Genomic DNA, 288,089 nt, shown 5'->3' on the forward strand with positions numbered 1-288,089 from the left:
AAAGATTCTTGGGCCTTTATGGGTAGGGGATATGGCATAATGCATGCAACCCATTATTTTAAGACAGTCCTGACATCCAGTGGACTTTCGGTACGTGTGTAGGAAGTTGGCTCTGTATATACTATTTCAAAGTAAGAAATAGTGTGCACAGAGTTCAAGGGTTCCCTTTAGAGGTAAGATAGTGGCAAAAGTAGATCATTCTAATGCTCTATTTTGTGGTAGTGTGGTCGAGCAATAGGCTTATCAGAGGGTAGTGTTAAGCATTTGTTGTACACACACATGCAATAAATGAGGAACACACACTCAAAGACTTACTCCAGGCCAATAGGTTTTTATATTGAAAAATATATTTCCTTAGTTTATTTTAAGAACCACAGGTTCAAGATTTACATTAAATACTTTAAATGTAAGGTACTTCACTTAGATACTTTAGGAACTTTGAATAAAAGCAATATCATATACAGTCTTTGTAAAAATGGCAATAAGCTATTTTCAAAGTGGACACTGCAAAAATCAACAGTTCCTGGGGGAGGTAAGTAAAGGTTAGATTAGGAGGTAAGTAAAACACTTAGAAGTCTCAGTTCTGGGGCATAGGCAGCCCACCGTTGGGGGTTCAAGGTAACCCCAAATTTCCCATACCAGCAGCTCACGGCAGGTCAGGTGCAGAGGTCAAAGAGGTGCCCAAAACACATAGGTGCCTATGGGGAACAGGGGTGCTCTGGTTCCAGTCTGCCAGCAGGTATGTACCTGCGTCCTCGGGGGCAGACCAGGGGGTTTTGTAGAGCACTGGGGGGGACACAAGTAGGCACACAAAACATACCCTCAGCGGCACAGGGGAGGCCGAGTGCAGTGTGCAAGGCAGGCGTCGGGTTTCAGGTAAGAAACAATGGAGGGACCCGGGGGTCACTCTAGCGGTGCAGACAGGCACAAGGGGGTCTTCTCGGGACAGTCACCACCTGGGCTAGGCAGACGGTCGCCTGGGGTTCACTCCTGCGTCGACGTTCGGTTCCTTCAGGTCCTGGGGGCTGCGGGTGCAGTGTTGGTTCCAGGCGTCGGGTCCCTTGGTCCCAGGCAGTCGCGGTCAGGGGGAGCCTCTGGATTCTCTCTGCAGGCGTCGCTGTGGGGACTCAGGGGGGTCGTCTCTGGTTACTCACGGGCTCGCAGTCAACGGGGAGTCCTCCCTGAGGTGTTTGTTCTCAGGATCTTGAGCCGGCGGGAAACGTGCAGTCTTTGAAAGTTGCTTCTTTGTTGCAAACAAGTAGCTGGTTTTGAACAGGGCCGCTGTTCACTGGAGTTTCTTGGTCCTTTAGTCCAGGGCAGTCCTCTGGGGCTTCAGAGGTCCTTGGTCCCTGTCGGATGTGCCGCTGGAGCAGGTTTTCGAAGTTGGGGCCTGAATGGTAGGGCTGGGGCCAAAGCAGTTGTCGTCTTCCTCCTTCTCTGCAGGCTTGTAGGTCAGCAGTCCTTGTTGTCTCTTCAGGTTGCAGGAATCTGATTTCCTGGGATCTGGGTGTGTTTAGGTCTGGGAGGGCAGTAGCCAATGGCTACTGTCCTTGAGGGTGGCTACACCCTCTTTGTGCCTCCTCCCTGTGGGGATGGGGGCACACCCCTAATCCTATTGGGGAAATCCTCCAAACTCAAGATGGAGGATTTATCAAGGCAGGGGTCACCTCAGCTCAGGACACCTTAGGGGCTGTCATGACTGGTGGGTGACTCCTCCTTGTTTTTCTCATTATCTCCTCCAGCCTTGCCGCCAAAGTGGGGGCAGTGCCCGGAAGGGCGGGCATCTCCACTAGCTGGGATGTCCTGGGGGGATGTAACAAAAGGGGTGAGCCTTTGAGGCTCACCGCCAGGTGTTACAGTTCCTGCAGGGGGAGTGAGAAGCACCTCCACCCAGTACAGGCTTTGATCCTGGCCACAGAGTGACAAAGGCACTCTCCCCATGTGGCCAGCAACATGTCTGGTGGGTGGCAGGCTGGCAGAAACTGGTCAGCCTACACTAGAGGTTGGGTAGGTATTCAGGGGGCATCTCTAAGATGCCCTCTTTGTGTATGTTACAATAAATTGCACACTGGCATCAGTGTGCATTTATTGTGCTGAGAAGTTTGATACCAAACTTCCCAGTTTTCAGTGTAGCCATTATGGAACTGTGGAGTTCGTGTTTGACAAACTCCCAGACCATATACTCTTATGGCTACCCTGCACTTACAATGTCTAAGGTTTTGCCTAGACACTGTAGGGGCATAGTGCTCATGCACATATGCCCTCACCTGTGGTTTAGTGCACCCTGCCTTAGGGCTGTAAGGCCTGCTAGAAGGGTGACTTACCTATGCCACAGGCAGTGTGAGGTTGGCATGGAACTCTGAGGGGAGTGCCATGTCGACTTAGTCATTTTCTCCCCACAAGCACACACAAGCTGAGAGGCAGTGTGCATGTGCTGAGTGAGGGGTCCCCAGGGTGGCATAAGACCTGCTGCAGCCCTTAGAGACCTTCCCGGGCATCAGGGCCCTTGGTACCAGGGGTACCCGTTACAAGGGACTTACCTGAGTGCCAGGGTTGTGCCAATTGTGGCGACAAAGGTATACTTTAGGGAAAGAACACTGGTGCTGGGGCCTGGTTAGCAGGGTCCCAGCACACTTTCAAATCATAACTTAGCATCAGCAAAGGCAAAAATTTAGTGGGTAACAATGCCAAAGAGGCATTTCCTTACACCCTATTACTAGTTCTCCCCCCACCACCAACCACCACCAACACACACCCTGGGGAGATAATTGGGATAAATTCCCTTCTCTACCCTCCCTCGGGGAGGCAGACAGTTGGGTCTTTAGGGGTGCCCCACCCCGTTTAAAAAAAGCTATCCTTTGCATCCAGTGGGCTTTCTGCCCCCCCAACCTCCTCCTTCAGGTGGCAGAAAGGTTTTTGCCATTGAGCCTTACCCCCCAACCTTAAAAGCCAGAGGTCTGTACGTATTTATATAAACTGAACTGATGTCTAGTGGATTTTCTGTGCCCCCAAAATGCCCTTCCCAGGGAGCGCAGTTTTGAGATAAATCCGCCAATGTGGCCTGGTACAGGAAGTCTGTCTGGTCCCACCTGATTAGTTTTATACATTTTAACTGCCTCCTAACCACCCACCTCACCAGGAAAGGCAGTTTGGGGAGGAGGTTTAAGGCCTGATGCCTGGATTAGGCAGCCCTACCCCATTTTTATATAATTGTAAACCGAAGCTTATAGTAAGCATTCTGTCCCAATGGTGGACAAGACTGGGAATAAGCTCTTGCCTCTCCCTGTCATCCACTGTAGACCCTTGTCTTTCCCTGTCAACTACTGTACCTAATGTGTGGAAAAGAGGGCGCATTCTTCCTTTTTCAGCAGTATCACTCCAGTTGTGATCAGGGGGCTGAGATTTCCTTCGGAGCACCTATCACAATAAAAGCAGCCAGAGCCTTCACTTTCAGGCTGGGAGCGAGCTCTTCCCTCACAGCTTGAGATTTTAGGGGGAAACAGAAAATCCTTCTTTCTAGGAACCGTGCCAGGACGAGATATTCATGTATTCCGCTCTGATTAGATAGTGCAGAAGACATGAAGGCTTTGTACTCCACTCTGAAGCTGTTAATAAATGTTCCAATTGAAAATCAAAGAAGTGTTTTTAATTCTGATTATTGAGGCTGCTCCACAGTATTCCAAGAATGACTGGGACCTTGGACACACAACTCCTTTGGAAGTTGCAGGACAGAACAATGAAGTGATTTAATGTGCAGTTGGCTAAGAGAGGGAACACTTTCCTCAGTAGCAGTGTCAACCTTTTAAGTCCTACAAGATCCTCTGTAAGTACTGGTGTCTTAGCTTGCCCTATACTCAGAAAGTGAGTTGTCACTGCTGACAAAGACTGCAGTTGTCCATCAGTGGCTGGAAATAATATCAGCCAACATGTTGGCACATACCTAACAAGGGCTGATGGAGTGTGCATAGGAAAAATAACTCCCAAGTCAGATGTTCGATCTCGAGAATAGAAATGATTTTGCATTTCCAAAATAAATGCTTCTAAATAACCAAAAAGGCCATCTATAGTTTGCTTAGCAGAGAATTGCAGGCTATGGGCTGGACAGTTTGTTGGAAGAATATCTTCAGTAGCTTTAAAAACTTAAATAGAATGTCCATAATTTACATGTGCATTGTTGCCATAGAATGGGGATAACTTCTTTAATTACAAGCAGTGTTCTATTAAATGTGTTGCCATCTGCTTTGCAATTGCAGGCACACTATTTGTAGCATCGTTATAGAAGTATATCAAGGTATAGGTTGGTTAGAAGTGAAACAGAGGTATTTCAACAAATGTGGATATAATGCAGTGCTTTACTTGTTGGATACATTACTACCAACTCAGAAAAATCCATGTTATAGACCTCCATCTGCCTGCTATAAAGCACAGCGGAGCCAGCACATTTTTAGTGATACACAATATATTCATATGGCCGCAGGGTCCCTTCCCTGCAGTTGACAAGTCGGGATATTGACTTCGGATCAGTGAAATGTCAATATTGAAGAAGGAGATGTGATACATAACAGCATTTCTCTTCTGCGCTTTGACCTAAGTTTAAAAAGAAAATATACAAGTTAAAGTATTATGGGCTGAAAGTCTCCAAGTATCAAGAAAATAACCCAGTAGAACTGCAATACAAAACACAGCCGACTATGTGCCGTGGAGTAGTAGTTCAGTCCAAATAAAATATGAGAGGCTGCCAACCCAGTAGTAGTCAGAATCTCAATCTCTTAAAAGCATTTTACTCAAGGCAGTTAACCCTAGTTAGAGAGGAGATCAGACACTCTGTTCTTGAAATGGTTAAATATATGTGGCGAGCTTCGATGTCCAGTGTGTACGGCTGGGGGGACAAGAACGGAAAGCTCTTACACTGGCTAGCAACCCGACCTATGGCGAATAGAGTCATCCCCGAGGTCGCTGATGAATCAGGGGCCCTCTCCAGGACACCTTGCAAAATCGTGCAGAGCTTCGCCACTTATTATGCAAGACTCTATGAGAAGCGGCCCAGGCCACAGGTGGAGGCCCCCTTGCTGGGGGAGGTGTCTCGCCCTAGGCTTTTGATAGTGGAGAGGCAAAACCTCAAACAACCCATGAGACTTGAGGAGGTCAGGGATGCTATCTCAGAGCTAGCTGTGGGCAAAACCCCAAGCCCAGACGGCTTCCCGGCAGAACTCTACAGCAAGAGCAGCGACATCCTAGCCCCTCACCTGCTTGCCATGTTTGAGGAGGCGGAGAGGACGGGTGGCTTTCCTCTGGGTTTTGACCAAGCCACCATAGTGGTAATCCCTAAGACCAACCCCCCATTGCGGCAATATTCTGCCTATCGCCCCATTTCGTTTCTCAACACTGAAGGTAAGATACTGTCCACGATCCTAGCCTCCAGAATGAAGAGGGCCCTGTCTTCGCTAATACACACGGACCAATGTGGCTTTATGCCCGCAAGAAGTACCAGGCACTGCATTAGGCGACTGCATGTGGCGTTGGCTAACCAGAGCCTCTTAACCCCTCCTCTGGCATTCCTCCTTCTAGACTTCGAAAAGGCATTTGACACAGTGGACAGGACTTATCTTAACCAGGTCCCAAATTTTGTGGCCTAGTGAAGCTCCTTTATTTTAATCCGACGGCGCGGGTCCAGGTGAACGGGTTGTGTCGGATCAATTCCCTATTCGTCGGGGAACCCGTCAGGGGTGCCCCCTGCTTCTCTTCGCATTAGTGATGGAGCTACTGGTGAAGCCTATAAGGGAGAACCCCCTGATTGACGGTTGGTCTTTGCCCACTGGGCGAGAGGACCGGGTGGCGCTTTATGCGAACTATGTACTCTTGTTTCTCGCCAACCCAGCCAGCAGCGGTCCCCGGGTGCTGCAAATCTTGGGACTGTTTTCGGAGGCCTCCGGCCTGATACTCAATCCCAGAAAATCTCTGCTAGTTCCATTGCACCCACGCAAGGGACTGCTACGACTGGCAAAATTCCTTCCCTATCAGACGCAACAGCTTCCGGTATCTGGGAGTAAATGTGGCTCTGCTGCCTGAACTGGCTTGGTCATTTAACGTTTTACTGCTTACTCGAAAGGTCAAAAATGACCTCCAGAGATGATGGACCCTGCCCCTCAACATCCTGGGTAGGATAGCACTATATAAAATGATGGTATTGCCCCTGTTCCTCTCCAGAACTACCCCCAGAACTACCCCTACCCCATACCCAGGCGGTGGGTTAAAGAGATAGACGCTATAGTGCGGCAATTTCTATGGTATGTTACCCGGTCCTGGCTGGCGCGCCGCACCTGTCAAAGAGACGTGTATGAAGGGGGTTTGGGGATTTCCAACCTTTATCTTTATTACCTAGCAATGTACTTGCTGGTGATTAATGACTGGACGAAGGGGTGGCTGGTCCGACCCTGCATATCAGCTAGAACTCCTGACGATGGGCTTCCCTGGCTTACTCGAGATGCTATACGGTAACCCCCTACCCTGCAGAATCCCGGAGGTGACCAGAGTGGTTCGGATGGGTTGGAGGGAGGTGCAGAGGGCGACGGGTTGGTGGCCCCGTCTTACCCAACAAACCCCACTGTGGCATGGGAGGTGGCTGGAAAAGGTCTCTGCCCTATAGGGATTTAAAAAATGGGACATTATAGGCATCTCACTGTTGGGGGACGTCTGGGAGAGGTCCACATGCGGTCCTTCCAGGAGCTTCAGCAGCAATATTCACTCAACAAGACCCAATTCCACAAATACCTACAGCTCAGGCACGCATTAAAAGTGTACGTCCGGGCCGGCATGGTCCTCCCTGAATTTAGCCCCATGGAGGCCAAGTCACTGATGGGCGGCTTGGGTAAAGGGGGAGTGTCACAGATTTACCACTCCCTGGTCACTAACACAACTCAGGCGCTGGACAGGCTCCTACAGCAGTGGGAGGAATGGTTGGGTCACATAGAGGAGGAGGACTGGAGAGACGCGCTGATGGCCCCTAGAACATTGACCATGACCACCTGTCTTCGCGTGGTGCAAGTATACTATTTACACGTGGCCTATCTCACACCTGACAGGTTGTTTGGGGCAGGTCTCCAGCCCAGTGCAGATTGTCCCCATTGCGCAAGCCCTGATGCAGACTTTTACCATATGGTGTGGACCTGTTCACACATAGTTACCAACTGGCAGGCGGTGGCGGCTGAAATCTCCAGAATCTTGCAGGTGGAGGTGAAGGCTGCCCTGTTGCCACTTTTATTGGGGGTCATGGAGGGAGTGGGGTCCAGTAGAGCGGAGCGGATCTTTTTTCGGGTGTGGCCTGTCTGGTAGCCAAGAGAGACATTGCATCTGGCTGGAAAGCAGAGACAGCACTGGCACTCGCGAAGTGGTGCAGTGGAGTGGACTGGTGTGCCCAACAAGAAAAACTAGTATATGAGGCAAGAGGGTGCCCAGTTAAATACGAGAGAGTGGGGGAAGTGGACGGCCACCTGGGGAGAGTATTCAGGGGCTATGTCTTAAGTGCCATAGCTGTGGTGTGCCCTGTTTGCTGACCACTGTGGCCAATGCCAATCATGTACCTATGTTACTGGTGCAGAACTGTATGGTGTCATGTCGGGCGTGGGTGTGACCTGTTGGTTGTATGTTACTCTATAAAACTAATCAAGTTGTTTATTAAAAAAAAAAAACATTTTACTTAAATATATATAGCTGTAGCATTTGGATTTTGCAAGAAAGTACTCACCACATAGAAACAGTCAAAGAGGCCAAGCACCACATAACTACTTTGGCAGCAGCAGTTTGGGAAAGGCAGAAAAAAGTGAAACAAAACTACATTTGACTAGTTAGTAGCAAGGTTTAGATACTTGAGTCCTCCGAATGTATTTAAACTGATCTCACAGGAGGCACGTATAAACAGAGGTCTAATGTGGTGAGCATTCCTGAACTGAAGTGTGAAAACTTAATAGACAAATAGCGGTCAGTACTGAGAGAAGAGGGTGCTTCATAGTTAGGGCTGGCAGATTATTGCACATACAACTAAGATGGCTGGCAGTGTACCGTAAGTGAAAAAGACTGATAATTACAGTACCACTAATGCAAGTCGAGCATACATGAATTACAAGTAAATGCCAATTAAAAACATGCAACTGATGTAATACTCGAAAGGTGGGAAATCTCTCCAATCAGAATCTGATACTGTATTTTTGCCTGAATGTAACCTATAAATTATACTACATAACCATGTGATTTAGTTCAATATCGTACTTAATTAGTGTGTATAAAAAGATTCAAACCTTGTATCAAAACATATTGGCTGATCTGTCACAGCAGAGACTTCAGCGAACAGCTAAGGCTCTAACAGAAGGTCGCTCTTAGTTGTCCACCCATCTACTGAAACCACAGGCCAAGCATGTCTCTTTTGCAGTAACTTCAAGAATAAAAATAAACCACCTTGTTGGTCTTCAATCTAGAGGTTTTGCTGGCCAAGTGTCTTCTTCATTTCTGTTAGGACATATGTATGTGTGTCCTTGTGGAGAATATATATTATGAGCTACTGATGGAATTAGATTTCAAACTCACTTATGTTTTCTACAAATGCTGATACTGAATATAAGGGTTACATTTTCCAGATGACCAAACACATTGAACAACAAGCAGAGCATTATTAGAGTTTTAAGTTGTGCACCTCACTTGTTTGTCTACATAAAGAATGTTTAGGAAAGGGAAGTAATCATGCCCCGTACCTGAGACATGTGACAGTGAGGGCGACGGGTGCAAGTGTATGCAATGGCCTTCCAGGAGGTCTACTGAGATGATTAGCTTATCAGGGTACCATTTTCACAGAATTGCAGAACATGCTAGGCAGCAACGGTGTAAGTGTGTAGTGGATTTTCTGATGGTTTGTCAAGTGTCTATACTCGTCACCATAAGGTTTCCACAGCAGGGCCCAAGCTTATTAGGCAGCCACTTTTCTGAAGTAAGAATCCAAGCACAGAGGACTTAGGGAGGCTCATCTCAAGAACTCAAGAAGATGTTCCGACATATTGCTCTGTAATGCAGATTTGGTTCTTTGGCCTGCCAGGCAGGCATTTGTTGATATAGTGTCTCCATTGTTAGCCTAAGTACAACATATTTGGCTACTTGACCAGTCATTCAGTGCATCCAACTGCCAAAGCTGTTCATGTCTAAGCTAGCATACGCTGTACCTACTGGAAGCAGATGCTGCTGTCATGGATGGAATATGGGCACTGTCGTGTGGTGATGAGGTATAGTAAATCGTTAGTAGATGAATGTGCTGCAGGTTCAGACTCCACCTAAAAACAAAATAGAGAACATGGTACTCTAGCTTTCATCACTTGTACTGTTTTCATGAAACCTGCTACTCAAAAGTAATTTTACAACTGGAAAATTTGAAAACCAAAACTGAGACCAATAAAGAATAGCCACGTAGAAGCCCTCATTTCCCACTACGTTCTGACTCACAAGGGGAACATGAGCGTCAATTAAACATATGGGACCAGAATCTGTGAGATCTGTGTTGCTCAGCAAATGCATGTTAATAAAGTGCACGGCAAGGGAAATCCTGAAGATGTATCATACCTGAGCTTCAGAACGGACTGCCCATTTGAAACACATGTTTTATATTTCGTACTGCATATACATAAGGTGATCACATTCTGAAATTTCAGGTTTGTAATTTCTCACAGGGAAAGTCAACTTTCAAAGTATTCTAATTAATCCCTATCAGGCGTCGAAAAATTACAAAAATGTTAGTAGACCTGCAGGTGGAGTAACTTTAATAATCTACACAACTTAACAGTAATGCACTTGATCAGTAAACTGGTCTCAAATTGTGTGATCATTGGCAAATATTTTATTTTATAGTCACCTTTTTCTTCATTCTCACATATGAGTGCACCTTCAAATATGTGAGATCAGAATTTCTGCTGCATAAAAAAACTATCTTGTTTGATTAAATAGACTAAACATTTTCTCCATGTGTAATAAGAACCTAGCCCACATATAGGGTACACATGATCCCTGACTTGCCTCCCAGTTTACTAATAGCATTGCCAATAGGGCATGGGCAGGAGTGTTTCTCGGTTCATGTTTAAACACTCCCTTTTATTATTATTAAAGCATGATGTGGTAGCACACTGTCCTTTACAGACAGCACCATTTCCAAGAAATGGCAAAAAACCTTCCCACTACCTTGCAACTTTACTTGTAAAACTATATAGTGTGTTAACAATAATCTGTGAAAATTGGGTTTCAGAAAACATATTTAGCATTTGCACGTCACTACGTAAAGTGTTCTGATTTGTTTTTCATCCTATTAAAATATTTTTTCATCACACAGTAGTACGAAAAATGGGTTTTCACAGCTACTGAAATATACTTTGAAATATTTGTACAGTTTACTTTTAGCTATTTAAATGTGTGTTAGGAAAAACGTGATACCCTACAGCCTTTCATTTCACACTTCGTACAGCAGATCTGACAGTTCAGTTTACAAAATCCAGGAAATCTGCATTTAGAAAAGGAAAAGTAATTCCAAACAAATTTCTGACCTCTGTCTCTGAACAGAGAGAAAATGTGACAAGGTAAAAAAAAATATTTGAAAGCATCTTTAGTGTTCTTTCACTTTCTGACTGAACAGGACCTGTTTTTGTCAACTCACCAGAATGAGCGACAAGGTCGACCTGCTAAAATCTAACTCGCCATAGCGAGTGGGTGATTCGATTTCTTGAGGCCTACCTATAAGGGTTGATACATTCTACACCCTGCACAGAAGGAGTGTGCACTTTCTGTGCTCCCATTAATCCTCTTGTTTGGTTCAGGCTTCTGTGTTACTCAGATTAACACTGCATACCTCTCATTGACCCATCTGGTGACTGGTGGATAAAACTTAGGTCAGAGCGGACAGCAAAGATCACCGGTGACTGACAGGAATGGATTAGGGGCAGAAAGCACAAACGGCAGGTGGGGAAAGGCAGCAAAGAAGCATAGTACATAAAAGATAAAGGTGCCAAATGCTTGGGCCAGAAAAAGAGGATGGGTAGAGATGTGGTAGTGAAATATTTCAGTTACCTCCTCTGCTGGAGTCGAGGCACCCATTGTTGCTGCCAATTTTGCACTGTGCTCCCTCAATATTGCACATAGTGCTGCTGTACCTATCCCAGATTGAAACTATTGTGCTCAAAGCAGGGAGGCTGCTCCTCCGTTTGAGTGGAGGAGCATCGCCCCATCCCCGCCAGCAGCAGCAGCTGCCAAACATCTACACTACAATGATAATAAACTATGTTTAGCTAGTGTAGAAGGGGGCGGGGCCACTGGCCATGACTAGCACAAAGGGGGAGTGCTCCGCACTCCCCCTCAGTACGCATGTATGTTTGGCCGGTGGTCTCAGGCCTGCCAAACATACATGCGCACTAAGCTCTGTCCAAACCAGCCATGCAGTGCTGGGTTGGAGAGACCAGGCAGACTCTCCCAGTCTGCCTAGGAGCGCCCTGACTGGGAGCTCCGACCAATCCGAACGCTGCTGTCATGCTGCTAGCAGCATGACAGCAACGTTCAGATGGGCCGCAGGGCAGGCTGGGAGCTTGTGTCTGGGGCAAAGAAAAGAGGATCTGCGCAGCAGTGGTGGCGGCGGGGGGGGGGTGGAATTCAGGTAAGTTTTTTTATTGTTATTATTATTTTTTCTTCACCCCCTGCGCACTGCTCTCTCCCGCCACACGCCTCGATCCGCTACTGGCTCTAACCTCTCTGCCAAGCAATGCTGGTCGCATTGTGGTGTAAGGTGACCTGCTGCTCCTACATGTTTTCCTAGATGTGCAGTACTCCCGGCATGGAACTCTTGTCTCTTTACTGTGGGTATGAATCACTGATTGCCTTTCTACCCAGCTTGTGGCACAGTGCTGTTGATGTGAGGTGGGAGCACCAAGCTGACACTAGAAAGTCTGTGCTCAACTTAACTCTTCTAATCTAGAGAGAAAGAACACATTCTCAACTCAAGAACTATGGCCCTCTGAACAATGCAGGACATGAAGGGACTGACACTACTGGAGCTAATTATCTACTATATTCTCAGAGCGGTAAGTACCCAGATGTGGTGTGACTGAAGCCCTGTATATTCACAGGGGAATGTGGGACCGTGTGAATAGCTAAATCTGTGTTCATTAGGAACTCAGCAGTGCAGGTTTGCTTGAGACTCAAACTGGTAGGGACACTTTTGAGGTGCAGAAAGACAGGCCGGCACAGGCCAGGGTTGATCCTGCCGTTCTCTTCTCAATTGGAGTCATTTACAGTTTGTCTCTGTAGCAATAGAGCAGACCACTGAAAGTTAACTAAAGAGAAAACCATGTGTAGGGAGCCCTAAAGACAGGCATAACTGTTTAGAAACCTCCTCCCACCCCTATCAGGAGGTATACTGAGGCCTATGTGGCAAGATAGGACTGGCTATAAACCTAGATCCCTCCTCTGTATGTCAGCAGATGTACAGGTGCAGCACGTTACATAGGTATTACATTTCTGGGACTGAGACATTAATAGTATATGTGGTAAAAGGATAGGGAGCAGGTCTACAGACCATTTCTCTAACTAATAACTCAGCTGACAGGAAGGTGGAAGCTAGATATGTAAACAATCTTTCAGTCACCTCCGATGTAACAGGTCTCCACTGTCAACGTGCATTCCGACTCACTCACTACCGGACAGGGCAGACACTGACCCTCAAGGCCTCACCTGCCTGGCAGGGACTGCAGGACAGGACCTGCCCATGACTATGGGTCAGCAAGTCGGCCCGCTACTCTTAATTTTATCTAGAAATGTGGGCAGCAGGAGGTGGGTCTGCCAGTATTTTATTTTTTTGTTGCATTTGTAGAGACATCCATGCCACTGGGTAGGCACCAAAGAGCATGTGCAGACATGTACCACACTACATCATGGATGGAGAGCTTGGTTGTAACAGTGTTCAAATTTCAGGAACCCCTTTGTGGGATAATATTGGAGTTGAGCGCAAATTACCAAATTGGTGCTTTTAACTAGCCTTAGGTCGGCTTGGGCATGTAACGGAAAAAGAGAACTGAGAGAGAATACATAAATTGACATTAATTTATTGTTGACTCTTGGATCTACATGGATCTACCCATGGACGAGGATGGAGCTGTCCACACTATGTTCTGTATAGAGGGAGTCATGGTGCATGACATATTTAGTCCCCTTGGGATAAAGACACCAAACAGGCGAGGTATACAGTTCCTCGTGGTGGATGATTTTAGGCAATCTATGGCATGCACTGGGTACAGGCAATTGTGATGATGATCTATGTAGTTTCCTTGAAACTACAAGATACTGATCCAGAGGCATTGACAGTATAAATGACAGAGTCCACCAAGACACAACAAGGTGTGACACTTGTGGAAGGCATACTAGAGATGCAGCAAGAGCAAGCAATGTTGAAAGATTACTGACAAAAGGTAGTGGATTAATGCACCAACATGTACATAGAGGCAGCCCAAGCACATTTCTGTAAGGTCTACCCTGGCATGAGAAGAAGCAGTGTCGTGGTCACAAACTTGTAGCAGGAGGTCAGAATAGAAGAACTATGGAGAGTCTATAAAAGTAGCAAAGGGGTTCAAAAGAAGATGGCCTTGGGTTGGCATGCATATGATTGTAAAAAAACTAAATAATAATAATAATGAGTAAAAAATAACCCATGTAAAAAATGAAATGTAAAAACGTAATAAATGCACAAATTGGCCTACGTTCCCCGACATATGCTGCACTGGTTGAAGCAAAATGTGAATGATACTATGATACTTGCACAGACCAGTAGACGAAGAGAGCCGACCAAAAGTGTGTATGTGTGTATATATATATATATATATATATATATATATATTTCTTTTTATATATATGCTAGCTCTGGTTAAGAGACCTTAGAACTTCCTGAAAAAAACAGTTAAAGTGCAAATTAAAGACACATATGGAAGACAAAATCAGAAGAGGGATTATGGGCCTGATTTAGATCTCGACGAAGGGGTTGCTCCGTCAAAACAGTGGCAGATATCCAGTCTGGCAAAATATAAATCCCATTATAGTCTATGGGATTTTTATTTCTGTGGAAGGGATATCCGTCACCGTTGCGAAGTAGTAACCCGTCAACCAAGATCTAAATCAGGCCCTATGTCTGATATTTCTTTTAACCCGCAGCCAAGGACGTAACGGTTTACGTCCTTGGCTGCAGCGCTAACGCGCCAAGGACGTAACTGTTACGTTCTGGGACTGGCTCATGGGCATGAGCCTCGCCTCAGCGCCCCCACTGCAGGGATGGAAGGGGAATTGCTTCCCCTTTCACCCCCGTCCCCCAGTGGCGTCTGATGACATCAGCACGCAATCGCGCACTGACCTTATCAGAGGCCTGCCCCTCCGAGCTGGAAGTCGGAGGAGAAATGCCTTTGCATTTCTCTTCCAATCACGTGGAGGGGCCGAGAAAGGCATCACAGGAAAGGAGAGGCCTTTCCTTTCCTTTGATGTCTTTCTCAGCATTTCTGCTGCCCAGCAGAAATGCCCACTAGATACCAGGGAGTTTTTTCTTACAGGTAATTGACATGAGGGGAGTGGCCCCTTGGGCAAAGGCAGCTCCCCAGGGGGCCAAATTATTTTTAGGCCATTTCTGCCCCTCCCCCACAGACACCAGGGATTTTTTTTTTTCATGTTTACTTTTGTTCTTTATATATGGGGAGTGACCCCTTAGGCAAGGGTCGCTCCCCTGGGGGCAAATTGTATTTAGGACATTTCTGCCCCCTTTGGGGGCAGATTGACCTATTTTTGTTAGGCCAATCTGCCGCCGAGGGGGACAGAAACCACTAGACACCAGGGATTTTTATTTTTTTGCGTCAATTTCACGCAAAGGGAGCAACTCCTTAGGCAAGGGTCGTTCCCCTGGGGGGCAAATTTATTTTAGGCCATTTTTGCCCCTCCCCCCCAGACACCAGGGATTTTTTTTTTTCATGTTTACTTTTGTTCTTTATATATGGGGAGTGACCCCTTAGGCAAGGGTCGCTCCCCTGGGGGCAAATTGTATTTAGGACATTTCTGCCCCCCTTGGGGGCAGATTGACCTATTTTTGTTAGGCCAATCTGCCCCTGAGGGGGACAGAAACCACTAGACACCAGGGATTTTTATTTTTTTGCGTCAATTTCACGCAAAGGGAGCGACTCCTTAGGCAAGGGTCGTTCCCCTGGGGGGCAAATTGTATTTAGGCCATTTTTGCCCCACTTGGGGACAGATGGGCCAATTTTTATTAGGCCGATCTGCCCCCAACGGGGGCAGAAACCACTAGGCACCAGGGATTTTTTTGCACCACTTTCACGCAAGGGGAGGGACCCCTTAGGCAAGGGTTGCAAATTTATTTTAGGCCATTTCTGCTCCCCTTAGGGGGAAGATCGGCCTATTTTTATTAGGCCGATCTGCCGGGGGGTGAGGGCAGAAACCACTTAGGCACCAGTGATTGGTGTGTGTGCGTATGTGTGCGTTCTGTTTGGGGGGCAGCCCCTTGGGCAAGCTTCGCTCCCCATGGGGGTACTTTACTGTTGCCCATATCTGCCCCAGTCGGCCTATTTTTGGAAGGCCCATCTGCCCTCAAGGGGTGGCAGAAAGCCCACCAGAGACCAGGGAAGATTTTTTTTTTTTAATAAGAAGGTGGGGGTATGGCCATACCCCAACCCCAAATAAATGGGGCCAAAGTGTTCTGCCCACTGGTGGGCAGATGGGACAATTCCCCCCCGATTCACACCCCGGGCGAGGGGGCAGAAAGTCTATTTAATGCCAGGGAATTTTTAAAAAAATAAAAAATAGTGGGAGGCTTGTTATGCCGCCACCCCAACTGAAGGGGGTAACAGTCTTTCAGCTCTCCCCCGCACACTAAAACATCTTATCCCACAGCAAGCAAGAGGACATTTGATTATTTTGGGTTTTGGTTTTACATTTGGGCCATGAGAGCTTGGCTAATTCTCAAAATCGTCCCACTGGGAATGGTGAGGAATGCACTTTTTGGACTTTGGGACGCTGCCATGTAGAAAAATCCACAAGACCAAGACACATCTGAAAACTAAACATCTGGGTGAGTCCAGGGTGGTGTGCTTCAAATGCACCCTGCACCATTTTCTTACCCACAATGCCCTGCAAACCTCCAACTTTGCTGGAAATCACACGTTTCCCACATTTTTGTGATGGAACCTTCTGGAATCTGCAGGAATCCACAAAATTCCTACCACCCAACATTGTCTCATCTATACCGATAAAAATTCTGCTGCCTAAAAATGTTTTTTTTTTCCAAACTGCCCTTTTGGACCCGCTTTTGTTCCCCCTCAATTTCTACATGTTTTTGGTTCTTCCCTGTCACTTGGCCCACCTATACAAGTGAGGTATAATTTTTATCAGGATACTAAGGGGTGGTAGGAAATTTGTCCCAGTGCAGTGATCCCACACAGAAATGTAGGAAAATGTGATTTTTTTGTAGCTAAATTTGAGGTTTGCTGAGGATTCTGGGTAAGAAAACATTGGGGGATCCACGCAAGTCACACCTCCCTGGACTCCCTTGGGTGTCTAGTTTTCAGAAATGTCTGGGTTTAGTAGGTTTCCCTGGATGGCTGTTGACCCCAGGACCAAAAACGCAGGTGCCCCCGCAAAAACAGGTAGTTATGTATTTGATAATTGTGATGTGTCCATGATGTGTTTTGGGGCATTTCCTGCCACGGGCACTAGGCCTACCCACACAAGTGAGGTACCATTTTTATCAGGAGACTTGGTGGAACGCTGGGTGGAAGTCAATTTGTAGCTCCTCTCAGATTCCAGAACTTTCTGTCACCAAAATGTGAGGTAAAAGTGTTTTTTCGGCCAAATGTTGAGGTTTGCAAAGGATTTTGGGTAACAGAACCTGGTGAGAGGCCCACAAGTCACCTCATCTTAGATTCCCCTAGGTGTCTAGTTTTAAAAAATGTTCAGTTTTGGTAGGTTTTCCTAGGTGCTGGTTGAGCTAGAGGCCAAAATCTACAGCTAGGCACTTTGCAAAAAACACGTAAGATTTCAATGTAAAAATGTGATGTGTCCATGTTGCGTTTCTTGTCGCTAGCATTAGGCCTACCCGCGCAAGTGAGGTACCATTTTTATCGGGAGACTTGGGGGAACACAGAATAGCAAAACAAGTGTTATTGCCTCTTGTCTTTCTCTACATTTTTTCCTTCCAAATGTAAGACAGTGTGTAAAAAAGACATCTATTTGAGAAATGCCCTGTAATGCAGATGCTAGTATGGGCACCCCAGAATTCAGAGATGTGCAAATAACCACTGCTTCTCAACACATTATCTTGTGCCCCTTTTGGAAATACAAAGGTTTTCTTGATACCTATTTTTCACTCTTTATTTTTCAGCAAATGAATTGCTGTATACCCGGTATAGAATGAAAACCCATTGCAAGGTGCAGCTCATTTATTGGCTCTGGGTACCTAAGGTTCTTGATGTACCTACAAGCCCTATATATCCCCACAACCAGAGGAGTCCAGCAGATGTAACAGTATATTGCTTTTAAAAATCTGACATCGAAGGAAAAAGTTACAGAGTAAAACGTGGAGAAAAATGGGTGTTTTTTTCACCTCAATTTCAATATATTTTTATTTCAGCTGTTATTTTCTGTAGGAAACCCTTGTAGGATCTACTCAAATAACCCCTTGCTGAATTCAGAATTTTGTCTACGATTCAGAAATGTTTAGCTTTCTGGGATCCAGCATTGGTTTCACACCCATTTCTGTCACTTACTGGAAGGAGGCTGAAAGCACAAAAAAATAGTAAAAATGGGCTATGCCCCAATAAAATGCCAAAATTGTGTTGGAAATGTGGTTTTCTGATTCAAGTCTGCCTGTTCCTGAAAGCAGGGAGGATGGTGATTTTAGCACCGCAAACCCTTTGTTGATGCCATTTTCAGGGAAAAAACCACAAGCCTTCTTCTGTAGCCCTTTTTTCCCATTTTTTTTTTAAAAAATACATTTTCGCTGTATTTTGGCTAATTTCTTGATCTCCGTCAGGGGAACCCACGAAGTCTGGATACCCCTAGAATCCCTATGATGTTGGGGAAAAGGAAGCAAGTTTGGCATGGGTAGCTTATGTGGACAAAAAGTTATGAGGGCTGAAGCGCAAACTGCCCCAAACAGCCAAAAAAAGGCTTGGCTCCTGAGGGGAAAAGGTCTGGCAGGGAAGGAGTTAAAATGCAGAGCAAAAAGATTTAGGTATTGTGTTCTGGATAACACATGAGTGGATGCACAGTGCATGTGCTATAGTACTACAAGCCTGCTACAAAAGAAACTGCATTTAAGTGTTGTCTACCTATTGGTCAATACTCCAATGTATCAATTTTCTTTCATCACTTACAGGTTCTTCACTTGGTGGATAGTAGGGCATGTTATCAGGGCCTGGCCCGGCTTTACCATCACCTCCATCTTTCCAACTTAGGTTTCACGCAGTGTGCTTCCATTGAAACATGGTTCTCCAAAGTATGATGTAAGCTTATTTGTGAGTTTCTCTTAGTTGCTCCCAAGCCACAGTATAACTACAGTCTCATCCGCATAATAGGTGAAATCAAAAAAAGGCCTGGAGCATTGTCAAAAGGCATCCATGTACACTGAGGAAGTGATATCGTAGAAAAATCTCAAGGAACTCCAAATGAATGGAATTGCCTCTTGTGGCAGGATAGAACTACACTGCCGAATTATGCTCTAACATTAAAAAGCCATTAAAGAGTTACATGCCACATTCCACACTGATAGTGAAATGAAAGCAGTATTTGATGGTCTATGGTGTTAAACTACTGGCCATCATCAGACATAAAGTTCCTTTGGATAATGAAGCAAGTCATTGGTGTAATCTGCACCTTTTGGGCATTTATTCTACATATTAAAAAAAGACATTGCAAGAGCAGTGAAGCCCTCCATTGAACAAAATGTGATGTTAACAGTTTGGGGTCCGCAGCACTAAGTAGTTGTTTACAATACATGACCGAACAGTCGAATTTCTAGGTGAAATCAACAATAGTTGTATTAAATCTACCCTATGAAAGATGAATCATAAAGTTTGCAGCTTTTGTACTACCGAATACACAAATACGGAAGAGCTAAATAGCAGGTCTAGACTAGTCAGCGAGTTGTGGGCCCGGGTCCAGTTACAAAATGCATCTTTGTGGCGAAGCACTGAGAAACAGATCTCCCCACAGACCTGGAATTCTGTGAGCTGAGTTGCTTTAACAAATTTAGTCAGTGTAATAATTTTGCCTTCCCTATTTTCTCACTCACCCACTGCTTCTAGGGGACGTCCGCGCACACACCTGTCCATTGCGTGTTCTGCATACAATTCTTCAGACTACTTTAGGATATGCGCTCTTTACAAGATTCATGTTTACTAAAAGTCAGAATTCACAAGCAGTGAAATTTTAAAAATAGCAAACTGTGTTTTTCAGTTGTCATATAATTGAATTACTATCATCAATTGCAGGAGTTTCTATTTTAAGTCTGAAAACTGATTGAAATAGGAATCACTCGGGTTACATTATTTTTTTAGACAAACGTATGCTTAAAATGTCATTTAAGTATCTGACTATTAAATATGATAAAATAAAATGTACTGGCAAAGAACAGAAAAGGCGACTAATCAGTGCTATGTACCTGTAGAGACAAACCTCTGAACGTCAACAACGTTGATGCCAGCCAGCCAAGTGCAAGAATGCCATGCAGAAAGAAGTGAATTCTATGTCAGGACCGGAGGCTCAGATTATGCTTCTCTTTCCATGCTTTATTTTTAACAGCAGCCAATGAAAACAATGGAAAACAAAAAAATACATATCCCAAGTACAGATATGTCACGTGATAACCATAGAGGAGGAAACCTATAAAGTGTTGCTTCACACCCAACCACCCCTCTTTCTTTGCTGCTTCGCAGCCAGTTAAGGGACTCTTTATCTTATTTGTTCTGTTGGTGTCTGGGAGTGGTGTTTCCCTCCCTAAAAGCGTCCGCTCGGCTCGCTTTTTGCTTGGTGGAGTTGGCAGCAGGGGAGCGAGGACTCGCCCGTCTCCGCGCAGTCCTCTCTTTATTTTCGGTTATTTTGTGTATTTTATTATCACGCTGATCAGCATGAGACCCGTCCGGCCAGAGACCACGAAGCAGCCTTTTGTTGCGCGTCTCTGTGCCGGCTCAAGAGAAGTGTTGCGTTTGCCCTGAAGGCATAACTTTCCTCCGTTTCATAGCGGAGTTGCAGAAGTGTTTACTTTGCCCCAGGGGGCCGCTCCTATTTGCGCTCGTGTCCCGAGTGTTCTTGGAGCCGGGCCAAGTTTATAATTACACTGCCCCAAGGGCCTAATTATCGAGCGCTCGCGGAGCGCCTTTTGGTAAATCTTCAAGCTTCGTTTGTCTTCAACAATTTAAATATTACACGCTCGTTTCTCAGGAGCGTTTTTTCTTGGAGCTAGGAGTTCCTAGTTTACACGCTCATTGTTGGAGCGTTTGTTTTTCAAAACAAATAATTTTCATACCGGCTAAGCTCCCCATCTACACCCCAGGGCCTGTACTCTGGGGTTGCAATAAATTACTTATCCAGGGTGGGCCTGCACTAAGGGTGTTTTCACTTCACAAGGCAGCTCCCTCCACGTCCTAATCAAAATTTTTTGTTTTTTGCCCTGTTTTACTAGTATTATTGATACTGCTCCTTTGGGGCTCATCTGCTGTATTACAGTATGGCTGGCTATGAAGACCAAGCCGAAGATTTATACTATCTGGATGAACCAGCTAGTTCCTTTGAACAAGACTTGGTATATGCTCTTGACGCAGGAGTGCGTCATACAGTTAATCAAGCTTTAGCTCAAGCTAGTCAGCCCATTAAGCACCAGCTTTTGGGTTTTGTGGAACAACAAGGCTGGGTTGCCCCGTCGGGCATCCAACCCATTGGGGAACCTCCCCTTCCGGTGAACACCCAAGCCTCTAAGCAGAGTACTAATCCGCATTCTGCGGACTTTGAATCCCTTATCAGGAATATGGCAAGGGAGCATGATTATAATTCGGGCTCTCATAAGAAAGCTGTAAGTGACCCAGCTTCTTCTTCTTCTGAACAATCCTCCGAGCAGGGAGATGATCCCCCTCGCAAATGCAAGAAGAAGGTTCATCATCAGGAGACACCTACTCCCAAGGCCCTGTCATTCGAGCCGGAAGACATTGTCCATCCCAGGTCTTCGCTTTGGTTACCACCTCCTGAAGTGGCGGATTATGTGGAATCCCACATTAGGCATAGTTTCGACAAGGAGGTTCGCTCTAGGCTGGTCTGAATGCCCCAGACCGGATTTTCCCTCAAAGGTGACTGAGACCCCTGAATTAGACCTTACTCTAGTCACTTTTCTCAAAAAATCTGCAAAAGACCCTAAGAAGGGTTTAGATCGTGCCTGGCGCGGATGTCAGGATAAGCTGTTGGATGTCTCCGGTCCATTAACAAAGATCTTGGAGTTGGCCTTTCAGGCCAAGGAGTCAGGTGAGCCCATCAACCCTGTCATTCTAGTGGGTTGGGCTCAAAGAGCACTTTGTTTCTTGGGCAATGCCAATTGCGCAATATATTCTGAACGTCGCAGATCAATGTTGATGATGTTAGACCCCAAATTGGCAGACCTTGCTTCCTCTGAATCGGGCCCCGTGGCCCAGGGTTTGCTGTTTGGTTCCCCCTTCCTAAAGGAGCTCTCTAAGTTTGTTTCTACTTACGCCAGTCTGGACAAAGCACAAGGATCAATCAGAAGAGTGCTACGTCCACTTTTTAGAGGGGCCAGACGTTCAGAGGGCGTACCTTCGGCCGCTTCAACCAACAAGGCCCTCAACGTGGTTACTACCATCAAGGAAGAGGCAGATTTCAGGAGTATGACTCCTCCTCTTCTACCTTCTATCCATCAAGACCAAGATCTGGTCGGGGCAGATTCCGCAGGGGGAGATCCAAAGGCCATCAATCTTTCTCCCAGGAGTCGGGAGCCACAGGTGAGCTTGGTTGTAAGTTCAGATGTAATGTTGGTGGGCAGAACTCAGAGATTTCTGCAAGCATGGCGTCTTAGTTCTTCAGATGCTTGGGTCTAAGAGACCGTGCAGGGGTTCAAACTAGAATTTTACGAGTCCCCGTCCCAGCTGTGCCCTCCCAGGCCAAAAAAAATTTCCCATCAAGATCACAGTCTCATTTCCGCAGAAATATCGGCTTTGGTAAAGAAGGGTGCCGTCGTCGATGTACCGCTTCACCCATCAGGGTTTGTCAGTCCACTGATTCTAGTGGACAAGAAGGGAGGCGGGTCTCGCCTGGTGCTAAACTTAAAAGACTTCAACGGTTTTTTACTGTATCGTCATTTTAAAATGGAGGGCATTCATTTGTTGAGAGACGTTCTCCAAGAGGGAGACTGGATGGTCCGTTTAGATTTAAAGGACGCTTACCTGTCCATTCCTATTTTTCCTCCTCATCTGAGATTTCTTCAGTTCCAGTGGGAGACCGAGTATTACGAGTACAGGGTTCTCCCCTTTGGCCTGTCTTCTGCCCCCTGGTGTTTCACAAAGGTGATACATCCAGTGGTGGAATTCCTTCGTTCTCAGGGGGTTTGTCTAATAATTTATCTAGACGATATCCTGATCATGGCCCAGAATCAAGACCTGCTGCTTTCTCATCTGGAATGCACAGTGTCTCTGCTTCAGAGTCTGGGTTTTGTAATCAATTCCAAGAAGTCCATCCTGAATCCATCTCAACAGATGGATTTCCTGGGTTTCCAGATAGACTTGGGACAGTCTCAGTTGCTACTTCCCCCAAGCAAGATTAATTTGATCAAGAGAGAGTTGAGGTCTCTATTATCCAGACAGACTGTATCATTGAGGGCGACTGCCCGCATGGTAGGCCTGCTTTCTTCTTCGATTCAAGCGATTTTTCTGGACCCTCTACATTACCGAGCCCTTCAATGTTTAAAGATCTCTGATCTGCAAAGAGGTCTCAGCTTTGCGGATCAGGTACTCCTCTCCGAGGAATCTCGTGCAGAGATGAATTGGTGGTTGGAACATATGGAAGCCTGGAACGGCAGAGCTATTTTCAGTTCTCTCCCGGATGTAGTGATAGAGTCCGATGCCAGTCGTTGGGGCTGTGGAGCCCGTTGTGAATCTGTATCCACGGAGGGCAGATGGTCCAACACAGAGCTGAACCTTCACATCAATTGTTTGGAGCTCCTGGCAGGTTCTTTTGCGATCAGGAGTCTCTCCCCTCTCAGGGCGAACAGTTGTGTTCTCCTTTGCATGGACAATATCTTGGCGGTGAGATATGTCAACAAGTTGGGGGGACCTCGCTCCTGCATTTTGGTAAGGATAGCCAAGGAATTTTGGCACTTTAGGCTACAACACAGGATTTCAGTTGTCGCGGAGTACCTCCCAGGGGCCAGCAATTTGGTGGCGGACTGGAACTCGCGACACCTGAGAGATTACAGTGATTGGAGGCTTCACCCCAGAGTTTTCCGGGCACTTTCTGCTCGTTGGGGTCCATTCCCGATAGACCTGTTTGCGTCTCGCCTGAATCAGCAGACCAAACGTTCTTTCAGTTGGAGGCCAGATCTGGAAGCAACGAACCCGGATGCCTTCCTTCAGGACTGGTCTCAAGAACAGAGTTACGCCTTTCCCCCGTTTTTGATAATACCCAGGGTATTGGCACAGATCAGACGTCAGCAAGCAGAGCTGGTTGTGGTGACACCTCTTTGGAGGTCTCAGGCATGGTTTCCGTTGGCAATGGAGTTGAGTTGCGATCATCCGATTTTACTTCCCATCCGGGAGAATCTTCTCCAGGACCCTCTGGGTCTATTACATCCATTGATCCTGTCGGGTCAGCTATCTCTGGTGGCTTGGCGTCTTTCAGGGAAAGATGGAGTATCCCAGGTCTTTCGCAAGAATCTTCCGATTTCATTGCAGGTTCCTGGTCCTCCAGTGCTCACAAGAGATACGCTTCGGCTTGGAAGCACTGGAGTTCTTGGTGTAGTACTAGGGGTGTGGATCCTTCTTCAGCAGATTGCTGTCTGGTCTTAAACTTTCTATCTTCTTTAGCTGCGTCAGGTCTAGCTTATAGATCTATTTAATAATTATCGGTCTGCTATTTCAGCAGGGCATTTACCCGTGGAGGGCAAACCTATTGGAGAGTCTCCCATTGTTTGTAAATTAATGAGAGGTATCAGATTGGCTAATCCGCCTCTCCCTCGCTATTCTTCCCTTTGGTATGTGAACATTGTTCTTCGTTTTTTGGAATCTTGGCCTTCCAATAAATTTTTTTCTAGGAAACAACTTTCAGCTAAACTCACGATGTTGTTGTGTTTGATTCCATGTAAGAGAGTTTCAGATGTTAAGATCTCTGGATTTGGCTGGGAGAGAATTTTCTCCCGATGGAGTTACATTTTCTATTTCACGTAGAACTAAATGCAATCTGAAGTCCGTTTCTTATCCCTGTTTTGTGGACAACCCCAAACTCTGTGTTGTGCAATGCCTTAGAGCTTACGAGGTGAGTACAGAGGAGTTTCGTTCTGATATGGGGGGTCAATTGCTTATTTGCTTGGTTAAGCCGTATCATCCTGTTTCATCGGCCACCCTTGCTAGATGGTTGCGATGGTTACTGAATGAAACAGGCATTGATGTTTTTAAATTTGGGGCTGATTCTTCCAGAGGCGCTATGGCTTCAAAGTCTTTTGCTTTGGGTTCTCGTTTAGAGGACATTCTAAGGGCAGCAGACTGGTCTTCTCCTTCGACTTTTAAAACTTTTTATTGTAAACCTATTGTGGATATTGCATCGGTGGTTGTGAATCAGCTTTGAACAAGCATAATCTGAGCCTCCGGTCCTGACATAGAATAAAAAAAATTCTAGCATTCGCGTTAAAAACTTTTCAATTCTATTAAGGACACGGAGGCGAGGATTATCCCACCGCACTGTTGTATAATGTTATCTTGTGGTACTTAATGTTATTATGAAGTTCAGGTATAACTTTACTGTAATTCAGTGCTAACCCACCCTATTTTGTAAAGGATATAAGTATCATTTTATGATGTTCAATTTTTATCGTATGAATTTTCTTTCTTCCTAGGAAACGACGAGAAGTAAATTCCCGTCCCTTCTGTCACCGTTCAAGTTTCCTGACGTGTTGGACCCATCTTTTTCATTCCAGTTCGTCTGTTTCCAGGATTGTGTTTGCAGGTTTCATCTTTAAGACTATTATTTTTTCTGTTGCGAATATTGGACAAAGAAAGAGGAGTGGTTGGGTGTGAAGCAACACTTTATAGGCTTCCTCCTCTATGGTTATCACGTGACATATCTGTACTTGGGATATGTAGTTTTTTGTTTACCATTGTTTTCATTGGCTGTTGTTAAAAATAAAGCATGGAAAGAGAAGCATAATCCTCGCCTCTGTGTCCTTAATAGAATTGTAAAATTCTTAACGCGAATGCTAGAAATGTTTTTACTGTCCCATGAGTTTCCTCTCAGGTTACCAGTTTGAACATCAGGCCGGGTGGCATTCAAGAGGCCGAAAAGTGCGACTCAATCCAGTGGCCTTTAATACATATCCAGCATATTAACTGCTGCTAAACATGCAAAAATACTTTTGATAACTCTTGTATCCTGCATTGGCGCTCCGTACTTCAGTTAAAGCCTCATCTCAACTCCGGTCCCCGCCGAGAAGCTTGTCAGGATTCAGGCAGGAACCAGCTGCTGCTTCGGAGAAGCTGTCAATTATTAGCGGACATGACTGCCCCCAGCTTCAACCCATTGATTGGGGGTCTGACTATCACTCACTTAAACCACGCTGATTCAGCCCTGTTATTCAGTGGTCGAAGTGGGCAGGATCAAGGGGGCACGAATTGCGTGCCTATACTTATTTTATTTAGGAAAAACGTCCCCCTACTATTTATGAAAAGATAACCATCTCGAGACTTTCAATACCAATAGTGCAAATTCTTCCACTGAAGTTTCATTCATGGAGTCTCCTGTGCTGTGAGAATGATGGTGGGGCAGGCAGTTTAACAATAAACTGTCCTTCTTGCCAGGGTGCCTCACTGTCTTAAAGAAATGCAAACACGCACAGCTGGTTAATCTGCAAACCGAAATGGTTCTTGGGAGCCAATACTGGTTTAATTGATAGAATCACATGAAGATTTGTGATCAAGATTTATTGTTTTCGACGCAGTGCAAGAGAGTTCGTTACCAGTTGAGCTGTGAAGTGCATGCTTTTCAGGGCAGTTATATAAAAATAAATCATTATGTACAATCTGAGTACTACTAAAATCTATATTTTATCACCATTTTATCTGAAATCTTTTTGCGCATTTGGTAGCAGTCCTTTGGACTGTTTAACACAATGACTTACATCTTATCAGTGCTTTCTGTCACAGGTTGGGCCCTCCTACCACTAACAATAAACACGCCACTATTCTCCACTGCACCAAGATTTTATTCTGTCTTTCTGGTTACACACAGCTGTCCTTTAACTAATAGAGGTTTCATAATGTGTGGTAGCCAGCGAGTAACTTAACTTTTTTCGATGTATTTTTCATTTAAGTTGCGAGTTATTTTAGTAGCTACCTTAAGGTGAAAGACCCAAAAAACCTCACAGAGTGTTTTGTATTTTTAGCCATACCATTGTCCCCACCCCCGCTGGCCCCGTTCCACTGCACGCAGCATCACAGTTCTCGTACTGTTTATTTAATACACTTTGATCGCTGTCTGCATTAAACTATCACGCTGCCGCCGCGCCCCCATCCTCTCGCCATCCAGACTCTTCGGTGGCACAAGGAGGGCCTGCATTGGCCGAGATGGACTGACCCTGCCCGGCACAAGTTTCACTGTTAAATTTTGCAACTGACTCGACTTGGATAAACCGCTGTAGGACGACTCCGGAGGCACGTGCAGGCACCACAGCCAATCAGCTCTCTGGATTGTGTGCAGCTCGCGTGGATTGGCTGAAATGTCGCTAGTGCGCCAGCTTTACATACAACTAGTCCCACAGCTCCAGATTGCTTTCAGAATATGTTCAGTCGTGGGATTGGCTCTCTTGCGAACCGGAAGTACTAAATTTACTGACATATGTCACAACGGGTCTTAAACTGAATTTTAGGTCACGGACACTGATTGTCACCTTATCAGAGACCTGCATCCAAGCGGACTCACATACAAGGTTGTTACAATTCTGAAAACTATGTTGCTGAATTTAATGGCTGCACGCTGTCTGTACTGGGATGTGACCGAAAATGCAGAACCTGGCAGATCGCGCTGGTGATAGGGACATGATAACTGTCGGCTGCCTTTACTCTCAGAATGACTGGGAGTGTCTTTGGCACTGATTGTGGTGGGCTGATTTGCTCGTGATTATTGGCACTGGTGTGTTTGAATTGGAAGAGATGAGAATTTTAGGAGTTGGTGTCTTTCTTTCTTGATTCCACTATGCTAAATGCATGCAGGCAGTGATACGTTTTCCGTTTTCTCCTGGAACATACGTGCCAACACGTTAGAAAAGGAAAGTGGGAGTTTTTGAAAAAAAACGTGGGGAACATTATTTCCTCCAATTGACTCATTGAAACAGAAACAGTTTCAGGCAGAGACAGCTTAAATACAGCTTTTTTTGCTTTAAAAATCACGAATCTCTCGTGAATGAGGTCTTTTGGCACTTATACAGGAACTAACGATCACTCAGGACAGTGCTAGTGAAGGAAATGCTGGCAATGAGAGTTTTTTAATGTGCACATCTTGGGTGCCATAAATTGTGCGAAGTAGTGACTTTAATGACACATGGTTGTAACCGATGAGCTGAGGATGTGCGTGAAACACTGATTATATTTATTAGAAGTGTGATTAGTAATATAGTATAGTTATGCCACAATTGTGTGCGATACTCCATTATTTTAGAATGGATTAAGTTTCTGATGTTCTGCTCATGTTGCTCCTGCTCATTCCCCTTCCCAATCCAAGACCCGTTGCAAGTCCTCTCTCTTGTTTCTTCGGAGCACAGAGTGCTATGAAATAAATAGTGATTGTCTTTTTAAAGGGTGTGCGTGTGCATGAATCCATCATGTACCCTATGTATCATTATGAAGAATTTCCTCTGGAAGTTCCAATATAGGCCTGTAAAAGAACATCATTTTATGAGCTTTTGTTTGTGGAATGTTTCATATCGTATTGAACGTCTCTGGAGTGCAGTTGCCAAGGAGATTTCTTTTTACCTTAAAAAAACGGTTTAGTTCCAAGAGTTTTAATTATTATAGGCACTTTTGATTTGCCAATGTGACTTACCCATGATTATGCCATGCTGAATTTGCAGTTTTGCTAGTTGTTTATGCATAAAATGTGTGTAAAAACCCAGTGTTTTGAAGGTGCTGGGGCGACTTCTTGTCTGTATGCCAAAACTCTGTCCAATTTAGCTGAAACTTTATCTTTCTCTTTTAGAATGCTGTCAGTACTCCTTATGAGATTTAAACTTAAAATCTAGAGACATTTAACTGCTTAGGTTAAAGATCTTTGGTCCAATTTCTGATGTTGCGTTATGTATCTGAGCCATAGTGGCGATCTGTGCATTGTTCTATATTCTTTATTCTAAGAATTCTGTAATAAATCTTTTAAAATTATTTTTGATCTAGAACTTGGTTATTGCGTGGTCCCAATTCCTTTTTCTTTTTTACTCTGTTAATCAGTAGGCTTAATGTCGGAGAGGGTTGTGTCTTTTGCTGCTAGAGCAACAGCGACAGATTGCCTGAAGTAAAATTCGGCTGCATAAATTATTGGTTTCAGAAAGTTATTGGGGTTCAATCCCCCCACAAGAATAACTAATACCAGAAACATCTGTTTATTAAATATAAATTTAAAGTGGGGCACACTTACTGGTTTTTGACAGAGATTGATAAGCATTGCGGTATCGAGCTGCAGGGAAATCACTGTGTTTTCAGAGGCAGGCAAACTGAGGGGAACTGCAATCTGTGCTTGGGGTGGATAAGGAATTCGTGCTTTAGGGGAGGAAGCATTGTAATTGGCAGGTTGAGGCGCTCAAATCGTGGATTTATTTTAGGGAGCGTTTGTCCCATGCCACACTTTTCTCAGATGAGCATTCTCCACTTAATACATGCAAGCTGACTTTTCATTCTTGCCAGGCTTTCTGACCATTGTAAGCATTTCTAAAGCATCTTTAGAAGTCTCAATGATTCCTTTCCCATTAGTATAATTTATCAGAGTTCTTTCATTCCTGCCCAGGTACTAGTGCAGTGTGTGTGGGACCTGTGAAGTCATACTGCTTTGGTCCATTTGCTGCCTGAGTCCCAAACCAAGGAAGGGTGCTCTGGGAGGATCATGTATCCCTAGTAGCTGTTCATTGGTACTCATTTTTATCAACTTCGGTGGAATAGAAATTAATTGGGCATTTAAGTTCTCAAATCTGTATTTTGCGAATTGCACACTGATCTGTGTTGTGGCGCCCAACCCACTGAGATAAAGTATTGCAGATGAGTTACTTATAGACAGTTATTGAGGTTTCCAACGTTTCTCTGCATATTGCCATCTTCATGATGGCGGTCTATCCTTCTATCACAATGAAGGAAGGGCAATGGTTATTTTAATTGTAGTACGCATAGGAATCTATGTTTATGATAAGGCTGGAATCCAAGGAAGATGAAAGAGCTTGCTTGGATTGACTGCACATATCTGGCATCAAGTAATGTATCCACGGCCTCCCTAACAGGCCCCACTTGTGACATACAAAGGGGAGGGGGAGTAGGAGGGAAAACCACACATCTGGCGACTAAAGGTGAATAGGTGGGGTGAGACAGATTTCTCTTGAGGCATACATAAATAGGGTCTCTGTCTGAGGATGCCTTCTTTGGAGATTCCTGTCCTTGGAGTTTACAGACAGATGCTGCTTCCTGTATCCTTTCTTTTTCGTTTGTGTAAAATGTTGCAGTGTTATTGGCTATGCAAATCATTTAGTGATACTATTACTCATTAGGAAGTAGTGCAACAGGTGGCTTCGGAGGAGACCAGAAAGAGAAACGGACCAGGAATACAAAGGGTGTATGAAAATGGGTTAGAGGAGAACACGCGGTGAGAAAAAAGAGAGCGCAGAGTTAGAGAGAGGCTTGGGGACATCTAGTGAATATCGTTCACTTTGTGTCTGTGGTATGTGGACCAAATCGCCTTTGCATAGTGTTATTGAAAGCATTGACCAAAATCAAGTAGATTTATTGCTAACTAAAAAAAAATGGCAATATTCTACTAATGAATTTCTCAAAAGTGATGTATTTCTTGAATTCACTGTGGACCCCAACATAGTTTTACAGACGACACATAACCTGGGCAGCTTTACAATGATCTTATAGTAGCAGGTTTGTGTTGAAATGTGAGAATGTGTGATAACAAACATGAATGCATTCTATATTCTTTTTACTACTAAATGCCTTTATCGATTGATGTACCACCTGGGTCAGCTCTGCAGCCATTTCAACTGAGTACTTTTGTTAGAAACTCTATAATGCGTCTTCGAGATAAGGCGAGGTGGGCCTCGGCTCTTTCCATGCTGGAGTTGAACAATTTAATACTTAGTGTGGTTCAAGTTGCCTCACTGCAGTTTCAAAATTAATAAAACCAAATAACACTGTAAATATCATAGTCTTCTCAAGTAACATGAAGTGATTACCGCCACTCAGTTATACCTTTGTTCAGGAAAGTTTATAAAATTGCTTCTTATTAAATTTAATTTTCTTTCTGCTGCTGTAGGTTGGCTTTTGGTTCACAACCTCCCCTTCAAGATACCGGGCTTCGAGAAGGGATGCTACCGCCAGCTCTGGATATGTAATATTTTGCTTAGCATCCAATGAACTTGTTTTCAGAAGAATGACTATTTTTGTGAACATGAAAACTCATGACCGATGGAAAGCACTTCTCGAAAAACTGAATTTGCTGTCTTTAAAGTAGGAGCCTCCGGAGCAGTCCTGCTCATCTAACTATGGGTGGGCCTGGCTCCTTTGTGAAGTTTGAGAATCTCCATGAGCTGAAGCGGCTGTTTCACTGGGGCCCTATCATAGCCCTGAGCGTGATAACCATATGCTCAATCATGGCGGTGATAGACTCTGTCCTCTGGTACTGGCCCTTAGACACAGCTGGAGGTAGTCTGAACTTTATCATGCTCATCAACTGGACGGTCATGATACTCTATAACTACTTCAACGCCATGTTCGTGGGACCAGGCTATGTTCCCCCAGGATGGAAACCGGTAAGAGTGAAAAGGAAGTTATAAACTGAGAGGGACAGATTCCTGGAACTGGAAGGGTCAGTGTATGTGTGGAACTCTTTAATAGAGGGATTGAGAGGAACTCAATGAGTGCAATGCAAAAGTACAATGTTGAGCATGAAAACCTATGACAGTTCTAGAAATGAGGCATGCTTTCATTAAATGTAATCATATTTTTATCATGTAACTAGGCATACATAAAACCTATTTAATCACTACAGTATTATTGTCCCATGTTATTTTTACAGTTGATCACTTTCATGCGCCAGATTCTTTTTCACGAAGTACTTTTTAGTTCTTACTATAGTCTTCTACTCTAGCGCCTACGTTTTCGATTCTTTCTTTTTACTCCTTTTATTATCAAACAGCCACACAATTTGTAAAACAATCAGTGCTGTGGCCCAAAGTTGTTCCCATAAGCGGCTGGCGATACAAATATCAGAGGTGCAAAAACAAGGCTGAGTAGTCTTGATTCTACCTGATTTCTCTTTAACCTACCACCAGATGCTTGATACCTGCGCCCTCTCCTCGCACTTGCAAGTCTTTTCATCCCTGCTTTCTGCATTTGTCTCTTTTCTTTTTTCTTTTTTTCTTTTTTTGTTGTATTATTTCTTGCCATAGAAATACAACAGAGACTGTCCAGCCCGTTTGAGAGAAAGTCCTAATTTCTTTGTCTGGGATTACCCATGAGATATTATCTCGTTACTCAGTTTGCCCTGAGATGTCAAAGAAGCACGCTGAAGGCAATAGCCGTGAAGCTTGTTAATCCATCAAAGAAGGAATTCTTCTTCTGCAGTAAAATTAATTGATTTCCCAAAAAGTAACCTCTTGACAGTAGACAAACCTCGTTGATAATTCTGAATAAGGAGATTCGTGCAGGTTCAGGTTGCTGCTTTGCCAGTTTTCAAATGAGAATCTCCTTTAAATGTCTCCAGCTTCAGCCTACTAGAGTTGCAGTGAATGCCAGGGGGAAGAGTAACGAAAAAGGTCATACATTTCTTCTTCTAGCCTTAATCCAGCCTTATTTCAGGGTCAAATGCAGAAGCATATGGTTTCTTACCATTCCCTACTTAACCAAGCTTAACACCTTTAAGACCTTAACCGTCCAGTATCTCGAAAAAAAGCTGGATTGCTTTTCATACATCCATTTTGTGTGGAATCCTTTCCTTCTAGAAACGACTTTCCTTTGGGCTGAAAGGATGGTCTTTACCGCAAGCTATATCTGTCCTATGAAATCTTCAGACGGAGATCGGTGATCACAAGATCCGTCAGTTCACTACGTTTTCTTACCGAAGTGATGGTCACCAAGAACACTGCTTTCCGGAGGAGCTAATCTCCTACGTCTACAAGGGAGCAGTAGGGGGAACACTCTAAGCAAATTTTAATGATGCAAAGGCATATAGAAATAGAATACTTCCTTAAAGTCAGATCAGCAATCCCAACACTAAATGTAGAATAACACTACTGCCAACATATAAAAAGTACCCAGGAGTCTAGCTTGCTTGCTTCACATTTCTCAGGATTTTCAGCACAGCCATGCTCAAGGAGAAACACTGCTATTATTGCCTTCTGATTTGTAGAGGGATTTTAACACGTTGTTGGTGCTCACTTTGCTTCGTATCATGTGAGCGAGAGAGTTTTATTTGTACAGTTACAGGTCAAGTTATATATGTCCCACCGGATCGTACATGCATACGTGGACATAGTTTGTTTAAGGTATGCTAGCCAGCTCAATGAGCTGTAAAAGTAACCAGTGTTTCAGTGAAATGAAGAAGTAGACATACTAACTTGCAGTATCTGGTACAAAGAGGAGAAGGCGGCCCTGGACTCGCAGAAGCCATTGCAGGCTAGCAAGAGTAACGTGAGAATTTTTTTTTGGTTTTATACTTTTCGTTTACATGTGTGTTAGATTGAATTGGTTTGCTTTTTTGCTACTGTTAACTACCTTGCTAAACGAGTTAATTATGCGTGTTTATAACATTATGCAAAAAACAAAATGTAAAAAAAAAAAGTATGGGAAAGGCATATGGTTTAAAATTAAATTCTATTTACAATTGCCTTCAAATACTCCTTTCAAGAACGGGAATTGCTTGGTTACTATTTAAAATCTGCTTTGACTTCTAACTTTAAAAAATAGTAAGTAAAATACTACAACATCAAACTATTTTGCGAATCTCTGTCCAGAGGGAAGAACCTTTAGCTGTGCTAATCTTGTTTTACCTTGAGACTTACTATTGCCACGAACAATAAAATTATGCTGTTTGCCTTTCTGGCAGCCAGACGTTTCAGGAGTTCTGTTCTTAACTTATGATTGTTTTCTTTGCCAGGTGAATTCTGAGGACGCCACGTATCTTCAGTATTGCAAAATATGCCAGTCATACAAAGCTCCACGCTCACACCATTGTCGCAAGTGTAACAGGTAAAATGGTGTATACATTTCCTTTACATGGCTGTCATTTGCAGTGCAGCTTTCCCATATGATCCGTTTCAGGAAAACGAGATTAAACTTTATGAGAAGCTTTTGCTAGCATCCAGGTCGTGAAGGAATGTTTAGTGTTTTGTATGCACATATTTCCCTGCTCTCTACACTATTAACAGATTGGTACTAAATTAAGGAGTGCGTCAAAATGTCTACCTTTATTCACTGGCAGAGTGCACGCTCACATTGATCCAGGGTTTCTTGCCAAGTTGTTTGCCAATACCCTGACCCTGTTATTTCCCTGAAGTATTTCTCATGTATCTCCCAGCCACTGTGCTGTCTTTTCTGGCCTAGGACTGCATGGCTGTGTGCAGTTTCGCTCCGTGCTGGTGTTGCCGCAGACAGAGTTGCTGATTCATATGTGTTATTTGTGTATGGGTTAATAGAATGGGGCCTGCTTCACATATGTTTGCTCCGGTGTACTTGTTAGTTCGGTATCATATTTTTGTTCCAAGCTGACCTGGGGCAGTCCAGGTCAGTTCTTTTTGACGCCCCTTGGGATCTTTTTCGATTGCTGGGTCTCAGCCGTGGTGGAGAAATTGTATGGTGAGAACATCGTAAAATAAGGCAATATCTGGGTTTTCTTGCTGATTTCACCCTTTTTCTATGTTTCATAACGGACCTTTCCAATCCAATATGGATGATTATTACTTCCTGTGTTAATATTTCCAGGTTAATTGCGCTTCTTATTTAAATGGACTCAGGATAAGGGTCATTGAATTGCAATGTTGCTCTGATCTGAGGCTTCTTCTGGCCCCTAGTCTAGCACCTCTGCATGCCAGTATTCTGGTCAGCAATCATATGGGCTTAACAACTAATATGTAATTATTTGTGATATCAGCCAAAAGGGCTTGCAGGAAAAATTGCTGTTCTAGTCCATAGATTTCAATATGTCTGGAAAGCTAGGATTCTCTAATCCTTTGGCCCTCGCCCATTGTCCTGTATTTCTACCTTTCTCTCTAAAGTTTGTAATTGGCTTTCCATATTTCTCAAATCTGAAGGATAGTCCCCTGGCCAACCACTATTATTCTGCCAAGTCCATCTGCTGTTGCAGGAATCTCAATCTCACTCCTACTCCCTACTTGACCTTTGACCTCCTCTGATGTTCCCTCAAGTGAGGCCAGTCAGGCTCTGTGCTCTTAATCGTACCTTGCAGGCCTTTCAGTGCAACCGTTATCAAATTCTATCCTTAAGTAAGGGAAATCCCTGAGTATCCAGAATAATCTGTCTGCAGGGGCCACTGGACTGGCCCCTCCTCTAGAAAAAGTCCTTTTTGGGTCTGATGTCACTTTACCTGCTCTCTTTAGAGGACATTACTCCTAACCAAGTTCTGGTTTCAGCACTATCAGGGTGAGGACGTTCTTGATCCTTGTTATCTGGCAATGGAGAGTCCATGATCCTGTTAGGAACTTTCACACACCAGTGCCTATTTGGTCACTCAGTCACCTCAGTGCTACACCGGGCCAGATCCTCTAGGCATTCCTGGGTTTCTGGTCTTTGTGGGGGTAGCACCATGCACCCCCTACTACTACTTCTTTCTGCAGCGTACCTTTGGTGGACCAGTGATATGGGCCGCTCACATACGAGGTCTCCATCTTGGAATGCCTTAGGATCATGCACTCAGTTGATTCATAGGTCCTTGGAGGCATTAGAGACCGCACCAACAGCCACTCCCAGCTGAGAGGTCTCTGCTGCTGCCCAAATGTGAGTCCAGTGCTGAACCTGGGCAGCTATACACTGCACGGAAGCTAGATCCACGGCGAAGCACCCCAAAAGGTGGTTATTTTCAAGGCTACCAGACTGTGCTCTATAGGACTTCATTTTAATTAATGGAAAATTGTGCAGATATTGTTATTAAATCGTCCCTCACTCAGAGAGCATTCTTATTTCTATGCGTGTTAGTATCAGATTTAGGAAATCAATGTTTCTTTAAAGTACACTTTAGCTTTCCAATTTTGGAAATTATAGATGCAGGCAAAAACAAAATTACAAAAGCATTTCTGCTTTCTCTTGCACATGAGTCTGAATGTATCGTAACTCTAAACAAAAACAATCAACAGATAACAAATACAAGTCCACCGCTCTTGGCTGCTGTCATCAGCAACAAACTTGGATGTGACTGATGTAATAATGTTTGACTTAATCTCAGCCACTCGTGATCATCACCCAGGCTTGTAGTTCAACCCAATTTTTCCTTTCAATGTGCAGCTATAGATCGAGACCTGCCATATGCAAAACATCCGTGGTCCTGCTCACGTGAGAACAGTCCAGCCAAATCTGTCAGGCCAGTTTCCCTTCAGATTAAAACACAAGCATTCCCAAACAAGTTTGAGCCTACTCAGCACTCCTGGGCAAGGTATAGCTTGAGTCCTGTGGCACAGTAAACCACCTTATCTGGACAAACCCATCAAATCAGGATGCCCTATGGAGTCTAGTGTGATAATAGACTTTTTAAAACGTGTAAAATTTGCTGGACGAGTTAAAGAAAACGTTAAATACTCGTAATCAGATGTAATGTAGTTCATTTTCCTTCAAGCCGCATCTCATTGAAATAAATAACTAAACACAGAAAAAAACAGAAAAAATGAGATTCTAGGCCTCGTCTCTACTGTTTAGAAGCGCCGTGATGATAGAGAGCTGCCAGAAATGTTTCTGCTCAGTTTTGTCTGTTATTTTCCTGTTTCTCCATTGGACCTGGCTACGTATTTTCAGAATAATTGAGAGGGCAAGAAGCTGTTAACGAGTCAAGAAAACGACGTAGAGCTTATGTCTTTTTTTCCTACTCACTTGCATGTCTGTGAAATGTATCTGCAATGATTCTCATTGTACGCACATAACATTAAAAGTGAAATGTGCAATGTATTTAGCAACATTAATGCTATTTATTGAACAACATCTTACAATATCATTCATGTAAGATTAGTATACAAGGCATCATAGTACATAAAATCCATTAATGTTAAATAGTATGAAACTTGTTCTTACTCTTTTTAAATCAAAATACTTACATATTGACATTTAGATAAGTTAACCATTTTATAAACGCGTCCTTGCCTATTTGCACCCCAGTCTGTCATCCTGAGAGAATTAAAGTGACACATGTATGATATGTGCAAAATTCTCATAATCACTACTGCAAAATCTACATTCTCTCTCAAGTCAGCTAAATCTTGCATGGATCCATCACATGTCAATCAACACAATGCCTTGTTCATAACAAATAGATTAGTGTTAAACTGGATTCAGTTAGTGTTAAACTGGATATTTAAATAAGTCCGAGACTCCATGTCGTTAAACTTTATGGTGTAAGTTCCAAATTTTTCTTTTGTCCAGAAGGGATTATACTCCCAATCCTTGATCATTTAGAGATGTAGATCCTGTTGTAGGTAGTAATCTTGTTGACTGGTGCTATGTCCCTATTAAACTGCTATAGGGTTAAAATTTGCAGCCTCCTGGGCAGGCTTAATCCACCTTTAGTCTAGAATGTTGTAATATATAAAATAATTTTGTGTATGTAGGCAATTTATAAAGAGTATATAGATGGACATTACCTTTTAGAAATGACTCTCAATCTTGTCAAACTCAGAAGCTAAGAGTGGCAACCGAGGGTCAGACTCTTCATTGACAGTTGCATGATTTTGGTGTATTTATTTTGAGGCGCTCTTGATATATAGCTAATGAATCTCATCTAAGAACTGATTAATCTGTGCATGGTGGTATGAGTGAACCGTTTTTTATGGCCACAAAAAACAGTTGTTTTCTAAGAACCAAAGATAACAAGAAGACCAGGAACTTTAATCATGACCCAGCTGCTGCACTTTTTGCACGGCCAAAGGCCACAACATCAGTTTCTTCCTCCCGCTTTCTAGATTATCTAATGCATCTTTATTGCGCTTGTTGATGCATTTCTGTAATACTTCCAGGGTGACTTTAGAACCATTTAGTCAGAAAAATAAAGCAGATATGTGGTTGCTCTAGTGTGGGGGAGAAAACTCTATTCTGTGTTCCATTTAGCTAATATAAATTGTGAATAAAGAGACGTGGTGGGGGAGAGGAGCTCGGTCAGCTACCATTGTTAATTAACATTGGTTCCGTCAGCCCATTTGCCATTGGACTCTTAGCTGAGCTCGCTAGTCAAATCTAGTTACAAGTTATGGGATTAGCTAAACAGCTTGGTGTTCCACAGCTCTTCACTTTAGCCCATAATTTCACCTACATGATCTAGTCAAAAGTGGAAAATTTGCTGTATACACATATGTGATTAATATAGTGGTACAACATTCGAATGATTAGAACATTTGTGCTATTTAGGAAGTGCACATCATACTTTATGGAGGAGCCGAAAAATATAAGTAGAACTGAATGTGTAAATGCAGTTGTAAATAGTTGACTAGAAGAGAGATCTTCATAGATGGTGTAGTTTTGGGAACACACAGATCACATGAATAAATGTTTTTAAGCAGGAAAAAGGATATCTTGCAGATACGTAGTGTAATACTAAATTGTTCAATAGAATGGTACACAAACATTGTTCCTGGTTCCTGGTTCCCCCTCCGCCCCATTGATTACACATCCATTGCTGTCAGTTGCAGTTATTTGAGATCCCAGTGCTTAAACTCAACATTCACCCACTTTTTGTGAAGTAAAGACACAGGTGAATTTGCAGTCTTGTTGGCGTCTTGGTACAGTACTGTTCCTTCTGGCATAGTCTTGTTGGGAACAGAACTGAGTAAGCGGCAAGTGGATTGCATGTGGTTAGGGTCCCAGCATAATACAAAACGAGGAATTGGTTGGAAGTGTATGTGGACGATGAACTGTACATGTGACTCTGGGCCAGCAGACACCTCTTCTATACTGTACAGCTTTGAGTTCTGTTTCTGCTGTTCACTTCACTAAAAAACACATTTTCTAGCGTATGGTGCTCAAAGCTTTCCTAAAATAAGTGTTATACATTTTAGTATCATTGAGTAAAGACATAAAAAAGAGTGAATTATTTTATGTTAAAAGTATTTGTGTATTTTGGTCCTTTGTATATAGATGTAGAACTGTCTGAATCTGTACACCCTTTCTTTATTCCTTGTAATGGAGTTCTCATTAACTCCTGCCAAGTTAGTCAGTTGTTGTGTTTGGTACATCAAGATTATCGATAAGTAGTATTTGATTGTCTTTTGTATGGGTTGAGTGTGATTAAATTGTTGTTTCTGAATGTGCCAGGGCTCTGTGTTAAGTTTGTGTATGAGTGCTATGAATTGTGGTCTACAAAAAATATGATTTGGTTGTCTGTTAGGTGGTGCATTGTTTCTATCAAATGCAACCTAAGGAACCTTTTCAGTACCTGGGAAGCCAGAAACAAAGAGATGCCAATGTATAGGTTAATCATTAAAAAAGTACCGAGCAGAGACAAACTTTTAATTGAACATGTTTAAGCGACATAGATGTTAAGACTGTACCACTGAAATACAGTTCTTTGGGGGACATGCTTGTGCTTTTCTAACTGAACTGTACGTTTTAATCTGCCTAACATCAATGGTTGGGGATTGTTGATGAATTTTAAAGACTGTGTTTTTCTTTGTTTTTGTAATAGGTGTGTGCTGAAGATGGACCATCACTGCCCATGGATTAATAACTGTTGTGGACACCATAACCACGCCTCTTTCACGCTGTTCTTGTTCTTAGCCCCGCTTGGTTGTATGCACGCAGCTTTCATTTTTATCATGACTATGTACACCCAACTTTACAACAGGGTAAGCAATGTACATGTTCTTTTTCTCTGTTATAGAAAAAACTGGTTACTCCCTACATGTTCGTTGTCTTCAAGGTTCGCCATTAAATCAGAATTTTTTGTTCACTCAGATCTGATTCCGTATGTCCCCCAGTGTGCATGATATTGTCATTCTTTTGTTAAATCTGTTTTTTTCCCCCCAATCCTGATCTTGTCCGTTTGTTGTTAATTCATTGTGGTTGTATTGTAGCTTGTTTTACAAAATTAATTCAAATTTAAGTGAAATATGGCATTCAAGTACTGGGGAAAATAACGTTTGGAAGAAATCTTTCTGTAATGTTCATGAAAAATATACGATTTTGTTTTTAGTCCATCCAAGGTACTATGAAAGCATTTCATAATATTTTAAATGTACTATACACTAAATATAACCTTATACATTCGTACAATATATTTATTCTAGATTCATTTGCATCAAAGAGGTTAATTTATTGGATACCTGTAGCTTTATAAATAAATAAAATATATAAATACATAGTGCATGATTATGCAAAAATTGTGCACACTACAAGCACTGGACTCCTATCAGCAGACCAAACTGCAGAACTAAAAATTTCTTTAGCTTTTTCTTCAAAGCTAAATGATTGGGCAAGGGTAACTATCCTTTTACACTTTGGTATGACTCACTTATTGAACGTATTTCAGAATTCTTCAAGGTAAAGTAGAACCTCTGCTGTACTGATGATACTCAGAGTTGTAGGGGGATCAATTGAAGAAGGTAATGCCTTATTTATATCGTGATCTTATTATCTTTGTTTTGCTCTGACAAGAAATAGTAAAAAGGAAAAAAGGCTTTTCTGTTTGCCCCTAAACCCGCTTTTCTATTTCTGGCTGTATGTGGGGGTCTTCTGTCATTACATTTCTTTTGATTTTGAAAAGGCTTACCACCATTTCAGGCCATGTGTGTAAACCTTATGTTTAAATTATTTTTATTAAGTTTGCATACTCCTATTTTAAACTGCATGTGTCTGTCTCTCCAACATGAGCACCATAGATCAAACAGTAATCAACACTACAAACCCCACTAAAGAAAAAGGAATTATAATCAATAATCCACCCTCCGCGAACGTTCCCCTATTGACACAACCGGTCCATGCAGAACCATTAAGGAGGAAGGAGTAGAGCAGAGAGACTAGGTCAGAAAAACAAGAAAGTGTAATCACCCAAATATTTAAATTACCCATGCTCGTTCGCCCACTGTGGGAGGTTCACAGTTGCACAGATAATACCCCTGTCCAATCAAGTCCCCCAACATACATTCAGAAATACCATCTCACCAGCCATCGATTGGTATCACCCAGTGGCTGCTGAGGGAAAGCTGTCCACAAAGGATGCAGCCAAGTCCAACTGTACAGACTCATGTTTTTCCCCTTTTTAGTCCACTTTGTTTCACAAGGTACCTCCAGTCCCAGTCAGCAGGAACACTATTGCAATACCACTCATCTCCACATTACTACCCCTTGGTCTCTGGGGCATCCAAAGTGTACCACACACAATTTGTCTCACTTCTTCAGCCGTGAGGGCTAACAAGACACCCCAAACTCCTCTTATTTCCTCGAGCCAGGTTCAGGTGTTATTCATGCTGGAACTCCTAGTACCCTTGGGCACATTTCTTGATGTAAATGCAAAAGCGTTCTAGTCACCACAAGTGTAAAGATCTCTACGACATTGTGTTTGAAAGACAATCACGTCCTCAACCTCCTTATCAGACTCTTTAACTTGGTGCTCCACCATCTGAATTCTGATTGCAGATTTCATTTGTTTCCTTTCTGTATTCTGCACTCTGTGAAACCTTCCAGCTTGCCCTCAACAGGTCTTGCAGCCTTATCAATATTTTTTGGCTTTCACAGCCAAGTATGCTTTAACTCTGAAATAGAGTGCAGGAATGCCCTTTTTTTCACTTGTAGTTCCTTGACTTGTACATTGTCTGTGACCAGCTTCACTTTGTTGTTCCCTGTTGCCTTTTACATCAAAATTAAATCATCTTAATATCATGTCTTGTCAGCTATGGTAGCATGGGGCCTAGAAGATCAACTGCAGATGCGAGCAGTGAAGACATGACTGCTTAACTTAGAAGCAACGTGTAAATTATTTATGCAGTACTCAAACAGTAATACATTGAAAAACACAACACTAAGGAAAAAACCCACAACAGTCTAAAAAAGAGTTAATTTTAATAAATAAAAAGATACCTGAATAACGAAAATCCAGTTAGTAGAGCTGGTGTTAATATCAGTCTTCGGTACAAGTAGCTCCAGGAAGTGCAAAGTGACAACTGGGATTATCTGGTCATGCTGGACCACGACAAAGTCACAAGTTCATGCTGACCACAATAAAGCACGGGTCGGATAAAGAACATAGTTTGGCCTGCTGGTCAGTGTACCAGGTTATAGTTGGACTGAGATGCAAGGTCCTGTGATATTCTTGGGGCTGCCAATCAGGAGCTGCAAGATACTGAGTTGAGATGCGTAGTGCTGCGTCAATTCCAATGAAGTCGATGATCAGGAGCTGCAAGGTGCTGCGGTACTAGGTCCTGCTGCAAGATCCGTTGGTTCTGAGGAAGCTGCCAGTCGGGAGTTGCAAGGTGCTGCAATGCAAGGTCTGTGTCGAGATGCAGCATGGCACAGGCAGGCCCAGTTACGTCAGGACAACTTGGCAGATGCAGTATAGGTCTCTGGGTCTTATGTCCCTGTAGCTCGGTACAGGAGGCCAGTCAGTTAGCCCCAAGAGTTACTCTGGCGGTTCTGGGTTCAAGGCGCAGGTCCAGGCTTCTTTCCTCAGGCAGCAGAGCAGTCCTTCTTCTGAGTCTTCCACATGTCCAGAAGAATTGAGACGAGTTGGTCAGAGGATGTAATATTTGTACCTGATGCCAGCTTTCAGGTGGGAGAAACTTGTAGACTTTCCTCCCACGTCTGGTTCTGGAACTTCCTTCCTCCCTGCCCTGGTCATAAGATGTCTGGAGTCACAAAATGCAAGTGTGAAGTTCATTGTGTGTGTACTGAGAGAGCTCCTTTGATGTGCAAGTGTGGTAGGCAACAGCTTCTCCCACCAGGTCAGAATGGTCCATCCTGCCAGTATCCATGCCCCCTTTGTGATACTATCTGGGAGGAATACACAAAGGTGAACACCTAGTCATGTGACCCAGAATATAGGCTGTAGGCACCAAATGGTTAGGACAAGAAAATGCCAGCTTTCAAAAAGTGACATTTTCAGAATTAAGACTTAAAATCCAAACTTACCAGTAAAGAAGGTTTTAAATAAAATAAAATCCCAAACTTGAGTTATCAATTATGAAGTGTAATAAGGTAATCCAATGTTATCCTATGGGTGAGAGAAGCCGTGCAATAGTGTTTAGGAGTTGTTTACTACCAGGATATGTAAAACTTACTCACATGCCCTGCTTTTTCAGTACAATACACCCTGCCACAGGAGCCTTTTATTAAAAAGGAAAGTTTGGTCCTGGAAAAGGGTTTATTTTACCAGGTCAAATGTCAGTTTAAAAGTGTCCTACAGTCTGCAGTGGTAGGCCTGAGATATGATTTAAAAGGCTACTGTGGTGGCACAACAAGTGAAGCACGCCCAATAGTAACATTTCACTTACAGGCCATGGGTACACAAAGTACCACTTTACTAGGGACTTACAAATAAATTAAAGAAGGCAATCAGGTGTCAGACAGTTGTACCATGTTTTAGGGAAGCGAACAAGCACTTTAGCACTGGTTAGCAGTGCTAAATTAAAACAGAGTCCTAAGGCCAACACAAATGATTCAGCAAGCAAAAAAGAAAAAGTGATCACAAAATATTTGGGGGACTACCACCCAAGGGTATCTGGACTAACAGTTCTACACTTAATAAACATGCCACCTCCCCTTGCTGTTGTCAGCGGAACCAAGGGAGTCCACAGCAAGCGAGAAATCCTCTCCTCCGAGATTAGCACCATGAGGCGCTGCCATCTTGGACTCCATCTGGCTCTGCCCTGTATACCAACTAATTAACATCATAAACATCATCCCCAGCCATTATGATTTTTAGCAATTAATAATAAATGTAATTGTAGGCTTCAATTGATCGTGTAACCACAATGTGAGAAGATTGAGGGAACTTGTCTTTTGTTTACTGGAAGGCATTTGGGTGACTAAAGCGAAACTGAGAAAGAGTGAGCTTTTAGTGTTTTGTTATAACGGAAAACAGCAATATGGTTATACGAATTCTCAGATAAAAAGTTAAGCTATTTAATACTTCCGTACTATCCCAAAGAGTAAAGGTTGAAGTGGGCTGTATCTAGGCATGTGATGTATTGAATTCATGCTCTTTGAATGTATGGTATTTTAGCACTAAGAACTAAAATTAGTTTTTGTGGAGAGGCAACAGCATTGATGGCAAAAAACGGAGTAGTTAAAAAAGAAACATACCCATAATCTAAGCAAAAATAATAAGAAAACACAGACTTGTTCAGGGTTAAAGGAAATATAGCAGGAATTTTAATTTAGCATGACACTAGTTAAGTGCGGGATAAGAGTAAACATAAGTTATTTGCTTCTATATTTTGTTTCGACTATTCCGTCACATGCCACATATATATTGTAGGAACTGCTAAAGGCCACACGATTTGATTTTTCTAAAGTACTCGGGTTCTCAGCAGAAGTACAGAAATCATTTGCAGCAAAACTGACATTTTTAAACCGGAAGAGGGCCTTTTTGGGGAGAACAACCAGCATTCACAAAAATATTACAAAACAATGATGTTTTCACAAATAAATAAAATTAAAGTCCAAGGGATGTGGTTGATATATCAATTTATGAAACAAAATGTAATGCTAGAACTAACAAAAATAAAAGTTACATAAGAAGGCCATTGTTTTGCTTTATTCATTAGGCAGACATTCTTAATTCTAAAATTTCAGGATGAAAAATATTGTGGTCAAGCTTTGTTTCCTCTATTTTAAGATAACTGCAATGTTAGTACTTAACTTGTGAAGTTCAGTGGTCCTGCTGTTTCTGCGTTGTTTTTTTTGTTTGTTTTTTTGTGGCAGGAGACTTGGGGGGGTGGGGGGGCATCACTTCAATCTTGCAAATAGCCTTCTTCCTACTGAGGACCACAACTGCACCCAAAGCCATCTATCCCCATTTAGCAGTGCAACTCATGCTGCAGTCAGCAAATGCACAGAATAAATCTCTGTACCTAAAATGGTATTGGCAAACTCCGTGGAAAAAATGTTTAATTATTTTAGAAAACTAACTATTAAATTCTGTTACAAATATGGATGGAGCAAAGAGTCTGCTATTCATGGTGTGTGCAGTTAACCTGGGTGGTGGACAAAGTATTAAACATTTTCAAATAAGAGAAATTGGTTAATAATTGGATCCAGGTAGGTATGTTGAAGCTTCATCACAGGCGTGGTGAAACTAGAGACATCCAATTGATTTGTGACTGACACTGAATTTGTCAGTTGTGGGCCACTTGAACTTGAAGAAGGTTGGTAAGACACTGTTGCTTCACTCACAAGTAAGGTAAGTATTCTGGACTCCAGATTGGTGAAATTATTAACTATTTAAGTGGTCGGAAAATAAGTAGTTGATGGAGATAGGTGAAGTTTTGCGAACATAGTTGTACGGCCCATCTGACTACGCCATTTGCATTGAAGTAGAGCATAAGTGAAAAGTGAGCCTCTTTAAATTGTATTAAGCTGTTCAGCAAAGTTGATTCAACCCCCTGAAAGAGTGAAAACGTCATGAGTGGTGGAGGATCCAAGATTCAGAGCAGGCAAATGCAAATTCATGCCTTTGGAATAGGTACATGCTGCATAGTTACACATCAGCGCTACAGAGCTTGAGCATGCAATTCACCTGTAAGATTTGCATCCACTAACCAAATTCTGCCCTAGTGTAAGGTTAGGCAGTGAGTTCTGATTACATGTTACTGCTTTTTAAAAAACAGTTTATATTTTTTTTAAACTAATTTGGAACTTTTAAAAGCTGATTTGGTTTATTAGGTTATTATAATTTTCAAGAATTGGTAACAAGTTACACATACTTTGTAAGTTTTAAGTTAATTAGGAGTTTAAAAACATCAGTGCTGCATGTTAAAAGTTAATGAGTAAGCTATTTACCTTTAAAATGTTTTGGAATTTCATAGTGTTTTGTAATGTTGATAAAAGTATCTCAAATTTATTTAAAAAAAATGTAAACTGTTTTCTGGAAACGCAGTGCTTTGAAAACGTTGTCATGGTTTTGAAACAAGCCAAGAATATCACAGGTTCCATTAACTATTTGGGCATCTATCAACATTGAGATTGCTGGCCAAACAAAGTAAAGTGTAAGAGGCAATATAGTGTGAGCTTTTTGATACGCCCACTTTTTTCTGATTTATGCCTTTAACCCATAATTGTGAAAGCAGCACGCATTTTGAATTATTTATTTTCTTAAGGACAGACATTTGAATTTCTTCCCACTCTTGGCATTGAAAAACCTTTCAGAAGTGAAGGGTCACTACATAGAACTGTCTTGTCCCAAATACAAGGAAATGGAATGAAAAAACCTCTTTAGAATAGGGCAATGCAACATTCTTGCATTTTAGGCCTTGCAAAACTAGTGATACTTTCTCCATTAAATATATCTTTCTTCTTGGCATTATAATACTCATGATAACTTTATAGTAGCATAGACTTAGGGCATCATATGTAGAACACAGGAGGGCTTTGCAACCACATGTCTTAAACCCATGAATTTCAAATTCCCTGTCAACACATAAGATCTCTTTCTGGATTGAGAGTGAATGAACATAGATGCTGCATAGTGCTATCTTGAAGAATATTCTTACCCCAGTTTACAGGTGAGTAAAAACTAAGACACAGGAGTATGTAGTAATTTTCTGAATGTCTTATCTCATAAATGATTTTGGACTAGGACTGAAGCTCATACAAAATGCACCCTTTTACAGTAAAACTGTTGTCACTTATGATTATAAATGCCGCCTTGTAGGGGTTCACTCAAGAGTGCCTTATATGATGCCCTGAAAGAGAAGGTTAAACAGTTATAGCGAAAATGTAACTCTCCCGGGTTGCTTGATGAGTGATATGTACAAGCAAGCTATTATTACCGGATGCTAACCTTGAATAGGATTCTAGAGACGATCTGCCCTTTGTCAGTTAGCCATCTAGTTGATCAAGATAAACATAGCCAAACGTTGGCTCTCTTCTTTGATCCCAACCTCAGCCTTTTAGTATTGTTCTTCTTTTTAAATTCAGTTCCAATTTCACTTATCAGAGAGACTGTCCACAGGCACTTCTTGGGGAGTGCTCTGCTTATGGTAGGTGTATGACTGCACAGATCTTGCTTCAGTGATCATAACAGCTTCACTGTACTGATCCTGCTACAAAAGGATCATAGCAAAATGTTAAGTTTATAGTCTTTCTTCACAACAAACTGAAATGTTAAGTAATTATTCTCTTTTCAGTTTATTTTTTGTTTTCACCTCTTAGAGTTGGTGTAAGATCTTTAAAATTATAGAATCTGATTGTCTTTTCAAATGAGAAAATCCCTCGTTAATACTTCTTAGGAAGTTGTGTTTTTTTCCTTTTCTCTTGCATACAGTTTGGCTGAATACACTGCGCTTGGGTCCAAGGTACTTCAATATCCTTTCTTTAAAGGGAGTGTTAAATACTATTAATTTACTTAAATGGAATTCTGTTCCTTTTAACAAAATGGTTTCAGACCTTTTTATTTGTTTCAAAACAGAAGAATGCTTCCAAAATAAGAATCAATGACTAATCTTTTCTCTGAATGACGCGTGTGTGCCCTTACCCCGAGATCGGACTGGTCTCAAAGCCTCGTTGGTTATTCTTTCTCTTCTTTCCAGGTGCCAGTGAGTCCCCGATCCCTCCATCAGTAGACTTTCAGAATAGCAAGTGACTCATCCTGGGCGGCGCTGCTTTTGTAGAAAGGACCCACCCATGATGGCCATCATCCAGGAATTCATTGTGCAGTCCTGTTTTTAATGGAGTAGGAAACAGCTATTTTTAGGATAGGTTTCAGACCATACTGCTTTCTAAATTCAAAGAAGAATGACACCCTGACCTGGCCCATGTTCTTGCAGGCTGCACTTTCTTGCCAATAGGTTTGAGTCGTTTTGAGAGTTGCACACCGTGAGTGTGCTTCTTATCTGCCAGCACCATTATTGTATAAACCTACTTGTCGCCAGCTAGAGCACGCGTCTCTTCTGTGGGCTGATTAGTGATCAGACGGTCCTAGGGGCGTGACCCAGGGTTCTGGCACGTAGCATGTTTGTGAATAACCTGCAAGTCCTTTGCAGACTTTTGAAGGGACTGAGTGTATGGCAGTAAGTAACAAGCTTCTGTTAACTTGACAGCCTCTGCACTGTGGCCAGAAAGGCATGAATAAAATTCAATATGAAAAATCGATAATACACTTGACTACAAATGGTCTGGGTATAGTGTGTAGTTGGGCCGCTTGTGAGAAGACTTTAAAATAATGCTTTTAGATAAGTGTATTTGTCCTCGTGCACAGGAAGCACGTTCACCATTAAACAACCAGCAGAGTGCAAACGTGTGCATGTGTAACCTTTGCATGGTAATACATTGTAACGATTGTTGGTTTTCAGGTATCATTTGGATGGAGTTCAGTTAAGATTGATATGAGTTTTGCCAAGAGAGACCCTCGTCCCATAATTCCCTTTGGCTTGTCGGCTTTTGCTACCTCTTTGTTTGCCTTGGGACTTGCATTAGGAACAACCATTGCAGTTGGAATGTTATTTATTATTCAGGTGAGTTCAACAGGAATTTCTTTTAATGAACATTTTTGTTGGATCCAATAATAACCATGCTTTGTTTCATTCTATGATCTAGTGTGTATTGCAGTCTGTCAATTTGGAAAATTACTTACCTAATTTCTATCATTATTTTGTCAAAAGGGCAATGTTGAATGTTTTATTCAGCTTCTAACCGGTATTGAATAGTGTATGCTTTTGTGATTCTTTTTTATATAGAGACATTGAATGATGATAATTCAAAGTGTGATGGTAGGGAGTAAATGTCGCCAATGAATGGTGGTGAGAAATGAGAAGAGGGAGGGTGATAAAAAATGAGTGTTACGGAGGGGGTGGAACAGCGACCAGCGAAGGGGGAAGAAGCCAATAGAGGCAGAGAGCAAATAAATATAAATGCACCCATGGTGTGCTAAAAGCAGTTTCCTGAATGAGAGCAGTGGAAGGTACAAGTCATCCAGGCAGAAGGATGGTAAAGAAGTTACGCTCAACCCAGGGGACAAACACAAGAAGAAGAAGTAAAGCTGTTGAATAAGCAGCAAGCATACGAGCGTTACAAGAAAGCCATCTAATGAGAAGCAGTGGCCTGAACCAAAGCTCACTATAAGTATTGTTTTTGCCTACAATAGATATTTCGATAACAGGCAGCTGAAGCTCTAGGCAAGACCTGGTAGTACAACCCTCTAGGACCACACTTATCAGCTTTCCAAGAATGCTTGCAAATCAATGTCAAATGTACACACCAGTTATTCACGAACTGAGTTTTGTTTGAGATTGGTCTGGATAGGTGATGTGTGTTTTATTTTTTATACTGGGGCGCACACCCAAGCTCTTGCTTTAGAGGGAAATAATACGTTTTTCCACACACATCTTGTCTCCTTAGCAAAGTCCTAAGTTAAAAGTGCAAATTGGTAGATGTGTCCTTTGTGAAGTAATTACAGCCCACCCCATTTTGCCATGCTGAGCAGGGCAAGAAAAGGTGTGTTGTGGAAAAAAGTTTTCGGACGAGAGAAAAATGTTTACTTTTTATCTTTTTCAAGTTCATGAATGCTAATTGCACCACATGCATATTTTGGCCAAGTTTTAATTATCCCACATTTCTTCTCCAGTCATTGACTTACGTAGCTATTTTTTGGTGAATACCATGTACCTACATTTCAGACTTAAGACATACTTAAGTTACATTTCCTTGCCATGTTTCGTGAATTTCAAGATGAGTTGTAACTTAAAAACGCATATAAGTGTAACTTACCATATAGGGTTATTGAAGAAGTGCACTTCAGAAGTGTAACCATCCCTACTTGGTGAGCTCAAATGACCATGGTCAGTGTTCAAGTTGGAGCACTTGTGTTGAAGCCACAGATTCACATTCACCCAAGATGGACACTTCCTTTCATATTTCTGAGTTCTGTAAAGAGGCAACGGTGAGATTTATTATGGTACCCAGTTGTGTTAAAGTTTTTCAGGTAGAACACTGGTTAAAAATGATATGGCGTTGGCAAATTTTTTCTGAGGTGCAATAGTTTGATTACATTCCCATTCTGCAAAAGTAGATGGCCAAGTGTTCAAGGTTACAATAAGAGATACGTTTGATTGAAGATGCTTTCCTTTTGAAAGAAGCGTCATTATTGGGAGTGGGAGGTTTAATAAACATCGGAGTATGAAGTGTACCCGAGTCTGCAACATTATACAGTGCTTGCTCACGGTGCGAGACAAGCTATGGTCTGTATTTACGCTGTTTTTTTATTTTTATTTTTAAATCTATAATTTTAATGATACTGTATTCATGTTAATAATACCCATTTGTTTTAATTAAATCATTAAATTTTATATCATTAATAAAATTGTAAAACATTTTTATCAGGTCTGCCTTTTGCTTCTCCCATTCAACGTTTACCCAGACATAATTCTGAATTGGAGATACATATATCTCAGTCCCTATCTGGAGATAAAATTCTATCCCCTCCTGTTTAGTCTAACTGAGCAGTAAAAGCACGTGTGCTGATGGTGTTCGCTTGGATATTTCTAGTTCCTTAGGGCAAACTAACAATACACATTGTACATATTATGTCGAATTATTGTTTTGAAGCCATGTTACCTGATCAAATTGCTACTTGATGCTCCTGAAGGCTAAGGTTGTTTGTTGACTTTGAAAGTCTAGAGTTTGTTTTGTGGAGTGAATTGGCCACAAATGACGTACACAAAGGTCAACTTCAGGGCACATAGAAAAACTTAACACAGAATGTCAGTGAGTTGGTTCCGGAAAAGGAAACAATCGAAATAAGATGGCCCCTTCAAGGGAATAGAATTCCAGAAGTGAAAAGCTCCCTAAGTGCATGTGACTGAATTGCAGCTCACCCGAGGTTCCTAGGTTTTAAGTTGTAACTGCAGACATCGAGAGTTTTCTTTAAGTACAGGTATTGACGCAGTGACATAAGTCACCGTAAGAGCTTAGTGTATGGAGGCATGAACTACCCTTGTCACAGGGACAAGTCTTGATCGATTTCACATCTGACTTCTTTAAGATACTTAGATTTGCATAGTAATTTATTGAAAACATGGAAATGGATGCCTTCTAGCATGCCTGCACATCCTGCTCATCAAGTACGATATTCTTCACTGTTTTAGGTGTCTGGCTCCGTCTCTCCCCTCGAAATACCGCTATAAGACTGTGAAAGCGTTCACTGACTAGGTCAGAATTAAATCACATGGGCATGACAGAGGCCTGGATTTTAGATTTACCTATTTGATCTCCTCCTGAAACATTTGATTGAGTAGCAAAGTCACTGATCTTGTGACCCAGATCCCTGGGTTCTAATCTTAACTATGGCAGTTCTCGAAAGTGTGTATTCAGGGCAAATTATGTAATGTTTCTGTGCGTCAGTTGTTATTATGAGCGATATAAAAATTGTGCTGTGTAAATATGCAGATGCTTCACTTCAGATATATATGATTTATCTCCCTGGCTGCCATTCATGTACTGTGCTCCATTACTTCTAATCTAGGGTGAGCCACGGAAGAATCAATGCATATCTAGCCGAGTACTTTCGACTGACAGAAGCAAATTTGAAAACTAAGGGTGTCCAAATATTTTGTAACACTGGTATCCTAATAGTATCAGTTGCGATTCACTTGCAGAGGGCATTCCGAAAACAATTTGTAAGTCTTCCTCAGAACAAAGCTGAATATAGCAGTAGGATCACAATGTGATTATTTGAAAGCACCTAAGTTTCAGGATACCTGTGGCATCTTTCAAGATCCCTCAATTGATGAGCTATTCCTACCCAAGTCAATTAAAATCTTTTTACCATAATATCTTATTACATCGATTGAGATTCTGATTGTCTGACTTTATTCTTCAAGTTTAACTTTATTGGATAGAGTGGAGTAGAATACTTTAAGTTAATTCGAAACATGCTTAGGCCTTTGCATCATTGATAGTCAGAGATCAAATTCTGAATGACAGTGTATAGCTCAGCTGTATATGGTGAGAGTTTATAACTCGTTTTTAGGTGTAGTGTGGGTAGTATTGATTCCTGGTTATTTTAGTTGTCATAGGAGAATAGATAAAATTGTAATGCAATCTTGTAATTATAAATGGTGTTTTCTTTTGTTTTTTTTTCATCGCCTATCCACAAGTCAGAAAATTCTTTCCATGGCTGTAGCGCTACAATTTTCAATAAGTAAAACCATGTGAATTTTTTTTTTTTTAAATAGAAAATTGGTTACAGGGTGAATCAGCTAGAAATGTACAACCTTTTCATCAAAACAGCCTGTGCTGCAATCTTTTCTATTACGCATATAAAACTCGGAAGCATTACAAGCTGCCTGGCTACAAAACCTAATTTTTACTTTTGTAAGTCTTTTACTTAATTTTCAAAACGACCAGCAAAAACCACATAGACCATCAAAATTGAACTATGCAAGATCGAAGCAAAAGTGCTCTGAAAAGTGTGACATTTCCTATGTAGTGATGTTAGCCACTTCCTTCCAGTCGAAACAGTACAATGAAGAGAATATCCCTGCCTTGTAAACATTTTGGCAAACACTCAGTCTCATATTATATCCTTGTAAGGGCCTGGGCTGCCGGATGAGTTTAGAGAAAAAAAAAAAGGATACTTCATGCCTTTTTGTACCCGTACCGTAAGTTCCCAAAATCCGTCACGCTGCTTGGGGTTAATGCTGAATCCAACAGCGGATCGTCAAGTTTTGCACTACTTACCTTTATCATCTGCATTTCACAATCAGGTAACATCATCAACATAATTTATTACTTGTGTTAGCTACTAATGTAAAACCTCAGACCTCAGTTCTCCAACCAGGAGTCGGGATCAAGTGAGCTTAATTGTAGGCAACTGGCCCATCCACCAGTTACAAATGATTGCAATCGTGGTAATCTTGTAAAGGAAGGCAGATAGTGGAACGCTGCATTTGAGCCTTGATTAATATTTGACGTGGTCTTTGCTTTCATTCTTACTCGATTTGCCTGTTAAGTGTCTTGTGTTTTGGCATAGTTCATGCTCTGGTGCCACTGTTTTGAAATGTGTTCGCAATGTATGAAAGAACTCCCCAGGAGGTATTACTTTCTCTTTGTAGAGGCAAAAATAGTGCCTTTTGTGGTATATTTTTGCAGCAAGCCTGGTGAACCGATGGCACTATGATTCCTTTAATGTAAATGCACGTTGGAATAGGTGGCATTGCCCCCAGGGGGCCTCACGTTTCACCCCGGGCATTGTCAGGAGCAAACCTTCTCTATCTTGTTATTGATCAGTGTTTTGCTATTTTAGAGTGGAGAGCAACTTGTTTTTGTCCACAGAAACTGAGGCAATAAAAACATATGTTTTTCTGAACGGGTCTCCCCTTCACACTGCTGATTGGTTGCTTGGTCCTCCAGCTCAGTATTTATCCAGTCAATGGCACATAGCATGTGGGGTAAGGATGAGTCTGATCTTGCAGTGTGACTGGTGCTTCCTAGGAAGCACCAGTCACACTGCAAGATCAGACTACAACCTTCTCACTGAGTGGACTTCCCATAGATCAGCATGCCTACATCATCCCTGCAGCAACCTTTCTTCCATCATGGATACCAAGTAGTCCAGCTTTCTGCAGTACAGAACTAACAGAACCACAACTACAAATGTTCATATGTTCAATAACAAACCTGATAACAGTAGTGATTTAACTTACATTCATGGGCTTTGTTGTATAAGTAAAATGTTTATAGTGAACATAGGTATTGTTGCTAGTGTGGTGTTTAAATTATAATTACGTGCCAGTTTGATTTATTTTAAAAAAATGTTTTTTTAATATTATAGTTGAAAGTGATTTTAAGAAATAAGACGTCCATAGAATCGTGGATAGAGGAAAAGGTAAGCTTGTTTGGCAAGTAATTTTCTGTTCATTTCTGACGAAAGGAGTTGCTAATATTGAATCAAAAATTGCATTTGTTTGCTTTTCCTCTCCCTGCACACAAATGTAATGAGCATTAATTTTTGAAAGCTCTTTTCAGTTCCAGTTTTATACAAAACATACACATCATTGCTTGGCAGTCTTCTCTGTTTATATTGATCACAACCCTAGACTCTTCTATCAAAGTGAATGTGCAGTTATGGGCATAAGAGCGATGGGCCCAGAGAAAGAGAAATGTGAAATTTGGGATTCACAAGTGTGAATAATCTAGAGATTATAATAATTTATGGAAAAAGCTGGAAAATTGTGGTTGAAACTCCCTTTTCTTATGGGTGCTTCTACCCACTGATTCTTCATCTTGAGAATCCTCCTAGATAGCGGTCTCTGGATTTTATAATCTCGTAGTACATAAACCACACTCATGACCATTTGTAGCACAACTCCACGTCAAATGGCAAGGATTACTTAATGCAGCTTATTCTGATGAGGAATGGGCGGATGTTATTACGAACATGGGTAAAGGAACCAAAGGCCAGAATTACATTTATTCTTTTCAAAATTCTTCATAACTGGTACTGGTCATCATAAAAACTCAAGACAGCAGGTTTACTACACCATTCTACCTGTGCAATATACTACACATACACATATTATGCGATATACCACACATTTTATTCCAGTGTCCAGTTTTGAAAGAACACTGATCTTCTGTAACTGCCTCTCTACACAGTGCTATAAGTGTGTTTATTCTTTTAATGGGAAAATTAGTTCTATTACATGATGTTACTGATTTCCCAAATATAATAAACCATACAAGATGATTGATAGCTATCTCACTCACCATAACAAAAAAGTGTATATAGTGACATTGTCCTACGTATGATGAGTGGCTTATTGAAATGTATAAAATGGTGTCCTATGAAAAACTTAATTTTGGTATTTTCATCCCGATTTGGAAACCTTTTCTAGCTAATACATATTCCATTTCTGGAAATACTTAACGTTTTTCCTCCTTACAAAATACAACAAGTGAGTCCCTTCCTTTTCCGTCATCTCATCTCCTTATTAACTGCTCATTATTATCTATATTCCTACTGGTATCATTAAGACTGTTGACACTTCAGTCATAAATATTGTTATTTTTTTTAGGACTTACTGTTTATCTGTTTGACAGTATTGAGTTATCAGGGATATCTCCAAATGAAATGTTATAATTGTGGATTTGTTTGATATTAACTTCTAACTACCTGTAATATATGGTTCAATACATAAAACCTACATCTTCTCCTCTCTTGTCCACCTCCCCATTGTTTTCGTTCTTTTCAGGTTAATTGTCTTTTCAGGTCTTCTTTCTAAGATGTAATTCACAGTTGGTTGTATTATGAAACATATCTCTTATGTTGTATTTATTGATATCTGTATTATGGTTTTGTTTTTAGAAATCTGAGAAGTTACCATTTCAAGGTGTTTTACTGGATGACCATAATTTGCTTTATTGTTTAATTTTTTTTCTCATATTGTTCATTTATTGACATGTACTTTTCAATAAAACCATACAACCAAAAGAAGAGAATTCTTCTAGGTGCCAGACAGGATCTAGTAAAATTATTGCAATAGCTCCTCAGCACCAGCAGGTTGTGATGCATTGCTCTAGGTGCATCTCTGGACTCTCCGACCAGAAAGGACTCAAACAGTCCTTCTAACACCCTCCCTGCAACGTAACATGACCATTCTAAAGGGGAATGCACCCACAAAACTGCAAGAAGAATCACAAATGGAGCCCTCCCCCTTGCATCAGTCCTGTTTCATTGCCCTTACTCGACTCCAACTTTGACATCCTTTTATGAGCCTGTACTGGTCCTTGAGAAGTTGCAGGTTTCTGACACTTTCAGCTGAGTGATGGTCTTTACTGAGGCAGTGCTCCAGAAATCCACATCACTCTCCATAGTGCCTTCGCCCTATGGAGTTTTCGAGCCTCCCAGCCAAACCTCTGTTAGCTACCACTTACTTGATGTTGGCTTCCCCGTACCCTTTATGAGTTGCTCCAGAAAAGAGGGCTCCTAACCCACCAAACACCCCTCTGTTTGCTATGGCACCAACACCTGTGTCAGAGCTGTGCTTGAGGCTGCAGGCACCAGCTCTTATCTTGAATAGGGTAACCTGTTCTGGTGAAAGCGAGAGTAAAAGTAAAATCTTTTCAGGATGACCCCCGCTGTACAGGCCTTCACGACATGTCCAGTGGTTCCCCAGAATGGATGCCCTATGCAAACCAATTATAATGCCAGAATTTATCCTCACAGTGATAATGATGATAATAAGGCAAATCTTATTCCTTAATGTTATAACGATGACTGCTCCATTGCCAAATGATAGCTCACTAGTCACCTCTCCTGAGGTTTAGTTGGACTATACCTCTGGACCTCTTTGTGAGGAGGTTGCCTGTTCCACAGCTGTTATCCATGAAGCAGCCAGATTCTGAAAATTCCTCTTCCCATTGAAGAGTTTAAAAACAGTTTGTTGACTTTGATTCTGCAGCCTGCCTCTTCTGCCTTAGAGACTGCTGCCATTTCAGGCCCTCTTGGACCCAGTTCTTGGGACTAGCCCCTTTCTGCTGCTGCTGCTATTTGGCAGATCTCTAAGTTGTATATATTAGTTGAAGGCAAGGAGGGGTGAACTTAAGGTTCCTAGTCTCTAAGAGTTTTGTGTTGTAGGCATTTGCATCTAACCAGGAACCCAGTGCTTTCCCGTGCAGATCCCTGAGTCAGTAGTCTAAGCACATTGAAGCTTTGTGAAAGAACAAGTCTGTATATACTATTCTCCAACATCACATGCTTGCTGGTGTGCTACTCCTGCATGCTTTGGGAGCGGACTTAGTTGTCAATGAGTAGCCTTCTGAATCCTGTTTGAGGCCCTTTTGTGTAGTTGGTAAAAGATGGCCAGGACGCCACCAAACAGACTGTGTTCTAGACCGGACACAGCTGACTTTATCTTTTGATCCATGAGCACTTCCTCCACCATACACACACACAACCGGGATGCGTTCCACTGATACTTCTAGTGATATCTATGGAAACTTGATGGACTTGCCATTCTATGGCTTCAGACTATTTAAGAATAAGGCTGACTCAGCCCTGAAGTGCTTTAAGCAAAGAAGTGGCATTGTGTACTAATTGGGCTTGGCTTCTCTGGCACTCCAATTCCACCAACAATATTGTAAGTTCTGGGGGTTCTTTATTGGTGATCCCTTTAGTTTGAAACAGCTCTATTATTGTCAGCAGTGTTTTTCTTCAGCCTGCCGGCCAGATGGTACCTTGATTAAGCACCACCAGCTGCAACAGTCCTCTTCCTCCTCTACCACACCTACTGAAAACCTTTATCGTTTGCCCTAGGACTAACACAATACTGCAGGGAGGATGCATGTTGCATGATCAACCATGAGGCACTCCCATATGCTCTGTCACTTCCATCTTCTAAATTAACCACTTACATCCAATTCCCCATATTCCTTGTATGTTTAAGGAAGCTGTGACAGGACTGTGTGCAGGTGACTCCTGAGCACGTTGGACTAGGTGAGGAGAGTTTGGTGTTGGGAGCTGCTTCATCTCAGTCTTTGCCCTCCTCTTCCCTTTCACCCATGTAGAACCTTGTCTCACATTGGGAAGGCACGATGCTTCACCTTGACCTTCTCTGCTTGCACCTTCGTGTTTGGAAATTGAGCGGGAATCATTTGAGTACTTTCAACCTGCCTTTAGTAGTTATAGGTCTTACAGTCAATGCATGCCCCCCCTTCACTAAATCTGTTAATTCAGGCTTCTTCTCATACTTTGTGATATGTTGTTTGAGGAGAAAGGTGAATCATCGTGGGCACAGTTATCTGATATTTTGCAGTTTGTGTTTGTGTTTTTCTCTGGGCACTGTAGAAGATAACTCATCAGCAGTTTTTTAAATGGAAATATAGAAGTGCAGATACTCACTGTTTACTTGTTTGATCCAGTGAACTTCTGGTAATCTTCCATTAACTGTGTTGTAGGAGTGCGGAGAATTGCACATACTCTCCATTTCAAATTGAAGAAGTGCAGGTACTCCGTTCCGGATTGTACCTTCCCAGTTAAAGCCCCGCTTGTCCGTGTTTTTTGCCAGAATAGCCATAATTGTCACCTGCTGGGACCTTTGTTGCCTCCTACGCTGTTCATGATTCCCCAAAGTGACCTTAATTTACCTTTCACATTGTTGCTTGGTTCCCCGTTTGAGTCCAGGCACAGCTACTGTCTGAGCCACCTTACTCTGAAAATGGTTCTCCTTATTGCTGTCACTTCAGCTCACTGATTGAGCGAACGGTTGGCCTGGCCTTTGTGCTCCTCCTCAGTTTACTGTTGTCTTTATGACAATTTGTTACTTCACATGAGGGGTTTCTTCCTGCGTAAGGGGGCTTCCTTGTTTCATGTTGAACAGGTGATTATCTTGCTGCCTGCTTCCCCCCTCAGTGCATCTCTACCAGAGAGGAAGAGAAACTGCAAGACTTTGACACTCATACTTTGAGCTTCTGCATTGATGGCATTGTGGCTGTCGTGCTGCCAGGCAGTTGTTTCTGGAAGCAGTTCTTTATACCGCACCAGCTGTATCAGCCTAGAGGGTGATCCGGAGCGAAAAAACACATCAGTCCTCTCTTACTTGTAATATTGTGTTCGATGGCATATGTTGCTGCAGATACACATGTTTGGCACAGTCCGCTGCCTGGTGTTGGGCTCGGAGTATTACAAGTTGTTTTTCTTCGAAGAAGTCTTTTTGGTCACGGGACCGAAGGACTCCTCCCTCCTCGGCTCCATTGCGCATGGGCGTCGACTCCATCTTAGATTGTTTTTTTCCGCTGTCGGGTTCGGACGTATTCCTTTTCGCTCCGTGTTTCGGTTCGGAAAGTTAGTCAGAATCTCGGAAGAAAGCGTCGGTATTGTTCCGTTCGGTATCGGGATAGTTAGGTACATCGACACCGATCATCGGAAGACTTTGGGATAGTTTCGATCCCCCATCGGGGCCTGGTCGGCCCGACCGCGTGCGACATCGAAGCCGATGGAACGGACCCCGTTTCGTTTCTGCCCAAAATGTCACAGTAAGTATCCTTATACAGATCAGCACTTGGTCTGTAACTTGTGCTTGTCCCCCGAGCACAAGGAGGATACCTGTGAAGCCTGTCGAGCCTTCCGGTCCAGAAAAACACTCCGGGACCGAAGAGCCAGGCGTCAACAAATGGCGTCCACGTCGACAAAACAACGTTTCGACGAGGAAGAGGAAACATTCTCGGTTCCGGAATCAGAATCCGGAGACTCCGACGTCGAACAACAGCAACAAACTGTGAGTAAGACGTCGAAAAGTAAATCCATCGACAAACCGAAAGCCCAGGGGACGCCACTGCCAACAGGCCATGGCTCGACCCATAAAACAGGCGACCCGTCGAAGGCGCCGAAAAAGGGCACGCCCATAGCGAAGACACCCGACTCCGGTCGAGGGACCGCCATGGAGCAACCTCGGAGCCGAGAAAGCGGCTCCGAGAGACAAAAACAAGATACCGGCACCGAAAAACATCGGCACCGAGAATCCATGCCGAAAGGAACAAAAATTCTGTCGGTGCCGAAACCGAAAAAAGATTCTCTCTCGGCGCCGAAAAATACCACACCTTCATCCTACTCAGAGGAACAAGGAATAAGTGGCCAAATGCACAGATTTGGACAAGAGCTCCAAAGTGTAGAATCGGACTACACACAAAAGAGACTGTACATCCAGCACGACACAGGGAAGATATCAACCCTTCCCCCAATCATGAGGAAAAGAAGGATCGGACTTCCAAAGGATGACGCACAACCACAAGCCAAAGTGGTTAAAAAAGTCACGCCTCCGCCCTCTCCACCACAGGCATCGCCGGCACAAACACCGCCACAAATGCACTCACCAGCGCAAACTACCATAAGTCATGACGATCAGGATCAAGACGCTTGGGACCTGTATGACACCCCAGTGCCGGACAATGATCCCGAGTCATACCCCACAAAGCCGTCACCGCCAGAGGACAGTACCTCATACTCGCAACTGGTGGCTAGGGCAGCAGAATTCCACAATGTCCAACTGCATTCCGATCCTATAGAGGATGATTTTTTATTTAACACCCTCTCGGCTACACACAGCCAATATCAATGTCTCCCAATGCTACCAGGGATGTTACGGCACGCAAAACAAATTTTTGAAGAGCCCGTAAAATCAAGAGCCATCACCCCAAGGGTGGATAAGAAATACAAACCACCACCCACAGACCCAGTGTTTATTACTTCGCAGTTACCACCTGACTCCGTGGTAGTAGGGGCAGCTCGCAAGAGAGCAAATTCACATACATCTGGCGACGCCCCACCTCCGGACAAAGAAAGCCGAAAATTTGATGCGGCAGGGAAAAGAGTAGCATCACAGGCAGCCAACCAGTGGCGCATCGCAAATTCACAAGCGCTGCTGGCCAGATATGACCGAGCACACTGGGACGAGATGCAACTTCTCGTAGACCATCTTCCCCAGGAATACCAAAAAAGGGCGCAGCAAATAGTGGAAGAGGGACAAACGATCTCAAACAATCAAATCCGCTCTTCACTAGACGCAGCCGATACTGCAGCAAGAACAGTCAACACTGCTGTCACCATAAGGAGACACGCTTGGCTACGCACTTCAGGCTTCAAACCTGAAATCCAGCAGGCTGTCCTTAATATGCCCTTCAACGAGAAACAACTTTTTGGCTCTGAAGTGGATACAGCCATTGAAAAACTTAAAAAGGACACAGACACGGCCAAGGCCATGGGCGCACTCTACTCCCCGCAGAGCAGAGGCTCTTTCAGAAAAACTCCATTTAGAGGGGGGTTTTGTGGCCAACCCACAGACACCACCAGCCAACAAACAAGAACCACACCATATCAGGGTTCCTTCCAAAGGGGAGGTTTCAGGGGATATCGGGGGGGTCAATTCCCAAGGAGTAGGGGAAGATTCCAGACTCCAAAAACACCTCCACCTAAACAGTGACTTTCAAGTCACGCAACCCCTTCACACAACAACAGTGGGGGGAAGACTAAGCCAATTCTACCAATCTTGGCAACAGATTACAACAGACAATTGGGTATTAGCAATAATCCAACATGGCTATTGCATAGAATTCCACAACTTCCCACCAAACATCCCCCCCAAAACACGCAAAATGTCACCACAACATTTAGAACTTTTAGGACTAGAAGTTCAAGCACTACTGCAAAAGGATGCAATAGAGTTAGTACCAGTACAACAAAAAAACACAGGAGTTTACTCCCTGTACTTTCTAATTCCAAAAAAAGACAAAACATTAAGACCAATATTAGATCTCAGGACACTAAATACCTACATCATATCGGACCATTTTCACATGGTCACACTACAAGACATCATTCCACTGCTCAAACAGCAAGATTACATGACCACATTAGACCTAAAGGATGCGTACTTTCATATACCAATACACCCTTCTCACAGAAAGTACCTACGGTTCGTATTCAAAGGAATACATTACCAATTCAAGGTGTTGCCATTCGGAATAACAACTGCACCAAGAGTGTTCACAAAATGTCTAGCAGTAGTAGCAGCACACATCAGGAGACAACAGATACATGTGTTCCCTTACCTAGACGATTGGCTAATCAAGACCAACACAGTAAAAAAATGCGCAAACGACACCACATTTGTCATACAAACCCTTCACAAACTGGGGTTTTCCATCAACTATACAAAATCACACCTAGAACCGTGTCAAACACAACAATATCTAGGAGCAACCATCAACACATCAAAAGGAATTGCCACTCCAAGTCCACAAAGAGTGCAGGCATTCCACAAGGTAATAAGTGCTATGTTTCCAAACCAAAAGATACAAGCAAAACATGTGCTAAAACTTCTAGGCATGATGTCATCATGCATAGCCATTGTCCCAAACGCAAGACTACACATGCGACCCTTACAACAGTGTCTAGCATCACAATGGTCACAGGCACAGGGTCAACTTCAAAATCTGGTGTTGGTAGACCGCCAAACATACCTCTCGCTTCTATGGTGGAACAGCAAAAATTTAAACAAAGTGCGGACATTTCAGGACCCAGTGCCTCAATACGTTATAACAACAGATGCTTCCATGACAGGGTGGGGAGCACACCTCAATCACCACAGCATTCAAGGACAATGGGATATACACGAAACAAAATTTCATATCAATTACCTAGAACTGTTAGCAGTATTTCTAGCGTTAAAAGCCTTCCAACCCATAATAACACACAAATACATTCTTGTCAAAACAGACAACATGACAACAATGTATTATTTAAACAAACAAGGAGGAACACATTCAACACAATTGTGCCTCCTAACACAAAGAATTTGGCAGTGGGCGATTCACAACAACATTCGCCTAATAGCACAATTTATTCCAGGAATATAAAACCAACTAGCAGACAACCTTTCGCGAGACCACCAACAAGTCCACGAATGGGAAATTCACCCCCAAGTTCTGAACAAGTACTTTCAAATTTGGGGAACACCCCAGATAGATTTGTTTGCAACAAAAGAAAACTCAAAATGCCAAAACTTCGCATCCAGGTACCCACACCGCGAATCACAAGGCAATGCTCTATGGATGAGTTGGTCAGGGATATTTGCGTACGCTTTTCCCCCTCTCCCTCTCCTTCCATATCTAGTAAACAAGTTGAGTCAAAACCAACTCAAACTCATACTGATAGCACCCACATGGGCAAGACAACCTTGGTATACAACTCTACTAGACCTTTCACTAGTACCGCATGTCAAACTACCCAACAGGCCAGATCTGTTAACACAACACAAACAACAGATCAGGCATCCAAACCCAGCATCATTGAATCTGGCAATTTGGCTCCTGAAATCCTAGAATTCGGACACTTAGACCTCACACAAGAATGCATGGAGGTCATAAAACAAGCTAGAAAACCTTCCACTAGACACTGCTATGCATCTAAGTGGAAAAGATTTGTTTACTACTGCCATGCCAATCAAATACAACCATTACATGCCTCTACTAAAGACATAGTAGGATACTTACTACATTTGCAAAAAGCGAATCTCGCTTTTTCATCTATAAAAATACACCTCGCAGCAATATCTGCTTACCTACAAACTACTCATTCATCGTCTCTATTTAGAATACCAGTTATTAAAGCATTCATGGAAGGGCTAAAAAGAATTATACCACCAAGAACACCACCAGTTCCTTCATGGAATCTTAACATCGTCTTAACAACACTCATGGGTCCACCTTTCGAACCCATGCATTCCTGTGAAATGCAATATCTAACCTGGAAGGTCGCATTTCTCATTGCAATCACATCCCTCAGAAGAGTAAGTGAAATACAGGCATTTACCATACAAGAACCATTTATTCAAATACACAACAATAAAATAGTTCTAAGAACAAATCCAAAATTTCTGCCAAAAGTAATCTCACCATTCCATTTAAATCAAACAGTAGAATTGCCAGTGTTCTTCCCACAACCAAATTCTGTGGCTGAAAGGGCACTACATACATTAGACATCAAAAGAGCACTAATGTATTACATTGACAGAACAAAGCTAATCAGGAAAACAAAACAACTGTTCATAGCTTTTCAAAAACCACACATAGGAAATCCAATCTCTAAACAAGGCATTGCTAGATGGATAGTCAGATGCATTCAAACATGCTATCTTAAAGCCAAAAGAGAATTGCCTATTACACCAAAGGCACACTCAACCAGAAAGAAAGGTGCTACAATGGCCTTTCTAGGAAACATTCCTATGAGCGAAATATGTAAGGCTGCAACCTGGTCTACGCCTCATACGTTTACTAAACACTACTGTGTAGACGTACTAAATGCACAACAAGCTACAGTGGGCCAAGCTGTACTAAGAACATTATTCCAAACTACTTCAACTCCTACAGGCTAAACCACCGCTTTTAGGGGAGGTAACTGCTTTATAGTCTATGCCAAACATGTGTATCTGCAGCAACATATGCCATCGAACTGAAAATGTCACTTACCCAGTGTACATCTGTTCGTGGCATTAGTCGCTGCAGATTCACATGTACCCTCCCACCTCCCCGGGAAGCCTGTAGCCGTTTAGAAGTAGATCATAAATCTTAAACATCTGAACATTTGTAAATAATTATTAGAAACTCTTAACGTACATACATATTCACTCCATTGCATGGGCACTATTTATACCAAACAACTCCATCCTCACCCTCTGCGGGGAAAACAATCTAAGATGGAGTCGACGCCCATGCGCAATGGAGCCGAGGAGGGAGGAGTCCTTCGGTCCCGTGACCAAAAAGACTTCTTCGAAGAAAAACAACTTGTAATACTCCGAGCCCAACACCAGGCAGCGGACTGTGCCAAACATGTGAATCTGCAGCGACTAATGCCACGAACAGATGTACACTGGGTAAGTGACATTTTCATTCTTCTCTTCCTGCCCTTATTGTTACTTACTGGAGGTCTAACAGGGACAGACTGGGAAATGAAGGCAGCCATGGCAAAAAATGTTAAACCCAGAACCTACTCTCTTCCTCTCCTTCTATTTCCTGCCACTTTCTTTCCATTCTCTCTCTCTTTTTGGTGCCATAAACAACCGGGTGCCAGAGACGTAGGCAGTAGCCATACACCTTCCTAAATGTGATTTGTGAGGTTACTTTGGCAGTGTCCGAGAGTTCATTTACAAATACGAAGTTTCCTTTTTGGTTGTGGCCGCAGCTAAAATATGGTTTGTATAGTAAGCTTTACGAGCGAAAGAATGGTGTGAATAATTTGTTTTGACAGGTACGTTTAGAATCCTGGTAGTAGGAAGTTCCTCACTTATATGCCACTTGTTTGATTTCTAGTTTCAAAGTGTGAAGAAAGGTCGATCTCTTATTTTTACCATTAACTGATAACATGGTCTCGGGAGTTGTAGTCTGCTACTGAAGATTCCCAGTTGCTGAAGACTGCATAGGCTCATTCTGGCCCATATAATTCTAAGAGCTTGGAAGAAGCCCCTGAGAAAACCAGGGAGCTGATCTGACTCGAAGCATTGCAAGTTCTCAGTAGTTTCTTCGAGGGGTTTGGCTTTTCGTGCTGTCGGATATAAGAGTAGTGATGGAGTGGTCTGTCCATACAAGACGTGATCTGTAGGAACTGGAGAAGGCACAGAGTTTCCACAGCACATAAAGAATGGTCCAGAGATTTGAGTCTAGGCTTCAGTCACTTGGGTCAGACCACAGTCTATGCAGTGGTTAATGAGTTCAGTGGAACCGTTGGCTGTCTTGTTGTCAAAGTGCATATTCAGGTCCCGAGAACGACTGTTCAATTTATTTCCCTCCGTGAAGGCAAATATCATTTGAATGAGTTTGGTTAAGAAAAGAAAGGCGTTAGATTAGCATTAGTGCATAGTGTGACATTGGTTGCAACAAGAATCTCTGAGCGTGCCAATGTTAAGTTTTGTGAGTTAAGCAGAGTGCGAGTTCCTGTAGATAGTGAGTGCTCCCTGACTATCTGTCGCTAGATTTGATGTGCTGAAGGATTTCTTATTCAGGAGGGATGTTAGAAACTAGATCCGAGGAGTACCATTTTTTTTTTTAGCCATGTCTCGTGCAACACAGTACATTAAATGTATGTGAATATATGAGCTCTGATGATTCAATGGCATGTTTGGGTCATGAGCACATGTTAAGCGCGTGACGTGTGATTGAGTTCCAGGACTAGTAATTATGATGTGGAAATCTATAAAAGTCATAGCACCAACTTTGGTACCTCTGCTCTTTTTCCTTTGTCACTCATGGGAAGTCTTGAGTCATAGAATGTCACAGCTTAATCACATCCACTGAGTGAGAAAGATACTGATAAATGATTCAAATAAATCAAACGTTGTTCTCTTTAATTTGGAACCCTGAGTGCTGACGTCCTTTTATTTAGACTTGAGTTTCTTGAAATGTGGTAATGTAGACCTAATGGTGTATTTGTATGCTACCTTGCCAGTAGCATTGTGTTCATCAGTATAACTTACTTACATAAAGAGTTGCTTATCTTTCCATAACACACCACTGAACACCTCATTTCAGGGCTCAGTGGATTTCACCACAAGTTTTTATTTGGTAGACCTCCATTGGAAACTCTTGCAAGTTGTAGGGTGTATGAGAAACACAGGCAGGAGTAAAGAGTTCTCTACCTCATTAGGATTGCCTTGCAGTGTTTTCAAACATGGCCCGTGCTGTGAAGGATACCAAACGCATTATTTGACCCTTGTTGCAGATGCTGGGCCAGTGGCCTGCCGACGTCTGTAGTGGATATGGCACACTAGTCCTGGTCATACCAAATGGCCTTGTCGTACTTGCTACGATGATGAATAGTGGAGCTTTTCTTTGTTCAGATAAGTGTGATTTTGAGAGATCTTAGTGTGAAAATATGCCTCCTCATAGTGCATCAGACGTATTATTGCCTTAATATGTGCGGCTCTAATGTTGAACGCACAGTGGAATGATAAGGACTGTTTTGACAACCTCAATTACCCAGTCGGTGTATTGGAGAGAGAGTGTCAGATGAATAGGGCTTTTGTGAATTGTACTGTGATTCACTGAGTGCACTGCTGCCGTAAACTGGTGCGTCAAAAAATGCTTTAGTAAATGTCTGAAAGTAAATCGAGCCAAGCATAAAATGTAGGTTGCTTATTTCATGGCTCTTGAGACTTCTTTGTAAAATTACATGCGCTGTTGGAGATCTGTTCAGCAGACGCATGTATTCCTTAATTATAATAAATAAATAAAAACTAGCATTGCCTGGGGGTCCCTGCTTACTGATGGATGGCGGGATTGATAATTATTGAGCCATTACCCCTCTGCTAGCGTCTGAGTGGCTGCCGGCATACCCAGTGATTAAGGCATGGTGTAATAACTGTTATTATAGTCCTACATTTATAATAGTAAGTGAAGTCTCATTTGTTTACATTGTAGGTAGTAAACACTTGCAGAAAATTGAACGGAAGCTAAATATATCATACCAGGCTGGATGTCCAAGTCTCACTATGATTCTGATGTTTTTGAACACTGAACGAATCACTCCAGTACTCACATCCTCCTCTCTCATTACCAGAGCTCAAAGTAATAGGGTTCAGACTCAGTTATGCATATGGAGATAGATACCTTATTGTACCATGCAGAGCAGTTTCACAATTGCTCTTGTATGCCTGCCAGTGTAGCTAGTCCTGGACGTTAGCTTTAAGGGCTAAAACATTATCAACATGCCTCTTGCTGTTCTTGCTGTTTTTATAGCCAGGAGTGTGCTACACGTGAAAACGGATGTACTGTTGTTGTCCCTTTATGGTATGAAAGGAGTTAACCAGTGCCTCCCAGGTCACCTCCAGTACCTACACTGTCAAAGGAATAAGACTAGGTCTAGAGGACTGGGGGCGTGTTGTGACCTTGTGCAAGCAACATCACACTCTAGTGACTTAATATAAGGATTTTGACCACCAGTTGCCTTAGACAAGTGGATGTTCAGTCCCCCCCGGAGCGTCCAGGAATGAAGCAACCCTCATGTGGATGAGGATGAGGGTTCGACATCCTTGTATGCAATGATGCACCATTAGGCTCTGGGCTTCATAATGGCGTCCGGAGAAGGCTGCGTTATTTTGTGTTTGGCATGAGTTCGAGTGGGTGTCTTGCTTGCTCTTTAAATGTTACCTGTCGTTTCCTCTGTAGTATGAGAAAAGGGTCTGATGATCATTATCTTTACCAGTAATTATTATGTTTGTGTCTTCTCTACAGGCTAAAGATCGAATTCAGTATTATCAGACAGGAGAAACTTTTATTTTTCCTTATGACCTGGGTGGTAAATGGAATAACTTCAAGCAAGTGTTCACATGGTCTGGCAATCCTGAGGGTGATGGCATTGCTTGGCCAGTACGGGAGGGCTGCCACCGATACAGCTTAACAGTACGTATGTAGAAAACACTGTCCCAGCTGTCTGCTTCGGAAACGGATTGATATTATTTAATTAATGTAGTGTTCACATATGATTATTCTGTCCTCATCTTTCCTGCCTTCCCAACTGGTTGGGAATGTCCACACCAGGAAAAGGTTTCTCCAGAATATACTATCACATTAAAAGTTTTGTAAAGGGGGATCTTCTCGCTTAGCCCACCACTATCCATCTGTCACTGACTTACCCACTCTCCCAGTTTCTTTATCTCCACCAATCAAAGGATGCAGCGAAGAGCATCTCCCGATGCCCCAGTTCTACAAAACGTCAATATTCCATCAACTGGATCATTTCATATAAATCAGTTATTATCTATCGATCTTTCAGCATGAACATCACATTTCTTCAACTGAGAACACACATTACAATCTGGATGTTTCCAGAGCCCTCATAAAACAACTATTTTAGAATGCCTGTCATACTTTTGTTAGTTATGGTGTTTTTTCCCAACACAACAATCCTCCAGTAGTCCTTATTTCCAGGCAGAATGAAGGCCTACAGTGGGTGAGGGATTCATCTTCTCATGATACTTAAGGCTCACTTCATGAGAACCAAGATGGCTTTGGTGGACTCCCGGAGGCAACTTGGAGGCATGTTTCTATTGTAGAACTTTGTCGGGCAGCTACCAGAGTTAGTTTCTGTTCTTTCTGTAGGCATTGCTAATTGCTTACTTTCTTTAATGATGCAGGCTTTTGGCTAGGAAATTCTCCTCAGCCTGTTTACTGGAAGCCTGGTCTAGCATATCTTTTCACCTACCATGCCCAGCAATCGTAAGGCTTTGGAATCCTTTTCTTAGCCAGCTGAGAAGCCATATTAACAGAAGTAGGTAAGGAAAAATAACTTGTATTGGCATTGTAGCTCACTTAAACCTTGCACTTAGACCTTGCACTCCCTCGTTCACACTTTCACAGTGTGCATGCAGAACTTGAGAGCTGTGGCCTTTCTGCAAGAGACTACTCATTGAGTTGTACCTGTAGTTTTTGATGTAAGACTGGCAAGACTAGATACCCAGAAACAACGGTCTCATTAGGAAATGCCTTGCAAGGAATACAAAATCAATGCCGGAGCCTCCCTAGAGAAGTGGTGTGGGGCCTTGAAGCATAGGTTCAGGCAGGTAATGCCTCTGCTCCACAAGTGTTATGCTTCTTTTGTTGATTTTTGAATTATTTTATTTTCCAAGGCTAAAGATTATTCAGTTTCAGCCATTTAACTATGTGTAAAAATTTATATTTCACACAAATGTAAACCAGTACTGGTGAATAGCATTTCCCATTATAATAGCACCTTAAAAGAAGCATTGTTAATGGGCAGGTTTTGTCTCTTGTATGATCTGGTGCAGTAAACACATTTAGCAAAGCTTTACCAAAAATAATTAGTCAACTGCTATGTCCTTATGCTTCCTTACTGATGATCAAGCCTCAAAATGTAAGATCCTGCAAGTCGCAACAGACCCCTATTGTGGTGTTTAGACCAAAGCACTTTGATAATGTTCAGTATACTTTAGGATCATGGATCTTCCACTGAAGGAACATTCTATGTGTGGAAACGCTGTGTTCAGTAAGCAGGATGTCTCATCCTGCTAATCTAGAGCACCTAAATAAAAGCCCTTGGCTTTAGCGGGAACACATGGGCTTTGTTATTTCTAGGAAAAGCCAGTTAAGTGTTGGAAAAAGTATCCTATATCAGTAAACGCAACAGTAAATTACAAGTAGTAATTTGACATTGCAATTTAAGTATCAACACCATATGGCTTTTTAAGACAGGCCGCTTACCATGAGAACACCCGTAAATGAATAATACTGCTGATAAATTGCAATTAAAATTTCAGCACGAAATAGCTCTGTCCAGCATGCCTGTGAAATCACTAATCTTCCATTATCACATTAAGCACCAATCAGTTTATAATGCACCACTGAATACAAAATTTGATAAAGTATTGAATACATAGTGTCTATTTCCAAATTTGAGAACTGAGAAAGTGGAGGCTTTGGGAGAATCGCAGTGTAATCAAGCAGGTAAGCAGGGATTAATCTTTGAACCACATTTCCACTATAGTTTAGTTTAGTGGTAGCCCACATATATTTCCTACTATGTTCAGCTTGCAAAGTGGTAGGCTGGTTTGTCTAACATGCAGTTTTTGTTTTTGTTTTTGTTTTTTAACAGATGGAACAACTGAAACAGAAAGCAGATAAACGTGTGAGAAGTGTAAGTACTGCTTTGTAGGTGACTGACAACTTTAAATTGGTATTGCCTTTGTCGTTAGTGTTTGGCAAGCGTCTCTCACAAATCAGATTGTCATTAGCCCTAGATATACTTTGCTATTTGATTTGCTGTTAACATCAAGGATTTTTAACTTGGTTCCCCCTAGCTATAGACTCCACTGGTCCCTCTTGAATGTCACATCGCACATGTGCTAGACACTTAACACAGCGGACCTCTTCATTAGGCCTCTGTGATGTCTGGAGAATATGGCATCCCAGGCAGCAGCAGCAATTTACTCACACGTCAGCTGCACACCATACTCATTCACACACATTATTTTCATGCCAGCCGCGGACTGTCTTTGGGTATCCCACATCCAAATTCTCTCTAGGGGGATCTCCAATCATGCCCCTCTTCTCCTCTGGCTTGGGTCGACCACAGACGCGCTGCGCCTAATGTGGCGACTCGATACATGGTATCTTCAAGATGAAAACTACACACAGCCACTGGAACACAAATTGAAGTCTTACTTCCTAATAAATGACAGCTCACTGCGCTCTGCTGATACTCTTTGAGTGGCCAGTAAAGACACAATTAAAGGGTATGCCAAAGGCAAGATTAGGGAGAAGGAGCAATCCCAAACCCATCGAATGAGCCGATTGGGAGGACCCGATTGAAGGCTTGCACTGTTAGTTTTGGAGGCGCATCTTCCCACTGATCTACAAGGTGATACTTGTTGTCAACTTGAATTGCTACACAAAGAGATCTGCCTTTTGTTGATCGAGGTGCAAAACAATTGTGGCGTACCTCGACCACTCAAGTTTATGGATGGGGGGACAAAATTTGCATGCTGCCATACAGGTTTGCCACCCAGACTTAAGCAACCAGAGTGATACCTGAGATTACGGATGAACATGGGTGCATTATCGCACCCTTAACTGCATAACCCAGACATTTGTGACCCACTACTGGTGCCTTTATGCCGCACCCCCTAAAACCAAGATCGATCACGACCCTTCCACGTCTGTCACACTCTGAAATTCAGAAAACAGACCACCCCTATGAGCTGAAGAGATTGACGGAGGAATATCCGCAATGACATTGGGGAAAATTCCCGGCCTGACGGGTTCCCCATGGAACATTGTGCTTCATTTAGAGAAATTCTCATCCCGGATTGCTATAAATCCTTTCCACCCAAAATAGATACCGTCACAATCTTCATCTGCCTTTTGTGCGGACTATCATCCAGTTTCACTTAGAAATGGGGAAGTCAAGATCCTTGCCACCATTTTGACCACTCGCCTCAAAACCATCCTTCAGACCCTCATCCACCCAGAATAATGTGGCTTCATACCGGCTCGGAGTGTGAGGCACTGCCCCCGCTGACTACATGCTGCCCTCAACCCTGCCCTCAGCCCTCAGCACCTACTTACACCTCAGTTAGCTCTTCTCATTGATTTTGAGAAGGCGTTTGACTATGTGGATTAGGGGTATCTGGACATAGTCCTTCAGAGAGCCGGAGTTGAACTTCACTTCCGCCGACTCGTCAACACTCTTTAACCGCACGGCGTGCGTCCAGATTAATGACATAGTATCTGATGCCTTTCCCATTTGACGGGGGACTTGGCAAGGATGTCTACTGTCCCCCTTTCTTTTCGCGCTTGCGATAGAACCCCTTGCTAGTCTCCGTCATTGTGACGCACAAGTGCAGGAATGGATGTGGGATACCCGACACGAGGACCACATACCTTTTATATGCAGATGATGCTCTCTTGTTCCTTGCCAACCCCAAAAAGAGTGGCCCCTGCTGTCTCTGGATTCTTCAGCTGTTCGGTGAGGCATCTGGCTTGCGACTTACCTTGGCAAAGTGAATGTTAGTGCCCCTGCCCCCATCGCAAAGTTGTGTTGATTGGCAGATGGATATACCTGTGCCTAGGAATATGGGTTGTACTACATCCCGAGTTCTCCTGGTCTTTGAACCTTGCTCCAATGACCATACGTGCTAAAGAAGACCTTAGGAAATGGCAATAGCTTCCCCTCAATGTAATGGGAAGAATAGCCCTCTATGAAATGATGGTGCCACCGAGATATCTTCACGTCCTCCAGAATCTTCTTTTGTCAATACCCCGGCGTTGGTTCCAGGATATGGACACAATGGCCAAGTCATTCCTATTGAATAATTCTAGACCACGGCTGGCAGTGGTGGTCTGGGCATGGCCAATCTCTGCCTCTTCTATCTAGCCTCACAGCTAGGATGGTTGGACCTCTCCTATCAGGTGGAGCTGGCCTCACTGGACTTTAACCAGATCATGGCAATGCTATACGGAGCCCAGGTCCCCCTCTGCTTCCTCAAGTGACCTGAGTGGTGTTCTTGGGGTGGAGCGAGGGGCTCCATCATACTAAGTGGGACCTTAAACCCACGCTTAAGACCCCTCTTTGGCATGTCTTTGGCTGCAGGAGTTGGCAGCACTAGAAGGCTTTACGAAATGGGATAATAAATTTGATATCATCCACGTGGGAGATGGGTGGACGAGGGTCACATATGTATTCCCCCTTTGGGAGCTTCAAGACACAAAAACACAGATTTTGTCACATTTTTGTAAATATCCGCAATTAAGACATGCACTTTATACACTTGTGATACTATACCATGTGATACTGTCATCCCAGAATTCAGTCTCCTAGAGGCTAAACTTCTCATGGGTGCGATGGGGAAAGGAGGCACCTCCAAAATCTATTGTACTCTAATTAATAATTGCCCCTGACACACTGAACCACCTCAGGGCTCGATTGGAGGGCCGGCTGGGAACCCTGGAAGACGCCGACTGGTGAGACGTGTTAACGGTAACTTGTGTCTTAAAGATCCAGGCCCCCCCTGGTAGAAACCTATTATCTTTACTGTGCCTCCCTTACTTCTGATTGTTTGCATAGGGCAGGCCTTCTCCCGAGTCCCGCCTTTTCCAGATGTTCTCAAACTCCTTCCGACTTATACAATGTGGTCTGGTTCTGTCCGACGATATAGACTTACTGGACTGCCACTGTGGGGGACCTGCCTGCTTTACTTGCCCTTTCACCACTGTAGTTAGTGCTGGGGGTCCTGGAGGGTGTGGGAGGAACACGGGCAGATCAGGCGTTCCTGGGAATGGCCATCATGGTGACTAGGCACTATATTGCAGCCCGCTGGAAGAGTACCGTCCCCCCTACCTTGTTGCAGGGGCAGCGCGAAGTAAACTAATGTGCACAACAAGATAAAACAGTTTGAGGCCTGAGGTTGCCCCTCTAAACACAAGCGAATTTAGGGAAATGGTGGGAACACGTGAAATAGAATCTACCTACGTGTGGGATTTTTCTCTGTTTTATTGTTCTGAGAGATGCTTTTCATGCTTATGGTGCTTGTCTCACCGTCATGTATTTTGTAACTTGGTGTCATCTCCAATCTACCAATTCTCTGTGATCGTAAATGAGTCTGTTTTCTCATATCAAAGGTCAATAACATTGTTTAGCAAAAAAAAAAATCAAGTATTTATTGTGTACAGCCGCTACCCACTAGAGTGTTATCTGAAATTAATTGAGCTTTTTACAAGAGGTACTTCAGTGAAAATAAGTAACCAAGAATACCTGTGTTCTCTCCAATGGGCAAAACGACCATAAGCCATACAGCAATACGTGTCCTGTCATCAGTGCGAACTAGAACTCACTTGGTGCCTCGCTAAGCCCGACACCACCATCTTGATAGAACGTGTCCAACTTAAAGGCCACCTCTTTTCGTTTCAAATCTTGTTCCTAAGGCCGTGAAAGCAACAATCCTAGAAGCCATTTTATACAGAAACCCCCTGCTTAGCAGTACCTGACAGTTGACAAATACCCTCTGGGACTAATCTCTGCACTAAGAGACCATTCCAAATGAGGAGGAAGGCAAGACGCCAGTTTTGGTAAAGAAACTACACACCTGCAGTTCCAAAAGCACAGGTGGCATTAAAGTGTATTTCTGATTTGATATTGAAATTACAGCTTTACCTGAGAAAATCTCCATTTTATGTAACTCAACAGAGACTTAAATAATTTGCCAGAAAAGTGTTATTTACCTCACATGAGCTTGGAGAAGAATGTCTGGACACAGTTGTGATGGCATCGGCAAACGGTGTGGTCCCACTTGGCATTCTTGCACCTCAACCCTTATTCCCCAGTCAATAACTGTAATGCTAGCAGCGCGTCTTGAACACTGAAATTGTAGTTGTTCATCTCCGCTGAACTCAGCAGGTCGGTAATCCATCATTCCACAAGGTTTGCTTAAACTGGGTGACCATGACCTTGCAACGAATAAATAATGAATAGAAGACCTCCTGCCTAAATACAGTGTCATTGGTTGTACCACCTACAACATAGCGTATTCTTTTGACAATATAAAAAAAGACCGGGAACAAAGAAGTTGGTTCTTTTGACAAACTGCTGGAAAAAACATTCTGAACAGGATTACCTAACCTATCCAAGATGCTAACCTGTGGTGGGCTTATACTGCCATCAGAAAAGCTAGCTTCCCCAATAAGAGATAAAGAGGACTTTTCTCTCCCATAATGGAGTGAATTATTGAGTTCTGCGGTTTGGCTCCTAGAATCTGTGTGTAGTTGTAAAACCGCATGCCATTGGCCCACAATCATACCAGCACCTGAATAGTGTCCAACCACTGTAGCTACACGAAAAGAGATAATAGCCTGAAGGGCAATGTCTGGTTGAAAGAAAAATGAAAACAAGCAACCCATCAGGCCACACTGGATTGTAAGCCTTTGTCCTTCCAGTTGTGCAGAATTCCCTAATGAAATCCTAAACTTCTGTCAGTAGAGAGCTGCCTAGATTGCTTCGAAATGTACCAGACCACTAGATGAAGTGATCCATGAAGATGTATGTGCCTGATCTTCCATTCAGACCACCATGTCCCACATTTTAGTGAGCAGCCAAAAAAAGCTGATCTTTGAAGAGCACTGGCAGCGCTAAATACTGTGGTTTACTTAGCTAGTCCAGAGCCGTTATAGTTATGCTGCTATTGGTATCTGGATTATCGGGCCATTCTAGGATTTGTAGTTTGTACTAGCGAGTTAAAAAGTTTTGTTTCAAGGCTGATTATCGTTTAGGCCATAATAGACGCAGCAAGTTAATCTAGTATTCTTGGAGTGACCTAAATTTAATGACAAAAGATATACATAGGAAAAAATGTAAGCATATTTTTCTGCTTATTTAACTCCCTGCTTGGCACATCACCATCTCCCAAATTTGATCACGTCTGACACTCCATCTAGAAAAGTTTATAGTGAGAGGAAAGGACAAACGTGGATTTTCTTAACACCCATTTAAATGACTTTATCGAAGGAGGGGGTGAGATAAAGTACAGAACACAGCAAAACTAAACTGCTGCTGCCCAGCACGTCACAAACATTACAATTCATGCAGGTTACAGCAAAATAGATTAATTATAATCGAAAAGGTGAACACTTGTAGTACTGAGAAAATGAAGTGGAAGGCGAAATGGGCGTAATTAAATGCATGTCAATTCCAATACCGCATTCACCGGGGAGTGGAACGACTCGAGCTGTGGAAAACATACATCTTTTAGTTTCAAATTTCCCGTTGTAAGGGCTTTTCCTGTCCTAATTTGTTGATGTGAATTCTCTTCAGAAACGTCCATTCTTCAGTTTCAGATTTCTCAATATAAGGGCTTTTTTGCCCTCGTTTGTTGAAAGGGTTCTCTTGAGGCTCTTAAAGTCACTCATTATGTTACTTCAGGCCTGTTTTTTGTCTGACATCGAATCCAAAGTTTTATTATGGGGTGCTTCCCAGAGTTCATGTCCATTGGACTTTGGCATGTTGGTATTGATTAATAAATCTGCATATTGCTTATCAGCACATTTAATTTCCTATCTTTTTATTGGTGCTTTTTGAGGCTTCAGAATTAAAATGTTGTCATCAACTCTGCAAGAATAGAAGTTGGCCGGAAGGAGATTGTGAAGCATCATCTTAGTTGGGTGTTAAAGGCAGTTTTGCCTATGTCTTTCATTGCTTCCTGATCCCTTATTCCTTCTGAGCCCTGAAACGTGACTAGTCTGTGTCCTCTAGCTTATTTTTTATTTTTGGTCTATTGATGAGCCCCTTGATTCTTTCATGTTCTGTAGTTCCTTGTGCAGTTTCTTTCTCCTTTCTCTCAGCTTCCACTTGATCTCTGTGGAGAGACTTCTCCCTCCAGCCTATCTACCCAAGTTTTTCTGCAGGAGGCTAGAGGTCTAGTCCTCTCTGTCTGTTAAGCATAACATTTCCAGTGCCAGAACCCCATTTGCAGGGCCACTGGGCAAGCAGGAATTACTGTGACCAACCGTGGTGGTTGAGGCGTTTTACTGCTGATGTCCCGGGACTCGTCCTAGTATGGACTCTGAGCAACTAAGCCAAGTACGCCTTCAGCACTTGGATCTTAGCACTGATTTAACAGTCCAAGACTTCTGTGGGAGAAGGTTTGTGGAAGGCGAGCGCAGACTCTCCACTCAAAATACATTAACCAACCCAATCAAATGATTGTCCAGTCAAATACTTGCTTTTATTTTAAAAGAGTATCTGCTATCACAAAGTACAATAGAACACACTGCAAACAATATACACAGCCTTCTTGAGGCAAGCCTACTGGCATTACCTGTGTCAGCTTTACAGTCCCACTTCCTCTATGATGGTAGATGGTTATTTCCCATTGACATGTGGGGACATCCAAGCTAGGCCCTGCTCAGTCATTTAAGTCTCAGAAGGTCTGTAGAGGTTCTTTAGTAAGATCCCAGATTCCCCACGCTGGAGCGTGTCAATTCAGATCCAGTTCCCCATGTACTGGCGGCCAATGAGTTAGTCTTACACGCTCTGGCGGAGTGGGGGTTCAAAGTCCCCAGATGCCCCTCGGCAGCATGGGTGTGCCCTAATGGCAGGATGCTGCTGTAGTGGCAGCAGTCATCGTGTGCCCTCCTCCTATGCTGTACGTTTCTTTTGGGACTCTTGGCCAGCTCTCTGGTGCTCCTGGACTTGTACTTCAGCCATCTGTCTGATGGATTATTACGCCAGCTTCACAGCATCTGTGGCAGGGTTTATACCCGAAATTCTAATGATAATCAAATGGAAAAATCTTCCTGCTTGTTGTCTTTGAATAAGCTTCAGAACATGCATGAAAGCCCCCCTTTCATTACTTGTTAACATGCTCCTTCGCAAAGAGCTGAGAACTGTGCTGCGAGCAAAAATACATATTTTTCTGTGTATTTGGTAGCGTTAGGAATTTGGAATATGCAGACAAATATGCTCAAAATTAGCTGCCACTGCCAAGGTCCCCCTCTCCAAAGCGGATATGTCCACCCCCCCCCTTCCTCTTGTGGTCACGTGTAGTCTTTATAGTTAGTTTTTTGCCTATAGGCAAGGCTTAAAACTTCTTAGTATTGTCACATTCCTCCTTTTAAAAAAACTCTTGTTTTGATGCTTCAAATATTCATGTCTCCTTTGCCATCTGCTTCACTCATGCTGCCTCAGATCGGTGGCTTATACACACTGACTGTTCATCACTTGCATCCTACCTGACGTGTAGTTCATTTATACTAAGATGTCCTACAAAGTGCCTTACCTGTATGCACAGTCGAAAGCAGATCAGACAGCCTATGGGCCTCATTACGACCCTGGCGATTATGAGACCGCCAGGGCCATGGTGGAGGTCGGACCGCCACCAAAGCAGCAGTCCAGCCTTTGGATTACGACCATGGTGGAGCCGCCACAGTCGGACTGCCAACACCACTAGGTTGCGGCTAGTCTGGCGGTCTAGGCGGTTTCTAACCCGCCAGGGTGCCTGGGGATTACGACTCCCCAATCTGACAGCCTTTTCATGGCAGGTGGACTGCCATGGAAAGTCTAGCGGAATGGCGGAGTTGGGGGGACCCCATCGACAGCCCGTTGTGCTTTTCACTGCCCGAATTACGGGCAGTGGAAAGAGCGACGGGTGCTGCTGCACTGGCCACACCGCCACATTGCCTCCGGCTCTATGTCCGGTTTCATGACCCCCCAAAAAAAAAAAGCTGACCTGTGTGAGAGGGACTCCCTATTGGGCATGGTACTGCAGTTGATTAACCATTTTGATGCCTGTTTGAAGGTTTCTTTTCCAGTTCCAGGAGCCTATAACACATAACCAGTAGGTTCTCTATGGTGCTGCTATGGTTGCAAGTTCATCCTTCTGGTTAAGCATTAAGTAACCTCCTCCTGCCATTTTTATTGTTGGCTTACTTCACACTCCTCTAAGAGTTTGTGCCTCATTTTCCCTTAAGCATAGGGTACTTTTAGGTCTTCCTAGGAGTCCCCTTCTGGTGGTGCTAGTACCTTCAGCTGTGTATGCGTAGTTGTCATGTTCTTTTTCTTAGAGCTACTTTTTGCCTTGTCAGGGAATCTTTGTTATTTTAGGTGTGGGTTACACAGCAGCATCTAAAACGTTGCATACATCAGTACGCATCATTGGCATTCATGGATAATGCATTTTAATATGCATAAAAAGCTTGCATCAGAGTATTCACGCTCCCTCACAGCAATCAAGAAAAAGTTAATTTCTTTTTTTTAGTTTTGATGGGAAAACATTGTTTTCCTTCTGACAGTTACTTCAGAATTACAACCTAAGGGATCATTTGAAGCACTAGAATTATGTGCCCTTTTTTCAGCCAGGCTGCTTTTTAAGGCATCACCTATGTGTTTTTTATATTTTGCTCTACTTTTTGTATGTAGCACACTAGTTATCTTATGTTCTTCAGCGGCGGCTCCTCTGTCTCGGACTGGCCAAACACACATGCACATTGCGCTCTCTCCAGGCCAGTAATGTGTTGCTGGGCTGGAGAGAGCTGGCACAGGCTCCCAGTCTGCCTGGGAGCTTCGTGTCTGGGAGTGCTCCCAGCCAATCCTAACGCTGCTCTGAGCATCATCGGGATAGGCTGCAGGGCAGGCTGGGAGCCTGAGCCTGCAGTGACAAGGGAAAGAGGAGCGGCGGCAGAGCAGGTAAGATATATATATATATATTTTTTTTTATTAAATGTTTTTTTTTTAAGTTACTAGTGATTACCATTTGGTCATTTGTTTGAGAGTCTGTGCAAGAGGAATTGCCAGATTTGGTCTAATTTGGAGTCTGTTTACCTCTCACGACATCATTGCGAGTGGCATGAATATTCATGTGTGCTGGCAATTCTAGAAGCGGGAGCAAGGATAGAATGAGCAAAGTGCCTGTTGTTTGAAAGCGTCTTCGGGCAGTGTGAAGTCTGTCTGCAGTGCTCCACTGCTTTCTGAAAGGGGCGTTTCATGGGCACAGCATCCTCAACAAAACTCTCACAAGTGCCTAGAGGTGATTTTGTTGTCCTCAGCAGCCTCATTTAAGAGTATGCCAAAACAAATGTGCTGCTTTCGTTGCTCAGTGCGGTGAGGCACAGCAAAAGCTGTGCTGTTTTTATTACTAGTAATTTTGAATCACATTCCCAGCCATCCTCTTTTTCTCCCTCTTTTAGTATTCCACTCCCCCTTTCAATCGCCCACGTTCCGTCTCCTACTTTACCTCCACATCCCATTAGATGCACCACTCCCATACCAGTTACAAGAACACTTCTGTAGGACCGAATGCCGCTTGTAACAAATGCTCTTCTTTGTTATCGAACCTCCACCTCCTCATCTCTGCAATCTCACATCTGCCTTTTTACCCGAGCACTTTGGGAAACTGCATTATTAGGACTTTTTACTGCAGTGCCGCGCCTATCTAGAAATATGCATGGATCATGATCCTTAATCTAGTGCTCATCCTGGATGTTTGATTGTAGGTGCGGTACCGAGCCACAGAAGACTACAGTGGAGCCTGCTGCCCTGTGACCAAAGGCATCAAGACCTTTTTCACCACACCATGCACAGAGGAGCCCAGAATAGATCTGCAGAAGGGCGAGCTCATTCTCGCTACCAGAGGGTTGAAGTGCGTGAAGATTTAGACATTAGAAATATATTATGGATTGAAATTTGAAGCATGCGATCTAACAACCCTCTGTGTATTTCAGGCACTGGATGTACGGTGACCGGATTTTTGAAGATGGCACCCCGAAAGGTAAACGAAACATTAAAGGGATCAGTTTTTCAATAATGTACTTATCAAGACAGCCTTCATGAATATCTGTCCTCTGTAAGAAGCAATTTCCTTCACTGCTGACTCTGCCAGCACAAGAAGCTTCTCGTTTTGTTTGTTTCTGGTGCTAGTTTTGTTTCATTATAGCGCTTGCATCATGTCTACTTCTCTTCTTTCGTTCCATCAATTTCACAACTCCGCCACCAGCTACATGGATCTTTTTATCACCTTCTCCCCTTCACCGCAGATTGAGCCATAGCCATGTAAGACATGCAGACCTTGAATCCCCTCTAAATTAATTAACAAATTACTTTATACTACTTACGTCCAAAGCTTAGGAGCAGTGATATTCACAGTAGAGCCTTTTCCAGTAGTTAACGTCTAAATTTAATTGCCTCTTTCATCTGTAAATAAAGTCTCTGAAATAACGACTTTTAGAAACAAAATTATAATTAAAGTGAATGTAGCTAACAAAAGTAATACAATTAAAAAAACTGTTAAACATAAGTACTCCAGCACTTTGGATGAATTAGGTGGTTTTTTTTTCAAACATTTGTAGTTTCACTTGTAGTTTCAAGGGTATTTGCCTTTGCATTTTCTTCTATGAGCTGGGTTACTATGGTGTCGACTTCTTATAGTCTACAGTCCAGATTGGTCTGTGGAAATGTAGGTTTGTGGGTTTCCTGCACATTTTATTTACAAATTAACGTCAAATGTTTTCGGTTTTGAAATCTATCCACCGATTTTCTAGTCTGCTTGACTTTTCAGGCAGAGAGGAAGTGTTTAGAAACATCAGAAAGAAAGGAAGATTACCTGGTCTCATGGACGAGGAGTGTCATTGGTAGCTACTAATGTAGGGCCAGATGTTCATACCTTTATTTAAGGTTGTAAACACTGTGAATCGGAAATTGTGACGGCAAAAAAGGTTATTTTTTGTATGTACCAAAGTTTTACAGATTACTAAAATGTGATGGCAACTGGCTACTGATAAGATGTTTGCATGGGACGGATATACTGAGTTTGCATACAGTGTATCAGTGGTTTGTGACCATAATTCTGATTGCAAACAAATGAAAAGTTACCAACTTGGAAGTTGGGGTGGTAACTGATTAGCAAAGGGTAGGTGATTTGTGAATTTTTGTCAATGTTTCTGGGAAGTTGCCAGTGGTTTCAGAGCACCACAGCCACCTGTCAAATAATAGTAATTTAAAATGGGTCACAGACAAGGTTATCACTGACGTTTGCATGTCACCATCCCTGTTATTTTTTTTTCCTACAGGAATGAGTCGCTATTTGCCACCATCCTCGTGAATATTGAGAAAAGCCAACCTGCTACTCAGTCCTGTTCAAGGCTTTCCAAAAGTACCAATAAGTACATAAGTCAGTTTGCAAAATGCAGCATTGATTGTAAAAGGCTATTTTTTTTGCAACCAATATAATCGTACACCTGGCCCAAGGTGTAGCAACAACTCAGTCACTGACAAATAGTTTCATTACTTTTAATGCTGGTCAGCTGAATTGCAGGCTTATCTGAGCAGCAGTCACCTACATGGTTTTATTTGTTGGGAAGTGGTCTAAGCTGTCACCCAGTGATCGTTAACTTCCATTCTCCCTTGCTGGTATTCCAAACTTGCTCATATGCAAATTGTGGTAAGGGAAGGATGGATAGGAACTCCCATCTAAGGTCCCCAGGCATGGGGGAAGATGGGCAGTAGCAGGGAATGAGCTCCCCCTGTCCTCTTGGTGCACGTTTGCTCTGTGTTAAACGAAAAACATATCTTGACTTTAGTTAACATGACACTATTTCTGAAGATCTTTATTTTCCCTGTAAGATACATACAATAAGTGCAGCTTTTTAAAATTATTTTTCCTTAAATATGTGCACACGCCATAAAATGGTACTGGAGAAGAAATGTTTTCAAAATGTTTTACAAAAGCCAAGGCAATAATAATTCATCTGCGCAGAAAGCTAGATAACCTGTTGCAAACAGTGGAAGCCTGGGTTTGGAAATCCTGATTAAAATGTTAGTGTGGCAATATCTATTTGACTCATTTAATTGCTTCTGATAGTGTGACCACCAGAAGAGAGCATCCTTTTCTGAATTGCTTTGTTTTTGAAAGCAAGCTGTTTTCGGTGTAATTCCACACACAAATCTGCTGCAAGCCCCCAACGGGACTATCGGAAGAGGATAATAGGTAGACTTGTTTTTACTTTCAGTATTTGATAAAGCACCGACCTTGCTTCAGAGAGCAGCAAGCGTTTACAGTGTGTTTTTGTCACAGAATCCTCTTGAGTGGGCATGCTCCCCACTCCACCTAAACACAGATTCCTAGTCCGGGGCTGATGAGGAGGTGAGGGTAGAATATGTAACTAGAACAACACTAGATACCCTATGAAGCAGTTGGTTTTTCTGCATATGCTGTACATTGAGCATGTTGCTATTGCATAGCCATACCGACTAGAGATGGGATGATTTGTCAAGAATCTTGCATTTATTTGTTCAAGTGCCAAAGCTGAGATTAGAATCCAGGTCCCCGGATTCAGAAAATTGACCATTAGATCAGATGTTATCACCTACAGTGCTATCATTCTTGCTTGTACAGCAGCCAGATGTGCACGTTACTGAAATGGTGAGTGGAATACAGGCTTTAGAGAAAGGATCAAACTCTTATGCAGGACAAGCAGACTCATTTTGATCCTCTCAATAAAACTGGCTGTTTGCCAAGTTTATTCTCCTCCATTTCACTTGAAACCTCATATACACTGTATTTCAGCTATCTAGTAGCTATTTTGTTTTTCTGTTTTGGAATGGTACTTGTAGGTCTTTGGGTGTGCATTCGTCCAAGTTAAAATCTCCCCTCATCCATCTTTTCCCCCCGTTTCATTTTGTGTTGTAAGATCACTTTTTGTCCGGTGTTTATATTGCCTTACTTTCTGTATTTACAATTTAAAACAGTTGCGGTTTTATTCAGACTACTTAGCAATCGTAGTCTCCGCTTCTAAATATGTTCTGATAATAAAAGGGCCACAGTAGAATACTTTAAAATCTATTAATTTCAAGTAGGTGTTCCGAAGTACTTCTACGTACTTCATTTTTTGCTTCTTACTGATTACTTTGTCTCACCACCAGGAAGATTCTTTTGGAGGCTCCGCTTCTTTTAGAAACCCGTGGCCTCTTTACGGTTGTTTTCTTTTCATTTGTCTGACCACATTGAAAACAGGTTTATCTCTAAGCTCCGCTGATCGCACCTTTTGTGTTGTCTTTTTGCAACACAGTCCCAAGTGTGTTCCTGCAGTGTTTGGTGGATCTTGGCATGGATGCGTAAATTCACGCCTCGTGGAGCACACTGCGGCTTAAAGCTAATTAGAGGGTTGCACTCAAAGTCTTGGTTAGGTGCTTGGGCATGTTTTAGAGTGTACTCGAGAGCCTCCTCAGAATGAGATCCTGGCTGGGAGCCTTCCTGTTGTGGGACTTCTGCCATATGAAGAATCGTACGTATCCTGTGGCAGAACACAAGTACTGCAGGCAAGCTCCAGCAAAAACACACGCCGTGGTTAGGAACACGGACACATGTCTGAAACGTATGGATTTGTTTGTTGATTTATATTTTTACCATAACAGCCTCTGGATCTCTTTGTGGGAAGGATTGTTTTTGTGATCTGAGACCGAAAGGTGTAAAATTTAACATCTTCAATAACTACCAAAAGGTAGTATACGTTATGCAGTATTAGGAGCACGCCGGTAGGTGGCAGGCAAGTCACGGAAATGAATAACTAGCCACTTGTAACATTACATATTGAAAGAAAAAATATCTGAATAAAAGTATTTAAAAACCTTTTAATATGTAGAGGCAGTTAAACATTTTTCATATGAAAGTGAAAAGATAAAAGGTATCTCAACTGAAGCAATTGTGACACCCACGAATCTTCTCTTAGTGTTCGTCTTTGGGTCTGCCCCTCTCTCTTGTATAAATAAATGGTTGACTGTTTTCATCTCTGAAAGTTTGACACCATTCCTGATCCTACTTTCACAGTTTCCAAATGGGATGTCTGGGGGGGCTGTTCATTTTGACATAGAAACGCAGCACTACGTTCGTACACAATGCATACTTGTTTGGGTTTTGTTACTAACCTCTAGGATAGACTTTAGTCCTGTTAACTTACAAAGCAGACCCTTGAGGTTTTCGAGTCTTTTTTTGTCCTAATATGGTCAAGAGCAACTCCCTGTAATCCTATATTCTATATATTTGTACAAGAGATTGAGCAATGTGAACGTATCTAGAATAAGACAAACAACGGGGCTGGATTTTTCAGGGTAGCCTATATAATCTCTGTTGAACGGAGGGCTTTTTCAGATGCCTGTTGTCGTCTTTAATACGTGGGAGAGTTGATGTTTGGATTAAGGCTTGAACCATTACTTGACTCTTGCAGTAAAGCAACTGGAAGATTAACTTTGTGGTAGCTGTATTCATGACTCCCTGGGAGGACAGTGGCTTGTATGTGAATATATGAACGATAAGATAAATGCCGTTACAGGTAAATATCTGGCTTCTTTTACACTGCAGGAGTTTAACTGCTTCCCATGAAACACAGCTCTATTCATTTTTTTCTCCCAAGTCGAATGTCAGTGCTGCCTAGGTCCTATATCATATCCACAGCTTTTGAGCGATTTCAGACTTGGGCGCAAGGGGGTAAAATTTGTAGCTTTCACGATTTTTGTTAATTGGAAGTGATTTCTGTTTCATGTTCCGTGGGGATCCAATTGGCTCCTTATTAGCTTCTTATTAGCTGCAGTTGCACATGGTCTCATCAGCATCTTGTTTCAGTGGGCGTGATGTCTACACCTGGACGGCTTTCTTTCGGGACATACTACAAAATGTACTCGATCACGGCCAATATTGGCAGGCCAGTGTGAGTCGAGTTTAAAAAGACAAAATTCGCTTGGCCAGTTGTTATTTTTCTGTCTGTTTACATAAGTCTGACTGCTTTTGCAGCACCCTCACTTGTGTTGGTTCACAACTAGCTATGCTTGTCACTTTACTTCGAGTGACTGCGAACAAGACCGTTCCCTTGTTTCTTATTGAGAAGAGTGGGGTATCACTCTTTCAGCTATATGGCTAAGTCGACCAAAATCATCTAGAAACTCCATTGTTAATATATATATATATATATATATTTAAAACAAGAAGAAGGGATGGAGCACTCACGGGTACTTTAGATCCAATTTATTGCGCCACAGACGCGTTTCAGCATTCTTTGCCTTTCTCAATGTGATTTGCGCAAAAATGAAAGAAAAAACAGTCACCTGAGCAGCCTTTAAATAAATTACTCCATACTTTAAGTGAAAAGACAGATGACGGACTCGCATTTGCTTCTTCAACCATTGTCATCACGGTGCCGCCATCACTCTGTGTGTGTTGTACTCATTATTTCAAATGTGATGCCCGTGCTTTCATATTCTGCAGTAGAGGTCACCCCTTTAAATGGGTACAGGTCATTACACAGTGCCAAGTTTACAAAAAGCCCAGAGAAATAATGCTTTCCACTTTGCCCAGCAGTTCGAGTTTTTCTTACTTGTCAAGTTGATATATAACAGAATCAAACATCCCTCGTTTGCCGCAATTTGCCTCTTTAGAAACATCACATGCCTCAAAGCGCCAATTTAGTAATCAGAGCCTTCACATTATAGTAATGTGTGACATTATGTCAGTCGATATGGCATTCCTTTGGCAAGCGGTGGTTCTGGCATTATTGATTTAAATTCCTCACCAAAGTCCACTAAAAAATGCTGAACTCTTGACGGGTGTATCCATTGTGTGCAAGTGGCAGCACATAATTCATTTAAAACAAGAAGAAGAGATGGAGCACGCACGGGTACTTTAGATCCAATTTATTGCGCCACAGACGCGTTTCAGCATTCTTTGCCTTTCTCAATGTGATTTGCGCAAAAATGAAAGAAAAAACAGTCACCTGAGCAGCCTTTAAATAAATTTGACTGTTTTTTCTTTCATTTTTGCGCAAATCACATTGAGAAAGGCAAAGAATGCTGAAACGCGTCTGTGGCGCAATAAATTGGATCTAAAGTACCCGTGAGTGCTCCATCTCTTCTTCTTGTTTTAAATGAATTATGTGCTGCCACTTGCACACAATGGATGCACCCGTCAAGAGTTCGGCATTTTTTAGTGGACTTTGGTGAGGAATATAAATATATATATATATATATATATATATATATATATATATATATATATATATGTGTGTTCGATGGCATGTGTAGCTGCAGATACACATGCTTTGCACATCCCGCCATCTAGTGTTGGGCTCGGAGTGTTACAAGTTGTTTTTCTTCGAAGAAGTCTTTTCGAGTCACAAGATCGAGGGACTCCTCCCCTTTCGGCTCCATTGCGCATGGGCGTCGACTCCATCTTAGATTGTTTTTTTTCCGCCATCGGGTTCGGACGTGTTCCTTTTCGCTCCGTGTTTCGGTTCGGAAAATTAGTTAGAATCTCGGAAAAATAGACGGTATTGTTTGCGTTTGGTATCAGGTTAGTTACAGCTGATCGACACCGACTTTTGAAGAGCTCCGGTGGCCCTTAGGGTTTTTTTCGATTCCCCGTCGGGGCCTGGTCGGCCCGGCCACGTGTCTCTTCAGGGCTGATGGAACGGACCCCATACCGCTTCTGCCCAAAATGTCACAACAATTATCCGTATACAGATCAGCACCTGGTCTGTAACCTGTGTTTGTCTCCAGAACACAGAGAAGATACTTGTGAAGCCTGTCGAGCGTTTCGGTCGAGGAAGACATTAAGAGACCGAAGAGCGAGAAGACTGCAAATGGCGTCGGCGCCGACAGGACAAAGGCATTTGGAGGAGGAAGAAGAAACCTTCTCCACCCAGGAGTCTGACTCGGACGAGCTCGATCCCGAAGAAACGCCTAAAACCGTGAGTAAGACGTCGAAACATAAAACCCACGAGAAGACCACAAAAGCCCAGGGGACGCCACCGCCAACAGGCCATGGCTTAACCCGAAAAATAGGTGACCGATCATCGGCACCGAAAAAGGGCACGCTTGTGTCGAAGTCATCCGACTCCGGTCGAGATACCGGCACACAGCAATCTCGGGCCTGAGACAGCGGCTCTGAGCAAGTTCGGCACCGAGACAGTGGCATCGAAATGGGTCGGCACCGAGAGACCACGACGCCGAAAATAAAGAAAGTGTCGTCGGTGCCGAAAAAGGCTGCCGAAAAGGTTTCCATTCCGAAACATCCAGCCTCTGAACTGAAATCAGGTTCCTACACAGAGGAACAGGGATTGTCCTCCCAAATGCAAGGACATAAGTTCGGACAAGAACTAGAATCAATGGAGCCAGACTACACTAAAAGGAGGCTCCACATTCAAAAGGACACATGGAAGATAAACACTCTTCCTCCAATTAAAATGAAAAGAAGACTTTCCTTTCAAGAAAAGGACAAGCAGCCACAGGCAAAGGTGGCAAGACAAACAACTTCACCACCATCTCCACCACCATCAATGCACACATCACTGGTAGTCACTCCACCACTGATGCAATCCCCAACTCATACTGCAATGAGTCAAGATGATCCCGACGCATGGGACCTTTATGATGCGCCAGTATCGGATAACAGCCCAGACTGTTACCCAGCGAGACAGTCGCCACCTGAGGACAGTACATCCTACACGCAGGTGGTCTCAAGAGCAGCGGCTTTTCATAATGTCACCTTGCATGCAGGACCGATTGAGGATGACTTTCTGTTTAATACACTATCCTTCACTCATAGCCAATACCAGAGCTTACCTATGCTACCTGGAATGCTAAAACACTCCAAACAGGTGTTTCAGGAGCCTGTGAAGGGCAGGGCCATAACCCCAAGAGTGGAGAAAAAGTACAAGCCACCGCCTACAGACCCTGTGTATATCACGCAGCAATTAACACCAGACTCTGTGGTAGTAGTGGCAGCTCGCAAGAGAGCAAACTCTCACACCTCGGGAGACGCACCACCTCCAGACAAGGAGAGTCGCAAATTCGACACTGCAGGGAAAAGGGTTGCAGCACAGGCAGCAAACCAATGGCGCATTGCCAACTCACAAGCACTTCTGGCAAGATGTGATAGGGCTCATTGGGACGAAATGCAGCACTTCATAGAACACTTACCCAAAGAGTTCCAAAAAAGGCCAAAACAAGTGGTGGAGGAAGGACAAAGTATCTCAAATAATCAGATACGGTCAGCAATGGATGCAGCAGATACAGCTGCAAGGACAGTAAATACTGCAGTAACAATAAGGAGACACGCATGGTTGCGTAAGTCAGGATTCAAGCCGGAAATACAACAAGCTGTACTGAATATGCCTTTTAATGGATAGCAGTTGTTTGGGCCGGAGGTGGACACTGCTATCGAAAAACTTAAAAAAGACACTGATACGGCCAAAGCCAGGGGCGCACTCTACTCCCCACAGAGCAGAGGCACATTTCGCAAAACACAGTTTAGAGGGGGGTTTCGAGGACAAGCTACAGAACCCACAACCTCACAAACAAGGCCCACTTATCAAAGCCAATATCAGCGGGGAAGTTTTCGGGGGCAATATAGAGGGGGACAATTCCAAAAGAATAAAGGAAAGTTCCAAGGCCCCAAAACTCCTCAAAACAAGCAGTGACTTCCAAGTCACAAATCCCCAACACATAACACCTGTGGGGGGGAGACTAAGCAATTTTTACAAACATTGGGAGGAAATAACAACAGACACTTGGGTACTTGCAATTATCCAGCATGGTTATTGCATAGAATTTCTCAGATTCCCTCCAAATGTCCCACCGAAAACACACAATATGTCAAAACAACACATGGATCTTCTAGGACTAGAGGTCCAAGCATTGCTACAAAAAGGAGCAATAGAATTAGTACCAATTCAACAGAAAGGAACAGGAGTTTACTCTCTGTACTTTCTCATACCCAAAAAGGACAAAACACTGAGACCTATATTAGATCTCAGAACATTAAATACCTACATCAAATCAGACCACTTTCACATGGTGACATTACAAGACGTAATCCCACTGCTCAAACAACAAGACTACATGACAACCCTAGACCTAAAGGATGCATATTTCCATATACCAGTACATCCTTCACACAGAAAGTACCTAAGATTTGTATTCCAAAGGGTACATTACCAATTCAAGGTGTTGCCATTCGGAATAACAACTGCGCCAAGAGTTTTTACAAAATGCCTGGCAGTAGTAGCTGCGCATATCAGAAGGCAGCAAATACATGTGTTCCCGTACCTAGATGATTGGTTAATCAAAACCAACACACTAGAAAGGTGTTCACAACACACAAAGTACGTCATAGAAACCCTACACAAACTAGGTTTCTCAATCAATTACACAAAGTCACACCTTCAGCCGTGTCTGACACAGCAATACTTAGGGGCAACAATCGACACAGCAAAAGCGATTTCAACTCCAAGTCCACAAAGAGTGCAAGCATTTCACAGTGTAATACAGGTCATGTATCCAACCCAAAGAATACAAGTCAAAATAGTAATGAAACTCCTAGGCATGATGTCCTCATGCATAGCCATTGTCCCAAACGCAAGATTGCACATGTGGCCCTTACAACAGTGCCTAGCATCACAATGGTCACAGGTACAGGGTCAACTTCTAGATCTAGTGTTGATAGACCGCCAAACATACACCTCGATTCAGTGGTGGAACAATATAAATTTAAACCAAGGGCATCCTTTTTAAGACCCAGTGCCTCAATACGTAATAACTACAGATGCCTCCATGATAGGCTGGGGAGCACACCTCAATCAACACAGCATTCAGGGACAATGGGACTCTCGGCAAAAACAGTTTCACATAAATCACTTACAACTATTGGCAGTATTTCTAGCGTCAAAAGCATTTCAACCAATAATAAGCCACAAACACATTCTTGTCAAAACAGACAACATGACAACGATGTATTACCTAAACAAACAAGGAGGGACACACTCAACACAGTTGTGTCTCCTGACACAGAAAATATGGCATTGGGCGATACACAACCACATTCGCCTAATAGCACAGTTCATTCCAGGGATTCAGAATCAGTTAGCAGACAATCTCTCTCGGGATCACTAACAGATCCACGAATGGGAGATTCACCCCCAAGTACTACACACTTACTTCCAAAATTTGGGAACACCACAAATAGACTTCTTTGCAACAAAAGAAAACGCAAAATGCAGAAACTTCGCATCCAGGTACCCACAAGATCAGTCTCTGGGCAATGCGTTATGGATGAGTTGGTCAGGGATATTTGCATACGCTTTTCCCCCTCTCCCACGCCTTCCATATCTAGTAAACAAGTTGAGTCAAAACAAACTCAAACTCATACTCATAGCACCAACTTGGGCAAGACAACCTTGGTACACAATACTACTAGACCTCTCAGTAGTGCCTCATATCAAACTACCAAACAGACCAGATCTGTTAACTCAACACAATCAACAGATCAGACACCCCAATCCAGCATCGCTGAATCTAGCAATTTGGCTCCTGAAGTCTTAGAGTTCGGACACTTAGACCTTACACAGGAATGTATGGAAGTCATAAAACAAGCTAGAAAACCAACCACAAGACATTGCTATGCAAATAAGTGGAAAAGGTTTGTTTATTATTGCCACAATAATCAAATTCAACCCTTACACGCATCTGCTAAAGACATCGTAAGCTACTTGCTACATTTGCAAAAGTCAAAACTAGCTTTTTCATCCATTAAGATACATCTTACCGCAATTTCAGCTTACCTGCAAATTACCCACACAACTTCACTATTTAGGATACCAGTCATAAAAGCCTTTATGGAAGGCCTAAAAAGAATTATACCACCAAGAACACCACCAGTTCCTTCATGGAACCTCAACATTGTCTTAACACGCCTCATGGGGCCACCCTTTGAGCCTATGCACTCATGTGAAATGCAATATTTAACATGGAAAGTTGCAATTCTAATTGCCATCACATCTCTAAGAAGAGTAAGTGAAATCCAAGCATTTACCATACAAGAACCATTTATTCAAATACACAAGCATAAAGTAGTTCTACGGACAAATCCAAATTGTTTTCCAAAAGTCATATCACCGTTCTACTTGAATCAAACAGTAGAACTACCAGTGTTCTTCCCACAACCAGATTCTGTAGTTGAGAGCACTACATACATTAGACATCAATAGCGTTAATGTACTACATTGACAGAACCAAACAAATTCGGAAAAAAAACAATTATTTGTTGCTTTCCAAAAACCTCATTCAGGAAATCCAATTTCAAAACAAGGCATTGCCAGATGGATAGTTAAATGCATTCAAACCTGTTATCTCAAAGCAAAGAGACAACTGCCTATTACACCAAAGGCACACTCAACTAGAAAGAAGGGTGCTACTATGGCCTTTCTAGGAAACATTCCAATGACTGAGATATGTAAGGCAGCAACATGGTCTACGCCTCATACGTTTACCAAGCACTACTGCGTGGATGTGTTAACAGCACAACAAGCCACAGTAGGCCAGGCAGTACTACGAACTTTGTTTCAAACAACTTCAACTCCTACAGGCTGAACCACCGCTTTTGGGGAGATAACTGCTTACTAGTCTATGCACAACATGTGTATCTGCAGCTACACATGCCACCGAACGGAAAATGTCACTTACCCAGTGTACATCTGTTCGTGGCATGAGACGCTGCAGATTCACATGCACCCACCCGCCTCCCCGGGAGCCTGTAGCCGTTTCGAAGTTGATCTTGAACATCTGTAAATTTGTAAATATATCACCTTAAACTACATTATGTACATACATGTTTACTCCATTGCATGGGCACTATTACTGTAATACATAACTCCTACCTCACCCTCTGTGGGGTAAACAATCTAAGATGGAGTCGACGCCCATGCGCAATGGAGCCGAAAGGGGAGGAGTCCCTCGATCTTGTGACTCGAAAAGACTTCTTCGAAGAAAAACAACTTGTAACACTCCGAGCCCAACACTAGATGACGGTATGTGCAAAGCATGTGAATCTGCAGCGTCTCATGCCACGAACAGATGTACACTGGGTAAGTGACATTTTCCATATATATATATTAAACAGGCAACATTTAAAATCACTAGTTATTTTATCTCTGACCCATTTAAACATTTTCCAGCAAGATGGGCAAATACGTTGCAATTCATAACGTGGTCAGTGCACTCCTTAAACATTTGTCCACAGCTTAATGTTTGAGTGTGAAATTGTGTTTTGTTTATGAAAATTTAAACGGGTAACTGCGAATAAGTTCACAGACCCTGCTGGATCTACGCTTATTTACACCTCTTTACTTTTTCCTCCAAAATGCTTCTTGTTCAAGTTGCTATGTAACGTTACCACATAAAACACAAGCATATAAAAACAGTTTTCAAGATTGAACCTCATGCAGGACTTTATTACAAAATAAACTTTATTAGTCAGATTATGGTAATCGCAACTGATTAACTTTAATTGTCAAATGTATTTTTCTCTGGCGGTGGACCTATATATCCCAGAACAGACAGATTAATTTCGAGCACAACTGGAGGAAAAACCTCTCTCATTCTACACTATTCAGTCACACCTGGTCATTTTCTAGTGCTGCTACAGGCACACAAGGTTGCGTCATGCTTCTCTCACACGGCGCACCAGGTTCACTAGGGAAGACAGGGAGGGTACCACTCCACCACTCGCCCTGGCTCCTGCCACCTCCTACCTTCCCACTGTGTCTAAAGGTAGTCGTCACGCTTGGAGTCTTCAGTGCAGACCAGCAGGCTGAAACAGGAATCAAACTGTTCAGCTCCTCGGCGTAACCAAACATTAGGGGTCCTTCTATAAGGTGAGGGAAAGGGCTCCCCTTGAACACCCACAAGCAGGCCTCAGCCCATGCCTTCCACCTTCACGAGGAATCGCAGAGCCACACAGTTTATGCAAACTCACTGCCCAGGATTCACACTACTGAATTAACCTACAGTTTCAAACCTTACAGCGGAGCTATTCCGAGGTTAGAAATACCCCCACGTTCTGGATTTACACTACTGAACTCTCTCTCAGGTGAAACACAATGTATTGACTCGGACCTCACAGCCAAAAACTAAAAATTCCATAGCCAGAATGTGCCATATTCTCCCCTGTTTCTGTGGATAAGGCAAAAGCACGAATCCAAAAAACTTGTCATGCTGGGTCCCTGTTGGATTGCCTCTCAGTATCATGCCTTCGGATCTGCCTCAGTAGTATTAGAGGGAGTGGGCTTACCTTGGCTTAAAAGGATCATTGTGACTCACCTCGGAGAGCAGTCATGACCTTGTACCAATAAGAAGAGTCGTGAAATCGTGTAATGGTTTTCATTTTAAAAAGGCTGGCACTGCACTTATGTTGAAAATATATACATATAAAATACACGCACATTGAGCATCCACTGACAGAAAAGATAAAGGATAGAATTATTGCAGGACTCTTTTTTTTTTTTTTTTTCTATTTCAGAGAGCCATTAGTTAATAGCATCCTTCAGTGAGATCAATAGGTCCATCTTCAGATGCCAAATGCATAGAAACAATTGTCTTGGCAGTAGAATGTCTAAATGGCCAACTTTCCAACATTCAGAATTTGAGACTAAGTGCCTGATTTAGATTTCGGCAGACGGGTTATTCCGTCACAGCGGTGACAGATATCCCGTCTGCCGAAACATAATTCCCATAGGAGATATTGGGATTTATTTTTCGGTGATCAGGATATCCGTCACCTTTGTGACTGAGGCACGCGTCTGCTGAAATCTAAATCATGCGCTAGGTCTCTATTTCTACAGTTGGATTTTCTTTTTAGGTGAAGGTAGCATAGATCGTAGCCTTAAAGTTGAGCTGTATAATGGTGACTGCAAATACTTCTTATCACAATTTCACAGCTCATAACCATTCTGTGGTTTCCGTAGTTGTTTCTGTTGAGGGTTATTGCAAGAGTACGTCTCTTTGACCCTGTGAATCGAGGGAGGAGTATTTTGTCCTTAAGGAGGTTATGGGTGAACCCTGTGGCATGACTGACAGAACTGTACTCGGCTCATGTGCAAATTCTATAACGTATGGTTACACCCAATTGGAGCCAGCTGCAAAATGAGTAGGATATTAATTAGTGCTATTCATCGAATAATCAATGGCCCTCCGATATTGAAATTCGTTTGAATAAGTTCCCAGTGATTTCATCAATAGCTGAACACAGCATTTCACATGATCCATTTATGTAGAGAAATTGTAGGAAAATGGCTCCCAGTTGCAGTTACCCCCCACTTTTTGCCTGATATTGATGCTGACTTGACTGAGAAGTGTGCTGGGACCCTGCTAACCAGGCCACAGCACCAGTGTTCTTTCACTTAAAAATGTACCATTTTCTCCACAATTGGCACAACCCTGGCACACAGAAAAGTCCCTCGTAAAAGTTACCAGTGGTACCAAGGGCCCTGTGGCCACGGAAGGTCCCTAAGGGCTGCAGTATGTGTTGTGACACCCTAAGGGACCCCTCATCTAACACATGCACACTGCCATTGCAGATTGTGTATGTTGGTGGGGAGAAAAAGGCAAAGTCAACATAGCACCCCCTCAGGATGCCATGCACACAAAATACTGCCTGTGGCATAGGTAAGTCACCCCTCTAGCAGGCCTTAAAGCCCTAAAGCAGGGTGCACTTTACCATAGGTGAGGGCATAGCTGCATGAGCAATCAATCAGTCAATTGATTTGTAAAGCGCGCTACATACCCGGTAGGGTTTCAAGGCGCTGGGGGTGTGAGGGGGGGGGGAGGGTGCTGCTACTGCTCGAAGAGCCAAGTCTTGAGGAGTTTTCTGAAGGAAAGAAGGTCTTGGGTCTGTCGTAGATCCGGCTGGAGGGTGTTCCAGGTCTTGGCAGCGAGGTACGAGAATGATCTGCCGCCGGAAGATTTGCGTTGGATGCGGGGGATGGAGGCGAGGGCGAGGTTAGCGGAGCGGAGATACCGAGTGGGGGTGTAGAAGCTGAGTCTGCTGTTCAGGTATGATGGTCCGGTGTTGTCGAGTGCCTTGTGTGCGTGGGTGAGGAGCTTGAAGGTGATCCTCTTGTTGACGGGAAGCCAGTGAAGGTCTCTTAGGTGGGGGGTGAGGTGGCAGTGACGAGGGATGTTGAGGATGAGTCGGACAGAGGCGTTTTGGATGCGTTGGAGGAGTTTGGATGAGATGCCAGTGTAGAGGGCGTTGCCGTAGTCAAGTCTGCTGCTGACGATGGCCTGGGTTACTGTTTTTCTTGTTTCTGTTGGGATCCATTTATAGACCCTGCGAAGCATGCGGAGGGTGTTGTAGCAGGAGGAGGAGATGACGCTGACCTGCTTTGACATGGAGAGTGAGGAGTCGAGGGTGAAGCCGAGGTTTCGTGCGCTGTCGATGGGTGTCGGTGGGGACCCCAGCGTGGACGGCCACCATGAGTTGTCCCAGGCGGAGGGGGTGCGTCCAAGGATGAGGACCTCTGTTTTGTCCGAGTTTAGTTTTAGCCGTCTCTCTCTCATCCAGTCGGCGATGGCTTTTATTCCCTCGTGTCTAAGTCCATTCTTAGACATTGTAAGTACAGTGTGGCCATATTAAGTATATGGTCTGTGAGTTTGTCAAAACAAACTCCACAGCTCCATAATGGCTACACTGAATCCTGGGAAGTTTGGTATCAAACGTCTCAGACTAATAAACCCACACTGATGCCAGTGCTGGATTTATTAAAACATGCACACAGAGGGAATCCTAGAGATGCCCCCTGTATTTTACCCAGTCCTTCAGTGCAGGACTGACTGGTCTGTGCCAGCCTGCCACTGAGACGAGTTTCTGACCCCATATGGTGAGAGCCTTTGTGCTCTCTGAGGCCAGAAACAAAGCCTGCACTGAGTGGAGGTGCTTAACACCTCCCCCTTGCAGGAACTGTAACACCTAGCAGTGAGCCTCAAAGGTTCAGGCTTCATGTTACAATGCCCCATGGCGCCCCAGCTAGTGGAGTTGCCCGCCACCTGGACACAGCCCCCACTTTTGGCGTTAAGTCCAGCGGCGATAATGAGAAAAACAAGGAGTCACCCTCCAGTCAGGACAGCCTCTAAGGTGTCCTGAGCTGAGGTGACCCCTGCCTTAGGAAATCCTCCATCTTGTTTTGGAGGATTCCCCCCAATAGGATTAGGGATGTGCCCCCCTCCCCACAGGGAGGAGGCACAAAGAGGGTGTAGCCACCCTCAAGGACAGTAGCCATTGGCTACTGCCCCCAGACCTAAACACACCCCTAAATTGAGTATTTAGGGGTGACCCTGAACCCAGGATTTCAGATTCCTGCAGCCTACAACAAGAAGGACTGCTGACCTGAAAGCCCCGCAGAGACGACTGAGACGACAACTGACTTGGCCCCAGCCCTACCGGCCTGTCTCCGGACTCGAAGAACCTGCACAGCGACACATCCAGTGGGACCAGCGACCTCTGAAGACTCAGAGGACTGACCTACACCTAAAGGACCAAGAACCTCCAGAGGAAGCAGCTCTGTCCAGAAATTGTAACAAAGAAGCAACTTTAAAGAGACTCTCACTTCCCGCCAGAAGTGTGAGTCTTTACACTCTGCACCCGACGCCCCCGGCTCGAGTTCAGGACAACTAACACTGCAGAGAGTACTCCCAGGCGACTCCAACGACATGGACACCCTGACTAGACTCCCTATGCCCGCCTACCACGACGCCTGCAGAGAGGATCCAGAGGCTCCCCCTGACCGCAACTGCCTGGTGGTAAAGGAACCCGATGCCTGGACCAAGCACTCCACCTGCATCCCCAGGACCGAGAGGAACCACCTACCAGTACAGGAGTGCCCAGCAGGCGGCCCTCATCCTAGCCACGTTGGTGGCTGGCCCGAGAAACACCCCTGTGCCCTGCCTGCATCGCTAGAGTGCCCTGCGGGTCCCTACATTGAGTTCCACATCCAACCCAAAACCTACTTTGCACACTGCACCCGGCTGCTGAGGGTGTGTTTTGTGTGCTTGTGTGTGTGTCCCCCCCGTGCTCTACAAAACCTCCATGGTCTGCTCCCTGAGGACGCAGGTACTTATCTGCTAGCAGACTGGAACCTGAGCACCCCTGTTCTCCATAGGCGCCTATGTGTTTTGGGCCCTCCTTTGACCTGTGCACCTGACCGGCCCTGTGTTGCTGGTGCTGTGGCTTTGGGGTTGCCTTGAACCCCCAACGGTGGGCTCCCTATGCCCAGGAGATTTACTGTGTAAATGCTTTACTTACCTGAGAAACTAACCAAAACTTACCTCCCCAGGAACTGTTGATTTTTACAGTGTCCACTTTTTAAACAGCTATTTGCCATTTAACCAAAACTGTGTGTACTACTGCTTTGAATCAGAGTCCTATACTTACCTGTGTGAAGTACCTTGCATTTTATGTACTTACCTCAAATTTGAATCTTGTGGTTCTAAAAATAAATTAAGAAAATATATTTTTCTATATAAAAACCCATTCACCTGGAGTTAAGTCTTTGAGTGTGTGTTCCTCATGTATTGCCTGTGTGTGCGACAAATGCTTAACACTACCCTCTGATAAGCCTACTGCTCGACCACACCACCACAAAATAGAGCATTAGAATTATCTAATTTTGCCACTATCAACCTCTAAGGGGAACCCTTGGACTCTGTGCACACTATCTCTCACTTTGAGATAGTATATACAGAGCCAACTTTCTACAGAAATGTTTTAGTAGATTCAATAGAACATTGGTATGGAAACCTTGGTGATTGAGAAAACAAACCTCGGGGTTGAGGATGGCGCACTGGTGGGTGATTGTACTCGTTTGCACTTGTGACCAAAGACCACCTTTGCGGTTGCTGTTTTCAAAGACACTGCAGCTGTAAAAACAGTATTATTGTCCTACATCATGTTTCGAGTATTTATCTTAGTTATTTGATAATGAACTGATCTAGCTTCATTAAGCAGTGGATAGGTTATACATGCACCAGTGGCGCAGCAGCCAAATAACGACAATGAACATATGTCAACAAAAAAAAGAAAGGAAAAAAACGATAAAATAAAACCCTAGCAAATAGACATTTGAAATGTTATGTTTGAGCTCACGTGGGCTTTTTTTTATTTCTGGAAGATGCGTCCATTACTTGCCCCTTTTTCTCTGGTCACAGCACCTGTTTGTTATTTAATTTATGTGTCAATGATGATGTTTTTCCCCTTTGCAGTTGGAGACAGAATCAGAGGATGGTTTCCCAGAAGGTGTGTTGGAAAATGTTCGCAAGACTGTGAATCTGAGCAAACACACAAAGAGGTGAAGAAGACAAGATAGCCCTTGCTTGGTTTCTTTTATCAGAACGAAGACAGCCTCCCTAACAAAAACTTTTATCGGAGAGATTGTTTAATAGAAATGTTGGGACTCTGATGTCAGTATGTGTGGATGCTGTTTTCTGCTCTCTACTGGTGTGGACGGATCCAGTGCCATTTTCACCAATACTTTTAAATTAAAGTTCATTTTGGAAACAATCAAAAAGCCGTTACACAAATACTTTCAAGATACAAATACCTTTCTCAGCAGATATCATTTTTTAAAATTGTTTATTCCACTTTTGGATGTCAGATTATAAATGTTTAGTAGTTTTTTTGTTATCTCCTTATTCAGGAAATTACTGTTATATAGGAAAATTTAATTGTTTTAAGTTTTTGACATCAGCACGTGGTGCTTGCTCCTTAATTCAAATCAACCTTTGTTTTCATGTTTTGTTTGTTGGGTTTACTTGAAGGAGAAAACTGACCAGTTCCTTTATTTCTCCCAATCAGGAAATACAGCAGATCTATTTGTAAATCTAAATACAAGCATAAATTAAATGTTACTTATGACTTTTACACATGTACATTTTGTCTATATATGATAATAAAAACATCCTTCTTTACACATTTCTTTTGGAGTTTTAATTGCATGTGCAGAAGCTTTTTCACACACTCGCGCGCACACAGTAACACAATAAAAACACCACAAAAAGACTTCATACAGATTCAGAAAAATAGAGAATATTTATCTGAATAAAACAAAACCAAAACAACAAAAATCCGGTTAGTTGAAGTCGAGATATGTTTTTAAAGATTAATTTCAAACCAGTGCTTAGAAGTCAATAGAGCTAAAAGGTTACTTCAGGACACGCTAGACCAGGGTAAATCCAATGTTCAAGCCGAACATGATGGAGGGCGGACCAGCTACAGGACTCACGCAGAGCCCACTGAAAGAGTACCTTGGATGGAGAAAGCATCGGCATTGAAGACTCGATGTGTCGGTTCTGATCCATACATTCGGGTAGATGCTTTGACGTGGAGCCTCACAGCGATATCCTCGAAATGACGCTGCGTCGTTGTCGAACCTTGCAGTCGGGTCCTGCGTTGTTGTTGAATCAGCAATACATCGGTTGGCACTGTCAATTCGGAGCAGTGCAGGGGCCCTGATGTGTCGATTTTTGCAGGAAAACAGCTGAAAAACCCACTTCGAAGGCTCAGGACTGGGTTCGCACCTCTTGGTAGGGTAGGACTTGCAGATGGCAGAATCCAGCAGCTTGAGCAGAGATACAGGCAGTCTTTGACTCCCCTGAGAATGCAGAAAAAGGAGGCAAGCCAGTAAACCCTTGGAGTCACTCTGGGTCAAGTGAAATGGGTCCAGTCCTTGTCCTTAGCAGGGCAGCTATCAGCAGGGGCAGCTCAGCAAAGCAGTGATGCAGTTATTCAGAACAGTCAGTCAAGCGGAATGGCAATCCTTGTAGCACAGCAGCCCTTACTCATTGCAGAGTTCTTCACACATCCTGCCTTGGTAGAGTAAGAGCCCCAGTACATACGCTTTTGAAGTGGGGATGACTTCAAAGAAGCTCCTTGAGGGGCACAGGCCCCCTTTATCTCAGTTCTGGTTTCAAACTATCAGTAGTTGGTAATCAGCCCTTTGTGTGGGACAGAGGTCCCTGTCTATTGAAATGTAAGGGTCAGCTCTCCTCCCTCTTCCTGCCCAGGAAGAGCTATCAGAATACAGATGTATGCAAATGAGTTTACTGTCACACCCACCCTTCCTGTGTTTGTGGATGTCTAGAGGGAATGCAAAAAGTGTAGCTGTCGCCTACTTTAGACATGTATTGGAGACAGACTGCAAGGCACACACAGCAGTAAAAGCAGAGAAATGCCCACTTTTTAGAAGTGGCATTTCTAAAATAATAATGTTAAATCGAACTTTACCAGTAAAGAGGATTTACCACTATCAATCCAAAGATATGAAACGTGAAAAAAGCTACTCCTTTCTTATCAGGAATTACAACATAAGTGTATTAAGGAATTCCCATTGCCGGCCTACAAGAAGAGTAGGCCTCAAAGTAGTAAAAAACTACTTTGGGAGTTTTTCACTACCAAGATATGTAAAAATCAAAATTACATGTTCTACCTCCTTCATACTCCGCACACTGCCCCCTGGGCTAGCTAGGACCTACCTTTGGGGTGACTTATGTGTAATAAAAGGTGGGTTTAAGGCTAGGAAAGGATTTTTTAAATGCCAAGTTGAAGTAGCAGTGAAACTGCACACACAGTCTCTGCAGTAGCAGGCTTGAGACTGTTTAAGGGATACTGGAGTGGGTGGCACATCAGTACTGCAGGTCCACTAGTAATATTACATTTTCAGGTCCTGGGTATATGGTATACCACTTTGCAAGGGACTTATAAGTGAATTAAATACACCGATTGTACATCCACCACTGTTACCATGTTTAGGGGAGAAGCACATGCATTTTAACTGATCATCAATAGTAAAGTGCTCAGAGTCATAAAGCCAACAAAAAGTTACAGTAAAAATGTGAGTCAAGGGGGTGTGGCCAGCCATCATGGCCATGTGGACGTGATCCACAGTGGCTCCTGCAGATGGCGACAAATCTGACATCAGCCGATTTTCACATCAGATGAAAGACTAGATCAAAACGATATGCTATAACCTGTGAACAAACTTCCACATCAGTAAAATCAATCTGGAAATTGCGGCAGTGATCGAGTAGCCTACCCTGAAATGGTGGCGGAACACGCCAGAAATCCCTGCGCAAGGTGAATCGGCCAGGGTATTCAACACGCCGGCAGGCAAAACTGCGCAGGGGTAGCAAGAAACAAGGCCGAAGTAGTAAAGCCACTAACCAGCGAGGAGGGGTCCCGTTCTGCCGGTGACTAAAACGGGATGTATGAGGTGAGATGGTGGCCCTAAGCGGCGAGGGGAGGCCGGGAAAGCAAAATACAGAGAGCTCGCTTGCTGGAAGCCGAGAAGCACCAGATATGCAGAAGCAGAACTATCGAAGTTCCTAACCTGGGTGGGGAAAAAAGGTCCTGTCGTGCTAGTGACCCAAATGAGGAGTATTAGGTGAAAAAGTGGCTGCGGGCTACTCGAAGACGCTAAAAAGGCACAGTGCTGAGAGGCAGATTGTCAGAACTTGCGAAGTGACAGATATAGAGAACAGAGGGCAGGGACAATGGGGCTCACAAACAAGCTAAAACGGAATTCCAAATAGTTAACCATGAGATGCCTGACTTAGACCTGGCGGCCATCATGATTTGCTCCGAAGCATCTTAGAACCAGGGACTCTAAGATTCATATTACTGTCAAATAGGCAGTAAATCGTAACTATTTGAGAAAGGCCCTCAAGTAAGGAGAGAAATCAGTGGAAAAGGGGTACCTTTAAATATTTTGGGAGGAATAAGGCGTTGTGATAATTGTTACTCCTTTACATAATATCCCCTAAACTGGAGGAATAACGGTCTATATGCCACCAAAGAAGAATCGCGGTAATAGACTATCTTATTACTTCCCTACAATGAGAGCAAAGTCGCCTAATGGAGACTCTCCACTAAACGCAGCCATGGCTCTCACCAAAGAAGACTTACTTTCCTCAATACGTGACTTTAAATCTGAACTGAGGGAGGAGCTTAAATCAGATAAAACTGCCTTATTCGATTCATTCAAAATCGAGATTAACATTCACTTGTCCTCTAGCCAAACTGACATAAACTCTGTAGGCCAGCATGCAATAGATTACAAAATGAAATGCCAGGGTATTGAACACAGACTACAACCTTTAGAACAGGCTTCGAGCAACCTGCATTCTCAGCTACAGCTGGCACTACTTAAGTGTGAGGATTTGGAAACTAGATCCCGGAGAAAACATATTCGATTGAAGGGCCTAGATGAAGGAGTGGAGGGAGTGATCTAGAGACATTCATAGTTGGACTGCTCTTGGAGGTGCTGGGAGGAGATCAACAGAAAGTGCGTCTCGAGAGAGTACATCGGGTGGGATCTCAGTACCCCGGGAATAATAAGAAACCAAGAGACATACCTGCGAAGCTTCACTCCTTTAAACTGAAAGAACGAATCCTACGAGCTGCGCGATCATAAGAAATAATTAGCTTCCAAGAGGCAACGTGCTTCCTGTACAATGACATTGCGCCAGCCATGTTAGCGAAACGAATGCAATTCAAACTGATAACAATGGTGCTTCATAAGGATAGAATTAAATATCGATGGACATATCCCTTTGGCATAGTCTTTGAACTTCACAATACGCAACACCACTATATCTTTTGAGAAAGCCGCTTTAGTGCTGGGAATATCCCAAACAATACCACAGGAGACGGGAGACGGTATCGACGGATTACCATCGACTCAAACAGCCAAAACACCAGTGGGAGAATGGCATAGTAAGCAGAGAAAAAGGCGAGACAATAAAAGATAAACTGCTTTTGTAAATCTACCCCAATTGATCACATTATATATAACTAAAACAACGTATACATGTATGAGTTATACAACGTAGCAAGCTTACATTTTCTCTCAATATGGCACGAATGGCCAAAATATTACACATGAAGAACTATTCCTACAATAAACTCTGATGTAAATTAACCATCTGAACTTGCAGGTTACAGCAGTGGCTACGTGCCAAAACGCTCACTCAGTTTATCACATCAATGGACGTGATAGTTCGGGATGGGTCTACACCCCTAAGTTATGGTTGTTTTTTTCTGTTGTGTTTTATACAGTTCATTGGATGGCTGGGGAGTGATGGTTGAGAGAGGTGGAGGTGGAGATGGAGATGGAGATGGAGGAGGAGATGGAGGAGGAGATAGAGGAGAGGGACAGAGGGGGAACAATTTGTAAAAAGAGTGGGGACCACTTGAGGATCCATATCCTTCCTCTACGCCTTACTACAATCCACAACGCACACCCCCATACCTCACTATGTTTCATTGGGGGAACACATCCTAGGGAAACAGAGTACTGAGGGGCAATGGCAGAGACTATGGACAGATATAAGGGAATGCAATTGATCGATAGGCCTGTGAGAGACACACTACAAGGTGCTGTATGATTGGTATTTATACCCCACAAAACTAAGGAAAATATTTCCGAACACATCGGATCATTGCTGGAGAGGATGCGGCCTTTTAGGAGATTTCCAACACATATGGTGGGACTGGCCGGCAATCCGGCTATATTGGACGGAAATACCAGCCCACGTCAAAGAAATCTTAGGATACACAATACTGTGTACTCCAGAATTAGTGCTTCTAGGCCTCCGTTCCCCAAACCTTAAAAACCAAACAATTGGCGACTGCTCTGTTCTATGGTTATGCCTGGGGCAACCAAAGTGGCGTTGGCAGCAGCCTGGCAGAAACCAGAGGCCCCTTCAATATCACAATGGCAGGCTCACCTTTGGCAAACACTTACAATAGAGCACATGACCGACATAATGGAGGAAACTAGGAAAGGCTTTGATTTTTTTTGGGGTCCACTACCTTTCACAAGACTTTCCACTCTTCTTGTGCCCCACCTGCATACGAGTACTACATCTTTTCCAAACATAAACGCACTTTACTGTTAAACAATGTGATATGTCTAGGACACTCATCTGCTACTCCCTACGATGAGCCGCTTCTCGGCTCATCCACTGCTGCCCCGCTCGACAACCATCCTTTATATCTTGAAGTTATATATGTTTTTAATTTTTGTATATTTGCACTTAGGTTTACCTGAGGCCCTGTTGAGGGCTAAGAGAATATAAGAAATTGCATGTATGTTACGATGATATTAATCACAAGGATATATTATCTATGGCTGATACCGAATGAAGGAAATAACATATTGACACATGTCTGATTCAGTCATTGTGAAAGTGTAAAGACTAATGGCTAGCCCAATTGATATCAGACTTATATGATTAATACTGTAATAATTAAGGTGTGTCTCAAAATTCTTAATAAAAACAAGGTGAGTGAAAAAAGAAATGTGAGTCAAACAGGCAAAAGACTGAGGAAAGACTACCCCAAGGCTGACAGGTCTAACAGAAGCTGAGAACATCCTTAAATATCTGCCACATGAAATTGCTAGGAAGACGGTTTAATCCTGAGTACAGGAGTAGGGATGTAAAGAATATTTCATTTTTTGGGAACCCATAACAATAAAAATCACCCCCAGATGGCCACGTCTGTCCAGTTGCTATATAACTGATGATATGGCATACATGCCAATATTTATAAACATTGAAGAGGGAGATTTTAAAGAAATAAATGGGGGCATTTATTTTTTCTATTGACTTGCATTGAAGGGGAGGCAGGCAATTTTAGGATAGGAGAAAGCTAAAATAAATCCTCATTTGGCTTTAACAATTTGCTGTTGCCAGCTGAATCGGGACTTTTGGTGTGTATGCAATAGGTAGGGGTGTTTTCTTTACAGCATGTAGAAAGTAGACAGTGTTGCATTTTTTTCAACAGGCGTCGGGGAATCCATTGCTAAAAAACATATCACTTAGACCAGTGGGCCATGACATGGAGTCAGTGGCCCCTGGTGGGCGTCAGTGCCCCTTTGAGGGGTCTGCGGATCCACATGACTTCTAATTAATATTTTCTGTCAGTAACCATAAGCATTTTGATTTAAAATACTGTGTAAAGATGGTTCCCCCGAACTAGGATAAAAGTTCAATTAAGTAAAATTAATACTTCAAGTCTACTGTATTGTTGTTTATCTAATGTATTTGAAATATGTATTAATAAAATCAATAAAGATACTTTTAATAAATAATCATAAGCATTTTAAAAACGTTCACAATCAGAAGCTGATTGCTAATACAAGGCGGAGCTACTTCTGTCCTACCACATCTGCTGAGACCTATGTTTTCACATGGTTACTTACTGATTTTGAACACAACCTGGGTCTTCTAAAAATGTGTAGCAACTCTCAGATTTGAGCATTCAGTTGCAGAGCAAAGTAGATTTGCTGAGTTTATAAAGAGTGTATTTTGTTATGAAACACTATTAGATTTATTAGATTTTGTAGAGTAAGTAGAGTTTGTAGTCAGCAAAGAAAACATGGGGAATACAGCTCACGTCAACATCAATGCATAATTCATAACAATCGGAACAAAATTTAAATTTACTAACACCTGTCTCAATATCGACTCAGTTAAGGTCTTCAAGCTACCCTTTGCAGTAGATCAGACCCAAATACAGTTCCATTCTGTACTTTTACCAACCTCCCCAAATATAAAAATGATTCTGAGGACATCCCATTGCTCAGTACACTGGAATCTCAAAACTCATACAATGGTCCAAACCATGCACCTTACTTCCAGAGAAGAGTCTGGACTTTTTGACTGCCTCGTATTTCACTTAACGACAAGCAATCCTCCCAATAGAAGTATTTATTCATGAGGTAGTTAGTGCCAGTTTTGAATTGTGTATTCCAGTAACCTTGCAGTGTGTGGTAACCCCCTCTCAGAAGGCCCTTTCCTTTCATCATAGCCAGATTGTGTGAAGAAAATTACCGGTCTTGGTCCTTCAACTAAGACATGCAGAAGAGCCCATCTGCCCATATTGCCAAATCTTAGAGTGCGTAAGGTGTAAATATTCTAATTGAATTAGTCTAAAATGAAAGTATATCGCAGATGTATGGTAGGACATTCTGGCCTCCCACCAATCACCATCATCAGTCAGTACACCTCCATCTGGTTGTTACTGTTGAAGCACAAATCGTAGAAACGACTTCGGGCCCTTGGCTTTCCATTGTGAGGTCAAACCTCACTCTTGCAAACCCGACATCCGGTCAATCTAGCACCAGATAGGACCCCACTCCACTGTCCAATGGAGGGCCCTGTCCCTAAATTGAAGTCAGGTCAGATAATCACTTTTTGCAGCCATATCCTCTAGACATGTCAATTTCTGGCGGAGCTTAGAAGAGATGGATCTCTCAACAGCTCACTGCTAAGATTCTATTACCCCAGAGCTGGTGGAGGACACTTCTGGGTGATTACCACAAGCGAGAGAGGAGGTGTTTCTGCCCACAGTGATGGAGCTTAAGTACTGTAATGGGACCTTTTGTGAGACGTGTGCCTGTATGAATGAGATTGATGATATATTCACCCCCCGCCCCCTCCAAAAAAAAAATAGTCTGTAATATCAGACTGGTCCACATTTGGTAGATAACTATGTTTTTAAACAATAGTTGCGTTGCTTAAGCCTTCTGGTGTCAGTGGCAAATTATGTAAATGAAAGTTTGTGTATGGCACCCTTTTCGTGGAATCCGGGTTATTAGACCTGTGAGGGAGATCTATATATCAGTTTACGGGGGCCTGAAAATGAGGTAATGGCAATATGTATTTATCGGAATGTGTTCAAAAGATTTTCCCATGACGTTTTTGCATACTGGACAAAGGATTTGTGCCCATTCTTATACAGATCAACCACAATCCTAGACAAACAACAAGAAGGAAGGTGGGTTTCACAGAGTAATGGCTACAAATATATATTGTATTGCAGCTGCTCTGACATCAAACCTGTATGTTTTTATCAGCTGTAGAGATTCTAAAAGATATCAGTTGGTCAGGTATTTGATTTTGTGCTAAGCAATAACTGCAAAATACAGATTTTGTCCTACCACAAAGATTGCCAAAGACTTGTATCAATACTATCTTCCACTCCCTGACAGTCCACATTAGACATTCCACGCAGCTCAATAATTTCTCTACTTCTGTTCAACTGTTTGACCTCTACATTATCTCCTTACCGTTCATGATCAATTATTCACATTGATATGTTATAACTGTGCAGAACTGGAAAAGCCTAAGGACACACAATCATCACAAACACATATCTTCTAAACTGAGACCTGTGGACATTGGAGATAATAATGATCTGTTATTTACATTGCAAAGACGTAGTCAAATTATGGGAGCATGCGCCACAGAATAACAATAACATCCGTTAAGAATCCATTGTTTGGACGACCTAAATGCTCAGGCATTTGTATTGTTTTCCATCACAGGAATATAGTCATAAGTGACCCACAGGAAAAATAAATCCACCTTTGCTCCATCCACTTACATTTCTATATTCTGATTTAACATTTTTAGACTATGGATAATAAAGAACTCAAAATGCACTGTTCAAAAGATGTGGATGAGAGAAACAACAAACGTTTAGCATACTGAAAATAGTAACTATGAAGGAGATGTACCCATCAAGAATGTAACGCTAGTCCAACACCTGCTTCCTGAGGAAGACTCATGCTCAACCATTTTGAGGTATTTTGGCTTCCTTGGTGCTCGTGATATCCTTTTTGGTAAATATGAACCTATTTCCCTGTTCTGTGGGTTCAAGATTGACACTCCTGCCACTAACACAGGGCACCTTAGGTGACTTTTTTTGTGGCTCGCTTAGGCATTTAAATGGGCCCAAGCCCATTCTGCCATTGCCATAAATAGGGAGAAGAGAACGATCAAAGATTTTGGAAGTACAGACAATCTTGCCTTACTCTTGTAAATTCCTCCAGGAATGTTCTTGCAGTATTTTTTTCATAAAAAGAAAAAAGAAAGGGCTTTTTCCAGCACCACGCTCATAGCTATGGTGTGTCGTTCATCCTGGAAATTCATTTTGAGGAGTTTTATCCTCTCTTTCAAGCGAGGCTTTTTCTCATCGATGTTCTCATGGCTTATGTGAGTAATTGGATTGGTGGTTGACTTTGGTGTGGTCCATGGTCCAGCAGCAACCACAGCCCTTGTCTGGGTGAGGCAAAATCCAACCTCAAACTAAACTATGCTCAACCCTTTGGTAGCTTGGCACAGAGCAGTCAGTTTTAACTTAGAGGCAATGTGTGAAGTGTTTTTGCAACATTTCAAATACTAACACAGTGAAAACTCACCATAAAGGATCTCACACCAGATTAGAAAAATAGAACTAATTAAAAACAATAAAACAAGACCAAAACGAAACAAAATGGAGGTATGACCTTTAAAAGATTTAAGTGTAAAATAGCATCAAAAAGCACAAAGCGCCAACCGCGGCTATCTGGTCTTGGTGGACTGGGTCAAAGTCACAGGCTGACCATGATGGAGCACAGGTCAGCTACAATCACCAGTCTAGGCCTGCTGAAGTTTACCTTCTCAAATCCATGCCAAGACTCTCGTTCATGATGAGGGGGCCACAAGAAGCAGGAAGAAGGCTGTCTGCATAACGTGAAGAGCAGGCCAGGTGTTGCGGGTGGTTAATGCTGGAGCTTCATGTTGGTGGTCCCCCCTAGCAGTTGATGCTGTAGTGCAAAAAGGTGGCTACTGGAGCTTTGCGTTGAATTACGGTGCAAGCAGCCAGGTCTGTGCAAACAGGCACATTGTGGTGGCGAAGAGCCCAAAAGTTTGAATTCAGGTCCCTGAGCCACACCAGAGGTCCAGGACCTGAGTGGCACTACTGGAGGGGTCAGGAACTCACTCCAGCTGGGTCCAGGGGCTGGGGCAGGATGTTAGGGAGCCTTTTATGTCCCTGAGGCTCAAATGAGAAGGCCAGCAGACTAGCCCTTGGAGTAACATTGGTGTCCTGAGATCAAGCGTGAAGTTGCAGGTACAGTTCTCTCCTCACTCAGGCTAGAGAGCAGCAGGTAAGCACAACAGGACAGCAGTTCCATCAGAGCAGCAGGCCAGCAGAGTGGCAGTCCTTTCAGCAGCACAGCAGTCCTTCCTGGCAAAGAATCCACAGGTCCAGAAGTGTATTGAAGAGTTAGTGTTTGAGGTCTAGCATTTATTCCCAGTTCTTTTGAAGTGGCGAGAAGCGTCTAGAGGCATGGCTTTGAAGTGCACAGGTGCTCTGTCTTCCTGGACCTGGCTCCAGACTAACTGCAGGGAATATGCAGCCCTTTGTGTGGAGACAGGACACAGCCGATTCAAGTATAAGAGGGGCTGGGCCCAGCTTCTCCTTACCATCCTGCCAGTGATGAACAATCCAGTCACACTTAAGCTCCCCTTTGTGTGCGGCTGTCTAGGAGGAATACAAAGAATCTAGCTGTCAACTACACCCACTCATGTGACCCAGAGACAGGCTGCAGGCACCAAATGGCTGAGGTATGAAAATGCCAACTTTCAAACAGTGGCACCTTCAAAATTCAAGAGACACCAAACATGAACAAAGTACCTGTTCCCATTTAAAAATTACACTTATAAAATGTAATAAGGTAACTCCAATGTTAGTCTCTGGGAGGGATAGGCCCCGCAGAAAAAATTAATGTAAGCCTTTTTCACTACCAGGACATGCAAAACTTAAAAGTACATGTCCTACTTTTATACATTGCATCCTGCCCTCTAGGCTGTCCAGGCCCTACCCTAGTGGGTGACATATGTATTAAAAAGGAAGGTTTGGACTGGCAAAAGGTTTTCTCTGTGAGTCCAAAATAGCAGTTTAAAAACTGCATACACAGGTGGCAATGACAGGCCAGAGACATGTTTAACGTGCTACTTAAGTGGGTGGGACAATCACTGCTGCAGGTCCACTAGTAGCATTTAATTTACAAGCCCTGGGCACAGGTAGTGCCACTTTACTAGGGACTTACAAGTAAATTAAATATGGCAATTGGGTATGCGCCAATCTAACATGTCCTAAGGAGAGAGCACAAGCACCTTAGCACTGGTTAGCAGCAGTACAGTGTGCAGAGTCCTAAAAGCCAATAAAAAAAGAGTTCTGAAAACAGGAGAGTGAAGGTAAAAAGTTTGAAGATGACCCTGCAGAAAGGGACTAACAGTTGAGGTCTTCACAAAGTATCACCGGTCATCCTTCATATTCATCTGTGGCCCTCTGCAAACTGACTTCAAGATGTAGGTGGTCCTGCTGAAGGTTTTTACCTTAGTAGTTAAAAACATTTCTGGAGAATGAAAATCTTCAGAGAGACAGACCTTAAGGCTGCAGCATGTTGGGGCTCTAGGGAGTCGAATTATATTATACAAGTGGTACTACTGTGAGCTCAACTTCACACCAAGAAGCTTTGCACATGAAAAATAGCAAAGTTTAAACTACTGTGGGTGCATCTTTCATTGGAGTGGAGTTGGAATGTGGTTCGCAGGCCTAAAGCAGAGGTTATTCAAAATGTCCAACATTTTTCCACAACTTCTAGTAGCAGTGCTGCCTTTAACAAAAGTTCTCAGATATTTGGGACCGACTGCTCAGGTTCCAGCACATTTTTTTACAGTTGTAGGGAGTCTCCATCAGCTCAGCTTTGAGGTCCACAAGAAATGTTACCTTACATGGTTACAACAGGTTCTAGGTTCTAGTGGTGTCTCTAGAAATGATTTTTAGGGGACAAGCTTGTACTACTAAATATCTACCCCTAGAATATTGTGCTACAAGAATATCCAGGATAAAAGATCAAGGGACAAACTATCAAAAGGTAAATGCATATACAGAAGTATTGATTTACTATTTCTAACTGCACATCTACATATCTTTATTTCTGATGGATACAACTACCTGTGGATTCCTCACCTTATCAATTCTCCCAATGCACCAGCATTCAAAGGAAATGTTTTCCTAGCTCTCCACGTCGACGAGGACATCACAATTGCTGGGCTCCTCATGCAACTCCATTTGATGTCATCTGAGCCATAAGAAGTCCTCGCCGGCGTGCTGATGTCAGTTCCCTGCCTTCAACGCAAACGGTTTTCTACCTTTCTGTTATATCTCAACTGTACAGAGGGAATTATTTTATAGCGCTACTATGTCTCCAACAAAGAAATCTGGGTTTAAGCCTTGTAGCGAGTGCTGGGGCCTTGTGTTGGTGACGGATCCGCACGAGAACTGCCTCTGGTGTTTCAGCTCCGATCAAGACGTGGCAGGTTGCTTGTCCTGCCAACGCATGAACCAGAAGGCTCTAAAAAAGAGAGAGGCAAAGTTCTTATTATCAAAAGCTAAGAAATAGAAAAGAGGTCGACGAAGATCGAGGACTTAGGACACTTTGTCGCACAGGTCATCAAGAAGTGAGTCACGGCACTGCTCATCTAGAGATCGGTCTGCATTTCTGATTGCGAGGTCACAGCGCCGTCTGACTTGGGAAGTCAGCCCCACGGTGACTCCCCAACCGCAGTCACCTGAGGTATCTCCTGCGCCGACTTTGATTGAGATCTCCGAGTTACTTGCGAGTCCAACAACTCACTTTTCCGCAGCAACCTCCCAAGGTCAGGAGGTTGGGGCTAGGGCGCCAGATCCTGCACTGCCACTACAAGGGGGACAGGAGTATCCTGCCTTTCCGGCTTTGGGAGCGGATCTGTCCTTGTTCCTCAATGCTATGTTGAGCATTTTTAATAGGGTGATGGTCCCCTCTGGTGCACCTGCTGGTCCCACGGGTCCGTTGGCTTTTATGCTGGGGTTGCCGGCACTGTATAATCAGACTCCATTTATGCCCCTTTTACCAGCAACACCTTTTGATGGTACTGGCACGGCGCCGAGGATGTCACCACCTCTACTTAAGATGACGGTGCCAGCGGCATCGGCGGCTCCGATGGTGGCGTCTAATAGATCTGGATGCTCTACTCTGGTGCGGAGTGTGGATTTGGCTCCCCCTCCTCCACCAGTCTTGCCCTCTCCTTAAGGGCATCGTCCACATCGATTAATTCTCTATTGACGCCACATTTGGAGTCTAGGCTAAGGTTTAGAAGCAAGCCCTTAAGACTTCTGGAAGAGCAGCAGTATCTAGAGGAACAACAACGGTTGGAAGAAAGAGAAATTCCTGGGCCTCTGGATGATTTCCAGGGATTAGATACTGCTAGTGGGTTGGATACGTCCCCTGAGTGGGAGCTTTTATCTCCTGGAGGTGAACTCTCGGCAGAAGCGACTACCTACTATGGGGTGATTAGCAAGGCAGCAGAATTTTTGGATTTGCCACTGCCTGCGTCAGAGTTAAAAAGCAATATTCTGACAGGTTCTACATCCATCAGCTTCCTCTTCAGAGCCGCTTCTCTCATTCAATGATACTTTAACAGAGCCATATTAGAAATATAGAAGAAACTGGTTACTACATCTGCATTTTCAAAGACTGTGGCCAAAAGGTACAAAGTTGCTCCAGGTGATCCACAATTTTTGTCCCAACACCCAAGCCAGAAAGCTCGGTCGTACAAGCTTCTTGTTCTTCAAGATCGGGTCCGGGATCATTCCCACAACACCATCTGATAGGGAGTCAAAGCGCACCGAGCAATTGGCAAAGAAATGCTTCTCCTTTGGAAACATAGCCTTAAAATCGCTGAATGCAACTTGTGTGCTGGGGAGATGCATTTATGCCTTCATGGATACGGCGAAGGAGGTCATCCCTAAATTGCCGCAGGAAGTACAGGAACATTTTAGTGAACTGTTGCAGGACAGTCAGGTGGCAGCGAAGCAGGTGATTCAGTCTGGACACTGCGGACTCAGTTGCTAGAGTCATGGGGACTTCCATTGTGACTAAGAGGCATGCTTGGCTCAGAGGTTCTGGTTTTTCCTCTGATGTACAGGCTACATTGATGGACCTTTCATTTGATGATGCAAGACTGTTTGGGCAAAGGCGGACTCAGCCCTGGAAAGGTTCAAGGATAGCAGAGCCTCTGCAAAATCTTTGGGCCTTTAGGCTTCTTCTACACCCTTCAGACCTTTCCCCAGATTCAGAGGGTTTGGCCGGGCAGCAGTCCCACATCCAACAGCCTGCCAACCCTCTTTACAGGTCCTATAGGGGTAATGGGAGAGTTCGAATGCAGGAAGCCATCCAGCAGCCTTCTTCCTTCTCTTTGTCCTCTGGGGGAATCCAGCCAGGGAAGCAGCCCTAATTCTCGCTCCACTCACCAGCATGTCCTATCCGTGGGTGGTAGGCTGTTACATTTTCTCCACAAGTGGGAGTTAATAACATCAGACTCTTGGGTGTCGAGTGTAGTGAGGAAAGGTTATGCCCTTCCCTTTCGGGAGTTTCCTCCCCCCTTCCCTCCCCGTCATTCATTTTGCTCAGAAGAGCATCTCCTGTTGCTTCTGCAGAAGGTGCTCACCCTTTTGTTAAAAGATGCAGAGGAGTTGGTTCCGGAGCAGGAAAGGGGTCAGGGATGTTTTTCAAGGTATTTTCTGATTCCCAAGAAGGATGGTCGATTGAGGCCTATCTTTGACCTGAGGATTTTGAATTGGTTCCTCAAGCAGGAAAGGCTAAAAATGCTGACCCTAGCACAGGTGCTTCTTGTGTTGAACAAGGAGGATTGGATGGTGTATATCGACTTGCAGGATGCTTATTTTCATATCCCTATTCTGAAGTCGCACAGGAAGTATCTCTGGTTCATGGTAGGGTCACAGCACTATCAGTTTGCAGGTCTTCCTTTTGGTCTTACTTCCGCACCTCAAGTCTTCACGAAGGTGATGGCAGTGTTTGCTGTGGACCTCAGAAAGAAGGGAATATCTGTATTCCCTTACCTGAACGATTGGCTGATTAAAGCTGAGTACCCAGAGTTTGTGCTGCATCATTTGCAGGTGATAACCCATTTGTTGTTCAACTTGGGCTTTATGGTAAACATGCCCAAGTCTCACCTGGAGCCCTCTCAGCACCTCCTGTTCAAAGGAGCAGTACTGGACACTACAGTGAATCTGGCCTACCCTCCTCCACAGACGATTCAGGACATTCAGGCGATGATTCCAATGTTTCAAAAGAGAGTGGCTGTTCCAGTCCTCAAGGTCCTATGTCTGCTCGGTCTGTTCGCTTCCTGCATTTTGTTGGTCACTCACACACGTTGGCACATGAGGGCTCTCCAGTGGTGCCTCCGCAAGCAGTGGTTTCAACACAAAAGGGATCTAGGGAAGTCGATGACGATCTCCAGAGATGCTGCGGTGGATCTGCGATGGTGGACTGTGGATGGCAACCTCTCTCAAGGTACGCCGTTTTGTCTTCCACCTCCTGTGACCACAGTCAGAACGGATGCTTCCACTATAGGGTGGGGAGCTCGTCTGGGGGACCTGGAGATCAAAGGCCTTTGGTCTCCAGTGGAACGGATGTTCCACATTAATCTGTTAGAATTGCTAGCTATACGTATGGCTCTCAAGGCCTTCCTCCCATCCATTTGGTTAGTCGGAACAAATTTTAACAGACAACACTACTGCGATGTGGTGCATAAACAAGCAGGGAAGAGTAGGGTCATACCTTCTCCACAGAGAGGCTCTGGTCCTGGGCACAGGACTATCGGATTTACATAGTAACAAACCATCTGGCCGGAGTTCTCAATGTACATGCCGACTATCTCAGTCGGCACTTTTCGGCCGATCGCGAGTGGCGTTTCCATCCGGATGTGGCTCTTCACGTCTTCCGGATGTGGGGAGTACCTCAGATAGACCTGTTTGCCACTCATGAGAACGCACACTGCCCGTCATTCTGCAGCCTCCAGTATCCGATGCAGGGGGTGTTGGGGACACGTTTCAGCTGACCTGGAGCGACCAACTGCTTTATGTGTTTCCTCCCATGCCCTTGATTCCTCGAGTTCTGAGGAAGATTTGACAAGACCGGCCCAAGTCCTATTAACAGCCCCGGATTGGCCAAGAAGGGTGTGGTACACAGACCTCCTTCAACTCTCACTGTGCCCTCTGCTCTGTCTCCCTCACAGGGCATACCTCCTCTCGCAGTTGCAGGGGCAGGTTCTCCACCCCCCACTTCCAGAGCCTGTACCTACATGCCTGGAGATTGAACAAGGCAATCTGAGTTCTTTTTCACTCCCTTCAGAAGTGGTGGACGTTATCTTATGGGCCAGGTGACACTCCACCAAGACTGTCTATGCCGGTATTTGGCTGAAATGTGTTACTTGGTGTGGAGAGAGACAAATTGGCCCTTTAAAGACCCTCTTATCTAATATTTTGCAGTTTGCACATTCTTTAGCGGCACTGTCAAGTTTTCTTTGCCTACCTGATCAGCCTTCCTTATTTAAGTCCCCTATAGTTGTTAGGTTACTTAAAGGGTTATCACACAAGTTTCCTCCCACTCCGTTTGTAATGCCTTAGTGGGATTTGAATTTAGTTCTGACTTTTTTGATGGGTTCACCGTTTGAGCCTATGCCTACTTGCCTGTTGAGGCTTTTAATTTTTAAGACAGTTTTTCTAACAGCCATCTTGTCGGCTAGACGTGAGTGAGCTTCAGGCTCTTAGTGTGAAACCACCTTTCACAACCTTTCATGCTAACAAGGTGGTGCTGAGAACCAGGGCGGCTTTCCTTCCTAAGGTAGTCAATCCATTATATCTGGTACAATCTATAACTCTTCTGTCCTTTTACTCTCCTCCCCATCCATCAAAGGAGGAGGAAATGCTGCCTCGCTTGATTCCAAGAAGGGCTCTGAGCATCTATATAGAAAGGACGAGAGACTTCAGAATTGATGATCAGCTCTTCATTGGATATGTGGGCAAAATAGAGGGCAAAGCTGTCCACAAAAGGACTCTTTCAAGGTGGGTCATTCTTTGCATAAAGTTTTGTTATTCACTAGCAAAGAAGGTTCCGCCTGAGGGCATTAAGGCCCATTCCACCAGGGCTAAGTCTGCCACTTTGGCTTTAGCTAGAGGTGTGCTGGTTTCTGATATTTGTAAGGCAGCAACTTGGGCTTCCCTCCACACTTTTGCAAAGCATTATTGTTTAGACTCGGAAGTGAGGAGGGATGGCCATTTTGCCCGTTCTGTTTTGCAGGACTTCTTGGTTTGACCAGTCGGGCACCCACCTCCGAATGTGGGACTGCTTTGGGATTCTATTCATAAGGTGAGGAATCCACAGGTAGTTTTATTCATCAGAAGAACAAGTTACTTACCATCGGTAACGCTTTTTCTGGTGAATACAGTAGCTACCTGTGGATTCCTTGCAGTCCCACCCACCTCCCCAATGCCTGTCTGGTCATACCAAGAGTACTATTGGTGTTATAGATAATATGTGTATATGTATATATATATATAGATATATATCTATATCTATATATATATATATATATAAAAAATACTGCACTTTCGCCTCCACTCCGGCCACTTACTTAGACGGTGAATCACAGCAGGGTGGCGCTCCCTCATAAATAAACATCCAAAAGTTGTAAATCTTCACGGAAACAAAGTCCCACAATGAAGAACAACTCGCCGTGATTCCAAGTAGAAAAACTTACTTTATTTGACAATCCTAACGCGTTTCGGAGCTATTGCTCCTTGCTCACAAGTCATGTCCCCTGTTGGATTATGCATACATTTAAAGACTAAGTAAACAACATCAAAAAAGGACTCAAGGACACTTGTTGAAAAATATGACGGCCATTTTGAAGTATGTTCTGTACACTACCTTATCCAATTAAACTGAATATCTCCTGTTCACAAAACTGATTTAACTACACTCTTTCAACTAATTCTTACTAAAGAACATGGAGTTTTGCAGTATTTGCCAGGTGCGCTCGAGGCGGACTACCCAGAAAAGGCATGATGTATGCATGCCTTTCACTAATTAAATAAAACTAAATTTAAAAGGTTAGCCCACGAACCAACCAAACTGATGGGCTTGACATGGGCGTGCTTAAAAGCCTACAGAGAGAATATTCCAGCAACGGAGCGCTATGCGCTCGACCCTAAAAATATATACGTCTTTCACTGTCTCTAATGTGCAGAGGTCTACCCTTCCTTCGACCTCTATCCCTCTAAGTTCCGCCACTTGAGCTTCAAGGAAGCACCTTCACTGGGCCAGCACTTGGTCCAGGTCGCTGGCATGGTTGGCTCCACAGATTCATTAGGGCATCTCTTGTCAATTGTGAAAGGAGCTTGAAATTATAATAATCACAGATATCCTGACTGTGGGAGTAAAGGATTTTTTCTCGCCAAGCGGGGCAGTGTGCGATTACTTTTTTGAAGTCGCGGAAGGATAGCAAGGCCAATAAAATGTGTGATTCCATATAGGCATATGTATAGCTCTAAAATACACATCAGCGGAGCTCAAACAGAATAAATGTCAAATGTAATAACTGCTACAAGGGTAACAGGTAAAATTAATTTAACTGCTAGCCTTTTCTGCTCCTGGTTACACATATGCTGCACATTTACTTTAAAAAACAACTCCCAAACAAAAGTAAAAACATGATGTTGCATTGGTTTTTATATAAGGTGAAATATGTTCTGCAGCAGAGGTTTCTATCGAAACACAGTCTAAAATCACAAATTATGTTTTAGAGGTAAGTCGAAGCATCCCTAACTTTTCCTTCCCACACATCTACTCTGTGCAATTGTGCAGGAACCCTGCACGGGAACAGTCAGAATGATGTCCCAATTTGAAAATAAAAATGTCTATTTTTCTTAACGCAGCACATATAGCTGGGCCTGCACAACCAGCTTCTAAAGCAAATAAATGGGGGTCTTAAGAGGGAAATCCAAGTGAAATTATGTGTTTTTTCTTACAGCAGAGTACTCAGGCCTTATGTAGATGCCTGGAGCGCCAGGCTAGGAAATAACGCTGAAATATTGCCGGGAGCTCAAACATAAATGGATTTTCGTTGTCCACTGACTATTCTCGCTTTCTCTTTTTTATAATACTTTTTTTGTTTTGCCACACGTTTGTAAGTGCAAGTTGCATGGATGGAGGTAAGTCAAAAACTATACATTTGGGGCCACATGTACGAAGATCCAGTTTTGTGACTCGTAAACTGCGAGTCGCAAAACCAGATGTACAACAGTGTCAATGAAACTGTCTGCAATTCGCAATGGGGTCACAAATGACCTACCTCATGAATATCCATGAGGTAGGTCGCAATTTGGGACCCCATTGTAAATGGCGGCACTCACCGGGTTCTGAAGTGCCACCTGTTTTCCTTCACGGAAAACAGAATGCATTTCGAAAAAAAGAATGAAAAAATGTTTTTGCATGCATTCACAAAGGGGAAGGGGTCCCATGGGAACTCCTTCCCTTTTGCGAATGGGTTAGCACCAATTTGAAATTGGTGCTAACTGCGATTATTTTGCGACCGCATTCGCGGCCACAAAACAGTCATACATACCAGTTAGATTTGGTATTAGGAAGGGACGCCCTTGACACGCACCTTCAAAATACCAAATCGCAAAACCCACACTGCGATTCGGTAACAAGTTACAGAATCACAGTTTGGGCGTTGTACATCCCAAAAAGCATTTTTCTAGTCACAAACAGGTCCATTCTGCGAATCAGCCCCTTTGCGACTAGAAAAATGCTTCGTACATCTGGCCCTTAGTCATGAAATAGTAATGTTTCCTGGAATTATACTCTTTTTGAATTTTGCGCCAAACAGTACATTGATGCCTACTAGGCCATCGTTTATTTTTACTCTGTGAAAATATAGCAATGTATTTGAGATCTGAGTCCATCGATGGAAATGGGCCATTTTAGGATTTGAATATATTTGTGGCACTTCTTTAATATTTGTTATTTTGGAACTAATGAACATGTACTTGATGCATGGTAATCTGGTATAAATATATATAAAACAATAAAACATATGATATTGCTGTCAGTGTTACTGCTTTCTGGTAAATTTGTATAAACACATAGAGCAATGAAACCAATAGATGCAATGCCGTTGTCACTGTTTTGCAAAAGGTAAAATGCTAAAGTGACAAAGTTGACAGATAAGGCCACATTTCCACAGTTTATGGGCGCCAGATCGCCTACTGGAAGTTAAATTCAGCACAGTTAAAGGGAGTTTGACTTGATAAGCCAAGAACGGCCAGTGATATACTATCCTCAAAAGCAATTGCGCCATCTAGCTTATATTACAATAATGCATGTTTGACAAACAGACATTGGAGTACATACTTTTCACCAGGAATACAACCATTTTAATGCATGTTTTGAAGAATGCTTTTATATCTGTAACGCAACACACAGTGATGCAGAGGGACAGAGAACATGGAGGAATAGGATTGTCTTTGCATTCACGTCAACGCAATGATTCAAAACATTGGCCAAGCAAGGGCTCACTGCTCACTAGACCATAACACACAAACTAAGCAGGTTTCCCAACGTTTGCAGTGCCCTGGCACACTGCATGCTCCCACATTGTTTAATCATATCTACTTGGACGTCTTCCACGTGGGCATTTGGCATACTCAAGACCAGATTTTGGTCTGATAGTTGTGTGGCACCATGCACTATTTTCGATTGGTTCTTTCAAGAAATTCCTTTAATTTGTTGCTTGGTCTTTTTGCAGCACATCTGCTCACAGCAATCCTTATTATAGAGTTTGATAAATCTTTAAATTCTAACTAGGAAACATACTGCCTGACTCTGCTTAGACTTCTTACTTTTGTGGGAAACATAGCCTTTGCATGGATTGTGCTCCACTACTCTATGCCCACAGTTCCTCCTGGGCAGGTACAGTTACTAGGATATTTAGTAATTCCTGCTCGGGTTGATGGCATCTGCTGTTTTTTTGTATGCCACAAAATAGACACAACTTTAATACCAAATATACTTAATTCAGGTGTAGCACCACATGAACCTTTTAGATCACCTAAATAATCGCCCACTCAATCTGACTAGTTTACCGTCCCACAACTTTAAACTGCAAAACTGTCCCGAATGCGTTTGAGACGCAGACACCCTGCCGACACTCGGAAGGTTCTACTCATTCTGAAAGAGGATCACAGGCCAAGAAATACATCGTCAATTTTGTAATTGCCATCCATATTGAACAGGGTTCCTGTAGTGCAATTAATATGAAACTACTCAGAAGTCAAGAGCCCTGTGGTTGGAAATACATAGTCTACTCTCCACGTGGCTCCCGCTGGGCAAATGTTGGAACCAACCAACATAAGTAGGTCAGATGGTTAGAAAAGTAGGCTTCTGTGGCTTTTGTTTGTGGGGGCGTCATAGAACAGTCTAATATCCTTATTGTGTGGAGGATATCTACTCCTGGAGACCTGCGTAGAGGCTCTCAATCTGACTTTTGAAGTACTTGGAAACCTCAGCTCGCTTTGACTTCAAGGTTGGTGTCAGCAGTCCATTCTCGACGGATAACAGCTCCGGGTGAATGTGAACGTCTTTGACCTGACAGAAGTGAAAAAAGAGGAACATTTGTGAAATGTCTTATTTTGCAATTGTGGCTGCCATGAAATAAGTGCACAGAAAACAACAGTACGTAGGTTTGGGCTCACATACAATTAGACTATCCTAATTCTTGTTTCTAATATTGAAAGTCAAAAGTAGGATTTCTTAGTATGCGTTTTCTTAGTAATTGTTCATGTGGAAAGGTTTGAATCCTTTTTCACATTTTAGGGTATCACTCATTCCAAAAGTTAGGCCACACCTTACACAAACTAGGGCTCCACTGTGGAGGAGTGACAATGTAATGGACTGTACTCTACTCCCGTATTCTAGAATAACAAGGTGTGCACCCAGAACATGCCTGTTCATTACCACCAAAGGCACTGCAGTGCTACTGCCCACTTAACTCTCAATGACATGGTAGTGGCCAGAAGCCTCGAGGGGGCAGAAGTCTCCACAGCAAAATTGGCCCTATGACCTTCATAGGCCCAGCTTGTGACAAAGTGGCCTTTCACCAATGTATTACTACAAGTGGTGCTGACTGTTATATCCAGCACATGTGTGAGGTTTCAACGGTTGTGTATGATAATTGTGTGTGGACGTGCAGAATAACTTACAATGACCACTAAAGTCTGCCTGCGCTCTTTGTCTCACTCTTCCTCCATCCACTACACTAACAAAGGCGGCCACCCAAGATCGAATACGAGCACCACTCTGGCATAACATCAATACACTTCCTACAAAGGCCAGGGTATTTAGACAGAATATATGACGGAACAACGCATGCTAGAACCACGACCGCGTTGTTACCACAAATGCCTTAACCACGAATGCCTCCTCAACACCAATTTTATGTTGTAAAGGCATGCCTGGTAAAGGCTTGCGTGGAACGGCATACATGGATCCAGCATGTGACCCCCGATTCCATACCCCCACCCCTAAAACAATCCTACCCCGACCCCATACCCCCACCCCTAAAAACAATCCTACCCCGACCCCCATCCCTGCTCCTAACATCAATCCTACCCCGACCCCACACCCCCACCCCTGAAAACTAAAACTACCCTGACCCACCACCTTGCCCCAAAAACTACCTCGACCACCCACCCTGCTCCTAAAAACTAAAATTACCCGACCCCCCACCCTGCCCCTAAAATTACAGCAACCCTCCATCCCGCCCCTAAAAACTAAAACTACCGTGACCTACCACCCCGCCCCTAAAACTTAAACTACCTTGACCCCCCCACCCTGCCCCTAAAACATAAACTACCCCGACCCCACAACCCTTGAACCTAAAACTATGACGACCACTAAACCCCACCCCTAAAACTTTAACTACACTGACCCCCAACCGTGCCCCAAAAAACTGAAATTACCCCAACCCCCCACCCCTGCCCCTAAAAACTAAAACTACCCTGACCCCAGCCCCCATCCTTAAAAACTAAATCTACCCCACCCCGCCCCTAAAACTACCCTCCAACCCAACCCCAGCCCCTCTTACCTGACCACGTCCTCTCCCTATCCAGAGTCTGTTTTCCTCTGCCTTAACCACACATGCTCGTTGTTCAGGACATGTGTGGTTAAGGCAGAGAAAAACAGAGTCGTTGTTCACGAAATCGTTGTTCCGCTTTCGTGGACAACGCACCTCGTTGTTCAGGAGTCGTTGTTTAGGCTGTTTCTCATTTAGACAGAACATCGGAAACAAAAATATTGTGGACCAAAATATTGTGTCAAGAATACTGAGGACAAAAATATTGTGAAAGTAAGTTTCTATAGGTAAGTCAAGTTTTAGTATATATAACTCCACATTTATGTACATTGATGGTATATATATATATGTATATCTTCAAGGTATGTAGATGTAGAGTTAGGAACAGTAATTCTATACTTACCTATTTGCACTTACCTTCTAGATATTTTGGTTGTTGATATTTTTGACACAATATTATGTCCACACAATATTTCTGTTTCCGATATTCACTCAGTCATCTGTGGTTCAACACCTCTTTAGGGCTATGAGGCGGTATACAAATGCAATTATATTTCCGATTTCAAGTGTATCTTGGGCTCTAATGTGAGTACTATATTGTGCAAAATTATTACACACATTCATTCACTCCAGAAGTTAGTTACAAGAAAATTCCTGGAAAATGTACTTTTTCAGTGTATGGGGAGTGCTCCAGAGGATTCAAAATCCCTGCACCTTTTGAATAGTTAGCTGGTATTCGCAGTGACACAATGCCTTCACGCCCTTAATAATTACCTCTTCAGCACTAAAGGTCATTCTGTAGCAAAGAAAGATTACCATGTGGTGTCTTTGCACGATAGACAATGCAGCCAGGCACCTGTCTACAATGTTTGTAAGCAACAGCTGACACAGGCAGCTGACGTACTCTTTTGTAAATATTAGTGAAAGAGACATGCTGCTGCGGTAATTTCCATGTAAATCGAAAGGGAAAAAGATAGGTTAGACCAACATTCCTTTAAAAGGGGCTACATTAAGCTTGCATTCTGTGGTGCAAATGTTAGGTGGCAGGTGAATTGCAAGGACAATATACAAAGCCAGGAATCTACAGCCATGCTTGCATTGGTTGTGGACAATATAGCATGCCTCAATTTCGAAGATGAGTGAACTTGGCATACCTAACATGTTGCAGAGCCTGCAGAGTTTCCCAGTTGTAGAGGGGTTTAGCCCTTAAAATGTTTTTCTTAGGGAAATTTCTCACAACAAAATTGAGAGAAACTTGTACTCCAGTGTCAGATGTATGCTGGCTTTAGGGAAAAATCTCTGGATCTTTAATTGATTTGTAGTGTTCGTGTGAGCGACCTCTTTTATGTTTGAGAGGATGAAGATGAGCAATGGCCGTGAGCATCAATCATCTTCTGCTTTTGTCCAATCGTTTGCAAAATCTTCAATCCAAAGATTTACTAATGACTAAGAAATGCATACTCTGACTGTGGAAGTGAAAGTCTATCCCAAATGTGGGTATGTTGTTGGATGAGCGTTCAAGGTGCTGTACCCTTGAAAAAGGGCTGTATGTCATCCGGAACTTTATATGAATATAATTTAGTTCCTTAAATTACCTTTCTGCTTAAGGATGGTCTCCTGCTCTAGTAGCTAATCCATGTTAGTCTCTTTAATTATTTACGTTTTTTTCTTTTTTTTGTTTTTTCTCGTCTTCAAAGGCAGGGCAGGTGTGAGAGGCTTTATTTTCCAAAAGAACACCAGTATATTTTACTGCTCCATGTAGTAAGTTGAAACATAGATTTCCCCAAAGAATTCCAAAACTACGCCTGGTAAACTGAGTATCTGAGATCCCCATCAGTAGTTGTGAAATCAAGTCAGAAAATCCTACATGAGTAAATTTCCAGCTATTGTTTTTTAAACTGGATCAATAGATTACAGTTCATTGAAGAGACTTCACCCTCAATTTCAACTTAATGCTCATTTCCCATTCTAATTACTTATTAAAGCAAATTACCAAAAACTCTGAAAGACTGCAAAAACTGAAATACTGTAATGGAAGTTGTGCCATAGTCAGCGTCATTGTATGCCAAAGACATCAAGGAAGCTGTGAACTATCTGCACAAGGACAGATGCATATTTGGGCTCACATTTCTATGAGTGAGATCGAGACGAGTGGGGAGAAGAAGGGAAAGAGATCCCTCTAGGTTCTGTAAGCTGCTTGAACAATGTAATATAATAGACTCAATATAGATCAGCATATCCGCGTCAGTAGATCGCTGTTGAAATGTTGTCAGCACCTAAAAGATCTATTGTTTGATTCATTTTGTCCTACAGTTTGAAATGAGATACACCTACTTGTTCGAACGATTTCAGGCCAGCTTTTTTCCCCAGTGTGACCATGTCTTCGATGATAGCTTTCTTCACTGCCTAAAGAAATATCAAACACAGAATAAGAGTCGGTGTTTGTGGATTAATAACCTGTTAGCACAAAAACCTGAATTGGCAAACAAAAACACAAAGTCCGGCATTTACTTAGGTTTAACTGTCACCCACAATGTGTCCGGCAGACTGGACAGCGACAAAGTCACATACTGACTAGTAGCTAAGAAAAATACACACAAGCCCACATTCACAGGCAGACATGCCTCACTCATGCACAGGCACACAGGCGCATGCCCCTCTAAAACCACTTCTTCCTGCATGCACATATTTTGAGGTACTTTTGCTAGAAACTGTTCCAAACTGAGATTAAACAATGCAAATTCTTCATAACTTTCTCTTCGGACCTACACCCAGTAATCTGCGTGAAAGGTGCGTAAATTCTGAGTATCCAGGGCATGATATTCTGTCCTAAACTTCCAGCCTATGAATCAAGGGCCCCTAGGTTCTCCTGCTTCATGCAAATCATGCAGAAAGTAGCCCCACGGAGTGGTAAAATAATGCTCCACCTCTTGTTTTTCTTTATTCTCAGATTTGATTCCTATCTTAACCTCTCCCTTCCATTCCACATATATTTTGTTTCTCTTTTTATGGAGATTAAAATAAAAACTCCATATATTATAAGTGAAAAACTTTATCTTATGTATGTTTATGTGGTTTACCACGGATGGTGCTCTGACAAGCACAACTGCATGTTAAAAATTGGCTGTATCTATTTTGATTTCCACATTTATTCAGTCACACTGCTCACATCAGAATGATTACATTTGTTTTTGTCTACCTATGAACATTTGCTGCTGCACAATCGTTGCACAATTGTATTGTCTGCTGCCTGTGGAAGGTAGGTTGAGGCCCCTCCACAAATTGTCTTAGATGCTAACTAAAGGTAGGTGATTTTACGCATATGAGATGGATATGCACAGTCACCCAACAATACTGGTGTGAGATTTCCAGAGATCTCTCTGTCGCACTTGGCTGACAAATAAATCGCTGCCCGTCTTGGGTGTCACAGGAGAGGAGGATATGTGCAGGGCGAGTAGACTTTTCATAGATTTGGAGCTTCTGCTGTCTAAAAGGGATATCACAAAAAACTGATGGTCTCCAGTTTCCCCCATTAAGTTATGAATTAGGTCTATGAACCACTGCTCACCAACTGAGTATAATATAAAGAGCCAGACGCCGCCCTGAAATGCAAAACTATGGGACTCCTGGTTGGATCATTTTCATTTATCAATGGAGTACAACTTAATTCCTATACTAGCTGGAAATTGCCTCTTCGTGTTCTAGATTATTTGTATTCTTGACCATTGATCATCACTTTTATGTATATATTGTGCAAGCAGCATGAGCTTTGTACCCATTATTCTCATTATTAAATTCCAATAAAATTTGTTATAAAAAAGATATACCTATGCAGCCATCGTACCAGAGGCAGGACATGCGCTATTCCAATGTCAACAAGGTAAGGTGCAAAATTCAAAGTAGCGTTTTCAGAAGCCATACAAAATATTTTGATTATGATATGTTGGAGGCATAAGGGCATGCATTGAGTAAATATTGCTTACTGGATTTTTGCAAAGTTCTTCAAATGAGCCTTTAATTCCCAGCTTGACAGCAAAATCCGGCAATGCTTCGGGGTCAGGGACCACAATACCCACCAGAGAAGCCTGGGAAAAAGAATATGATATGCAATAATATAAACATTGGCACTCTAATATCGTCCTGTCTGTGGACTGACAACCCAGTATATAATGTAGCTTTAAAGTATATAATAGTTGTTTATGAGTATGTCACATGTTTGATTTTACTTCACACTGGTACAGTTTCTGAAAATCTTCTGATGAGCATTGCAGTGTCAGTCAAAGAACGCATTATTCCTTAAAAAAAGATTATTCAGTCGTTCTATGATAAAATTTGAGACCAACTACATGGCATGCACAAGAAAACAGACAAAGAAAAGGGCGAGGGTGGCAAGTTGACACGGTGACATGTCAAGATCATCCAGTCCAATGTGACCATGCAGCACAACGCCATCATCCAGCCAGCTGCTACCACTCAAGGCTTCAGGAATCATTTAAATCAAAACCATGGCATCACATAGACAAGGAGACCTTTAGTACCTTCAGGCTGTCCCCATGTATGAAGACCTGGGCCACGGGTGCGCTGCTGATGTACACGTTCTCAATCTTCTCAGGTGCAATGTACTCGCCCTGGGCCAGTTTGAAGATGTTCTTCTTGCGGTCGATGATCTTTAGGGTTCCGTTCTGCAAAGATGTACTGCTGTTAGCCCAGCATGTTCTCTGCTAAACCTCCAGGGACTCAGAGGTTTCCTAACAGTGACATTTTTGCACAGCCTGTGTTCTGTGAGAACAGACCCACTCCCACTTGTTGGACTGGAGGGATAGTTGAGGCTGGGATTCAGCAATTACTTTTAACTCACCACAGTACAAATCTGAAGCATACATTTTCTATTGTTGTATATAAGAGAGCAATAAAATAATACGCAGGGCATTAACCATGTTCTATAGCTGATCTCACAAAGATGACAACCTCTTGGTGCTTCCATAATAATACAAATTCAATACTTACATGGTTTATCAGACCCTAAATGGATATCGATAGCCTGTGAGTGGACATAATGTGCATGCAAATAACAGATGATAATGCATCATTGGAATTAACATTACCACGGCCTGCCTTGCTGAGCTCATCCTGCTCAACATTAACCCCACCCCGCACTGCTGGGCAGCTTTGCCCTATCAGGTACTTCCATCTGGACCCTCTTTTCTTTCCATTTGTCTTTCTCTCATCATCACTCTCAGTCAACCACATTCTGTCTCTGTAGGAGGCTGGACTGGCTTGTAGTGAGTACCAAGGGGTACTTGCACCTTGCACCAGGCCCAGTTATCCCTTATTAGTGTATAGGGTGTCTAGCAGCTTAGGCTGATAGATAATGGTAGCTTAGCAGAGCAGCTTAGGCTGAACTAGGAGACGTGTGAAGCTACCACAGTACCACTTAGTGTCATATGCACAATATCATAAGAAAACACAATACACAGTTATACTAAAAATAAAGGTACTTTATTTTTATGACAATATGCCAAAGTATCTCAGAGTGTACCCTCAGTGAGAGGATAGGAAATATACACAAGATATATATACACAATACCAGAAATATGCAGTATAGTCTTAGAAAACAGTGCAAACAATGTATAGTTACAATAGGATGCAATGGGGACACATAGGGATAGGGGCAACACAAACCATATACTCCAAAAGTGGAATGTGAACCACGAATGGACCCCAAACCTATGTGACCTTGTAGAGGGTCGCTGGGACTATTAGAAAATAGTGAGGGTTAGAAAAATAGCCCACCCCAAGACCCTGAAAAGTGAGTGCAAAGTGCACTAAAGTTCCCCAAAGGACAAAGAAGTCGTGATAGGGGAATAAGGCAGGAAAGACACAAACCAACAATGCAACAACGCTGGATTTCCAATCTGGGGTACCTGTGGAACAAGGGGACCAAGTCCAAAAGTCACAAGCAAGTCGGAGATGGGCAGATGCCCAGGAAATGCCAGCTGAGGGTGCAAAGAAGCTTCTACTGGACAGAAGAAGCTGCGGTTTCTGCAGGAACGCAAAGGGCTAGAGACTTCCCCTTTGGAGGACGGATCCCTCTTGCCTTGTAGAGTCGTGCAGAAGTGTTTTCCCGCCGAAAGAACACCAACAAGCCTTGCTAGCTGCAATTCGTGCGGTTAGCGTTTTTGGACGCTGCTGTGGCCCAGGAGGGACCAGGAGGTCGCAAATTGGACCAGGAGGTAGAGGGGACGTCGAGCAAGAAAAAGAGCCCTCTTAGCAGCAGGTAGCACCCGGAGAAGTGCCAGAAACAGGCACTACGAGGATGCGTGAAATGGTGCTCACCCGAAGTTACACAAAGGAGTCCCACGTCGCCGGAGACCAACTTAGAAAGTCGTGCAATGCAGGTTAGAGTGCCGTGGACCCAGGCTTGGCTGTGCACGAAGGATTTCCGCCGGAAGTGCACAGGGGCCGGAGTAGCTGCAAAAGTCGCGGTTCCCAGCAATGCAGTCTAGCGAGGTGAGGCAAGGTCTTACCTCCACCAAACTTGGACTGAAGAGTCACTGGACTGTGGGAGTCACTTGGACAGAGTTGCTGGATTCGAGGGACCTCGCTCGTCGTGCTGAGAGGAGACCCAAGGGACCGGTAATGCAGCTTTTTGGTGCCTGTGGTTGCAGGGGGACGATTCCGTCGACCCACGGGAGATTTCTTCGGAGCTTCTAGTGCAGAGAGGAGGCAGACTACCCCCACAGCATGCACCACCAGGAAAACAGTCGAGAAGGCGGCAGGATCAGCGTTACAGAGTTGCAGTAGTCGTCTTTGCTACTATGTTGCAGGTTTGCAGGCTTCCAGCGCGGTCAGCAGTCGATTCCTTGGCAGAAGGTGAAGAGAGAGATGCAGAGGAACTCGGATGAGCTCTTGCATTCGTTATCTAAAGTTTCTCCAGAGACAGAGACCCTAAATAGCCAGAAAAGAGGGTTTGGCTACCTAGGAGAGAGGATAGGCTAGCAACACCTGAAGGAGCCTATCACAAGGAGTCTCTGACGTCACCTGGTGGCACTGGCCACTCAGAGCAGTCCAGTGTGCCAGCAGCACCTCTGTTTCCAAGATGGCAGAGGTCTGGAGCACACTGGAGGAGCTCTGGGCACCTCCCAGGGGAGGTACAGGTCAGGGGAGTGGTCACTCCCCTTTCCTTTGTCCAGTTTCGCGCCAGAGCAGGGCTAAGGGGTCCCCTGAACCGGTGTAGACTGGCTTATGCAGAATTGGGCACATCTGTGCCCAAGAAAGCATTTCCAGAGGCTGGGGGAGGCTACTCCTCCCCTGCCTTCACACCATTTTCCAAAGGGAGAGGGTGTAACACCCTCTCTCAGAGGAAGTCCTTTGTTTTGCCATCCTGGGCCAGGCCTGGCTGGACCCCAGGAGGGCAGATGCCTGTCTGAGGGGTTGGCAGCAGCAGCAGCTGCAGTGAAACCCCAGGAAGGGCAGTTTGGCAGTACCAGGGTCTGTGCTACAGACCACTGGGATCATGGGATTGTGCCAACTATGCCAGGATGGCATAGAGGGGGCAATTCCATGATCATAGACATGTTACATGGCCATATTCGGAGTTACCATTGTGAAGCTACATATAGGTAGTGACCTATATGTAGTGCATGCGTGTAATGGTGTCCCCGCACTCACAAAGTCCGGGGAATTGGCCCTGAACAATGTGGGGGCACCTTGGCTAGTGCCAGGGTGCCCTCACACTAAGTAACTTTGCACCTAACCTTTACCAGGTAAAGGTTAGACATATAGGTGACTTATAAGTTACTTAAGTGCAGTGTAAAATGGCTGTGAAATAACGTGGACGTTATTTCACTCGGGCTGCAGTGGCAGGCCTGTGTAAGAATTGTCAGAGCTCCCTATGGGTGGCAAAAGAAATGCTGCAGCCCATAGGGATCTCCTGGAACCCCAATACCCTGGGTACCTCAGTACCATATACTAGGGAATTATAAGGGTGTTCCAGTAAGCCAATGTAAATTGGTAAAATTGGTCACTAGCCTGTTAGTGACAATTTGAAAGAAATGAGAGAGCATAACCACTGAGGTTCTGGTTAGCAGAGCTACAGTGAGACAGTTAGGCACCACACAGGGAACACATACATATAGGCCACAAACTTATGAGCACTGGGATCCTGACTAGCAGGGTCCCAGTGACACATAACAAACATACTGAAAACATAGGGTTTTCACTATGAGCACTGGGCCCTGGCTAGCAGGATCCCAGTGAGACAGTGAAAACACCCTGACATACACTCACAAACAGGCCAAAAGTGGGGGTAACAAGGCTAGAAAGAGGCTACTTTCTCACAGTCTCCTAATCTCTCAGCCTCTCTTGGGCCCTCCCTCTCTCGCTTGTGTGCGCTCTTGCTCTCTTTCCTTACTCCACTCCGCCCCCTTTTCCACCCTTCTCTCCCTCTTCCCTTTCCTATTAGCTCTGCAGTTGGAGAAGCTCTGGTAAGTCAGTGGACAGCCATGCCCAGTATATGAAGAGTGGCGTTGTGTGGGATTTTGATTTTCCTGCATGTTTCAAGTGAAGGGGGTGGTTGAGACTTCCACAGCTGGGAGAATGTGATGTGTTTTTAGGGTTTTATCTGCAGGAGGCAATACAACATGGGCGTGCTAACTTGACGAAACCCATGTCTGTGCTTTTATTCCATCCGCTTGGGTCATGGTAGGCGCCATGCTTCACGGGGTAAACTGTACTTTTTGGCAGTAATAGAATGTTTTCCTATTGTGTGTAGAATATGTATGGTGAGGTGTTAAGGGCTGACTCCACAGGAAGAAAGGGATACACTTATGGGGAAATAAATCATTTAAAGGGCAGAACTCTGATACCAGTACGAAAAGTGGCCAATCTTAGCCATCTCCTATGCAGGTAGGACTATATGAGAGATAAAATGCTAGCTCAGAACCTCAAGAGCTGATATTCCTTCGTTTCAGGCCAGCCAAATCCCACACCGGCATTGACTTTTGGTGTCTATGAGTGATGTCAATCCCAGACCCCCATGCCGTCTTGCCACCTCGCTAAGCAGTAAGTGCGAGAGAAGGCACACCGGAGTCATAGGCTGTGTGTGTGGCCACTGCCCAAGCCCCTCCCCCATCCCTGAGGCCAGCCTATAGCAGTTTCCTCCTCACTCTGCCAGTGGTAGGGAAGATTCAGAGCCTGTGGACGCAGGACACCTCTCTGTGGGCACGTGATCACCACATGGCCCAGTGATACGCAGAGATGTATAATCTCTTGTGAATCTATCATTTTGACCTGTTTTCTTCGCATTCACATATTTTGAATGTCACGTTTCCCAATTTAGATAAAAACTGCCTATGCTAGAATGCAAGCAAAGGAAACCAAAACAGGATGAGCTATGGCCTGGTGGCAACGCCCCTCCCCCCACCAGTCCACGGGCCCAGCGACGAGTTGCCACTGAGCAACTCACCCGCAGCAGAGCCCTCGACTGCACGGCACCTTAACACGCTCAGAAAGGAGCACTGGATCCTTGAGAAAGCCAGTGAACGAATACAAACAATTGTTTTTCTGCTGCCTTAATTAAGTGGCAGGCCGGGGTCAGTCACGTCTTGAAGTGAACATGTCTGCCTCATTTGCTCTGATTGTTGTAGGAGAGCAGGGGTCACGCGCCTGGGGACAATTATCGGGTTGAAAGGTGTTATTCCGAAAACAGCTTAGTGAAGCAAATTGGCCCACAGGAGGTTATCAATTCCCCAGGGATTGGACGGATCGGCTGTACCCAAGGAGTCGCTTAATTAATACAGCTGCTTCATTAAAGACCACTCAAGCTTTTTCATATTCCTTGATTTAAGTTTCCTCATTGAGTCAGCATGAAATAAACCCCATTCGGATCCCAATGCACGCGATATGTGACAACATGTTGCGTTGATGTTTGTATTGCAATTTTAGAAAATAGCAACCAACAACTAAAGTTGACCTTTTATGTCAGTTTTTTTTAATATGGCCCTCAATTGTCCTATTCGATAGGCTTTTAGTTTTTGTACAACATAGTTCAACGAGTTTATTTATTGAGCATCAGTAATGTGCTGAACCGGTTGAGAGCTTGGCATGGAGTTAATGGGGTTCGCCCAGGAGCAAACAGTGTAGTTCAGTGGTCTCCAAACTTCTTAATGCTGCGCCCCCCCAGTTGAAAAAAATAAGAATCTATGGGTCCCCCTCAGAAATTTTCAAAAATATTTTATAAAGATGGCAATGTTTAAATATGTCTGGACCTATTTAAACATTGCAGTTAGTACCTGTTACCTTTTGAAAAATGCAATAACATGCTTTTGCTTAAAACAAAGGCCTGTAATCTGTATAATGCTTCTTTTGGCCAGAGTTTGGCGCCCCCCCTGGGACCACTTGAGGCCCCCCCAGGGGTACCCGCCCCCCAGTTGAAGACCTCTGGTGTGGTTTGAAAATGGAGCCAGATTTGTAAAAGAAGTCTTTTGTTTCCGCTGTTCACATAGTAGCCTTTAGGTCATTGAAGATCGTGTAAACTTTGGCCAAAGCCATTGTGTACATCCCTCTTCTAGCCTTAATTGGCTCGTGTAGGTTCATCAAGAGTCCTATGCACTTCAAAATACTTGTGTCAGAAATAGTAAGTTGTTCTTGTCATGTGCCAAGAGTCACAATGAACTACTCACGGTCTGGATTTGCTTTCCTTTTATATATTTAAAACAAAATATATCAGGATTCGATGAGTTACTCAAACCTTACAGTGGACAAGTTGAAATGTCTACTGTATGTTGTAACAGGAGTCTAAAATAATAACAATGAAGTAGTGTAGGAGTGTAGGGTCGCCCTCTTCTTTAAAGGGCATAGGTATTGATAACCCTTATAAATGTTACAGACATACAGATCTCTTCCACAAGTTCCTCAGGATGTTAAATACTACTTTGCATGCTTGTCTGAGCAAGTATGCAATCTGCTCCAAAAGAGGAAAGTATATTGTTCTTTTCACAGGCACAGTATTGCAAATATTACTGTGATGACCAACCTAGACAGTAAACGTCAACGCTCTCTTTTTCTCACACATGGCATGTTTCTTTCTCTCTCTCCCTGCCTCCATTCTTTCTCTTTCCCCCTTTATCTCACTTGCATTATCTTTCACTCTCTCATCTGCTTTTGATTCATCGCTTACCCCTCCTTCCTCTTTTTCTCTCTTTGCCTCCACTCTCTCCACTTCTTATCCCTCTTTCACACTTGTTTTATATAGATCAGTCTCTTCTCTCCCTACGATTCTCTCTCTCTTTCTTGACTGCTCCCTCTTGCTCTCTGTTCCCTCCCTTTTTAGGGTTGAGCCTGCGTAGCATGCGCTTCCGCATGCGTACCGCTTGCGAGACGCTGAAGTACTTAGAAAAGGGCTCGGAGCCCCGTCCATGTCACGTCGGTGTCTTTCATTGGATCGTGGGCTTGCCTTTTAAAATATGCTTGCTTTCATTACTGGAAGGCATGCATACGTCATTCCTTTTCTGGTGGTTAGCTCTCCTTAAGCGCATGGACCAAGTACTGAAAACATATGGGGCTCGCTGTTTTCAGTCCGGTTTGTGGACTACTTTTTCTCTTTTTTTGCAGCGCGATCTCGCTCGTTTAGCAGAGCGATCACGCTAATTTTTTTCCATTTAATGAGGCAAGAAATTCTGGTTGGGAGTTTACATCTGCTAATAGCTCTAACTCTGAGAAATGCGAGACCCGTTGCATTGCAAATGCTTGTTTTCTGTCTCTTTCCTAAAGTCACCAATGCACAATCCTTAAGTAGCAGGCTGAGCAACACAGTCATTTACATAATAAAGAAAGCAGATCATGATATCAATAAAACGTCAAAGGTGAGTGAGGAGTGGGCAAAATAATGAAATCTTTTCACTGTGAAGTATTCATAATTTCCATTAAAAAATACACATATTACACAAAATGCGCTTCTCCACTCATCTGCCATACGTATACACCAGGAATCAAGGTTAACTTGATGCTACCAGCGCCTGGAGACCTGCAAGGACTTAGGAACCTTAAAAATCGATGATGAGGGTAAGGGAGATTAAACCTGTGTAATAAACAAAAGTACCTTGGCCTATGACGCAAGAGAAATTGAATAATTTCAGCAAAATAGCTAAATGGCGCATGACCACATTTGAAGATTGTACAATGTTGTCTGAAGCCCAACGTTATGAGTCGATTAGGAGTGGACTTTGTGACTGATGAGGTTGTAAAAAAATTAAGTAGGGCAAACTATAGCTGCAGCTCATCTCTCAGTGAAATAAAATCGAACATGTTGGATGGTTTCACCAAGTGACACAGTCACCAATTTATATTGCGCCTCATTCTCATCAGTAATACTGGGTTTAAGCACTAATGCTGTTAGCGTCTGATTGTGGATTCCAAGTGAGGTACAAACTGGACATTTTCTCTGGGGTTTTGTCCTACTTGCAAATTCATCCAGGCACTACCAGGAGAAAATTGTGTGGGGAGACAGGTTGGAACGGAGCGAAGGAAACCATGGGGCGAAACCAAAAATGCAACTTATTTCCCACCCTGACCTAGGAAACTCAGAATGAGTAAGTAATGCCACCTGTGCCCATTTATTGACTGAAAAAGTTACTAAGAATCTTCAAAACAATTGTAATTGGCACTGATATACAGATAAAAAATGGAGCCTCTGGAAAAAACTGTAGTGACACACAGAATCGCACCCTGAGTATGTATCATGGAGTTATTACCTTTTAAAGTTTTTTCAGCGGGAAACAGTGCTTAATTTGTACAGAAATAAGTGCCATGCCCTTATTTTTCTAAGAACCCGACCGCGCTGGTGCTGAATGTTGTGGTTGCCAAATACCAAGGCTGTCTAGTATTTAATAATCTTATGCCTTTTTCATCCACTAGTATGCTATCACGTATGTTGTATGTTCGTTTTCATCCCTGCTTTCTCCCTTTGTAATTGTTTCAGGCTTTCACACCCTCCTCCTTTCCCCATTTGCTGTTTATCTCTCTCTTGCTCTGGATGAAAGTCTGATGATTAAAAATAAGTTCCGGTTCCCAATAAGGAGTGCCACAGTTAACAACCGTTGGCAAAGCCAATAGGTCTTGTCTTTACAAGAGTGTTGGCTTTGGCAATGTGTTTTGCCATTTTGTACACCAGTGTCACTGCTGTTCAGTATGGCTAAAAGTTAGTGAGATGGAGTGTGAGAGTTGAGTGGGGAAGTAGAGTATCGTAGAATGGATTTGTTGGAATGTCATAAAGTGGAGTAGGAGTAGGAGTAGAGTGTTGTAGAGTTGAGTAGAGGGAAGTAGAGTTCAGTGGTTGAGTGGCAGAGAGTATTGTGTAGTGTAGTAGAGTAGAGTTGGGGTGGAAAAGGGTGGAGTGGGTTGGAATGGATAGAGGTAGTGGGGTGAATTTGTTTGGAGTAGAGTGGATTGGTTTGAGGTTGAGTGGGGTGGACTGAGTGGAGTGGAGTGGATTGTGTCTTTGGTGTGGTGGGTTAGATTGTATTTAGGTGGGTGGTCTGGATTGAAGTGATAGAGCTGGGGTGGATTGGAGTGGGATGAGTAGGGTGGATTAGATTGGACTGGAGTGGGGTGGATTGGACTGGAGTGGATTGGATTCACTAGACTGGAGTGGGGTGGATAGGATTGGAGTTGATAGATTGGGTTAGGGTGGGGTAGATTGTATTGGGGTGGATTGGAGTGGATTGATCAGAGTGGTGTGTGGTAGATTGAACTGGGGTGGGCTCGATGGACTGAAGTGGGGCAGGCTGGATGGATTGGAGTGGGGTGGGCTGGATTGGAATTGAATGGGTGGATTGGAGTGGATTGTGGTGGTTTAGAGTGGTGGTGTGGGGTGGATTGGAGTGAGGTGGATTGGATTGAAGTTGGTAGACTGAAATGTGTTGGTTAGATTGGAATGGGGTGGGTGGATTAGATTGGGGTGTGGTGGGCCACAGTGGGGCAGACTGGAATGGGGTGGAGTGGAGTGGAGCAGATTGTCTTGGACTGGAGCAGGGCGGATTCGAGTGGGACAGATTGTTTTGGATTGGAGTGGGGCAGATGGGAGTGGGGCGGATTGGAGTGAGGCAGGTTGTTTTGGATTAAAGTGGGGCAGATTGGAGTGAGGTGGACTGGGGTGGGGCAGATTGTTTTGGATTGGACTGGGGCGGATTGGAGTAGGACAGACAGGAGTGTGGCTGATTGGAGTGAAGCAAATTGTTTTAGATTAAAGTGGGGCAGATTGGAGTGAGGTGGACTGGAGTAGGGCAAATTGATTTGGATTGGAGTTGGGCAGATTGTTTTAGATTGCAGTGGGCAGATTGGAGTGTGATCGATTGTTTTGGATTGCAGTGGGGCAGATTGGAGTGTGGCAGATTGTTTTGGATTGCAGTGGGGCAGATTGGAGTGGGGCAGATTGTTTTGGATTGTAGTGGGGCAGATTACAGTTGGGCAGATTGTTTTAGATTTCAGTGTGGCAGATTGGAGTGTGGCAGATTGTTTTGGATTGGAATTGGGCAGATTGTTTTGGATTGCAGTGAGGCAGATTGGAGTGTGGCAAATTGTTTTGGATTGCAGTGGGGCAGATTGGAGTGGGGCAGATTGTATTGGATTGTAGTGCAGCAGATTGCATTTGTGCAGATTGTTTTAGATTGCAGTGGGACAGATTGTTTTGGATTGAAGTGCAGCAGATTGCAGTTGGGCAGATTGCTTTGGATTGGAGCAGAGTGGAGTGGGGCAGATTAGATTGGAGTGGGTTGGATTGAATTGGTGTGAGTGGTTTGGATTGGAGTGGGTGAGGATTGGTGTGGGGTAAGGTGCAGTGGATCGTAGTGGGTCAGTCTCGAGTGAGGTGAATTGTGGTGTACTACAAGATTATGTGTTAAAGCATCATTTCATAAATTAGACATGAAAAAGAAACAATGTTCCATTGCAATATTTCGAACAAGATAATCGTCATCTTTTGAGAAGAGCACCCAGGAGCAAAAACACAAGAAAACATTAGTGGAAAGTGAGAAAATACAGCTTGGCAAAATAAAAGAAAATTAGCTATAAAAAATAAAACTTTGCAATGTTGTTTGTTTTGCTGGGCAAGTTTTTGAGAGTGTCAAGCTTTCTGTTTGCAGAGCACTACCAGTTAAAAAGAACAAAATAGTACCTAGATCACGCCAGGTGCAGAGGACGGGCACTGATTACTTTGAATCAATCAGTGCTTGGTCCCTGCGCCACAGAGTGAAACAGAAATGATGCCAGGCCTGAAGTGCCGAATTATGTGGCTGTAAAGTGGAAGGTCACAAAAGCCAAAAAATGGTGAGCGATAGGCACGATCCAAGCCCTTTACTGTACACAACAGAGTCTCGCTAGCGCAAGCACTTGCGGGCTCAACTATAAAAACAAAGGTAATTCCTAGTAGGGTACAATGTGTTGCAAGGGTGAGTGAGGAAGACCAGAAATAACAGCGTTATGTCAGTTCTCCTCCAGGGCCAGCACAACCCTGAGAAGAGTGGTCCTTGTAGCAAATACTGCAATGGTGCCTGGAAATGCAGAAACCTGATATTACCTGAAATTCTGTGTAATGCAAAGGGCTTCATTTTTAGATGTTGCCAGTCTCGCCGACCTAGATTGTGAAAGATCTATGTGGGCTCACCAAGAAATTTACAGCCTGCCAGTTGCTTTATTGTCACTCTCATTTGCTTGCTTTTGTATTTGTTGTCTTGTCTTTCCTTTTCCTTTCCTATTTTGTCAATCTTGTTTATCTCGCCCCTAGAACAAAGTCTATTAACCAACCTTTGGTTTGGCTGACTAGTATCCTTCCACTGCTCTGTTTTAGGGAACTTTCTTTCTTTTTGGTTAATTACTCCTTGAGAGTCCATATGTTTTCCAGTTGTTTGTGCGCTCCCCAAAAAACGCCTGCCCTCCGGTGTCTGTATTGCTCTCTCATATATATATATATATATATATATATATATATATATATATATATATATATATACATATATGTATATATATTTTAAACAAAAGCGTCCTCTCTGTGAAAGCGCACTCCCACCAGGTTAATTTAGGAAAATCAAAATTCAGCAACTCACAGCGAATTCCTTTCAGTCTTTTCAAAATTCAGGCCTATATCGAAAAAACATCTCTGGACACGTGTTTCGGGGTTGATCCCCTCATCAGCAGAGAAACTAAAAAATATATCACCCTCGTAGGTGCAGCCATTGCTGGATGTGTTCCAGACTCTCATTCCTTTTAAAGACCACATACCTGGCTCGTTCAGCAAATTCAATTGCAAGCACCTGATTAATATATTCAAGTACCAGCCCAAGTGCATGCTGGTTACGGTAGTCCTGCGCATTTGTAGTTGCACCCAAAGTGGGTTGCTGGAGCCAGACAAAATCATGAAAAGAATACAATTCCTTAGTAGGCGAATTCGACGTGAATTTTCAAATTAGCTGCATATATTCCAACCTGCTGCTCGAAGTGTGACAATCCATTTTAGTCACACCGACCTGCTCAGAACACAGTGGTGCTGCTTTCCCGGCTGGACCAGCCGGTGATTTATTTTAAACAAAAGCGTCCTCTCTGTGAAAGCGCACTCCCACCAGGTTAATTTAGGAAAATCAAAATTCAGCAACTCACAGCGAATTCCTTTCAGTCTTTTCAAAATTCAGGCCTATATCGAAAAAACATCTCTGGACATGTGTTTCGGGGTTGATCCCCTCATCAGCAGAGAAACTAAAAAATATATCACCCTCGTAGGTGCAGCCATTGCTGGATGTGTTCCAGACTCTCATTCCTTTTAAAGACCACATACCTGGCTCGTTCAGCAAATTCAATTGCAAGCACCTGATTAATATATTCAAGTACCAGCCCAAGTGCATGCTGGTTACGGTAGTCCTGCGCATTTGTAGTTGCACCCAAAGTGGGAGCAGCAGGTTGGAATATATGCAGCTAATTTGAAAATTCACGTCGAATTCGCCTACTAAGGAATTGTATTCTTTTCACGATTTTGTCTGGCTCCAGCAACCCACTTTGGGTGCAACTACAAATGCGCAGGACTACCGTAACCAGCATGCACTTGGGCTGGTACTTGAATATATTAATCAGGTGCTTGCAATTGAATTTGCTGAACGAGCCAGGTATGTGGTCTTTAAAAGGAATGAGAGTCTGGAACACATCCAGCAATGGCTGCACCTACGAGGGTGATATATTTTTTAGTTTCTCTGCTGATGAGGGGATCAACCCCGAAACACGTGTCCAGAGATGTTTTTTCGATATAGGCCTGAATTTTGAAAAGACTGAAATCAATTCGCTGTGAGTTGCTGAATTTTGATTTTCCTAAATTAACCTGGTGGGAGTGCGCTTTCACAGAGAGGACGCTTTTGTTTAAAATATGTATATATATATATCTATATATATATCTATATATATATATAGATATATATATATATATTATGCACACACACACACTTTTCGCACTCCATCTTCTGTACTTCTCTTCTGTACTTCTGTTCCTGCCTTTGTGTTGCTTTCTCACTTGTTTGCTTCTTTCCTTCCCCCCACCCCAACTGCTTCTTCATTTCCCCTCAAACTTTTCCTTTTTTTTGTTCTTTCACACTACAAAAGTCTTCATTTTTTTTTACCAGCGGAGGCAACACATCAACCCGGCTGAGTGGCCAAATCCAAGCTGTCTGTTGAGCAGTGCATCTCTGAGCAGAACCAACATGTTTCATTGTATCGGTGCATCCTCAAGCAAAACTGATGCATGGCAGCTGCTGTGTGGATTGGATCCAGCACAGAAGACTTACATCGCTACTGCACCGTACATCTTGGGTTTGATGTATCGCCGTTAAACCACCACTGCACAACGCTTCCCTGGTGCAGGTCCTTGCATCCCTTGTTGACGACAGCCACAACCATTACGTCAAAGCTCCACATTACAGTTTCACCGCTCGTCCGAACCAATTCATCATCTCAGCTGTGCAAAGTACCCCTGACACCATCCTTTGCATCACAAGCCCTTCAATGGGATTCTCGATGTTGACGGAACAAGACCTAACCTGGTGTGAGATCCTTTTTGTGTGATGGTTTGACTGTTTTAATGTTTGAAATATTGCACAAATACTTGACAAATTGGCCTCAAGGAAAGCCTCACTGCTCTCAGCATGACAAGGGTGTTCCCTGCATATAGTATGGGTTCAGAGTCAAGTACATTGAAAACTTAAAGAGCCTCAGACCCTTCCTGTTATATGGGAAATGATATCATGCTGTGCTAGTAATGAAATCACTCACACTTTTCCTCTTTGCTTGTTCAGCTTTCAACCCGGATACCCCAGCACTGGAGATAAGTATTACTGATTGCTTGTTTTCTCTCCACAATGGGAATATGTTACTTCTGGAATAGTGGTGATTATTATTTGTGCCTCTTAGCTGTACCCTAGATTTTTGGGAATTTTAGAGACGTTAATCCTGAAAATTCCCTGTAAGCATCTGTCTCCTTGGCGCTTTGGGGTTTTTACCTCTGATTGCTGGATGCTGAAAACTTCTTCAGATGTCCGGTTTTCAATACCAGTGAAAGGGAGCATTCTTAAAAGACTCTGGAGTATCATTAAGGTATACTCAATTTGCTTTCAGTTGGCCCCATTAACTGCAAACCACAGAAGACCAACAAAAGAGGGAGATTCTCAACCAAACCACATGGACCCCATAATTCACCAATAGCATCAGGGAGTCACAGCACCACAAAAACCTAACTTGGTAATGTGGCACGTTATTGACTGATGTATTGAACTGTCCACAATCCAAATTAGCATTGCCATAATATTGCACATGATTATCGTTCATATGTTTTGAATGGCACACGATAGCAAAATTGTCCATTTTTATCAAGGACCAGAGAGCAAACAGTTTCACGAAGGAACATTCCATAATGTACCTCACTCGTGGAAGCAAACACAAAGGTTTCAAGGAGCAATTTTGTCCCTAGGACAGTTTTTCAAATCATTAAACCTTTTATTGGGTCATCATGAAAATATAAACAGTGTATTGGACATGTGGTAACGAACAATGATGTATTTGTAAAGGATCATGACGATTATGCATGTAAACGAAGTATGCTGAATCTTACTGCCACCACTCCAGCAACACAGACTCCCCCCACAGCATCCCTCTTCAAATGCTACCCAGGCATGCCACACCCTACACTTCACTCCAGAGGTTAAACCCACGACACTAGAAGCATGTGGCAAAGAAAGATTTGAGCTATATCAAAATTTGAAATAAGCAAATAACCTACTGGCAACCATTTTCCAATGTCACCGGTGTGAAGCCATCCATCAGCGTCAAGAGCTTCTGCTGTTTTCTCTGGGTCCTTGAGGTAGCCTTTAAACACATTGGTTCCTTTGATGCAGACCTATGTAGATGAATAAAAACATTGAATTTTGGACCTTTGTCAGGTTATGCTTTGGCCCCAACCACAACATGTGAGAAATATTTACCTCTCCTTCCCCGTTGGCTGCAAAGTAGGTCATGTCTGGTACGTCTTCCAATTTGACAATATTGCAAGGAATGGGTGTGCCAACATGACCTGAAATGGGAATAGGTATGTATGTTATAGGGAGTAAGTACTTTATCTAGCACTGCTGAATCTGAAATCGGTTACCTCGCTTTTCCTTCCTGCTTGCTTATTCTATCCATAACTGTGAAATGCACCTCTATGCCTCTTCGCTTGCTCTTCTTAGATAGGGGCTTAAATAAGCCGTTTTTCCTTTTTTGATCTTGGGATATTTCACAAGAGAGGAACTCATTGCATTGGAAACAAATGTATGATATTTTGTCTAATAGTTTCCGAGCACGACAACTGTTTGGAACTTTCTTCTCATGTTTCAGAAGAAGAAGAAGTTTCTGTCTACTGCCTTTTTGCATGAGAACTATTGAATCAAACATAGACTTACAGTGGGCTCTGGGTCTGCCTCTAGCTTATGAATTAATAAATGGTGTTCTTGTCTATCTCAGTTCACTCCTCTTAACTTAATGTTTTTTCTCCCTAATGTTGTGTATGTCCCACCCAAGGAGCTTTTGGGTCTCATCAAGTTTTGACTGGACGAATTACATTCCTGGAGTGATGACACCATGAGCGATTACCATGCATGTGAGCGTGTGAAACCATGTTTATGTGGGGGCCTTTATTTGTTACTCTCAGTGCTTAATTTGTACTATGATAAGTGCTGGTCCCAAACGTATGCTCAAAAGTTGCCAGCAGGACTGCAGAAGATTGTGGTGCTGAATAGCATGGATGCATAATCTTCATTCTACCTTATGCCTTTTTAATCCATGACCAGGCACTCGCAGTGCTCTTATTTCACTCCTGCACGTTCTTTATCGTCCGTTTTCTCCTGTTGTCACTGTTTTTGTATCTTTCTTTTGCTTCATCTCCCCCCCGTTATGTTTTTCTCTCTCTTGTTTTGTTTTACATGATGCTGCAAAGCAGAGACTTTCCTTTCAATGGTGCTTTACACAGTGGGAATGTTACAGTGGCACAGCATCTATGGTTTACATGTTGATACTATGTGGACGCTCGGTATGGTTATGGCGCTTTACACAGTGTGAGTGTTACAGTGCCACAGCACTTGTGGTTACATTTTGTTACAATGTGGACGCTCGGTATGGTAGTGGTGCTTTCTGTGTAGCAATGGTGCTTTACACCCTGGGATAATGCGGAAAGTTAGCGTGGCAATGATAGTCCGCACACTTGCTCAGTGTAAGCCATTCAATGGTGCTTTCTGAACTAGGAAAGTGTGGTGCTTTAGATAACTGGAGCAATGTATAGTTGTTCACTTTACATACCAAGGCCATATAAAAAACTATTATTTTATTATTAATAACATGACTTCTGTTAACAGTGACGCTCCCACCATGGCAGTGGTCCAGACTCTTACCTGCTGTCCAGTCTCCAGGAGCTGTCATGGTGCATCCTGCTGAACACTCAGTTTGCCCATAGGCTTCGAATATCTGTTTCGAGGAAGGAAGCACATCCTATTAACAAAGGCCAGATCCAAAGAATATCAATCCCACCTCCTGTATGCACATCACAGTGTACAATGCGCATTCATAATCTGCACTTGACTAAAAAGTTTTGAAAGGACATCCACAGAACAAACTTTGAAGATAATTTGCTCAACTTAAACCAGCCCTTGATGGACCAGCGTTACTTCTGGAGGGCGAGAGGGAATAGTTCATGGTTGTGTGAGCTTCCACCTGACTACAGTGAGTGTCTCCAGAGTGTCTCTTATAACTTCTCACCGTTTTCATGAATGACTTTCCTGCACGTTTTCCAGGTGAATGATCATACTCATACCAGGGTGCACGTGTGGGGGGGGGGAGAGCACTAAGGGGCCTGAGATGTCATGGGAGGCCTCAGAGGATGACCAGAGGACACTGGTCAGATTAACTGCTGCGGATACAGGGATTGAAAAGGAAACAGCAGTTGAGAACGGGGCTGGCGGGAATAGGCTGAAACAAGGGACGAGGCAGAAATAGTGAAATAGATGGGGACGGTGACAAGGAAAGTGACAAAGCCAGGAGGGGTGGGGATGAAAGGCTAGGAAAAAGGAGAAGCATGCAGATGGGAGGTACCGGGGCGGATGGTGAGGAATGTTAGGAAAGAGAAAGGGATTGTCAAAGGAGAGAAAAGGGAGTAAAGAGGATAGGGGAATTGTAAAGACATAAAAGTATAGATGAAGATGCATATGTTGCAGAGATTCTGGAGAAGCAGCAAGTGTGCAAGACGAGAGCAGAGAGGAGTGCTGAAAAGAAGAAGCATCTCGCTGCACAGCAGGACAGAGATGAAAGGGATGCATGAGATTCAGCAGTGCAGGGAGAGGCAAAGGAGGGAGAAGGTAGGAGGAGGAGTATTTCTTTATTTACATCTCTTTATCAGGTGTACATCTGGCTTTGGGGGTGTTGACATGGTGTACAAGTTTGATAGAGTTTTGCAACTGAAGAGAACAATTATTCAGGAGAAATCTACAATGTAGTCTATAGTTATTCAACATGAAAAATAGGCAACAGTAATCAATAACATCAGGGGTTCGGAAAAAAAGTCAAGACATCAAGCAATGAGGAGGAAAAGTCGGCAATGGAGGATGTATAAACAAAAACAGCTCAAGTTAACCATAGGGCACCTGAGTGGTACATCCAGCACTGTCTGGCACAGTGAGTGGCAATCGGGACCTATTGTTAACAGGGTTGGCCTTGAAAGTTCTACAGAAGCAGCAAGTCTGGTGTGAACCAGAAGAAAATGGAAGGAAGAAAAGGGATTGATAAAGACAGTAACAGAGGTTCTGGAAGGAGCTAAGGATGCTACTATGAAGTACCTAGGAACACTTACTCACTACAGCAGAACACCATGTGAATTCTTACATGACAACTGTGTGCATCTTCCTTTTCAATCTTCCACTCTAGTCGGAATAGAATCCACTTCATGACTCTTCCCTGTGTAATTATCTGTATATGCTTTTATGTTATTTGAGTTGACTTGTGAGTTATCTCCAGGGTGGTCTCCAGTCTGCATAGCTACCATTTATTAACCAAAAACCCAATCTCCATTTTAATCAGGCTTGTGGCAAGATTGAAATTGGTTAGTGTAATAACTTATATCTCAACAAAACCCATTCCTTGTCTATATATATTGTTCGAGCTATTCCATCGTAATTAGGAAAACTGCTTGAAAATTTCATTTGTTCTCAGTTTTCTTTTAACTTAGATTTTCACTCACTTGATCAGTTACTCCTCTCTGTCATGATCAGGTTCAACACAATTCTCCGGTTGTTTGGATGTTGGGAAGAGGACTTGTAGACGGATGCTCTAAAAGTCATGCTGCTTAGTATAGTGCTTGATTTGTAAAAGAGTAACTGCCAGTACCCATGGTTTTTCTAAGAAGCCTGCGGTTGGTGCTGCTGAATGTCAGCGTGCCCAATGCCAATCATCTCATGACTCTTAATCCACCACCAGACCAGTGGCGGCGGCAGCTTTAGAAGGGGGGCGGGCGGGAAGCACACACTCATTCTTTCACACACACACGCAAGCACGCACATCCATTAACAACACTCATAACATTCAAACGTGCACGCACCAAACATTCATTTTAAAAGATCACACGCACACACACACTCATTCTTTCACACACATGCACGCACATCCATTAACAACACTCATAACATTAAAACATGCACACACACCAAACATTAATTTTAAAAGATCACACACACACTCATTCTTTCACACACACATGTACGCACACACATCCAATAACAACACTCATAACATTCAAACATGCACGCACCAAACATTCATTTTAAAAGATCATACACACACTCATTCTTTCACACGCATGCACGCACACCCATTAACAACACTCATAACATTTAAACATGCACACACACACCAAACATTCATTTTAAAAGATCACACACACAATCATTCTTTCACACACACATGTACGCACACACATCCAATAACAACACTCATAACATTCAAACATGCACGCACCAAACATTCATTTTAAAAGATCATACACACACTCATTCTTTCACACGCATGCACGCACATCCATTAACAACACTCATAACATTCAAACATGCACGCACGCACCAATCGTTCATTTTAAAAGCACACACACACTTACCTTCAGCCTTGGAGGTCCCAGGAGGGTTGGGACTGCTGCCTTCCCTCATTGGCTGACCTTATGTCAGCCAATGAGGGAAGGCAGCAGTCCCAGCCTCGTCACAGAGTGGGATGGGGTCAGTGAGACTGCTGACCCCACCCCACTCTGTGACAAAGTATCACTGATTGACACTCACCCTGGGCACTTCAGGGCTTAAACCTGAAGCACCCATGTCAAAGTCAATGGGTGACGCTTTCCTCGTCACCCAGGGGATGGCCTCGAGGCACCTTTGCTGAGCCGAGAAAGTCACGCCCACAGGAGCTGTGACCTCTTCAGCCAAGTAAAGTTCAGCTCAGGCAGCCAGGAGTCTGTGCAAATCGCGCATGTCTGCTCCTGGCTGCCTGACCTGAACAGGAAGAGTGTCTGTCAGGCTGACCTTTGTTCAGCCTGCCAGACACTCTTCATGAGGGGCAAAAGGTGGGGGGGCGTGGCCCCTCCGCCCTAAAGGACAGGTCGCGCCTGCACCAGACTCTCTCTTCCTCTTTATCTCACATCTTGCAGGTACCTGCTTTCTTTCTTTGATACTGTTGTCTTTCTCTTTCTCCTTCCTCCTCCCTTTTCTATATTTACTTTCTCTTGCTCGGGGTCAAAGTTTGATGAGGAAAAATAAGTACCAGTCCCCTAAAAGGAGTACCGGGGGCCCCATCTGCACCCACCAGCTCAAATTAATCACTAGCTTTGTAGATTTTTGCAGCATTGAAAGGTGTTGTAATCCCACATTTCAAAACTCTTTTTCCCGTTTTGATACCTTTGTTAATTCACTGCTGAATATCTTCATATCGCACCTCCCTACGGGATTTCCTGAACATACTTTCCTTTCGCTCCATTATGACAACCCGAGTAATTAGTTGCTATATCTACGAGGGTATTAGTACAAGCAGGATCTACTTTCAGTGAGCACTGGACAAGGATTGTTTGGTCTTCTCAGGTGATTGCACTTACCTGACACCCCAAGACTGCCCTCAGAAACGTCAGCACAGTGGGAGAGATGGGGGCTGCAGCAGTCACCATGATTCGCACCCGCCCCCCCATGGTATCCTGTAGAAAACATCAAAAGGGCATCAGAATGCTGTAGACAAGTCCGCTATTTTGCAATCAATGCTCAGAGCATAATCTATAAGTAAAGGCATTTGTAGCACTCTTCTGCCAGGCATGAACATGTCTACGTGCACAGTCCATGCAACACGCAACATAGATGGATTAAGGAGTGGCCATACCTGGACTTTCTTGAAGAAGTATTTGTCCCAGATGCTATCATTTCGGATAACACCTTGTTTAACCTCGGCAGTCTTCCGGGCTACGGCAAACTGCAGAATTCTCTTCTTGAGAGGCGTTTGTACTCCGCTGTGAACCTGTGTGGAAAGAGTTTACTTGTGAAAAGAATCCAAGGCTTCTGAAGGGAACATAGGACTGATTCACAGCACCTTTGCAGGCTCCCAGCTGAAATCGACGCATACCTCAAGGGTCCCAGGATCATAAACATACTTCTCTGATAGAGCTATCTTCTAGGTGTGCAGTGTACGCAGGGATATATTTACTGAGATTCTGTGCCGTGTTTGCATTACAAAAGTGACACAAATTAACACAAAATATGTTTGTACTTATTTACTTTCCAGCAAAACCTATTTCGACCTGGAACATCATTTGAACATCAAACAAAGCAGCGCTGCTTTGCAATACTTAGCGCCAAGGGGACATTTCATGGGTGGTGCATTGGCGTTCCCATGCAACAACCCAAGGTTTTTGACGCAAAACCCTGTTTGCTAAAAAAAAAAAAATAGACAGGGTTTTGCATACAAAAAATAGCGACAATTTCAACTGGCCGCTATCACAGAGAAATGCTTTTATTTCTCCTTTCTTTTCTTTTCCGGCTTTGCATGTGTACTGCATTGCACACAGTTAATCTAAGCATGGTATTTTGTACTGGAAGGATATCCTTTCAGTACAAAACCTATGCTAGACTCATGCAGACACCCTTGCACTATGGTGCAAAGGTGTGTTTGTGGCGCACAACAGCAAATATCAGCGCCGGTGCTAGGGAAAGGGGACGAGGAGAGGAGAGTGCCATATCCCTGTAAATATGGCATTCTACTGCTCTCTCCTTCTCAAGCAGCGCAGCATTTTTAGCTACTGCACTGTGCTGTATGAGAATTTTGTAAATCTGAGCCACAGTGTCCCTAGTGAGGATCAAAGGAGGGAATAGAAAACGTCCATGGAAATAACAGTATGGGTATTAAAATATGTTTGCCAATATACTTAAGAGTACTGAAGAACCTGATGAAAAGAAACATCCCCTAGAAAACCAAAGCCTGCATAAAACTGTTCCTGTCAAATTGTTTGGTACCATGATCACTGTCCACTCTCAGGAAGTGTTAGGTGAAGTACAAGGAAACAACATCTCAAACAGATCTGTAACCTTATATATTCCTCTATCAATGCCATTCATGGACGCCTAGACTGCCCGTGACAGCTGTTTGTTTATAAAGGTTTAGATATCCTTTCATAAACTTTTAAACAAGAAATATTCCGAATTATTCACTTGTAAAATACAAACAGCATTCATTATTTCATTCACCACCACTGGGAAAATATAAATGTATACTTTCTCTAAACAGAGAATTTATCTAGACACACTGGCATTCAGGAATCAAGAGCACGATTTTGTCTTCACAAGAATCAGCACAATGCCAAAGTCATAGAAACTAGGGACAAATAAATATTTCTCTGAAGTCTGTTTTAAAGCAGCAATATACAACTGCAGTTTCAAGCAACAGTCACTTTAAGCGGTTGTTCTTTTATTATAAATGTAAGCCCAGATTTACTAATTGTTGACATAAAGTAGTACAGCATCCAAATGTGTAGTGCTGTGTTGCACACAAGAGAAAACACAGTGCAGAACCACATGTACAAATATTGGCCTGCTGCTGGTGTCACCCCCTGCCCAGGTGCTCATGCAAACCTGCCATGCGTGATGCATAGACTTATAGCATGGTGCAGAGGTAAATGGACTCTGGTTATGATAGGATTTGTACTGAAGGCATACTCTTCTAGTAGAAATTGCTAGTTGCAGAAAAACTCAGAGAGTTCCCACGAATTGGATGTGTGCTGTACACTGCACTGCAATACACATGCAATATATTGTTTTTTGTGGCATGAACATATTTCCCCTTGTTTGCACCTACAACTAGTTGGTGTTGGTTTCCGATGCAAAGCCTAGTCTGGCCATCTTAGTAGATCCTGCTTTGCATCAAAACCAATGGGTATCTGCAATGATCCATCCCAGTAATTCTCCCTTCATGAACAGTGGCGCAAAGCAGTTTTTGCAATTGTGAAGTGCAGCTTTCCAGCGCAAAACATATTTTGTGGTGGATAGTAAGTAGCATGGGCCGTTTTCTGTTGCGCTAAGGCTGATGGAAAGGCTTAAGTCTTGATCTCAGCCTTCACAGGCCCAACTTGTATTAGATCTTAGTTAAGTGGCCATTGTGTGGCGTACATTGGGGAGTTGTAATAATTTCAATAGAAGCACACAAGGCCTGCAGTAAATAAATTAGACTCAGATTAAAAATCATGGCACAGGAAAGGAAAACGTCTGAGGACTTTGCATAGGCGCAAATGGAATTCCCCACATTGACCAAAGGAGTGCCATCCTCATCAATTCACCATACTCTTACATCACACAGCCTACATATCCACCTTCTTTACTCTTGCCTCCCAGCTGTCTTCTCTTCAATTTGTCCGTCACAGCTTTTTTATGGATTCAGTTGTTCAAAACAGAAAATATGTTTGTCTGGAATGGATTGTAAGGTAGCAGGTTAATTGTGTTCTGAAAAGTGCAATTTTATCACAACCTGCCCTTCAAAATGATCTCAAAGCAATAGCTCCAAAGACGTTGTACCTGTTTTATGGATGAAACTCCTCTTATTTACTAGGGAAATGAAGTGTGGCATTCCACAGCAGTAAAAGCTATTTTTGTCGTAAGGCAATTGAAAATGTTGAGTGTGGGATCTTTTCATTGCTCTTCAATACTATCATTAAATCTCACCTACATTCCATCCATGCATTTAAGTTATGCTATGTTACGTGTATTTGTAAAGAGCACCATCACTAGCAAGGGTATCCTGGTTCTGAGGATAGCACATGCACTCTTGTTCCTCAAACCTGGATGTACCAAAATCTACTCAGTGGAATGCTTCTTTGGCTGCTTGGTGCCTGCTTCTGGAACTGATAACCCTGATCACTTCAGGAAAATGGTGAAGTCTGACTCTTCTATTAGAACTCTAACAGTGCTTTCTGCTTTTGAAGTGTTCACATGGACTTAACACTGATCGAACTGAATTTCCCAAGTCCAAGAGACTCTGTGGCACAGTTGGTACACACAAAAATAAAAAAATAACATAAGTTCTGTGGAATTGTTTCTTTGCAGCACTAGTGTTTACCTTATCATAGATCCTGTTCAGCAGTCGTGGCACAGTGGGGAAGACTGTTGGTCGCAGAGCTTTCATGTCATCGGTCAACAGCCGGATATCTCCCTGGAAGAAGCCCACTCGCGCTCCAGAGCAATATACCACAGTCTGCAGAGATCAAGAAACAACAGAATTAATCTACCTTCTTGTTAATATGACCCATGATTTCCTGAACTCTTTCATCTGGTTGATGTTATTTTCCATTGTTTTACCTGCAAAACCTGTTGCAATCTCTTAGTTTTCCATTAATTTTAATGAATATTGAACACACAAAAGCAATAGTTCATGTTCCTTGACATTTGTGTTTTTGGGTATGACCCACTGATCAAGTTGTGCTGACATTAGAACCCAGAGCTCTGGTATCTATTGACAGGTGTGTGCTTCGCCCACATATTATTTGATTCTGGCCTAGTCCCTTTCACTCATTGACTCTCAAATTAAGTATAAGTGTAATATGAGTACACAATTATAAGCGTATAAATGCTCTCTGCAAAAGTACTCTAAAGCTAAGTGGGGAATGATTCACTCTACACCAAATAGTTAATAAATTACAAAGTTGGTGGAAGCCACTCTAGTTATGTCCTGAGTACAAGTGAGAGCAGGCCCAGCCCTTATGATTCTCAGCACAGGTCCAAAAGCAGTTGTTGTCCTTCTTCTGTCATGCACAGGTCCAGTAGTGATCTGCGGAGGGTGCCCAGGGGTACCACATTTACGCCTAGCACTGGCTTTTGGGTGGTGGTGTTCATGTAATACATATAAGGCAGGTGGAAGAGGAAGACTGGCAAAACACCTTAATGTGATAAGGCAAAAGTACCAGAACAAACTGACTATGGAGAAACTTCTGAGACAATTCATAGATTCCTTAAAAGTATCATCTGAGCTCCAAGCTTACCTTCCGATATAAGTACAACACACATAAAGTAAAACAATTAAGAAGCAAAAGTTTATAAGTGTGAAATCGGTTCCATAATCCAACCATAGATGCAATAGGTAATAAATAAATAATCTGTTTAAAGGAATGAAGGGAGCTAGGAGAAATCGGATATAAAATCCCAAATAATATTGACTGGCACTCCAGTTAATTGTGAGCTCCCAAGAAAGTCGATGCTGGTGTATAGGCCAACACAAAGATAGCAAGAAAGGTACCTCTATGAAACCTTTCAGGGGACTTTGTCAAAAATGCATATGACCTGTGAGTTATGGTCTCTGATATAAGTGGTAAGCAAATTAATTCCAAACTTAGAGGATCATTTAGAGTTTGGAGGTGAGGGATCTTCCATACATTGGAGAAATCCTGCTCCAGCAAACTAGTTGCTCCTCGTCTTATTTAGAAGGGGGGAAAAAGCTTGGTTTCTAATGGAAGAGCCTCAGCTGGCTCCGTTGTTGGCTGCTTTGTCCACTACAGGCTGCAAGTTCACAGTGAAGGTCGCACCCCTTTCATATAGAGGTGGGAATATCACATATTTTCCTGTCTGTGCTCAAAATATGAGTCGTAGTTGTCCAGGGAAGTAAAATAGTTAAATGCCCCTTACAAGCGGGGAGAAATGTCTCAAGCACATTTACTTCCAGTCCAGAATGAACTATTTATATCAATTAAGGTTCTTTGTGCCAACAAGTAGGAGAGATTTGTGTTAGTCTCCAATGACATGTGTTTATGACTGAAGGACTAGTCTGTAAGCAGAAGCAAATTAATTGATAGGCAGGTCTCAGACTTTAAAGGAGTCTAAATTACTTTTTCTGAACTAATTCAGGGGGAGCACTAAATAAAGTAAATACAGATGGAGTAAATACCTAGAATAATATGTTCAGGAAAATCGATTCATCGCATTTGTTTACTTATCCAAAATCAGAGACATAGGGTAACAGACAATTTTGGGACAGATGTATGTAGGTTGGCTCGTAAAACAGGTGGTGTTTTTTGCACATCGACTGCTTTGCGACTCAACCCGAGGTTTGCACTGTGACGTACTATTCAGTCGGTATGTGAATCAGAATTTGAAGGGAGTCATTTTTTAAAGGGCTAAGTGTGCATGTGTAAACCCTTGTTTCTGAAATCTGTATAATCTGAACCCATTCTTGCGCAGACAGGACAGACAAAGAGGCAGCCAATGGAATATAAACATATCATAACAATCAGGCACAATAGGTACTGTCAGTCAAAACCAGAGTATGGTCTAAGCTTCAATTGAAGCAGTTGGATGCTTACCTGCACCACTCTCTCGAATGTGTGGGCCAGAGGGAGGTAAGATATAACAATGTCAGTTGTCTTTGGTGCAAAGGCACTCTGCATGAGAAAGAGCAAACGATATGTTGAATTGCTACATTTATGCACAAGCCCTATTTTGTAACATACAGTATTTTATTACTTAAATCCTTGCAGACCATAGGATGCCCAGGTTCCCATTCAGGGCCTAAGAAAAACTTTTACCCTGATGCCATACATAATGTTCTAGCGTCCTGAAGCTGCACAGAAACAATATGACAGATCGTGTATGAAAGAGATGTTCTCTATGAACAAATATAGGGTTCTTTGTGTTGTGAACAGAATGGTGCTTTTGTTGGATACTACGCATGTGAACTGTTAAGATTCAACATGGCATTTTGTCCTGCGAGAGACTATGGAAGGAAATATTGGATTGGCAAAATGATGCATGTTATCTGTGCATCCTCTATATGGCTTAAAGAGAATCATTATTGGATAAGAAGTTCTAAGTCAGAATTCAGAGTGCCACGGGAGGGCAAGCAATTTAACAGGCTCTTTTCCAACAACAATTCTCACAGGAACCGTTGAATTACATAATATAAAGTAATCACAAATATCGACATTACAAATATATTGACTGCAGAATTTCGAGTAACACTGTACTGGCAAGCAAAGTATATATTGTTAAGTATATTTTATCTTGAAGGAACCTATATGTAGAGTTAATAATAGTAAATGAATACTTATCTGTATTTTGCAATCTAGATTATATAGTGTTTTCCATATTCTGCTTTGAATACTGGTAAATTTGAAAAACTTAGTAATCTGCTAGAACACCACATGAACGTCGCTAACCACAACGTCCACCACCCATCCACACTTAAACCAGAATCATGGATGTGTCTGATCTAGGGTTCAATAAATCGGAGCAATAAAAATTATACTTATCTTTTTATCTACAAGAGCCAGTTGGGGGCCATTTGTTTTGGACGTTCCACTGTATCTATCTAGTTGCAAAAATAAGCACGTCTACCTTTAGCAATTCCAGCACTAACTTGCTTACTTCGTGAACTGTGTTTGTTACTACAATATCAGATCATAAAGCCAAGGGTTATCCCACATCCAGGGCTCATCTAAAAGTATCTGCACTCTGAAGATGAGGGTGTTGCTGGTTGCTGCTAATGTTGGTGGAACTGGAACAAGAGCTCCGCTGTTCTGCTGTTTACTAAATCTTGGGGATGACCCATGCTCATTTTCCATGATTCAGTCATTACTTGCAATTAACTAAACCCATGACTCATATTTGACCACACCCGTGTTCTACAGATTTTTTTTAAATTTATGATTTTGTAACGTGCTTTACAGGAGTATTTTTGGCTACTTTATAGTGCTTTATAGTGTTGTTTGTTTTATCTCCAGTGAATAGCTTAATATTTTCTCCAAAATGCAAGCTTATTTCATGCTCCCCAAAAGATCTGGTGCTTGAGTGTCATTGTCCTGACCGACAGATGAGGAATGACCGGTCAACAAACAAAGAAGGAAGAGCAGAGGCCAGTTACCAAGGGCCTGATTGCCGGCCTGATCCTGCCATCACCGAAGGACCCAGTTATTTGCAGAAAGGAAAGGAGAGGGAACTTGGACCACGACCAGGCTCACTGATTTTGCACTTTCATGACGTTCATGGCTTCTGTCCTTGCCTGAAGTTAGTTTGCAGGAAGCTATTGGACCCCCTGGTCGGTGTCTGCCCATTTAACACCCTTGGAAATATAAGTGACAAGTTTGACATTCATGTAATGGATACCCCGGCAGTAACTTCCTGCCCATCGCAGTGGCCCTTCAGTCCCTTTTTCCATGCTCATAGTGCTCAATACCTGTCCATCTAGTTCTTAGAGTGCCACTTGGTAGCTTAAATCACTCACCTCTGTGCTTTTGAGGAAACCAGAAGCGTCGGCAACAGCATTTTCGTGGGTTAGCATGGCACCTTTGGGATCCCCTGTGCGAGAAATGATGAAAAAGTTAAACATTTTGAATGGAATAGGGCAAGAGATCAGTCTTATTAATTATGTACATGTTAAAATGTGTTCTGATGCACTGAGAGTCAGGAAATTGGGTCAATTAGAAAGTGGTACTCAGTGTCTCTTGATCAGAGGAGTGGCGAATATGTTAATGAAAAGCACTGTAGACTGAAGTTTTCGTCATTGTAAGCTTCTTCACAATGCACACCAGGAGCACAGACCGCCCGCTGACTCTGCCAACAAGGACACCAGTTTGTATTGGGTGGATGATTTTCTGAATAATGAGGTTCCTATTGGCCTTTAGCCAGAACCACCAGTTTGTTCTATGATGGAGCCAAACAAACACTGAGGACAACAATGACCTCTGATTATTAGTAACCAAAAAGTATGTCTGGGACTGTAGCACACACACCCCAAACACGCCACCACAAAAAAGGTGGCTTAGTCCCCGTAATAGTGACAGTGTCTATGAAGGGGGTCAATACATTTCCCTCAATATTGGAGTGGGTCCTATTCTTTTTCGGCCTCAGTGATAGCAGATGTAAAATGCAGAACAAATTTGTGCAACAAGCTCTAGCAATCTCATGACAGAGTATAATGGCACTGGTACTTTTGTATTTTTGTATCGCCTTTATTGGTTTTAAACATTTTGACACTATGCCCCTAACTACAGATTTTACAGGGCCAGAAGTACTAAACGTCTTTGCAGTTTCAACACTGCTATTTAGAGTTTGCAACCACAAAGAAGTTATTTTCTGGGCAGAAAATCCGTTGTAGGAGTCAGTAATGTTTTACTAACAGTTAAACTGACATTGCAATGGATTTTAAATGGGAGAAAACAATCTTTGTTTACTAACAATTAGGCAATGCATGGGAACTCGGAAGAGGTGTACGTGTAGGTGGCCATAGGGTTTCTACTCTTTAGGTTGTTTTCTACCTAGAACAGTCTGGTTCCCTGACAATTTTGACTACACAGAAGCCATTTTCTCTGACTAGGGAGTCAGCTCATCTAATTCATGATTCTTTCTGTTTTTTTACCCAAAATAAGCAGTTAAGAGGCCTTTGTTTCCAAGATTCCCAAAATAAGAATTGTCAGTCCCCAAACATTTGCATAGATGTTTAAACTTTTTTGGGACAGAGATGGGCAGGCAAAAGGCCATGTTCAAACCCTCTGGGGCTGCTCAGGTGCTCACCTTGCCAGAGCATGGACCTCAGATTTCGTTTTCACAACAAGAATTTAGAACAGTCACAGTTAGGTCTATAACCTTGTCATGGCTTTTGGAGCAATCACAGTCAGTGCCTCTCAGCCAATCACACTGGAAGTTCTATCAGTTAGCCACTTTTTTGAGGTTAAAAAACCTGTCTCTGACGTTCTCGAAGCTTGCTTATGCGAATGTGATTTTTATGTCTCAATCCGGTTGAATTTTTCAGGTTCACTAAACAAACTATTAGCAGAGCACTATATTTCTGCCTGTAGTATGTCAGAAAAGGTCTCAAAATTTTACACCAAATTACAAAGCATTTCCACTTGGATGAGGCACTGCCTTCCTGCTACCACTAGGCTAAGGCCGAATTCTAGATGAAAACAGGTTTTGTCTTGCCCATATCCTTGCCCCGACCAACTTGCACAGAAACATTCTACAGTCATACCTATTAAGATACTTAAAATAATAACCCTCTTCTTCGCCTGTACTCGTCCCTGACCCAGAGTCCAGCCTGTACTAACCTTGCAACCACTCAGCATCATCTCCACCACAGTGCTCAGTGCTATAACAAGACAATCAATCAATGAAAATACCTTGCTTCCCTAAAGGTCGAACTGCATTCATGCATTGCAGTTCCTCATTATCAATATATCTCCAGAGTGCCATATTGTTTTTTTGAAGGAAGTTTAGTAGATGATTGAGGTGACTCCCGGTAATACACATTGTTAATCGTTGCCCTCTTAACAATGACAATGAGGGGCACATCATAGACACACTATATAACCATGAACCACAATCACATCTGTTATTGAATGATCAGGATACCCAACTCCTACTCTCTCCTACTCTATTAATTTGGAAACCTAATAAGAGCAGATAAGTTAATCTACCAAGGGCAGGGACCCTGATAAACACCCGCTAAAATACTATAATACCAACTGACCATGACCTAACACCTTTCAAGTCCCCTTCTATTGAGAAAGGCCACCACCTGCAGATGATAGCCTACACACCAAAACACCCAACAACAAGAAACAGAGGAATTACAGCTGCTGGGCTGCACCAATCATGTAACTTAACATTACATTAACTAAAGTATTGAAGAGATGCATCTTCCTTTTGGTAGTAACCAGAGAAAGAGCTGATAATCGAGTGGTGATGTGCACCCATTATTGCTTCCTGGTAGGACTCTATATGTTTCAATTACAGATGTAAAATGTTTTGTTCAATGAGCACATTTTACCTGTGGTTCCACTGGTGAAGCAGACGACGCTCAGGTCTTCGGGCTTTGGAAGCTGGAGGAGTAGGAATATCACTTTGAATAAATATTTGCTACAACGTATCACGAGAACAAAACAGACTAATAAAAAACAGAACAACTTACTATTGGTTTCTTGTAGTTTTCTTTGCCCAGGTCCTGTAACAGAAAGGTATGCATTAATCTTATGACAGCGTAAAGCAAACAGAGAGCACAGTCTATACTAATACTGTAGGAAATCACCATCTTTTGCAGACAGCCCCCTGATTTTGCCTTATCTTCTTTGCTGGCTTTAGAACTCTGTGTACATTACCCCTGCTTACTGGGAGCAAAGTGCCTGTGCTCCCCCTTTACACATGGCTAAATTGGCCTATTCTTGATTGGCAAATTTAACTTACATGTAAGTCCCTTGTAATAGGTGTGGAAGTTAAATGGCACTTGTGAACCGCAGCACCTATTGTGTCATCTACTATAATGGAAGTGAAAACATAACTTCAGACCTACCACGTGTAGATCGAATGCTTAAGTGTAAAACCTGCAGTGCGGTCTCTCAAAATGTCCCTTTTTGACATGTAGAGGCCTTCCTTTTAAATATCAGTAAGTCACCCGATATATTTTGTATCCAACCAGTAAGAGCACATGGTATTTAAAAGCTGGACGCGTAGAAAATACATATTACCATGTACCTACAGTGACAAGGCTTTCTGGAATACATCACTGCCACCTGAGTGATATAGGATGCCAAGTAATGAGTCTACTAACCTAAACATTGCACGTGGAGGGGCAAAGATGGGTTTTGGGGTTCTTGAAAGAATTAAAAGGGCAGAGCAGAGGGAAAATAGGTAAGTGAAAGAGACAGGGGAAGGTGCAGATCAATGGGACCTCAGGGACAACATTAGCATTCAATACAGTAACACATCAATGAGGTGTAATGTATCAACCACTTCAGCTAGGTCTATACCCTAACCCAAAAACATGAACATAGCCACAGCCATTTCTCAGAGCCCAAAGATTAGCAACAGCAGCAGTATCAAGGGTTCTAAGAGTTTTCCCTCTGCAGTTCCGTTGTCTAGGGTTCACGACGTCTGCTCATATGCCAAGATGAGAAACTGTCAACACCGGTCAATGGCCTCCATCTTTCAGAGACAGGAATGGGCACCAAATCATCCCATATTTCTGGAGCTTAACGTTCCGTATGTATGTGACCCATTCATAAAGTGCAATTCTATGTAGGTGAATTAGCCGCTCATTGAGTGTGGGGCATGCAGATTGTCACCAGTGGCAGAGTTTAGAGATCTTGGCAGCTGCCAGAGATGTGGAAAGCAGCTGATGGGAATGAGTGTCTGTGGTGTCATAAAGATTTGCTAAAGGGACCGTCGGGGGGCTCAGATGGGACTACAATGGCAGATATAACATCACACCTATCTCCAGCAGGACTTCAGGGCAGTGTACAACCAAAGGACGATACACTTTACAAGACGCCTCCTCACACCTTCAGTGCTGATCATTGAGTAATAGATGGGTGCGCTTCAGCTTCTAGAGGGTCTGTATCAAACTTGGAGGACTTTGAAATAGAAAAAAATCAGTTTTGATTCCCTAAGGACCATGTCATGATCAAAGATCAAGGCTGACCAGTCTTCTGGCGAGTAGTTCTCACCCAGGAGCATCTGTAACATTAGTCTTGTCACTGTGAGAGTGGGACCAGAGGGCCTTAACCTAACCAGTACCCCATACAGCCAATTTTACTCTATTTTTGGAATTTGTTTTTTTATTGCTTGTTGTTTTGACTTTATTACTGTTTTGGTATTGTATATATACTTTACACATAGCCCTAGTTAAGCCTGTCTGCTCTGTGCCATAGCTACAAGGGGGTTGATCTCAGGTTAATTTAGGGTTCACCTTGACAAGAGTTGTGGTTATTCTTTGTGGTTAGCAGTCACTCACCCCAAATAATAATCTAATTTTCTACAAATACTTTATCTATTTATAGATTTGCTACTTTTCCCACAAGCAACATTGCTGCCATACTTAAGGACAATTAAACACAGAAAAGCCCTAGGACATTTTTGAGTGATGAACTATTGCGTGGATTTCACTCCCTGCCCATTTGTACTAAGTAGAACAAAACAATAGCAATTAAAAATACCATTTACTAAGTAGGACATTTAACTCTATCCAAAATCATTATGCTATAGGTGATGTTCATCCTACAACTGGCAATCTCCTACTGAGTCAATATTACACCATTAACATTGCAAGCCACATGAAAGAAAAAAGCACATCTGTATACAAGGTTAGTCCATGCCTTAGGGCACCACCATTTAGGTTCTCCTTCAGGACCAGTAATACAAATGCTCTGAAGAAGAGCAGTGTACTGAACCTAAGTTGGAACATGCAAGTACACAGAAGCTATCTAATTCTTAAGTATCTTCTGTTACAGGGACGATCCAGTGATGATGTCACAATACCTATGTCATTGCAATGTCAATATCAATGTTAATACAATGATATCAGAATCTTAGCAGACATCATAAATGTCTGTTGCTGATTACTGGAGATGCTGTGATGGATGAAGAGATTGGTTTTTGGGTCTTTCCTATAGACAGATTTTAGCTGTTTCTTGTCAAAGACCTAATTGTGGACAATACTAATATGTAAACTGAGCTTTGGGCATCCTATTGGTTGGATTTCTTGTCAATCACCTATGCATGCTTCTTATTCAATTACTTTTCTCCCTCTTCCTGTGTTTGTCTCTCCCCTACAGCATAGCTTTTTTACCATGCTTTTGACTGCATGACTTGAATCCTTCACAGCTCAACATGAGAGATTTACATTTTATTTTTTCTTCAGCATTCCATGGATGTGTTTTCTTGTTCCCTCCCGTGAGTGCTGCTTTCTGACTGAAATCACTAACCTGCGTTCTCCTACCACCTCATCTGTTGCTTTCTCCACCTCTCTCTGTCGTACTCTGTTTCGTCCTTGTATTCTTTTTATAATGGCTCATCCCTTGTGTTTTTTTGCCAATGGCCTGGAGACATATGCACACCAATGCATCTTTTTGCTTTTTATTCTTTTTTGCTAGTGCTGTTCAGCATGGCCAATTTCATTTTAATTTGTTTATGCCATTGTTCTTCAGCATCGGCAAAAGGTAGAATAAGCTAGCAGGTCTGCATTGGCAAACTCAAAAGGTAAGGCTTATTGGCTATACCAATGCTTATTTCTGTACTCTGAATGCCCCCCTTAAAAAGGATTTCAATGCACCCCCTTTTCTGCTATGAATGGAATAACTTGCAAACTCAGCCTAGCTGGACCAAATGATCAAGGTACCTCCACATCCTGGAGCAACAGCACCTCGACGTTAAGCTTGGCTCCTCGCTCCTTGAGTTCCTTCTCGAAGGGGTCCATTAGAATGATGGTCTTCAGGCCTGTGGTTAGCTTTTTTTCACAGTTGTCCAGTAATATTGATGCCTTATCGGGCTTGTCACACACCACTGTGGATAATTCAGCTGAAACACCAAGGTGACAACAATCAGCACTGTGGTCTTGAATTATTTGAATTGCTTGGTAGGTGCAACAGCATTTGGGAAAAATTGCAAGCCCTATAAGTCATAATGAAAATAAAATGTTTGTGGCGATACACTAGCTCTCGAATATGTTCGTGGGCACTCCGTGCTATCCAGCTAATCTTCAGCTTGATGTACTGACATAAAGCTATTGCTGCTGTGCATTGTATGATTACTTCACCTCTTGCCATGAAAGTCTTTCACATGTTTGATATTGTTCTACCATCGAGCCTGCAACTGTGTTTAGGATTGCAATTTACCAATATTTGCTCTGGTAGCAAGGATCTGTGTGTTACCTGCAGATAACATGTTTGAAAAGGGGCTATCGAGTTAGGTAATAGAAACATCAATTATGTACAGTGTTGCAAAATTACAAAAATCGAGGATGAAATTAGTATATAAAAAGCAACGGCAAAGCCATTATAGCTAGTCATTGCAAGTCATGTTTGTCTTCTTTTAATACAAAAACGATTTAAAAGTGTTAAAGTTACAAAAAGTAAAACTATTGTCTACTAAAGGTGATATACATATATTAGCATAAATATAATAAGTAAAACATTGCATATCGCAAAAATAAACTAAAAATACATTAAATGAAATCAAATTTTAAAGCAGAGATTGGGCCACCAGTCCTGGAACTGAAATAGATTTTTTTTTAAAGGGTTACTTGCGCTTGCATCACGTTCCTACGGTGCAGAATACAGTCAGAACTCTGGGCAAAAGTAAGCTTACTTCTGGAGTGCCCTAAGGTAGGCTATTTTCAGACAGTTTCTATCTAATCGCAGTTATAAATCAAAAAGCAGAGTGTCTGGAAATTATATCCATTTCCTCAATTAGTAAATGGACATTGTTCTGTGAGTTCAGTGAGAGACTGCCCTGGTGCAGATATCACATATTCGAAGTACACTGAGGTATAATCAAGGCATGAAGAATCGGAGAGCCGCATAGCTATCAATAGCGAATTGTTATATATAACAATATGGGATTTTGTGATTTATAGGATACCACGAAATCATTAAGAGGGATATTTTAGGCATTTAATTATTAGAAACCATAAAACAATAAGCAGCACGATGAATATTTTTCAAAAGTACTCAGTTGCTTAAAAAGAATTCAGTAATTTTTTTGCATACGCCTACAGATATGCACAGGGTAAAACAGCGTGCAAAATCACGCAGTGATTCTGTGGACTATTTGATGCAAACTTTGACCAGTGAGTTTGTGCCTGTAGTGGGTAGAAGCGTTTGTACAAGTATTTGAGAAGTAAAACTAGCTAGATCAAGAACTGCCCATTACTGACATAGCTGTGTGCACAACAAGGGACATTCAAAGTTTCTCTTTCAGTGGCCTCAGTGGAAAAGAAAAGGTAGCAAAGATATTTCAGTGGATTTGTAGTAGGGGTGGGCATAACTGGCATAATTTTATCTAGCGTAATTTCTCGTAATTACACAAAATTACTTATAATTAGAAGTGTAATCCAGCATTTAGCACTATTTTCTTACTCCAAAGTTCACCCTTGCATCCAAAATGGGTCAGAAGATGCATTTTGCGCTTAGGCTATAGCACTAAATGCCTCAGGACATGAACAACAGTAGCCAGCAGTAACTTGCTCTCTCTTAGTTCATTGTTCCTGCTTTCCTGCTCCATTTTTCCTCCAAATTGCTCTTAATTACTCAAGCTGGAGTAATTGCGTAATTTTGATAGTTTCACATCACAAGAGTAATGTGTAATTACTCACATTTCTCCGGTGTAATTAAAATTTCGCCTAGGTCTAATTTGTATCTCAAAATGTGTTAGTGCTCCGCTGTGCCGTAGTATAACTCAGAACAGTATGCAAGCTTAGGTAAACGAGGTGGTTGTTGTTAGTGTAGAGGTACAGTGCCACATAAGATTAGTCACACGAACAACAGAAATACACCTGAAGACGACATATCAATGAATAAACACAGCATTTCTACTTACACCTGTTAATGATAAACACGATGGCCTCCGGGCCCAGAGTGTCATAGAGGGGAACCACCACCATGGAGTATGTGTAACAGCCGAGTTCTGTAATGACCCACTGGGAAAAAGCGGAAAGCACAATTATCAGCCAGTACATAAATGTGACATCTCCAACTGAGTCCTCGTTTATAGCGCCTAGACGTTTGTGAGACTGTCAGAGGAGACGGGGCTCTTCTACAACCACTGTCTATATTTATGAAATTGTGGTCACTATTTTTTATCTTATAATCTCTCGAAAATCCAACAGCAGCTAATTATGAGCATTAAACTCTCCATGAACACCTGCGGCATGCGCAGTTCTCAGCCCACTTCCACCAGAACAAATCAAAACCAGAAGCACACGCTGAATGACAGGAATGACATGTCTTGTCCAAGGTGAAATTCACTATGCTCATCATAAAAACATCCTTTACTTACCCAGTGGATTGATCTCTGTACCACCTCTCTCTTATGTCTGTAAGTATTTACATCATGATAACGGTATTATAGCATTTGCAAAGATAGCTTGCTTGCAATCTGAGTCGCAGTGAATCTAATGGGTTCAGGTCTTTGTCATTCACACCCTAATGGAAGCCTTTTGCAAAACATCCTACTTTCCGGAGCTTGAGAAAAGAGCATTGCGAGCTTGATGTGAAGGGTCACCTATAGCTATCATGTGGGCTCGGTGTATATATGTGACTCCTTCAGGCACAACTGGCATATTGGGTGAATACATCCCCTGACCCGCTATACTGACAGAAACATTGAAAGGATTACAGAAGTATACTTCAGTGGCCTGGGAAAGCTCTCCTACGGTTCTGCTAACTAATGGATCACAGAAAGAGTGAAACAGGGTCATTTTCTTCTGCTCAGCTTGGCTGGTTGAACGGGTTCTGTTTTGCTCCTCAAAGCCACAAGATAAGCAATGACCCACATCCCCTTGTAAACGTAATGTGTTTAAACTTAATAAAGTCTTAGGGCCCAGTTTAGAGTCTGACATACAGGGTGCCCTGGCTGCGAAACCCTTGGTCTGCTCGCCTCACTTGGAGATGGGCGGACCTTCAGTTCTCCATTGACAGAGTCCCCGTTGGCTCAGTCAAAGGAAAACTTACTCTGACGGCTCAGTGAAGACGGTAGAGGAAGGACATTACATCGCTGCCATGTTTGAGATGGACGGTGTGATGTCTTTTTTCCCTGCCTTTCATAGCCAGGTAAACTATACTAGTGAGGCACAGGAAAAAAGCTCAGGATTAATTTAGTCATGCAATATTTACTCTACTGCTTTCCTGAAACAAACTCTGGCTTTAGGAGTCTTTAAAAAAATGTAAAAAGTTGGGTGAACACCTGTCAAAGAGACAATGGCTGTCCAATGATCCTTTTGCAGGTTGATTGAAACTGCTGTGAAAGTGTTTTTTTTCAATGTACAGAGGCGACTGCTGGGCCAACGGTCGTCTCTAAATTTGACAGGTAGTTCTCTGTCAAGATGGTGGAGGTAAAACCCTTAATCCCATAGAAGAAAAGAAAGACAGACCAGACCTCAATCAACTCTGCAACCTGTTAGCTATTTGCACTGCTTTTTCATGGCTGTCTTTTTTGTTTTAAAAAATAAGAAAGCTGTTATCGCCAAATGTTATGTTATGTTAAGCAATTTATAAAGCGCTTGTACACCCTGCGGTGTCTTGGTGCTAGCAAAAGGCTTTTACATAACTGGATGAAGTCCTAATTAAAATTAATTATTAAAAAGCCATGTTTTCAGCTCCTTCCTGAAGGCAAGCAGGGAGGGTGCAGCCCCATTTCCTAATTTCATCCTCTTAAATCTAGGGACCACTGCTTTCGTAGACTTCTGCTGGGTTCGTACTTTTTGAACGCTTGTCTCAAGAAATCAGGGCCGATATCATGCAAAGCCCTGTAGGCTATGCAGAGCACCTTGAATTTTATTTAGTTCCTGACTGTCAGCCAATGAAACCTTCTGATGCCCTGAGCGACTGATTGAAATCTGAGAATACCTAAGAGCAAACTGGCTGCAGCATTTTGCAGGGTTTGCAATTTATTCAGATACTGGTCTTGCACATTGTAGGAAGTTGCCTCTGTATGCACTATTTCAAAGTAAGGAATAGTATGCACAGAGTCCAAGGGTTCCCCTTAGAGGTAAGATAGTGGCAAAAAGAGATAATTCCAATGCTCTATTTTGTGGTAGTGTGGTCGAGCAGTAGGCTTATCAAAGGAGTAGTGTTAAGCATTTGTTGTACACACAAAGGCAATAAATGAGGAACACACACTCAGAGACAATTCCAGGCCAATAGGTTTTTGTATAGAAAAATATATTTTCTTAGTTTATTTTAAGAACCACAGGTTCAAGATTTACATGTAATACTTCAAATGAAAGGTATTGCAGGTAGGTACTTTAGGAACTTTGAATTAGCAAAATAGCATATACAGTTTTCACATAAATCACATATAGCTATTTTAAAACTAGACACTGTGCAATTTTCAACAGTTCCTGGGGGGAGTAAGAGTTTATTAGTTTTTGCAGGTAAGTAAACCACCTACGGGGTTCAAGTTTGGGTCCAAGGTAGCCCACCGTTGGGGGTTCAGAGCAACCCCAAGGTTACCACACCAGCAGCTCAGGGCCGGTCAGGTGCAGAGGTCAAAGTGGTGTCCAAAACACATAGGCTTCAATGGAGAAGGGGGTGCCCCGGTTCCAGTCTGCCAGCAGGTAAGTACCCGTGTCTTCAGAGGGCAGACCAGGGGGGTTTTGTAGGGCACCGGGGGGGACACAAGTCCACACAAAAAGTACACCCTCAGCGGCACGGGGGCGGCCGTGTGCAGTGTGCAAACAAGCGTCGGGTTTGTAATAGAAATCAATGGGAGACCAAGGGGTCTCTTCAGCGATGCAGGCAGGCAAGTAGGGGGGCTCCTCGGTGTAGCGACCACCTGGGCAAGGGAGAGGGCCACCTGGGGGTCGCTCCTGCACTGGAGGTCGGATCCTTCAGGTCCTGGGGGCTGCAGGTGCAGTGTCTTTACCAGGCGTCGGGTCTTTGAAGCAGGCAGTCGCGGTCAGGGGGAGCCTCGGGATTCCCTCTGCAGGCGTCGCTGTGGGGGCTCAGGGGGTCAACTCTGGCTACTCACAGTCTCGTAGTCGCCGGGGAGTCCTCCCTGAAGTGGTTGTTCTCCACAAGTGAGCCGGGGGCGTTGGGTGCAGAGTGTCAAGTCTCACGCTTCCGGCGGGAAACGCAAGTTGTTTCAAAGTTGCTTCTTTGTTGCAAAGTTGCATTCTTTGGTGAACAGAGCCGCTGTCCTCTGGAGTTCTTGGTCCTTCTAGATGCAGGGCAGTCCTCTGAGGATTCAGAGGTCGCTGGTCCCTGTGGAAAGCGTCGCTGGAGCTGTGTCTTTAGAAGTGGGGAGACAGGCCGGTAGAGCTGGGGCCAAAGCAGTTGGTGTCTCCGTCTTCTCTGCAGGGTTTTTCAGCTTAGCAGTCCTCTTCTTCTTAGGTTGCAGGAATCTGAGTTCCTAGGTTCTGGGGAGCCCCTAAATACTAAATTTAGTGGTGTGTTTAGGTCTGGGGGGTTAGTAGCCAATGGCTACTAGCCCTGAGGGGGGCTACACCCTCTTTGTGCCTCCTCCCTGAGGGGAGGGGGGCACATTCCTATCCCTATTGGGGGAATCCTCCATCTGCAAGATGGAGGATTTCTAAAAGTCAGTCACCTCAGCTCAGGATGCCTTAGGGGCTGTCCTGACTGGCCAGTGACTCCTCCTTGTTTTTCACATTATCTCCTCCGGCCTTGCCGCCAAAAGTGGGGCCGTGGCCGGAGGGGGCGGGCAACTCCACTAGCTGGAGTGTCCTGGGGTGCTGTAACAAAGGGGGTGAGCCTTTGAGGCTCACCGCCAGGTGTTACAGTTCCTGCAGGGGGAGGTGTGAAGCACCTCCACCCAGTACAGGCTTTGTTACTAGCCACAGAGTGACAAAGGCACTCTCCCCATGTGGCCAGCAACATGTCTGGTGTGTGGCAGGCTGCTAAAACCAGTCAGCCTACACGGGTAGTCGGTTAAGGTTTCAGGGGGCACCTCTAAGGTGCCCTCTGGGGTGTATATTACATTAAAATGTACACTGGCATCAGTGTGCATTTATTGTGCTGAGAAGTTTGATACCAAACTTCACAGTTTTCAGAGTAGCCATTATGGTGCTGTGGAGTTCGTGCATGACAGACTCCCAGACCATATACTCTTATGGCTACCCTGCACTTACAATGTCTAAGGTTTTCCTTAGACACTGTAGGGGCATAGTGCTCATGCACTTATGCCCTCACCTATGGTATAGTGCACCCTGCCTTAGGGCTGTAAGGCCTGCTAGAGGGGTGACTTATCTATACTTCATAGGCAGTGTGAGGTTGGCATGGCACCATGAGGGGAGTGCCATGTCGACTTAGTCGTTTTATCCCCACTAGCACACACAAGCTGGCAAGCAGTGTGTCTGTGCTGAGTGAGGGGTCCCCAGGGTGGCATAAGATATGCTGCAGCCCTTAGAGACCTTCCCTGGCATCAGGGCCCTTGGTACCAGGGATACTAGTTACAAGGGACTTACCTGGATGCCAGGGTGTGCCAATTGTGGAAACAAAAGTACAGGTGAGGGAAAGAACACTGGTGCTGGGGCCTGGTTAGCAGGCCTCAGCACACTTTCAAATCAAAACTTAGCATCAGCAAAGGCAAAAAGTCAGGGGCTAACCATGCCAAGGAGGCATTTCCTTACACACATTTAGGTACAACCCAGTGTAATAGTCTATTTTTGCCAAAACTAGGGTTTTAATTACAGTTTTCTTAGCGTCTGAGGGGATGAAAGGGAGAATTTAATCATCCTTAATGTGTTAAATGAGGATGAGACCACCGAATTGGTTTGAAAAATTCAGCCTATCATCAATCACAGCTCCTAGGTTCTTTGCCTTTTTTTACTGGAATGAAGGGTGGTCCCATCTCTAGTGGCCAATAGGATGGGGCCCAAAACTGGGGATTATTAAAAAAAAAAAAACACCTCGGTCTTACCAGAGTTTAGCTTTAGGCAACGATGGCTCAACCAGACAATAATTGCATGCAGGCAGTCATGGAACTAAACACTAATGATGTTTACATTATTGAATGCTGATAACACAATTTCCATGTCGTCAGTATAGGAGGTAAGAGAGAGTCAAAATGATTGAATCAGCGATGCTAGCTCTGTTACGTAAAGGTTGAACAACGTAGGGCTAAGCAAGGACCCTTGCGGACTCCGCATGGAAGAGAAAAAAGTTTAGAGGTGTAGGAGTCCAGGGTGAAAGACTGCTGTCTCCCTTCCAAGAATGAGCTCAGCCGTGGGGAGTGCCTTCTTTTTAATCCCTAACGCTTCAAGACTGTCTATCATACAATATGGTCAACCGTATCAAAGGCCGACGACAAGTCGCGAAGAATAAGGGCCATGGTTCCTCCCGTATCTAATGCCGCCCTTATTTGCTTTATTGCCTAGTTCACTGCAGTCTCGGTGCTGTGTCCAGCTCTGAACCAAAATTGCACTGGGTCCAGAAGATGGTTATCCTGAATGAATTGCACCAGTTGTTGATTCATCACTTTCTCTTAAATTTTTGCATGAAGTGGGAGGCGGGAAATGGGACGATAGTAGGATCTTCAGGGTTTAGGGTGATTTTTTTCAAAAGAGGAAGAATTGAGGCCTTTTTGCAAAGTGATGGGAAATGCCCAGCCACAAACATTTAAATGAAGATGCTGGTTAAGTTAATAGCTATGGGCCCTGGAATCAGTTTTATCACCGACGGCGGACAAGGGTCTGAGGGAGACCCTGATTAGGTAGAGTGAATCAGCCTGGTCAGGTGTGACCGGAGAGAATTCAAGAAAATGTATTTGTTCATGGTATTTTGGCATCAGCGGCAAGTTTTTATAGATATTATCCCTAGAGGCTAGATTGTGATTGGTGGCAAATTCATATAGATTTGATCAACCGTGACACGGAGAAACAGTGGGCAAGCGAGTTGCGAAAAAATGTACTACTGCTTGCTCCTTTGTTGCCGGGAAATTTGGTGAGTTTAGTGATCACCTAGAATAATTCCCTAGTGGAATTGTTAGTTGACTCTCTTTTCTTTCGTAAGTAGACCTTTATACTTGGTCAGGGCAAATTTTTATATTTCTTTCTCATGTGCACAGTATTGTGACCTCCATTGTCTTTCAAGCCTTCTACAGTTTGTTTTACCTGACAGAGGGCATCTGTAAATCATGGCATGGAGGGTTTTTTCCTACCAGTGTTGGCTGATTTGAGGGGGACTAGCTTAGAAATAGCTGAGATTAACCATTCTGAGTACTCCAGCATGGGTTGCTAAGGATCCTGGAAGAGATTAGGCTGCAAACATAAAAGTTGCTGAGTTAGTTGCTTGCTATCAATTTTATTCCAGGTACGACAGCTGATTGGACCGCCATGTGTCATATTAGGCTAGCTGGAAAATAAGGATTTCAAATGTAATTGCAGGGTGGTAGGACCAAGATAGTGGCATACTATCTTTTACTGTAATATGAGGGTTATTTGAGAAGATCTCGTCTAGCATATGGCTGGCCAAATGGATGGGCTTATGCAGTAATTGTGGGAGGCCAAGAGCTTTCAAAGTTTCCAGGAGAGCCATAGTGTTTTCGTCTTTGGGGACCGCAAGATGAAAGTTAAAGTCCCCAACAACAGTAAAATCATTAGCGCAAACCCCAGCTTCTAATTGTGAGCCAAACAATCATTAATTGTTTCTATTGTATGAGTTGTGCAGCTTTTTCACTAGTACAGTGGATATGATTGGCTGGAAGTAACTGAGACATCATCACAGGCCTATTGCAATTACCTTATCCACCCTAGGTATAGTACTTTTTTTCCTTTCCTCAGTAAACCTTGTCTTACCATGAGCAACCCGCTTGACAATGGTTGGGGTGGAAAGAAGTTTGTTAAAAAAACATTATTCAAATGTAGCTCCACTGTAGAGAGCCTAATGTAGAAAATGTCATGGTGCCCTTTCTGGTCGACTCCGTGGGAGGTTACCTACTTCATCTTATAGGTTTTGTGTGCCAGAGTATCAAGCAAGGCACAGCCTGACATTACAACGTCACCCGTGGCGTCTAATTGGTACCTCTCAAGCTGGCAGATGGCAATCAACGCTGCTAATTAATACCAGTTTTGCATTTACCTCTGGCCTGTTCTGGGCAAAGATGCCAACAAATTGTTCTGGAGATGGCCGGCAGCCTTTGTAGATGAGCCCAGAGCCCACACACTCTGCCCTGTCCGACACCTATGAACAGAAAAGTAAAAGGAATTCACCCGCCAGTCGGACACACTTAGAGCACAGAGAAAGAGAAAAAATACTCCATCTTCAAGTTACTCACCTCTTTGTAGCTGAGCCATTGGTAGGGCTGGTTGGGTTTCCTGTGACCAAGGCAGGGCCCGTTAGCTGAAAGAGGAACACAACGTTGCCTCAATTCTCTCTCGATTTTGTAAAGTAGCATTCGCTTTTAATGAGGTAATTACGTTTATTGGTTGTTCACCCGCTGTAGAGATCTCCCTGTAACCTTCGGATCAGGTGTCTGCACATAATGACTCAACTAATTATAAGGAGGTCGCTAGAATGTGTACGTTTCAGGTGGGGAATTATCCTTATCATTTGTTTCTACAGGTAATTCAGTCTGTCGAATGAGCCACATAATGTGGTAATTATAAAGCATAAAATTGCTTGAATTCAAAATCTCGTCTGTTTATGATACTCATATCTATATCAATGTTGAAACAAACTCTGGTTGGATATTTTCCATTTTGCGTTACCCTTTGTTTAATAAACATAACACAAAAATAGTCTGGTGTAGGTGGAATAAATGTCATCTAACATTATAAACGTTTTAAAAGCAAACAGAAGCCTTCTTCATACGAAGTGAAATGAAATGGGATGAGACATCCAGCGTAATGGCACAATGGAAAGGAAATCTTGCTTCAAAAAGTGTTTTTTCCCCGAAAATATACATAAAAATCACTCACGAGATACACGTGGATAGAAATATACTTCTCAGAGTGAGATGCATGTGCGTTTTTCCCAGTTCCAAATGTAAGAAAGCTCTTGCTATTTCAATTTTTTTCTAGAGACTATGATAATTTCGGTTTTTATGTTGACTATTGTTGCAGAAACATAGGCATATACTGAATTACAAACTTTATGTAGCCAGCCTGAAATGAGATATTACCTTTTCGGCTGCAACACCTTGTATAATTGGATAGATTCCCCATCCTCTCTTATTTCTTCCTTCTCTGCCAAACAGACGCAGAGAATAACAGTGAAGCTCGGAGGACATTATTATGGGGGTCATTTAGACCCTGGTAAATGGTCTGGTGGCCTGCCCAGGGAGGTGGTGGAGGGCAGAGGCCTATTTAGAGATCCCTGCCTGGAAGGAATCAGCCGCGGCCATAGCATCGCAACTCAAAGCACTCTAATTTGGCAAAACCAATTTATGTAGGGAAAACAAAAACGGGAGTATTTTTAGAAGGGCAGCAAGAAGAATACATCTGGAAATAGGAGAAGTAATAAGCAGATCAAAAAACAGAATGAAATAATAAATAGGAGACTGAAAGAGGATGACGAAAGAAGAGCAGAGAAACAACTTACAAATGGAAGGTAAACAACAAGAAAAAAGATGAAATATTGAGGATGATTGGAAGAAGGAAGGACATGAGAATGGAGAGAAAAAAGAAACAAAATGAATGAAAGAATGAGAAGAGGGGAAGAAAGAAAATGAAATAGATATATAAAGAAAAACAGAGCTATTGCAAGAATGAAAGATGGCACGAAAGAAGGATGCACAGACACAAAGCACATTAGTAATGCGGTATTATTCTTTACAGGGACTAGCCGGCCCGCTCACTCCTCTGAGGCCAACGGCTGTGTGAATCTACACGCACCATCGATCCAGCAGTCTGTCTTTCCCCTTTCTCCCGTTCTTCCCCAGGTGACACTGTTTGTGCAGTTTTTTTTACCTTGACAGGACGTTCTGATTGGAAGATCGGCATTTCCATCTTAGTCCCATGGACTATTGGTAGTGATGTACATTATCCCCACTCATCCACTCCAGATAGAGTCCTTTGCACGCTATCCTGGGAGCACTATTGCTTCTGTTCCTTCCACCATGACTCAGGATGCCTCTGCCTCACTATTCTCCCCCTGAATACTCTCAGGAGGCATGCATGGAAGAGACCAAGAAACCTCCTATCTCATGCTCATCATGAAGGAAACATTCTTTTTTTTATCATTTTTGGATAGATTCCATGGCCTCTCTACATTTACTCATTTTATTGTATTCAGTACTATATTTTTCACCCATATCCTCCTTGGCTCAATTTTGCTGTGACCATTTGGAGACAGATGATTTATGTTAAGTATTCAGGTCAAGCATTTTTGTTTTCTGTAATTTTGGAAATACATAACTATGGCTTCCTTTTGACAATCAATTCTAATCTGCGAGCTAAAGCAGAGAAAAGCCAAACCTGGTAGCCTGTGGGCCTCTAGCATCCATACTTTAGATTGTGCACAGTCTTCTTGCAGTTTAGGATGACAAGAGACACCCTCCATTGAGTGCACAGAAGAGAATATCCAGTAATGTGTCCATAACATGTATGCTGTTGCAAGAGAAACATTTTGGCGGCTCGGCTCGGGATTCCAGGCAGCCACTGATTATAAGAAGCACATGTTAAAGAAGAAACTTCAAATATTTTGTAACACTTGTAGCTGTTGTATTGTATTGTATTATAATATCTTTTTACATAGTGCGTACTACTACTCAGATAAGGCACAGAGATAATTATGGCTTGCTGCGTGCTACTCCAGAACACAGGGTTAGTGGTAATTCCAATGGTTATTAGTTCTTGCTAGTTATTGGGATTAATGGTGTGTCATCTGGAAACCGTTCCGTGTATTTTCTGCAATTTCTGTGGGTCATTAAGTTAATAAGAATTCAAGGTAATCTCATACAGAATGTTAGGAATACAGTGAGTGGGGGAGGCTTTTTGAGACAGCATGCAATGTGAGGATGTCAACAGTCTAGAAATAAAGGTTGCCTGTTGTCAGCTGTGTGCAGGTGCTATTTGTTGTTGCATGTTTTTTTTTTTCCGTATGACTGTCAATGGTCTTGAACAGTTTGTCTATTGATTGGATACATTAATGGCAACGTTTGTTTAGATTGTTTTAAACTTCTAATCTGACGTACTGTGTTATGTGGCAGGTTGTATAGATGGTTCTTCATGTTTGTCTGGTAAGGGCTGGAGGAGTGGATCATTCAGCGATTTGTATTTTTGTAAGGAGCTTGACCTATTTGCCTGTCTAATCTTTGCAGGGATATCATTCCATAGTTTGGCAGCTAGAACTGGAAAAGTAGTGCCACCAATGATTTTCTTCCTGCAAACAGGAATAATTTAACGTGGTGCCAGTTTTAAAAGTAATTTCCTCAATTGGGAGTATTTGGTTTGGCCCTTTACTGGTTATTGCTTTGTGAGTGATTCATCCTAACTTAAAAGGGGATCTTCTTGTAATTTGGAACCAGTGTTGAGCTTTCGGTAATGTAGGGACATGGGTTTGCATGTTTACTTTGGAAGTAGTCTTGCTACTGAATTCTGGATTCTTTGCATCCTTCTGTTGGTTGAGAGTGGAACGTAATCGAATAGTTAATTAAAATAATCAAGTTTAGAGAGGATGAATGATGTCCTTTCTTGTAAATTTAGAGGAATTCAAAAAAGTGGAAAGTTTTGTATAAGTGTTTGCATTGTTTGTTTTGAAAATTGATTGAGATTGCTTGTATAGTTCAGCAGTAATGAAAAATGTAGATTCAAAGACAATTCAGAGATTCCACAATGCTTTGATATTTTTGGTGGTGATCCAGTTCCTCAGGCCACAAAGACAGAGGATCAAAATGTTTTCTATTCACTGCATGTCCATATTTCTGTTTTTGGAGCTGTGTAGTGTGGATCATGAATCTCACAATGTGTGTCAACAAAGCATTATCTCGAAAGACCTGAAGGTCTTACTGGAAGAGTCCGTGTTTCATGTAGGCACCCAGCCAGTTCAGAGAGATGCTCGCACGGCCAAATCAATAAGGACGTTCTAGAGGAAATGGAAAATGGTGAGGTGCAACCCTTGTGTTACAGTCCGAGAAGGAAATATTATGTGATGGAAGCACTATACCATGTTACAGTAATGGTTGCCATCAACAAGCCTGTGGCTAAGTTGGTGGAAAACCATTGTCTCTGTCAATTTCCCTATGCTGACTTGGACCTGCCAGAAAATATATTTAGTAAAGAAAGGACACACACCAAATGGGATTCACGAGGCCCTCAGAAAATACTATTCACTAGAGGGGTTTGAGGTAAAGATTTCAGTTACACCGAAAGGTGAACTGCTTCCTGGCGAGTACAAAATATTTAGCTTCCATCTCAACAGAAGACTCTTCTTTAGTGGACCCACTGGAGAAAAAGAGAGAAGGACCAATGGAGTCTTCCTGTGCCGTCTCGAACTTCATTTTGGTGATCCATTCAAAAGTAGCTGCTTCTGAAGGAGTGTTGGGTATCTATTATCAATGGTAGCATTAATGTCTTTTCCAAATTCCAAAGGACTATGCTAGGGCTTTTCTAATCTTTTCCCTAGAAAGCACTAAGAGCTGCTTTATAAATTGTCTTGTCAGTGGACTCGTATCTTGTTCTCCATTTTCTTTCTAAGTGTTTGCAGTGGGGTTTTTCAGCCAGTAGAAGAGATGGGAACCAGGAAGGAGAAGGATATTTTGATTGGGAGAAGGCCTTTGTATATAGGCTAGTTGGTCAAAAGCATACAAAAGAGAGGAGTTGAATGCACTGATCGGGCACCAATGATGGATCCATAAATTTAAGAGAATTAGTCAAATTAACTCCTGTGATTTTATGCTAAGATCATGATTCCATGGCTGTTTTTGTCGCAGGTGTAAGGTTAAGTGTACGGCCCTTACTGTGAGTAGGACCACTGAGTCTTTGTTGGAGGCTAAAGTCTGCCGATGCTTCAGACAACAATGGTGCCCAGGTCATCCATATGAAAATGAAAGTTCACAATGGACATCAAAGTTACAATATGGAAAGTGCAATGCATTAAAAACTGGGAAATGTAGAATCTATGAAAACTGGATTAGGAAATGATATGACCAGGTCACGGGAATGTCTGCAATCAGAAAAGGCAGGTTGGAAAAAATATGGTCAAATGTAGGCCCCTTATAGTGAGCAGGACCACTGACTCTTTGTTGGAGGTTAAAGTCCACCAATGCTTCGGACAACAATGACGTCTGGGTCATCCATAAGAAAATTAAAATCTCTCGAAACTGTAAAATGAACATACTGTATTTTTAGTCGAGCTACTACCTTTGCCAGTAACTCCTCAATTTTGATGAATTAACCCCGTCTCCCAAAGAAAGAACATTTGTCAGATACCTTTAGAGAGAGGAAAATATACCTTCTGCCTCACTCAAGCCCTCAAGCTTTTTTGTAGTACTGAAAAACCTAGAGAAATAAATCACCGCCACTCCACCGCCATTTTCATTTTCACAATCCAAATGTGCAATGGAATAGCCAACAGCCGAGCCTAAGGCAATGTCTGGCCCTGATAAGTTATCCAGGCATGAATCTGTGATAAACAAAACATCCCAATAGTCATCCTCCAACAAGGGCCAGATGCCAATTTTATGTTTAGATAACAATGTTGTGTTGATCAGGCATGCCCTCACATTGTGAGTCATACGATGTTCAGGCACAGCAGACTTAAATGCTAAGTATATAACCCCGCCCAGCCCCTTCTGATAAAGTGAGGCAACCACTTTTTTGGTGTAATAATAAACTGGCGACGGGAAACGTCCGGAACAACTACGCCGGAACTATGCTTGCATTAACGGCTCCCTTTCATTTTTTTCATGTGTGGGGTAATTTTGTATTTAGGGCGGGTGGGGTGGGTTTTTAGGGGTGGGAGTTCGGGGTAATTTTGTATTTAGGGCGGGTGGGGGATTGGCTTTTATGGGGCGGGTGTGGGAGTAATTTTGCATTTAGGGAGTGTGGGGGGTTGGGTTTTTAGAGGTGGGGTGGGGTCGGGGTAATTTTTGTTTTTTTTAAGGGTGGGGTTTGGGGTAAGACATGGTCAAGTAAGTGGGGCTGGGAGAGGGTTCTGGGTAGTTTTTAGGGGTGGGGTGATTGGGTTATTTTTTTTTAAGGGTAGGGTGGGGGGGTCGGGGTAGTTTTATTTTTAGGGTGGGTGGGGGTCAGGGTACTATGGTTTTCATGGTGGGGGTAGAGGGTCGGGTAATTTTGTTTTTAGGGGCGGGTGGGGGGTCAGGTTTTTTAGGGGCAAGTGGGTGTTTGAGGTAATGTTGTTTTTAAGAGCAGGCACTTTTATTTTTGGGGTGGGGGTCAGTTGTTTTTAGGGTGGGTGGGGGGGTTGGAATAGGTTTTAGGACTCAGGGTGGGAGGGGGTATCAGGTTATTTTTTTAGGGGCGGGTGGGGAGTCAGGGTAGTTTTATTTTTGAGGCAGGTAGGGGTCGGGTAGTTTTATTTTGTGGGTGGGGGTCGGGTAGTTTTATTTTTAGGGCGGGGTGCTGGGTCGGGGCTATTTTGTTTTTAGGGGTGGGTGGTTTTAATTTTTGGGTGGGGTCAGTTGTCTTCAGGGTGGGTGGGGGGTCAGGGTAGGTTTTAGGGATCAGGGTGGGTGAGTGTTATTGGGGTAGTTTTTAGGGGTGGGTAGGGGGTAGGGAGATTGGGATAGTTTTATTTTTAGGGCAGGTGGGGGTTCAGGGTAGTTGTATTTTTAGGGTGGGTGGGGGGTCGGGGAGATGTATTTTTAGGCGGGTTGGGGTAATTGTGTTTATAGGGCAGGTGGGGGGATGGCATGTGAAAACCACGCATGCCATTCCACACATGCCTTTACTAGGCATGCCTTTACAACATAAAATTGTTGTAAAGGCATGCGTGGCAAAGGCATTCGTGGAAACAATGCAATTGTTGTTCCGACCGCGTTCTTCAGGCATGCATGTTTGGCGCATGCGTTGTTCCATCATACATCCACTGGCGACACTGACAAGTACTGCTTGCCACTGAATGGACATTAGACGTGGGCTGACTTAAGCGTATGACCAACAACTACAGCACAAAGAAAAATTGTGTCTCTTGATGTAAAAGGGACAACATAAAGATGGCTACTATGTCGAAAATAGATTTTCCCCAAATTTTTCTTCAAAATTCAACAAACCGTCAATTTTACAAAGTTAATCAAAGTTCAGAGTACATCAAAATAGAAAAAAATGTAAAGTGCATTAAAAACTGGAAAATTGATCAAATCAGAAGTTGATTGGCTGAGGCTTTTATGGAGGTAGCATTATCATTCCATTATCAGAAGAGGCCCTTTTATGGCTTTCATGCAATTCAGTTGAAGTCTGCTGTAGAAGACTTAAAAGGAAATTGAGGTGGAGTTTTTTTTTTATCCTAAACTTCCTTTGCAGGCTCTGGTTCACTCTCTCATAACAACTACCAGTAACGTTTCCACCCAGGTCCACCTAGGCTTTCCCTACCACCAGTCACTATATCCAATTGAAATCTGTAGGTTATCAGCAACTGTAGACCTCCTATCTTAATATACAAACTGCAGATCTAATGTTTCTTTCCAGTGACAACTAGAACAGGACATCTGAGTCCCAATCTTATGCACTTGCAATGTATTTGATACAGACAGAGCACTGCATCCACTACTAGATGCAAATACAACATTATCATGCCAGCAAAATAAATCAAATGAAGGTGCAAGGGCAGTTAGCAAAGGGCGCTCTGTTTCTATACCAGGCTAGATTGGCAAACAACAAGCCCTTTCTAAACAAGAAAGCCATAAACCAGCAAATACGATGTGGTTTGTATAAGTAAAGTAAATACATGAAAGAGGAACTCCAGTTCTAATCTAATAAAACAGCTTCTTGAATTCCATCATCTAAACCTAAGGAAAACCCAAATGAAATGCTGTCATCATCCACGACATGCTATGGCCCAAAGAATGGCGAACCACAGAAAACACATGAAAGCCAGTAGTTGAAGGGGTTGACCCAAAGCCCATTCTCTTTGTGCTTCTTTCTGTACTTTTTTGAGGAATGGATAAATGGCATTTGGTCAGCAAGATAACAAAACCATTTTGAAGCCACATCACAAAATAGAACAAGCATAAGCAAAGCCAATAGGTTTCACCTTTGTTTTTCTTTTGCATTCTATCTTACTAACTGGATTAGGAATTTGAGAAAGCGGTTATAATAATGTTTGTTTTAAATTTAATAAACCGTTAATAGTTGTTGATATTGTGATGTATGTTCAATTAATATCCCAGGGTTCAAAACTTGTAATTTGTACCTTGGCATTGTATTAGAGTATAGTAATGTGTAGTTAATAGAGTGCCACTGCATCTGCTGCACCATTCAAATCATGTCCCTTCTAAATGCAAATACTGCAATTATGACTGCCTGTTGAGCAGTACAAGTTTGCAATATTTAGTGTTTTTAGGAGTTATGACAGCTTTTGGCCCCGGTGCCACTGCATCTGCTGCACCATTCAAATCATGATCTTAGTGCCTGCAAGATAACTGCACTTCTGACTGCCTGCTTGAAAGTAAAATTGAGTAATAATTTGTGTTTAGTGGGAGCCCTAGAGCCTTTGGACACTGTGCCACTGCATCTGCTGCACCATTCAAATCATGACCTAGAAATAGGACTTTTGAAGTGCACACAACCAGTGGAAGGACACCAGCTGGCAGCCACTGACTGCCAACCAGAAAGGGTACTTGGTCCAAGCGCCAGGGAACAGACGACACCAAGGAAAGAAGAGAGGAAGTTTTGCCCGATGATGTCAGAAGCAGCAGCTGCTCAGTCAGAAGTAAGAAAATTAGAATGATTGGTGAAGCCTACAAATGGTAAGTAATATGTAGCCTGTTGGCGGGTTGTAAGCCCTTTAAAGATTTTTTTTATTAAAACCAAAAGACTTTGCAAAAAATATAAGAGCTTGCAAGTTTTGCAGCACTGCTTTCTATGCTACTTGGTTCCAGAAATCACAATCACCTTATTATTCACCCACTCTTGGTTCCTACTGGTTGTCCCCTTCCCAAACCAATCCAACTATGCTACTTAAATACAAGCATGCCCATATAATTCTATGTCAGGACCGGAGGCTCAGATTATGCTTCTCTTTCCATGCTTTATTTTTTACAGCAGCCAATGAAAATCATGGAAAGTAAAAACTACATGACCCGATATCAGTCATAACACGTGATAAACCATAGAGGAGGAAGCCTATAAAGTGTTGCATCACACCAAGCCACTCCTCTTTCTTTGCTGCTTCGCAGCCAGATAAGTGTGATTTCCTTTCTTACTGTTATTTTTAAACGTGTTGGGAGTGGGCTTTTCCCCTCATTATAAGCGTACATTGGAGCGCTTTTCATAAGTGGAGTGTGAGCAAGGGAGCGAGGACTCGCACTCTCTGCGCAGTCCTGTTATGCCGGTGTGATTCTATTCCTTTCTTCTATTTTATTATTTTATGACCCGTGCTCTGCGTGAGTGCGTTTTATGGGGTCTACGTTTCCCTATCTCTCCCCGTCCTCACCGCATGTGCACTTCGGACGCGCGTGTGAGTTTTTTCACCTTCCCCGAATGTCCTGTTTCTCGTGCCCGATCGCTCTACCGGGCCGAGTATTCTTCAATTGTTTCTTCCCCCCGGGGCGCCACTTAGTTAACGCTTGTCTCAGAGCGTTGTTCTTGGATTCTTTCACGCTCGTCTCGGAGCGTTGCATTTGAATTGTTTATCCTTCCCCGGGGTGCCGGCTTTACAGCGCTCGTACCGGAGCGCTTATTTGGGATTTTTTATTTTCTCTGAACCTCCACAAGGGCATTATTAGAGGCTCTGCCTCGTGTGTACTAAGCGCACCAGTGCTATTAAGCCCCTCGTCACGGGGACATTATTAGAGGCTCTGCCTCGGGGGAACAAAGCGTTACATCGCTATTAAGACCCTCTGTTAATTTTCTCCACCGGCTCAGCTCCCATCTACGCCCCAGTGCTTGGACACTGGGGTTGAAACAATTCTTATTCAGGCTGGGCCTGGTTTAAGGGCGTTTAACCCCTTCAGGGCAGCTCCCTCCACATCTAAAATTTTGATTTTTTGATTACTGCCCTGATTTATTATTTTATTTGTTATACTGCTCCTCGGGAGCTCACTTCTGCTGTATCTCAGTATGGCTGGCTATGATGACCAAGTCGAAGAATTATACTATATGGATGATACTGCTGGCTCATTTGACCAGGACTTAGTGTATGCTCTAGACGCAGGTGTGCGTCACTCAGTTAATCAGGCCTTGGCTCAGGCCATTCAGCCCATCAAGCACCATCTTTTGGGCTTGGTAGATCAACAGGCTTGGGCAGCCCCCGTGAGCGCCCCTACCATGGGAGATCCTTCCTTTGCAGCAAACCTGCAGCCTGCTAAACAGTCTTCTAACCCGCATGCTGCGGACTTCGAATCCCTTATAAGGAATATGGCAAGAGAGCATGATTACAATGCGGGATCACAAAAGAAAGCTGTTAATGATCCAGCCTCTTCTTCTTCTTCCTCTGAGCACTCCTCCGAGCAGGATGACGCACCTCCTCGTAAATGCAAGAAGAAAGCTCACCACCAGGAAGTTCCTACCCCTAAGGTGTTGACTTTCGAGCCAGAGGACATCGTGCATCCCAGGTCTTCTCTGTGGTTACCACCCCCTGAGGTGGCAGGTTATGTAGAAGCCCACATTAGACACAGGTTTGATAAGGATATTCACTCTAGATTAAGATCTGAGTGCCCCAGACCTGATTTTCCCTCCAAGGTTACCGAGACTCCAGAGTTGGATCCTACCCTAGTAACTTTCCTCAAGAAATCCGCTAAGGATCCTAAGAAGGCTATCGATCGCGCCTGGCGTGGATGCCAGGATAAACTTTTAGACATTTCCGGACCTCTAACTAAGATCCTAGAATTGGCCTTTCAAGCCAAGGAATCGGGTGATCCTATTAACCCAGATATTCTGGTAGGCTGGGCTCAGAGAGCTCTATGTTTCTTGGGCAATGCTAATTGCGCCATCTCATCTGAACGACGCAGATCAGTTTTGATGAAGCTAGATCCCAAGCTGGCGGACCTCGCTGCATCGAAATCAGGCCCCGTGGCCCAGGGTTTGCTTTTTGGGTCTCCCTTCATGAAGGAGCTTTCTAAGTTCGTTTCCACTTATGCCAGTCTGGACAAGGCACAAGGATCCATCTGAGAGTGCTACGTCCACTTTTTTGAGGGGCCGGACGCTACAGAGGGCGTGCCTTAGGCCGTTTCAATCAACAAGGCCCCCATCGTGGATCCTACCAACAAGGAAGAGGAGGCTATCAGGGTTACGACTCCTCCTCGTCTACCTTCTACCCGTCAAGACCTAGGTATGGTCGAGGCAGATTTCGTAGGGGGAGATCCAAAGGACAACAATCTTTCTCCCAGGAGTCGGGAGCCACAGGTGAGCTTGGTCTTGAGTTCAGAAGTAATATTGGGGGGCAGAACTCAGAAGTTTTTGGAGAATTGGCATCTAATTTCTTCAGATGCTTGGGTCTTAGAGACTGTGCAAGGGTTCAAGCTAGAATTTTACGAGTCCCCTTATCAGATATGCCTTCCAAGGCAGGGATATTTTTCCCTTCAAGAACACAGTCTTATTTCCGCAGAAATGTCAGCTCTACTCAAGAAGGGTGCAGTTATCAGGGTTCCCCATCACCCTTCAGGTTTTGTCAGCCCAGTGTTTCTTGTAGACAAGAAGGGTGGCGGCTCGCGCCTAGTTCTGAACTTAAAAGACTTCAACGGTTTTTTGCTATATCGTCATTTCAAAATGGAAGGTATCCATTTACTGAGAGATGTTCTCCAGGAGGGAGACTGGTTAGTCCGCTTAGATCTAAAGGACGCTTACTTGACTATTCCTATTTTTCCTCCACATCGGAGGTTCCTTCAGTTCTGTTGGGAGACCGAATATTACGAGTACAAGGTTCTCCCCTTTGGTCTGTCCTCCGCCCGTTGGTGTTTCACGAAGGTTATGCGTCCAGTAGTGGAATTCCTTCGCTCCCAAGGGGTCAGATTAATTGTGTACCTAGACGACATCCTAATCATGGCCCAGGATCGGGACCTTCTGTTAGATCATCTCGAATGGTCAGTGTCTCTTGTTCAGAGTCTGGGCTGTATAATCAATGCCCAAAAATCCGTTCTGGTCCCCTCTCATCGGATAGACTTTCTGGGGTTCCAGATAGACTCATTACAGTCTCTTCTGATTCTTCCTTCCGGGAAGATCCGTTCAATCAAGAGAGAATTGAGGTGTCTATTATCCAAACAGACTGTTTCCTTGAGAGCGATTGCTCGCATGGTGGGCCTGCTTTCTTCTTCGATTCAGGCGATATTCCCGGGTCCCTTGCATTACCGAGCCCTTCAACGATTGAAGATTTCTCATCTTCAGAAGGGCCTCCGTTATGCAGATCAGGTTCCCCTGTCAGAGGAGGCCTGTGCAGAGATGCATTGGTGGCTCGATAATATGGAAGCCTGGAACGGCAGAGCCATATTCAGCTCTCTCCAGGATGTAGTGATAGAGTCCGACGCCAGTCGTTGGGGCTGGGGAGCCCGGTGCGGCTCAGTGTCCATGGGAGGCAGATGGTCCAACGCGGAGTTGAGTCTCCACATAAATTGCTTGGAACTCCTAGCAGGCTCTTTCGCAATCAAGAGTCTTTCTCCCATCAGAGCGAATTGTTGTATTCTCCTTCGCATGGACAATATCTCGGCAGTGAGATATGTCAACAAGTTGGGGGGAACTCGTTCCCGCATTCTGGCGGAGATAGTCAAGGAGTTCTGGCACTTTTGCCTTCAGCACAGGATTTCAGTGGTGGCGGAGTACCTCCCTGGGGCCAGCAACTTGGTGGCCGATTGGAACTCTCATCACCTGAGAGACTTCAGCGATTGGAGGTTACATCCCAGAGTTTTCCAAACTCTCTCTGTTTGCATCTCGCTTCAATCGGCAGCTGAAATGTTTTTTCAGTTGGAGGCCAGATCCGGAGGCATCAAGGACGGATGCGTTTCTTCAGGACTGGTCTTAGGAACTGAGTTATGCATTTCCTCCCTTCTTAATGATACCCAGGGTTTTGGCCCAGATCAGACGTCAGCAAGCGGAGTTAGTCCTGGTGACGCCCCTTTGGAGATCTCAAGCATGGTTTCCGGTAGCAATGAAACTGAGTTGCGATCATCCGATCATTCTGCCCTTCCGGGAGAATCTCCTCCAGGACCCTCAGGGCTTGTTACATCCATTGATCCTGTCAGGCCAGCTATCTCTGATGGCATGGCATCTTTCAGGGAAAGATGGGACATCCCAGGGCTTTCGCAAGAGTCTTCCGAATTCATTGCGGGTTCCTGGTCCTCCAGTACTCACAAGAGATACGATTCGGCGTGGAAGCGATGGAGTGCTTGGTGTAGTTCTAGGAGTGCAGATCCTTCTTCAGCAGGTTGCTGTCTGGTCCTGAATTTCCTTTCCTCCTTAGCAGCGTCAGGTCTGTTATACCGGTCTATTAATAATTATAGGTCTGCTATTTCAGCAGGACATTTACCAGTGGAGGGTAAACCCATCGGCGAGTCTCCAATTGTGTGTAAATTAAGAGGGGTATCAGGTTAGCTAATCCTCCTCGTCTCTGTTATTCGTCCCTTTGGGATGTTAATATTGTCCTTCGTTTTTTAGAATCCTGGCCTGCTAATAGATATTTGTCTAGGAAACAGTTATCAGCTAAACTCACCATGTTGTTGTGTTTGATATCTTGTAGAGCACTAGATTTGGCTGGGAGAGTTTTTTCTCCTGAGGGAGTCTCTTTTTCCATTTCGCGTAGAACCAAATGCAACCTGAAGTCGCTTTCTTACCCCTGCTTTGTAGACAACCCCAAGCTTTGTGTGGTGCAGTGTCTTAAAGCTTACGAGGTGAGTACAGAAGAATTTTGTTCTGATATGGGGGGTAAATTACTCATTTCTTTAGTTAAGCCATATCATCCTGTTTCCTCAGCCACTCTTGCTAGATGGATGCGTTGGTTGCTGAGTGAAGCAGGCATTGATATTTCTAAGTTTGGTGCGCATTCTGCCAGAGGAGCTATGGCATTGAAGTCTTTGGCTTTGGGTTCTCGTTTAGAGGACATTTTAAAGGCAGCAGATTGGTCTTCGCCTTCGACTTTTAAAACTTTTTATTATAAACCTATTGTTGATATAGCCTCTGTGGTTGTGAATCAGCTTTGAACAAGCATAATCTGAGCCTCCGGTCCTGACATAGAATAAAAAAAATTCTAGCATTCGCGCTAAGAATTTTTCAATTCTATTAAGGACACGGAGGAGAGGATTATCCCGCCGCACTGTATATATATGATGGTGGAGTTTCATGTTATTTTGTTGATATTATGTGCAAGTTACTGTACTTCAGTGCTATCCCACCCTATTGAATAGTTGATATAAGTATTTCTTATGTTGTTCAGTTTTTATGGCCTGGTTTTTTCATTTTTTCTAGGAAATGTTGAGAAGTAGTGCGGACTGCCGCGATATCGTTCTTCTTCCAGTCAAGTGGGATGCCAGTTCATCTGTTTTCAGGATTTTCGTTTGCAAGTTTATGTTAAGACTTTGACTTTTCTGTTGCGAATTTTGGACAAAGAAAGAGGAGTGGCTTGGTGTGAGGCAACACTTTATAGGCTTCCTCCTCTATGGTTTATCACGTGTTATGACTGATATTGGGCCTTGTAGTTTTTACTTTCCATGATTTTCATTGGCTGCTGTAGAAAATAAAGCATGGAAAGAGAAGCATAATCCTCGCCTCCGTGTCCTTAATAGAATTGAAAAATTCTTAGCGCGAATGCTAGAATTTTTTTTATTGCTAATCTCAGGCCATACCTACTTACCTGCTGTGCTGTTTCCTCGCTAACTCCAACTTTCTGTAAAATAGTTCATTAATTTTCTGTTTTATGTGCCCTTTAACCCCTGACCCATTACACACTGGATCTCTGAAAGGCAGGATCTCCAATTACCTTAATAGTATTCTAAATGGGATCAAAGTAATTGTGAATTGATTAACTTGATATTAAAAACCTGTGAAATTTCAATAGTACATCTTGCGAATAACCGTCATAAATAACGGAAAAAGATTAAATACCCTTCGGAATTCAATTCTCTTATCATACACATTGCATTCCTCTGTCTGAGAACATCCTGTTCTGAAACAGCAAACCGCTTCACTTCATAACGTGCACGCTCTTCCAGTCCATACACAGTGTTAGTCCTTTGTCTAATTTGTTCATTATTCCGTACCGGTGATAAACATGACCGCCATTTTGCAACAGTGTTACTTTCATTGCACACAATTTATAAATTAGCAAAAAGGACAGAAGATTATCGATTTTCTGAAAAGAAATAAATTATCATGTCGTGCATAAACGGAAGTAGGCCGCTCGGTATATCAAACATTTATTGAATAGAGTGTTAATATTTGTATTACTAGTGACACATGCTATCAACAGAACAACAGAAGCATAGAGCAGCTGACTTTGAAGCTGGGGAACCAGGTTTGAGTCTTGGCGTTGGCTCAAACTGCTGTGATTCTGAGCCAATCTCGTAATCTCTCCGTCTGTCTGTCTGAAATGCAACTGGTGCTCAAGTAAAGTGGTTTGTTGCCTTTGGTCGAGTTTGTACTAAACACACGCACTCTATGAAGTGGGGGGACAAAAGTAAAAAAATAGGACCTCTGAAACATGCGTGGCCAGTGGAAGGACACCAGCTTGCAGCCACTCACCGCTAACAGGAAGGGGTGCTTTGTCTAGCTGTGGGGGAACAGCCAATGCCAAGGAGAGAGGAAGTTCTGCCTGATGACATCAGTAGTGGCTGCTGACCAGTCAGAAGCAAGAAAAGGAGAGTGACTGGTGAAGCCTATAAATGGTAAGTAAAGTGTGGGTGTGATGTAAGCCTTTTTAAGATTTTTTTTTATTAAAAAAAAAAAAAAACACTTCACTAGCACAGCACAAGCACTGTGCAGGCGAAACCTAAAAATGGAAAGAAGAGAAAATGTGTCTATTAATGCAAGAGATCCCAGAGGAGTATTTTCTTCCAATGTAATGATACAAAAAGTCCCTCCCACGAAGAAGGACTGTGATAAGTACGCATTGATCTAAAGAAAATTACAGGCAAATAATCAAAACTCTGCACATGCTGGTTGTGTTTGTTGTCTGTGACTACATCATTAAGCAAAGCAAGACATTTGTATTCAGTGATACACTATAGAATTTAAATAGAAAATATTTTACATTTATGTAGGTCTCGCCTACAGCAGCACGTGCATTTTGTTGCAAGACATATCGTCAGATTTCAGTGAGCCTCGGGCCTGCCCACTGCTTACCATTGTCACTCCAATTTGCTTGCTTCTAATTGGTTAGCATGTGTGGGCTTCACGTCCTAACCTTGGGTATGTCCCTGCCCTGGAGCATGGACCCATTACTTGTGTCCTTCTACTGCTTTGGTTTTAGGTGCTATTTTTGCCTTTTTGTTTAAGCACTCTACTAGAGCAGGTGTGTTTTCCAGCTATCTCCCTTATGTATATCTCCACCTCTGTCGAGTTAACTCATCTTGTGCTTCCGCTGCCTATGTGCCCCCTGCTTTCCTCTATGATGCCCCTGTGTTGCTTTTTTTGCCCATGTGCTTTCCTCCCCAACTTCACCTCTAACCCCTTATCTGCTTGCTCCCACCCGCTTCCTTTTTTTTCTTTCTTTTTTTGTTCCCACCTTACCCTGTGTGTACCTTTCCCATGACCTCCTTGTTTCTTACCAGACCTGTGCCCCTGCGTTGCTTTGCACAATTCCTCCTGTTGCTTCCCCCACGCTACTTTTTTTCGTTTAGTGATACAACCAGGATCGAGAAACAAAAATAAAAAAAATGCTTGCATTATTTTGTAAATGCCGCTGGCTGTATATGGCTTCTTAAGTAGGCTGCACTGCATCTGGGATGCTGTACAGCATGGCTAGAACCACTGGCAAAGCCAATAGCCCCCAAAGGCGAGCCCTATTGGCTTTGCCAATGCGTGTGTAACAATAAGCAGTAAGTACACTTTTAGGCAACTCATCTATTATTTAATTTTAAAATATGGACAGTTTTTGCAGTGCATGCTTTCTTTGCAGCTAGTGATGTACATGCCGAAAATGTTATACTTGGACGGTATACGCCCCTTCAGGTTTATTGACAGCAGGCATAGTGCTCCCCTACTGGCGCTGTGCTGCAGTTGCACTTGTCAGCAGAGGACCATGGTTCATAAAAGGGCCCCTGTAACTTCCTTACTATTCCTATTTTTTCCTGGTATTACATTAATGATCTCAAAACAGTATTACTTACTTTCTAGTATTGATCTAAAAACTGCTTTATGCGAAAGCCATTGTGTATATCAGTTTATACAAATTACTCGTGGGATCCATTTTTGCTTGCTCTGTGTGTGCTTGCACATGGATTCAAATGACTTCTTACCTGACACACGCTTCCCTCGCTGAAAAACTTCATACAGTGTCTTTGCATCCTCATAGTAGTAGGACATCAGCTTGTCATCCTTTGACAGGCCACTTCTACGCGCGCCACCCTGCATGGCACAAACAAGGTAAGTGGAGAATAAGAGTCCAATGCGGTAAAGATCTTTACATACAAACCCCACTTTACATAACAGTGGGAGAAAGGACATTGAATGAAACATGAGAACAGTGTGTAGGAGCAAAAACTTTTCTCGTGAGCACTAGAACACCATATAAATCCCTCGAAAAGATGGTATTGTATTGAACGGCAGGTTCGTGTTTTTTTGTTTGGATGGCAGTTGCACGCTAGGCTGGGACGTGTGACACTGGGACTTGATTGCAGGTATAGTGGTTCTCCCACTCTCACTTTCTCTCTCCGTCTATGATATGCTAACCCTATCGTTAATGGCAAGCATAATCTTGAAGCTCACCTAAACTCTTACCTAAGGCCTGAGTGTAACTAACTGAGCCTCTGCACAAGTTGCAAGGCAGGTCTGTGGTGTGATATTTCTCCCCAGCAAAGGACATTTCACCAAACGCGCCTATGTAGCAGGCCATGTAAGGGGCCTGAATACTGCAACATGCCGGTCTCTTTCCACTTAGGCGCATTGGACTAAAGTAAAGGTGATTTCTACGATTTAGACAGATTTGGGTAAGCTGTTTACAACCACAGATATGTATCCCTTCATGCTCAGCTGCAATAAGCAATACCTGGTGTCTTCGTGGCTGGCAACTGAAGTCATGACGCCGCCACATCAGAGTGTCAGAGGTGATTTACTGAGGTATATGGGCTAGTTGTGGTGGTCCCTTGCCTGCCAGCCCCTACTGACAAACATGGAGCGCCAAAAGCAGAGCATAGAACACTCAAGTGGAATGCATGACGTCATAAGAGCAAGCGTGCGCGCAGCACTGAAGAGGCACCTGCCCCTGGGACGCAGACGTGACGTCGAGGTTAAACATAACAACAACTAATCAAATGTACGCATAGCATGCTGTGACGCAGGAAAGACTCTGATTTTTATTTGGTGCACCCCAGCTTCAATGAAAGGGAGGGCAGCTTTCAATATATAATTTGTGGAAGAGTGAAACATAACTGCTCAGAGATCCCGACCAGCAGCCAGGCAGTCTTCTTGTTCTCCAAGCCTCAATGTTGTCTGAGCTCCCACCAGTTCTAAAGGGGCAAGTAAATGCACTAATGGGGCTATTGGAGAAGACATATTCAACACCGGCGGGGGAAATTAGCACGAGGGTAAAAATAACGTTAGACAAAAAAACACTCACATCCACAATTAATGTCTACCCAAATAGCTACCATATCCGTTTAATCTTACGAAAGGGCGTGCATTAGCTTGCAGGTCTATCTGTCGACGCGTACATTAGTCACTCGACGGCAGTCAGGTTTTTTCCAGCCAGTCCTGGCATAAATAAGATATCGTTAGCTTCCCCTGGAGTTGCCTGTATGTTCCGAGGCCTATTCTACCTGCATACAAACACAAACCTGCACCATTCACAGTAGTTTATGGGATATAAGCCACATGCTGCCCGTTGAGAGTGATCATGCATTGCTTAGCATTGGGCAAAGTTCTGGGCTTTATCAACGGTCCATAATATAGTACCCCAAGCCCCAGATTGGTAGTAAATCCCGCATTTTCTCTGCTGCGGTTAAACTATATGGGAAGGAATATAATTTAAGCTACTATGAGTGACAGTGGTTGCCAAAAAATAGTGCAAGCTGGACAAAAACTGCATTGCTATACCCGGCTTTAAAGCGTCAAAACACCATGGTGCATAGGTGAGCCTGCAGTGTCTACTAGAGTATTTGTATTCGAGGTACACCCTCAAGTACTAATTCCTAAGTGTAGAAAACCGCCAAAGTGTCAGACATATCAAATGTGTGCTTCCGTTTAACACACATATTTCACTAGGCATTAGGATGCGGGGCCAAGCAAGATGATGCTACTTCAGTAGGATTTTGTACTAAAACCTATGTTTTTTTACACTGTTCAGTCTAGACACACCACCACCATTATGTGAATGAATGGGAGGCTGTTACAATGTGGTTTTGTAGCTGCACGAGGATTACATTCTGGTGCAAAATAGCTTTTATAGGCAAAAGTTGACAGTTGCTGCTGTTTGTGCTGCTTTGCATCACAGAAATCAGCACAAACCTTTACGTGAATTTGGTCCCTGCAGTCCAAACATTTCTTGCCAATACAGAAGAGTACGCTATTAGTATCCAAAGAACATGATGTCACAACTGGGACCATCTAGACTGAGGCAACCCCAGTGTCTACGCTGTAATGACTAGCGCATGTAGAATAAGTCATATCTATAGTTAAGCCTCTCAGTGTGATATTTCCCTTGCCTTTAGCAAGGGATCTGGCTGGAACATTCGTTGGTTTCTCATCCGTATCAGACTGTGGTAAATCGCACTGAAAACGAGCATCGCCTTCTGTAACGTCTTCAAGTGGCTCGCATTTGGGAAGAAGAATCAGATCAGCTATAAATCAGTATAATAGTGGGGAACAATATGAAATTAAAATAATGAAAATGAGACAGAATAAAACTCGAAAACATATGTTTTTAAATTCATTACTTGGTACAGTGAACATATATAATTGAGCACTGATTTAACACAACCGAGAAAAAGGGTGCTTACAATGATTGTAGGGCACAGGAATGGATGAATAAATGTCCAAGTGGCGAAGTGCCACTATTAAAGATTACATTGATCCAAATCACTTGGGCAAATTCAGCCTAAATGCCCTCCTGGCTGGCGATCTTCAGTGAACACTATCTGGATGTGCCAGACAGAATTGATGCATAGCTGAGTTGAAGGAATTTTAGATCGAGCTGCCCTCGCTGTGCACTTTGACACCTAAATTGAAGTTTATCCTGCTATATTCGTTTATCAAGGTAACTTAGGGCCTCGATTAGAGTTTGGCCAAGCGGCGCTCTGAAGTTTAATGTGAAGCTCCCGCTCCACCAATTAAACAGTTCTTCTGCCTCGTTTAGAGATGGGGAACCAGGTTTTCAGACGGTGAAGCCTCAGTTATCTCTGCCCCTTTCTAATCTTCAACCAGGCAGTCATCCACCACAAGGCCACCCAAAACACAAACATGAAAGAGGAGAATGAGGGGTCTTTAGTAATAGTGCTCTAGTACATGGACACTAAAACCAGGTTGATTAAAATTCCCACAACTGTATTAAGGGGCAGGAGAGAGAGCCGCATGGCTGGATGCGGCTGCAACACAGGGACCAAGAAAACCACCCACCTTTTCATACACATCAATAACACCTCCACCTCAAGGCGCTGATCCCAGACCAAAGATGATGAATAACAATAAACATTCCTTCCATGGTATTTTATTAAAAGGTACCACTATGTCAAATATAATTCTGTCAGCACATCACCTAGCATGCTTTTGCCTCAGGAACAGAAATGCCAAGGCAAGGGTGTTTGCACTTCTTTTTGAAGAGGAGTAGTAACCCTTCTGGGGTCAAATCTCACAACCAATGAAATCCATTTATAAAAGCTCAGAGTAAGAATGAGTTCTTCCTCTCAGACCCCCATTTAGACTCAGGTCATTAATTGTAAAACCTCTACAGATATGTAGTAATAATAATCAATGGGGTGATCCTCTAGCAGTGCATTAATCGTCTATTCATCAAGATAATTATTCTGACCATCTACTAAGGCAAGCAGAACTATCCAACAAACTGTCATTAGAAAGTTACAATGCAACTACCACAGTACAAGCTTTTACAATGAAACCAGATATGAGCTCTCTATCTTGTGGCATAATATTGTGACATGAATGGAGTCATGATACCACTGGCCAGAATTGCAGGACAACTCCCCACACAAATCAGTTACATAGGAACTAAATATTTGGGCACTGCTATTATTAACAAGTGGAACGACCCAGAAAATTAATCTAAATGATGGTTATTCTTTTTAGGTCTCACCTAAAAAAGGGCTCGAGCAGTCTTGTTCAAAAACCTATTCTCTGAAGTACCAATGCTCACACTGAGTTTTGGGTCAATCCATATCTTATTATTGTGTGGCTTGCTTGTCAATCTCATTTGCTTGCTTCTTTTTCAATGTACGTCAATGTACTTCTTTATTTTTGTTGTGTTTATCTTTCCCTGCATCATAGTTTCTTTACCATCCCTTTGACTGGATGACTTGCATCCAGTAGCAGTTTGTCCTTTGAAGGAGTAGTGGGGTTGGTACACACATGAACGTGCACTTCCACCATTCCGCTCATAAGCATAGACACATACTGAAACCCACCCATTCACAAGCAGACACACTCACAGCCACCTGATCATAAGTGCATACACATACAACACCTACCCACCCACCCACGAGTAGACTCACTCACACTCATCCAGGTGCACAAACATGCTCATACCTACCATTCACAGGCCCACACTGGAAGACACCCATTCACACCACACGTGCAAATACCTATACATATCCATAGGTACACACATGAACCCAAACATTCAATATGCACTAACTGGGCTGCAGCAGTGATGGCAGGATTCGTAGGTAGCAGGAAGAGAAAGCGTGAAGGCTTAGGAAAGAGCTTTGGCTTTGGGGAGGGAAGGGAAAGAAAGTCCTGCCGGCTGCCCTCATTGGGTAACTTTCCCATGGGTCAACCAATGAGAAAAGGAGCTTCCCAAACTCATCACAGAATGGATTTTGGTCAGGGAGATATGTTGATTCAACACCACTCTGTGATGAGTTGAGAAAGAGTGGTTTGAGGTGTCATTGATAATCAGCCCTGAACACTTCAGGGCTTAAACCTGAAACACCCAGTGCTGAATCTATCAGTGACAAACCCCTTCTCTTGAGGGGGGTATCTTAGAAGTACTTTGCTGGGCTGATGATGTAACTGCCGTGAAGGCTGTGAGATCTTCAGCCTGGCAAACCTTGGCTCAGGAGCCCGCTGCCTATTCATTAGAGCATCTAAAGCACCTGGCTGGCTGACCTGATATGGTGAGTGTCTGTCAGGCTGACTTTAACTGAGCTTGACAGACACCATGATTTGAAAAGGGAGGGGTAGAGCCCAAGCACCTGTAATGGCAGGTCGCCACTGTAGGAAAGTACCATCTTGCCTGGCATGTTACCCCCATTTTTCACTGTATATATGTTGTTTTAGTTGTATGTGTCACTGGGACCCTGGTAACCCAGGGCCCCAGTGCTCATAAGTGTGCCTGAATGTGTTACCTGTGTAGTGACTAACTGTCTCACTGAGGCTCTGCTAATCAGAACCTCAGTGGTTATACTCTCTCATTTCTTTCCAAATTGTCACTAACAGGCTAGTGACCATTTTTACCAATTTGCATTGGCTTACTGGAACACCCTTATAATTCCCTAGTATATGGTACTGAGGTACCCAGGGTATTGGGGTTCCAGGAGATCCCTATGGGCTGCAGCATTTCTTTTGCCACCCATAGGGAGCTCTGACAATTCTTACACAGGCCTGCCACTGCAGCCTGAGTGAAATAACGTCCACGTTATTTCACAACCATTTTACACTGCACTTAAGTAACTTATAAGTCACCTATATGTCTAACCTTTACCTGGTAAAGGTTAGGTGCAAAGTTACTTAGTGTGAGGGCACCCTGGCACTAGCCAAGGTGCCCCCACATTGTTCAGAGCCAATTCCCTGAACTTTGTGAGTGCAGGGACACCATTACACGCGTGCACTACATATAGGTCACTACCTATATGTAGCTTCACAATGGTAACTCCGAATATGGCCATGTAACATGTCTATGATCATGGAATTGCCCCCTCTATGGCATCCTGGCATAGTTGGCACAATCCCATGATCCCAGTGGTCTGTAGCACAGACCCTGGTACTGCCAAACTGCCCTTCCTGGGGTTTCACTGCAGCTGCTGCTGCTGCCAACCCCTCAGACAGGCATCTGCCCTCCTGGGGTCCAGCCAGGCCTGGCCCAGGATGGCAGAACAAAGAACTTCCTCTGAGAGAGGGTGTGACACCCTCTCCCTTTGGAAAATGGTGTGAAGGCAGGGGAGGAGTAGCCTCCCCCAGCCTCTGGAAATGCTTTGTTGGGCACAGATGTGCCCAATTCTGCATAAGCCAGTCTACACCGGTTCAGGGGACCCCTTAGCCCTGCTCTGGCGTGAAACTGGACAAAGGAAAGGGGAGTGACCACTCCCCTGACCTGCACCTCCCCTGGGAGGTGTCCAGAGCTCCTCCAGTGTGCTCCAGACCTCTGCCATCTTGGAAACAGAGGTGCTGCTGGCACACTGGACTGCTCTGAGTGGCCAGTGCCACCAGGTGACGTCAGAGACTCCTTCTGATAGGCTCCTTCAGGTGTTAGTAGCCTATCCTCTCTCCTAGGTAGCCAAACCCTCTTTTCTGGCTATTTAGGGTCTCTGTCTCTGGGGAAACTTTAGATAACGAATGCAAGAGCTCATCCGAGTTCCTCTGCATCTCTTTCTTCACCTTCTGCCAAGGAATCGACTGCTGACCGCGCTGGAAGCCTGCAAACCTGCAACATAGTAGCAAAGACGACTACTGCAACTCTGTAACGCTGATCCTGCCGCCTTCTCGACTGTTTTCCTGCTTGTGCATGCTGTGGGGGTAGTCTGCCTCCTCTCTGCACTAGAAGCTCCGAAGAAATCTCCCGTGGGTTGACGGAATCTTCCCCCTGCAACCGCAGGCACCAAAAAGCTGCATTACCGGTCCCTTGGGTCTCCTCTCAGCACGACGAGCGAGGTCCCTCGAATCCAGCAACTCTGTCCAAGTGACCCCCACAGTCCAGTGACTCTTCAGTCCAAGTTTGGTGGAGGTAAGTCCTTGCCTCACCTCGCTGGGCTGCATTGCTGGGAACCGCGACTTTTGCAGCTACTCCGGCCCCTGTGCACTTCCGGCGGAAATCCTTTGTGCGCAGCCAAGCATGGGTCCACGGCACTCTAACCTGCATTGCACGACTTTCTAAGTTGGTCTCCGGTGACGTGGGACTCCTTTGTGCGACTTCGGGTGAGCACCGTTTCACACATCCTCGTAGTGCCTGTTTCTGGCACTTCTCCGGGTGCTACCTGCTGCTGAGAGGGTTCCTTGTCTTGCTCGACGTCCCCTCTCTCTCCTGGTCCAATTTGCGACCTCCTGGTCCCTCCAGGGCCACAGCAGCGTCCAAAAACGCTAACCGCACGATTTGCAGCTAGCAAGGCTTGTTGGCATTTTTTCGGCAGGAAAACACTTCTGCACGACTTTTCACAGCAAGAGGGATCCATCCACCAAAGGGGAAGTCTCTAGCCCTTTTCGTTCCTGCAGAAACCTCAGCTTCTTCTGTCCAGTAGAAGCTTCTTTGCACCCGCAGCTGGCATTTCCTGGGCATTTGCCCATCTCCGACTTGCTTGTGACTTTTGGACTTGGTCTCCTTGTTCCACAGGTACCCTAGATTGGAAATCCACAGTTGTTGCATTGTTGGTTTGTGTCTTTCCTGCATTATTCCTCTAACACGACTTCTTTGTCCTTAGGGGAACTTTAGTGCACTTTGCACTCACTTTTCAGGGTCTTGGGGAGGGTTATTTTTCTAACTCTCACTATTTTCTAATAGTCCCAGTGACCCTCTACAAGGTCACATAGGTTTGGGGTCCATTCGTGGTTCACATTCCACTTTTGGAGTATATGGTTTGTGTTGCCCCTATCCCTCTGTTTCCCCATTGCATCCTATTGTAACTATACATTGTTTGCACTGTTTTCTAAGACTATACTGCATATGTTTGCTATTGTGTATATATATCTTGTGTATATTTCCTATCCTCTCACTGAGGGTACACTCTAAGATACTTTGGCATATTGTCATAAAAATAAAGTACCTTTATTTTTAGTATAACTGTGTATTGTGTTTTCTTATGATATTGTGCATATGACACTAAGTGGTACTGTAGTAGCTTCACACGTCTCCTAGTTCAGCCTAAGCTGCTCTGCTAAGCTACCATTATCTATCAGCCTAAGCTGCTAGACACCCTATACACTAATAAGGGATAACTGGGCCTGGTGCAAGGTGCAAGTACCCCTTGGTACTCAATACAAGCCAGTCCAGCCTCCTACATTGGTTGTGCAGCGGTGGGATAAGTGCTTTGAGACTACTTACCACTCTTGTCATTGTACTTTTCATAAGAGAAAAATATACAAAACAAGGTCAGTGTATATACACATAGCCAAAAAGTTTTGCATTTCCTCTTTTCACTCTTTTCTAAGTGCTGAAAAGTACTTCTAAACTTTCAAAAAGTTCTAAAAAGTTTTAAAAGTTTTTTTTCTCTGTCTTTCTAAAAGCTCTGACAAACTTTTTATCTTTTACTATCACTTTAACTCTCTCTAAAAATGTCTGGCACAGGCCAAAATGTTGATCTGTCCAAACTTGCATATGATCACCTTAGCTGGAAAGGAGCAAGGAGTCTCTGCATAGAGAGAGGTTTGAGTGTAGGGAAGAATACTTCCTTAGAACTGTTAATTAACATGCTTAGAGTACGGGATAAGGCCATAAGTGCCCCATCTGTTGAAAAAGTAGCTAATGGTTCTCAATCTGATCCAGGGACTCCCCCAGGAAAAGATTCAGGAAATAAACTTCCTAGCCTGCCCATTACTAGACAGTCTAGCATAGTTGGTAATGATGATGAGCCACACCATACAAATAGTGTTGTCTCACATCATAGCAAAAGCATTTATTCTCACCATACTGGTAGTGATGTTTCTGTTAGCCAAGCTGTTAGGGTGGCTTCTGTAAGGGACAGGTCTCCTTCTGTCCATTCTCACCATACTTCTGTTTCAAGGCATGTCCCTCCCACCCACCCTGATGACAGATTGTTAGAAAGGGAGCTCAATAGATTGAGAGTGGAACAAACCAGACTGAAGCTCAAGAAGCAACAGCTGGATTTGGATAGACAGACTTTAGAAGTAGAGAAGGAGAGACAGAAACTGGGTTTAGAAACCCATGGTGGCAGCAGCAGTATTCCCCATAGTCATCCTGCAAAAGAGCATGATTCCAGGAATCTGCACAAGATAGTTCCCCCTTACAAGGAGGGGGATGACATTAACAAGTGGTTTGCTGCACTTGAGAGGGCCTGTGTTGTACAGGATGTCCCTCAAAGGCAGTGGGCTGCTATCCTATGGCTATCATTTAGTGGAAAAGGTAGGGATAGGCTCCTTACTGTGAAAGAAAATGATGCTAATAATTTCCAAGTTCTTAAGAATGCACTCCTGGATGGTTATGGCTTAACCACTGAACAATACAGGATAAAGTTCAGAGAGACCAAAAAGGAGTCTTCACAAGACTGGGTTGATTTCATTGACCATTCAGTGAAGGCCTTAAAGGGGTGGTTACATGGCAGTAAAGTTACTGATTATGACAGCCTGTATAACTTGATCCTGAGAGAGCATATTCTTAATAATTGTGTGTCTGATTTGTTGCACCAGTACTTGGTGGACTCTGATCTGACCTCTCCCCAAGAATTGGGAAAGAAGGCAGACAAATGGGTCAGAACAAGGGTGAACAGAAAAGTTCATACAGGGGGTGACAAAGATGGCAACAAAAAGAAGGATGGTAAGTCTTCTGACAAGGGTGGGGACAAATCTAAAAATGAGTCTTCATCAGGCCCACAAAAACACTCTAGTGGGGGTGGTGGGCCCAAATCCTCTTTTAATCAGAACAAGGAAAATAAACCATGGTGCTATTTATGTAAAATAAAAGGCCATTGGACAACAGATCCCAGTTGTCCAAAGAAAGGCACCAAGCCTCCTACCACTACAACCCCTACTGCTACACCTAGTGTCCCGACTAATAGCAGTGGTGGTGGGAGCAAACCTACTAATAGCCAATCCAAGGGAGTAGCTGGGCTCACTATTGGTAACTTAGTTGGGGTTGGCCTTGTTAGGGAGGCCACAGAGGCTGTGTTAGTCTCTGAGGGGGCTATTGATTTAGCCACCTTAGTTGCTTGTCCCCTTAATATGGATAAGTACAAGCAGCTAACCCTAATAAATGGTGTTGAGGTTCAGGCCTACAGGGACACTGGTGCCAGTGTGACTATGGTCATAGAGAAACTGGTCCACCCTGAACAACACCTACTTGGTCACCAGTACCAAGTAACCGATGCTCACAACAACACACTTAGCCACCCCATGGCTGTTGTAAATCTCAACTGGGGGGGGGGTTACTGGTCCAAAGAAAGTTGTGGTAGCTTCAGATTTACCTGTAGACTGTCTATTAGGGAATGATTTGGAGACATCAGCTTGGTCAGATGTGGAGTTGGAGGCCCATGCAGCAATGCTGGGCATTCCAGGGCATATTTTTGCTTTGACAAGGGCTCAGGCCAAAAAGCAAAAAGGACAGGGAAGCTTGGATCCTGGAACAATGGACCAAGTGCTCCCTAAAGCTAGGGCTAGTAGAAGCAAACCACTTCCTACTATCCCTCCCTCTACAGTGGATTCGACTTCTGAGGAAGAAGAATTCCCTCCCTGTGCAGAACCTACACCAGAGGAGCTGGAAGCAGACACTGCTGAGCTTTTGGGTGAAGGGGGGCCTGCCAGAGAGGAGCTGAGTGTGGCACAGCAAACCTGTCCCACATTAGAGGGTCTCAGACAGCAAGCTGTCAAACAGGCTAATGGGGATGTCAGTGACTCTCACAGAGTTTACTGGGAGGACAACCTCTTGTACACTGAGCATAGGGATCCTAAACCTGGAGCTGCCAGGAGATTAGTGATTCCTCAGGAGTACAGAAAGTTCCTCCTAACCCTGGCACATGACATTCCCCTAGCCGGGCACCTGGGTCAAATGAAAACTTGGGACAGACTGGTTCCATTGTATCATTGGCCTAGGATGTCTGAGGACACAAAGGAATTTTGTAAGTCCTGTGAAACCTGTCAAGCCAGTGGCAAGACAGGTGGCACCCCAAAGGCACCCCTTATTCCATTGCCTGTGGTTGGGGTTCCCTTTGAAAGGGTAGGGTTTGACATAGTTGGCCCCCTTGACCCTCCTACTGCTTCAGGCAATAGATTTATCTTGGTGGTAGTGGACCATGCCACAAGATATCCTGAAGCTATTCCTTTAAGGACCACTACAGCACCTGCAGTGGCAAAGGCCCTCCTGGGAATATTTTCCAGGGTGGGCTTCCCAAAGGAAGTAGTATCAGACAGGGGAAGCAATTTCATGTCTGCATACTTAAAGGCCATGTGGAAGGAGTGTGGTGTAACTTACAAGTTCACAACACCCTATCATCCACAAACAAATGGACTGGTGGAGAGATTTAATAAAACTCTCAAAGGCATGATTATGGGTCTCCCTGAAAAACTCCGCAGGAGATGGGATATCCTTCTACCATGCCTCCTTTTTGCCTACAGGGAGGTACCCCAGAAAGGAGTGGGCTTCAGCCCTTTTGAACTTCTTTTTGGACACCCTGTTAGGGGTCCACTCACACTTGTAAAGGAGGGTTGGGAACAACCTTTAAAAGCTCCTAAACAGGATATTGTGGATTATGTACTTGGCCTCAGATCAAGGATGGCTGAGTACATGAAAAAGGCCAGTAAAAACCTTCAGGCCAGCCAAGAGCTCCAAAAGCAATGGCATGATCAGAAGGCTGTTTTGGTTCAGTACCAACCAGGGCAGAAAGTGTGGGTCTTGGAGCCTGTGGCCCCAAGAGCACTCCAAGATAAATGGAGTGGTCCCCACACAATTGGTGAAAAGAAGGGAGAAGTCACCTATTTAGTTGACTTAGGCACTGCCAGGAGTCCCCTTAGGGTGCTCCATGTCAACCGCCTGAAACCCTACTATGACAGGGCTGATCTCACCCTGCTCATGGCAACTGATGAGGGACAGGAAGAAGACAGTGATCCTCTACCTGATCTCTTCTCTTCCACAGAACAAGATGCTCTTGTGGAAGGTGTAGTTTTGGCTGATTGTCTTACTGCTGAGCAGAAAGATAATTGCATAAATCTCCTAGATCAATTCTCTGAACTCTTCTCTACTGTGCCAGGTACCACTTCTTGGTGTGAGCACACTATAGATACTGGAGACAGTTTACCTGTCAAAAGTAAGATCTATAGGCAGCCTGACCATGTCAGGGACTGCATAAAGCAAGAGGTCCAGAAAATGTTAGAACTAGGAGTGGTTGAGCACTCTGACAGTCCATGGGCTTCTCCTGTGGTACTGGTACCAAAACCCCATTCCAAAGATGAAAAGAAGGAAATGCGGTTTTGTGTAGACTATAGAGGTCTCAACTTGGTAACCAAAACTGATGCTCACCCTATACCCAGGGCAGATGAGCTCATAGATACACTGGCATCTGCCAAGTATCTAAGCACTTTTGATTTGACTGCAGGGTATTGGCAGATCAAATTGTCAGAAGATGCTAAACCTAAGACTGCATTTTCTACCATTGGAGGACATTACCAGTTTACTGAAATGCCTTTTGGTTTGAAAAATGCACCTGCCACTTTTCAGAGGTTGGTGAACACAGTCCTGCAAGGGCTGGAAGCTTTCAGTGCAGCATATTTGGACGATATAGCTGTCTTTAGCTCCAGCTGGGATGATCACCTGGTCCACCTATGGAAAGTTTTGGAGGCCCTGCAAAAGGCAGGCCTCACTATCAAGGCTTCAAAGTGCCAGATAGGGCAGGGTAAGGTGGTTTATCTGGGACACCTTGTTGGTGGGGAACAGATTGCACCACTTCAGGGGAAAATCCAAACAATTATTGATTGGGTTCCCCCTACCACTCAGACTCAGGTGAGAGCCTTCCTAGGCCTCACTGGGTATTACAGGAGGTTCATTAAGAACTATGGCTCCATTGCAGCCCCTCTTAATGACCTCACATCCAAGAAAATGCCTAAAAAGGTATTATGGACAGCAAACTGTCAGAAAGCTTTTGAGGAGCTGAAGCAGGCCATGTGCTCTGCACCTGTCCTGAAAAGCCCTTGTTACTCTAAAAAATTCTATGTCCAAACTGATGCATCTGAATTAGGCGTAGGGGCAGTCCTATCACAACTTAATTCTGAGGGCCAGGATCAACCTGTTGCTTTTATTAGTAGGAGGTTGACCCCTAGAGAAAAGCGTTGGTCTGCCATTGAGAGGGAGGCCTTTGCTGTGGTCTGGGCACTGAAGAAGTTGAGGCCATACCTGTTTGGCACTCACTTCATTGTTCAGACAGACCACAAACCTCTACTTTGGCTAAAACAAATGAAAGGTGAAAATCCTAAATTGTTGAGGTGGTCCATATCCCTACAGGGAATGGACTATACAGTGGAACATAGACCTGGGAGTAGCCACTCCAATGCAGATGGACTCTCCAGATATTTCCACTTAGACAATGAAGACTCATCAGGTCATGGCTAGTATTATTGTCCTTCGTTTGGGGGGGGGTTGTGTAGGAAAGTACCATCTTGCCTGGCATGTTACCCCCATTTTTCACTGTATATATGTTGTTTTAGTTGTATGTGTCACTGGGACCCTGGTAACCCAGGGCCCCAGTGCTCATAAGTGTGCCTGAATGTGTTACCTGTGTAGTGACTAACTGTCTCACTGAGGCTCTGCTAATCAGAACCTCAGTGGTTATGCTCTCTCATTTCTTTCCAAATTGTCACTAACAGGCTAGTGACCATTTTTACCAATTTACATTGGCTTACTGGAACACCCTTATAATTCCCTAGTATATGGTACTGAGGTACCCAGGGTATTGGGGTTCCAGGAGATCCCTATGGGCTGCAGCATTTCTTTTGCCACCCATAGGGAGCTCTGACAATTCTTACACAGGCCTGCCACTGCAGCCTGAGTGAAATAACGTCCACGTTATTTCACAACCATTTTACACTGCACTTAAGTAACTTATAAGTCACCTATATGTCTAACCTTTACCTGGTAAAGGTTAGGTGCAAAGTTACTTAGTGTGAGGGCACCCTGGCACTAGCCAAGGTGCCCCCACATTGTTCAGAGCCAATTCCCTGAACTTTGTGAGTGCGGGGACACCATTACACGCGTGCACTACATATAGGTCACTACCTATATGTAGCTTCACAATGGTAACTCCGAATATGGCTATGTAACATGTCTATGATCATGGAATTGCCCCCTCTATGCCATCCTGGCATAGTTGGCACAATCCCATGATCCCAGTGGTCTGTAGCACAGACCCTGGTACTGCCAAACTGCCCTTCCTGGGGTTTCACTGCAGCTGCTGCTGCTGCCAACCCCTCAGACAGGCATCTGCCCTCCTGGGGTCCAGCCAGGCCTGGCCCAGGATGGCAGAACAAAGAACTTCCTCTGAGAGAGGGTGTGACACCCTCTCCCTTTGGAAAATGGTGTGAAGGCAGGGGAGGAGTAGCCTCCCCCAGCCTCTGGAAATGCTTTGTTGGGCACAGATGTGCCCAATTCTGCATAAGCCAGTCTACACCGGTTCAGGGGACCCCTTAGCCCTGCTCTGGCACGAAACTGGACAAAGGAAAGGGGAGTGACCACTCCCCTGACCTGCACCTCCCCTGGGAGGTGTCCAGAGCTCCTCCAGTGTGCTCCAGACCTCTGCCATCTTGGAAACAGAGGTGCTGCTGGCACACTGGACTGCTCTGAGTGGCCAGTGCCACCAGGTGACGTCAGAGACTCCTTCTGATAGGCTCCTTCAGGTGTTAGTAGCCTATCCTCTCTCCTAGGTAGCCAAACCCTCTTTTCTGGCTATTTAGGGTCTCTGTCTCTGGGGAAACTTTAGATAACGAATGCAAGAGCTCATCCGAGTTCCTCTGCATCTCTCTCTTCACCTTCTGCCAAGGAATCGACTGCTGACCGCGCTGGAAGCCTGCAAACCTGCAACATAGTAGCAAAGACGACTACTGCAACTCTGTAACGCTGATCCTGCCGCCTTCTCGACTGTTTTCCTGGTGGTGCATGCTGTGGGGGTAGTCTGCCTCCTCTCTGCACTAGAAGCTCCGAAGAAATCTCCCGTGGGTCGACGGAATCTTCCCCCTGCAACCGCAGGCACCAAAAAGCTGCATTACCGGTCCCTTGGGTCTCCTCTCAGCATGACGAGCGAGGTCCCTCGAATCCAGCGACTCTGTCCAAGTGACCCCCACAGTCCAGTGACTCTTCAGTCCAAGTTTGGTGGAGGTAAGTCCTTGCCTCACCTCGCTGGGCTGCATTGCTGGGAACCGCGACTTTTGCAGCTACTCCGGCCCCTGTGCACTTCCGGCGGAAATCCTTTGTGCACAGCCAAGCCTGGGTCCACGGCACTCTAACCTGCATTGCACGACTTTCTAAGTTGGTCTCCGGCGACGTGGGACTCCTTTGTGCGACTTCGGGTGAGCACTGTTTCATGTATCCTTGTAGTGCCTGTTTCTGGCACTTCTCCGGGTGCTACCTGCTGCTGAGAGGGCTCCTTGTCTTGCTCGACGTCCCCTCTCTCTCCTGGTCCAATTTGCGACCTCCTGGTCCCTCCAGGGCCACAGCAGCATCCAAAAATGCTAACCGCACGATTTGCAGCTAGCAAGGCTTGTTGGCGTTCTTTCGGCGGGAAAACACTTCTGCACAACTTTCCATGGCGAGAGAGATCCGTCCACCAAAGGGGAAGTCTCTAGCCCTTTTCGTTCCTGCAGAAACCTCAGCTTCTTCTGTCCAGTAGAAGCTTCTTTGCACCCGCAGCTGGCATTTCCTGGGCATTTGCCCATCTCCGACTTGCTTGTGACTTTTGGACTTGGTCTCCTTGTTCCACAGGTACCCTAGATTGGAAATCCACAGTTGTTGCATTGTTGGTTTGTGTCTTTCCTGCATTATTCCTCTAACACGACTTCTTTGTCCTTAGGGGAACTTTAGTGCACTTTGCACTCACTTTTCAGGGTCTTGGGGAGGGTTATTTTTCTAACTCTCACTATTTTCTAATAGTCCCAGCGACCCTCTACAAGGTCACATAGGTTTGGGGTCCATTCGTGGTTCACATTCCACTTTTGGAGTATATGGTTTGTGTTGCCCCTATCCCTCTGTTTCCCCATTGCATCCTATTGTAACTATACATTGTTTGCACTGTTTTCTAAGACTATACTGCATATTTTTGCTATTGTGTATATATATCTTGTGTATATTTCCTATCCTCTCACTGAGGGTACACTCTAAGATCCTTTGGCATATTGTCATAAAAATAAAGTACCTTTATTTTTAGTATAACTGTGTATTGTGTTTTCTTATGATATTGTGCATATGACACTAAGTGGTACTGTAGTAGCTTCACACGTCTCCTAGTTCAGCCTAAGCTGCTCTGCTAAGCTACCAATATCTATCAGCCTAAGCTGCTAGACACCCTATACACTAATAAGGGATAACTGGGCCTGGTGCAAGGTGCAAGTACCCCTTGGTACTCACTACAAGCCAGTCCAGCCTCCTACAGCCACTGCTTGTGTCCTTTCACTACTTACATTGATGGAACTACTGTTTTCTTTTGCTATCAGCACTCTGTGGAAGAGCACCTGTTTTCTTTCTATCTTACTGGATTGTGCTGCTTCCCACTCACACTCCTACCCCTTCACTCTTTGTGTTGCTGGCCCCCAGCCTGTCCATGGCTACTCCTGCTTTTCCCAAACCTGCTTTGTTTTAAAAAAATGTTTTTCCATCCCCTCTCCATCTCCTTTGTTGCTTTACCACCCTTCCCTGCTCATTGTTCTTCCATGCCGTGCTTCAATGTTCTGATCTCCCTCCTTCCTCGTTGCTACCATACCCCTCCTAGTCCCACTTTAAACTTTTATTTCTCTTTTCTGTTTTATTAGATGGCCTCTTAGTAGCAAATTGCTGTCGGCCCACTCCTTTCAGGATAATGCACTTTGGCACACTTTTTTATTTGCTAATTTGCTGCTGCAAGATGAAATCTGTTATCTTGGAGTGGTAACTCACAAGTACCAAACAAGCTGATTCAAAGCACCACGGCTGCCATGAGGGCGAAGGAGAGATACAATAGGAAAAATAAGTTTGCTCGCAGCCAAACGTATCGGCAAATGTGCAATTATCCATGGAACAAGGTCAATGGCCAAGGCAGTAACAAAAATGCCCCAAGGAGGGACAAACGTAAAGCATTTCCCAATGATAACAGGATTTTTGAAAGACAAACCCATGAACGAGTGATAGTGATCGGCATGCAGTGGGCATGGTTATAAGCCCACAGAGATTACAACACGTCAGAGCACTTGTGCGCTCGACCTGAAAAGGGCAGTCCAAGAGTCATAATGCATTCGCTTCCACTGGTGGTTACTCATTAATGCATATATGGCATTACATTAGGAATGCCATTTTTATTTGCTTTTGCTTTTGCCAATGCTGTTCAGCATTTTTGTCTTTTGCTGGCATTGGCAAAAATCATCTCCACAGCCAAATGGTCAGAAAAGGTCAGATGTATTAACTCTTCAAAGGCTTGTAACAAAATCTGATTGCCATTTGCATTTATTGATGCATATTCAGAATACACACTTCTTCTGTGTGGTGTGCTACTATGAATATAGGTTGGTTAGCTTTGTTATTACATTGGTATCGAGTGAGGAAAAGCATATACTATGTCACCTTACCCCACTGTGGGGTGCATTCAGTAATCATTTATGCCTACTGTGTCGTTCGTGGTAAGACCAGTGGAAGGTTTCTTTTTTTAAAGTTGTTAAAACTTTATTCAGTCGTGTAACTTCCAGAAGTATAGCTCTAACTTATGTTTACTTCTGCATGTTTAAATAGCCTTCTTTGTGTCTTCGGTTCCACATTCAGCACCATTAAGAGGGGATTTATTTACGTAGGTAGATTTTTCATTGAGCGAGTGTGTGCGGGGGGGAGGGATGGGGGGAGGGTGTGAGTTGAGAGAGAGAGGAAGAGAAATGTGCTTTTGCTATGCCTGAGCTTCTATGCGTTTGTTTTTGTGTTTTGCGTTAGTGTTTTGTAGGAGTATGTGTGTTTTAAGATCTTGTCTTTGGTGTGTTTTGGTGTGTTTAGATGCCGAATGAGAGAAACTCTGACGACAGAATTTGCAGTTTCCAATTACAAATCAGTAATTTAGCTCACAAGAAAACGAAGCAGGAGCACGCCAGGTTGTGTTTTTCAGTATCTGAGGCATGATTAACGGTACGCAGCGCCTGCTCACATGCGTGCACACATTTATCTCGATCCTGATGTGTGACATTTCCATGGTAACCGAGCACAAGCCTAAGTGTTGTGGTTGTAACGTTTGGCGGCACCTGTTAGTCTATTCTACTGCCAAAGACTCAGAGATCACAATTCTAGCTACATATTTGGAGCATTAAGTTTTTTTAGAATCACCTATCACGTACCAAATAACCGACTACTTATGGCTACAAAATTCTAAGATTTCATTAACAAGAAAAATATAATTAGAAAAAAACAGGAAATGTAAAATGTACGTTTTCTCTCTTTTTGAAGCTATGAATGCAACACAAAGGATGTCACAAACACACGACATAGAAATGCAATTATTCTACCTATTAACCGCACCTAACATGATTAAGAAAGCACTGTGTCTGAACCATTAATGCGAAATGTGTTGCAAAATGAAACATTTGATATTAGCTCCACCAGAAAACTTTGGGCTTAATTTAGAGTTTGGCAGACATGGACTCTTTCACTGATGTGTGGATACCTCACCCGCCGAATCACAAGTCTCAATTACCATAATGCTCTCCTAATACAGCGAATGGGGCATCTGCCATGTTTGCGACCGACTTCCTGCCCACCAAACTCTAAATAAGGCCCTTAGGTACAGTGTTTTTGACCTTTTCATCCTTCCTTGAGCCTTCTTTCATTTCATCAAATTTGCAGTACGTTGGTGCTTAGAAAGGCTGTCGGGAATGCCTCCTATTGATGCTATGTGACAGGCTCCTCGGAGTAGTTGTGAATTACACTGCAGCAGAGCCTGTTCCCTCATCTGATGGGTGGTGGCGTTTGTCACATTATCACTTCAGTTTTAACTCCATGTTTCTTTCTCTTGAACCTCCTCTGTCTGATGGGTTTTGCTGGATCAAACTGTCAGTTTGCCACCAAGCATGTTATAGACCTTAGTGCCCTTGCATCACTCTTTTTGTCCCTACTTTTCCGCACCCACGCTGTCTGCCCTGTCTTCCTACCCCTTGCGGCCCGCATACACCAACAGTAGATGGCGACTTGTATATTTGCCCCTTGCCCCCTTTTTGTTGTTACACCACATCTCCCGTCTCAGGAGAGGGGACAGTGAGTACACAAAATGACAAATATTATTATTGCTGTAAGTTATTTGAATTTTTGCAGGCGTTCCTGCATCAATACTCCGTGACTTGTGCATTATTCTGCGTGAAAACTCAATAAAAAGATTCAAACACAAAGTGTAAGTTTCTGACCGCTGTAATACGTGGTAAGACTTTTCAGGTTGTTGTGGCCCCAACCAAATGAGACTTCTGAACTGTGCACAGGACTACGAGTTGTGTTGTTCGTTTCATTGTGAACAAGTGTAGAACTTTCAATGGTGAGGGTTGTTTCTGTGGTTTAGATATGCTCACAGTACTTTGTCTTGTTGTCCTCCTGAATGGAGACAACATGAGGGTAGAACATGGCATTATTGTCGTAATCTGTTTGTGGTATCTGTAACCACTTGCACAGCACATGCGGCTTAGTCGTACCTGAGTTCCAATGGATTGTTTGTTCAAGTCGATGGGTGATCTGACGGGCTTTGGTCTGGTGATCACCCATAGGAAAGTGGTGATTCCAATTGTGAAGATCCCAATCAGGCCAGGCGTCGGCAGCGGAGAGAATAGGAACTCCAAAATCCCAATCATTGTACGTGGTGAGCAGCGGGCTGTTGGACCTGAAGAAAAGAGAACCAGATTACTATTTCCACTGAACAGAAATACACATAAGACACTACAGTGGACACATAATTGTTGCTAACAAAATAAAAGCATGATTTACTTCTCACTCCAGGCTGGTCACATGGTGCTACATAATTGCCCAGAGTTAAAGTCCAGACCAACCCTCTAAGGAAAGCGACAACCCACAGGTGGTACTTGAATAGGTGCATGCTAATGGTCAACTAGAAGATTTGCAAGACACACACCAACACCACAGCTCCTGAATCTTCTTCCATTCACTGATCCTCCAGCCCTACTAATAACAAACTCTTACAGCCCTCCAAGTATTCAACAGTAACCGCTTGCCTAAGGAACACCCAACACCTGCCGTGACCATTCTTACAGAACATCCGTCAGGTAGAATTCATACACACCATGTGATGACTCCCTTAGCATTAAGCAGAGTGGTTATAGGTTAATGCTCAGCAGTGAAAAAGAGCCTGCCATTCAGTAACATCAAGTGATCAAAATCACATGGGGAGGAAAAGGGGCATTTATAGGACCTCTGGATTCTGTTAAATATGTAAAAAATGCCACAGCACAACTTTTGACCCTGTTGAGGAGCCAGCCATTGTTGGATGTTTTTTAACATAGTCTTTAATGAAATTATAACACTGCTTAATCTCGATCAACTGTGATTGATAACACGCACACCAAACTATTTAATAAAACTACCAACTGCTAAAGGTATGTAATTTGTTTAAATTACTTGGTATTCAAAGGAGTTAACAGTACGTATTAGCATAAATTACTTCAACCAATTGGTAACCTTTCTGACCTCAAATGCTGCCCCTACCACTCTCTAAATAAATGTCTCTCTGTAGACATATCCTTGTCCCATTGCCTACTTTAACTACGACATACATTGCTGTACTCAAACATGTTGTGCAGACCTGGAGACTTATAGTGCTACCTCTAGTTGAGAGCCTGAGGAACACAGAAAGATGAGAGAAGAGGAAGTCTACAGTTTTGATACAAACCGTGACTGAGCTATCACAAGACCAAAATAGTCTGACCCAAAAGATTACATTGATTTCTGAGAGGAATCCTGACTCAAAGTTCGTATGGTTCTCAGACTCCAGCCAACTTTTCTGAGTTCTCACAACTGCTCTTTGAGGTCAAGAAGTACAGATGCAGTTACACTGGTCACTGGAATATTTCCAGGCAGGCACAAGCTGTTTTTGTTCCAGGACCCTCTACAGCTTTCAGCACCAGAAGGAAGTTTCCACAGTGAAATTTCCAGTTGCAACTAGTCCTTTGGAATTCTTCCTGGGCTGCATTACACAAAGGGTGTACTTTCTCTGTTTTCGCTATGGTGAACCTTGCATGAGGTGCTCTGTGTCGAAAATTTGGAAAGTGCACCCCGTTATGCTGAATATGCTGTCCTCAGGGCAGCAGGGGCGTAGCTTCTGGGGGGGGGGGGGGGGGGGTGGCGGTGTTTGGTGTATTACACCCCCCTAATAAATGTATTTTCTAGAAAATAGTTGGGTATAGGTGCTTTCAGTCGGGTATAGTGAGGTTTCTGTAGGATTTAACAAGGAATTTTTACATAGACAAAAACGCACACACACACTTTTAATCCCTGCTTTGAAAGTCTTCAAAAAGTTGGTTATTTTACAAAATATTGTATATGCCCTCCCTTAGTAACATTACAATCTACAATAGTGTCCCTTTCCACTACCCCTTTAGCTCCTCTCATGTGCCCTGCTTGTCATATAATATATTTTGACATTATATGCCAGCGTGATTGTTGGAAAATCTGAGGCTCACCACCCCCCAAATCTTATTGATCAAGCTATGCCCCTGCAGGGTAGCCGCAAATCTGCGCTGCCAGGTGGGCCACACATTCAAGTGAAATGCAGAACGATTGCTTCAGTCAGCTGTTCTGTGGTCCACTATGCAGGTGGCACCTGCCTCCACTTTCAAGAGCGGAGAGAGATCCCTTTGCAGGGAGTGACTGCAACCGCCTGCAGGTGAATGTCATCGGGCCCATGGGACCCTTTTCGTCCCCTTCACAGGGCTGTTCTTTGGGGAGCACTGACAGTGCGCCATCTTTTTGTGATGCACTGTCAGTGTACCTCCTGTTGGCTTTGCTGCCTTGTGCCCACATCTATGATACACAGCGGGCACAGAGGAAAATAGATTCCCTCATTTGCATGGGGCCACATCCACACATAAATGAGGGAATCCCTTCTCTAGATAGCGCTGGTGTCACGATTACATAAGGGGCTGCACAAATGTCTGTGACTCCTTCCGCAATGCTGCAGACAAAGCAGGTGCACACCCACATTGCAACCCTGGCATTTAGTGTAATATGGCCCCAGGAAGACAACCTGGAAAAACATGTTTTGGGACTCACAAGGCTTCTTTCCTTTTGAAACTCTAACTTAGTCTTGGAAACACTCCACTAGCCCATATTGAAGCCTGGAATGAGACAAAACTAATCAAAAGTGAAATGTGAATCAGGTCTGGGCATTCAGTTGCAATTCACATCTAGGACAGGAGTGAAACCCAGCTGCACGACTACAAAGATACGTGAATCGGGTTTGATTTGTAAATCACAAAATTTGATTCTCTTATGTCACAAACTGGTTTCTTTTTGTCAGGAATTGTTTCTTTTTAATTTCAAGTTGATCTATTTTTATCATGAACCAATTCATTTGTTGTTGAAAACTGTGTTTTGTCACGCATTTTTTGAAAAAACGGTTTTACAAACAGAAGCTTTGCACTGAGGTTATGTTAGTCGGTCCTTTGAAGCTTCAAACCTCTGGCCTGCAAGTTTCATGGGATGCCAACGATAAGCATGCACATTCCTGAGCGACCTACTGGTGTCCTCCTTACACAGTCGGTTTCCATCTTAACTACTGCAGCGTCCTTCAGTCATTAAGGATCAGGCCACATACACCGTAATACATTTTTTAACATTATTTGTCTTCGATGTCTTTCGCGGAAAATGAGTCCGACTCTCCAAAAAAGAACAGGAGGAAATTGAGGGCTGGAGCTGATAGATGTTCACGATGTGTTTTAAGTGGTTAGATGTGGTCGGCTATGGTCTGTCCTTAATGCTTTTTTAATGAATCGTAACGTATATTTTTTCTGATTTTGGCTTTAATAAAATGATACGAATAATGTAACATACAAACATTATATTCCGCTTAAGGCCCTCTGCAGCCAACCAGAGATGCCCAGGCCCCAGCTGGACAGTATCCATGCACCACACACATCATTACTTGCCATTCAGTGCTCTCAGAATTCAAGAAGTAAATTTTCTAAAATGATATTCCATTTGTTTGATCCTTATGCTCCACGTACAGTAGGATTTAATTCTTTCAATCGTTGTTTTTTTTTAAATGTTTATAGTTTTGATCAGCTCCATGCATTTTAAAAAAAGAATAATAATATAAAAACATACTAAACTCACACTCATCTATTTTTTATTCGCTTTTGCAAATCCATATGTCTTGCACTCAATCAGATTTCAATTTAAACTTAACCTGGATATGCATTATCAGGTGTTGGTAGGCAGGGAAGGGGGCTGTTGTCTCTGTAGTTTACATTAACTCTATGTATTTTTAAAAGCTGAGGCTTGCATTTTTAGCTGACTATTTGAAGAGATGGAATTCTTTCGGCATCATTTTTCTCTCAAGAGTTTTTATTTATTTATTTTTATTTATTTTGTTGTCGTTATACAAGGTGAGAATTGTAACCCCTGCCTCTTGAACGGACCCTCTCATCGCTTCCTAAACTGGAGTCAGCTGACTCAGTCATAACTCTGTGCCCTGCAGCCCCCGGATCGCAGGGGGGGGGTGATGGGCTTCAGGGGCCCACAATCCTTCAGAGGGGACCCGATTCAGCTCAAGGACAATGAATATCTGTGAGTTATAGAAGACTCGGGGGCCCCGTTTCATATTCAGTAGGGGGGCCTGCCATTTTGCGTTCCACAACTGGACTGAGGGGCTCCACGAGTCTGACTTTAATGTGCTGCACTCTGCATTCACACAAGCCCACCTCTCACAATACATTCACTGAAGCACACCTCTCACACTCCACTCACACATAAAGACCGCTCAACTTGCACTCACAGGCACGACTTTCATCTTTTATACAAGCATACCCCTCTTCAACTTATACAAACACACCACTCGTTTTGCACTCAAGCGGACACATTGCTCACCCTGCATTCACACAGACACAAATGACTGTTCACTCACAACTCTTCCTGCGATGATACAAACACTGGCACAGGCACGCTGCTCACTGCTTTATTTAAACAGGCATGCTACTCACAAAGAAACACCACTCATCCTGCGCTCACAAAGATACACCACTCCTCCTGCAATCACAAAGATACACCACTCATCCTGCACTCACAAAGATACACCACTCATCCTACACTCACAAAGAAACACCACTCATCCTGCACTCACAAAGATACACCACTCATCCTGCACTCACAAAGATACACCACTCACCCTGCACTCACAAAGAAACACCACTCATCCTGCACTCACAAATACACCACTCATCCTGCACTCACAAATACACCACTCATCCTGCACTCACAAAGATACACCACTCATCCTGCACTCACAAAGAAACACCACTCATCCTGCACACACAAAGATACACCACTCATCCTGCACTAGTAAATGCACACCGCAGACACTAATTCAGGCACACTACTAAGCCCAGCTCACACTTCATTCACAAATGCATACCTCTTAACCTGCATTCATGCAGGCACACCGTTCCCTTGCCCTCGCACATGCACATGGTGGGTGCCACTTATCTGAGGTTGCTGCCATCTTGTGGGAAGCACGAAGAGAAGGGGTGTAGAAAATTAAAGGTTAATTTTTGCTAGTCAATACTTGAGCTCATGATCTGCAGGGGCACCAACTGTCACCGGAGAGTGCATTACTTAGATGAGGAATTTTGTTGTGTTGCCTTCTCTGAAGACTACAGTTAGTGGTCCCATTTCAATCAGCTGCAAACAACTTTAATTTCCATAATCTCCCTTTGACTGTATGTAAACTGTAGGTAGATCTTACTCTCGGTTGGTGGTTTAGAATGTCACAGTGGTACACTCCTTCAACCTGAAACACTCAATGTAGATATACACACCAATTACTAGACATATGCAACCATTTTTTAAGCAGGGATGTAGCTTAGTTTGTGAGATTCACGAGGTATAAATCTCAATTCTCCCAACTAAAAAAGCGATGGGCTGCAGGGTAGAGTGGTGATATGACCAAGGTTAGGGATGAACTGCTCACATGAGGAACAGGGTCGGTACTGATTTGCATTGGGCCGACTTCTGTCTAGAGTGGTATAGCAGGCGAAAACCAGTGAACTGGAATTAGGGGTGCGTGGAATTTGTGTAATTTGCTTTCATGTAATTATGTGACATTTCACATAATTACATGAAATGTAAGTCTGTAATTTTGAGCTATATTTTACCATGAAATGCTTCCTATCATTATTTTTTGGTGGGAGAATTAATTTATAGTGGAGCACCACAAGCAACAGCCACTTTTGTTCTGTTGGTAGTGAGCATTTGAAGTGAATTTTTACCACAAATTGTACCATTTGCTGTAAATTGTGTTACCTCAAATGGCACATAATTGTGCAAAGTTCCTTAATAGCATAATTTTGCAAAATGAGAGTAACACAAAATCACCCAAATTATGCCAGCCTAAAACAGATTTCATCTGGACCTTATGAGAATACTACACCAAGTAATTGCCAGTGGTTAGACTATTTCTAAGCATTTGTCCCATCAACATTTGGTTGCCTGATTACCAGTAGTTTGTCAGCAAACCTGAGGATGACACAGTTTCCAAGCCTACTACTGTAAAGGTTTGAGCATTCCAAAAAGTAGTGAATTTGCACCCATTCTGTTGGAAAGTTGACCAGAGTAACACAAATTAGCACTATGTGCAACTTTGTGTCACGGGGCATGTGATGGGTGATACATGTTTTTTCCCATGCAACAACTGTGGGATTAGATGCAAATCCCTATCTACTAACATTGGTAGACAGGGATTTGTGCGAAACACTTACACCTCTCCAAAGCAGTTTTAATACTCGGCACATTTTTCCAGCTTTACAAGTGTGCTCCACTTTATAGCACACATACAAAATGGGAAAAGTATTAAATCATAGTTTCTGTGCTGAAAGGGTTTCTTTCCAGTGCAAAACCTCTGCTTCACCTAAGGCATACTCCCTAGCAATACATAGCCAAAAGAGCACGAGTGCAAGGGGAGGGAAAACCAGTGTCATATCTAAGCAGATATGATGTTGTTTTTCTCTCTACCTTTGATGCTATACAGTGCAGCAAATTTGGTTACTATAGTGTGTTGCACAAAATGTTAGTAAATATGCCACAAAAGGATTACAGTGTCAGCACTTTAAACATGACCTTGGCTCACAAACTTTAGTGGTGTGAAGGCAGCAATTGTGGTGGCGGCTCCTTTCACAAAGAGAGATCCCCATGAAGTAGGCAGGATCTTTAAGTATGACAGGGGCACCCCGGTGTGCACCTGTGCTCCCAGCATAGCGGTAGCCCACTCACCAATGTCTAAATAAAGCTGTAAGTTTCCAGATTCTAGTGGCAGGCAGGTGCTCAAACCCAACTGGTCATGTCAAAAGAGTCATTAACCTTCGAGGGTATGTGAGGGCATATGTGCTGAAGGAGAGGTGTTGGGGATGCTGTAGCACCCCCAGAAATAAACATGGAGTTCGGAAGGTGAATGAGCAACAAAGATGCCTTTACATTTTGTGTTATCTTGTCACATTTGCTGTATGTTCAAAGACAAGGGTCAAATGTCAGTCTATGATGTCTGATGAAATGCTGGTTATTCAGAAATTGTAGGATAGCTCTATTTCTCTGACTGTAAAGTGAGAGGATTTTGTAAAGTGATCTATGTGGCAATCCTACTGGCATACAGGAAACAAACGAAAAGTCTGTAGGATGCCAGTTTTTTTCTAATACACTTTTACATTTCAGTAAATGAACTATACATATATTTCAAATTATATCAGCAATTAGGAAAACACAAATGGAGCACTTTTTTGTGAGTCTGAAGTATGATGGAAACAAAGATTTTAGTTAGTTCAAATCAAAACTAGACACTTTACTTAGTAATGCACAAATGATAAATATTCACTGAAACACAAAATCTATACATTATCATTTTTGCCTTATAACGTTTTACTAGTAAAAACTGCATATAAATGAGAATTTAGTGACCAGTTGAATGGAAAATGTGCTGTCTGTAAATGACAATGCACTACCTTACCAATCTTCCAAATTGCACCACCAACTACATACCACACCCTTACCACTCTCCTGCTGAATTTGTTTGGCACAATTGCTACACTTGTTTTTTCTGTGACACTTGGATTTTTCACAGCCCCCATGACTTCAGTGATATAACGTTTATAGCTGCACCCCTAGTCTGAAAATTGTTCCAGCACCGCTGAGTGAGGGTCCTTCTGGTTTCCTCCTCTGCCACAGCAGCTGCTTTACCACTGCGCTCTGGAAGTCGTCCAATGGTTGCAAATGGGCGAGACCTGTCCCTGGAGGGGGTGTTTGCCAGTCGGACGAGAAACAGACCCTGTTCAGCACTGCTTGTGTTGTCAACAGTGCTTGTTGAGCAGCAGCACAGAAGCTTATTATCATTCTTAAGTCAATTAAACATGCTGTGAGGTGTCGCCACTGTGTTCTCACATATCAATTAGCAAGAGGGGTACATATGGATAAGCCCAAACACGACTGGAGATTCAGAAACACAGCATAATGAGAATGCATCATACAGATCACACATCACTATTCCCTACCCCAATTATAAAAACAAATCTCATTAGTTCTTACAAGGTGCTGTTCCTTTGGATGCTACCTGCGGCTTGTTGGTTTGCAAGTAGCAGCAGGTATGAGAGTAAAGCTCCTGCTTGCACCTGAATACGTTTCAAAGACCTGAACAGAATCAGGGGGGTAACCTTTAATTACTTTTGCACACTCTGCTATCCAAATACAGTCTGTGAAATTCATTATGTTTTAAAAATATACTTTAAAGAGGCTCCTATATTGTTTGTCCGATCGCTGCTACGTGTTCATGATAGCTAAGGCTAAATTGTAGTATTTCATTGCTTGCATTTATATTGTAAGTCTGTAGAATCTGTATATATATATATGCATATATATGTATATAGCTATAGATATTTCAGCAGAGTTTCCATGTTTAAATAGAAAGAGTGGTTTTTGGCTTAGTAATAAATTTGGAGCTGTTTAACAAATTTGCCTGAACCTTTCCACAAAAAACGTAATCCATCCCTTAGCTCCTTTTTGTAAAGTTTGGAGAATGCCATATAGCAAGGCCAAGAAACAGGGGTTGGTTCCCAAAATATTGATTTCCCAGGTTAATTCCTACAGGAAAACGTCTGTTGCAGAAAAAACACGACTGAATGGAATTACTAAGAATTATATGTAGCATAAACTTAATTGGAATAAATATTACAGCATAGAACAACAGGGCATTCCATGTCAGTCACTAGCTCTCTGTACAGTAAGTGCCAACATTTTGGTTGTATAAATCTGCCTGCATAGTAATTCACTTCAGTGCTAAGGCTGGTAGGCAATCCATTATTGTGCTTTAATTTCATGTTTTTGTTTCATTTTTTCGAGGTGTCATTTTCAGGCATTTCTTTGAAAACACATGCACGCCGCCTTTAGATAGTGCCATAATTACTTTTGATTTCTTTTACACTTTTCTTATCGTTTGCATATGTTTCTAAAAAAACACAATTGCAGGTGTGCCAAGGTCAAACATATTGCCTTTGCCCGCGCTTATTTTTAAGTGTTGTCAGGTTGTCACAAAGGCTTATCTCGAGAAACAGCTGGTGGGAAAAGGTTCCAATATCCAGTGCAAACCTTAGCTGTGCAGAAGGATATATAATGCAAGCCAATAACTTGAAATGGATGCAATTGTCCTGATTCTTCCGCGGTTTCCTACTGTGGCTGTAAAGCAACCCCTTTGATAAGAATGCAAAAAAGGAGCACGTCTATTTTAATTGCTAAATTAGAGTTCACATACTTGAGTCTACAATTCTTTGCTAGCCGGTGTATTACTTTTAAACTTTCATTCCTAAGAGCTAATTTTCAGTTTTGGATTTAGGGGTCCATTAGCTCCCCTAAGGGTAACCAAATGTATCAGCATTTCATTAGTCGTGTACACATGTGCACTAACTTTTCATTCTGTTTACACAAAAAGAAAATATGCTCGCCACACAGTCCACCACGTCTTTTTTAGGAATATTCTAGTGGTCCTCATGTCGATGGCTAAACTGAGCGTGAGAGTCAAGGTGACTAAGCAGAGATCGTTACCTTTATGTGTCGCCATGTGATTGGTTGATTGCCAAGGGGATGACGTATGGCTCGACGTAGGTGCAGGGCTTAGGCAGTTGTCTACTTTTAATAGGGTGATTTGTGGCATAGAGCTCCAGCTGGTGTACCTCAGAAGGCTAAGACCTCAGATGAGAGCAAGAGCACTTATAGTTACAAGAAAGAAAGATATGCATATCTTAAAAATGACGTTTATTCTGGAAGTAATGCTTTTCTAGAGCTTGGAGTCATTGTTGGGTGGTGGTCTGTGACGCTATCTTCCAGATGCAGACAGATGGCATTGAGCAGATGATGTACACATCTGGCATTCACTTATTCAGTTTGAAAACATGGAGGGGGAGAGCTCTGCTGGAACTGAACATTGCAAGTTCATCTTTGCAGAGATGGTTAACCACTGCTAGACCCCTTCCCTCTCTCACTCCTAAAGCCCAATCCTCTGAATAGGAAGCACGGCCTCCCTCCTTCGATCGCACAATAGTTATACGAAACAGATTTTCAAAATACAAAAGTCCAAAACACCTACTTGTCAATGCTGCGGCTTCTCTCTGACACTACAGGAGAACAACTACATGGAAATTCTTGTAACTGTCCTCTCTCCAAACCAATCTTTCACCTATTATTCTGTGTCTTATAGCCAGTGGAGTCAAGAAGTTCTACTCCAGATTCAAAGGGCATTTCCCATAAATGCCAAGAAAATACAGCTGGCCTGAAACTGCCATCAGAAGCGGGTGAGACTGCACCTAGGACGCGCCCTCGACCCAAAGGTGCCGGGTCAGAGAGTGGTTGAAAATGATGTACACTTAAGGTACACTTAGACAGACAGAAAGAGGAGGCGAAGAGAGTGAGAAAGAAGGAGGCTGAGAGGGACACAGAGGAGCAGATGGATACAGAGGTGCAAAGAGATGGAGATTCATAGACAGATATAGACATACGGACTGATAGATAGATAGATAGATAGATAGATAGATAGATAGATAGATAGATAGATAGATAGATAGATAGATGGATAGATGTCAGTGGTTCGCTGCTTCTCTCTACTTCTCGTTCTCACTGTTTTTGTGGGTCAATATGCCTCCCTGTCTTTCTGTGTTACCCTGTCTTTCTCTCGTCCAGTATTTCTTTTTCTATCACTCCCTTTCAACCTCTGTCTCTTTTTGTCTTTATCGCTTTCTCTCTCCCTTTCACTGTCTATGCATGTCACTCTCTCCCACACCCTCTCCATGTCTTTGCTATTTCCCACTCAGCCTCTTCTCTCTGCCAATCTCCCTATCTCTCTCTGTTTTCTCTCTCTATCCCTCCTACCTTGTCCGCCTTTCTGTCTGTCCCTGTTTTTGATTTATCTTGTATTATCTCCCTTGCTCTTTCTCTCCCCCTCTTTCTCTTCTCTACTTGTCTGTATCTGTCTTTCCGTCTCTCTCTCTCTCTCAGTAGGTTTTCTCTGCCTCTCCATGTCTTCCTATGTCTGTTCCTGTCTTTCTTTCTCTTTCCATGTCTATCTCACCCGTGCCTCTCCCTATGTCTAGCGTTCTCTCTTTTTCTCTCTTTTGTCATCTTTCTAAACTTGCCATTCTATATGCTATCTCTCTCTGTCTCTTCCTACTTGTCTTCCCCCCTCTCATTCTCTGTTTTCTTTAACTTTGTCTCTCCCTGCAAGGGAGTGGAGAGGAAAGGCAGATCTGTCCACATAAGTTTCACTGCACTCTATGGACACAGTGGCAACTAAGAAAGGCTGCCGGATTTTGTAAAGGGTCTTGAAGGACTCCACAAGGGATGAAAGGGCATCCGGAGCACCTGGAGACTACCTCCACCAAGGGCTTTCAAGCCCCTCACAAGCTCAAGTACACCAGATTATCAGGGCCAGCAACTGTTCAGTCTGCTGCAGGACACCTGAGGATGGGCGTAACTCATGTCCTTGTAGCCCCTGTGGTGAAGGGGGCCACATTCTACAGGAGCCCCATTCAGCTCAAAGTGCCTGAATACCTGCGAGATATGAGGAACTAAGGGGCCCTTCACATTCTTCAAGGTGGTCCCATCATTTTGTTACATCACTGCATTTGAGGTAACTTTGGCTCTGCCCCAGGAAGCACCCCTGTGCAGTAGTGACCCAAGAAATTCTTGGCTCCCACCTGGCCCATTACTCACCCCTCGCCCCCTCCCTCCACTTCCTTCCATAGTCATCAGCATTCGTACCACCCACTGATGAGGAAGAGGGAATGCACAGGCCGTGCAACGGACTTTCTTTACTTTCTGTGACAGACTTTCCATATTTTCAAGCCCATCACAGATGCGAGGTTCTCTCAAAATGGATGTCTATGGGCAAAGAGCACTTACGAACCTAGGCCCTCATTTACAAGGACATTGCGCCACCGTAACGTCACTTTTACTAAAGTTATGGTGACGCAATGCCCTGCCCCATATTTACAAATCGGCGTTAAGCCACGTTTTGTGTCTTAATGCCGCTTTGTAAATACGGCCCCTTTACAAGCATCACTTTGCGTGAAAAGGGCATGCAATGGGTGTTGCGGTGGGTGTTCCACTGCAACACTCATTGCATTTTGACGCTGCCGCAGATTTACGATGATTTGTAAACTTAAGGCAGTGCCAAAAACTAATGCCACCGCAAGGGTGGTTTTAGCATGATGCAAAGAGGAGAAATACTTTTATTTCTCCTTGTTTGTGCTTTTCCTATGTGTGCTGTGTTCTGCATTACTCATAGGAAGAGCAGAACGCCATTAATTATTGCTCATGTGCAGGAAGGTGGCCCTTACTGCACATAAACAATCATTAAATAATGACGATTTGCTACTTCTATGTGTGTTGCATTGTGCAACACACATAGGCCTAGCAAATCACCATTATTGATTGTTTATGTGCAGGGAGGGATACCTTCCTGCAGATAAACAGTCAGTCCCTGCAATGCAGGGACCCTTGCACTATGGTGCAAGATTGCATACGTTGGCACTAGGCAGCTAATTTTAGTGCCAGCGCCAGAAAAACACAGGGGTGAGCGGCATTGTATTAAATACTACACATCCTTGCGTTTCTGAAGTGACGGAACGCGGCACTGCCAAATTTGGTGCAGCGCCGCGCCACTTCCTAGTAAATGAGACCCCTAGTGTGGCTTTATGTGATGCAGTCAGAAGCTGCATTTATTCACCAGTGAGTGAAATGTAGGAAACTGACTGCATGCTACCTTTGCTGATTCTGCAATAAAGAACGTCACACGCAGCTTGCTGTCTCCCCTGTCCAAGCGTGAAGGGTGAGGCTATGTTCGAAGCAAAATCTTTTTTTGTTTCTTTCCTTAGTGCATAAACTAAATAGTGCGAATCATTTTTGGGACATATACATATAACGAGGCCCCTCATCCAGCGCTCTGGGCTAAATTACTCCTTAAGCATTATACCTAGTGCATTTTTCTTCTTTTATCAGTGAACATTTTATTTCTTTGTGGTGTTTGGTAATTGTTGTGCGTAGATCGAATGTGGAAGGTTGACATTCGATCTACGAGACAGGGGTTTTGGGAGGTGGCGGCTGGAATGAAAGCAGTCGGGGTGAACGGAGCGGTTCCGACATTGCTCCTGTAATGTACCCGCATCATCTAAGAATAAAATGATTACCTGTTACTGCCGGTCTCCGTCTTTACAGTGGCGATGAGGCGGGCAGGAGCGATGTCGGAGGTGAGGATCGTGCTTTTATTTTCGGCGATTTTCTGGCTGCTGGTGCTTTCATAACTTGAGGGGCGGCGCATTAAGTACCTCTTGATGTCCAATGGTGATTTTCTGGCTGCTGGAGTTTCCATAACTTGAGGGGTGGCGCATTAAGTACCTCTTGATGTCCTGTATTGGCAAGATTCCTGTTTCGGGAAAAATATCTGCAACTACGCCAGGAATTATGGGTTGGAGTGTGCCCAAATTACTCTAGAGAGTGAACAACACCGTTGAGGCAGCCATTTTGAAGTGGTTTGGAGATCTTTTTAATCTTTATTGAGGAACACAGTGATAGGCACACCTGTGTGCCTACAAATAGCAAATTAGCAGCCATCTTTAAGGAGTAGATCTCGTGCATGCAAATATTGTCTACAATTACAAGGAACTAGGCACGTTTAATTTGGAATACGGTGATAGGCACACCTTGTTCTTATAATTACAAAAAGAACCTTTGTCTATACATTTGACTTGTTGGATGTGCCGGAATTTATTGTGACTGGACTCTGTTCTTAAAAAAAAAAAAAAAAAAATGAAAAACTATATTGTTCAACTGCATTCAGTGATTATTGATATAGGACATTGTTAATTACAGAATGTCTAGTATTCAACCTCCACCATTTTTTTTGAATGAACCAGGAGATCCGACCATTCAGTGGGAATTGTGGTTGGATTTATTTGAGGCATATGTTGATGTGTTGGAAGAGGGCGAATGTTCACCTGATAGGCACCTGTCATTGCTTAAACATCGTTTGGGCGCTGTAGGGTTAAGGGAATTTTAAAATGTACCACCTATAGATAATGTGCATGGGGTAGATGTGTATAAATGTGCTTTACAACAGTTACAGGATAGGTATGGCCGGAAAATAAATGAAGTCATGGAAAGATACAAATTTTATTCCAGGGAACAGAAGGCTGATGAGTCCATTGACCAGTATATGGCAATGTTAAGAGGCTTAGCGGTTACGTGTGCTTTTGACAATATGACATATGACCAAGCTTTGAGGGACCAATTATTAATGAAGACTAAATCTAAAAAAATACAGGAGAAACTTTGGTCTTCTGGGGAAATATCTTTAAAAATGGCTGTTGAAGTGGCGAGGAGCATTGAGATTACCGAAGATTGCATACAAACTATGAGGAGGGAAGTTAAAGATTGTGACAATGTTTGTACTGTAAGTAAAAACAGGGAATGCATGGACAAAAAGAAAAAAATAGTTGCCCGGGCTGGTAGTGGGGACAACAAATCTGGGGATAACAAGTCTAGCATGTACAACAATACTAAAGTGTGCTTTAGATGTGGCGCCAGTTCGCATTTTGCAAATTTTAATGGTTGTCCGGCGATTGTGAAAAATTGCAGTGCATGTAAAAAAAAGGGACATTTTGCACGCGTCTGCAGAAGTTTTGAAAAAAAAGTGAGTTGTGTTGTGGAGAATGTGGATGATGATGAGGTTGAGGGAGGAATTCAGAATTTGGTACTAAGCATTCAAGAGCGTAACATTAAGGGAAAAGAGCTTCAATTTCCAAAGTGTTATATAAATATTGAGGGTGCACGAGTGGAAGTTATGGTGGACTCGTGTGCATGGTACACTATAATAGGCAAGTCTCTATTTAATCAGTTGTGGCCTGGAAGGAGTTTACAAAAAACAAAAAACAGTCCTTGTAGTTATTCTGGTCATAAAATTGCTATTGTAGGAAAAATACAGGCAGAAATCGAATATGCTGGAAATAAGTGTTCAGGTGAAGTTCTTGTGGCAGAAGGAGGGGCAACTATTCTGGGTTGGCCACATATATGTCAATTGGGGTTGAGGGTGGACCCTAATGCTACTCCGCCAGTGTACATTGTGTGTATGGATACGTCGCAGAATGATTTGTATCGTGATATAAAGGTTGAGTCCGCCCAGGTGGCACTGTCCTACCTGGGTGGGTCTAGGTGGTCAAATGATGAAGCATGACACTATATAGTGTGTGAGACCACCTAGTCCGTAAAAGGAAATCCCCTTTTTTCCCACCCCCCGTTGTTCCTCTCGGAATATGCACTCGGCAATTTCCAACTGACATTCCACTGACTTTACCCTTCCAAATAGGAATACATACAACCTAGGGCTACGCCAATATCCGCGACGTCCTCTTTTAGAGAACCCCGTACTTTCGTGTGTATTTTGAATTATAGGGAGCTAAGTACGAAGTGTTCCTCCATATTTATCCCCCCTACTCCCTCTTCCTCTCTCCATGTGTAATGATCGTGATATAAAGGGACTATTTCCTACCGTGTTTAGTGGTTGTTTGGGAAGTATGAACATTTTTAAACATACAATTGTATTAAAGGAGAATGCTGTTCCTATAAGGCAGAAGTTGAGGAATGTTCCCTTGAATTATAGAGAAAAATTGAAGGAGATGTTAAAGGATTTGTGTGATAATGATATTATTGAACCAATTGAGTGCTCCGATTGGGTTTCTCCGATTGTAATTTCGGTAAAATCCAGTGGGGACCTCAGGTTGTGTGTTGACCTGCGGGCACTCAATGATGAAATTTGGATAGATGCATTTCCGTTACCAAATTTGCAGGAATTGATGTCGTCTATTGGAGATGCTACTGTATTTTCAACCATCGACTTGGCGAGTGCGTATCACCAGATACATTTAAGTCCTGAGTCTAAACATTGTACAGCTTTTATTACACCGGAAGGGATGTTCCAGTACAAAAGGATGCCGTTTGGATTGGCTAGTGCGTCTGCAGTTTTCCAGAGGGAATTGTCCAAAATACTTTCGAATGTTAAGGGGGCAAAGGTATTCCAGGATGACATTTTAGTATATGGTCGCGACAGAATTGAGCATGACCGGAACTTAAAAGCAGTATTGCAAGCACTGAGTGACTATGGATTAACTGCTAAGGATCAAAAGTGCAAATTTGGAGAGAGCCACGTGGAATATTTAGGTCATATCATTTCTAAGGATGGTATTCGATCTAAGGTTAGTCACATCAAAGCTATTAGTGAGGCTCCAGAACCAAGGTGCAAGGAACAATTGTTATCATTTTTAGGCCTAGCAGAGTTTTATTCTCGCTTTGTGGAAAACTTTGCATCCAAGGTGGAGAACCTCCGTGCCTTGCTGAGGAAAAATGCGACGTTCTGCTGGACAGAGATACATTCCAAGGAGTTTTCGACTATAAAGGAAGAAATTGTCAATGCATCTTGTCTCAAATCGTTTGATGAAACTGCTGAATGTACTATAGCAGTAGATGCTTCCGCATATGGTATTGGTGCGGTTTTGTCTCAGAAGAAGAAAGGAGACAAATGGGTGGTCGCATATGCTTCTCGTACTCTGTCTCAAGCAGAGTGGAACTATTCTGTAATTGAGAAGGAGTTATTGGCCGCTACGTGGGCTGTGCAACGATTTAGGATGTACATATGGGGGCGCAAATTAAAAATTTGTACGGATCACAAATCTCTGATTAATATTTTGAGCACGGGAGGGTGAAGGAACCTCACTCCTAGGTTGGCAAGGTTGGCTTCGAAATTACAAATGTATCACTTTGAGATTTTGCATCTTCCAGGGAAAAGTAATTGTGTGGCAGATGGGTTGTCTCGGTTACCACTATCGCATAGTAGTGCAGAGAAAATTGATGATGGAGAGTGCGATGTTGCGTTCACTTATAAGGATGTTATGTTTCTGCAAAATGGGAATGTGCATGACAATTTATCTGAATGTGTGTGGATGAGAGAAATGCAGAAGGATGAGGTTTTGTTGAAAGTGAAGGAGTTTATTTTGAAAGGATGGCCATCAGAACGTAGTTTACGAGGCGAGAGCAGTACATTTTGGAAGATTAAAGAGGAATTGTCTGTGTCGAATGACATTATATTAAGAGGTGATAAAATTGTGCCTCCCTATGGTATGCGTGATACCATTGTTAAGTTGGGACATGAAGGTCATGGTGGCATGGCAAGTACCAGGAGGAAGATCAAAGAAGTTTTTTGGTGGCCGGGGTTAGATGGTATGGTAGATCGTTGGGTAAGAGAGTGTGGTAAGTGTGTATTGAGTGACAAGCCTGTGAAACCATTAGTGGTACCATTACAGTTGGTTGAGTTGCCAGATGGCCCGTGGTGCAAAGTTGCAATTGATTTTATGGGTCTGTTTGTTAACTTACCTGCTAAGGAAGGGTATGCGATTGTCCTAGTTGATTATTTTTCCAAATGGCCAGAGGTTCGTATGGTTGGCAATATAGCTACTGATACTGTGATCCAATTCTTAAAAGATGTATTTGTGAGGGAAGGAATTCCTGAAACTATTGTTTCGGACAATGGTGTACAACTTACTTCTGTTAAGATGACTTCCTTTTTGAAGAGCTGTGGGGTAAATCATGTGAGGGTGTCATTATACCATTCTGAAGGTAATGGTCAGGTTGAAAGGTTCAACAAGGTTATCAAGGACACTATACAATTAGCTTTAGAATCTAATTTGTCTTGGAAGGAGGCCATCCAAAATATGTTGTTATCATACAGAATTACGCCACATTCAGTCACTGGAAAAACACCTTTTGAGTTATTGAGGGGTCGGAAACCATCTTCTAAACTAATTCCTTGGTGGTTGATGAACAGAAGGCAAGGAAGTTTTGGTGGGGTAGACTTTAGCTCTGTGAGAAATCGGGTGCAAGAGTATCAAAACAAAGTTTTAAGCAAAATCAATAGTGGAAAAACTATGCCAAACTTGGCAGTTGGACAGTACGTACGTGTGAAAAACTTTGGGCTAATAAATAAAGGGAATGCGAGATGGTCACGCCCTATGAAAGTGGTGAAGGTATTGAATGGTGCAGTTCAGCTTGAGGATGGAAGAGTACGTAATTTGCGGCATGTGAGTTTGTTTAAAGCAAGTAAATTTTCCCAGGATTCTGTGTGTGAAGATTTTGATGAAGAGAGTGGATATTTGTGGGGATACGAGGATGCGCGGTCAGACAGAGGTGAAGGAGGTGGTGAATCCCGTGGTCTTGAATCCAGGAATCGGGAGGATGACGCCATACCTATTCGTAAATGTTTGAGAGAAAGGAAATTACCAAGGCATTTCAATGAATACGTGATGGGAAGTTAACTAAATGGGAATGCTTCCAATTCAATGTAAAAAAAAAAATTGAATTTTCTTTAGAGGTACATGTATTATGTATTTTCTCTTATATGTATTTTCCGATTTTAAGTGTGTTATTTGTTTTTGTTGTTGATAAGAGGGGAAGATGTGTGGTGCGTAGATCGAATGTGGAAGGTTGACACTCGATCTACGAGACAGGGGTTTCGGGAGGTGGCGGTTGGAATGAAAGCAGTCGGGATGAACGGAGCGGTTCCGACATTGCTCCTGTAATGTACCCGCATTATCTAAGAATAAAATGATTACCTGTTACTGCCGGTCTCCGTCTTTACAGTAATGGTTTGTGCCAGTGCTTTTTATGGGCGAGCACAAAGTGCTTGTGCATTCTGTAATCTCTCTTTGGGCTTGTAACCACGCCCATTCCACGTCAGTCACTTACATTGATTCGTGGGCTTGCCTTTTAAAATCCGCTTGCTTTCATTTGCGAAAGGCATGCATACGTCATGCCTTTTCCAGTGTTTAACCCACCTACACAGCACCGGTAAAGTACCAAAAACATACGAGGCTCGATGTTTTCAGCCTGTAGTCCGGACTATTTTATCTGTTTATTTTCCACGCAGCGCGATCGCGCTGTATTTTACATAGCGCGATCGTGCTGTGTTTTTTTTGCTTTACAACGCTAATAGCTCTAACTCAAAAAATGCGAGACCCGTTGCATTGAAAATGCTTTTTTTTATGTCCCAGCAATTCCCTGCAGTCTCTGCTAGTGATGTCTTTTCAAAAGGCAGTTCTTCCCAATATATCCTCCTGCTGTACTGGCCTGTCGCTTGTCATAGCGCTAGCAGTCACACACAGCTTTGCACAATCACGGATTTCAATATATTCTGCCGCGTTCGAGAACGGGTGTAGGCGCTAAGCAAAGGGGCAGCATGCTTGTTATCTGAACTCATGGAGGTTTGCATGATAAGACCCGCTATTTCCTGTAATCATCGTGCTTTTATTGTGTCTCATGAAGGTCTTGCACCCAGCCAACCAATGGCATATTTAATCAGTGTCACAAATCGTTTGTTGACCAAGTAATTCTTACAGTACGTTTTAAAAGGGCGCCCCGGATTATCACTGGGCAGGGTCAATGTTCACTTCAAGTGCCAATGGGAGCCAAGTGCAAAGTCCGCCCTCTTATCAGACTGTGCTCTTTCAAAAGTGCCTAGGCCCAGAATCTCCACACTGCTCTTAAATCAGCAACGTGCCAACTACAAATCATTGCCATGTATGGGCAATTGTAACTTGTCTCACAAATTTACTTTCAATGGTTAGCAAAATATATAAAGCAACGAAGTTTGAAAAAAAAATCTGCATATCACAAAAGGAAAACGTTTAGTGCTGCCTATGTACTAAGCAGCCACACATTCTGTATTTTAGACTGAGCTGGACTGGCGATAAAGTATGCGTGTGTTTTCTTCAGGGACAGGACTTGGAGTGCAGCTATTTTTTCTCTCACACACTGATCTCAGAACTTCCTATTTGATTATACCAAGCAGCAGAGTGTGTGGCATATACTGGCACAGAAGGCTGCATCTAGTCCTCACTTCTGTGATGATTGACAGCGCAGCTGCCCGCTAAACGTATTCTACCAAATATACAGAAAGTTGGCCTTAGATCACCCTCAACCATTGCCTTTTTGCATCAGTCCTCTGCAGCTATTGCTTAGAGACGCTGTCAATGACGTCTTGGCTCCTCTCATAGGATAACCATCTTGAGATTTGCTGTTTGACTATTTTACTTTTAAAACCTAAAATCAAGCACCACATTTCTTGTCACATTTAGTTCTTTCTTTCACATATGCATTACCCACATAAACCAATCTTTAAAAAAATAAATATTTGACGGTAAATGGCATTCTTTTATTCATTTGCCAGGACTTGAATGTAAACCTGACTCTAGCATGTTTATCTTCCGATTTTGCTGGTTGGAACATGTGATTCCAAAATGATTGTCCGAAGTCTTGGAAGGTCAACAACTTAAGCTTCAGACAGCCATCTTGGGGTCAGGACATCAAGCTGCCTCTAGGCTCCTCACTTTACATTCTGCGCTTGCAGTGGCTTCCCTCCCATGCTGATGTGACCACACGCCACCCGTCTCTGTCTGCTCTATTGTCACTTATTCCCTGTTTATGTCTGCTCTAATCTCCTTTTAGCTTCTCAGACTGCTCCAGTGAACCTTTGGCCACTCTCTGTGTCTGATCACTTCATCTCCTCTTTCTGTGCTTCTCAATGTCCCCTTTCTCATTCCACCCTGATTACCCACTCTTTGTGTCTGTACTACAACAACTTACACTCTCTTGATCCATCATAAGGCCCAGTGCCTGCCTTACTTCACTGCACTGACCACGGTAGATTTTCAGATAACGGAGACGAAGCCAACATGCTTTTTCGCATAGACTCTTGCTTTCTCTCTGTGCTCACTTGCAATAGAGCCCTGCTTCTGGCAGGGATGTTGAGGTTTAACTATTTCAGGGCTGCAGTGATCATAGCAATCACTATCTTACCATCTTGGAAATTTTGCCATCTGCAATGGATTCCTTTCAGAGGACAGTCATATTTCATGTGCATTACTTTGCACAAATGATTAAGTTCCTGGGTATATCTATGACTCTCACTATAGATGTCAATTTACCGAAATGCCAAAGGTAGTGAACATGACACCATTACATTTTGACCAGTGATGACATCATAGAGCTAACATTGTCTTCTATGATTAGCCCTTCATTTGCCTTCTATTTGCTTCTTATGAGTGGGGGGGGCGCAAAGTGTGGAAGATACAGGAATTAACCAGTGATCTTTCAGCTCTGTTTACTTTTTATTTCTCCCCTGATACCTAAGGTAGCATGTACAGAGCAAGAGGTGGCAAAGGACAAGACAGAGTTAGCAGTTGCTACCTCTGTTGACCCTTCATTGACATACATGCTCTCAGCATTTACTTGAGAAATGTTAAATCAATCAAAACTTTCTTGGACGAAGTTTCATCCTATGTGACGCTATTAAAAAATCCCTAAATCCCTTCTACTCATAGGTGTTAGAAATAGAGTTGCTGGGGCGGGTGATGGGGGACTGCCGCACCCCCAAAATAACCATGAATGAGCATTAAAATTACTAAGATTGTGTTTTTTTGTGTCAGATTTGCTCTGGTTCAAAAACAGAGGCCAAATGTTAGACTAATCTTCTGACCAATTGCTACTTAGTCTTTTACCATTAAGACTGGTTTTTACTTTTCTTTCTCTGCCTGCAAAGTGAGAGGATTTTGTAAAGTAACAAAGTGACAATCTTGCTGGTGTGAACGGAAAGGCTGTAAGATGTTGTTTTTCCCCTAACACACATCAACAAGTAAATACCAATAAAGAAACTGCACAAATATTTCGAAATAAATAGTTAAGAATACCCAAAATAGGTCCTTTTATAGTTCTGGAATGTGATGAAACAAATATTTTAATAGTATCACACCAAATCAAGACACTCTATGTGGTGATGGACAAATTATAAATACTCACTGAAACCTGATTTCAACCTGTTCACGTTTCTGCACTATATACTTTTATCAATAAAACTATGTGTGTGTGTGTGTGCAGATTTAGTGGTGAATTCAATGAATAATGTGCTGTCTGTAAATGACAGGCGTGTGCTACCACACCATGCTTTAGTAATACATTTCTGACTGTGTGCTTCAAAATGCAAAACCAACTACATATTACATCCTTCCCACTTTCCTGATGAATGGCCCTAGCTCATTTGCAACACTTGCTCTTTGTGTGACACTTGAATTTTCAGAATCCCTGTGAGTTCAGTGATGTAAAACTGATGGCAGCACCACCATTCTGAATTGTTCCAGCATTACTGCTTCAACTAAGATATAAAAAAATCTTTATTGTTTCCTAGGCCTTGACCACAAAAACTGTTAGACATGAAACTACATTGCAAAACAGATCTGAAGTTTAGCTTCAATTGCATAACAATTGACTCAAATATGAAAAACGTCAATATTTTCAATTTGGTATATATATATATATATATATATATATATATATATAATATAGATATTTGTATATATTTATGTATATATCTTTCCTGTGTAAGAGTGATTACATATTTTAAAAACAAACTGCAAAGATGTTAACAAGATTGTAAAAAGCGGGGCAGTCAGAACAATGTGTATCTAAGAAAACTTTGTAATGAGATAAAAAAATTCAACGGTCTTCATTTTGCCCTCCTAACTCAATAAACCCTTAATTATTACAAATTGTATGAATCACTTTAGCTTTTTAACGGTTCATTGCGCATTTTAAGAGAAGGAAACGATCCCAAGTAGTCCACACAATCAGGAGACCATAAGTCATCCTGAGTCAATATACCAGAAGATTTCCGCTACAAATGGATCCCATCTTTTGTTGGATACTTGGCTACAAATAAATTTATGTCAAACATTCTTCTTTGTTCAAAGACCAAAATCTGGAGCAAATACTAAATGATATTACTTAATACAGGATATTTTATAGACGTGCTGCTTTGAAAACAACAAACAATGTATGATTTTGCAAAATCATGCATATTCTAACTTCAAAACATGCACCAATGCAACTGTTGCTATCACTCCTCTTTGTGTCAGTCTGTGTGATACATGTTGCACCCAAGTACTAACCATTACAAATAGAAGTCTAAATCAAAAGTAGATAACTGCTATAAAACCCTATGGCTGTTATTGAAACGGGAATATCCCCTGCATTGTGAATGGGTGCATACCCATGGCCTAAGTGTCTAATTGCATGTGAATATGGTATCCTGACTTTTCTTTAGGTCCTAGCGTCATGCTTCATTTGTTGTGTTTGCTGACTGATGTAGCCAGAGTTCATGCCAATATGTTAGACAAAGCGCAATCACAAACTGCAGCTACACAAACTTAACAGGATATACAAATCATCAATCAAAAAAGCTAAAAAAAGATACTACTCAGACAGAATTCTAAATGCTCAATCTACAACCAAGGAATTCTACAAAATTCTCAATGAATTTTGAAAACCCACATGCATGGAAGGAAGTCATCCCACCACTCAAGATTTCACTAACAAATTGGCAACTCACTACACAACCAAGGCAGACACATTGGACTCCTATTTAAAACAGAAGAAAACCATCAGCACCAACCCCTTTACTAAAATACCCTTTAAGAATAAACCATCCCAACCTCTACAGTCCTTCAAACAAATATCCCAGGATGAATTTATGGATTTGGTCAAAGCAAGCAGACCTTCTGGTTGCCCTTCTGACCCTTGCCCACCACAAATCTTCAAGAACATACTGCTATCTACTTCTGCTGCCACACCTGTAAGAAGAATCATCAACAACTCTTTAACTTCAGGAACTTTTCCTACAGACCTGAAAAAGGCATACATACGACCATTATTAAAGAAAACAAATCTAGACCCGCAAGACCCCAACAACTACAGACCTATCACAAATGGACCTTTCCTGGGCAAATTGATAGAAAGAGCAGCATTCGCCTAGATGTCACAATTCATTGAAGACAATTCTATACTTTCAGACTTCCAAACTGGATTCCGCCCAGGAAGAAGCACTGAATCGGCACTCATGGCTATCTGGGACGATCTTAAAAACACAGTTGACCGAAATGGAGTTGCTGTACTACTTCTCTTGGACCTCTCAGCTGCCTTTGATACGGTTGACCATGACACCCTAACTCAAAGACTCCACGAAGCCGGCATACAAGGGATTGCTCTCGACTGGATTACTTCCTATCTCCAAAAAAGAGCAAATATCATCCACTCGCCCCCCTTCTCGTCCGAACCCTACCTCACAAAAACAGGGGTCCCCCAAGGGTCAATCATCTCACCTTTGCTTTTTAACATCTACATGATATCTTTACCAGAACTGATCAATGATTTCCATCTCACATGCTACAACTATGCAGATGACACACAAATACTACTTCAATTAGAAGACCCCAAAAACATTGAAAACTCACAAATCTTCAGTTGCCTCAGAGCCGTTGATCAGTGGATGACCTGGAGCCATCTCAAACTAAATACCTCCAAAACTGAAATACTCATATGTGGTGACTGGAAACATTATAACCCTCTGTGCGTCTGGCCTGACGATCTCGGACCACCTCCTCAATTATCCAAGGAAGTGAAAAACCTAGGAATCACCATGGATTCCAAACTAACTATGAATGCCCAAGTAGACAAATTAGCACGCACAAGCTTCATCACCTTAAAGACTTTACGACGCATTTTCCCCCACCTCGGATTTCCACACAAGGTGCAAGCTACTATCTCACTTGTATTATCCAAACTGGATTATGCCAATAGCCTCTACCATGGATCATCTCTATCTGTTATGAAAAAACTACAACGTATCCAGAATTCCGCAGCCAGGCTACTACTACATATAAAGCCGCAAGCCCACATCTCCCCTGCCTTGAGAGCACTACACTGGTTACCCGTTGCCAGAAGATGCACTTTCAAGCTGCTTTGTATCACCCACAAAGCTATACATGGAACAGGACCGCTTTTTATCAGAAAGAAAATTACCAAATACATCCAACAAAGAACCCTCCGCTCAAGACTGGCACCCCGCCTTAGAACACCACCATACAAGAAAAAGACTGTAGGTGGTACATCCTTCTCCGTCCAAGCAGCCAAACTATGGAATTCATTACCCCCAACTATAAGAGCCACAGATAACTTTCTTGTTTTCAGGAAACTACTCAAGAGTTGGCTCTTTCCTTCATAACCACCTTTTTCAAACAACTATGAACTGCATTTGCCTATGTGGATAATTATTTTTTTCAGATTATATGTATATTTCTATTTATTTATAGTTTCTTTGGAAAATATGTATTGCTACTGTCATAACAATAAAATACACACACACTCTTTTAAACCTGTCTGACTAAGTATTTTTTACCCATGATTCTAATTATGTATTGTATGTGCATATGTGTGTATTCATGTGTGTGTGTTTATAAATATATATATATATGTGTATGTATGTGTATATGTTGTTTCTGTGCCTGGCATGTTTGTGGATCATTGCATGGCTCCTTGTTTTTCTGGGTTGTTATACTAGATATCTATGAATCTCTGCTCTCTTTTTATCACACTTATCTACTCATCACTCTTATGTCATGTCTCTATCAAACTATCTTCCATTCTCACTCTGACTCATCCCAAATCCCTTCGACCACTTTCATCTCCTAAATATCTCTGCCTAAGCTCTTCCCTCCACCTCCATATCTAACTCACCAAACCTCACTCTACCTCTGTGACCTCCCACACAACCCTACTAAATTCTCCTGTATTCATCTCACCCTGCTACTATGCTCTACCTAACCCTTCCACATCCTCTTTCCCCTCCGCCCCCCTTTTATTCATCCCAAGCCTTTGGATTGAGTAAATGAAGGATAAACTCCCAATTAACACTTCTGGATTTCTTTCCTCCTCCACCCCTCCATTACTCCAGTCAATCTAACTAACAAACTCTCATATCCGCAACTCAAATTAACTCATAATAATACTAAAACTGTACTCATTATTAAATTATACTAATCCATCACTAATTCTTGTTGGGTACCGGAGTAGCCTGCTACTCATCGAAAAGCGCTTCGACGCCTCGTCAGGGGTAGTAAGCGCTATATAAATACGATTACAATACAATACAATACAATACAATACAAATAAACCGCTAAATGATTGAAGTAAAATATTTACCCGTCTCTAGGAAATAAGGATTTGTGAACCTTCCTTAGACTAAATGACAAGGCTCCTAAAACCTGTAGTGGTGCAAAACACTCTTTCACAGAAAGGGGTAAACCTAAATGGTTTAGGATTGGAAAGGTCCTCCATGTGAAAAAACAGTACGTTTTATAGCTCACCACGTCAAGTTTTGGCACCTATTTTTGTCTTGGATAGAAAATTGCTGTGTGGTTCTCTTCAGAGGATGCTTCATAGAGATGGGTCTTGGGGGGCTTCCCTACCTCTGCATGCTCTCAAGCAGTTGGTGTGACGTGTTTTGCTGCCACAAATCTACTGCCTGAATGGAGTGAGAAACAATCTAGCTCTGTTAAGGTGTGAAGGAGAGAAATGTACCTCGCCAAATCGTAATGCAGGAAATAAGCTGATTCTGCTCTTCGGTAGAGACGGTTTTGGTAGGAAGACCACTTTATTCAAAGCACATATACCTTTCAGAATGTTCCCTTCAGTCTTGTTGAAAAATTCAAGGCATGGCATTTCTACATTTCTAATCAAGCATTGTGAGTGTAGTGAGTGGGTAAGTGTTGGGAGGATGTTTTTAATAAATATTGTAGTGAATGTAGAAAGAGTCTTACACCCAGGGACCGCCAGAGTGATTGGAAACCTCCTTCTGGTGCCATTGCTTTCATGCTCAGCTGGGCACAATGTGGAAGGTTGGTCAAACTGTGGTAAAATCTCATACCAAGGTAAACATTGCAGGGCACCTTTTTTAGTTCTACCCTCCTTGATTTCCATTTAAATGCAATTTCTTTCATACCCTTCATCAAAAGAAAAATGTTCCTTTTTTTATTTTCCAAAGTGTTTTTGGATTATAATCATAATGCATCAATAGCACCTCGTAAATATATCAGGGTTAAATCCAAAATAATCACATCATCGGCATACATCAATGTATTTATAGACTAAGAACCCAATGCTGTCAGAAATTTTCTGATACCTTTAAACATGTATGACAAATCATACATAAGTCAGGAGAAAAAGAAGCTATAGTGAAAGGCACCCTTACTTTAACCCATTTTTTGCATCTATTATTTTTGACAATGGCCTTTATCTACCCCAGACGTACTCTATACCATATGTTGGAATGTAGTGCACTCATCAGTTTTAAAAGGCAATAAGGTGGGTATGTCTATCTATCTATCTATCTATCTATCTATCTATCTATCTATCTATCTATCTATCTATAAATATATACATATATATATACATATATAAAAATATATATATATATATTCACTGTAAAAACCAAAGGTTATAGTATCGTTGTATCTAGGTGAAATGTTCAGTTTTAAACTCTAAAAATCCCTGAAATTCACCAGTTAACAATATTAGTTATCATAAGTAATTACTACCCCTGCCCTAAGGTAGTGATATTATCAACGATGTTATTAGAAGATGTCATGAGTGGTGTAATATGTAAGGTAATTGGCAGTGCTGGTCGAGGGCACAAGTTATAGTTACCTTAGGGCATGAGTTATAGTTACTTGAGATAACTATAACTGTAAATATAACTGGTGAATTTGAGCAGTTTTTACAGTTTAAAACTGAACATTTCACCTAACTATAATGCTACTTTAACCTTTTTTTTAGGGCATGTCTAGGTTTTTTTAATGTATACTAATATTTAATTACCATACGTTAATCCAACCCCCTGCCGAGCACGCCCATTGTGGCCAACCCCTCTGCATGCAACCAACCCCATGCTCCCCAGGGCATTCGGTCGTGCATTGGCAGGGGCGTAGCCACCGGGCCTGGCCTGCCGCCAGTCCCTGCGGCCCATCTCCAGCATGCAGCCAACCCCACGCTGCGCACAGCCTTTGTGGCCAATCCCCCCCAAAGGGTGCCAACCCGCACACAGCCTTTGCTCATGTGCAGCAGGGAGCTGGCCATGGCCTATATATATATATATATAAAATATATATATATAGCCAAGGTCATATATATATGGAGTTAAGCATACTAAAACCTTGCTTACTCATAGAAATGACCTTCTTAATATTTTTGTTCTCGATATTCTTGACACAATATTTTGTCCACAAAATATGACTTCTACAATACTTTGTATAACACCGTGCTTTCACAACTGTTAGCTTAATTTCTTTTGCAGCCATTGCCACGTTAATCAGATCACAGAATGGATGCTGCTTATTGAGTTAAACACTTGACAACTTGGTTACGTTTTTAAAGCTCTCCACTAATTTCAGGGTAATCCTTCCTTGCTGATTAGTTGGCCTAACCACTGAATGTCATGCTTTTTGGGGTTGTATTTGCCACAATTGACTAGCAAACCTTTGCATTCTTACTTTTGCAACAGTCTAATTTACCCAAATATATAAAACAAGATAGCACCTTTTACTGCATACAATGAGCCTCTGTTCTTTGCTATTAGAGATTTCCCTAATATATTCTAGTGACACAATCTAGGTATATATCTAGTACACTCTGCAGTGCTTCCCTTAAGCACCCATGACTTACAGATAGGCCAGTCGTGAAACAATGAAATTGGGGGAGCCTCTTAAGCTATTTTTCAGTGGAATAGGTGTAACTCTATAATTACGAGATGGCACAATTATTTGTTCTCTTCCACCATAAGCGAAAGTGGATTGCTTTTAAAATCCACAAGATTTTGTAGAACTGCCTCCACTTGCCGTGGGTGAAAAAAAGTTGAAAGCAAGCAAAGAAATCCTCCATATGCTGAACATTTTCCAGTTCTACAGCATCCATTTTAGGACATCCTCATTCCCCACTCCTCATCCCTACTTCTCATCTATTATCCATACTTTGTATCCATCATTCTTACTTCTCATCCATCATCCCTACTTCTCATCCATCGTCCCTACTTCTCATCCATCATCCCTACTTCTCATCCCTCACCCCGCTTCTCCTTCCTATTCCTCATCCATCATCCCGACTTCTTATCTATCATCCGTACTTCTCATCCATCATCCCTACTTCTCATCCATCATTCTTACTTATCACCCATCATCCCCACTTCTCATCCCTCATCCCTACATCTCATCCATCATCCCTGCTTCTCAGCCCTACTTCTCATCCATAATCTCTACTTCTGAGGGATGAGGGATGAGAAGTAGGGAGGATGGATGAGAAGCAGGGATAACAAGCAGGGATGATGGATGAGAAGTAGAAATTAGAAGCAGGGTTGAGGGATGAGAAGTAGAGATGATACATGAGAGTAGGGATGTGGGATAAGAAATAGCGATGATGGATGAGTATTAGGATGAGAAGTAGGGATGATGGATGAGAAGTAGGGAAGTAAAGTAGGAATGAGGGATGAGAAGTAGGGATGAAGGATAAGAAGTAAGGAAGATGGATGAGAAGTAGGAATGAGAAGTAAGAATGATGGATGAGAAGGTGGGATGATGAATGAGAAGTAGGGATGAGAAGTAGGAATGATGAATGCGAAGTTGGGATGAAGGATGAGAAGTAGGTAGTATGGATGAGAAGTAGGGATGATGTAGGGATGATGAATGAGCAGGGATGAGAATCAGGATTGAGGGATGAGAAGTAGGAATGATGAATGGAAAGTAGTGATGATGAATGAGAAGTAGGGATGAAAAGTAGGGATGATGAATAAGAAGTAGGGATGATGGATGAGAAGCAGGGACAATGGATGAGAAGTAGGAATGATGGATGAGAAGTAGGAATGATATAGGGATGATGGATGAGAAGAAGGGGTGATGAATGAGAAGTAGGGATGATGAATGAGAAGTAGGGATGATGATTGAGAAGTAGGGGTGATGGGTGGGAAATAGGAATGAGGGGTAAGAAGCAGGGATAGGGGATGAGGGAGGGGAAGTATGGATGATTGATGAGAAACAGGGACAATGGATGAGAAGTAGAGATGATGGGTGTGAAGTAGGAATGGAGGATAAGAAGCAGGGATGAGAGTTGAGGGAGGAGAAGTATGGAAGATGGATGAGAAATAGGTACAATAGATGAGAAGTAGGGATGAGAAGTAAGAATGATGGATCAGTAGTAGTGCACATGGATGAGAATTGAGGAATGAGGATGTTCTAAATGGATGCTGTACATTTCAGATTTTTCTTTTCTGAATGCTCATCTCTCCCCTTTCACAAACTCTACTCCAAGCCAGACCAGTTTCTCCAGTCAGGGATTCAGTTAAATATCACCCAAAGACCCCCTCATCCATCTGCAGTAGAAGCTGTGTGTTTTGGGTGCTACAGTCGGATGTTGATCCCTCAGCATAAAAGGAAACACTTGTTGTAAATGCTATTTATCAGCAGATGTGATATAGAAGTCCTAGGGCAAATGTTCCCTTCCTCTCCTGTGTCTATTGCACAAACTATCTTTTAAGTTCAGATTGTGGTTTTCTCAGACACAGGTAACATTAGGTGTGACTGATAGGAGGACAGACAATAATATAGATGGCTTATTATAAAGACTAACAGTTGAGTTCAGACATAATATTTTTAATAATTAAAACATGTATAAAGCATTATAGGGAACAAAATCCAGTCATTTAATTCATCACCTCATAAAGGATTGCTTACAGACTGCCCGAATTGTTTCAACTTCATTTTGTTCTGTGAGCAACACATGATTTTTAATCCAGATTTTACATCCAAAGCAAACCTCGAAATCTGCTACACAACATGGGACCTATTCAAAGCATATGGAGCATTTTTGGGTGCAAGGAGGAAAAGCTGTCTGCACTTTTGTACCCTATATCCAGGCTTTGTTCAACTGAACAAAATCTTTTCCCACACACATACATGTGGCCTACAAAAGTGTCTAGTGCAAAAACTTTAGATTCAAAATGGTTGTGCTGTTCAAGCAAAGCACGTGTAACTGAGGCCTAATAAGCAGGCTACAGCTACTCCAGAGCTCCAAATATGAGGTGTATGGAAAAAGAATGGGGTGCACAGCAAAAAGATGGATTTCCTTCAAAATAATGATATTGCTGCTGCAACTATACCTACTACTGGTGTTATTTCCTCCATTGTTACTATTACTACTGTTATCAGTACTATTACAGTTGGTCAACCACTGCTACTGGTGTCAGAAACACAATTGCTACTAATACTTATACTTCTTAGGGTGTTGACACTTTTGTTAATACTGGTACTACAACTGCTGGTATACCAGAACTGCTGTAACAAAAGGTTCTAGCTACAGCTGCTAGTATAATAGGAACTGATGCTATATAAAATTCCAACTCCTGTATTTGAACATTCGAATGTTAGGAGAGTCCTTGTAACGAATGGTGTACTCAGGGCTTCTAATGGCCAGTAGAAGCCTGGAGCACCAACATTCCAATGTTTGTTTTTCACAGCAGTTGCTGTGAACAAAGGCCTCAGTGAGCCTGAAGGGATTTCAGTCCCTTTGGGCTCCATGAGACCTTTGTTTTATTTATTAGGGCATTCTGCCCTCTAATGGCAGAATGTTCTAATAGCCTTATAGCCCTCCTTAGCTGGCTATACAACATTAAAGTCCCGCTCCTTGTTAGAGGACCTCGACGCCTTTAATGGCTGGTGGGCTATAAGGCTGTAATAGTAGTCATAGTAATAGTATCACTGAATATTCTACTGCTATCGTATCAAAGAAAGTTGATTGGCTACTTCTGCAAACCTGCTCTATTGGCAAAACCATTTTCCTTTATATAATACAGATGTGCTTCTTTTCCAAGACATAAACCTGCAGCTCAGACATAATTGAAAGATTTGCAGCTCTTCCAAATAATTTCTCAGAACAAGCATTGGTAAAGGCAATAGGTCTGGCTTTTATTAGCTATTACATGCAAGGAACATTTATTCATCCTGTGTTGGCATGTGTTAGCTGATTAAAATCTGAATTGACTTAAATGCTAAAAGTAGGGTAATGATAGAAGTGGAATGGTCAAAGTGGTGGTGGCAAAAGTGGCAGTGGTGGTGGCAGTGACTGTAATGTGCTTCCTTGCAGCAATGATGGAGATAGTCATTGTGTCAATTACAGTGGTAGTAATAGTTGTGGTTATAGTAGTGGTAATAATATTTTTTGCAATGGTAGTGGTATTGGCGATATTTGGTGTAATGAGGTATGTTGGTTTTGGTAAAGATTATGGAAGTGGTGGTGGTAATGATGATGATGGTATTTGTAATGGTTGTGGTGGTGATGGTGTTGGTTGTAATGCTGGTAGTTGAAAGGGTGGTACTAATGATTTTTGTAATGGGAATAGTGTTGGAGGTTGTTGGTGTAATGTTAGTGTTAATGGTGGTAAGGGTTAATGGTGGTTAAGAGTGGTGGGGTGATGGTTGTAATAATGATGATGGTTGTAATGCTGGTGGCAGTAATGGCTGTGGTAATGAGATCAAAAGAGACAGTGTGAAAACAAAAAATGTGATTGGGTGGGTACCTAAATGTCAGGCCTGTACTTGAGTGCTGTCAAAAGCACTAAAGGTGATGGATAGAAAAAAAGATTGTGTTCTGTATACAATGCATGTATTAGATAAATAATTAAATGTGTGGTGATTCAGATGTGAACCAATCCCTCATGCATTCCAATGCAAGCACTCCATAGATGGTGAAATTATACCTGGAACAGCAGTTGGCATGTGGTCAGAGATTAACACTACTCTGCGTGGAGGCAAAGCCCACTCTGTATATTTTAAAGATTTGGTAACAATACACATTGCAGACTGCTGTGATTTCAAGCCAGACCTAGAAAGTGGCTCTAATGTCCTTATTCATTACAGCTGATAAACTGTTCATTTACCCGTAGACAGTGTAAAGGTCAACAAACGCTTGAGCAACCTTTGTGTTTACTAAAGTTCATTCAAGCGTAAAAGCATTTTATCATCTGTTTCCTATCAGCAAATCAGCTCTCAGGTTCAGGTCACAGTCCTAGCAATGTTTTAGCAATAACATCTCAGCATTATCTTAGGAGTGTGTAAAATTGTAGTTATGGTGTTTGTGCTTGGCAGAGCAGAAAGACAATGATGTACAAAAACAGAGGTACTGTGGTTTTCACGATTTTCTGATTCACTACAGTTTCTCTCTCACCACCTCTTTCTGAACTCCTTTGTTGATATACTACAAAGTTTACTAAGGACCCCATGAGGCGAATTCATTCAGGTGGCAGTGAGTGTTAAGGTAGTGTAAGAGAAATTGGGTACCTATGGAACTTTGGGCCTCATTTACAACCCCTTTGCGCCACTGCTGCGTCATTTATTTTATGCAGCGATGGCGCTAACATGTGCACTATGCTGCTCCATATTTACAAACTGATACATTGGGCCCAATGCGTCAGTTTGTAAAGCATTACGTCACATTTGACCTGTTCTAGTATAACGTATGTAGGGTAGGCATTCCCTAAGAAAAAGCCATGTAGAACTGATGTAGTGAAATTTACAACTTTTCACTGGGTCATTCTACAACTTCACTGCGTCAAACTTTTTCTGCCTGCTCGAAGCAGGCGTAAAATTGAACCAGGGCTTTTTCCTTTGGGACTATCCTTGCATTGCTGTAGTTGCGCCAGTTTAACAATGCTACTCCAGCAATGTGTCAGTTTAGAGCCAGCAGATGCATCAGAAATTCTGATGCATCTGTGAAAACAAGCACCATGGAGCTCTGTATTGTAAATACTGTGCATCTATGGTGTTGTTACGGTATGTGTAGCAGGTGTAGAAAAATCTGAGGCATTGATGATGATGCGTCAGATTCTTGTAAATGAGGCCCTTTGTCTTAAGAAAAGGTGCACACATTTATTAGGCCTGTGCTAGGGACAAAGCCAAAGCCAGTAGGTTTGGTGTTGGACACCGGCCTTTTGGCTTTGTCAATGCTTACTTTAGTTTGTCATTTTTTTGTAAGACGTTATTTTTTGAGGCTGCTCGTCCTATTCAAAAACATTGGCTTGCAATATATAATAAATATTTTTGGTCTCAAAAAGCACACTTTAGCATAGTAGGCCTTCGCATTGAAGGAAACTATTTTTATGTACTTTGTGAAGGAGAAATATTTAATCACTCACAATGAAGTTAGCCAGTGGCTGAAGTGGCTGAAGACCCATTGCCTGATGCAGGAGAGGGTGAAAGAAATTTTTCAGTGACACAACAACAAACCGATGGATGAAAAGACCTGGCTGAAAGCCCCCTAATAAATAGTGATATTAAATATAAGCCCCTCGAAATAAGTATGTTAAATATATAATTGTAGTAATTTAAAGAGTATTGGTTAATGCCAGACCTCCATATCCATACATATGAGGGCGATTGACTCAGTCCTCAAATGTTGCTTTTGGACACTACAGCAGTGAGCATGGGGCAGTGGTTCAGCCTATTTCAGCCACTGGATCTTTTGCACTGTGAGTGACAGCAGCATTATCTGATTACATGTGAACATCTGCCGATACAGAAGTGCACTTCAAAGTCAGGGCCGGTGGGCCAAAATTTCACTTTGCCAATACTTTTTATCTTTCCATTCTTTGTCCTTTTCAACATTTTTTCAGTCATCCTTATGTGTTTACACTATGTCTTTGGGCTGCAGTAATTCAAATCCAATAGTACATTTTCTGCTTTTCAATACAAATCATATTTTACTCTAGTAAGCATTAAAAATACAAAAGATTTCTATACCTATTGTAAGCATACTTGCTTGCTTAAAAGTGTCCATGCTTTTCTATTAAAGTTATTTGTGACGGTATTTTTTTTCAAATTATTTTAACTGCAAGCATCTGACTGGTACACTTATGGTAGAGCAGATTTTCTTTTTTCCTTATTTTCATTTTTGTGTGGTATTTTTAAATTGTAAAAAAAAGACTAGACCTATTGGCTTTGCGAATATTGGTTTACTAATTGACATTGAGAAGAAATAGTGAATTATTATTATTATTATTATTATTATTATTAATAATAATATTGTTATTGTTGTTATTGCTGCTGTTGTTGTTAGTATCACTGCCACTATTATCTGCTACTATTATTATTTGTGCTTTGGTTATTTCTTTATTTATTGTGTTTTTTATGTGTCAACTTTGTTACATGGGCATTTCAGCACTGCAAAAGGCAGAGACAGAATAAAAGGACATAGATGCACATAATTCATTTGAAAATGCTTACCAAAATGTATACATTTTAATACTCAACATTCAATGTTGAAGGGCATAGAAGAGACTATAGTGCACAGATGTTATGGTGCTGGGGTCAGGGCAGTGTTTAATGTGAGCTAGTGGGTGCAGGCAGGGCCCACCAAGCACTCACTTTTTTGGAGACCAGCATTTACTTTTCCTCATCAGATTTTGACCTAGAAGAGCGGTCCAGAAAACTTTTGTGTTATATTGAGTTACCATTTCCTACAACATTTATTCTAAAAAACAAGTCCAATGTCTATGCATTTCCACTCATCTCTCTATTTATCTATATACCTATCTGACTGTACACCCATGTGTATAGTTATCAATTGGCATACATACAAATTTGTATTTAGAGTGACATTTACCTGGGTGTGTCTTAATATACTGGTAGCTTTCTACCCCTCAGTCTGCTTTTCTATCTGGTTATTTTCCGTATATTATATCTTTCTACAACCTGCCTGTCTGTTATCCTGTCTGGGTTCCTGTCTTTGTGTTTAGCAGGTGCTGGCCTGCCTGCATGTCGTCTTTGTTCATATACCGTCTACATGACTGCCTACCAGTCAGCCTGTCTTTCTGTGTGTCTGGCAGACCACTGTAGGCTCACGTTCCTCCACGTCTTCTTGCACATGACTGTCTTGCTTCCTTGTTTAGCTGTCGCTGTCTCTGTTTGCACTCATTTGCCTTTCTGTTTCTATGTATCGCTGTCCCTTTGCATTTCTGTTTTTGTTTGCCTATACTTTTTCCTAACCATGTGTTTAACTAAGCACCCATGCCTGCCTCAGTCAATCTCTTTCTCTCATTGTCTCTCCTCTCGCTCTGTCTGGCCGTCTCATCCCCTCATCACTTTTACCATCACATCCCTCGTTCTTGCACGCGCCCTCACTCTGAGTCTCCTCCAAAGTACGCTCGCGCTCTTCTCCCTTTTATAGTCCTCCTCTTACTCTCTTACTTCTCTCACTCTTTCAGATTCTCCAAGTTGGGGACTCCAACCCGCAGTCTTTCTTCCTCTCTCACATACTGTCTTTTATTTCGCCTTTGCTCTCATTATCTGTGAACAGTTTAATGACATCTCAAATCCGAAACGACTTTTGTAATTTCACGATTTCAAACAAAACGCGTGAGCAAAAGATATACATATTGATAGGAGATGCGCGCGCTGCCATCGCGGCGCCTCCGTTGTCCTCTTTCTTACCTTTATAACCTGGTGCAGGCGTCTATCAGTACCTGTGGTTTGTGGCACCGTGCCGCGCTCAGTGGCTTGCAGAGGTCGCTTTTTGGCCTTTTTTCTCGACAGCGCCGGCTGAGGGACTGCGCCTGGCGGGACCTGCTGAGCTGCTTTAATAAAAGGTGCACACTGCTCCTGAAGTGATCTTTGAGCTCTGGCTGCAATAGGTTCAAAGGTAAGCATGGCTTGATCAAATAAGAGTGGCAGTAGGAGTCTGTGTGAATTGTTAGGGCTTAGACATAAGGATCTTGTGCAATACCTCTCTGGAAGAAGCATGCACCAGGCGTGCAGGAAAGCAGAAAATGGTGCTACAGTGAAGAAAGTCCATGCTTGCCGGTGCTGGAGCAAAACAAAGGCTTTATTCTTCAGTTTCGGGTTACAGGAAATACGTAAGAAGGTTCTAGGAAACCCACTCCTCCAGGAGTTCTCTGGGATAGGGAATTCACAGCACAGCCATGCCATTCCATGCATTCCACATCAAGGGATGGCGCACACTCGCACAGGACACAAACGCTTGACATTAAAAGGTTCAATTCTGTAGAGGAGACAGCAGGGCGCCTCCTCCACTCTGGACAAATTGTGGCACCTCAGCTTCCCTTGTGTGGGCTTTGAAGCTCATCATCTCATGTGATGTCATCTGAGTCTGCTACGCCTTTTGTGTCAATATTGCTGGATTCTCCAAGCTACAGCAAATCTGTGATCTTCGAAATGTGTGATAGCTTTTGAGTGAGTGGGGATTGCACCAGCAGGTTAATTGATTACTGAAGAAGTTGAGCTAAGGGCCTGATTTAGAACTCAGCGGATGAGTTACTCCATCACAACGGTGACGGATATCCTGTCTGCCTAAATCTAAATCTGGGAATTATACTTCGGCGGATGGGCTATCCATCACTGTCTGGTCAATTCAATCAATTTGTGATTTAATAAAAGCAGTTGTAGCTTTGACCATGTGTTTTTTTAAAATGTTTTTCAGACAGCATGAGGCATTTCAGATTTGAGTTGGAAAGGTGTTGATGCCATGAGCATTTTTCCTTTCCATGTAATCATTGTCTTTATTGAGTTTGTGGTGTACCAGAGTGAAGATATGCTAAATTTGAAGCTTTTTTTCACCCAACAATGGTCATTTTTGTGGATTTCATGGCCAATCGAGTTTTATATTGATCCTTCTAGTCCAGCTAATTGAGGTCCTCAATCAATACACAATCATACTTGACAATAATGAGAACCAAGGTTTCTCTTTCTATATGGGTGGGTTTAAAATATTGTTGAACCAAATCATTCTCTTGCAGAAAGGTGGCAAAAAAAGGTGAGTTGTCTTTATGATTAGCACAGTGGAGGTTGAAGTCTCCAGCAAAATGTGATTTTCAGTAGATAAAGTTAGTTGGGAAGTTATGAATTTCATGAAACATGTGTGAGAATATGTAATGACCTAGTCCAAACAAGATAAGAATAATGGCCAACTATCATGTCATGCATTCAAACACATTTCATGCTGGTCAAATACAGACAATTCTTATGGTTGTTCTTCACAGGCCAGGTCCTTTCCAAATGAGGTCTCCAGTTGGGCAGAGTGCAGTGAATTCAAAAGGTAGGACATGCAATCATGAGTTTTATACTCACAAAATAGTTTTTTCACTATTGCAAGGCCTACCTCTCCCACAGACTAACATTGGACTTACCTTATTATATTTAATAAGCTGTAATTTTCAAATGAGAGTAGGTAATCAATTCATGTTTGGTGTCATTTGAATTTTGATTAAAAAAATCCTACCTTCTGGTGAAGTTTGATTTTAAATTACAATTTTGAAAATGCCACTGTAAGAAAGTTGGCATTTTTCTGCCTTAGCCATTTAATTGTTGTAGCCTGTCTCTGGTCACCTGACTAGGTGTAGTTGACAGTTGTCTTTGTATATTCCCCCTGGGCAGCCACACACAATAGAGAGCTTGGATGTGCCTGGACGGACCATCACTGGCAGGATAGGAGGGCAGAGCTGGACCCAGCCCTTCTTACACTTGAATGGGCTGTGTCCTGCCTCTACACAAAGGGATGCATCCCCCTGTAGTTAGTCTGAAATCAGGGCAAGAAACATTTCTCCCTCACTTCAAAGCATAACTGGGCATAAATACTGGATCTCAGACACCAACTCTTCAGTATACTTCTGGAGCTGTGGATACCCTGCCAGGAAGAAGGACTGCTGTGCAGCTGAAAGAAGTGCCACACTGCTGGACTGCTACCCTGCTGTGCTGTCCTGCCCTCTTGCCTGGGTGAAAAGGACTGGACCTGCATCTCCTGATCCCAGTGACTCCAAGGGCTACCTGCCTGGTCTCCTGACTTGAGCCTCACGGCCAGAAGGCTCCAACAACCTTAACACAGCACCTGGACTCTGCCATCTGTGAGCCTGCCCTGCCAAGTGGTGCCACTCCAGTCCTGGACCTTTGGAGTTTGGCCTAAGGTGCTCTGCCAGCCTCTGTCGATCCAGTAGAACTGACACATCTCCTCTGCTGCGTAGTGCATTCCGAGCAAAACCAACGCATTGCTCATACTGCTTGGATCAGGTCTGTCGCAAAGACCTGTATTGCATCAAAGCCTGACGCCGCACCAAAACCGCTGCTGCATGATACATCCTTGACACAGGCCTTCACAACCCTCATTGATGGCTGCCTCAAGAACGCTAGACTCTGCATTGCAGCTTTGAAGATCCTCAAGCCCAACGCATCACCCTTACTGCTCATCGCATCCTCGGCTCTGGACTTCACACCGCAAGCCCTGCTCGATAGGATCCTCGAGGACGACGCAGTATCTCCACATCTTGGAACTGATGCCTTGCTTCACCTGCATAACGTATCTTCGTGGAGAATCCTCGCAACGCTCCGCAAATCAGGATTTAAGGAACTCTGTTCATTGGGCCTAAAGGGGTCCCTGTAGCCAGACTGTGCTCAATTCCAGTTAACCTGAACTTGTGACTTATTCCTGGTTCCGCACAACCAGATATTCACAGTTGGCGCTTTACGTATTTTGGCTTTATTTTCACTAAAATCTTTAAAATGGAATACCTATGGTTCTGCTATTGGATTTTTGTAGTTTTGGTCTTGCTTTCTTTATTATAATTTGGTCTACGTTTTTACTTTTGGTGTCAGCTCCTCTTGTGGTGTGTTTTCACTGTGACACTGCTTGAAGTGTTACACAAATACTTTGCACATCGTCTCTGTGTTAAGCCTGACTGCTCTGTGCCTGGCACCCGAGGGTTGAGCATAGGTTAATTTAGGGTTTGCTTGTGACTTCACTCTGTGAAGAGTTGTGGTAGCTGCTTGAGGAGCATTTCGCTACCCTCAACCATTAACATAATTTCTTACATTTCCCTTACTTGGCTTCTGTGCTGCTCCAAAGTAGAAGAATATATCGAAATATAATTAAGATAAACTACCACATCCAGAACATCTCTACAGATATTATTCACAAAGCACTGGAAAGTAGCAGGTAAATTACATAAAAGAAATGGAATAACATGGTACTTGAAATGTCCATAACTAGTATTGAATGCTGTTTTCCATTTATCCCCTTCACATATCCATATCAGAAAATATTCTCACTTGAAATCTACTTTGGAAAACATCTTGGCAGTGTTTACTTGATCTTGGTGCACCGATATAAGAGTGAGGGCATAGCAGTTTCTCATGGTGACGGCATTCATTTCTCTGCATTCAATTCATGCTCTACCTATCGCATTAGTTTTGTTCACAAAGAAAGTAGGACCACCTGTTGGTGAAGTGGACTGCCAAATGAAGCCTTTCTCTAGATTTGCTTGTAGAGATTGTCATGGAACTTCAACATTTGTTGGAATTAGCAGGTAGATTTAGTCATGATCAATGGCTTTCCCCAGCATTAGATGAATTCTGCAATCTCATTTCTGATGTGATGGGAATGCCTGTTTCTTGCTAAAACAGCAGAAAATTCAGCACGCTCTGGAGCAATATTGTTATTCTCAGTTTTTCCTTAAGTCAATACAGGATTTGGTTGTGGAGCAAAACAAGTCAATAGATGCACACATTATGACTGCAGATTAGGAATATATTGTTCCTTGCAATATGGTGAGTTCAGGGATATCTCTGGAGTCATCCAATTGATTCGTGGATTATGAATCCCTAACCATGTAGTGCTAAGGACTATCAGAAACGATAGGGCATAATTGAGACCTCCACATACCCATCTTGGATAAACATTTACGGACAAACAGTATATTGAGAAACAACACCTTAAGTCCCCTCTCTCTTTTACGGCCTCTCAGTCATGTCAATCTGATGGAGATATGATTCTGGAAATGATTGTCCATAAAACATCCCGAAGGCCCGGAATCAACCTGAGTGTGTACTCTAATTGGCCCATGTTAATACATGATCAAAACGGTAAAAAATAATGTGCTCTTGCATTAATGGACACTTCTGTAATTTGTAAGCTTGTTCTGTGCCTGTTTTTCATGGATGAGCTGCTTCAATTGCATATTACTGGTGGTATCTTTTAACTAAATGTCCCCCTTTTTCCACCAAAAAAACAGAGAACAGATTTTGTTCCCTTTCTTCTATACTGAGAGTTATTTTGGTGTCTCCAACCTGCATAGAAACTTTTTTAGCAGTCAAGTTTTCTGTCTGTTTCGGGCTTCAGGGCATGCAAGTATGATGACTAATTTTGATTTTTCTATCTTCTGCTGCTGTTGCTGTGCATTCATTTGAAGGGTTATGCCAATAAACGTCGTGGTTGTTAGTTGACCATCATAGCAAAATAGTCCTTCAAATCCTCTATCAATCATTGACAAAATGCAGCTTATACAGATGCGTTCAGACAGATGGTATCTAAGACCAACTGCTGCAAATTACTGAAAATAATAAATCTTGATCACCTTGTTTCAGAGCTATCAACCATGTATGTGTGGACTAAACTGCATGTTGTTTGCACACATTTAGATAAAAACAGTTTCATAAATTGAGAACAACTATTCAGCAAAAGACTTTGATTTAATATGAATGGTTGTAGCCCATAGTAGGCACAGCTTCTCAAGGTACAATAACATAAATGCTATCTTCTAAGTTTTATGAAAATATACCTAAGGTATGGCCAAGAAGTGAAGATGACCTTGGGTCGAAAAAGTTTGTAAACTATGAGAATTCCCTCTGAAATTTCCACGAGATATCATCACCAACTGGTTAGGACCTATAGCGAATAGTTCATGTACGCTATTTCTTTTATTACTATCAGGTGGATTGAAAATACCTGATAAGGAGGTTTGTTACCTGAAGCAGCCTTAGTAGAGCTCATAGTGCTTAGAGAACATTTTATAATCTGTTTAACAAACGGGCATGTTCTTGGCATTTGACCTCTAACTCTTCATGTATTTTGGAAATGGCGCACCCCATCATACGGACAGTGTTTTCTGGTTGGCCATTTTTTAGCCTAGCAAACCATCAGGTTTCAGATTTGTAGATCAATGAAATCCCCTGCCGTCCTTGAATATCTAAACTTGGTGAGCAAAGGACACTCACCATTGGATATCAGGGGAAAAACAGAGAAGGGTGCAACAGAGAAATCCTGTGCTAGTATCCACACTCATCAAGGTTTGTTTGTTTCAAGGGATGACACCACTCTATCTAGATGTTGTGGAATGGATAGATACACACCATCAGTTCTAGCAGAGGGTGGTGTTGTTATAATCCGAAAGTTGACCAGGATACAAGCGGAAGGCAAAAACAAACCAGTAAGAATCTACAGAAAATGGGGTAAGACCACACAACACAAGACAAAACTGGTACACCCAGGGACATTTGGGAAACTGAAAAGGGAGAGTAACCAGCACACATGGAGGAATGCAATAATGGGTGCTAACTTATATGTGACCGAACAACCAATGTAACTGTGCAAGGCATAGATGAGCAACAGTCTAAGGGCCTGATTTAGATCTTGGCAGAGGGGAATACTCTGTCACAAACGTGACGTCTATCCTGTCTGCCGTATTACAAACCCATTATATCCTATGGGAATCATAATACAGTGGGAGGGATATTTGTCAGGTTTGGGGTGGAGTATTCCATCTGCCAGGATCTAAACCAAGCCAAAGTGTGCCTAAACCGTGCTCTACCTCTCTTCATGGGGAAGTGGCCAGGAAGTGATGCAAACCCAGCAAGTAAGTAATTACTTCTACACTAAAGTTAAGTCTAGTATCTTTCCCCTTCATAAATTCCACTGGCCTGTCCTCCAATGCCTCCTGCTTCCTTGCACCAGCTGCTTCCAATGAGTCCTCACAGTGCACTACCCCTGTGCACCATTATTGCCCCCCAAGTGGCAAATGGTGCAGCGATATCTATTGGCAAGGCTATCCTGATTACTGGTTCTTGAGTTACTTTGCATTCAGTGGTTCAATAATGTTTCTGTGTGTTACATCACCTTTGGTGGGGTTTGCTGAGTTTTCATCTTTGTGGATTTGTCTCATCCTAGTGTGTATTTATCTCTGATTTATAGTTGGTGGATAGAGCACTCTGTTGGTAATGTGACATAGTACTCTGTTCTCCAAACTAACGGTTTCCCACCTTGTTTAGGGTCTGGAAGACTGCCATCTTTCTGTCAATGAGGACGAGGATCAATTGACAGAAAGCTTCCTCTGGTGGCCTAACAGTAGGGGTCGTCAAAAAAAGGGCATTGCACTACCTGTACTGTTTAGAGTGGATGGTATGATGTCCTTTTTTCTGCTCATCATCACAAGATAAATTCAGAAGCTGAGGAATGAAACCCCCCGCCCACAAATAATGACCTCTGACATCAATGGAAACAACTCTCTTGGTGTGGGAGAGGGGATAATTATTGTGTTGTTTTTGAAAAACAAAAAGTTTGTTAACCCCTTCTGTGCCGCGGACGTAGTGGTTACGTCCTGCGGCACAGTGCTGCTGTGCCGAGGACGTAACCACTACGTCCTCGGCACACAGCCCAGAGGGAGCGCTCTCGCTCCCTCTGTGGGGTTCCCCCCCACCCCCCCAAGTCAGGGATGGAAGGGGAAGCCCTTCCCCTCCCACCCCCGACCCCCCCCAACCCCCCTGTGACGTCAGCGCGCGAGCGCGCGCTGATTAGTCACAGGGTCTCCCCCATCGCGCTGGAAGCAGAGCTTCCAGCGCGATTGAAAAAGAAATGCTTTTGCATTTCTTTTTCAATCCCATGGGGGAGGCCCCGAGAGGCTTCAAAGGGAAGGAAATGTATTTCCTTCCCTTTGAAGTCTCTCACAGGTTTCAAAAGCCGGATTGCTTGCAATCCGGCTTTTGAAACCCCACTAGACACCAGGGATTTTTTTTTTCTTTCTTGAAATTGGCAAAAGGGAGCGACCCCTTGGGCAAGGGTCGCTCCCAGGGGGGCATTTTTTTAGGAAGGCCTTTTCTGCCCCCCCCTGGGGGCAGATTGGCCTATTATTAGGCCGATCTGCCCCCAGGGGGGGCAGAAACCTCTAGGCACCAGGGACCATTTTTTTTTTGTGATGAATTCTTTTTTTTTAGGTGGGGAGCGATCCCTTAGGCAAGGGTCGCTCCCCTACGGGGCAATATATATTTAGGCCATTTCTGCCCCCCTTGGGGGCAGATTGGCCTATTTTGATAAGGCCAATCTGCCCCCAAGGGGGGCAGAAACCATTAGACACCAGGGAGTTTGTTTTTGCGCGCGAATGTCACGCAACAAAGCGACCCCTTTGGCAAGGGTCGCTCCCAGGGGGGGCAATTTTTTGGGAAGGCCGATCGGCCTATTATTAGGCCGATCTGCCCCCAGGGGGGGAAGAAACCTCTAGGCGCCAGGGCCAATTTTTTTTTTGTGTTTTTTTTTTTTGTTCTTTTTTTTTTTTTAGAGATGGGGAGCGACCCATCAGGCAAGGGTCGCTCCCCTGGGGGGGCAAATTGTATTTAGACCATTTCTGCCCCCCTGGGGGCAGATTGGCCAATTTTAGGTCAATCTGCCCCCAAGGGGGCAGAAACCACAAGGCACCGGGGATTTGTTTTTTGGCGCCAATGTCACGCAGGGGGAGCGACCCCGTAGGCAAGGGTCGCTCCCGGGGGGGGGGTGTGGGGGTTGGGGGGGCAAATTTATTTTAGGCCATTTCTGCCCCCCTGGGGGACAGATCGGCCTATTATTAGGCCGATCTGCCCCCAGGGGGTAAGAAACCTCTAGGCGCCAGGGCAATTTTTTTTTTGTGGTTTTTTTTTTTGTTGTTTCTTTTTTTAGAGATGGGGAGCGACCCATCAGGCAAGGGTCGCTCCCCTGGGGGGGCAAATTGTATTTAGACCATTTCTGCCCCCCTGGGGGCAGATTGGCCAATTTTAGGTCAATCTGCCCCCTAGGGGGCAGAAACCACTAGGCACCGGGGATTTGTTTTTTGGCGCCAATGTCACGCAGGGGGAGCGACCCCGTAGGCAAGGGTCGCTCCCGTGGGGGGGTGGAGGTTGGGGGGGCAAATTTATTTTAGGCCATTTCTGCCCCCCCGGGGGACAGATCGGCCTATTATTAGGCCGAACTGCCCCCGGGGGGGGGGGCCGAACACTCTAGGCGCCAGGGCAATTTTTTTTGTGTGTTTTTTTTTTTTTGTTGTTTCTTTTTTTAGAGATGGGGAGCGACCCATCAGGCAAGGGTCGCTCCCCTGGGGGGGCAAATTGTATTTAGACCATTTCTGCCCCCCTGGGGGCAGATTGGCCAATTTTAGGTCAATCTGCCCCCAAGGGGGCAGAAACCACTAGGCACCGGGGATTTGTTTTTTGGCGCCAATGTCACGCAGGGGGAGCGACCCCGTAGGCAAGGGTCGCTCCCGGGGGGGGGGTGGGGGTTGGGGGGGCAAATTTATTTTAGGCCATTTCTGCCCCCCCGGGGGACAGATCGGCCTATTATTAGGCCGAACTGCCCCCGGGGGGGGGGGCAGAACACTCTAGGCGCCAGGGCAATTTTTTTTTTGTGTTTTTTTTTTTGTTGTTTCTTTTTTTAGAGATGGGGAGCGACCCATCAGGCAAGGGTCGCTCCCCTGGGGGGGCAAATTGTATTTAGACCATTTCTGCCCCCCTGGGGGCAGATTGGCCAATTTTAGGTCAATCTGCCCCCAAGGGGGCAGAAACCACTAGGCACCGGGGATTTGTTTTTTAGCGCCAATGTCACGCAGGGGGAGCGACCCCGTAGGCAAGGGTCGCTCCCGGGGGGGGGGGTGGGGGTTGGGGGGGCAAATTTATTTTAGGCCATTTCTGCCCCCCCAGGGGACAGATCGGCCTATTATTAGGCCGAACTGCCCCCCGGGGGGGGCAGAACACTCTAGGCACCAGGGCAATTTTTTTTTTGTGTGTTTTTTTTTTTGTTGTTTCTTTTTTTAGAGATGGGGAGCGACCCATCAGGCAAGGGTCGCTCCCCTGGGGGGGCAAATTGTATTTAGACCATTTCTGCCCCCCTGGGGGCAGATTGGCCAATTTTAGGTCAATCTGCCCCCAAGGGGGCAGAAACCACAAGGCACCGGGGATTTGTTTTTTGGCGCCAATGTCACGCAGGGGGAGCGACCCCGTAGGCAAGGGTCGCTCCCGGGGGGGGGGTGTGGGGGTTGGGGGGGCAAATTTATTTTAGGCCATTTCTGCCCCCCCGGGGGACAGATTGGCCTATTTTTAGGCCGAACTGCCCCCGGGGGGGGGGGGCAGAACACTCTAGGCGCCAGGGCAATTTTTTTTTTGTGTTTTTTTTTTTTTGTTTCTTTTTTTAGAGATGGGGAGCGACCCATCAGGCAAGGGTCGCTCCCCTGGGGGGGGCAAATTGTATTTAGACCATTTCTGCCCCCCCTGGGGGCAGATTGGCCAATTTTAGGTCAATCTGCCCCCTAGGGGGCAGAAACCACTAGGCACCGGGGATTTGTTTTTTGGCGCCAATGTCACGCAGGGGGAGCGACCCCGTAGGCAAGGGTCGCTCCCGGGGGGGGTGGAGGTTGGGGGGGCAAATTTATTTTAGGCCATTTCTGCCCCCCCCCCCTGGGGCCGGCTGAGCTACAGGCCAAACACCACAGGTAGGCACCTTGCAAAAAACACCTCTGTTTTCTGTGAAAAAATATGTTGTGTCCACGTTGTGTTTTGGGCCATTTCCTTTTGTGGGCGCTAGGCCTACCCACAGAAGTGATGTACCATTTTTATCGAGAGACTTAGGGGAACGCTGGGTGGAAGGAAATTTGTGGCTCCTCTCAGATTCCAGAACTTTCTGTCACCGAAATGAGAGGAAAAAGTGTTTTTTGGGCCAAATTTTGATGTTTGCAAAGGATTCTGGGTAACATAACCTGGTCAGAGCCCCGCAAGTCACCCCATCTTGGATTCCCCTGGGTTTCTAGTTTTCAAAAATGCGCTGGTTTGCTAGGTTTCCTCAGGTGTCGGCTGAGCTACAGGCCAAAATCCACAGGTAGGCACTGCTTTTTATAAAAAAATGTGATGTGTCCACGTTGTGTTTTGGGCCCTTTCCTTTCGTGGGCGCTAGTCCTACCCACACAAGTGAGGTATCATTTTTATCGGGAGACTTGGGGGAATGCTGGGTAGAAGGAAATTTGTGGCTCCTCTCAGATTCCAGAACTTTCTGCCACAGAAATGTGAGTAACATGTGTATTTTTAGCCAAATTTTGAGGTTTGCAAAGGATTCTGGGTAACAGAACCTGGTCCGAGCCCCGCAAGTCACCCCTCCTTGGATTCCCCTAGGTCTCTAGTTTTCAGAAATGCACAGGTTTGGTAGGTTTCCCTAGGTGCCGGCTGAGCTAGAGGCCAAAATCTACAGGTAGGCACTTCGCAAAAAACACCTCTGTTTTTTTCCAAAATTTAGGATGTGTCCACGTTGCGCTTTGGGGTGTTTCCTGTCGCCGGCGCTAGGCCTACCCACGCAAGTGAGGTATCATTTTTATCGGGAGACTTGGGGGAACGCTGGGTGGAAGGAAATTTGTAGCTCCTCTCAGATTCCAGAACTTTCTGCCACAGAAATGTGAGGGACATGTGTTTTTTTAGCCAAATTTTGAGGTTTGCAAAGGATTCTGGGTAACAGAACCTGGTCCGAGCCCCGCAAGTCACCCCTCCTTGGATTCCCCTAGGTCTCTAGTTTTCAGAAATGCACAGGTTTGGTAGGTTTCCCTAGGTGCCGGCTGAGCTAGAGGCCAAAATCTACAGGTAGGCACTTCGCAAAAAACACCTCTGTTTTTTTCCAAAATTTAGGATGTGTCCACGTTGCGCTTTGGGGTGTTTCCTGTCGCCGGCGCTAGGCCTACCCACGCAAGTGAGGTATCATTTTTATCGGGAGACTTGGGGGAACGCTGGGTAGAAGGAAATTTGTGGCTCCTCTCAGATTCCAGAACTTTCTGCCACAGAAATGTGAGTAACATGTGTATTTTTAGCCAAATTTTGAGGTTTGCAAAGGATTCTGGGTAACAGAACCTGGTCCGAGCCCCGCAAGTCACCCCTCCTTGGATTCCCCTAGGTCTCTAGTTTTCAGAAATGCACAGGTTTGGTAGGTTTCCCTAGGTGCCGGCTGAGCTAGAGGCCAAAATCTACAGGTAGGCACTTTGCAAAAAACACCTCTGTTTTTTTCCAAAATTTAGGATGTGTCCACGTTGCGCTTTGGGGTGTTTCCTGTCGCCGGCGCTAGGCCTACCCACGCAAGTGAGGTATCATTTTTATCGGGAGACTTGGGGGAACGCTGGGTGGAAGGAAATTTGTAGCTCCTCTCAGATTCCGGAACTTTCTGCCACAGAAATGTGAGGGACATGTGTTTTTTTAGCCAAATTTTGAGGTTTGCAAAGGATTCTGGGTAACAGAACCTGGTCTGAGCCACACAAGTCACCCCTCCTTGGATTCCCCTAGGTCTCTAGTTTTCAGAAATGTACAGGTTTGGTAGGTTTCCCTAGGTGGCGGCTGAGCTAGAGGCCAAAATCTCCAGGTAGTCACTTTGCTAAAAACAGCTCTGTTTTCTGTGATGTGTCCACGTTGTGTTTTGGGGCATATCCTGTCGCGGGCGCTAGGCCTACCCACACAAGTGAGGTATCATTTTTATCGGGAGACGTGGGGGAACGCTGGGTGGAAGGAAATTTGTGGCTCCTCTCAGATTCCAGAACTTTCTGCCACAGAAATGTGAGGAACATGTGTTTTTTTAGCCAAATTTTGAGGTTTGCAAAGGATTCTGGGTAACAGAACCTGGTCCGAGCCACACAAGTCACCCCTCCTTGGATTCCCCTAGGTCTCTAGTTTTCAGAAATGCACAGGTTTGGTAGGTTTCCCTAGGTGGCGGCTGAGCTAGAGGCCAAAATCTACAGGTAGTCACTTTGCTAAAAACAGCTCTGTTTTCTGTGATATGTCCACGTTGTGTTTTGGGGCATATCCTGTCGCGGGCGCTAGGCCTACCCACACAAGTGAGGTATCATTTTTATCGGGAGACGTGGGGGAACGCTGGGTGGAAGGAAATTTGTGGCTCCTCTCAGATTCCAGAACTTTCTGCCACAGAAATGTGAGGAACATGTGTTTTTTTAGCCACATTTTGAGGTTTGCAAAGGATTCTGGGTAACAGAACCTGGTCCGAGCCCCGCAAGTCACCCCTCCTTGGATTCCCCTAGGTCTCTAGTTTTCAGAAATGCACAGGTTTGGTAGGTTTCCCTAGGTGGCGGCTGAGCTAGAGGCCAAAATCTACAGGTAGTCACTTTGCTAAAAACAGCTCTGTTTTCTGTGATATGTCCACGTTGTGTTTTGGGGCATATCCTGTCGCGGGCGCTAGGCCTACCCACACAAGTGAGGTATCATTTTTATCGGGAGACGTGGGGGAACGCTGGGTGGAAGGAAATTTGTGGCTCCTCTCAGATTCCAGAACTTTCTGCCACAGAAATGTGAGGAACATGTGTTTTTTTAGCCAAATTTTGAGGTTTGCAAAGGATTCTGGGTAACAGAACCTGGTCCGAGCCCCGCAAGTCACCCCTCCTTGGATTCCCCTAGGTCTCTAGTTTTCAGAAATGCACAGGTTTGGTAGGTTTCCCTAGGTGGCGGCTGAGCTAGAGGCCAAAATCTACAGGTAGTCACTTTGCTAAAAACAGCTCTGTTTTCTGTGATATGTCCACGTTGTGTTTTGGGGCATATCCTGTCGCGGGCGCTAGGCCTACCCACACAAGTGAGGTATCATTTTTATCGGGAGACGTGGGGGAACGCTGGGTGGAAGGAAATTTGTGGCTCCTCTCAGATGCCAGAACTTTCTGCCACAGAAATGTGAGGAACATGTGTTTTTTTAGCCAAATTTTGAGGTTTGCAAAGGATTCTGGGTAACAGAACCTGGTCCGAGCCACACAAGTCACCCCTCCTTGGATTCCCCTAGGTCTCTAGTTTTCAGAAATGCACAGGTTTGGTAGGTTTCCCTAGGTGGCGACTGAGCTAGAGGCCAAAATCTACAGGTAGTCACTTTGCTAAAAACAGCTCTGTTTTCTGTGATGTGTCCACGTTGTGTTTTGGGGCATATCCTGTCGCGGGTGCTAGGCCTACCCACACAAGTGAGGTATCATTTTTATCGGGAGACGTGGGGGAACGCTGGGTGGAAGGAAATTTGTGGCTCCTCTTAGATTCCATAACTTTCTGCCACAGAAATGTGAGGAACATGTGTTTTTTTAGCCAAATTTTGAGGTTTGCAAAGGATTCTGGGTAACAGAACCTGGTCCGAGCCACACAAGTCACCCCTCCTTGGATTCCCCTAGGTCTCTAGTTTTCAGAAATGCACAGGTTTGGTAGGTTTCCCTAGGTGGCGGCTGAGCTAGAGGCCAAAATCTACAGGTAGTCACTTTGCTAAAAACAGCTCTGTTTTCTGTGATGTGTCCACGTTGCGCTTTGGGGTGTTTCCTGTCGCCGGCGCTAGGCCTACCCATGCAAGTGAGGTATCATTTTTATCGGGAGACTTGGGGGAACGCTGGGTGGAAGGAAATTTGTAGCTCCTCTCAGATTCCAGAACTTTCTGCCACAGAAATGTGAGGGACATGTGTTTTTTTAGCCAAATTTTGAGGTTTGCAAAGGATTCTGGGTAACAGAACCTGGTCCGAGCCCCGCAAGTCACCCCTCCTTGGATTCCCCTAGGTCTCTAGTTTTCAGAAATGCACAGGTTTGGTAGGTTTCCCTAGGTGCCGGCTGAGCTAGAGGCCAAAATCTACAGGTAGGCACTTCGCAAAAAACACCTCTGTTTTTTCCCAAAATTTAGGATGTGTCCACGTTGCGCTTTGGGGTGTTTCCTGTCGCCGGCGCTAGGCCTACCCACGCAAGTGAGGTATCATTTTTATCGGGAGACTTGGGGGAACGCTGGGTAGAAGGAAATTTGTGGCTCCTCTCAGATTCCAGAACTTTCTGCCACAGAAATGTGAGTAACATGTGTATTTTTAGCCAAATTTTGAGGTTTGCAAAGGATTCTGGGTAACAGAACCTGGTCCGAGCCCCGCAAGTCACCCCTCCATGGATTCCCCTAGGTCTCTAGTTTTCAGAAATGCACAGGTTTGGTAGGTTTCCCTAGGTGCCGGCTGAGCTAGAGGCCAAAATCTACAGGTAGGCACTTTGCAAAAAACACCTCTGTTTTTTTCCCAAATTTAGGATGTGTCCACGTTGCGCTTTGGGGTGTTTCCTGTCGCCGGCGCTAGGCCTTCCCACGCAAGTGAGGTATCATTTTTATCGGGAGACTTGGGGGAACGCTGGGTGGAAGGAAATTTGTAGCTCCTCTCAGATTCCGGAACTTTCTGCCACAGAAATGTGAGGGACATGTGTTTTTTTAGCCAAATTTTGAGGTTTGCAAAGGATTCTGGGTAACAGAACCTGGTCCGAGCCACACAAGTCACCCCTCCTTGGATTCCCCTAGGTCTCTAGTTTTCAGAAATGTACAGGTTTGGTAGGTTTCCCTAGGTGGCGGCTGAGCTAGAGGCCAAAATCTCCAGGTAGTCACTTTGCTAAAAACAGCTCTGTTTTCTGTGATGTGTCCACGTTGTGTTTTGGGGCATATCCTGTCGCGGGCGCTAGGCCTACCCACACAAGTGAGGTATCATTTTTATCGGGAGACGTGGGGGAACGCTGGGTGGAAGGAAATTTGTGGCTCCTCTCAGATTCCAGAACTTTCTGCCACAGAAATGTGAGGAACATGTGTTTTTTTAGCCAAATTTTGAGGTTTGCAAAGGATTCTGGGTAACAGAACCTGGTCCGAGCCACACAAGTCACCCCTCCTTAGATTCCCCTAGGTCTCTAGTTTTCAGAAATGCACAGGTTTGGTAGGTTTCCCTAGGTGGCGGCTGAGCTAGAGGCCAAAATCTACAGGTAGTCACTTTGCTAAAAACAGCTCTGTTTTCTGTGATATGTCCACGTTGTGTTTTGGGGCATATCCTGTCGCGGGCGCTAGGCCTACCCACACAAGTGAGGTATCATTTTTATCGGGAGACGTGGGGGAACGCTGGGTGGAAGGAAATTTGTGGCTCCTCTCAGATTCCAGAACTTTCTGCCACAGAAATGTGAGGAACATGTGTTTTTTTAGCCAAATTTTGAGGTTTGCAAAGGATTCTGGGTAACAGAACCTGGTCCGAGCCCCGCAAGTCACCCCTCCTTGGATTCCCCTAGGTCTCTAGTTTTCAGAAATGCACAGGTTTGGTAGGTTTCCCTAGGTGGCGGCTGAGCTAGAGGCCAAAATCTACAGGTAGTCACTTTGCTAAAAACAGCTCTGTTTTCTGTGATATGTCCACGTTGTGTTTTGGGGCATATCCTGTCGCGGGCGCTAGGCCTACCCACACAAGTGAGGTATCATTTTTATCGGGAGACGTGGGGGAACGCTGGGTGGAAGGAAATTTGTGGCTCCTCTCAGATTCCAGAACTTTCTGCCACAGAAATGTGAGGAACATGTGTTTTTTTAGCCAAATTTTGAGGTTTGCAAAGGATTCTGGGTAACAGAACCTGGTCCGAGCCCCGCAAGTCACCCCTCCTTGGATTCCCCTAGGTCTCTAGTTTTCAGAAATGCACAGGTTTGGTAGGTTTCCCTAGGTGGCGGCTGAGCTAGAGGCCAAAATCTACAGGTAGTCACTTTGCTAAAAACAGCTCTGTTTTCTGTGATATGTCCACGTTGTGTTTTGGGGCATATCCTGTCGCGGGCGCTAGGCCTACCCACACAAGTGAGGTATCATTTTTATCGGGAGACGTGGGGGAACGCTGGGTGGAAGGAAATTTGTGGCTCCTCTCAGATTCCAGAACTTTCTGCCACAGAAATGTGAGTAACATGTGTTTTTTTAGCCAAATTTTGAGGTTTGCAAAGGATTCTGGGTAACAGAACCTGGTCCGAGCCACACAAGTCACCCCTCCTTGGATTCCCCTAGGTCTCTAGTTTTCAGAAATGCACAGGTTTGGTAGGTTTCCCTAGGTGGCGACTGAGCTAGAGACCAAAATCTACAGGTAGTCACTTTGCTAAAAACAGCTCTGTTTTCTGTGATGTGTCCACGTTGTGTTTTGGGGCATATCCTGTCGCGGGTGCTAGGCCTACCCACACAAGTGAGGTATCATTTTTATCGGGAGACGTGGGGGAACGCTGGGTGGAAGGAAATTTGTGGCTCCTCTCAGATTCCATAACTTTCTGCCACAGAAATGTGAGGAACATGTGTTTTTTTTGCCAAATTTTGAGGTTTGCAAAGGATTCTGGGTAACAGAACCTGGTCCGAGCCACACAAGTCACCCCTCCTTGGATTCCCCTAGGTCTCTAGTTTTCAGAAATGCACAGGTTTGGTAGGTTTCCCTAGGTGGCGGCTGAGCTAGAGGCCAAAATCTACAGGTAGTCACTTTGCTAAAAACAGCTCTGTTTTCTGTGATGTGTCCACGTTGTGTTTTGGGGCATATCCTGTCGCGGGTGCTAGGCCTACCCACACAAGTGAGGTACCATTTTTATCGGGAGACTTGGGGGAACATAGATTAGCAAAACAAGTACTATTGCCCCTTGTCTTTCTCTACATTTTTTCCTTCCAAATATAGGAGTGTGTGTAAAAAAGACATTTATTTGAGAAATTCCCTGTAATTCACGTGCTACTATGGTCACCCCGGAATTCAGAGATGTGCAAATAACCACTGCTCCTCAACACCTTATCTTGTGCCCTTTTTGGAAATGCAAAGGTTTTCTTGATAGCAATTTTTTACTCCTTATATTTCAGCAAATGAATTGCTGTATACCCGGTATAGAATGAAAACGCACTGCAGGGTGCAGCTCATTTATTGGCTCTGGGTTCCTCGGGTTCTTGATGAACCTACAAGCCCTATATATCCCCGCAACCAGAGGAGTCCAGCAGACGTAACGGTATATTGCTTTCGATAATCTGACATTGCAGGGAAAAGTTACAGAGTAAAACGTAGAGAAAAATTGATGGTTTTTTCACCTCAATTTCAATATTTTTCTTTTTCAGCTGTTATTTTCTGTAGGAAACCCTTGTAGGATCTACACAAATGACCCCTTGCTGAATTCAGAATTTTGTCTACTTTTCAGAAATGTTTAGGTTTCTGGGATCCAGCATTGGTTTCATGACCATTCCTGTCACTGACTGGAAGGAGGCTGAAAGCACAAAAAATTGCACAAATGGGGTATGCCCCAGTAAAATGCCAAAATTGTGTTGAAAAATTGGGTTTTCTGATTCAAGTCTGCCTGTTCCTGAAAGCTGGGAAGCAGCTGAGTTTAGCACCGCAAACCCTTTGTTGTTGCCATTTTCAGGGGAAAAACCACAAGCCTTCTTCTGCAGCCACTTTTTCCAATTTTTTTGAAAAAAACGAAATTTTCACTGTATTTTGGCCAATTTCTTGGCCTCCTTCAAGGGAACCCACAAAGTCTGGGTACCTCTAGAATCCCTAGGATGTTGGAAAAAAAGGACGCAAATTTGGCTTGGTTAGCTTATGTGGACAAAAAGTTATGAGGGCCTAAGCGCGAACTGCCCCAAATAGGCAAAAAAAGGCCCGGCACAGGAGGGGGAAAAGGCCTGGCAGCGAAGGGGTTAAAGTTTGTCTGAGAAATTAGGCTGTTCATTAAGGAGGGTGTGATTGCCCTTCTCAAAAAACAGCCACAGTCCCTGTCAGGGTGCACCACAAAGGACACTAAATTAACTCATGCTTAATACTTTGGTAGCTTGGCACAAAAGCAGACAAGCTTAATGTAGACGCAATGTGTAAAGTATTTATGTATTACACAAAGAGCAATAAAGTGAACACACAACACATGATAAATCTCACATCAATTTAGAAAAACTGAGTGAAATTCAATACATTATTTGACACTAAAATGACAAAAATCCAATCAGTAGAACAGGAAATATGAAATGTCAAAGATTTCAGATAAGTATAGAGCCTAAAAGCACAAAGTGCCACTCGTGATTACCTGGTCTTCGAGATGGGTGAAATTCATAAGTTTAGGCTGCCTGCGATGGAGGATGGGATGGATACAGAGACCCAGTTAGTCCCCCTGAAAAAGTTACTTTCAAAAGCCTAGCGTGAAGAGTTCTATTTACGACGCCAGAGGCCGCGGGAAGCAGGGGGAGTAATGCAAACGGTCATCAATGTAGTGCAGAGTGCAGGCAGGGGATCTTGGGCAGTCGTGGCTGTAGCATAAAGTTCCATTCGGGCTTCGCAGATTGTCATTGCTGGAGCTTTGCCTTCGCAGTTACCTCTGGCTGTCGATACTGTAATGTAAAGTGCAGATCTTGCATTGTTGACTGATGCTATTGGTCGCTGTAGCATGAAGAGTCAGGTTCACTTCAGCTTTGTGTTGGCAGTCAGTATGGACAGTAGCATCTTGGTGAGAATGGGACCTTTTGAGGTCATGAAGACCAAAAACATCAGGATTTCTGTCTTTCATCAGGGAGAAACCCAACTGATGACACACTAAGGTTCCAGGACCTGGGGGGCACATCTTGGGGATCAGGAACTTACTTCAGCAGAGGCTAGCAGGACTCCAGCAGTTTCAGTTGTAGTTCTGGTTGCAGGTCCAAACAGCAGGTCAGCTGGGCAGATGCAGGGAGGTCTCCGGAACTTGTCATGTCCCTGTAACTCTAACAGTAGGTCAAATGGCAAATCCTTGGAGTCACTTTAGGCTGGGATGAAGGGTGCAGGTCCAGTCTTCCTTCTCAGCAAGCAGGGCATGCCTCAAGAAGAAAATCAACAGGCCGTCCATCTTCTGAAGTATCCAGAGGTCTAGGAGTTCACTGGAGAGTTGGGTCTGAGGGCCCAATATTTATACCTGATGTCAGTTTGCAGTGGGAGAAGCCTCTGGAGTTTCCCCCTGCAGAGGTGTCTGAAATATACAGCCTCCTTGCCATAGCTCCAGCCTGGCTACAGGCACAAAAGGCTAGTGTGAAGTGTGTTGTGTGTGAGCAGGGCCCAGCCTACTTATGTATGAGTGGGGTTGTGCCAGTGATGGCCCATTCAGACACACCTAGTTCTTCTATTCTGTAGCTGTCTGAGAGGAATATACAAAGCCCAGCTGTCACTGACACTAAGTCATGTGACTCAATGCCAGGCTGCAGAGACCAAATTGTTAAGACAAGAAAATGTCAACTTCTAAAAGTGGTATTTTCAGGATTGTGACAAAAAATCAGACTTTCACATTAAAGAGGTTTTAAATTACAATTCCTTATCTGCTCCCAATTGAAAGTTACCATTTATTAAATGTAATAAGGGAACATAGTGTTATCCTATGGGAGAGTTAGGCCTCACAGTAGTGAAACATGAATGAGTGTTTTCACCACCAGGACATCTAAAACTTAAAAGTACATGTCCATCTCTCCCCCCCCATTGAACCAGAAATGGCCCATCCTGCCAACACCTATTTCTCTTTGTCTCACTGTCTGGGAGCAATACACAAAGACCAACTGCCAGCTACACCTAGTCATGGGACCCAGGATACAGGCTGCAAACACCAAATAGCTGTAACAAGAAATTGACAGTTTACTAAATTGGCATTTTCAGAAATGTGACTGAAAATCTGACTTTACCATTAAAGAGAATTTGAAATTACAATGAATCAGATACCAAACATGACTCTCCTACTGCTCCCAACCAAAGTTAGCACTTATTAAATGTAATATGGTAACCCTATGGAACAGGTAGGCTTCACTACCAGGACATGTAAAACTTAAATTTGCATGTCCAACTTTTTTACTTATCATGCACCCTGCCTTTTGGACTGTGTAGGCCCTACCTTAGGCTTGGCAAGGGGTTTATTTTGCTGAGTCGAATTGGCAGTTTAAAACTGCAAAAAGACTGCAATGGCAGACCTGGGACAGGGTTTAGGGGCTACTTAGGTGAATGGCATAATATGTGCTGCATGCCCACTAATAGCATTTAATGTAACAGGCCTGGGTGTATGGTATACCACTTTAATTGAGACTTATAAGTAGATTAAATATACTAATTAGTTGTAAGCCAATCTTACCATGTTGTAGGGTGTGACACTGTGCACTTTACCACTGCCAATCGGTGCTTGAGTCCTAAGGGCACCAAAAATAAATTCAGTAAATGTGGAGAGGGAAGGCAGGAGTTTGGGGAAAGACCACCCTAATGCTAACAAGTCTAACAGGTTGGTTATCGGCTGTCAAAACAAATGGCATCATAACCAAGCTTTTCCTTCCTTGACAGGAACAGAAATAATGGCAGGCAAGGTACAGAGATCACTACTGGCCTAGAGGCGATCTCTAATTTTGTTTGTCAGAGTGATAGATGTAATGCTGTGTGCCAACCTGAAAGATGGAGTGCAGTGCAGCAAACTCTAGGTCTGCTCCTGTGTCAGGACTAGAGCAAGGACATTTGAGACAGTGAGGAAATTACCTGTGGAAATTCTCATATGTCTTAGTCTCCACTGCTTTGTTTTATTACTAACTACCTTCACTCCTCAACACTGTTTGGTTGTGGTATGCCATTATTGGAATGTCAGTTTCTGTTTTACAAATATTACAATGAAATATGTTTGTAATATGCTCTCTAGCACCAAGTGGACTCCGGTTACTGCATCCATTTATGTCGCCATGCAAAGCAAGCCATAATTCCTGACTTTTTGCAGGAAAATACTTTCATAAGTCTGTTTTAAAGTGTGCAAACTCGGACATAAATTAGTATTTATGTACCAGACGGTAGTTGGAGTATCCATCAACAGGAAGTTGACATATGGCAAAAGAGCTAAAGTAGCTGTTGCACCCCGCAGAACAATGGCTATTCTATGGAAATATGAGAAGGAAAACCTGCAGATGTGGAGTTCAATTGTATTTTCAAGGCTTTTAGAGCTGTAGTATGCTCATTTTGTGCAACTTCTTTTCGTTTTTTCCATGATTGCTTATCTGTGAAATCAGGGCAATATTAAATGCTCCTGCCCTGTCCGGCCTGTGGTGGTTACACCATTTCACTAAAAGAATATCTATTTGTATGAGTCAATACAATCGGTAGAGCGTTTTATCACAAGAGGACTACGCTACTTTAAGTACTTCCTAGCCAGCAGTCTGATTGTGTCCTGGCTGCATGGGTGCCGTGAGCTACCAGAAATGGTGAGCATGTCTGTAAAATAAGAAGGAGTGTTGGGCATGATGTCCTTTTAAACTATGCAGTTGGATTTGAAGATGGCACAGACTGGCATGGGGAAGCAACGTAGTGGCATCAGGGTGGGATTACTGTGATCACATGCCTTCATCTCCATTTGAGACATGCAGCAATCTGGGTGGCCATGAATAAAAGCCTTACCACCATCCAGATGTGAGAGGACATGACCAGCAGTTCTGCAGTCGCTTTCTGGAAGAAACTGTTTCACTGCCTTTGGAAGAGAGACAGCCGGCACTAGCCATGGTGAATTTTGATGGTGAATTTGATGTTCAGAGTGAATCTAGGTGACTTGGCATTCAGTGAATGCTGTGGTTTGAAGCCGTCAAGGTTCAAGTCTTTGAGGCGGGCTTGAATTTTCTTTCAATCTTAACAGCTTAGATCCATGAGGCCCTAACTACCCCATTCAAATACCTCTGCAAGTTTACACTTCTCAGAGAGGATATCCCTCTACTCTGCATTGACAATGGTTTAACTACACACTGTTGTTTTCACTAAGGCAAATATATTATTCTCTTGGAAACCTCGTGGTGTGAGACAGAATCCTCTGGTAAAGGTTGTTGTTGTTTTTTTGGTCTATGGAAAGGAATGAGACACATTATAGAAAGGGGAAGTTGGACTGACTGCATGCTTCTTGGTTTGTAATGTCGCGACTATGCGCCTGGATTAGCTTTTCCACATGCAGTCAGCTCATCAGTCTTCTCAGACTGGGCTCCGAACCACATGCTCTCTCTGACACTACTATTGACATTATATAATGTTATGTCATTTTCTGTATGAAGGCATGAGCTAACTGACAGTATATGTATAATAAAAACATACATGTATCAACAATCCTTTCCCATGTGGGGGTGACTAGTTTTCTGGCAGTCCAGTGGCTTAGAGTGAATGCTCCAAAAGGAAAACCTTTCAGCGGAGTTCACATTTGCAAGGCAAGGGCAAAAAGAAAATCAATTTTTGACTGAGTGACACGCTTGGAAATGGTCCAAGTGTGCTCAAGTTCCAAAGGACAATTTCCTCAAAAGGTGTGCTGTTTCCGGGAAAAAGCAAGATACTCAGTAAAATGCTCGATCTGCCATTAAGCAGAACCGTTAGCTAGAGACTCATATCCCTGAAACGGATGCACTGTCACGTCTTCCAGAGCTCTCAAAGAACAATTTTGTAAAAAAAACTGACCCACAATAGACTTACATCAATAGAACAAACACATTGTTGAAAAAACAACCTGTCCAAACCTTTCGCCTTCCACACATAAAAGGTGTTTCTTTATAGTGTAAAGCTAATTCTGAAAGCACATAGGCTGTCAACTCTCTGTTTTGTAAAGATTATGCCTTGGACATTTGCTGCAGATGCTTAATTTGGCGAGGACATTCGGAAAATACTATTTTTTGTATTTTTTGCACATGACCATCTTCTACCAGTCAGATGTTAAAATGCGTTTCAATCTTCTTTTGGAGACCGGGGTTATGGGATAAATATGCAGAGGAAAAAGTACTTCCGAGTCCTGTATTCTGTGACCTACTATTGTTTCTGTCAAATGACGAACCACTCATCTGGCTTTCTGTCTCTCTCCATTCCTTAGCTGTGACTAGAGAGAAGAGGGCTACACTGGGGGAACAGGTATTTACATATGAGATTGCGCCTGAATGTGCTCCATGCTATACTTTGAAATCTTTAAGACTGCTAAAATGCTTCCGTTCCCTTATGAGAGGTACAGCAGGATCCAGGCCACAAGATGAGTCAATATACCACAGTCGCTTTGATCTCTCTTCCTGTGTGCTATGTCAGAGTGAAATCTCCACCGTCATCTCAATGAATCACAAAAGTCAGAGACTCCTATATCCTCCAGTTTTTCTCCTTCCAATCGATCAGGGGCACTTCCTGTTTGACTTCTGACAGGCAGCATGTAAGGCCTTCCAGGATTCCCTACTCTGCCTGCGTTTTACAACATATTCCTCATGGGGACCTCTGCCTCGGACATTACACTAAGAGCCAACTTCTGATTAGTGGTCAGTGCATCACTGTGCGCCTTTTCTTGAATTCTCTGTGCGCCCCTTCCTTCAGTCTAGGAAGAGCCTGAGCATATTATAGTTCCATAACATTATAGTTCCAGAGGTGGCCTCTGACTCTATCTCGAAAACAGTCAAATCAACAAAATGAATACTAGAAATAGATTGGCCCAAGTAGTCAACAAAACCCGAAAAATATGACACAACTGGATTAGGAAGGGGTACATATTGACATATCAAAAAGGATAATCTAGAATGTAAATATCCAAATCATTTTAATTTATAGAAACAATAAATAATTATTAAAATATTTTTTTAAAAATATTACATCATATCATCGAAAATAGTCACCATAATTATTGCTTTTTAGTGTCTTCTAATTGTAATTGTAAATTCTTGAAGAATTTAAGTGTTTAATTTTCTTACTTATAATGCAAGCATAATTAATCCAAATTTAATTATTGAGGGCCCGATTTAAATCTTGGTGGTATTACCACCAATCCACTGCGGCGACGGACCCAAAAACACCATCAAGTCAACGGTATTTAGCCTGCCATATTTAGATGTATTGCGAGTGAGCCAGAGACTGCCACAACGGAGTGTTCACTCAAACATACACAACCACGTTGAACCCGCATGCATGTGGCACACATACAGAGACACGACATCACCCACTTCAGCTCCCTCCACCTCAACCAGCCAAATCCAATCTCATATACATGTACTGACTCACATACACAACTGGACTCACAATCTCACAGGTACAGATTCACTTACAATGTGCACACATAGACATGGTGACAAGTGTGATGCTGTCGTTATTATGATGCCCGCATTCATTTGGCAAAGAATACTGACACCACCAAAACAATTGTGTATGTGTGCGATATGTGTCCTGTACCAGTTTGTCCCCATCAATCTCTGACACAAAGGTGTTCTGAACATATGCATGTCAGAAGTATTTTAAAAAAAACACCTGGGGTATGCATATTTCTGCAGAGGTCCTGAGCTCATGTGCAGTGCCCACGCAACATACACAGTACATGCAGTATCGTTACCTTTGAGTTCGGCAACAGCTGAGTCATGTGTCCTTCGTGGTCCAGTGGCAGCAGCGACTGCAGATGATGTCCAGTTGGGTCCCATCCGAAATGGAAGCGGAAATGTGGAAAAAGGTAGGTTTTGTACCGTTCCCACCTCTAATCCGCCAACCAGGTGTGGAGGTCGGACCACCACAGTTGGCTTGGCGGAAAGTCGCATTGATATGTGCTCGCCGGTAAAGGTGGATGGAGTCCCACCGTCATCCCCTTTTTACAATGCCCCTGTTGAGGCGGCCCAGAAGATTCTTGGCGGAGTCAGTGAGACTTGGGAGCTCTTTCACCTGTGGCCTCGCCAACATCTAAATCGGCCAGGCAGACCACCAAGGCAGGAGACAGGTGTTCTGATGGAAAACCGGCAGCAGGACCATTACTGCCAAGATCTAAATCAGTCCCTTTGTCTCCTACAACAGCCAACGCTTTTCATCTCCTTCTTATTAAGTTGACCTCTTCAGGGCAGAAATTGCAAGGATGTTCTGCCTCATCCTTTCTGTGATAAGGGTGTTGGATTATTTGATCCTCATATCCTCTGGTGGTCTTTAAAATCAACAACGAGGTTTACTTTATGCCACTGAAGTTGCTTAATGACAAACAGTCCCACTTTTTCTATGTGGGACAAATAAAGGACACTATTTACATAATTTACTACCCCTTTCTCATCTAGCTGAATACTTAACAAGAGTAATTATGCGTAATTATCTTGTTGTTAGTTCTATAGGACAAAGAATTTGCTCAATTTAAGAGTTCACATAACTACTCTTGTTAAATAAGTACCCAAAAGAAGTATACAACTATCCCTTGGGCTTTTTTAATAGAGATCCGCCCACCACTCTCAAACAAAGAGTATTCAATGCACACCTGGTATTTCAAATACACATTGTGAACTCAATCGTTCAGTCCTACCTACAAACCTGCCTAAGTCAAAGACTGATATTCGTTCCTCCATATGGCCAAAAATGTGATGTTAATGATTCACCTGGCAATTGTTTACACAGAGTCCCACTCTCAACTTGCAGATTTTAACTGAGGGAGGGATTTAGCGTGGGAGGCACATGGCTATGGGTGCGTAGGTGTTCTCTGAGGTTAAGTTTGAGCGAGACCCCCTGGTAGTGCTTTCTAATTATGAGCTACCTGAGGGCTAGTTGTATGAGGGTATCTTCAATGTAGTGCTCTCAAAAGAAGAGCTACTAGAGGGCTAGTTCCAGGAAGGTATCTTCAATGGAACTGGAAGTAATACATTTCCTGGCCTCTAATGTCTCTGTAGTCAGAGGCTGGAATCTCACATTTTCCTTCTCTTCAACACCGATTTAACATACTACAATGGCATCACAGTGTTCCCCAGACTAGTCTTACACTAGGGCATTCGGCTCAGAATACTCACATATGCTTTCACATGAATTACTTCTAAAAACCTGGTTGATGAACAATCAATAACCAGCCATTCAAACTCTGATCTGATGCATATTTATGCTAAGTAAAGCCAGAAACCCACTGTAAATAGTTATAGGAAAGTACCCTTTTTGGATGGTCATGCCCCACTTTTTCCTCTAGATCCTGTTGACTATCACTCTGAAAGTGTACTGGAGCCTGCTAAACAGTCCCCATTGCCAGTATTAGTTCCCTAAATGATTAACAGTGAATTGGTATCCCCAATTGGCAAATACTTTAACCTCTTTATAAGTCTCTAGTATGTGGTACCAGTGATACCCAGGGCATGGGTGTTAAAGTGAGTCAGCAGGGCCTGAAGCACTCCTTGTGCCCCCATGCATGACCCAAGCAAACTGCTGACAACAGTCTGCTATTGCAGACTGTAGGAGCAGTGAAACTGCTCAAACTCAACTGTGCCCACACCCTGTGTGGCACAGTCCCAGCTCTAGCATTAATATATGAAAGTCACCCCTAAGGTAGGCCTCCAGAGCCCAAGAGGAAGAGTGCATTATATTAAGGGTGAGGACATATAAGTACAAGCTTATATGTCCCTATAGTGGCTTTTTCCACAAAGACGGTCCATAGGATAACACAGGCTGGAACCCGGGCCAACCCAAGGTCGCTAGCTCCATTATGGTACTGCCTAAATGGATCATGTTTGGTATCAAACAATGTGCCTTCTCACCCCTGACATGAATTGTGTGTTGTGGGTGATGTGACACGGACCCAGAAAGCAACCTTAGAGATTGACCACCAAGTTACCCCTGTTCTCCTGTGCTCTGACTGCCAGATTGCAGCTGCTGCTGCCAAAACAGGATTCAGACACCGTGAGCAGAGGTGCAAACACTCCCAGGAGTCAGGACAATGGTCTTGGAAGGAAAGAGGTCATGCCTCACTCCCTCCCTCCTACCCAGAAAAGCTAGTGAAGTGGGGCTTCAAGGACGTAAACTTCTAAGGGCACACCACCTCCGATATGCAAGCAGGCTGTCCCCCAGTGGAGGACATAGCCACCCCCTGCTCCCCAGGCATGTTTGCACCTGAGTAGGTGGGAAAATTAGTCAGTCAGGAGGCATACATCCCCAGAAAGCTAGCCAAACCTCTAGGGGGACAGCTTTGTCTCTACAGCTGAGGAAGACGTCTGCCATCCTAGAAAGAGCCATAATAGAGGGTTCTGGATAGAAAAGGTGCCATAACCCACCGGATGTGGTCCCCTCAGAGGCGGGTTAGCAGCTGGAGTTAGTAGCCCATTGGCTACTTGCACCCACACTCCTAACACCCCTAAATCTAGGATTTAAGGGGCTCCCCTGGACAAGAGAAGACCTGTACTGATGACAACAGTGACCTGCACTAACAAAAGGTGTGATAACTTGAACCTGGGTAACCCCCAAGAACTGCTCGACTGTGGCTCATCCTGGACCAAAGACCACCTCTGCCAGCAAGAGGAACCCTTTGAGAGCCAAAGGCAAGGACAGACTTCCCTGGCCCAGTGGCACTAGTTCCCTGCACACCACAGGTAAAAGGTACTCAATGGAAGTGAAGATGCGATGACCATTGAGGCCTCTGAGGGATTGCCCAAAGACAGGTGATCCAATACATTTTGGGAAGTGTAGTTCAGCTCCCTGCCAAGTTACAGCCGGCTACCTTTTTCCACTGGACCTCTGGGTGGGGAGATAGCATCTCCTCCAGCCTACCACTGCCAAAGCTTGGGGGTGGCCAGCCTGGTTATCACCATCTTTACTCAAAGTTATAACTCGAAGGTACACTGCAATACCTTCAACCAATGTCACCTGTGACTTTCGCTGTTGAGATTTTGCATCCGTTTCCTCACCCACACCATCTGAGTAGAAAAACCAACAACTGCAGCTCCTGTTCCGCACCAAGGATAGCTAAGCACACCTTTCAACCAGAGATGCTGAGATTAGGTGGAGTTTATCTGCTTGGTGAATCCTGGTCCCAGAGCCCCCTAAAACCTAAACTCCAGTGGGCTCCCGCAAATTCGACCTGCAAGTGACCGAGTGTGACAAGTACCATTTTTCAGCACCCGCAGCACACGGGTTCAGCACCAAGGACAACCAGGACATCTCTGCACCAAGGTCCCACAAGACAGGTAAAATTGGTCGGACTGTCATAGCTTGGTCTTGGGACCCCCACAACATACCCACAAGTGGGTTCCTCTGAGCTTACTCTGCAAGTAACAGAGCGTCACTAGTGACTAACCCATTGACCGCAATGGTGAAATTTGCGACCTTGTAAATGCACTAATTTTATTTCTACTTTCAAATCCATAACTCCGGTTAGACCTATCTGATTTGCTTTGTTTTGGGTCTTAAATTCTATAAAAATCTGCTCTATTTTAATAAACTGGTGATGGATTTATTTAAAGTCGTGTCAATTACTTATCGTCCATATTGGTACTCTGAAATGCTTAACACAAGTTCCTCTACTAATGCCTGACTGCTGTATGCCACACTACCAGGACTGGGCTAAGGGTTTATTATTGCTAATTTGAGGGACCATCTTTGGGGTATTGTGAGAGTATTACACATCACTGCATAATACTCCACTTTACTACATCAGTGTATTGGTTTAACACCTACTAAGCAGTAACTCATTAACAGATTGTCAAACCATACATTTATTTAGGTGAGCGTTTTTCTAGGACAGTCAATGAGTGGAAACAGTTTCAGTGCAAAATGGGGACAGAAATAGGAATGGTCATTTAGCACCTCATGAAGAGAAGTTCTTTTGTTTGTTTTTGTTCTCTGAAAGTCACGCAACAGTGTTTGGAGAGAATTTCTTTCTGCCCAGACCCCTGTTCGTTAAATAAAAAATGTTTTTGTTAAGAAGGTATTGGACCTCATTTTGAGTGTCTTGGTATCAGAGCAGGGGCTGCTCCTCCATAAAGATGGAGGAGTGTTCCTCCGCCGCCAGCAGCGGCAGCTGCAAAACATTTCAAAGAAAGGGATAATAAACTATGTTTATTATCCCTTTCTTTGAAAGGGGGGGGCCACGGGAGTGATGTGCAGTGAGGGGGAGTGAGGAAGACTGCACCTGTATGGCTGGCCGACTGTCTCGGGCCGGCCAAACACACATGCGCACAGGGCTCTCTCCAGGCCAGCAACTGTCTCTCAGCCTCCTGGTCTGCCTGGGAGCACCCTGGCTGGGGCTCCCAGCCAATCCTGACACTGCTCTGGGCAGCGTCAGGATTGGAGCAGGGCAGGCCTGGGAGCCTGTGCACAGAGCAACGACGCAGGAGAGAGGAGCGGTGCGTGGCGGAGAAGGTGAGTTTAAAAAAAATGTATTTTAATAGATTTCAAAGTATTAGTGCCCCCCACGCGCTGCCCCACACCGCCCACAGGAATTTCTGGTGAACTGTGACTGCATCAGTGTAAGAAAATTCATCTGTGGAAATACGAATACTGCATGGTACGTTTTTTCTGGTGTACTGTTCTACTTCCTCATTTTGAGTTTTCCTGGTTGGAATGGGGATAACCTCAAGCGTTGGAGTTTGCACTATAGGTTATTTTCACGAGGTGTTTCATAGCAAAATATTTCAAAGCATATTTTTCAAAGTTGTGGTAATTCTTAGGTATGTACAAAATTCATATAATTACACAAAATTTCAGCAAAACTGTGCAAAATGAAAATCAATAATTTACTGGAATATTTTAGTGCAAAATGCGTCCTCACATTAATTTTTGATTCAAGAAAGTTTTTCATGGTAAAAAAATAGTGGCCAAATGCTGCATGCATTTTGTTGTTCCCATGCCTTTGTGGTAGTTATTTACAGTGGATGGCAGATTCTTGCTAAATTGTTACCACCAGTGGCACCTAATTACGCAACGTGGTGTATTAGTGTAATTTCGTGAATTTCATGTAAAAAGTATAACTTGAAATTCCAGACATAATGCAAATGATGCTGCTGTAATTTAAATTTCTCCCTGGTTTTGTAATTTTGCACAATTTGTTATGCTGAACTGGATGTAAAATCTGCTTGCGCCTGATTTGGAATTACTAGTCCACTCAGAATGATGGCAATTGTTTTTTATTAACTATTTAAGTGTTAGTCGGAAGCAGTCTATCCCAGCCTCTCTTTCTCTCTCTGTCCGCTATGGTATCTTTGGAATTTGGAACTAATTGCTGATAAAGAAAGCACAGATCAAAAGGAAACAATATCTGTGATCTGAAATGTGCCATATGAAGAGAGGTGAAAGTTTAAAAGCTATTTGTTGTGGTTCGATATTTCGCCACAGATTGAGTGTAATTTGTAGGTGATGTAGGATAGTATTTCTCTTTTAGTGAAACTAAGTGCTTCAGGTCAACAGGGCCACTTACCGAGTAAAGGTCACTGTCACACAAGCCCCGGTCTCTCGTCTTTGATTGTTCATACTTATGCCAATAAACCACATTTGGGTGTGCCAAGTCTACTGCTGGATACTCCAGTCTGGAACTAGGATCTCCCTCTAAGCATCTTTAAGAAGGAATCCCTTTGGTAGGGATGTCTATGAGTTGTAGGAAAATCTAGGTTATTCCACTGTAAACACACAATGGGGGTTATCCTTACACACACATACCATGCAAGAAAACCTTGGATAATCATGAATAACAAGCTCAACATGATGGCTCAAGTCAATGTAGAGTGCACCTCCTGCTTCCACATCCTACGCATGCTGCAAATGATCTTCAAATGGTTGACTCAGAACAACAGATGGACCATCACACAAGCACTCATCACTAACAGGCCAGATTACAACAATACATTCTACATCGGAATCTCCAAACAAAACCTACACAGACTCCAGACCATCCAGAACACCTCCCAAGCTTCATACTTGACCCCTCACATCACACTCACATCACACTGCACCTAAGGAAGCTTCACTTGTTCCCCATTCCCATGTGCTGCCAATTCAAACCTTTCACACAAACATACAAAGTCCTACATATCACAGGACCAGGGTACATGAACAGTGGCATACACTTTCACCAACCCACCAGCCACACATGCTCTACCTCACTCTCATTTGCACACACTACTAAATCCCCAAAAGCAAAACTGGAGGTCACTTATCTCCTACATCGCACCCAAGACATAAAACAACCTCCATCAACACATTACACCCTCTTCCTCACTTTTTGAGTTTTACAAGAAGCTGAATAACTGGCTCTTTGTATAAGCATCTTAAGGCCCACATATCTACACACCTGCCCAAGTGCATGGATACCATCCCAGGTGATTAGTGCTCTATACAAATCAACATAACATAGCATACACACCCATACATACAGTAGGGAGTCTCTGATCCTAGACTGGCACCTTCAAGATAGTCCATCTGAACCAAAAACCCATCAGACACAGATACACCTCTACAGCCAAAACCAGCTTGAAGAGCAATGTCCTACACTAGTATGTAGTTCTGTGGATTACCACAGAGAAAGCTATACTTTTCATCCATATCTGTTAGTGCCTTCACTAAACTCTAAAGCTGTCTCCTAATTAGCCACATCTAACTGCAAATGTTCTAATGAGTAGAAGCAGGTAGTGGTTATCTTAGCAGTTTATAGTTGTGTTGTTCTTATCTTTCCTTGTGGATTACTCGGCATGGGTGTTCATGTTTTGTTGAGGTTGCTGCCCTGTGACTGGTTTCTAAGATTCCACGCTAATTCCTGGCTGAGAAGCACCATTGTAAGCTCTGTCTGTAATAACGCTGAGCTGCTGTCTTGTTTTAGTTGTGAGGATTGTTCTGCCATATCTCTTAATCTTACAGCATTTCTGCTCCTCTGCAATGGTGGTATCGAACATGGATGTTCAACAAGCAGTATTTTACCCCTTTATTGTTTTGTCAAATTCTTGTCCTCCCCTCTCAAATGGAAGGACTGAAATGAGATTCTTGATGCTTATACTGAGTCTTTAGATGTGGTAACTTTTTATCTAATAGAAAAAAGTTTTTATCATTAAGTGCTTTAGGCAAAGATGGGCAACATAGTTTTTAGTACTTGACTCCAGCTGTCAATGCTCAATAGGTCATGGCAGCTGATGTTTTCAAGGAAGCTAGGTTGAGGTTATAAACCAGGTTTGCTAAATATGTCAATGTTGCTATGACTAGACATAAGTGTTATACTCAGTCCCAAGCACCTAACAAAACAGTGGATGAGCTTGTAGCAAGATTAAGAGAACCTGCTATTAAATGCCAACTTGGAGTGATGACGCACAAATTCAATAAAGGTCATTTAATCATCAAGTTTAATAGTAAGAAAATATAGGAGGGAATGTGGGTGGCAAATAAGCCTGTGTTAAAGGAAGCAACTGATATCCCAGTGTAGTTAAAGTGTGTAGCATAGTGCATGAGGGAAATGCAAATACTAGAAGGCAAAAGAGTAAGTCATGTTGAATTGGCTTCTATGTCTGAAGGAGGGACTGACATCAATGTAGTGGGTAAGAAATGTTCCTATGGTGTACACACAGGGAAAGTAAGGAGAACAAACACTTGAGGAGAAAAAGTTCAAAAAATTGCACCAGGTGTGGTAGTGGTTACCTGTGTTGTATTTAAACATTTTTTGCTCTGGTAAGGAATGTAGACAATGTGGCATTTTGCATGATTATGCAAAGATCTTACAAGTATCAGGATGGGAGTCATAGAAAAAGTTGAAGACATTCTGGGCAGGGTATTGTGTATAGTACATCGGAGGGTCACAGTAAGAAACACTGGCCAGAGACTGATTTTTATGGTTAATGGTCAAGATGGGAAATTGATGGTGGACTCTGGGTTGTAACACACTATGGGGGTTATTACAACTTTGGAGGAGGTGTTAATCCGTCCCAAAAGTGACGGTAAAGTGACACAGCTCAGAATACACCAAGAGCCTCTTTTTTGACTACAGAGTAGTTAACTTCTGCCCCTTTTAAACACCTCGAAGCGAAAAGTATTGTCCTAGTTTGACCTTGTCTCTTTTGAGAAAGGACCGCTCCTAGCCATTTGGAGCTGGCGTCTGTCATCAGTATTATTTCATCGCGTGCATCAAAACTTCCTAAATCTACTGCCTCATCCAGACTTATCTTGATATCCTGATACTCCTTCTCGCATGCCTGATCCCACTTGAACTCCGCCCCTTTCTTTAATAACTGTCTCATACAATATGTCCTTACCGCAAATCGTGGGACAAATTTATTGTAGAACTCTGCCATCCCGAGAAACTTTACAAGTTCCTCTTTATTATGTGTACTAGGCAGGTTTTTTATTGTGCCAACTAAACTAGCCTTGGGGCAAATCCCTTTTTCTGAAACTTCATGACCCAAATACTCAATATTGGGAATGTTGATCCTACATTTCTCAGCTTTTAGTGTTAGACCATTGATACTTAATCATTCTAAGACCAGCCTTAGTCTTTCGTTATGTTCCACTAAGCTGGTCCCCGTGACTAAGAGATCATCTTGGTACACTTTCACTCCTTCCACGCCTTTTAAAATTCTTTCCATGGCCCTCTGGAACACCGCCGCCGCTGAGGAACTTAAAGGTGCCAAACGGCGTTATGAAGGTGGTCAAGTCCTGGGAAGAACTATGTAGCTGTATCTGATGGTAGGCGGAAGTCAAATCTAGAGTTGAGAAATGCTTTGCCCCACCAAGAGAGCACAACAACTCCGTTATATTTGGGAGTGGATAGTGATCTATTATGACAGATTTATTTAAATTTCTAAGGTCCATACAGAGCCTCGCCTCCCCATTGGCTTTCTTTGTCATGACCACTGGTGCCACCAACTCGGATGCTTCAACTTCTTGGATGATTCCATTCATGACCAGTTTATCAATTTCAGCCTTCATCTTCTCTCTCACCAACAATGAAACGTTCCTCACTTTCGCTGACCTTGGTAGCGCCACAGGCTTAAGTCTAATCTAATGTACATAATTCTTGAGACAGCCTAAATTCGCACTGAACACATCTGCAAACGCGTTCATCCATTCACACTCATCCTTGGAGACGGATTGAACTACTGGGTTGTCTTTAAGCCTAACAGGCGGGTCTCCATTAGGATCTAGCAAAAATTTGTAAATCACGTTGGTGAAACCAACTGATTAAGGAATCCCCTTTTATGGAGATGTACACCTTTGCTGGAATGAGACGTTCCTTAAATGCTATACTTCCCCAAAAGTAGCCTACCAATTTGATTGGTTCCCCTCCATAACCTTTGGGTCTCACATCTGGTTTGAATAAGTTAACCGTTCCCTTTAAATATCGGTCATAGAATGTTTTTGGTATTAGATTTATCTTTGCCCTGGAATGAAAGAGAATTTTGATCGGTTTACCATTGACTAAAATGGACTCCACAGGACCATCAGAGAGACCAACTTTTGTTTGCAGAACCTGCACAACATTTACGACATCGGCATCACTTGCGTCACTTTCACACCACACCTTCCTTATCTTCCCTTTGTTATTTCTTAACCTGCAACACTTAGCAAGATGTCCGGTCTTACCACAGTTTCTACAGACCACTCTCCAAGCAGGACACTCTTTGTTATTGGCCATGTGTCCTATGCCCCCACACCTAAAACATTTCCCAGAAAATGTTTTCTTTGACTTTACAGATTCAGCGCCATATCTATTGTCACCATGGGTACATTGTATAGATTTCACGGTGGCTCCTTCTTCCTTTGTTGTGTCAGATACAGTAGTGTCTTTGCGAAGAACTTCCACACATTTCCTAGAGTGCTCACAGGTTTTAGCTATAACCAAGACTTCATCCAGGGATGGGTTGTCCTTTTGCCACATGCACTCTTTTGCTTTCTCTAGGGAACAACCCAGCATGAATTGATCCCTTAACCGTTCCTCATAGGAGTTAGCAAACGCACACGTAGAAGCAAGTCTTCTGAGTTCTATGATATATTGTTCCACCGTTTCTCCTTGACGTTGCATCCTCTTCCCAAACTGATACCGTTCAAGAACCGTGCTTACTTTCGGTAAGTAATGCAAGTCTAATTTCTTCACACAAATATCAAATTCATTGAGGCCGATGCAGTCAGTATCCGACAGATCTAGGAGATTTTCAAAGATTTCCTGGCCCTCAGTGCCTAAACAGTGCATTAATAAAGATGACTTCCTCTCCGCACTCAACGAAGTTCCTCACACCCTAGCATAGTTGTTGAAAACCTTTTTCCATTTTTGCCATGGAATGGGGGGATCACCAGGAGAGGAGAGGAAGAACGGTGCAGCTGGTACATTCTGCATGATGTCACAGTGAACTGTACCACCGCTTTGCAAACAACTAAGGGGGTCATTACAACATTGGCGGTAAAAGCCACTTACTGCCGCGCAGAAGACCGCCAACACACCGCCGCAGCCGCGGAATTCTGCTACGGTCATTCTGACCCAAAGGCCGGAATCCGCCAAAATCTAGACACCCACACAAGTCCGCCACACCAAAGGTCAGTGATAAACTGGCGATAAGAAATCCTCCACGTCACCCCAACAGGAATACGCCCACACTATCACGACCCACGAATCCATGCAGTGGTCTTTCATCCACGGTATTCCATTGGCGGTACACACCGCTGTGCTCAAAATACACACACATTTACAAAACACTACCACATTGGACAATTCGAAAATACACACACCTGTTACACATACACACACCACTCCCACACACCCAATATAATATAAAACACACACCCACATCACCCACAAACCCCTACGACAACAATTGTGACTGAAGGCCTGAGAGAGACACCACCATCCACAAACGAGCATCCAAAGGCACTCAACACCATCCCCCACATAACATCCACGCACCTCACACAACACACCACTAAATATCACCCCACACATCACAACACACACCACCCCACACATCACCCACACCACCCCATGGCACGGCAAAGACACCCCAGGTTTTCTGAGGAGGAGCTCAGGGTCATGATGGAGGAAATCATCCGGGTAGAGCCACAGCTATTCGGATCACAGGTGCAGCACACCTCCATAGCTAGGAAAATGGAGCTATGGCAAAGAATCGTGGACAGGGTCAATGCAGTGATGATGTAGCTCCGCATGTGTTTCAGCAGGGCAGACAACACTCTGGACAACACTTTGGAAAACATATGCTGGGACATCCCTGATGCTATGGCCACTGTTGTTTGAAAAGACCCACTTGCTAGGAAATGGAGTACTGACAGCACTTGCACTTGAGGGGGGATTCCTGTGGGATGGCAGATAGTTGACATCAGGTCTGGCTCCAAATGGGCACACAGTTCGTGGACTGTGGCACGATTAAGCCTGTCGGTGATGATCACATGTCTTTCCTCCATTGTCGACAGGTCCACCAGCGATCTGTACACCGGAGGATGCCGCCATCTCCTCACATGCCCTAGCGGACGGTGCCTATGGAGGAGAACAGTGAGAACAGAGTCAACCAACTCTGAGGTACGTAAACACAGCTTACTCTGAAAATATTCATAAATCGATATTTGCCTGTATGAGTGTTTAGGCAAGGCCTAGGTATGTGTGACGCAGTAAAAAATAATGCCATGTGGGCCCCTGAAATGGCAGCTGCCTGACCGGTAAGGTGGGACAAGGGGATATGAGGTAACTGCGCTGGGGTTGTACACCGTCGCAGTAGGCGGTGGAAGACCGCGGTGCAATTTTGCATTGGTTAACATTGAACCCTATGGGTCCCAGGAGCCAATTACGATGTACTATGTACTATGGAGCTATGGCGAAGAATCGTGGACAGGGTCAACGCGGTGGGACAGCACCCAAAAAGTAGGGATGACACCAGGAAGAGGTGGAACGACCTACGGGGGAAGGTACGTTCCGTGGTCTCCAGACACCACATTGCGGTACAGAGGACTGGCGGCGGTCCCCCACCTCCTCCCCCACAACTAACAACATGGGAGGAGCAGGTCTTGGCTATTCTGCATCCTGAGGGCCTCGCAGGAGTAGCTGGAGGAATGGAGTAGCTGCCCTGTTTCAGCAGGGCAGACAACACTCTGGACAACACTTTGGAAAACATATGCTGGGACATCCCTGATGCTATGGCCACTGTTGTTTGAAAAGACCCACTTGCTAGGAAATGGAGTACTGACAACACCTGCACTTGAGGGGGGATTCCTGTGGGATGGCGGATAGCTGACATCAGGTCTGGCTCCAAATGGGCACACAGTTCCTGGATTGTGGCACGATCAAGCCTGTAGGTGATGATCACATATCTTTCCTCCATTGTCGACAGGTCCACCAGTGGTCTGTACACCGGAGGATGCCGCCATCTCCTCACATGCCCCAGCGGACATTGCCTATGGAGGAGAACAGCGAGCACAGAGTCAACCGAGGTACGTAAACACAGCTTACTCTGAAAATATTCCCAAATCAAAATTTGCCTGTATGACTGTTTAGGCAAGGCCTAGGTATGTGTGACGCAGTCAAAAATAATGCCATGTGGGCCCCTGAAATGGCAGCTGCCTGACCTGTAAAGTGGGACAAGGGGATATGAGGTGACTGCGCTGGCGTTGTACACCATTGCGGTAGGCGGTCGAAGACCGCGTCGCAACTCTGCATTGGTTAACATTGGACCCTATGAGTCCCAGGAGCCAATGACGATGTACGCCGGCGGTGACGGTACGCACCGCCGCGGACGTGACCTCAGTCTGGAAGAGACAATGGCTCGTGTGTCTGGGGAAAGGGCCCCTGTCTTCAGCACGGAGGAGTTGGAGAAACACGTGGATGGGGTCCTCCCCAAGTACACGCTACTCTACGGTCCTCCAGACAAACAGATAAGTACACTGTGAGCATGCTGTATGGGCAATGCCTGTATGGAGTGGGGTGGATGAAAGATGGGGGGGTGAGAATGAGGCGTGCATGAAACGACGGTGAGTGCATGTGCGTCATGGCAAGGGTAGGGATGCGGGCCAATGACTGTGATGGAGCAGTTGGTAATTACTTCTCTTTTTCCCCTGTACAATTCCTGTAGGTCAGCGCCCACCAGAAGAAGGACATCTGGCATGCCATCGCCAAGGAAGTCTGGACCCTGGGGGTCTACCACAGACAGAGCACCCACTGCCAGAAAAGATGGGAGGACATTCGCAGCTGGAGCAAGAAGACGGCGGAGGCCCAGCTGGGGATGGCCTCCCAACGTGGGAGGGGTGCCCGTCCCACCATGACCCCCCTGATGTTCAGGATCCTGGCAGTGGCGTACCCAGAGTTGGATGGGCGCTTGAGGGCATCACAGCAGCAACAAGGGGGTGAGTACACTCTCATTCTGCTGATTCAGCGCGCTTTGTAGGTGTCTGGGTGGGGGAGGTGGGCTGTGGGTTCCCCCTAGGCCAGGGCAAGTTTAGTAGTTAAGTTCCCTTCTTCAGGCAGGCCCTGTGGCACCCCACCCCACCTCTGTACAGTGCCAACTACACCTAGTCGGGCTCCTGTGACATCCATGTGTGCAGAAATCGGCCATAGCCTTGTAAGCCATGTCCCAGGGATTGAATAGTGGACCCCAAGTGCGCGGCGTAGTGCAGGGGGCTTCTGTGTCTGTCGTGTCCCCCAGCGGTAGCGGTATTGCATGCACTGAACATGTCTTTCTTCTGTGTTCCCCACCACTTTTTGTGGTCTCCCTGTTCTTATGTGCATTAGCATCATCAGGCGGAGGAGCAGTGGCAGCGGAGCAGGAGGGAGCTGCATCCCACATGGCCATGGAGGGCGAGACTACGGACTCCGAATTCACCAGTGGGGCAGAGGGCTAGGGGAGCTCCACGGCGGGGACAGGAGCTGACACCAGCGATAAGGACTCCTCTTCTGATGGGAGCTCCCTTGCGGTGGCGGCCCCATCTGTGCCCCCCGCATCTACAGGTACAGCCGCCACCACCCCCTACCAGCACCGCCCTCCCAGCAGCCCCTCAGCGTTTGCCCCGTGCCCGCTCACCCAGGAGGGTGGGCATCACCTTCGCCCCAGGCACCTCAGGCCCTGCCCCAGTCACCCCTGCTGTCCTCAGTGAGGAGGCCATTGACCTCCTCAGGTCCCTCACTGTTGGGCAGTCTACCATTTTGAATGCCATCCAGGGTGTTGAGAGGCAGTTGCAACAAACCAATGCATACCTGGAGGGCATTCACTCTGGTCAGGCAGCCCTTCAGCGAGCTTTTCAGACTCTGGCCTCGGCACTGATGGCAGCCATTGTCCCTGTCTCTAGCCTCCCCCCTCCAACTTCCTCCACCCAGACCCACACCCCTGTATCTCAGCCTATTCCTAGCACACCATCAGACCATCATGCACACACCTCAAAACACAAGGGAAGCTCTGGCAAACATAAGCACCACACATCCCACAGGCACTCACGCAAGCATCACACACATGCAGACACAACAACATCCACTGCCTCCACTGTGTCCCCCTCCTCCTCGTCTCCCTCCTCCCTCCCTGTCTCGTCTCCACTCACACCTGCATGCACTACATCCTCAGCCACTACGTCCATCACCAGCACACACCACTTTCACCCCGCTCACATGCAGTCACCACCCCCACTACCATTCACACATCTGCTGTGTCCTCTCCCAGTGTGTCTGTGAGGCCACCTCCCAAGGTACACAAACGCAGCCACACACCCACCCAACAGCCATCCACCTCACGACAGCCTCCAGCCCATGCACCTTCACCCAAAGTCAGCAAACGTACACCTCCTACAACCACAACCTCTTCCTCCACCCCCAAACCCCCTCCAGCTACCTGTTCCAGTGTTCCTAAGAAACTTTTCCTGGCCAGCCTTGACCTTTTCCCTGACCTCCCCCACCCCTTCAGTCTCCTAGGGCCCGACTCTCAAGGTCCCAACCTAGCACCTCAGCCACAACATCGGCGGGACCAGTGGTGCCAGTAGTCACCGGATTATGGAGTGCACCAGGCAGCAGGGCAGCCAGTGTGGCAAGGAGCCACAGCACGGACAGTCCCCCACCTGTCAAGCATAAAAAGTTGGACAGTGCCCGGCGGGAGAGGGGAAAGAAATCAGCCACCAAATCCGCTCCCAGGGGTACAGTTGGGAGTGTGGCGACAGCTGTGACACCATCCAAGGTGGGGAAGGGGCACAATAAAACCAGCAAGTCTGGGAAGATTAGCACGCCGGACAAGACCACCAGCAGCCCCACCGCCAGGAGACGACCGCCAGCAGCCCAGCTGCCAAAGACAGGACTGCCAGCAGCTGAACCGCTGCCCAGGACACCGCCACCAGCTGAACTGCTGCCCTGGACACCGCCGCCAGCAGCTGAACCGCTGCCCAGGACACCGCCGCCAGCAGCACCGCAGGCCAGGACAAGACCGCCACCAGCTGAACCGCTGCCCAAGACACCGCCGCCAGAAGCACCGCTGGGCAGTGAGCGCCAATGATTCCGACGCTACTGAGTCTGCCACGAGCAGGATGAAGCACTCTGGGCACAAAGGCGGTCATTCTGACCGCGGCGGGCGGCGGTAGCCGCCTGCCATGCGGTCACCGCCATTTGGCCGCTCCGCGGTCAAAAGACCGCGGAGGCCATTCTGGCTTTCCTGCTGGGCCGGCGGGTGCCCGCCAAAGGAGCGCCCGCCGGCCCAGCGGGAAAGGCCCTGCAACATAGAAGCCAGCTCCGAATGGAGCCGGCGGTGTTGCAGGGGTGCGACGGGTGCAGTTACACCCGTCGCGATTTTCACTGTCTGCTATGCAGACAGTGAAAATCATGCTGGGGCCCTGTTAGGGGGCCCCTGCACTGCCCATGCCTGTGGCATGGGCAGTGCAGGGGCCCCCAGGGGCCCCACGACACCCGTTCCGCCATCCTGTTCCTGGCGGTCAAAACCACCAGAAACAGGCTGGCGGGAAGGGGGTCGGAATCCCCATGGCGGCGCTGCTTGCAGCGCCGCCATGGAGGATTCTCCCAGCCGGGGCTAATCCGGCGAGAAACCGCCGGACCCGGCTGGGCGACCGCGGCTGTCGGAATTCCACATGAAGCACCGCCAGCCTGTTGGCGGTGCTTCCGTGGACATCCACCCTGGCGGTCATAGACCGCCAGGGTTGGAATGAGGGCCAAAGTCTCCTCCAGAACCAGTGGACAGATACATCCACTTCCTCAGTCCTTGGCGGGATGAAGCACTCTGGGCACAAAGCCCCCTCCAGAACCAGTGGAGAGATACATCCACTACCTCTGTCCTTGGCAGGATGAAGCACGCTGGGCACAAAGCCCCCTCCAGAACCAGTGGAGAAAGACATCCACTACCTCAGACCTTGGCAGGATGAAGCACTCTGGGCACAAAGCCCCCTCCAGAACCAGTGGAGAAAGACATCTACTACCTCAGTCCTTGGCTGGATGAAGCACTCTGGGCACAAAGCCCCCTCCAGAACCAGTGGAGAACTGTCATCCACTTGAGAGACTGTGGCTTTGCACTCCCCAGGATAAAGCAGTGGGCAAACCACCCACTGTAGAGACTTGAGAGACTGTGGCTTTGCACTCCCCAGGATTGAACAGTGGGCAAACTACCCACTGTAGAGACTTAAGAGACTGTGGCTTGGCACTCCCCAGGATTGAACAGTGGGCAACCCACCCACTGTAGAGACTTGTGAGACTGTGGCTTTGCACTCCCCAGGATTGAACAGTGGGCAACCCACCCACTGTAGAGACTTGTGAGAATGTGGCTTTGCACTCCCCAGGATTGAACAGTGGGCAAACCACCCACTGTAGAGACTTGAGAGACTGTTGCTTTGCACTCCCCAGGATTGAACTGTGGGCATGGAGCCCCCTCGTGGATCTGGCGTTGTGCACTCAACTGGCTGAGGTGCCCCCCTTCCCTTCCCTTGAGGAGCCTGTTTTATTTCTAACTGATGCCCCTGCAGTGTTCTCTCCGTCTTGTTAAGGTATTGAGTGTGGCCCTCGCCCATGCCTTTTGGGCCCAGTGATCCACGGACTATGATGGTGGAATCCCTTGGACTTGGGTTCTTGGTGTATATAATTGTATATAGTATAAATGTATATATTTGTAAATATTTTTGATGTATGTAATTGAATATATCATAATCATTCGACTCATTTCCTTTTGTCCTTGCATTCTTCCTGGGGTGTGTAACTGTTATGTATCAATATGTATTAGCGTGTGTGTTGTAATGGGTAAGGGTGGGGTGGGGGTGTTGCGTGTTGCATGTGTGTGTCCCTGTTTTTCCCTCCCCCTTCCCCTGTGTCGTAGGTGCAGTACTCATCGTGGTCTTCGCCGCTGGTGTTCGTGCTCCTGGTAGAGGAGCAGGAAGATAAAGGCTGGCAGAATCTGGAGCTCGGGTTCCATGGTGTCCTGATTCCTCGTGGGGTGTGTAGAGGTGAGCGTTTTCCCTTCGAAGTCCTGTTTCCGCCGTGTTTTTGTTCACGGTGAATCCGCCCCGGAAAAGGTGGTGGATTGGTGGGTTGTAATAGTGTGGGCGGTACATTGCCCTCCGCCTGTCTGTTGGCGGTTACCGCTGCGGTGTTTGTTTGTACCACTGTGGCGGTTGGAGTGTTAAAGTGGCTGTCTATGTTGGTGGTTTCCGCCACGGCCGTGATTCCATTTTTTTCCGCCGGCCTGTTGGCGGTTTTACCGTCGCTTTAACACCGACCGCCAGGGTTGTAATGACGACCTAAATGTGTTAACGGACCAACCCTGTTAAACTATGCCTTGTGCACCCACAAAGAGAAAAGAAGAATGTTCCTGGGCCTTCAAAAGTGTTCCTGTTAAACTTTCCCTTGCACACACAAAAAGAGAAAAAAAAAATTTGTTTCTGGGCTTTTAAACGTTTTTCATGGCACCACCATCGCCAAAGAAACACCTGAATAATATACGCTGAAACAGTTACCAGACCCGCATTCGCCAATCGCTGAAGGCGTGTTGCTGAATGTCCCTGTTGCCAGGAGACACTCGATAGAAGGACGCGTGCCGTTGCCAGGAAACCCAAGTGAGGAACGCGTGGCAACTGTTGCCGGGCGCGCGCGGAAACACTCCAGAGAGGGACGCGTGGTAACTGTTGCCAAGCGTGCAAGTGTTCCTTTCCGCGATCAATGCCAGTTGCTAACAAGTTGTTTGATCGCACTTTAAAGCTTCTTTACCCGCGCCCTCTGTAAACAGTGCAAATTACCATGGCCCGATCGTGTTGTTAGGTCTCAACAAACCAAGTCCAACGGTGCCGGCTGAGAAGACTGTTGTCTTACGGTGCGCCCTCCGCCACCCGCACGTCGCTCGTCGCCAATGTTGGATCCGGTTGGTGGCGAGTTGACGAAGACATCAAGGACACACCGATGAGTGTTAAAGATGTTTATTGAACAAAGGCAAGCTCCATTCAAAACCCTTTGCCAACCATGACTCTTCCGCCTCAAACCTCCTCGTCCGTCCCAACGTCTCTCCTCACCGCGTTCCACCATCCACGTCACTTCACATTCTCTCACTACGTTCTACTCATTCCTCGAATGCCCTCACAAGGACACCACACATGTCCTCTCCTTTGCTTGTTTTTCAATTTTTTCATTCTGCTTTCATTGCCATTCACTATATTTGTACTTGCTTTTTTTTTTGTTTTCTTGGTTCTAATTCGCATTCAACGGGAAACGATATGTGGTACTTAACTTTTTTTTGTATACTTGTGTTGTTGGTATCTGACCTTGTTAAACACTCATGCCTGGGTGTTTCATGTTCTTTCGAGGCCGCTGGATATGGCAGGTTCCCAAGGTTCTATGTCAGTTAGAGTGTGGCTGCCTGGTTGGAAATCACTGTTGTAGGCTCTGTCCGTAATAGAGCTCCTGTTCAAGTCTTCCGGTCTGTTGAGTCTTTCACTACTTAGCACTCAGCCGGTCCCAGACAGTCCCCTTCTTGCTACAGGGACCCTTACAGCATACTCTGTTCTAGGCTGTGCTGCTTCATTTTCACCTATGGGGACAAAAGGTGTTAGAAGGAGAGGGCAATGTTGCCATCCTAATACATTCCTTTTCCAGTGACCTGATCAGAGCAACCAGTGGTACATGGTCTCACCCCTAAGGGAAAACCTTTATGCCTGCATAAAAAGTATACGTTTTTGCTCAGAGTGAAAATTATTTATTGAAACAAGTGCCATCACGCATCTGTACGAATAGAAGAGGTCTCATTATGCACAGGAAACATTCATCTGTATACTGGCTGGACATGGAGACACCGTAACTCCAAAATTCATAGGTGATTGAGTCTTCCCTGTAGAGGAGTTGAGCAGTATGTGTAGACATTTGCACTGCTTGAAATACACAAGTGAAGTCCGATAGCACCACAGACCTCCCACAAAATTTGTAATAGTGGCTACCATTTTGTTCTCATAGAATATAATTTCCTTGTGTTTCAGAGCCTTCACTGCTTGACAATTGAGATGCTTAGGTGCTCAAGAGAGAACCTTGTTACCAGGATATTTGAACCCGTTGCACATTCATCTGGAGAGATCAAAGACTTACTGTATGCAGAGACGTTTTGTGGATAACACTGTTGAGCATGTATTTTATTCCTCGATTTGCACATTGGTAAGAAGCCATCTTCTGAAGGATTGCAAACTATTGTATTTGTTAATTCACAAGATGAGTAAGAGGAGTCCTCAACTTGTAGACTTTATATTATTTTTAAATCACAAGTGCAAACAAGGTA

The 288,089-nt window shown here is 43.7% G+C and overlaps 2 protein-coding genes across 4 annotated transcripts in view; one reads left to right on the forward strand and one right to left on the reverse strand.

Annotated features, from left to right (window-relative positions):
- Positions 1-99,180, forward strand: part of ZDHHC6 (zinc finger DHHC-type palmitoyltransferase 6) — a 175,535-nt gene extending 76,355 nt beyond the window's left edge. For 2 of the 3 annotated variants that reach the window (XM_069239390.1, XM_069239389.1), the window contains exons 3-12: positions 30,820-31,315; positions 33,661-33,752; positions 39,397-39,556; positions 48,215-48,376; positions 53,692-53,745; positions 67,638-67,805; positions 70,015-70,056; positions 79,899-80,044; positions 80,127-80,173; positions 98,476-99,180. In XM_069239390.1, coding sequence (XP_069095491.1) covers positions 31,049-31,315; positions 33,661-33,752; positions 39,397-39,556; positions 48,215-48,376; positions 53,692-53,745; positions 67,638-67,805; positions 70,015-70,056; positions 79,899-80,044; positions 80,127-80,173; positions 98,476-98,579 — 1,242 coding nt within the window. In that variant the 5' untranslated portion in view covers positions 30,820-31,048 and the 3' untranslated portion in view covers positions 98,580-99,180. Of the gene's footprint in view, positions 1-27,105; positions 27,242-30,819; positions 31,316-33,660; positions 33,753-39,396; positions 39,557-48,214; positions 48,377-53,691; positions 53,746-67,637; positions 67,806-70,014; positions 70,057-79,898; positions 80,045-80,126; positions 80,174-98,475 lie in introns of those variants that run through there. The other variant, XM_069239388.1, reaches the window with a different exon arrangement.
- Positions 99,181-118,110: 18,930 nt separating this feature from the next.
- ACSL5 (acyl-CoA synthetase long chain family member 5) lies at positions 118,111-243,461 on the reverse strand. Its single transcript, XM_069239391.1, has 21 exons — positions 243,325-243,461; positions 206,815-206,999; positions 187,125-187,233; positions 169,902-169,966; positions 169,706-169,807; positions 162,489-162,588; positions 160,291-160,469; positions 157,090-157,122; positions 156,949-157,000; positions 154,405-154,478; positions 152,489-152,566; positions 150,256-150,390; positions 147,037-147,171; positions 146,762-146,857; positions 143,034-143,106; positions 141,594-141,682; positions 141,392-141,508; positions 126,624-126,767; positions 126,069-126,170; positions 124,420-124,491; positions 118,111-120,599 (listed from the first exon to the last, which is right to left on the reverse strand). The coding sequence occupies exons 2-21, from the start codon at positions 206,968-206,970 to the stop codon at positions 120,459-120,461; spliced, it is 2,052 nt and encodes a 683-aa protein (XP_069095492.1). The 5' UTR covers positions 206,971-206,999; positions 243,325-243,461; the 3' UTR covers positions 118,111-120,458.
- Between the last annotated feature and the right edge of the window lie 44,628 nt (positions 243,462-288,089).

Source organism: Pleurodeles waltl, chromosome 6, assembly GCF_031143425.1.
Source record: "Pleurodeles waltl isolate 20211129_DDA chromosome 6, aPleWal1.hap1.20221129, whole genome shotgun sequence".
Classification (NCBI taxonomy): domain Eukaryota; kingdom Metazoa; phylum Chordata; class Amphibia; order Caudata; family Salamandridae; genus Pleurodeles; species Pleurodeles waltl.

Bases quoted from the DNA above. Each gene is read 5' to 3' on its own strand.
- ACSL5 (XM_069239391.1), bottom strand. From the start codon at position 206,970: ATGATTGGGATTTTGGAGTTCCTATTCTCTCCGCTGCCGACGCCTGGC. The intron at 160,470-162,488 runs GTAAGTAGAAAT...TTGGTGTTTCAG, and splicing joins CGTGTTTATCATTAACAGGT to CTGAATTATCCACAGTGGTG. The intron at 143,107-146,761 runs GTAAGTGCAATC...TCCTCGAAACAG, and splicing joins GGGCAGTCTTGGGGTGTCAG to ATATTCGAAGCCTATGGGCA.